Source organism: Tetranychus urticae, chromosome 2, assembly GCF_039701765.1.
Source record: "Tetranychus urticae isolate SD_2017Ah chromosome 2, NJAU_TeUrti_SD_1.0, whole genome shotgun sequence".
Lineage (NCBI taxonomy): Eukaryota > Metazoa > Arthropoda > Arachnida > Trombidiformes > Tetranychidae > Tetranychus > Tetranychus urticae.
The window spans coordinates 8,827,586-9,062,381 of NC_142959.1; the positions used below are offsets into that span (position 1 = coordinate 8,827,586).

General features: G+C 32.0%; 25 protein-coding genes, 4 long non-coding RNA genes and 1 pseudogene across 32 annotated transcripts; 17 read left to right on the top strand and 13 right to left on the bottom strand.

Annotated features, from left to right (window-relative positions):
- The first annotated feature begins 246 nt into the window (after positions 1 to 246).
- Positions 247 to 5,508, top strand: LOC107367960 (uncharacterized). Its single transcript, XM_089268102.1, has 15 exons — positions 247 to 932; positions 1,014 to 1,084; positions 1,149 to 1,290; positions 1,369 to 1,499; positions 1,912 to 2,011; positions 2,480 to 2,631; positions 2,711 to 2,857; positions 2,919 to 3,164; positions 3,228 to 3,338; positions 3,403 to 3,471; positions 3,535 to 3,688; positions 3,748 to 3,918; positions 3,977 to 4,100; positions 4,227 to 4,957; positions 5,026 to 5,508. The coding sequence occupies exons 1-15, from the start codon at positions 875 to 877 to the stop codon at positions 5,457 to 5,459; spliced, it is 2,841 nt and encodes a 946-aa protein (XP_089124228.1). The 5' UTR covers positions 247 to 874; the 3' UTR covers positions 5,460 to 5,508.
- Positions 5,228 to 5,674, bottom strand: LOC149093826 (uncharacterized). The gene is made up of 2 exons (XR_016199048.1): positions 5,545 to 5,674; positions 5,228 to 5,439 (listed from the first exon to the last, which is right to left on the bottom strand). It is a non-coding gene; the product is annotated as an uncharacterized LOC149093826 (long non-coding RNA).
- A 272-nt stretch (positions 5,675 to 5,946) lies between these two features.
- On the top strand, positions 5,947 to 9,066 carry beta'COP (coatomer subunit beta'). The gene is made up of 4 exons (XM_089268103.1): positions 5,947 to 6,043; positions 6,111 to 6,733; positions 6,798 to 7,853; positions 7,934 to 9,066. The coding sequence occupies exons 1-4, from the start codon at positions 6,041 to 6,043 to the stop codon at positions 8,937 to 8,939; spliced, it is 2,688 nt and encodes an 895-aa protein (XP_089124229.1). The 5' UTR covers positions 5,947 to 6,040; the 3' UTR covers positions 8,940 to 9,066.
- A 211-nt stretch (positions 9,067 to 9,277) lies between these two features.
- On the top strand, positions 9,278 to 10,265 carry SrpRbeta (signal recognition particle receptor beta). The gene is made up of 3 exons (XM_015935691.3): positions 9,278 to 9,454; positions 9,539 to 9,730; positions 9,802 to 10,265. Exons 1-3 carry the CDS (start codon positions 9,343 to 9,345, stop codon positions 10,248 to 10,250), a joined length of 753 nt encoding a protein of 250 aa, XP_015791177.2. The 5' UTR covers positions 9,278 to 9,342; the 3' UTR covers positions 10,251 to 10,265.
- Positions 10,255 to 11,431, bottom strand: LOC107367931 (MOB-like protein phocein pseudogene; annotated as a pseudogene). The gene has a single exon (XR_016199047.1). The product of XR_016199047.1 is annotated as an MOB-like protein phocein pseudogene (transcript).
- A 70-nt stretch (positions 11,432 to 11,501) lies between these two features.
- Alg3 (Alg3, alpha-1,3- mannosyltransferase) lies at positions 11,502 to 22,119 on the top strand. The gene is made up of 9 exons (XM_089268106.1): positions 11,502 to 11,586; positions 11,787 to 11,934; positions 12,001 to 12,248; positions 12,463 to 12,623; positions 16,667 to 16,787; positions 18,683 to 18,879; positions 19,447 to 19,541; positions 19,608 to 19,743; positions 21,898 to 22,119. Exons 1-9 carry the CDS (start codon positions 11,584 to 11,586, stop codon positions 22,010 to 22,012), a joined length of 1,224 nt encoding a protein of 407 aa, XP_089124232.1. The 5' UTR covers positions 11,502 to 11,583; the 3' UTR covers positions 22,013 to 22,119.
- A 483-nt stretch (positions 22,120 to 22,602) lies between these two features.
- Positions 22,603 to 24,283, top strand: AstC (Allatostatin C). The gene is made up of 2 exons (XM_089268112.1): positions 22,603 to 22,925; positions 23,569 to 24,283. Exons 1-2 carry the CDS (start codon positions 22,779 to 22,781, stop codon positions 23,764 to 23,766), a joined length of 345 nt encoding a protein of 114 aa, XP_089124238.1. The 5' UTR covers positions 22,603 to 22,778; the 3' UTR covers positions 23,767 to 24,283.
- A 675-nt stretch (positions 24,284 to 24,958) lies between these two features.
- On the bottom strand, positions 24,959 to 26,952 carry LOC107367970 (uncharacterized). Its single transcript, XM_015935744.2, has 2 exons — positions 26,366 to 26,952; positions 24,959 to 26,189 (listed from the first exon to the last, which is right to left on the bottom strand). Exons 1-2 carry the CDS (start codon positions 26,478 to 26,480, stop codon positions 24,982 to 24,984), a joined length of 1,323 nt encoding a protein of 440 aa, XP_015791230.1. The 5' UTR covers positions 26,481 to 26,952; the 3' UTR covers positions 24,959 to 24,981.
- A 141-nt stretch (positions 26,953 to 27,093) lies between these two features.
- Positions 27,094 to 31,295, top strand: Nmnat (nicotinamide mononucleotide adenylyltransferase). Of its 2 annotated transcripts, XM_089268110.1 has the most exons (6): positions 27,094 to 27,414; positions 27,756 to 28,030; positions 28,281 to 28,883; positions 28,951 to 29,337; positions 29,574 to 30,138; positions 30,228 to 31,295. In XM_089268110.1, coding segments are annotated over exons 2-4 (696 nt in total). In that variant the 5' UTR covers positions 27,094 to 27,414; positions 27,756 to 28,028; the 3' UTR covers positions 29,042 to 29,337; positions 29,574 to 30,138; positions 30,228 to 31,295. The 2 variants fall into 2 exon arrangements, with proteins under 2 accessions (XP_089124236.1, XP_089124237.1); XM_089268111.1 differs by lacking the exons at positions 27,094 to 27,414; positions 27,756 to 28,030 and having other exon boundaries at positions 28,240 to 28,883.
- Positions 30,250 to 31,295, top strand: LOC149093829 (peroxisome biogenesis factor 10-like). The gene has a single exon (XM_089268108.1). The coding sequence runs from the start codon at positions 30,250 to 30,252 to the stop codon at positions 31,069 to 31,071; it is 822 nt and encodes a 273-aa protein (XP_089124234.1). The 3' UTR covers positions 31,072 to 31,295.
- Positions 31,296 to 31,895: 600 nt separating this feature from the next.
- Positions 31,896 to 34,345, bottom strand: Alg10 (alpha-1,2-glucosyltransferase Alg10). 2 transcript variants are annotated; one of them, XM_015935707.3, is made up of 6 exons: positions 34,248 to 34,345; positions 33,463 to 33,802; positions 33,170 to 33,376; positions 32,831 to 33,070; positions 32,613 to 32,757; positions 31,896 to 32,533 (listed from the first exon to the last, which is right to left on the bottom strand). In XM_015935707.3, exons 2-6 carry the CDS (start codon positions 33,679 to 33,681, stop codon positions 31,926 to 31,928), a joined length of 1,419 nt encoding a protein of 472 aa, XP_015791193.2. In that variant the 5' UTR covers positions 33,682 to 33,802; positions 34,248 to 34,345; the 3' UTR covers positions 31,896 to 31,925. The 2 variants fall into 2 exon arrangements, with proteins under 2 accessions (XP_015791193.2, XP_089124231.1); XM_089268105.1 differs by having other exon boundaries at positions 34,101 to 34,345.
- An 88-nt stretch (positions 34,346 to 34,433) lies between these two features.
- Positions 34,434 to 36,185, top strand: thoc6 (THO complex subunit 6). The gene is made up of 2 exons (XM_015935709.3): positions 34,434 to 34,758; positions 34,856 to 36,185. Exon 2 carries the CDS (start codon positions 34,936 to 34,938, stop codon positions 35,986 to 35,988), a length of 1,053 nt encoding a protein of 350 aa, XP_015791195.2. The 5' UTR covers positions 34,434 to 34,758; positions 34,856 to 34,935; the 3' UTR covers positions 35,989 to 36,185.
- A 60-nt stretch (positions 36,186 to 36,245) lies between these two features.
- Positions 36,246 to 37,448, bottom strand: LOC107367940 (E3 ubiquitin-protein ligase PPP1R11-like). Its single transcript, XM_089268113.1, has 2 exons — positions 37,271 to 37,448; positions 36,246 to 37,088 (listed from the first exon to the last, which is right to left on the bottom strand). Exon 2 carries the CDS (start codon positions 37,061 to 37,063, stop codon positions 36,758 to 36,760), a length of 306 nt encoding a protein of 101 aa, XP_089124239.1. The 5' UTR covers positions 37,064 to 37,088; positions 37,271 to 37,448; the 3' UTR covers positions 36,246 to 36,757.
- Positions 37,449 to 38,027: 579 nt separating this feature from the next.
- LOC107359369 (neuroligin 4-like) lies at positions 38,028 to 121,924 on the top strand. Its single transcript, XM_089268100.1, has 7 exons — positions 38,028 to 40,566; positions 110,455 to 110,610; positions 110,743 to 111,518; positions 112,098 to 112,684; positions 112,762 to 112,877; positions 116,772 to 117,622; positions 121,052 to 121,924. The coding sequence occupies exons 1-7, from the start codon at positions 39,732 to 39,734 to the stop codon at positions 121,733 to 121,735; spliced, it is 4,005 nt and encodes a 1,334-aa protein (XP_089124226.1). The 5' UTR covers positions 38,028 to 39,731; the 3' UTR covers positions 121,736 to 121,924.
- LOC149093830 (uncharacterized) lies at positions 55,045 to 56,286 on the bottom strand. The gene has a single exon (XM_089268107.1). It carries the CDS (start codon positions 56,167 to 56,169, stop codon positions 55,174 to 55,176), a length of 996 nt encoding a protein of 331 aa, XP_089124233.1. The 5' UTR covers positions 56,170 to 56,286; the 3' UTR covers positions 55,045 to 55,173.
- Positions 121,925 to 122,135: 211 nt separating the features above from the next.
- LOC149093831 (uncharacterized) lies at positions 122,136 to 123,958 on the top strand. Its single transcript, XM_089267078.1, has 4 exons — positions 122,136 to 123,380; positions 123,436 to 123,510; positions 123,596 to 123,679; positions 123,795 to 123,958. Exons 1-4 carry the CDS (start codon positions 122,307 to 122,309, stop codon positions 123,858 to 123,860), a joined length of 1,299 nt encoding a protein of 432 aa, XP_089123204.1. The 5' UTR covers positions 122,136 to 122,306; the 3' UTR covers positions 123,861 to 123,958.
- Positions 123,959 to 125,710: 1,752 nt separating this feature from the next.
- On the top strand, positions 125,711 to 127,676 carry LOC112538594 (uncharacterized). The gene is made up of 4 exons (XM_025160301.2): positions 125,711 to 126,928; positions 126,983 to 127,057; positions 127,120 to 127,203; positions 127,277 to 127,676. The coding sequence occupies exons 1-4, from the start codon at positions 125,855 to 125,857 to the stop codon at positions 127,340 to 127,342; spliced, it is 1,299 nt and encodes a 432-aa protein (XP_025016069.2). The 5' UTR covers positions 125,711 to 125,854; the 3' UTR covers positions 127,343 to 127,676.
- A 2,312-nt stretch (positions 127,677 to 129,988) lies between these two features.
- On the bottom strand, positions 129,989 to 132,635 carry LOC149093832 (ileal sodium/bile acid cotransporter-like). The gene is made up of 4 exons (XM_089268139.1): positions 131,869 to 132,635; positions 131,615 to 131,792; positions 131,367 to 131,524; positions 129,989 to 130,995 (listed from the first exon to the last, which is right to left on the bottom strand). Exons 1-4 carry the CDS (start codon positions 132,568 to 132,570, stop codon positions 130,507 to 130,509), a joined length of 1,527 nt encoding a protein of 508 aa, XP_089124265.1. The 5' UTR covers positions 132,571 to 132,635; the 3' UTR covers positions 129,989 to 130,506.
- Positions 132,636 to 132,778: 143 nt separating this feature from the next.
- LOC107360088 (uncharacterized) lies at positions 132,779 to 134,722 on the top strand. The gene is made up of 3 exons (XR_001568222.3): positions 132,779 to 133,039; positions 133,145 to 133,222; positions 133,352 to 134,722. It is a non-coding gene; the product is annotated as an uncharacterized LOC107360088 (long non-coding RNA).
- LOC107360087 (high affinity cationic amino acid transporter 1) lies at positions 133,161 to 195,667 on the bottom strand. Its single transcript, XM_089268138.1, has 8 exons — positions 195,179 to 195,667; positions 194,906 to 195,025; positions 194,368 to 194,684; positions 193,585 to 193,722; positions 192,734 to 192,946; positions 189,691 to 190,630; positions 137,098 to 137,394; positions 133,161 to 133,437 (listed from the first exon to the last, which is right to left on the bottom strand). The coding sequence occupies exons 1-8, from the start codon at positions 195,294 to 195,296 to the stop codon at positions 133,274 to 133,276; spliced, it is 2,307 nt and encodes a 768-aa protein (XP_089124264.1). The 5' UTR covers positions 195,297 to 195,667; the 3' UTR covers positions 133,161 to 133,273.
- Positions 195,668 to 196,145: 478 nt separating this feature from the next.
- Positions 196,146 to 196,807, top strand: mRpL40 (mitochondrial ribosomal protein L40). The gene has a single exon (XM_015926588.3). It carries the CDS (start codon positions 196,189 to 196,191, stop codon positions 196,738 to 196,740), a length of 552 nt encoding a protein of 183 aa, XP_015782074.1. The 5' UTR covers positions 196,146 to 196,188; the 3' UTR covers positions 196,741 to 196,807.
- LOC107359980 (DDB1- and CUL4-associated factor 4) lies at positions 196,146 to 198,574 on the top strand. Its single transcript, XM_015926586.3, has one exon. It carries the CDS (start codon positions 197,098 to 197,100, stop codon positions 198,427 to 198,429), a length of 1,332 nt encoding a protein of 443 aa, XP_015782072.1. The 5' UTR covers positions 196,146 to 197,097; the 3' UTR covers positions 198,430 to 198,574.
- On the bottom strand, positions 198,433 to 199,944 carry Hpf1 (Histone PARylation factor 1). The gene is made up of 5 exons (XM_015926587.3): positions 199,722 to 199,944; positions 199,476 to 199,665; positions 199,306 to 199,413; positions 199,017 to 199,240; positions 198,433 to 198,922 (listed from the first exon to the last, which is right to left on the bottom strand). The coding sequence occupies exons 1-5, from the start codon at positions 199,858 to 199,860 to the stop codon at positions 198,594 to 198,596; spliced, it is 990 nt and encodes a 329-aa protein (XP_015782073.1). The 5' UTR covers positions 199,861 to 199,944; the 3' UTR covers positions 198,433 to 198,593.
- A 493-nt stretch (positions 199,945 to 200,437) lies between these two features.
- LOC107360130 (uncharacterized) lies at positions 200,438 to 201,257 on the bottom strand. The gene is made up of 2 exons (XM_089268141.1): positions 201,034 to 201,257; positions 200,438 to 200,946 (listed from the first exon to the last, which is right to left on the bottom strand). The coding sequence occupies exons 1-2, from the start codon at positions 201,134 to 201,136 to the stop codon at positions 200,756 to 200,758; spliced, it is 294 nt and encodes a 97-aa protein (XP_089124267.1). The 5' UTR covers positions 201,137 to 201,257; the 3' UTR covers positions 200,438 to 200,755.
- Positions 201,258 to 201,393: 136 nt separating this feature from the next.
- On the top strand, positions 201,394 to 201,864 carry LOC107360131 (uncharacterized). Its single transcript, XR_001568234.3, has 2 exons — positions 201,394 to 201,523; positions 201,590 to 201,864. It is a non-coding gene; the product is annotated as an uncharacterized LOC107360131 (long non-coding RNA).
- A 1,564-nt stretch (positions 201,865 to 203,428) lies between these two features.
- On the bottom strand, positions 203,429 to 205,235 carry LOC107360128 (uncharacterized). Its single transcript, XM_025160308.2, has 2 exons — positions 204,916 to 205,235; positions 203,429 to 204,836 (listed from the first exon to the last, which is right to left on the bottom strand). Exons 1-2 carry the CDS (start codon positions 205,016 to 205,018, stop codon positions 203,929 to 203,931), a joined length of 1,011 nt encoding a protein of 336 aa, XP_025016076.1. The 5' UTR covers positions 205,019 to 205,235; the 3' UTR covers positions 203,429 to 203,928.
- Positions 205,236 to 210,857: 5,622 nt separating this feature from the next.
- Positions 210,858 to 213,017, top strand: LOC107360036 (aquaporin-3-like). Its single transcript, XM_015926656.3, has 5 exons — positions 210,858 to 211,280; positions 211,348 to 211,471; positions 211,540 to 211,781; positions 212,175 to 212,383; positions 212,468 to 213,017. Exons 1-5 carry the CDS (start codon positions 211,161 to 211,163, stop codon positions 212,733 to 212,735), a joined length of 963 nt encoding a protein of 320 aa, XP_015782142.1. The 5' UTR covers positions 210,858 to 211,160; the 3' UTR covers positions 212,736 to 213,017.
- Positions 213,018 to 213,734: 717 nt separating this feature from the next.
- Positions 213,735 to 214,770, bottom strand: LOC107360037 (proteasome subunit alpha type-6). The gene is made up of 2 exons (XM_015926657.3): positions 214,165 to 214,770; positions 213,735 to 214,095 (listed from the first exon to the last, which is right to left on the bottom strand). Exons 1-2 carry the CDS (start codon positions 214,652 to 214,654, stop codon positions 213,851 to 213,853), a joined length of 735 nt encoding a protein of 244 aa, XP_015782143.1. The 5' UTR covers positions 214,655 to 214,770; the 3' UTR covers positions 213,735 to 213,850.
- A 571-nt stretch (positions 214,771 to 215,341) lies between these two features.
- On the bottom strand, positions 215,342 to 229,833 carry LOC107360020 (recombining binding protein suppressor of hairless). Its single transcript, XM_015926634.3, has 9 exons — positions 229,592 to 229,833; positions 221,005 to 221,703; positions 219,907 to 220,081; positions 219,700 to 219,837; positions 218,898 to 219,010; positions 218,415 to 218,818; positions 217,704 to 218,178; positions 216,884 to 216,915; positions 215,342 to 216,309 (listed from the first exon to the last, which is right to left on the bottom strand). Exons 2-9 carry the CDS (start codon positions 221,581 to 221,583, stop codon positions 215,835 to 215,837), a joined length of 2,391 nt encoding a protein of 796 aa, XP_015782120.1. The 5' UTR covers positions 221,584 to 221,703; positions 229,592 to 229,833; the 3' UTR covers positions 215,342 to 215,834.
- On the top strand, positions 227,367 to 229,666 carry LOC107360021 (uncharacterized). The gene is made up of 5 exons (XR_016199050.1): positions 227,367 to 227,575; positions 227,640 to 227,691; positions 227,772 to 227,877; positions 228,414 to 228,582; positions 228,709 to 229,666. It is a non-coding gene; the product is annotated as an uncharacterized LOC107360021 (long non-coding RNA).
- Positions 229,834 to 234,796: the final 4,963 nt, after the last annotated feature.

The window sequence follows — 234,796 nt, forward strand, 5'->3', positions numbered from 1 at the left end:
GAAATATTGGCAATCTCTAGGCCACTCGTATCACGGCTATCGTTTGCCGACTTCATTGTCTTTTCTGCTTTTTGAGATGGTGTGCCAGATAAGTGGGCCAAAGTGGGCTGCTTCTATACTACTGTAGTTGGAGGGAACAGAGTCAAAGATATCAATAGGAATAATAAATGAGATGAAATAAATGAAATGATACATGGAAGTAGCATGAAAAGTAATGAATTTCAAGTGAAAACTTTATGCTGATAGTGATAATGTTATTTCATTTGATGATGTCTTTTAAAGATGTGGTTATTAAAGATGATGTTGGTTAAAGGTGATGTTGATTGAAGGCACAATTCAATGTTAGTTTATTGGAGTATCAATATATTGAACGTAATGCTCAAATGGGTAACTTGAATTAAGTTAAATTAATATTAAATTTAACGTAAACAATTTAGTCAAATGGATAAAACATTCCAGGTTAGCACTTCAGAGTCGAACTATCAATTCAAATTTTTTTGTTCTGATTTGACGCAATCTCTGTTAAGTAAAAGTTACTCTCGATCACGATACTATCAATAAGAGCACCGCGACATTATACACGCAAATATGATAATCAGAACAACTCAAAGTTTCTAGTGCTTTTATACTCGTTACGTCCGAAAAAATCAATGCAATACATTATATAAGATCTCAATGAGTGCAGAAAACATAACGCCTCTGAAATGTATCGATTAATGATATTGTTGTTTGTGGAATAAACAGAAAGATAAAATAAAAAATTATGAACAAAGGTGAAACAGATAGATTAAGTTAGTGGATCAGAATTATTTACAAATTTTTTCTGTTAACAATTCAATTTAGTTGCCACTTCTGTAACTTGTAGCTCAATACTATGATCCGTTTAATATTAACTTTACTTTTGAGTCAATATTTTGTCTTAATATGGTCAGGTAAGTGATGAACAATTTTGAACAAATTATAACTCTGAATTTAACGGAAAAAATAACATTTCAATGGAAAATTTTTTACAGAATCTTTGAATGATATCAGTCTTAAGGTTGAAAGTGGATCTTGGATCATCAATTCATCTTTAATTGATTCTGTAAGCATAGTCTTAAGTTTGTTTCTTTGCGATTGTTTTCTGAACAAAATTATTTCTTTGAAAGGAAACCAAAACTAAATATACCTTGAACGAGATTATCTATTCTGGTGAATACATCGAAAGTAAGATTTCGATTTCATCTGGTTCACTCAAATGGGATGTTATGCACTCAACAAACAACCGATATCAACGTCTTGTTATTCACGGTAAGGAATGTTGATTGGAAACTTTATCAAGAATTGCATGACTTGAGAAACTATTCTTTGTGGTTCATTGCTAAATAGATAACCAATGTGATCTGTTCACTTATAACACCAAATGGGAATCAAAGTTACCTGGGATAACGAATCCATTGTTGAACCACATTCTTCTGGTTGGACCTTCAGTTACACATAGACTGGCTCAACTTTCATGGGTAATTATACCATAAGCATGACCAAAACTACGTGAAATCACATCAAACCAATTACCATGCTCCCCATTCTTTGAGTGTTCAAATTTTCTCAGTGTATAAGCATTCTGTTAATATAGTCCTTGCGTTTGAAAAATCGAAGCATTATTTGGATGCGTTGCTCAAATCGTCAAAATTCTTGAAGAAACAGTAAGAGGTTTCTGAAGTTAGAAGGATAAAGAAAACAATTCCAGAAGAAATTTTCTAAACGAACTATTTATTATATAAATTCATGTTTGTACATTCAAACTCATTACAACTAATTACAGTCTAAGCAAATTGAAAGTGGTTAAATCATACAAATAATAAACTCAAATGAAGAATATGAAAAGTTCATGTTAATTCACCCAAACTTGTAATCATATCGTCCATTCAGCAAGAAGAACCTGACGCCGTGAAGAGAGGAGTAATAATGCACAGTAAAAGTACTTCGATTGGAGGAGCCCGTTTGAATATAACTAATTATTACATGAAAGGTGAGTTTCATTTGTTTTTTCATCTCAGCAGAAGAACGAAAAATCGGCTCCATCAAGATGAATGAAAGTTAACCCAGTTTGATTTAATTCAACATTCGAAATTATTATATTATTTATTGCAAGTTTTGTTTATGATAATTGGAACAGTACTTCTAAGCCCTTAAAAGCGCATACATCAAGGATATGAAAATATTGACAGGTGAAAAAAGGATGCAGAAAATACGCCTCATCGAAAAACTTTGATCTTTCATTATCTTGAATGATTTGTTGTGCTAAAAATTGAGCTATTTACTAGACTTTGCTCTATCTGAAGATTATTGCTATTCAAAGGGCAGCAAATTTGAAATTATAATTAAACTCAACTTGCAAGTTGATTGCGTTAACTGGCAAATTGATTCATTATAAAAAGATGAGAATCTCAATTTACTTACTTATCTTTTATGTTTTTTGCATCGTTTGGGGATCCAGGTGGATGGTTTCAGGATAATGTTGCACCAAGAGTCACAATATTCACTGGTATTGATCCATCTGAGCCTGACTATTCAAGGCAGACAACACTAACATTGGACACTTATATTCAAATGGAAAGTTCTGATGAAAAATTAAAAGCGTTTGTTAAAGTAAATTGATTGTTGAATTATTACATCGATTGAATAATCAATCAAAACTGTTTTGTTTTTTCGCTCCATTTTCTCACAGCCGGAGCCTGGAATCGGATGTCCATTTTATTTCAGCCAAGCTAGAAGTGAACCACAGCTATTTAGCCAAGCATTTTCACGATTACATTACATCGTAGATACAACCGTGAAAAAACCCAAGTCAAAACAGACGGTGAAAAGAGAAGTGGTTTGTACATTATGACATCAGTGGAACGAAGCTCAAACTTGAATTTTCTTTCCCTTTTCAGGTTTATATTGACCAGTTAACACAACAAATGAATATTGAAACCACAATCGAAGGCAAAAAAACTGAAGAAATTTATGATTTCACTTTGGGAATCAAGTATGATGACGATTCTTCGTCTTATTGCTCAATAAAACAACTTGATTTGTCCATTCCTGGAATGATAGTTTATTCAAATCAGGGTAAAATGAATATAAATGCCCATCTTGGTTTCAAGTTGAATTATAAGTTTGTAGGAATCGTTCAAAATGTGAGTAGAAGAGCATTGATTATATGCTTAGCCCTCATACTAATAAAATATGATCACTTTCAGAGCCGTTCATCTGGAAGAGACTTATACGTCTGGGAAGCTGTTGAGTACAGCAAAACATTTGAAGACCAAAAATGTGACAAACTTGTAACAACTCAATACCTACTTTTGACCGTAAGTAGAGTTACTCATTTCAAGTGTTGACACTAAATGACTAAAATCAATTTTCATTGATTAGAATGATGACAATCTTGGTGAAAAATTCATGCTTCACTCGACAACAATTAATGGCTTTACGAAAACAGGCGTAAGTTTATGAATGATACATTTGATTAGAAATTTGATTTTAAAATTAAATTTTATTCTCTAGAATAATTATATCAAAGTCCTGGAGACAAGTCGAGTTTACCGTAAATTTGAACCTACAATTCAGAGTGAAGATTATGATTTAAAGTTCAATGTTGATAAATGTTATCCATTTGAATCACAGCATCGAACTATTAAATTACATTTCAGATGCCAGGGTAAGTATTTAGTACAAATCTGATTCCAATGATAACTCTTCTTACCAATATCCCTCAAGATGACTGTGACCATTTCAAATCCCGAATATATACACACCGATATGCTATAAAATCAATGATAACACGAACTGATCAAATATCGTCTTCAAGAATATCCAATATTGAAGTTATTCCAGACTCAAATGGAGCGACTGCATACATAACATTTCTTGAAGCTCCAGAAATTAAAGGTAACCAGGTGTTGTAATCAGATAAGAAAATCAATAATTATTTATATTGCTTCAATAGATGCATTTAGCTTCGAAACGAAATTCCTGAACTCTGAGAGACTCCTCACTGGATCGTCGTCATTTGTAGCCTACAGTGACATAGATTGCCTTATTAATGCTGCAAAGTCACCAGCAGATTATCGGTAGGTTTTACTTTAAACTTTTCAATCGTTTGGTTAATAAGAGTTCGAACATTTTTTTGAATCTTTCGAGGTTAAACATTTTGTTTGAAAAATTGATGATCTAATGAACTTTTCTTCTCAAAACAGGACAATTATTTATTGTTATAATGAACGTCACAGTTGTTTCGCATTTAATGAGCAAAAAGACTTGACTGAAAGCTTTTTTGGAGCTAATTGCGATGTATATCAAATTTCTTTGAAAAATTTACACCGTTTCAGTCAAGAATTGCCTCTTGATAAAATTGCTTCGGGCATTGAATGGAAAAATTTCATTTATAGCTTAACCGACTCAACGAAAACAGCATTGTACTCATGTGATCTCATGGAGAATGTCGCATCAAAGGCTAATAGCCATTTTGATTCCCATTACCTTTATGATGACGACACTAGACTGATACCAAATGATGAAAATATACTCAAGATTGATGGAGTTAAAAATGTTGGCGAGTGTTTCCATGCGTGTCAGCAGACAGAGAAGTTTGACTGTAGATCAATATCCATATGTCCTGACGTTGATCAACCCGAATGTATCATATCAAATATATCGAGAAGTGCTTTGACACAAAATGATGCGATGACCAATTCGTCTTGTAAAGTTTTGTACAGAAACCCAATGCTTTATTATGTGAAGGTTGCGAATAGAAAGTACAAAAATCCAGATTCAGTTTCCAGGCCGGGTTCTCCTGAAGATTGTGCTAATTTATGCTATGAAACGGACGATTGTCTATCATTCCAGTATTGCGACGTATTTTGCACTTTTGATGAATATTATACAGATTCCTCGACTGAATTCAGTCAAGATTGTGACATTTATATTCGTAAGTAATCATATATCAATAAGCCATCTTAACTCGAGTCCATTAATATTAATCCATTGTCTTTTCAGCCAAAGTACTTCACAAGTTTACTGATAATGGCAAAAGGATAGTCTCTAATGTTTTCCATACTGAGCTTGGGTTAACTACGGACCAATGTGCTGCTCTATGCCATGATTGGGATAATGGAGATGAAGTTTGTCAATCTTTCAACTTTTGTCCATCAACTAAAACCACGAGTTCATGCGAGTTGTCCAAGTATAAGATAGAGGATTCGTCGACAAAAACAATCGACTCTAAAATTTGTCACAACTATGGTTACCCTACATTGAGCGTTGAAAAGAGTCAAAATTCAAAAGATGATCGCCATGAAGGTTTAAGCAGGAAAACTGTCATTAGTTTGATCACGATATTTGTTGGCATTGGTTTCGTGTCCGGTTTTATTTTTCCTATTGTTTATGCAAAATTTAAATCGACTAATCACTCTAGATTAATTGAAAAATAAGAAATTATTATACATTTTTTGTCAAAAAATAAAACAAGAATCTGGAAAATGTTCACTTTTTATCTGTTATGATTGAAAACTCAACTTATTTTAGGAATCACCAACGTGTGAAACACTTTTCCAAGAAAACCATAAATCTATTAATGTAACAAAATAAGATAATTAAGGTCAAACTTTTCGACAAAAAGTCGATAAAAAAATAACACAAGATCACGGTTGTCTAATCAGCTTATCTTCTCGGTTCGATTGACGAATGGGTTATATCCAATCTTAAAAGCAGATTTTATCTGCAGAATGAAATCCAAAATATTATTTCAGAATATTTAATCGACTGAGTCCACAATAAGTTCATATTCAACTAAAGGAAGTGGTTTTTATAACTTGAATTTCAGATACTGAGTCTGTGTAGTCGTGAAAATAATGCGGCTTATTGATGTGAGAATAGCTAGTTGAGCTGTTAACTTGAGCAGCTGTGGCAGGGAAAACAACAAATAGGAAGGAACACGTCAGCGTTGGTTTGATTAAGTAATTTATTTATATTTGATTTTCTTAATTTGTTGTTAGCTGCTATTAATATCAAAATGGTAAGTTGTATTGTTTAGGTTTGTAGACTTCATGGACTGACATTTGTTTCTTTTATTTGTCTTTAAGCCTCTCAAATTGGATGTACGGAGAAAATTGCTGTCTCGTAGTGATCGAGTCAAATGTGTTGATTTGCACCCGGTAGAGCCGTGGATGCTCTCATCACTTTATAATGGTTTGGTTCATGTATGGAATCATGAAAATCAGCAATTGGTCAAATCCTTTGAAGTTTGTGAGGTTCCTGTTCGGTGTGCAAAATTTGTTGCTCGTAAAAATTGGATTATCACAGGGTCAGATGATATGCAAATACGGGTATTCAATTATAACACTTTGGAAAGGATTCATCAGTTTGAAGCCCATTCTGACTATATTAGATGTATTGTAGTACATTCCACACAGCCTTATGTTTTTACCTCAAGTGATGACATGCTTATCAAACTTTGGAATTGGGACAAAAATTGGGCCTGCACTCAAGTTTACGAGGGACATACTCACTATGTCATGCAAATTGTCATAAACCCTAAAGATAACAATACGTTTGCTAGTGCTTCACTTGACAGGACAGTTAAAGTATGGCAGATGGGGTCAAACACACCAAATTTCACTCTAGAGGGTCATGAGAAAGGAGTAAATTGTGTTGATTATTGTTATAGTGGTGATAAACCTTATCTAATATCTGGTGCAGATGATAGGTAAAGAATAATCATTACCTTAGGTTTAAACCAGACATTAATGATTGTTTTTCTTATTTCTTAGGACCGTCAAAATCTGGGATTACCAAACAAAAACTTGTGTTCAAACATTGGAAGGGCATGCACAAAATGTAACTGCTGTTTGCTATCACCCAGAGCTACCTATCATCATGACTGGATCGGAAGATGGTACAGTTAGAGTTTGGCATTTGAATACTTATCGTCGTGAAAGTACCCTTAATTATGGTCTTGAACGGGTATGGACCATTTGCTGTTTAAAAGGATCCAACAGTGTTGCCATTGGTTTTGACGAGGGAAGTATTATAATTAAACTAGGAAGGGAGGAACCTGCTATGTCTATGGACAGCTCTGGTAAAATTGTATGGGCTAAACATTCAGAATTGCAGCAAGCTAATTTAAAAGCTCTTGTCGATCCGGAAGAATTGAAAGATGGCTATATTTTACCATTGAATGTTAAAGATATGGGAAGCTGTGAAATTTATCCACAAACCATTTCTCATAATTCAAATGGTCGCTTCGTAGTAGTTTGTGGTGACGGAGAATACATTATTTATACTGCCTTAACTTTACGAAACAAAAGTTTCGGTTCAGCTCAAGAATTTGTTTGGGCCCTAGACTCAAGTGAATATGCTGTCAGAGAAAACACAACTTCAGTCAAACTATTTAAAAATTTCAAAGAAAAAACGTCATTCAAACCAGAAGCAGGAGCAGATGGCATTTTTGGAGGATTTCTTCTAGGAGTTAAATCTGTCGCTGGACTCACTTTCCATGAATGGGACTCATTAGAGATTATTAGAAGAATTGAAATTCAACCTAAAAATGTTTATTGGTCGGACAATGGAGATTTAGTAGCTATCGCCACCGAAGATTCTTTCTATATCTTAAGATATCTTCCTGATAACGTTGCCAAAGCAAAAGAAAATCGAGATGAATTGATAACAGAAGACGGAATTATTGATGCATTCGAAGTAGTTACCGATGTCCAAGAGTCTGTCAAATCAGGTTTATGGGTTGGAGATTGTTTCATTTACACTAGCTCGGTCAATAGACTCAATTATTTTGTTGGTGGTCAAATAGTCACTATTGCACATTTAGATAGGTAAGACAGATTAATCATTAAAAATTTTATTTCTCTTTTGTTTCATCAATCTAATTGAAGTTACTTTTAATTTATTTCAGAACAATGTATCTTTTAGGATACATGCCGAAGGAAAATCGTCTTTATCTTGGTGACAAAGAATTGAATGTTGTTTCATACTCTCTTCTTTTATCAGTTTTGGAATATCAAACAGCAGTAATGCGAGAAGATTTTACAGCCGCTGTGCAAATTTTACCATCTATTCCCAAAGAGCAGCGAACTCGAGTAGCCCATTTCCTAGAAAAACAAGGATTTTTGAGTCAGGCATTAGAAGTATCAACAGACCCTGAGCATAAATTTGATTTAGCTCTTCAGTTAAAAGATACTGAAACTGCTCTTAAATTAGCTGTTGAGGCTCAAAGCGAGCAAAAATGGAAACAATTAGCAGAACTTGCAATGTCCATATGTAAATTTGATCTGGCTCAAGAGTGTTTACACAATGCCAATGATTATCCTGGACTAATGTTGTTGGCCACCAGCTCAGGAAACTCTAGTATGGTCAATAAGCTAGGAGAGAAAGCTAAAGCTTCGGGAATCTACAACGTTGCGTTCCTTTCATATTTTATTTTGGGTGATAAAGAAAAAGCTTTGAATCTTTTAATCGACACTAACCGGCTTCCCGAGGCTGCATTCTTCGCTCGAACCTACCTTCCATCTCATGTACCTAGAGTAGTTAAATTATGGAAAGAAAATGTAATATCGAAAAATGAAAAATTCGCTCAAGCCTTGGCTGATCCCACCGAATATGAAAACCTGTTTCCCAATTTCCAAGACACCTTGTTGGCTGAACAGTTTTTAAATGAACAAAGTAAAGCAGGCCGACCAAAGGCAACAGATTATCCAACCATTCAAACTAATGAAGATCGAGATCCAATCGAAGAAACTCGAGAAGCACTAGAATCTGGATTATTTGTTAAGAAACCATTTGTATTCCATGAAACAAACCAAGACCAACAATTAAAATCTGAAGAGGGAGAGAAAAAGGAAATAGGAGATTTTGATGAGGATGACGATGAAGAAGCCGTTTATACTCCACCTGAAGATTAATATCTCTTTAAATAAACCTTTTCAATCAATTAACATTTTTGTCAATATCTTATAATTTCAATCCATTTCTAAATTTGTTATCCATAATTATACCTGGAATAACATGTTATCACATGATACTTTTAAATCACTCTGTATTATTTATTTCTGCAAGTTTTTTTCAGGTTTATTCCCTGATTACATTCTTGACCATATTTTAAAGATGCCTATGTAGAATTAACTAATTAACTTAGCTTACTAGAAGTAATTAGAGTTTAAGATTCTCAGATTCCGCTCAAAAGCTGTCAATAGAAATTCAAGCAATTAGTATGAGGTCCCTTGCAACGTAACTGTTTTGGTAAACACAACAGTTGTCACACTTTCATCTAGAGTTCCAGAGTAGGATTTATTATTTTAAACTATCATGGATACTTACATTAATTTAATAATGGACAAGCTTCCACCATACATTCGCGATGATAGATCAACATTAGTTGCTCTTGGAATCACTGTTTTCATCGCATTTCTCACACTAGGTAAGTATATTGAAACTGTTATGCACAATCAGCATCTAATTTTTACCGGGATAACTTAATGAGCTAATTTTTTTGCATCACCAGTTTTGCTAGGATTCCTTTCTAAATCTAGAAAAGGATCTCGAGTGCTTCTAATGGGTCTTTCAGACTCGGGAAAGACCGTGCTTTTCTCACAATTGGTGAGTGGCAAAGCAGTTTCAACATTTACATCAATGAAACAAAATGAGTGCCATCTCAACTTGGAGAGAAGATCTGTTGTTATGGTAGATATTCCAGGTAAGCTTAGCTTGTCAAATTTTCAAGTTAACAATTTTCAAGTTGTCTAATTAATTCTATTTTCATTCTAGGTTTTGATAGACTTCGGGACAAATATTGGAATGATCTGAAGAAAGGTGTTCGTGCCATTGTTTTTGTCGTGGACTCTTATCAAATAACTTCTAACATCAAAGATGTAGCAGATTACTTTTACACTATTTTAGCTGATAATCTGGTTAGCTCTCAAAAGATTCCTATTTTGGTAGCTTGTAATAAACAAGACAAACCAAAATCCAAATCAAGTAAAGTTATCCGTACACTCATCGAAAAAGAGATCAACACTATCCGAGAAACTCGACTAGCTGCTCTTGAGTCTACAGATGGGGACAGCGAAAATACCCGAATCGTTGGTTCACTAGATAAAGAGTTCGCTTTCAATGATCTTAGAAATGCTATCGATTTTGTCGATTGTGTTGCACTAGCCAAAGAAGAGTCACCATGTGAAATAGAAGAAATTGTTAATTGGTTGAATAAACTTTGATATGTTTTGATGTAATTTGATGTGTTTATTGTGCATGAGCTTTTCAATGATTATGATTACACAAAATTTTGAATGAAGATGTTCGAATTCATAAAACCAAGCTATTAAAACTTGTTTTGTACATAAGTTATTTTATCAATTCAAATTGTAAGTTGATTGTAAGTTAACATGAATCATTATTATGAGCGTCATCATAATTTAATTAAGATCACTGAGATTTATCTGAAATTTGATTCAATGATCAGACAGAATTTGATCAAGCTTCACTTTCTTCAGGAGCTGCAGTTGTTTCTAAATCTGGTTTCAATATTGGAACAATAAGATGTTCCTTAGACATTAGGTTGTATTTAGTCACAAATATGGTAAACCTTTTGCATAAATGACTGGCGTTTTCAAATTCATCAAATAGAGTACGGTGATGAAAATATGCATGGCCAAATATACGATATACCCGACGACACACAGATCCAAGTTTGCTAACTGATGATTCTTTCATCGTTACCCGTGATGGAAAGTATTTTGTATTGTTTAAAAGAGAAGAAGCTCCATCCAAAGTATGCCTCGTATAATCAACAGCTGGGCATTCTTTTGGTGTCTTGTGTGCTGCACACAAGAATATCCATTGTTCCGTTGCAGTCATTTGTAAACACGTTTCAGGAAGACATTCTTTCTGTAATTTAACAGCTAATTTATTCAACTCCATGCAAAATTGGCGAAGATGCTCATATTTCCAGGTACCTTCATCCTGCCCTTCTGGTGGATTCAATATTTCATCTATGTTACTTGGATCACTCCTTATGGATTGTTGTATCAACTGTTGTACGGCTAATGTTGAGTCCATATCTTCAAAAGATTCATCAGGCCAATCGTTAAATTCTGAGCATTTGATTCCTTTAGAATTGCGACGAAGCACAATTGTTTTAGTGGGAACTGTCATTATCGCCAGTTTGACACTTGACAATGCAAACAAAGTATAGAAAAGGTTAGAACAGCACAAAGGTGTGAATAAGATTAACTCTTGTGCATCTAGCACTTATAATTCAAACCAAAATGAAAGGTAATTCGCATTCAGAATGTAATAAATTGTAGTTACAAAAATTGTTTTAATGAAAAGACTTATAAATTGAGAGTAAAAAATAATAAGAAATAAAAAATGTGAATTGCTGTTGAAATAACCTGGCTTATTGATGTGAAAATAGCTGTCTGAGCTGATCAGCTTGAGCAGCTGTTGATAAGAAAACAACAACATTGGAACGCATGAGAATTGATTCGATCAAGTAATTTATTTCAAGTTTAAAATCACAAATTGTTGATAACTGCCATTAATATCGAAATGGTAAGTAGTTAAAAATGTCTCTGTTGCGAATCGGTCAACTGTTTCGTAGCTGTCATTGCTAACTATTCGTCAATCTTTTCCTATTTGAACTTTTTTCAATATTTCCTATGAATTTATCCTTTTAAATACAATTTAATCTTTTGTAAATATCTCATGAATATAAGTTAAGAAATTTAATTGACTTTAATGTTTTCTTTCAGCCTCCTAAACTAGATGCAAAGAGATTTCGTACGGAACTGATGAGGTGTTTCACTGGAGATGGGAAAAAATCACCGTTACCCTTTATATGTGCCCTGTTAATTATCTTTGAGATTTTTCTTAACGTGTATATTGTTCAACGTATCAAATGTGCGTAGTCAATTCAATTATAAAATTATGCTGACTTAATGACATCCTCCAATTACTTTATTTCAGATACAGAAATCGATTGGAGTACTTATATGCAACAGGTTAAATGTTTCCTAAATGGCGAACTCAATTACGCTAACATCTCTGGTGATACTGGTCCTATTGTTTATCCTGCAGGCCATTTGTATATTTATTCAATTCTCTACTTCTTAACAAACCAAGGAACATCAATTCGCCTTGGTCAATATTTTTTCGTTATTTTATATATATTTAATCTAGTAGCTGTTTTCAACATTTATAATCAAGTTCGAAAGGTAAAATGATTTGCTGTTTGTTTCTCTCATCGCCAAATTGAAAACAAATGCTTTGATTGTTTCCAACATCTCAATTACACACGGTTAATCAATTTCATTTACAAGCAATGCTTGGAAAATTGATTTCAACTTGGTCATGAGAAGACAAACAGTGATGATGTCAATTTCAACTTCGTATCAAATTTATATAATCAATATTATCAATTGTTTCCAGGTCCCTCCATATGTTTTGATGATGATGTCCTTTACTTCATACCGAATTCATTCAATATACTCTTTGAGACTTTTCAATGATCCAATCGCCATGTTTGCTCTCTATTGTTCTATCAATCTCATTTTATACCGTCACTGGAAATCAGCTGCTTTTTTATTCAGGTTCGTTAGATTTTGAAGTCAACTGTTTTACCCAGTCTTGCACTTAAAACCTAATCAGTTTTTGATTCAACACTTTGCTCAAATTACTTTAGATGCAAAACAATGGCTTTTTTGCATTCAAATTAACTTGATCATCAAACTAACGTATGAAAACATCCAATTTTCAAACCTTTAGCATAAGAAAGTTGTCATTATGATTTAAACTACTTCTTATTAATCTGATCAAGTTTCAAAATTCGAGACTAACGAATTCAGCCAATTAATCTTAACATTTCCAACTTAGCCTAACACCTTATATAGGCTTTAAACTGTCACCATAAAATGCAATGTTCAATTGAATGCACAATATTTATTGCGTTGAAGCATAAATGTCGAAATGATCTCATGATTCGCATTTTGGTAACCATTATAATCATCAAATATCACTTGAATCGCTATCCAAGCGAAAAATAATTCATTGATGATGATATATAGATAACAATTATTGATACTATATTATGTGAACTCTTCTCAAAAGGTAAAGATTGATTTTGTTACCAGAAAAAAGCAAAAAAAACTCGCAGTTTCTCTCATCTTTTTGTTCCCTTCATAACTCAATCTTGCCAGTATTGAATAGCAATTTCCCCAACAGAATTGGATTATTTTTCATCTTTGCTTGTCAAATTTCTAGCTCATTGAAAATATCAAATAAATGCAAGTAAATTGAGCCTCTTAATTGTGTGATGCTACACGCTCTTTGTGAAACTGAAACAAGCAAAAAGAAACAACCATTACATCTAATCAAGTCGATCAAAAAGAGTAACCTTATAGTGATGACATTAAGTGGAACATCAGAAAGTATCAGTTACAATGGCAAGTACATTCAACAAGTAAAAAGGACAAAAATAAAAAATTTATCCATCAACAGCTCTTATTGAGTTTCCTTATCCATTCAGTATGTCCAGCAAGTTTCTTTCATCAACCTTTATCAAGAATTAATTTCCCAAATTAAGCATTATCCTTTTCATCATAATTCTATCGCCAAATGAAATACTTTTCTCATTAATTCGCATGAAAACCCACGCAACATCATCAACATTCGTTGCCTTGATTCTCGTCTTATTACAATATAATACAATCGTGGTTTTCATTCCTTCCTCATCCAGTTTCATCTTTTCTCTTATCGATTAACATTTTACCTTTTTCTTCAATTCCCTTCAACCCAATCCTCATTACAACCAGTTAATTGTTCAACTAATTAACTAATTATTTGTGGTCCTTTCCTTTCTCTTACCAAATGCAGATTGAGAAATGAAAACAAATTATGAAGTCTGAATTGACCTCAAATGGTTTGCCTCGTGTTTACATGCAAATCCTAGCAAAATGTTTCCTTTCAACGTGAAAACTCATAGACTAAAACCTAAAACTGATTGTTTCCATTAGATTGGTTTAAAGGAGTGAAAGTTAATTAAAAAACCAAGTTAATCAATTAAACAATTAAGGTTGCTTAAGAAAAGATTTTCATTGTTTTTAAGGTTACATTTTAAATCTTGCAATTGTTTCATTATCCGTTAATTTTAACAACATTTTAATTCCAGTCAATGCAGACTAAACCCAAATAATCTTATTAGGTTTATAATAAGTTTATTAGTTAATCTGCTTTATACAACATTTTGATATTTTTCTAATCACATTTCTATCTGATTACATTCATCATCTTGTTCCATTCTCATCATATCCTTTTCCAATCTATTCAGTTTTCACCTTTTCCTGTTTGTCCTTTTACTTTCGCTCGCCTAAATTGCTACAAACAATCTATTGTTATCATTATTTCAAGGCGGAAGAAACAGAAAATGAAAACAATAACTAATAATAACTTAAATTAATGATTATTAGATTTACATTATGATCAACAATTACTTGCATCTTTCCTTTTAACCTTAACCAGGTTACCTTCATTTTTGTGTTGCTAAATTAATGATTACATGTCAATATTGTTACACAAATACACTTTCAAACTCTTGATTATCTTCAATTAAAACAATTGAGCTTTCAGATCAACACTTTGCAATTGTAAATATACTCAGAGTCTCGATGAAATATTTACACTTTTCAGCACTTGTAACTTTTTAACCGGTTGAACAAAAAATATCAAACTAACACCATTCGATAGGAAAATGTTCAAGTTTTATTTAAAAGCTTCTGAACTTTTTCGGTTGGTCGGAAATTCATAAAAGTGACACATTTGGATCCATTTCGATTTATGCCATTTGTGCTCTTTTAGATAGTTTGAAGATAGCTGATTTCGGTCAATGCATTCCTGAGATATTCTCAAGTTAAAATGTTCAGCATTGACCGAAATCGTTGGCATCGAAATTATTCATTTATTGCCCGAACTTTAGAAATAAATCCTTCAACAGTCATGAGAATATTCAAAAGACAAAATATGAATGAAGACTCGAGTAATGATTCAAGAACTGAAAGTCGAATGTCTTATTGAATTGATTTTTTAGTTGCCGTGTTAACGTTCAACTGCTAACCTTTGAATCTTGAAATGCTAAAGAACATTTTAATTAATCGAAACTCAATAAGTTTGTTTCAATTTTTTCCAACTCCACTTCATTCATATTCACTTGAACACAAAATATTTAAAATTAAAATTTTTTCGTCATCATCACTGTACTTGAAGTTTAACGAGATTGTACTTAAAAAGGTATTTTGGACATCATCTTGAGTCCATTAAGCCTTGAACTGTTCGTAATTTATTTCAACTTGTAAATGTTTAAGTAAAGCCAATTTGATCCTCTTTGTTGATTAGTTTATATAAGGAAGAATCTAAATTATGCAAATGTTCCTACACAAATTGTTATCAAATAGACTGACCTTTGATTGGCTAATTGATGATTATTTAACCTTAATGATAATTAGTTTATAATTTAATTTTTGCCAAAAATTGTGTCAATTATGATTCCTTCCGTAACAAAATTAAATGTAGACAATGAGCTTATTTTCACTATTTTTATTTACTCATCAATCGATAGTTCATCTTTCATCTCTTCCTTCCAACAATCGAATCTCACTTTTCTCTTAATCTCTTTACCTTGCAATAAGCTTTTACCTTTCAAAGGTAATCTGTATTTTTCATCCCTTTTATCGTCATCATCATCATCATCATCATCTTACCTCTTGCTTTACTTTAAAATTAATTGAATCAAATTGACAAAAGCAAAGTGAACAAAAACAAACAAAAAACCATGAAAACAACAATGATTGTGTCAAGTCAAAAGCGAGTAAATCCTTCAAAGTATATCAACTTTTAAGTACAATTAATCTGGTCCAATCAAAGTGTGAATCAGAATCGAAAGACATTCAAGATTCGAGCAACTAATAATGTCCAAATCGTATTAAATAGCATCTTAATTATAACAACAAGAAAAGCTTTCAACAAAAATCCTATTATTTCAATTCCTATCAACCTTATTAACTGTTTAATAAAACTATTGATTAAAAAGCCAAAGTCATCAATCAAACTCTCATTAATGATTAATCTCGAGTTGAATAAAGTTTTTTAATTATTTCACTGAGCAACAAATTAACCAATTAACTTTTCTGTTGACTGAAAAATTAATGGGAAAACAAAAATTTCCACTTGAAATGAATAATCATAATTTTTGAATAACAATTAAATTTAAACCTCAATTACCGCACACTTGATTCACTATTTACCTTGTTAATGGAAATTGGTAAACTTTTGATGATTTTTTTTCTCATCTTTCATCAATTAAAGATAATAAAAAGCCATCAACAAAATAGCCAAATACAATTAAATTTTGCAAACTTGAATAGCAAAAAATTAAATGCTCAACAAATATTTAATTTAATTTCACCCAAACTTTCCATTTCAAAGCTTTTCCCATTCATCACAACTTTGATCAATTATTAAACATTTAAAAACTTTCTCAATGACAATGAGAAAATAAATAATCAACTAAATAATCAATTTATCAATACATTCCTCAATTCATTTGATTACATAAACATTCATGTTTTCCTTCTTCCAACAGCATTGCAGTCTCGATAAAAATGAATATACTTCTGTTTGCTCCTGGATTGTTGTTGATATTTCTTGAAGAAACTGGCCTTCGTAATACCATCAAGTACTTAATAATATGTGCCTTAACCCAGGTAAGTGTATTCATATTAAATTGATAACGTAAACATTTGCAATTATCTCGAGAATTTTGTTTATTCATTTGTTACCTTTGCTGTGAAAGGTTATGAAAACAATATTTATCATGATAACTAATTTTCTGTTGAAATATTTCTTCTTAAAACTTGCTTTTTTATATTCATTTGGCCAATGAAATTTTTCGCCCATTAACTTATTAACTCATCTATTAACTGACTATTAGTTTTGACCTTTTTGCGAGAAAAAAACTGTTTCCGAATTTCATTCTCAATCCTACTCATCTGGCATGATGTACTTGAACTATACAACTTTATTGATTTTCCTTGGAATCAAACTGAAAATGTAAATAAGGTATAAGTTGTTGAGCGGATGTAAACATTTCAGGTTAACATTTTCATTTAAAAATTCATCTATTCTGCTTAGATTGACACTTGTTATCATGTTCATATTGATACTTTTGTTAACCTTGTCATTTTGTTTGTACTCTTTAGTTTCACCAATTTCAAGAAAGATTGATGAAGCTTGATATTTAGACTGTTTACTTGATCAAATATTTAATTTTTCATGTTTAAATTTCACATTTTATTCAGTAAATTCCAACTCTGTCAGCATTTCCTGTTTTTTTCCTCTCATTTCATTTCTTTTCTTTTTTCTTCTTCCTTCAAACTTTCCTATCTTTCTTACCACAAGTATAAACAGTTTTCACCATTCATTTTACATTTATCATGATGAGCTCATGAGTTACAAGATTTTCACAAAATTTCATGTTTTTTAATTTCTTCAACTTGCCCTCAACTCTTTCCATTCAATCATCATTATTTTATCATTATTTCATTCTTTCACTTTTACCATGTAAAGTTATGAATAAAAATAAGGTTAAAGAACTTTGCTGGCAAATATTAATGTTGAACAACATTCTGGCAACAATATTATCTTGCCAAGTATTGTTATTATAATATCAAATTGTATTTGATTATCAGTTTCCACTTTTTTTCCCTTATCCAATAACCTGTATCATGATGATGGCCCATGACGTCTTTCATCATGAGAAACTGAACCATGAAAATGAGAGAAAACAACTTTTACTGGTCAAAACTTCAACCCTTGAAACTATTCATTTATCGAAGCAGAAGCTAAGATGAACATTATCTCGATCCATTTATTATGCATCAACACCTTTTTTTGCCTTGAGTTGATATTTTTTGAGGAACCAAAAAAAGTTTAAGGATCAAAGAGCACTAAGAATTTAAAAACATCATATTTCAGGTTATCTTATTTTTTCCACTATTCATCAAGTTATAATTCCCTTCCCTGTTAACACCTTTTATCACAATTTACTTTTATTCAGCCAATATAATCGAAATGAACTCTCATTGTAACATGATTTTTTGCTCCTTTTTTTCAAAAGGTTAATGCTATTTGTTGAGAGTTAAAAACTCTCATTATGAGATTTATATTCAATTAGGACACTTTTCATGACAATATTGAAATGCTTTGTAAGAAAACTGAATTATTTTGTTCATTGTTAATGGAAATTTAAATTGATGGATCAACTTTAATAAAACTTGATTCTCTATTATTTTATCAGTGTCTTCACTTGATAACATTTTCTTCAGTTTTTTATTTCCATTCTTTTCTCTTTTTTTGTGCCAATATTTTTAGCAAAACTCATGTACGAAATTGAAGTTATCCTGAAACACGATATCACATAAGTTAATTGATTAATTTCGTCAATTAATTGACTATCCATTCCTAAATCATGTTGTTGTTTAGTCATTCAAGTAAAATAATCTGCTTAACCATTCATCAACCGATGAAATGATTGTCAATGAAACCCATTATTCAAGAGTTCTATTCATGGTAATTCAAACTAAATTTCTTTTCTTTTCAGATTCTTTTAGGTTTACCTTTTCTCTTGACGCATCCAGTCAGTTACATTACTTCAGCTTTCAACTTTGGACGAGTTTTCCTTTACAAATGGACAGTTAATTGGCGACTAATTGATGAGAAATTGTTTCTCAATCGTCATTTCCATCTTTCACTTTTAACTTTACACATTTTCTTGTTGATCCTCTTTTTTGGTAAAAGGTCAGTCTTTATCTTAATCATGAAGTTTTCATCAAAATGAGTTGAAAAAAAATTGCGTTCTTAACCTAATTTAGTTAGGTAACAATGTTACATCCCTTTCGAGCATGAAACTTGAACCAATTGTGACATTTTATCTTGAAGTTTACTTGAAATTTTAGTTGCGATGTTAGTGTTAATCTTTAGCTCTATTAACCTGATTTAGGGTTGAAACCAATTAAAACATTCTGATTGTCCCAATTACCTAAACTCCCTGTAACTCATGATTACTGCGTTTTATCACAATATTCAACTTTTGTTACTTTTTGTGTTGCTTGCTTTCCATATCCTTAAGGTAGATTCCTTAAGCTCTTCCAATCGCTCATTTTTTTCGACTTTGTTTTCTTTCTTTTTGTTCGACTCCCAGTAAATTTTATGTTCAATATGAACTAATGAATTGTTTATAAGTTGGCAAAAAATAGTTGACATGAATCCCTGGGAGTTGAGAGGAAAGTGAATAAACTCAAAAATAAGAAAACATTGACACAATTCTAATGGCAATACTTATTTGATAATGGATTATCTCAACAGGTATTCGCGTCTTCTATCGTCACCTAGATTCTGGTCCAAAAACTCATTCAAGTCAATTATCAGTAAATCAAATCAGGAAAAATCATCTAATCAAAGTAATAACTTGTTTGCTATTTATTCTGGTATTTGTTGTTATTATTTTGTTTACTCTTTTCAACCAGGAATCCTGTTTACATTATTTGCAAGCAACTTGATTGGTATAACTGTTGCTCGATCGCTTCATTATCAGTTTTATGTCTGGTATTATCATTCACTGCCTTATTTGATCTGGTCGACCAACTATTCAACAGTTTCGAAGTAAGTTGCTTCTTCTGTCAATCAAGAGTCATTTTAATCACTGTTTAATCATGACTCATGAAAACGATGAAACGACACTTAAGTTTTGTATAAACATTACACTGAATATAACAGCTAAAATCGTTAATAACTTTTTTTCTCCAATTATGATATTTTTTAATACATATTAATACATTCAATGCACTCGCATGTATAATGTTCTGGTGCTTCAAGATGCGCTCCTTAAGAGCACTTTTGCTGTCCACTAAGTGGCTCTTAGAATCTAGTTCATGGCCACTTCGAACTTTTAGAGTTAATAGAAGAAAAGTTGACGAATCACTAAAAGTTAATCGTCCTAATTCAAATATTCATTAAAATTTCTCTTCTCGAATTGCGAACTAACAAATTTTTCTTTTCCTGGAATGTCGCTCGCTCTGTTAACCAAAAGACGCTCTTATTGATTACTGTATTACTAAGAGTACCATGACATTATACACTCGAATGCGGTAGTTAAAGTTTTGTTCAATGGTTTAGAGGAAAAAAGTCGACTCTAGGGAATCCATTATGTTAATTGAAAGCTGAAAAATTTTAATTTTCAGAGGTACAATTTCGAACCATAAATCGTGAGTGAAATAACACAAAGCGCTTTGGAGGGTTTCTTCTGACTCAAAAGTATTGACTTTAAATAATAATTATGACAAAATGATATCAATGATAGAAAATCATTCCCACTCGATTCCTTTCTACTTCAATTTCACTTTTGCCCTAAAATGTGAGATTTTGCATCTCGGAAGTAAATTACATTTGAAAGCGATGCATCGTCGGATGGAAAAATTTGCGAATTTTATCATTTGTTGAGAAAAATTTTGGAGCATTGTGTTGAATTAGAAGCGTCATTTTTTGGACTTTGAAACAGTATTGCACCCTATAGAGTCTTTGAAAGGCATGGATCTGTCATGATTGAAGTGGAAGAGTAAATCGAAACTTTGATTCAGATAAATTGAACAGAATGATGGCTCACATTTGTTTGCAATTTAAGGTTTAACTGTATCATTTATTTACCTGGGATTGATAGTTCTCTTTTCATATGCTTTAGTTACGGTTAACTTAATGAGTTTGATTTGGAATACATTAACTTCATTTTATTTCTCTTATTCGTTTACCTCCCACTGAATAAAAGTTGATTACTTAATTTTTACCACAGAAAACAAAACAGGCAATAAAAAAAGCTAATGAGAATGTAAATAGACTTAATTTCATTCGGTTATAAACAAAACAAATTGCATTCTAACTCTAAATAGATTGTTATTTGTGTGCTAAAATTCACATTCAAATTGATATCATAGTCTAATGTACTCCATCCTTTCACATGGTCTTTAATAATTTTATAAACGAGGTGAAATCAACTTGACTAATTTTCTTTTTTTCTGGACCCTGAAACAATTAATTCTGGACCATAAAGAGTTACATCTATAACAGATGGACAAATTGGTGCCGTAAACCAGCGTGTTTTTTAGCACTTAACCTTTCTTGTTTTCAGACACAAAAAATAAATAGCAAAACTAAATATCTCATTTAGTATCTTATGCACATATTGAGATAAGTTAATCTATCCAATTTGATAGGAAAACCATCATTCATGGATCGAGACTCAGGAACATGTTGATTACATTGAATAAAATGTAAACAATAACAGCTTTTCCCGACTGATTATCATTTACTTGACAATATCAAGTCAAGTTACTTTTTTAAAAAAATATTCAAAACTCAATTTTCGAAGCCAAGAAGAGAGTCTGAATCGGTAAACCTAATGATGTCCAAGACTCCAAAGTTGACCATTTTATGACAACTTTAAAGGTCGCTATCGTTTTGTTTTTGTTAAAATTTTGATAGATTCGCTTAGAAAGCTGAGAATGAAATGAAAATTGAAATTATGACTCAGCCTGAGGTGAAAATTATTCAGTGAGATTCGTCTTTTCGCTTTGTTAGTTGGGAAGGAAACAGATTTTGATTTGATCCTTTGGTTGACAAAATATTGTTATTCAGTTGTAATCAAATATTTCATCATTTCATGACTTGTTGATTAAAATTTTGCTCTTTCTAATTCGTTATTATAGTGTTGTAATAGTTTTGCTAATTGTTAATTTTCTAATTACATTGCATTTCACCTTACAGGCTTTGCTTGATGGGAATAATTGAATTCTGCTGGAACATCTATCCATCAACAACATTCAGCAGTGGGCTTCTTCACTTGGCTCATGTTTCACTTCTCTCCGCCCTTTGTGTTTAGATTCATTTCTCCAAAAGTTGATTCAATTTGGTGATACTCAACCGATTGGACACAATTAAGACAAGTGCGCATAAAGAGTTATCAAATAAAAGAGGCAAAAAAATAAACCCAACTGAGCATTCTTTTCATTATTATTATCATTTGAATGGCAAAAATGCTTATTGATTCCCTGTTTCTGCGCACCTCTTGGGAGTTAAAAAAGTAAAGTATATTATCATTTGTTTCACTTTCAGGTCGTTTCAAGAGTCGAGGCCATCTTTTTATCCCATTTCATGATAAGTTTTCCTATCAAACTATTCATTGCTTTCTTAATTATTACCTTAAATTGATTGGAAATTTTTTCCTCAAGATTGCGATCAAAGAAAAAGAGAGAAAGAAAAAGTCGAAAGTGAAGAAAAATCGGTTAAACCTGAAAAGTTGTATTAATTATTTACAGTGTTAATGCCAAAAAGTATCTCAACTCTGATCGTTTGAGTGTGTCTTTAACTCAAACTCACTCATTCACACTGAGTTGTTTCAAGACTTGAATAATAAACTCAATCAAATATATAAATAATAGCGTAAAGTCAAATTTTTTTCAGTGAGACAACTTTTTGTAGATCAGAGACTCGATTCGAGTTGTAATAAATATCAATTGAAAAGTAAAGCTACAAACCTTTTTACATATTTTAACTTCAACTTTTAATCAACTCTAAACAAGTGAACTTCAACTTTCAACTTTACCCACATTCAACTATTCAAAGTGAATTTTATCCGTTTTGCAATTATGGGCTATAATTTGAAGAAAAGTTTAATCACACTTTTCCTGATAACATTGATTCTGTTAATCAATATCGTTTCCAGTCTTGCCGTGAATCGGGAAACAATTAAACGGAATACTGATGAACAAGATGATGAATGGATCGCTAAACAGGTAAATAACCAGAAAACCCAATTTCCTTGAGAGAACCAGAACTTTTATTTTCTCCTATTTTCTCTTATCAATCTTCTAATTCAATTTGAATTTTGCATTTTTATTTTTAACCCAATTTTTTTAAACTTCTTCTTAACTTTAACAATCAATTTCAACATTTAATCATTCAATTCCCTTGATTAATGAAATAATGAACCCTTTTTACCTTCGAAAGGATTTGTTGCTATAAAATATTTATTCAATATCAATGTTGAAAGGTGAACATTCCCTTGACAATATTTTTACATTTCAATTACTCGATAAATATTATCATCAATTGAGATTAACTTAACAAATCAATCGGCTTAAGAATCGCTCGATCACATTTAAATTTAATGTCAACCCAATTTGCTCCAAGACAAATGTAGGAAAATATTGTTATGGCAATTGTTACAGCAAAGGCGATGAACCTTTATAATGTTGACGTTGGATTTAACCATTCAATTTAATTACATTAGTTTAACCAAACAACATAATCAAATTGTTTGTCAATCTTGTTTTTCCTCTTCCAACATTTGCTTTATTCAATTTTGTCACAATTTTAATTTTGATTTTGATTTTAGACTAATTTGCTTTTCACTTTTTGTCTTTTGTTTAAAATTAGAAACCAAATGTTGCTGATTTAGCGTTTAATTCCGATGCTGGTGATTATTTGGAAAAATTAGCGACATTATTTAGTCCTCGATATCGAAGTGGACGTTGGTCAGCATCATCATTGAACTCAGTGATTCCGGAGAAGAGGCAAATTCGTTATCATCAATGTTACTTCAATCCAATCTCTTGTTTTAGACGACGAAAGTGATTCTGTAAAGAAAATGTTTCTTCTTCTTATTCTTTACTTTTTCCTCTTTTTGCGTCTCTTTTTTGAGTTTATTTTTACCGACAAAACCAACAGATGAACAAATCAACAAATATCGATTTTAATTGTGATGGCAAACTTGAAAGAAACGTTGAAATTGAGGTAAAACCAAATGAACTCTTGATGTAAAACTACAGTTATGTATGAAACATTTTATGATTTTTTGAATGGTGATCATGTTCATTAATAAATCATTTAAACAAACTAAATGAGAGAAAGATGATTAAAAGCATAATTGGGAATTTAAAGCAAATTGTAAACCAAATGGGAGACGCAGGGATCTGTGTATAATCCAGTGTATAATGTTTAGTGGGTTTGTGTGTGTTCAATTTTCCCATTAAATTGTGTGATTTTCAATTATAATCTCATCTTTTTCCTCTTTTCATCATTTATTATTGGAATCATTCATTCATTATCTGTTATATGTTAAATTAAACATTAAACGCCATTTTGATTTTCATATTTTTTTACTAACAAAATTCATCTGGCAAGGTTTAACTCATTTGGCTACTATTCCAGGATAATCAATTCATGACATTTTCAATTCAATTTGTAGCTTACATTTCTTAATTCAATTGATCAATTGCTTATTTATATTTTTATATCTAATGTCTTATGTATATATTTTGAAGGATTACAGTTTGGGTTTGGGTTTGTGTGTGTGTGTGAGTCAGTGTGTATGTTTTTTCCTGCCTTTGTTCAATTAGATTTGGTTCTGAATTTCATTAGTTACTGTTGAACCAACGAATCAACTTGAACAGTTTAGCTTTTCTTGTTGATTTTATTACCCTTGTCTAACTAAATTACCTTAATCAGGTTGCTCTCGAAATGAAAAATAGATGTAAAAGCTGGATCCACTTTGGTTGGCTTTTCTTTCGCCTCTAATTCAGTGAACTCATTTTTAACTCTACAATCATATTAATTGATCAAACAACTCTCATAATCAAATTGTACTGATTAGTTAACTTGTGGGTTTAACATGCAAAAACTGGATCCAGATTGCAACACCAATTCAACAGTTTGATACCAACTGAAATTATGACTTTATAAATTCACATCTAATTCTGGTCACTACAGTAGCAATGGTAAGTCAGTCGAGAAACCGGTAAATGGTAAAGACAATGAAAGGCGTTGGTTGTTAAGATATTTCCAAGAGAATCAAAATTTATTGTAAGTAAATGGTGTGTACACTTTACTTTTCGTGTATAACACTGTATATAATCCTAATGAAATGAAAATGCAAGCAGGGATGAAAATAACAAGAGCATAAATTCGCATATTTATACTGATAAGTGTTTCTCCTGAGGTTGAAGAAATTGAGGTTACTTTGGGTGATGATCTTGAATCCGTAGAATTATTTGGCACTTGGTTCGACCTATTATCAAATTTATCAGCTAAGAAAACAAAATCATAAATATTTGGCTGGTCAGTAAATAAGATACCAGAATTTTGCACATCCAGAAAATATTTTTCTTCGTCCTCTATACCAGGTTGACCAGAACGATTACCTTTGGTTAAAGTGATTTGCCGGAATGCGTAATGTTGTGTATCACTGGCATAAAATCGTATGTAGTTTTCATGTTTAAACATTTCAATTGTATAAAATTTTGCATCGTTATACTTTTCACCGGCAAGACAATTGGTTATAATGAGATTACGTGATGACCCATCTGGACCAGAAAGACGTTCAATTTTACCATTTCCATAGAAAACGTAAATTTCATGAGACTCTTTATCAATAACGAAGGAATAAATTAATCCATCAGTTTGATTTGCACACATAAGTAGATTTTTCTCTTGCGATCTCGGTGATCCAGACCAGATACATTTTTTTGACTCGATCCAGTATAACTTATCCAGCGTTTCATCGTAAAGCACTTTACCAATATCAACATTGTCAATTATAACATTCCTATTGATTTTAACAATTTTATCACCATCATTCGGCAATATATCACTTATGAGATCCTCTCTTTCTATTCTCTGTAATAGGGGTAAGCTTGCAAACAATTCACCACGTTTTTCATCATAAATTAAACTTCTAATATGAGATCCAATTTTACTATTTGAAGAATCACTCAATTGTCTGACATCACTAATTAAATTATTGGATGAGTTCAATCGACCACTCCATAATGATTGAGATTCAGAATCTCCCCATATTAGATTTATATCACCAGTTGATGGTTCAATAAAATAATCAAGAGATGTAATCCATCCAAGATCATTTTGACTGCATGGTTTACCGTCGATACTCAATGGTACTTCCAATTTTTTTGACCTAGGAATTAAAGAACCATTTTGGGTACTTGAAAAAAATTTCAAAATCAAACACGGACCGGTTGAATAAATAACTATAAGATCATCTGAAAAGAGAATGAAAGAGAAAACATCAATTAGAACGATAAAGAATCAAAAGCAGAGATGATACACTCGGCATCAAGCCGGCTTAGCAATCTCGGTGTGATACCAGTTTAGCTTGAGCGATCTGACTAGAGTACCAGGAAAGAAACAATGAAATAAATGTAAATTTTATACAAACCTGATAATCTTTGATGACTACTGAATGGCAGGAAGGCAATAATCACAATTAACTGAGCGAATATAATTCCATTTCTAAGACCGGAAAATCTTAAAGTGGACAATGTTGGGACCATGTTGGTGTGTTGAACAAAATGTTGAACAAAAGAAAAAAAGCCAACCAGAAAAGGTTACTTTTTAAAGGAGCACAAGCTTATGATTAACTTTAATTTGTAGTTGCACTGTAGAGTTAAGTATAAATATTAATTACTAAATAAATTAAATAACAATGAAATTACTAACAGAAAATAAAAATATTTAGAAACAAAAAATGTATTGAACGACAAAAAGGTTAACTGGTGGACGTGATTATTGGGAAAACCAAGATCAGAAGCACAGTAGAAAAGTCTGTTAGAAATTACATTCATTTTTTGTTGGTTAGTTATCTGATAATTAAACAGCTATAAAAAGCAATTAATTACTAAACTTATGATGTTATTGATGATGATGATTCTCCCCCTTAACATCATCCGTTCGTCTTAATTCCGAAATAATTACAAACATCATTTTTATCATCCGTAATGAATCCTATCCCTATAACCTTACTGAAGACTCCTTTAACCAAACTCTCAGCTGTGATCTCACCTTGTTTGACTTCTTGCTCTTCCCTCTCTTTTTGGTTCCCTTTTGCACACCTTCTTCTATCCTTCCTTCACTCTTCACTTTTCCTTATTATTGATGGCTAAACAATAGCTAAATTAAAATCACCATCAACTTAATCATCTTCATCATCATCAACAACATCATCTTTAATCTACCCTATCATCCTCAATAGCTGAATGTTCATGTTTACAGTCACGTACGCATCTAATATATTCAATAATAATTGACCGCGTGTTATGACCTGGGAATAGTTGATTTGTTTGTTATTTTTTAATACTTTTCTTTATTGCTTCTGTTTACTAATGAGTTCATCATCAATGGCTTCATTCAGCTAATATTACCTTCATATTTGATAGTCAATGTTACAGTTTATTTTGTTGACACTTACAATGTAGTCTTTCTCTTTTGGTAAGTCTTCATATTTTATTGTCAGCTCATTCATTTTATGAAATTCATATTTAATTCAAGGGTGTGTGTCTCAATCTGCTGTCAGAATTGGAATACATTCTTGTTTAACAAAGAATTTTTATTGAAAGTTTAAACCATTTGAAACATTATCAGTACAATGTTTGACACTTTGAATCTATTTATTTATGCCAAGATTAAATAACGAATCTTCTAGAGTAATACCCCTTTTATTGCTCTAGATATTAATTGCTCTTTGATTGAGACTGTGTTTAGTTCAAAAATATCCTTTTGATATTTCAATATTATTATCAATATTTACCATATGATTCATTTATTTCCAGATTCGAAAGCTTTCGTCATGGCGCTACACAAGGAAGAAGTTGGAGTATTTTCTTAATGGTTTAATGGCTTATAGAAATGCTGGAATCATTCAGGAAATCCATATAATTATCTTATCAATTAGTTTAATCGAACCGTCTAGTGATGCAAATTGCATTATGCAATAAACAAATCGTACTGCACTTGAGATTGTAGCTAAAAGCTTACAAAGAAAAAATCCAACCTTTGCTGATTTTCAACAGAAGAGCTTAATTAAGAGGATCAAAGCTAGATTTATGTGAGTAAAGTATATTCTTTTGATAATTTAATATGACACGGTTTAATTACAATTTCATTTTACTATTAGTTGCCTCTTTAATCATAGTCATAATCATAATCTTCCACTTTTTAATCATAGATGACTCTCATCAACGGTTTTCAACTGGCAAGATTTGAGAGAGTCAAGTGTATTACAAAATATCTATTTATGAGTTCTACACGATTTATGTGAAATTTCTTATACTAATTTAATACTTTTTTAATTTCAGGTCTGTTGAGATGACTAGAACAAGTAAACCGATTATAGCTCTTATGTGCGGGTCCTTCAATCCAGTAACAAGGAGGCATTTGCAAATGTTGAAAATTTTCAAACAGTTTATGGTCGATAATCAAAAATTCAATGGATCGGTTGTCAAAGGAATAATATCACCAGTTAGTGATCTTTACCATGTCAAAAGAAAAAATTTGCTTCCAAGTTTTCATAGGATTAAAATGATCAATCTTGCTTTGAATGAAGATGGTGTGAAGGAGTGGGTTGAATGCAATCCATGGGAATCTGAACAAAAAGAGTGGCAAACAACAATCAAGGTTCTCAATCATCATTCAAACAACATGAAAATAACATTTGGCGAATCGACACAATTATGGCTGGTTTGTGGAGCTGATTTGATCGAAAGTATGGCCATTCCTGGACTTTGGGCTGACAAAGATTTAGAAGCCATTGCCACGAATTACAAACTTTTTATTATTCCTAGATCGGGGTCAAATGCAGATAAATTTGTATCATCTCATACAATCTTATCTCGACATCTAGATAGCATTGTGATTGCTAACAATTGTTTACCAAATGATGACAGTTCTACAAAAGTCAGGTAAGATGATTTGCTTTCTTTTATACATTTGAATTCTTTCTAAAATTATTCATTCGTCTATTTACAGGGCTGCAGTTAAAGAAGGGAATTATCCTGTGGACCTTACTTATGAAACTGTTCTTGATTATATCAAACGCCATAATCTTTACAAAGAATAAAAAGTGATAAGTCAATATTCTCATAGTGTCATTTTTTTCGTACTAGACCGGCTGTCTACCAGCCCTCTACTTTTATGTAATAGATAAGAAGAAGAGAACGGGAAGAGACAGGAGATGCAAAATTTACAGCTAATTTTTTCATTGTGTCTTTGAATTTATTGAAGTTTAATTTTTACTGTGACTTTATCATCAAAGTATTGCTTACAAGCTAATAACAGCCGAAGAAAAGCAGAAACTTGAATATCAGACGCTCTATCTGTTCGGCTTAGCCCATAGACAAAAGCCAAAGAGAAAAGGTAAGTGTTTTTATGTTTATTTTCGAGATTTTGGTTTTGGTGACGAAAATGTTTCTTTGTTTCATATCTGTAATACAGATTCTGTATCTATTTCTTTATGTGATGTCCCATGACGTTTAGCAGTGAACAAGCTTTCATTTTCGTTTCCATCCGTTTACCTTCAAAGTCTTTATCAGTAATGTAACGGCTCAGCTTGATTTGATAATAACAATATTTTACTTTATCATCTATTCCAGGTTGACCAGAACGATTACCTTTGGTTAAAGCTTTTTTCCGGAGTACGTACTGAAGAAATAAATTAATCGATAAGTTTGATCTTACTGAGAGCCCTTTAAACAAACTCTCAGCTGTGATCTCACCCTGTTTGCTTCTTCCTCTTCCCTCTCTTTCTGATTCCTTTTGCACACCTTCTTCTATCCTTCCTTTACTCTTTACTTTTCCTTATTATTGATGGCTAAACAATAGCTAAATTAAAATCACCATCAACTTAATCATCTACACCATCATCATCATCATCATCAACAATATCATCTTTAATTTACCCTATCATCCTCAATAGCTTGATGTTCATGTTTACAGTCACGTACGCATCTAATATATTCAATAATAATTGACCGCGTGTTATGACCTGGGAATAGTTGATTTGTTTGTTATTTTTTAATACTTTCTTTATTGCTTCTGTTTACTAATGAGTTCATCGTCAATGGCTTCATTCAGCTAATATTACCTTCATATTTGATAATCAATGTTACAGTTTGTTTTGTTGACACTTGCAATGTAGTGTTTTTACTCTACTCTTTGGTAAGTCTTGTCTTTTCTATATTTTATTGTCAACTCATTTATTTCATGAATTTCCTATTAATTCGGTATTTCATCTCTTGTTATTTCAGTTAACTCTATAATATACTCAACATGGCATTGAGTAAGCCTTCACCGGTTTTAATGGTAATAAGCTCTAAAAAAGATGAAGAATATATTGAATGGCTTGAAAATCAATGGTCTTTCCTGTTTCAAAAAATTATTGGAATGCAAAGATTGTTTCGCTATAGAAGACAACTGAATTTAATTGCGCCCTTATCATACTATATATTGACCACGTTATCAGGATTACAAACCTTAGGCGAAGAGTACACTTCTCTCATTCAAATTGATGGCTCCAATAAAATTGGTTTTAAAATTCCTTCTAAATTGCGTCGAACAATTATGGTTGGTGTTAATTGCATATATCCATTGATTACCAGTATAATCATTCCAAGATTGATGAGAAACTCTGAAGAATGGGAGAAAGATTCAGTTTTATTTATTCTGGAAAAATTACAACACATCAATTTGATACTCTTTTATATTTTTGGAAGTTTTTACCATTTTTCCAAGAGAATCTCTAACGTTAAATACGCTACTTATACTAGACTAACTGATGATTATCGAAAGTTTTACCGCTTATTAGGATTGCTGTCAACTCTTGAATTTGGTTTGTCAATGATGATCGCTTACAGAATCAAAAAATATGAAAAGGAAAAGGCTCAACAACAAAGTACTGAATCAACGGAGGTATCTGTTGCTGGTCCTAGGTGCACACTTTGCTGGTCATCCAGAAAAGATACAACTTCTACACCTTGTGGTCATCTTTTTTGTTGGACTTGTATTTGTCAATGGATTTCTATCAAGAAATTCTGTCCTATTTGTCGTACTCAAATTGATGGTGGTCAAAAACTGATTTACATAAACAATTGATACTGTCATTAACCTTTTCTCGAGTTGGGTTGCCGAGTAAATATTGTGAATAATATATATGTTTGGGGCTTAAAGAATCATTGTGCATTTATAGATTTAATTTATTTTGTTTTTGTGCCTTATTCGGTGATTAAACTGATTTTTAGCATTTGTTTAATGTTATAATGTAATGAAAAATATTTTGGGCTTACTTTTTCAAAATAAATGGATACATTTCAACTGAATTTCACTCAACTATTGTTATGAAGATGGCCTTGCAGGAAAATAACACCAACATTTACCAGTTATACTCTCGAAATCAATGACAATGAACTATGCCTTATTCTCGATAAATTTCATTTCCCTAACTTAACCCATTTCCATGAAAAAAGGTTGATTGCCTTCCTTTTCCGAATAACTCGTATTTTCCTTTCATTTGAAAGTTATGACTTTAAATAGACAATAGATTTAAAAGATTCATGAAAGATCATAGTGACCTCACTTTACAAATTAGTGTTAAGTTTACTCGCTTAATCAGCGCTGAGGGTATTTTATTCTTACATCGATGTTAGCTATTTTTCAAGATTTTTTCATAGCAAAAAGGTTAGAAGTCTGCTTTGAACTCCCAAAAATTTTCGATAGTAATTATAAAAAATTATGACATTCAAATTATCCGGATTCAGCCCAAAGCTCTAATTTTCACCGATGACCGCTTCTATCAGACACTCGATTTAGATTTTAGATTGACATGGATTTATTAACAAAACAAAACTTGAGAATGCTCGCGCTCAGTCTGATTTTGCCGAGTTGACTACAAGAGAGATTATGAAAAATGTAAAAAAGTGTTGAAGCATCAATTTTTTAATAAATATTTTTCACCACATGAAGCGTTGAAGCTCATTGCTGTTCGGCCATTTAAACGGCCTAAGAATAAACATGTACAATGTTAAAGAATTGATAAAAATATTGAAAGCAAGTTCCAGAGTTAACGACATGGATGAGTTTGAGGCGATATTCAACCTCCAAATGACAAAAGCAGGCACAAAATACCGAAATTCCAAAAGCTCTTGCGGTATTGTTATTATGCAAATAGATAATATGAACAAACATTTCCAAATATTGTCCTTTCGATGAAGCAAACTAATGAAAGACAAGCTTGTTAAAAGGCACACAGGAATCAAGGAAAATCGTATGAAATACTTTTCACTACCAAGTATCCTTCTCCACAGATAAAAAGTGTAATGCCGGTTATCAGCTAACAAATAGGAATGTGGCGAGTTTTGATATTTGATTATGAGAAATAACGCAATTGATATTATGATAACTGTTGTCGATTTTTGGTAACAATATAAAATAAATCTGCGCAAATTGTTGATAAGTAATATCCAAGGAGCGGCAAAAAGACAAGTAAAGAAGAGAAAATAAACAATTTGTGCCAGATGAAAAGTAGCCTGATGAGCACTTCTATCTCCAAGAACGATACCTGAGCAAGATACAAAGAATAAAAAGAAAATTTAAAATTAGAAAAATGAGCTTGATTGAGTTAGGAGTCATTGAAATACCTTGATTGTAGTACAAAAATAAACCGAATAGTGATCCAGTTATTAAATATCCACCTAGACTAAGGAGTATTTGAGGTATAGATGAAATTAAATTAGATAAAAGCCGCGAACGTTTTTTGGATCTTTCAAGAGCTGATTGGAGAATCTGTGAAAATAAGCAAATGAAGCGAAGATTACGTAAAAGTGAATTGAAAAGCACAATTATGTTTGAACCTTACTTTTAGAGAGGAATAAGAGGCGAAAAAGAAACACCAGACAATATTTGTTTGTCTGAAAAATAGAGAAACGAGTCCTAATAGTGACGCGGTCCAAGTTCGGTCACTTATGTGCATAAAATACATGGCAAGTATGAAGAAAAGGGAACCAGAGTCCGTATAAAATAGAAAATTAAAGAAAAATAAAGCTGGAGTTGTTGATAATGAAACGGCTGAAACCAAAGTTTTGATGCGACTCATTCGCTGTTGTAAAAAAACGAAAGAAAATAGAAAAGAAATTAACATGAGATAATGTCCAAAATGACTGAAACACGGAATGTGTCCATAAAGACCAAAACTTACAGCTGTATATTTGTTCTGTTTTGAGCTAATGAGATACATAAGTAAGACATTTCCAACAGCAAAAAGTAAATTTATGAAGCGAACCAAAGGAACTGGGCACTTGCGATTTGGATCTTCTTCGGCAAAGGCAATTAACTCCGATACAGGTTTGAATAGAACCCATGTTGTGAAATAAAGTCCAGGAGGAGTGGTTATTTTAGGATTCCACTGATAAGAAGACATGAAGTTAGATATTATACATATGCTAGACATGAAGAATTTTGTTGTCGTTCGGAAGAAATAAAATAACTCACATATGTAAAATTATGAACACAATAAGAACGAACTTGTTGAATGTGAAATATTTCGTCCATATATGGCTCTTGGACTTCTTCATTGACAAGCATGTAAATACTCAGCAAAGAGGTAAGATACGTGAATCCTATTATTGCAGCAATTTTGTTAAACAGATGATCAGGCTGGAGTTGAGTAGCAGACCCATTTGTTTTGACTGTGTCCGAAAATTGAGACATTTTGAATAAATGTCACGTATTGATTTCAGGTGAACCAAATGACGAATGGAAAAATTCATTCAAAGTTGAGTCGTTAATGATGATGAAATCAGTATTAAAATATAACAAATGTGTGTTGAGGCTGTAATGAGAAAGTAAACAATTTAAACAGTTTTAAACAAAATAAATAAGCCAAAATGCCAAAAGGCAAGCACAATTTCGCAAAGAAGTGAATCCGATCATTGAATACAATGGTAAACGTGTCAAAAGAAATTGTGTAAAATAGAAACCAGTTGAGAAGAGATGAAACAAAAGGTAAAAAGAGTGGTCAATATAAGGAATGGACAGGTTTATATTCACGCTAGCTGTCATCCAAGGTCAGCTAATTAACCGAACTGACAATGGAGACAGTTTGTAATTAAACAAGTTAAATAGCATACAAATATGGGAAGCACAAGATTTTGGATATTGACAATAAATTATTCCAATGTTGACAAGTTTTCCAATGGGTTTCAATGAGAAAAGAGCGGTAACACAGTTTATAAAAAACATTATTCTCCAAAGAGTGGTCAGTATTTTAAACTTACTTTGTTAAATTGAGTAATCAAAAGTTGTTTCGACCATGACTCGATGATTTAATTAGATGATCGATAATTAATAATCAAATATTTGCTTGACTTTATTTTCATACTCTTAGACTGATGTTAAATCTTCTAGTCAGCTAAGGCGGTAAAATTGAAAAAAACAACTGATGGATATCATCAGGTTAACTCTGGTTTGTGTGGATTGATCCTATCTTTGTTATAAAGATTTTCACTGTGATAATTTTCTATAAAATAATTGTTCTGTACATTATTAATTTAGATTCATCTATTTATATTATTTCGATTATATTCAACATTTAACATCGTCATCTGCTAAGGTGCTGGTATTATGTGACCTAAGTTCTTTAACTTGCGATTTAACCTTTAATGCTTTTGAAAATTCTCTTCTTAAGTGTTGTGACTTTGATTCTCTATTTGAGTTCAGTATTTTCAATTTATTTGGTGTCCACATCAGTTTCAGATTCCTGTTAAGTGCCAGTTTCTCTGTAATTTGGTAAGTTTTAGTAAAATTAACGATATTTTAGTGTTTTACTGATTTATAGCTGGTTTTTTTCTGAATTGTTTCTACTTTCACTTTCTCTTATTGATAGGTTGCCATTATCGGACTTAAAAAAGTGGATTTATTGCAGACTTTGGCTGACAAAATTTGGAAATTGAATACTCAAATAAAATGGTTAATTTAAATTCAGATGGAAATACAAAAGCAGCTGAAAGAAAGCAAGCCATCAAGCAATTTTACTCAACTGTGCTTTGTCAAGAGTTTTCTCATGATGGCCTTCACCTCATCTCATCGTTGAAAAGTGGTAAATTAGCATTATTTGGAATAGGCCAGATATTTGATTCACATGCCAATCATACATCATCCAGTAAATCTGTTTATCAGCCCAAATTTTCATTTCAAGCCCATAAAGAGCCTATTTATGGTTTAACCAAATCTAAAACTCATGTCTTCACTGGTAGTAAAGGAGAAATTAAATGCTGGAAGTGGATTGATTTAATAAATCAGAATTCAACAGAGCCTCAATGGATAATTACTCTGCAGCTAGGTGATTCAATATTGAGACCAGACATAAATGCCTTACTTCTGACTGGAACGGAAGGAGATGAAATGCTTTTAGCGGGCTGTGGAGATAACAAAATTCATGCCTTTGATATGGAATCGAATAGACCCAAACTTACGCTTCTTGGGCACACAGATTATATCAATTGTATAGCGTATTCTAAGGAGAACAATGTTCTTTTTTCGGGAAGTGAAGATGGATCGGTTAGACTTTGGGATCTCAGAACTTGTAAAACTGTTAACATAATTGAACCCCATAAACATTGTGAATTAAATCGTCAATCTGGTAAATGGATTGGTAGTTTAGCTCTTGATAGCTCTTCTGGATGGATGGTCTGTGGAGGAGGGCCTCATCTAAGTAGCTGGCATCTACGGTCACTGTCTCGAGGAATCGTTTTTGAAAGCTCTGCTCCTGATGTAACATCTCAAGTATCTCTCATCCACGATGATATAGTTGTGTCGGGAGGAAGCTCACCTTTAGTAACATCATGGCACTTGAATGGTAAAATTTATTCTGAGATTCCTTGCGAGCCATTTCACATCTACAGCATTGCTATCCATGAGAAAGATAACGATTCAATCATGGCTATTGGTGGAGCAAGCTATAAGATTAATATTTGCACTAATTTCAAGTACAATGATTTTCATTTGGAAGTTTCTTAGTTTTACAATATTCTAACGTCAAAATCGCGTGCAAAGAAATCAATTCAATAAGGAACGCGAAAAGTCATAGCCGAAGTGGTGCCATCAATTCTCTATACTAAACACTTCATGCCATCAATTTAATATTTTTTTGAAATTTCATGTAAACCTACATCAGACAATAGTCATTTTGTGATTAAAATTTTTGCTTCGGACAATTGTTTCCAAAAAAGGTAATTCTTTAAAACATGTCGGAAGAAAGGTTATATGAGAAACAGTTGTAATAAAAATCACTTTATTGAAGTAACTAAAATTTTGCATTTTAACTTAAAGACTAATTCAATTTGGGAGTAAACAGTTCATTTTGAATAAATGTGACTTTATAATGCTCTTCTTTAACTTGAAAAGGGAGAAGAAGAAGAAAACAAATTCCATTTTTAACATTGAAATAACCAATATCATTCACAAATTAGAGACTTGGACCAGGTTAATCATTTTTCTTCGTGATGATTGCTTTGAATATAATGATTACCTGCTATACAATTTATTCAAAAATCTATTTGACTGTTTGTTGAATTATGTGAATAAGCAAGTTTAAGAGGGATTGTCTTTTTTGAATAGAAAAATAGAGAAACCACAGTTGATTGATTGCTTGATTATAAGTGAATGGATAAGGTTGATAAAGATGACAGCACAAATTGTAAGAGAGACGAAAAAACATCCGAACTGGAGTTCCTTTCAAGTAGATAAATATACACACAATATGGATGATTGGAAATACAGCGTATGTTCATTTGCGTTGCTTGTGTCCATAACAATTTTTACATTCATCATCGTCATCTTCTTCATCTGAGCTTTCACCAAATTCTTTCGGTTTATCCCAAATACAGCAGCATTTAGAGGATTTTTTACCCAACAGTTCATTATCGACAGTCTCCGATCCCCATGTGACCTTTTTTCTTTTTTTAGGCTTGGCTAGTTTCAACTGAACCAAAGGAGCTTGATCATCACCACCTTCTCGACTGGTACTTGGAGTCGGAGCTATTTCTTGAATCAAAGTGGAACTAGGTATTGAACTACTGACAACTGAGTCCATTGGAATTGTGAGTTAACAGCAAAAACTGGAAAACAGAGATAAAAGAAGACGAGTGATGTAAAAAAATGAAAGACCAGGAAGGAAATGGCTTAAAATCTCACGCTTAATTAATTTGTTATTGAATTGAGAGAAAGTGAAAACGAAGAATAGAGAATAGAGAAAAGCAAAGGATAGATGAAAACATAACCATAAAAGAGTGATACTTACCAGGATAAGATTATTACCAGATTGGGGTCAATTAAAGAGAAATAGAAAGAGATAAAATGTGATCCGATAGAATAATAATCAAAAATGAATGCAAAACAAGACGAAAGGTTGCCAATTAACGCCAAAACTGGATAAAATAAAGACAATCAATACTCGCTGAAGTAATAATAAACAACAAGAATCAGATTTTACAGTAACATGATCCAATAGATGTCACCATCAAAACCAGAAAAAAGCTAATAACAAAGACGTCATCTGTCAATAATTTAAGAAATTAATTCTAACTAAATGAGTAATCAGATTACCTTGAATTTTTAAAAATGAACATTCGAGGTAAACAAATTTACAAGAAAACCAAAATAACCAGAATAATTGGCTTAATAACAACTCAGATAATTTTAGTCAACAATCCTAACAAGCACAAGATGGCGTTTACAGTATCAACATCAAGAACGAGTTTAATTTCAAAAAAGGTAATCAAAATAACAATAAAAGCTGACAATCAGATTAATGTAAAAAAGGACAAAAAATAAAGAGCGAAATGAACAATTAAAATATCTTCTGAACCTTTTAAATCAACTAACCCAACTTGATCTGAAGTCAGAAGATGAACAGAAGAACTTTGTAGCGCCCTCTATCGGTCTATAGATAATTTGTACTCCCTGGAACTGTTATTTGAGACTAAAAATTGTTACAGTTAAGTTCAACTTTTATCTTCTCTTTGTTTATCTCTCTTTCTCCTTCTTTCCTCCTTCATTTCTCACTTTTCCTCTTTCCACTTGTTCAGTTCCAAGTCAATCCCAACGTTTAACCAAGTCAGTTTATGAATGTTACCCTTTTGAAAAGGATTGAAGCCTAAAGTGAAAAAGGAAACTCAAATAATCTTGTAAACCATTTCTACTCATCTTGTTACTATCAACATCAACATCAAAATCACAATCATCATCATCATCGCCATTATCGTAAACTTGCCTCTTATATACAGTCAACTTTCCTTTACCTTTTTATCATCATCCAAAAAGTATCACATCAACATCATCATCATCATATTACATCGAGTGAATAATCATATAAAAAAGAGCCTTTCCTTTCAACTGAAAAAAAAACTTTGGATATTCAATGAGAGATAGATTATGACTGCTATTATGATTACCGACATTAACATGTTAGATTATTGTAAGAAAAAATTTTGCCTTTACTTTACAAGGTTTCACTGTCCAGAGTGAATCCATTCAACCAATTTAACAAATTTACACTCGCTAATCTCAGTTGAATGTGCAAACAAAAAGAGGACAAATAATAGCTTGTTTAAGGTCACTTCAAGTGTATTAAACATTCAAATAAATAGTCGATAGAAATATTTGGAGGAGAAGAAGCAAAAGAAAAGGTTTGTCCGTAAGAATTGTTGAAATTCAAAATGACCAAACAAATGTTGATGTTAATCTTTCCATTTCAAATTATGATTACAATGATGATGATGATGTCGATGATGATCAGTAAATCCATTGTTACCTAGTCAACCATTTAATTTTGATTAAAGCTCAATTTTACTTTTGATTTGATGTTGAATTGATTGGAAAAAAAGACTCGACCATTTTTCGTTTACTGGTTAAAATTCACATTTATATTGTCCAGGGAATTGAAATTTTTTCTACTTTTCCTTCAGTTTTACTCGATTCTCATCATTTCCATCCTTCATTCAATCTTGACCTTTTCTCCCTGATGCGGGTGAAAAGAGAAATTTGAAGTGAAATTTGTTATTCCAAATCTAAATTCAATTGGAAAATTTCTTCTATTTTGGATTCGCCCATTTTTTACGTTCTTCAACTGTGACTTTACCAAAACTGTCAACATTGGTATAACATGTTTAGTTGATGTGAAACACTGGAAATAAAGGGGCAAAGACCACTTCATTTAATGGTTCATCAAGGTGAATCCAAAGTGTGACCAGAAATTTGTGTTCATCTCCTAACATCATTCTTATACAACCAGTGTCTGGATAAAAGTTTGAAGCTGTTGTTAACCATAAATTGTGCCCAAAAATTGCCTCCTTAGCTGATTTAAATTAAATTAATATTTGTTTTTTTATCAACCATTTTTTTTGTTTTTATAATTTTATTCCGTTTTTTGGTTAATTTGTATCAATGTCAACGCCATCTAGTTTTTAGGTTACTACCTTTTGTTAATTAAAACAATTGAATCATTGGTCAATTTTAGATCATGTGATTATTTTTATTTTCAAATTTTAATTTAACGATTTCTATTTACATTTGGTTTCGTTTTTTTTTAATTTTATTTATTTTCGATTTATTTGCACCTCATTTACCAGCCTAAAGTTAGTTTATGTTGATATTATGTTAATTTTATGCTGATTTAAGCCTGGTTCAAACTTGACTTAATCCTGGTTTAGTCTGGTGTTGGTTTAACTGTTATATTTTTGGAGGTTGTTTGATATTCAAAGATGGTATCCTTGGTTAATCATTTAATCAAGCTGGATAGATTAATCCTTCACTGTTTCCATTGGATTTTAACCAACATGGTAATTCAAACTTGTGTTTTATTCCTTTTATTGTGCATTGTTACAACCAACGGGAATAACCATGATGGACCCTCGCCTTTTGACCATGAGACACTTTCACCTCGTTCAGTCAACACCAAATATGGTGCCTTAAGAGGTTTTGTGATCTACTTTAAAAATATTGATCGATCAGGTTTTCCTGGTTCACGACCATTCCCTTCCTCTTCCCCATCCTCACCAGGATCACCAGCAACATCAGGATCATCTTCCTCCTCTAATCAATCCTCGTCCTCACCAACAACTCCAACAACCTCCTCATCAACCTCTTCATCCTCTTCGTCCTACTCTTCAACCTCATCAACCTCATCGACATTCACTTCAAGTAAATCAAATCTTGCCTCAATGACACCAGTTGAAGTGTTTCTCGGTGTTCCTTATGCAACTCCTCCAATAGGTTCACTACGATTTATGCCACCAGTGACACCAACTCATTGGCGAGGTGTTAAACTGTCTAATCGGTTAGGTCCGGTTTGCCCACAAAAATTGCCCGACATTACATTGAAACAATGCAAGTGTAATGATGGTGAAAATAAAGGTCATCGATCCAATGCTAATAATAGTAATAATGTAAATAGTAATAATAGCGGCCAATCATCAACAACATCATCATTTGATTTACCTGAAGGAAGATCTGCTCATTTGAAACGATTAATACCTTATCTACGTAAACAATCAGAAGATTGTTTGTATCTCAATATTTTCGTACCTTTTGCTCAAAGTAAGTTAATCAACTCCATTGTTACCTATCCAATGTTATCACAAGTTATTATTATGTTATCCAACTATTAACCCATCAAATACAATTAACAACATCTTGTTGATCCATAAATAACAAGAGCTAAATAAAACTGGAAATAATTTTCCCAACCAGAAAAAAGCAAAAACCCAAAAAATCCAACCTTTATAACCATCTTTTACACACTAACATTACCGGTTATTTACATTGACTCAAAACAATTGTCATTGATAGAGCTAATTATTGTTCAATTATTGTCCATTATCGTCTTGGAAGGCAAATTGTTCAAACAAATTAACCATTAATTTGATAACAGATTCTCATTTTGATTGAAAAAGTTGATAATAATAACAATAATAAGCTGTCTGTAGCCTAAGGTTAGAACATCCATTTAACTGAATCTGAAGAAGGCGAAAAAAGTTCAACAATTTTGGCCGAAGAAAAAAAAAAGAAAAACATTTTCTTTTCCTTTTCTCGCAAAAGGTTGAGTCGAAAAGAAATGAAAATGAAAAGTTCTGTCAATGTTTTCATGGCAACTTTTATCATGTTATAACACAATCAAATAAGGGAAACAATTTGGCAAAAGTCAAAGAAAATTTCATTCTCATCTTGAATAATCGGAAACAGGAAATAACCTTTCATTATAACAAGTTTTTGCTCATTTCGCTTCAGGCAAAAAACCCTCCATGAAACAGACGAAAAAAAATATTGAAATTTGATAATGAAATGACAATTGGGAAAAGAGTAAAGAAATAATCTGATGAATGTAAACTTACTCTAATTAGCTGCATATTCATATGTTGATTACAGATTATTTGTTTCCTTAATTGTCCTTAATTAACGTATATTTTTACACTTGATTGACATAAGTTTAACCAACAAGCGTCATTGTTAATTCGTACATTCATTTCACTCAAATTACATGTTAATTTTTTATTGACTTTTCTATTCTCTCGCCATTCTTTCAAATGTTTTCATCTTTCAGATGCAAATTCAAATGGCGCAAACATTAATTAAAACTAATTACTAATGATGACTAAAACTGGCATGTAATTAAATTTAATCTTTCAGAGTAAATGATTGAACAGAAGCAGAGAAAGTGTTGAATTTTGCTTTTTTTTAAAAAAAAAGGTTTACCTTACATCTTCAGTAATAATGATACTTTCGTGACTGAAATAGATTAAAATTTCATATTTACCTTCATTTGATACTCAATTAAAGGTAATGATCATTTTGTTCACTCTATAATTAACGAATCAACTCTTCTCGTTTTTCAAATTATCTGTTTGATTAAATATTTTTGAGGTAAAATTGTGAATGGAAATTAGGTAAATATGGTTTAACGATCATTTCATGATTTTATTACAATTAAACTAATTGACTTTCTGATTATCTTTATATTTATTTTGCAGCTTCAAGATTCCGAGTCGAGTAATGATGCGAATAAAATAAGATTTATTTTTTGTCGAAAAATTTACAACTTTTTTCTTCTTTCCAATCTGCTTCTCAACTGCATTGTTAACTGTTATCATCTTGAAGACGCGAGGATAAAGCCAATGAATGGAATGGGAAGTTTAGGCAAAAAAGTCTCGAGAGATTCAGTTATTATGATAATTAAAGAAGCTCAAGTAGTTTCATGGTTCCTTTTACAATCCAATGTTGCTATTCAATTTCATATTGTTGCACCAAGTAATCCAAGCAAGTGTTTTGAACGAACCAGGGAGTGATATTTGAATATGAAAAAGGGTTCATTTATTGTGACGAAAATGATTCTCTAAATAAGCGCAATTTTCCATCGATATTGACAGCGATGGAAAAGTCAAACACACTTTGAAAAAATGAAGTGAAAATGTTTTGCAGCTTAAAACGCCATTTGGAGGGAATCCAAGAAACGTCCAACAAAGTCAATCCCATGTCTGTTGGGTTCCTTCACTGTCCTTGTTTGCTATCAATATTACCACCGTATTTAGTCTTAGAAAGAGTTTATCTCTTAATTTGGCTTGAGCATTCAATCTGAATTCGCGACTTAAGCCAGTAATCGATATTCCATTTACCAAGATCTGTCATCGACCTATAACCGTCTCTGGGAAAAGTGCTCTTGTCAGAGGAACTTGCAGATTTAGTTGAAATAATTGTGACTTTAGCCATTATGCAGACTCGCTTTCCAACTTTTAATGGGAAACCTTTGTGCTCTTCCCTTGTAATTGCCATTACTCAGGGAATCGAAGGTTATCAAGGAATTTAAAAGTTGGATTGAAAAAAATATTGAAACATTTTCAGTTCGAAAAGAGTGTTGCCTATTTGAAGCAAAAAACCTTTCGAAGATATAAGTGTAAAAATTGAACTTGAACTTGTTTTCCTAAAATGAAAGTTATTAATCAAGTTTATCATTTGAACATTTTACCAGTTTTGTTAACATTCATACCTTTTCAATATTTATTTTTATTCTGACATTTCCATCTGAGAATTTAATTTACCAAGTGAACAAATAATCCCATTTTCATGAGCAACTTGCTCGTAATGAGCTATCAATATTAATTGTAGCTGCAGTTATAATTCCTATTCTGGTTTTGTCTTATACCTTGTCAATAATAGTTTACTGAACGTTTTTTTCATTATCTGCTTCATCTAATATCATTTAGGTTTGATTTAATTTACTTGTTTCTTTACCAACTTTAATCATTATTTCCCTTTATTTCCCATCACTTCACCATTTTCATCATCTTTTACCTTCTCTCTTAACCCAAAACCCAAATAAAAACTGTCTTCTAATGGCGTGATTAGTTTCAATTAAAAGTTGATCATAAATAATTTAAATTTCCAGTTTGAGTATAAAAAGGATTCTCATTCCATTAATAACATTATCTGTAACAAGGAAAAAAGGAAACACTTTTCAACCTTGTAACCTTTCAATTGAACAAAAGTTGATATCATTTGTCGTCCAAACTGACCTCTTACAGTGAAAACATTGATTACAATTAAACTTGTCCAGTTTGATCTTACCATTGTTTGTCCTTTCATTTATGGATCAAAGGCTGTCATTGAATGTGACACATTTCAACACTTTTTACATATTTATGCTTTTCCTTAACTCAAGTTGACTGTTGATTTTGACGTTGATTATGATAATAAAGAGACGCAATTATTTGGAACAATTGATTACTGGCAATCAATTGGAACTTGCAACTAGAATTATGAATATGTTGAAATAATGGAATGATTATTGGACAATAACTGAACAAGGGTCAGACATTGAACCTCAAATTGAATTGTCTTCTCTCTTTTACCATGAAAAATTATCATGAAAATGATGAATGAATTTGACAATAATTTCCAAATGTATTTACTGTTTCATGGTAATGATGATATTATCTGGTTAAAGACGGAAAAGGCGTTCAAGATTGTTCCAAGTGAAATGGCAAAAAAGGATTCTTCTTCTTCTCGTTTGACCAATGATTATGTGAATTATTGTCCTTGCTATTGATGGACAAGGCGAGGCTTTCTGTGATTTCTGGATTTACTTTTTCTCCTTCTTCTATTGGCTGTTGATTGCGTGATAATTTGTTACCCACAATTGGACAGTAAAGAAAAATTGAGTGAATTAGTTATTGCAATGATTATTAGGATGATGAGGATGGGGATGATAATGAGAAGGAGTTAGTGAGTGAAACACGTAAATATAATAACATGATAAAGAATGGCAATTGAGTGAAGAAGAGAATAGAAAAGGAAATGAATCAAGACAAATGGTCAAGGGAGGGAAGAAGGGGAGTGAAATGAAGACAACGGAAATGGTCAAAATAATGTATATTTATATGTATAGATATTGGAGACATTTAAACGTCAGGATTGGACAAAAAACAAAAGATGAAGTAATTATAATCAATGTAATTCTCCATTAGTTATTAGGTTGACCAAAACTGCTCTACGTGATTTTCACTTCAAATTATTTGCTCAACTGCTGCAATTGACTTTTCATTTCGTACAGTCAAACAGTTCATTAGGCAAGACTCATTTGTTTCGAGTCACATGGTAATCCTTTTTCCCTAGTCTTCTAATTTGAACAAAAAGACTGATTCGAAATTAGCTTTTTTGTGCGCATTTTATTATGAAATTGGTTGAAAAATTCATGTCTTTCAACTGAAATGTCAATTCAATTTGTCTAAACAAACTTTAAGAGTTGAATTAAAGAAATGCGTGGTTCACGAAAAATGGAAAGGAGTTTTTTCTTGTGAGGTTTCGATTTTATTTTTTGCAAATGGTTTGTTCCAAAATATCTGGGTCTGCTAAATTTTGCATCGTAATATCGTTTTCGATTCAAGCAATAATAAAAGTCCTATTCTTTGACAATTTGTCCACTTTACGACAGCTCTTTTTTGAAGATGTTTGACTCTGGAACAAGATTTAAAAAGCTCTCCATCGTTGACTTTCATCTCCTGTGGTGATCAACTAAGCAGCGTTCAATAATAAAAATTGGGGAAAAATAAGCTTTAACCGAAGAGCTGTTGAGAGGTTGGGTGATTTGGAAATAAAGTCAAACGATTTACACGAAAATAATAAATTTTATAAGAAAAATCATTTGATCCAAACGACAGCAACCTCAGTGCAGGATCTTTGAGGGGTAGTTGTCTCAGAGATCATTAGCAAATATGCAGCATTAATTGTATCATGTATAATTGATATCAATTCAATGTTGATTTTCCAAATGCAGAATGCAAAATTACATTAAGAACTGATTAACCATCAAGAACTGATTTCACAGCAGACATAGCACATCACATCATGTCGTGCTTGTCGATGCAAATCAGAGTAAGTGAGAGGCATGCCTTTGCCACTGCCACTATCTGCTCTGCTCCAATAAAAAAATTTTACGTTCAAAGCAACATCATTAAAGTTTCAGGAAACCTTCCTCTGGTTGTTGATGTCCGTGTAAGATCCTTTATTGACACTGAAATGTGTGTCACTTTAGCATCAAACTCTAAAAAATCACTACGAAAAGAAAAGGGTTATTTAATGTTTTGCTACTGAAACGGACTCGCCTATTCACTGCTGTGCCAAGTCCGGATCAAAATCCATTTTTCACCATTCAGTGTGCTTACTCGAATCCACCAATGGAAATTATTAGCGGAAAATCACGAGCACAAATCGATTGATTCTGTATGACAAAACTGGTCAACTTGTGCAATAGCATTCTTATTCTGTATTCTGTGGATCCGGATTTTTGAATAAAACCAAGTTTTTTCTGACAAATTCAAAAGCAGGTTAGATTAATTTTTTGAACCAAAAAACCTTCGGTTCGTCAATTTGAATTTGTTTATTTTAGTTGATTATAAATTCTGGTCAAATCTTGTTGATTCAACTAACTAACCTCCTGGTTTTGTCAAGAATGAAAATAAAGAGAAGAAAATGTTTTCAAATTTTTATGTCCAGCTCTTTCCTTCTGTTGACCACTTTTTCAAATTTACTTTTCCCTTCTGTTGCAACGTCAAAATCAATCTTGTTTCTTCCTATTCAATATTATCCCACCTCATCATCATCATAATCATCTCTTTCTCTCTCATTCTTCCTTTACCTTATTCCTTGTCGAGTCTCAAAAAATCTTTACCGGAAATGTCCAAAATTGATGTAATGTCCTCCATGATTAATCGCACACTTACTTGAAATCTCTATCAATAGCATCTTAACAGAGTTTCTCCTTTTTCCCTTCAAACTTTTACTTTCTCGCTTGATTAACTTATATCAAACTTGCTTTTCTCCCTCTTTCCTCATCAACTCCAATCTTTACATCCTCATCCTCATCTTGATCCTCTTCATCAATCCAACAATTTCGATCTCTTTTGTTGCATCTTCATCAGACAACCACGTTGAAATTTGCCTTCAATTGACCTCAGCCGATTCAATCTGATGAAGAATTTAAATTTCTTTCCATCAAAAGTTCAACTCGAAAATTCGCTATTCATCAATAAATCAGTTTCTGGACTTGAATCGATTACTTTCCAATCAATATATCGATCATCCAAATTGACATTATTATCCAAATTAATTGTCCCATTGAAGTGCATCACAATCAAAGTTAATTATAAAGCTTAAATTCTGTTAATGATTATCAGGAAATTCCTTTTTTTTCTATTGTGTGTTGGAAAAACTTTTTCTTTCCAATTCAATGTTCATTTGATGATCAATTTCAATGATTTCCTTTCCAAACATGATGTTTACCCAACTCGATAAACCTGAATAAGAGAAGGAAAAAGCAAACTTTTAAAATGAAAAATATAATTTCGTTCAATTGCTTCTGGAGATTTTGCCATTATCAGTTTTGGTTAACCATTCAATTGAAAAGTATTACCTTTTTTTCATTCAATTTCAAACCTTTTTACTTCATCTTGTAAAATAATATTAAAGATAATATTGTATTCAATCCATTTTTACCTCAAAATTGAGAAGCTTCCAGAATCGATGCAAAAATAACTTAAAAGGCTAACAAACAAGAAATAATTTTCGTTGGAAAAGAAAATGATTTTTTCGCAAATTGTTCAAAGTCTAGTCTTTCATTTCATTCAATGATTGACTTTTGAAGATGACATTCTTGTGGGTTGAAACATGAATCAGAGAATATCGAAAATTTGTTTTTCACTTTTTTCTCTCTTCACCATATTGAATATTCAAGTTGGTGAAGAATGAAAGTTTGAAGGAAAACAGAAATGAGACGAAATAAGTAGCAAATAATGATGCTGATGAGGATGAAGTCCTTTTCAAATGAGCCAAATACTTACTGGCAAGGATTGAAGATGAAAGTGAAAGAAAAGGAAAAGGTATAAAAGTTCTTTACGAATCATTTGTTTTGTAATGAGATTTGTAGGAAACTGAAAGATGAAAGTAAACGGGAATGAGTAACATGTGAAGAAGATGACAAAGATGATGATGAGCATGATGAGAAGAAGGTTGAGGATAAAGAAAATAGGAAAAGAATCTGAATTGACATGAATGGTTGTGCATAAGAAAAGAGCATCTTCATGAACAGTGATGAATATAAAGTTTGCATTTTTCTTCTTCTTCTGGGAATGATAATTTTACCTCCAAGTTGAGGTAATTATTTGAAGAAGAGGAATCAGTTTTTTTCCCTGATAAATTGCTTCTTCTTTTAGAACTTTTTTTTCTTCTATTTTAAACTTTAATTAATAAATCGATATAAATGAGAAAATGAATTATCAACATTTGAAACAATGAGTAATTTCAAAGCAACTCGAAAAATTTGATACTTTTTTTAGATTTCAAGTTGTGAAGAAAATTTGATGAGATTTTTTTCAGTTTAGAGAATGTTTAGATGCCATGATCAGGATTGATGATGGGAAAAGTCGAATCGTTTGGTGAACAAATTTTTCGAGTTCATTTTTGTTCCATTATCATGGTTTGATGAATGAAACTGGAGAAAAATTGCTTCAATTTTGTAACCAAAAACACTAAATTTCCAGATGAGAATGGATTGAATTTGATTGATTAAAAATCTGAAGATCAACACTTTTAGTCGGCTATCAATTCTCGAGTAAAAGAGTGTTTATTGAAACTGAAATTTGCTAAAAGTTGAATAAAGTTTTGACGAAAAAGTTTCTTCTCTTTAAGCATAATTCACTGAATCGTAGTACTTTTACCAATGAAAACATAATCATGAGTGAAACTCTTCATGTGCTTAGAACTGTCAGCAAGGATTTTAATGATCTTTTTCGTTCGTAAAATGCCATTCAATCCAACATTGACTTGTTCAACGACTTGAGTCTAGGCAGCTGAAATGTCGAATCAAAGTTGAACCAGTTGAAAGAACCGAAAATAAATTTCTCACAAGGGAAGTGACCTTGCTTGTACGATCATTTTCGATTTTTTTTCGAGTTTATATTGTAGAGGGCAAAAAATAATTAGACACGTATTTTTGCTTTTATTACGCCGGTGCCCGGTTATTGATATTTAGGCACTTTAAAGTGAAGATGTTGCATTGAAATCTATTGAAGTCACTGAGAAGTGATTCACAATTTTTTTAAGATTTTTTTATTTTTCTGCTTTTCATTGTTTTACTTGCTTCTCAGTGACTGCAATTAATTACTATTTTTAATTAAAAGTGTCTAAATATCAATAACCGGGCACCGGCGTAAAAAAAGCAAAAATACGTGTCGAATTATTTTTTGCCCTCTACAATATAAACTCGAAAAAAATCGAAAATGATCGTACAAGCAAGGTCACTTTACTTGTCAGAACAGAACAAAATGCCGAGATTTCCTCACTAAATCGACATTGACTGGAGTAAAGCTGAGAATCGCTGAACTAAAAAGTCATTAGATTTCCAAAATCGAAAAATATTTCCGAAATTCTTTTCGAATAAGAAGGAAAGTTTATTAATGCTTCATAATTCTTTCCATGAAAATGATAGCTTCCATTTCTTGGATGCATAAACCTTTCAAAAATTGTTGGAATAAAAATTTGTGCGCAAAAATTGAATAAAAAATGAAAGGCAGTTTAAAGTATAAACTTGCGATAATACATTTGGCTTGAAAACGAAAGTATTTGAGTTAACAGGATTTAAGTGAATGTTATAAGAGCGCAAAATTTTGCTTCAATTGAAAAATCTGAATAATCTGGATGAGAATTGGTTTAAAGAAGAAGAAGGAGAGAAAAAAAAGTTGAGTTAAAATATGGAAATGAAATTACAATTGATGCAAATTTTTCCCTTTTCATCTCTTTACTGTTTGCATTACACTTTTCTTGGTAAACTTGCTTTTTCCTTGGCTTCTCTCTCTGTTAACGTTTCAAACAAAAGCAAAAAAATGTATGAACTTGCAAGTTGAAAATTCATCCTTTTTTGTTTTCACGATAACATTCAATTTTACCCTCTTAATTCCCAATAATAAGATTATTCCGACTGTTCAAGAAAAACTTTCAATTTGCCTATTTCTTCACTTGAACGAATCAATTTTTTGCCAACATTTGTGTTATCCTTAAATGGATAAAAATAACTTTACCAAATTGCTGATAATTCAGTTAAATGGCTTGCTTTGGTTATTCATTTTCACAGTTGAGTTTTGATTTTTGTTCAACTTTTGTTTCAATTTTCATGTCAGTTTTTGCATGACGCTCTACTTGGATTCTCTTCATTTCTCTGATAATCTGAGCTTTTTGTTTCACCAAATTATATTCAACTGGGAATGTTATTGAAGATCAATTGGGATGAGAAAGTTGAACAATTCATTGAACCATGATCAGTGAGAATAAAATGTCTAACTTGGAAAAGGTTATAATGAAAACATGAATTTTTATATTTCGTTGGAACGTTGAAGGGTGCAATTTAAGAGTTCATTTGCTCGGGTTGTAGGTTAAACATAACGAGTTATGAAGAAAATAAAAGTTCGCTGTTATTTAGGTTGTTGTCTTTAATGTTTAAAGGGTGCAATGTAAAAAGCAACTTGAAACTATTGAAACTAATAAAATGGAATCAAATCTTTTTTCTTATTCATTCTTTCATTTTTATGAGATGCGAAAAATGATTCCAATGTTGGTAGATGCATTTGATTGTACTTTTTTGCTCGAAAAAAAAGAAAAGGAAAAAAATATTCTCTTCTAAAGCTTCCATTTTCCGTTATTGAAGGTATATAATGACATATATCATGTTCTTGAGTCTCAATATTTCATCTTGATTCCCTTTTAAGAGTAACATAATATTTGAAAAAATACTGGATAAACTCAAGTTACTGGTAAAGCAACTTTCCAAAACTTGGAGTTTCCCGAAACTTTTCAGTTAGACTTCAATTTTATCCTAAATTTTACTCGAAAATCGTATTCATTAGAAAGCTCATTCAAAATAAGAATTTGCAAGTTTCTAACAGTTTGTTTCATAACCTCAGAAGTTCAGGAAGAAATAAGGAAAAAAAATTCCTTTCTCTTCTAACTTTTGGGACTTTCAAGCAAAAGGAAAAATTTAATTTCGATAATCTGTCAATACTGAGTCATTAGTAGTTTAAATGTTGAAATTATTCCAAAGTCTCAGCATTTGAATAACGTTTCTTCAAAGAGTTGAACAAGAATTTCAAAGAACTTCAGATTTTCTTTTGCAACGTTCGTTTTCGCTGACAAACAGAAACTCAACATTTTCGTTTGAAATTGAAATCAACATTTTGAGTGATTATACGAAAATGAATTGGTGAATAGCATGAAATCTGATTTTCAAAGTACATTGAATTTCTTGTTTTCCATTTCATGAACAATCTCAATGTTTCCAAATTTTCTGTCTTTACTCATTCTCATCAATTTTGTTTTCAAATGTAAGATTCAACTGAAATGCTGGAAAAGTTTTCATTTTGAATAATCTTCAAGCGTCAAAAGTTGCATTTTCACTTTGAAATTTTCTTTCATGCTTTTACTTGATCTTCCCTGTTGGTATAATTTTTTATTATTACCATTGAATGAAAGTTTCCATTTGATTTTTTCTCTTCTTTTCAGCCTCTCTTTCACCTTATCAAAATGATGATGAAAAAAGTTGTTTATTTATCGTTTCTCATATTCTTACTCAAGAAAATAAACATTTTTGCATTACTTCATTTCAACATGAAAAGTGAAAGAGATAATATTTGCTCAACTTTCACTTGGTTTATCAAAATTGGTAAACTTATTCACTCCCAGCTAAGCTCATCACATTATTGATATTTTCAATTTTCATTGTTTTCTTGAATTTCTTCACTCTTTCCCTTCCCTCGCCTTGAATCACGTTAATGTTGCAAATTATAAGTTGAATGACAAAAAAGGAACAAAACAAATTCCCAGAATTTTGAATATCGATTTCATCTTGATGAGAAAATTGGAAAACTTTGGAATGAAAATTTTAATTAGAAAATTTTCTTTAAAGATTCATGTTTTGAGACGAAAAGTTCATTTGCTTTTCAATCAAATGAGAAACTTTTTAGCTTTTCGTTCAATTCAATTACCAAAACTGTTTAAATTGAACAAAGTGAATAATAAATTGATGAGAAACGCTAATTTACATTCATGATGATTCCAGTTTGAAGCGAGTTTACCATTTAAAGGATATTTATAAAATAATGCTTCAGGCCATCAGATTCAGAGTATCATGAAATTGAATGAATTTAATCATTTCAAGGGTAAACAATGAAACAAGACACAATTGTTTTCATGTTTTCCTTTCCTTCTTTTCTCTCACCGATAAACCTCTGAACATGAAACTCAGTGTACATTTCCTTTCTCGTAATAATGAGGCAAGGATAAAGAAGAAGAAAATAAGAAATGAGAAAATGGAAAAAAGTTCTTGAAGAGAAAAGAGAAAAAAAAGTTGAAAAATTGGCTTTTGTTTACCAAAAGGACAATTGGACCTTTTTTTATATAAATGTTTCTGTTTGTCGTTATTTGTTGTTCTTGCCCTTTTTGCACAGTCAAGTTTTACTCGTAAAACTTTTGTTGATGAAATGAAAATGAAATAATAAGGAAAGGATGAAATTAATGTGAGTTGGTCAATTGAAAGGGAATGACAATGATTGAAGTGATGATGAACAAAGTAAACTACAAGTAGTTTAATAGTTGATGTGTTGCAGTAGCAATCAACTGATGACCATTACTAAATGGATTTGTAGTTTTTTTGTTCTTTTCTTCTTCTCTTGTAGATTAATGAAATATTTTGCTGGACAGTTACAAATAACAAACAAGTTAGTTAATCTGTGGACAAAAACAAACAGCAAATAAACAAATATAAATCTAAACAATCAACATTTTTTTTTGTTGTTTCAAAGTTTCGCTTTCTTTGTCTGTTGTTGTGTTTTTTTTTCATTGATAAATGAGGGAAAGACAATGGGAATGATGAGACTGGGTGAGGATGAAGAGGAATTGAAGTAAACTATTGCCTTTTGTATTGGGGACAAAAAGTGAACTCGATTGATGTATAATGGTAATAACAGAGTGAAAAAGTAAGCGAAAAAATGATTATGTTGATAACAATCATATTTTCAATTGTATCTTAATCATTAAGAAAATTGTGTCCACTTTTATTGATAAAGACAGTTTGATGTTAACATGATAACCCACTGTGATGACAATCAGACTTGTTCTTAATGGTTTATTTTGATATTTTCTTGACTTGAATCTCTATTTGCCAGCATTGTTATATAATGTATGTGAAGAGAGAGAGAGGAAAGTTATGAGAGGGAAAAAAAACTTTGTAAATCTAAGCTTGATATAAGCTGGTTACAAGTCGTGATACTTGACATTGGGTTATTAGGGAAAAGATGGAAAATTGACTTTTTGTCACAAATCAAAATCATGAGACGAGTGACAGTCAATTGGGAACGACTAATGAACTGAGAAATTAGATATTAACACTTTTCGATGGATAGATTATTATTCCTATGACGAGAGCAAGGATCAGAAGAACTGATGAGATGGCCTTTAAGGTTCAGTCGGATTGGACATTAATCTTTATTCTAATTGCATGTTCTATTGTATTCTAACTACCTTGAAAACAAGTCAACCAATAGTTCATTTGAAAATCGCGATGTTACCGCCAGTCGATTTTCATTTTTTTGTACAGAAAAATTGAAACTTTGAGTTTACCAGAAAACTGTTTTGTTTTCAATTTTTCAGGTAGAATTTTGAAAATATTGAAACGTGATCTCGACTGATGAGCTCATGTATTCAGTGAGGAGAAGGGCATAAAATTGAGATTCACAATTTGTTTTTCCTATTCAACCAAGTATTGATGAAAAAGGTTAAAAATAGCCAATCTTGACTTTTTCAAATTACTTTTTATTCGATCAAAACGCTTCCAAAATGTTAAAGCACACAAAATTGAATTTCATGATTATCCATTTCTTGATTTGGAAAAATTTTCTTCTCAAGAAAAAAAGGTTAAAATTCAAATGAAAACATGAACATTTATCGATGGCAACTTTTTACCCAAAATTTTGTAACAGCCAAACATCGATTAAGTGTTCATTTATCAAGCAAAAAACGAAACAAAATTTGATCAATATTTAACTAAAAAAAGCGAAAAAGTATTTAACCAGAAAATGGGAAATGGAGTTTAAATAGACTTGTAAAATGTGATGAGAAATGTTTGGATGAAATGAAGAGTAAAACCACAACAACAGGTATTGAGTATCATGATGAGAAAAGGGATAACAGACTGAGTAGGTTGAAAAACTAAAAGTAGAAACTAAATGTAATGATCTTTGATCAAGATGATCCATAATTGTTAGATGATGAAGATTTACGATTGATTGTGATAATCATTAGGATTGATTGAAAACAGTGTTACCAGGAAAATGTTTACTCATAGATCAGTAATAAAGATTAAGATGGATTCAGGGAGAAAAACATTGAAACTCTGTTTTGAGTAAAGAAGAAAAAATAAGGTAAAGATGAGAATACATGGGAATAATAGGAAAAAGTGATAAAGAAGAGAATGATAATGATGATAAGGAGAGAAGAGAAAGAGTTGCAAAATTGATAAAAGATGGACAAGAAGGCAAAAGATGAGAAGCAAACTGATGGATGAACTTTTTTGTTGAAACATTTGGAGTTGAGTGAAAAAAAAGAAAGAAGAAAAAGAAGAAAAATTAGAGGAAACTTGGAGTGATGTTAATAGTTGAAATGCGACGAAGCAAGATAATTTGACCTTATCGGAAGAAGAAGAGGAACGCAGGAATCAGGATAAACATTTAATTCATCATGATGATTCTCTTTGCATCTCTTCTTCAAACTTGATCTTTGGTTTGGTGTTTAAGAGTGTTTAATTGAAAGTTGCATGGAGTAACCAAGTAATCAACCTTTTTCCTTCTTCTTCTTCTTGCTGAATCTTTTGGATCACAAAAATCGGAAAACATTTTCAACCCAAAAGACTGATTCATTTTGCATGTTAACTCTATTAACTCTGAATGGTCATTTACAACTTGCTTTGGATAGTTTTTAAATTAACCTTTTCCTCTTAACCAGAAAACATAATACTCAACTTTGTCTTCATCTATTATGCATTTCAAGTCTTACCTCAAGATTGCCATTACAGCAGCAAAAATACATTGAAACATGTTCAATGTTGGATCTTGATATTGGCCCACTTTTCATCTCACAAATCAAACAATCTTTGCTTGGAAAAGTTTTGTGATGAGAGCAGGAGGATCAGTAGAGACTGAAACTGAAATGAAATGACAAATTGGGGTTCAGGGTTGGACTTATTTAGTTATGTTTTGGTTCGGTTTATAAGTCGAATTGATTTTGTTGTATAAAATCGATGTCAGTTAAAATCGAAAATCCAAACATATCTAGACGGATTCAGTCAAAGGTTAGACTTGGAGAGAACTGGAAAAGTTATGTTTATCTGAGCGAAGTTTATTTACAATTGTTTTGATTTTTAAATACAATTTTAAGGGAATTAAGTGAGTGCTTTGGACCTTTAGACGGTCACGAAATATGCCGTTACCTTGTTAACTCTTTAGGAGTCAAATTAAGGTCGCAGTGTAGTTTTGGAGTAATAGAGAGGTGGAAGTGTGCAAAACCTGTAAAATGATAATTCGTCAAACGGTGTAAACTTTTTTGCAACAGGAATGATTAAGTAACTGTAAGTCTTCTGCTATTTTTGATCGACAATCTGTTTGATTCTCTGGGTCGAAGTGTATAGTAGTTATTGGATAGTTCCTCGTTCAGTTGTGTCAGTTTAATTTTACGTATCGGTCCATTTCTTGATGGATATTCATTAGTGTTGGTTAATTTTCCATTTCGAATGGGCATCAACTTAGACTTGATTAGACAGGTTATCCAAGGTATGTGGGTATTCAAAGCAAATCCAAACCAAAACCCAAAGATACTGCCGATTGAGACAAGGCAGTCAATAAAATTAAATTTTGGTTTAGTAATCATATCGATATAAGGACGCTTGCTGATCGATAAAATGATTGCTGTTAAAGGATGCATACTTCTCACTGCGTCGGGTTCCTTAACATTGTAGTGTCTTTCATAACAATCCATTCCCATAGTTTCCGCTTCACATCGTGTCACTATATCATTACTCAGCTTAGCAAACGTTGCATTTTCAAACTTAAGATCTTGATCAAAGCCGACAAAAGGCGCATCAATATCAGCTCTATGTAAGGACTGATAAAACAGTCTATTAAACCACTTTTGAGACAGTTTGTTCAGACATTCGTCTAGCTTTTCATATCGATTTTCGTATCCTTCGTTAGTGTAGTTTACACAGTTCGAGTATGGTGCCGGTAGCAGTGTAAGGGTTATGAGTTGAAATGAAGTTGCATAAACGGAATTTCCATCGCGTAATGGTAACCTAGTCCACTGAACCCTTCGATTACTTGGCGAAGAGTTCGGTTCGATGAAAGCAATTCGTATTCCTTGTTGTGTCATCGCAATTCTTTGAGTCAATACCAATGCAAAAAAGTCTGCAACTCCAGGGTTTAAATCTTTAAGAATGAAACTTCCAATAATTGGACCTTTAGTGGAACAAGCAATCACGATGTAAAAAAATGAAGATTGGAAATACTCTTTAAATTGGCATCGATCTACGTAATCAGAATTGAATGATCCGTCCTTCATGGTCTCTATTGATCGCACGTAAATGGTTTTGATGAAGTCTTTTGATTTGTACAGTAAACTGGTGGTCTCTTTGATGGTCAACTCCTTTTCAATCAACTGGCTTATGCTCTTCGTAAAAGTCACATTTCTCAGGGAAAAGCGCAGCTCACGAGTAGTGTTGTATTTGAAAAATGCCAATGCTCCAACAGGTGGAAATCGCTGGAAAAACAGAGTATAGTTAATGAAACTCAAAACTTCAACTCGAATGACAATATCGGGTAATATCGTTTCATCTGGAATCTCAACGGTTGTAATGGTCGTGATTTCTCGCCCAAAATAACGTTTAAAAACGTATTCTATCTGAATAAAACATCCAATTGAACAAATAATTTGGACCAAAGTATAAATCGTCAACAATTTTTCGAACTTGGTTAAAAAATTCATTTTCATGGAAATATTGAGAACTTGCTAGATCAATCTGGTTACACTCACAATTTTCCAATACTTAATGAATATTAATTATTTTCTGCTCAACTTCTGATTTCAATGTAACCATGCAACTTTCGGTTCTATTCATTTTTTGATTGATTAACTGAAAGAATGTTATGAAACATTATGTTGAACTTTCTAAATTAGTTATTGATCGCTCATAATTCCATCGTATTATTTCCAATCAAATCATGTTTCACGTTATTTCTGATAGATTGATGATTTGACTTTCAATCAGTTTAGTAAAAATCAGCTATTTATCGACTCAAGTTAGAGTTCTGGTCGCCACCAAAGCGCTAAGTTTCAAAGCAAAAGATTTTTATTTTCCCAATCCAGGCAACTTGAGCATTTGCAAAAAGCTTCTCTATTTTGATGAGAATTGAGATTTTAAATATTGACGAAAAATTATCTTCAAAAGCATTTGCTGTTTTCAATATCATCAGTTATTATGAATTTCAACTTCTCAGTTTTTCAACTCAAATCTCAATTTTACCATTTCGATGGTAAAGCTGACCAGAAAGATCAGTCTAATTGATGTCACTTGAGAAAATATTTTGGTTGTATTTTGGTCATTTTTTGGTCAAATATTAAATTAATTTAAAAGAAAGTTCCATTTTCTTTTTATCTGATTCCTCTTTCTCGCCTTCCTATGATCATTATCACATTTTTACTGTGACTTTAAATGCAAAATAAATCCCAGTAAATGTACTTACTTCAACCTATCTCATTAGCATTGAGTAAAATATCAAGTGAGAAAAGAAAATGAACAAATATTCAATTTGAAATGTTCATGTTTCCACATTCAGTTACTTTTCTCTCAACGATAAACCATGATAATTTGAATAATCAATTTAATGAGAAACTAGCAACAATTTTCTTTTCTCTCTTCAGTCGAAAAAAATTAGAAAAAAAATTGCAACTAAACTGGAATAACTTTCATTAAATTGATAACATTTTTACATTTTCATTTTCGTTCCATGACGATGATTATCTTTTAATTGTTGTACATTTCGTATTCTTTTTTCATGATAATCAACTTGTTTAACAAAATGTAATCTTGAACTTTAAAAAGAGAGAAATGAAGAAAAAGAAGAAAAACGCAAGAAAAATGTTAAACAATACCAATTGAACAATTGTTATCAATATAAGAATGAAAAATATCTTTTATGTTGAACCATTAAATGAAAGCTGAGAACAATTGTCTTCATGATTTAGCCAATTTTCCTGATAAAATTCAGTCTTTTTCATCATCATCATCATCATGCTTCATACTGTCCTTTATTATTTTTGTGATGAAAATTGTTTCTTTACTTTTTTTCGCTTCTCTCTGTCCTTAGCTTTCCATACTAATACCATGTACCATTCAAACATTATGTTTACCTTTTTTTGTTTTATCTTTTACTCTTTTCTTGTTCATCACTCCCAGTCTCCTTTATCCCGTCAACTATCTAGTTTAATGTCTCCCATTTAATGCACCTTTCAACAATAAAAACAACAATCTGTAAACTTTAATAGATATATCACTATAGAAACTATTCAATGGAAGTAAAAATATTTGATATTAAATTATCAATTTGGAATTGACTTTTTTCTGTTTCTCCTTTCATCAAACTTTCTCATCACTTATAGCTTTTATTGCATCAAAAATAATGGTTCAAGTATTGGTAAGCTGGGAAGTGAGATTGAACTCACATGTTTCAATTCCATCAGACTATTCATTAATGTTTGAAAAGGTTGAAAACGTTTTAATCAATATAAACTGATTAATTTGATCTTTTTAATATACTTTTACAGTTACATCGAGTTGTTGATGCTCAGATAAGTTACGTAAATAAAATTTTTTCAGTTTCTCGGCTTCCCAAAAACAAAAAAGATTTGAGCTATCGGTTAAAAAATAAGCGCAAGACATTCGACCAAAGTTATTTTATGAATTTGCAGTAACTCAAGCAGCTTTGTTCACAGAGTGTCACAACTTGATTAGTAAGATTTATTGGCTTCAAAAATTATGTAATGACCTCAGATTGACCTCTAACGTAATCAGTAGCGATTTCCTAGAAAATCACCTTGTGCTTGACACAAAAAATAAATGTCTTTCAAATTCACTATATTTGATCTCCAGGTCAATAGCATGTTTGGTTTCGGATTCATTTGCGTTCGACATCTTTGTAAGTAGCTGAACACCCTTGAAGAGATAGTTCCTAGAGATAAATCCGTTGCAATGTTGCACAAATACTAAAGCACATTTTGATTATAAAGTTTTCGCGATAGAAGGGAATGACGGTAGAGAGAACTCATGTTTTACTGTTTCATTTGAAATACGAAATAAAATTTAATCTCGAGTCTTGACATATATTGATCAGTCGAGGTTAGTAAGTAATTAGATTTGTCTCGAGTTGATATTGAAAAAAATCGGTCAACTCCAAGCTCTAACTTTTGTTATAACCAGACAGTGAAACTGCAGTGTAGGCTGGAAATGATCCAACTATTGGAGTGATAAACTGATGAGTAGGGAAAATGCAAGGTATTTAGATTGACGCTTAGAATTTGATGAATCTTGATTCTATTGATATCTTTCTAATAATATCTCATTGTCAATGTTTTGTCAATAAGTTTTGATGTAATTTTAGTCTGGCCAATCTTTCTGTTCTACTCAATAATCGACAATACTTTCCAAGAGTCTAAGAGATAAGTGCACCGACCTCACCAATCACAGTGAAATCCCCTCGAATACAAGTTCTGCCTCCCTGTTAAATCCCTGTTTCCAATGAACTCCACTGTTGCTCTTTCATACTTCACTTAATTATTACATTCTTTGAACATTTTCACCTCCCAACTTTACATTCAAAATGTGAAAAAATGTTTCGCTAATAAACGCATCTCTTTATAGATACCATCAGTCGAAATTAAAATTTTTGCTATAAATTTTCTTCTTTTGTGGAAACCTGGAAAATGAACATTTTTTAATTAATTAACCAACAGCTTTAAATGAGCCAACTAATATCGATTAAAGTCAATATTTTTCACTGCACTCTTCATCCTGTTAATATCATTATAGCATTTTCCTCTTTTATACTTTTCTCTGTCACTTTAAAAACTAAACAATCATTCATTAAAAGTTGAAACAATACTTGAAGTGGCATTATGTGTTGTTGTTCCAGTAGGATTGTTATTACAAGCCATCCCAGTGAATGAACAGATAAAGTTATGAAGATGTATAATGATGATAATATTAATGATAAATAATGGTAGAGTAAAAGTTGTATTAATAGTTTTGAAGAGGCTTACAACAATAAGTTAACGATACTTGGATAATCAATTTTTTTTACCTTTTCTCTTCCATTCTACTGCTTACTCTTTAATGGTCTTAACTGGACTCATTATCTAAATTCAATGAGGCCTAATGTTGACTGTGGGTTCAATAGTTTTGACTGACTGAATAGCCATGATATATTTACTCAGAATATTATCAGCAGCAAAAGAGAATCAAAATAATAATCATAATTTCTGTAATGAGTAAAGGTTAAATGCAAAGAGAGAACCAAGTCAAAGTCGAGATTTCCTATTGACTCTCAATCTCCATCAGATTGTCTTTCAACTCTGTTATCTACAAAATGGAACATTTTTCTCTTCAATTATCTCGAGTAACCAAGGAAACTCTGGGAGTTTTCCTCATGTTCAAGTTTCTCTTTTTTTGTTGTTGTTGTTTCTCTTCTACTCGCCATTCCCAGTTTCAGAATAAAAATGTATATTCATCTGTTTTTCCGAATAATGATTGAATTCCAAGAGTGGAATATTTATCCATCTCAAACAGTTATCATGCAATTATTTGCTCAACATTTTGGAGCAAAGATTTTTACTTTGTTCTATTTGCTCAATCAACAATCATATTCAACAGTTCTCAACAATTCTCAACAATCTTTACACTCAACATGATTCTCATTATTATCCTGATAATTTGTTTAACCAGCACTTAACATTAGCAGAAAGAGAGAAGTTCGTTTCAATATCAGATGGAAGAAGAAAAAACAATAAATGAACTTTTCCTTTTTTTTCGCAAATCTATTCAATGAACCAGATTAACCTTGCAATGATATTTATAGCTTTAGCCTCTTAAAGAGTCTCAACTTGCTGAGGATTGAACAAATTTTTCAATTGAATGTAAAACGAGTTTCCATGATTTGTCTGTAAATTGTTTCTTTCCTCTTCTTCCCTCAACTTGGAATGACTGATGAAAACGGAAGTAAAAAAGGATTACCAATAACGTTTGCTTTATGCAAATCAAATTCAACTCTTTTCTTCAGCTTTGCCAAACTTTAAATTTCTTTAGCTTTTAAATTGTTTTCCAAGTAAACATCTTGAATCTGGAAGCAAAACTTAATCATTGATACTTCATCAAATCTTTCTCTCTTTACATGTGATAATATGGAATATTTTCAACTGAAAAGGCGTCAAAATAGTGAATAACTTTTCTCTTTGATTTACTTTTTCTTTTTTTCGTCTTTTCTCATTTCAAGTCAACTTCTTCTTCTACTGATGCTTATTTTTGATTCATTTATTAGACTGACATTTCCAAGGAGAAGCAAGATAAAGTACATTGATGTTGATTTTTTTCATCGAGAATAAACAGAAAAAGAGAGAAGAAAAAAGAAGAAGAAGCAAAAAAGCTGAACATTATCGATCTAAATCAATATCGATTCTTTATTCAAGTAAACATGGCTAACAAGTTTATTTATCTTAGTCACTATTTGAGTTTAACTGCAGACTTAAAATTTCAATATTGAATGGATTAAGTTTTATTAAATGTTGTTGCCAAAAGAAGTTCATTTAATGAGATTTCCAAGTGCAATGCAAGTTGATGGTGTTGATCGAAAAACGTAAGAAGATAAAACAAAATCAATGAAAAATCTTCATCGAGTTGGAATTAAAAATTCAAAGTTTGATTAATGTCTTTTCGTTGGGAAAATTTTCAAATCAGTTTCGATAGAAATTTTCATTTCAATATCATTGAACTTTTTCGTTTCGACATTTTCATTGCAATATTTATTCTGTTAATTTTGACATTGATGGAAAAGAGTGGAATTATTTAAATGATTTCTACTCTTGTCTGTGCAAACATTGTTACCTTTGACACTTTTCCATTTCATTAAGGCTAGTCTCTGTTTCCACCTTTTCATTTAATGTAAATTAAATGGATTCGGAAGTGAAGTTTGATTAAAGACAATGGAAAGATTAGAAGGCAAACAGAGTTTTCACGCAATTATCATGACAGTTTTACCATTATTATTCTTGCTCAATGATACAATCATGTTGCATGAATTTGGTCACGAAAATTTTGGCCTCATTTAATGAAGCATCATCAATAATCATTAGCTTATCATAATGCTATGCAATTACAATTTTTGCTAATCATAATCTAATCAGAACAATAATGAAATTAATAGTTTCTCTGTTGCACACATTTACCACTTTCTATCAACCTAAAGCATCACTCATCCATTTGAGTCATGCAAAGACAGTTGGTTAGCTGGTCAGTGGTATGCCTCTCGTGAAATATCCTTTCCGTTCTAGTTCAAGAAATACCTTTGACAAAGTATCAATATCTTTGTCAAAAAATTAGATGCCATAAAACTTATGTGCGCTAAGTCCTTTTTTCACTTTTCTGAAAATGAAGAAAAACGAGCAAAACAACACCTTTATTACCAAAAATCAAAAAAATTAACTTAACAAACATGTTTGTTTAGATTTTCTAATTTTTCGATTTGAAATAATCTCATAAATTGTATTTGTATTCATAATGTTACAACGCTTTTTTTCTTGTAGCAACTTTAAAAGTCTGTAGATAACACATTTCTCAATCAATAATAAATTGAACTTTTAGTTAAAAGTTTAGTCTGTAATTTCTTTCATATGAGCGGGTGGTCAACCCGAAACATAAACACGGCTCAATATTGAGCCTGTGAAACTTCTGGAACTACACAAATAGAACAATGAAAAAGCTTAAAAGAAAAAATGCGTTAATACTCTACATTACAAAACTACAATAACATAAACAAAAAAACGCTATCTAAAAAACCGCTTTTACACTATTGTCCAAGAGTTGGACATGACGCAAGCGAAAGCTGTCCTAGAGTGAGCAAGGTGAATAATAGTTGGACATTTATAGCTACTCATAGCTATTGCTTGATCATAAAGCTCGCCATTTCGACGTAAAATTCAACCAGCAACATCCACAGTGATGAAATTTCAATTAATCAAATATGAAGTCATGAAATTAATAGGAAAGTAAATTTCAATTCAAACTTTGTTCACTAAAGTAAGAATAAAACTTTCACCTTTTCTAAATTTCATGCTGCTGCTCAAGACTTTTCGCGTCGGGTAGCCTAAAAAAATTGGCTAGGTTTTTTGCATTGGGGAAAAATGTTATGTTATACGGAAGACATTAACACCCCTGCCTATTTATATACAGTGAAACAAAACATTGAGGCGAACAAAAATTGGCTTTATTAACACTCACCGATCTCCAAACTTTGACACTGAAAGCAACAGTTTCGTGTATTGGACCTGTTTGCGCGCAATCATTTTAAGGCTAATTGTTGGTGGATACGATTGGATACGATACGTTGGTTTTGCCCGATTTTCTTCCAACTTGCCGGCGAAATAAATTTCAGCAGCTGAACCTTTGATATTACTGAATACTTGATCATCAAATTCTACTATCATTTGGCATATGATATCAGTTCGAATGCACGAAAACCCAAGTCTGAAGGGTAGAACCGAATTTCCAGCCTTTTCGGTTTACGCTATGTGTATCAATGTATTGTAAAGAGTTGGATGGGTTTATAACATTTTAATTGAACTTACTCAAGCTGAGATAAAATCCAAATAAAACTAGACATTATAAAATCTGTTTTCTTTTTTCCTTTAGCTTATTTTACTTTTTCACTATTCTTAATTCAATTTGACTTCAACGTAAATCAAACCCAAAGTATCTGAGAATGATATTTCATGATGAGACACCAAGTTGAACAGAATTGAAAGTGTTTAATGGTGGATGATAAAGGAAAGTTAAAAGTTTAGATTTATTAGTTTTTTTGTGTTGAATAGTAGAATTAAAAGTGTTAATAGAATCTTGAATTGTCAAAAGACAAAGTAAAATAGAGCAATGAAGCAGAATCAAATTGCTACTTTACTTACAATTCAATGTTAACAAAGTTTCCCTGTGAGTTGAACAATATTTAGATTGGTTAATAGGAAAATGAATTATAATAGCGCATATTGTTGTTAAAAAGTATCACAGTTATTAGCTTGAAGGCTTAGTCAAGAGGAAAGTAGAGTTGAATGTTTTGTGTCTTCATATTGTGTGTTGTTTCTGAACATTGCAACTGAATCGAGCCTTAAATCGATTTATGTTTAGCTATTGAAATAGCTCGAGGAATCAATGGTGATGATGAGTGGAGGAAGAAGAAGGAAAGAATTGGTTAAATGGTGAAAGAATAAAGAATAACTGTTGAAATGTACTCATGTATTACTGTATCACATGAGGGAAAAATGATGAAACTGATGAGAAGAAAAGTAAATCTGTAAATAAGGAAAACGGTTTGATATCGATTCAATATCTTCACCAAAATTTTTATTCAATTTCTTTCGAAATTTGCATTCCCTGCAACATTTTTTCTCAGCAATTTGAGAATTTCATAAAAGAAAAAACTTGAAATTTCATTTTTTGGTCCAAAATTTTTGAACAGAAAACTTTCTTGAAATGAATTACTACTAAAATGGCTTCATTCATTTTTCCACGTCAAATCGAATTCTCTGGTCAGTTATCAACATATTTAGAACGGGAAAATCAGATCAAAAGCTTGTCTTTAAAACTCGAAATACTTCGAAATTTTCACAATTTTCCAGATTTTCGTCTTTACTTTTTCGGCGGTGATTTTCATGAGATTTGATAAGAATTTCATGCTAAGAGAAAACTTTTTCACGAAATTTTCCTCTGGAAAGAAATTGGAATGAGTTATTACTGAAATCGATTCATTCATTTTTTCACGTCAAATTCAATTCTCTGGTCAGTTATTCGTCTATTAAAACCGAGAAAAATCGGATTTTGGTTCATAAAAACTCGAATTCGAAAATTCGTTAATATTTCAAGATTCTCTTTAAACTGATTGAATAAATTTATCTTTATGTCGACTAATTTTCACATGTCAAAATGGAAAATGAAATTTCCAGTAAAATTTAGTTTCGTTTTGTTTAAAATTCGTTTTACTCTTTTACGTGGATTCCCATCCCAACACGCCAATTTGATTCAACTTTTCATCATGTTTTCCTGATTCTGTCAACTTCAATTTCTTTATTCAAATGTTGAACTTTTCTGCTTTACTCTTTCTTTTGTGCCAATGATGAACCCGATTTCTTCCCATGCGAATTGATATTAATATATAGTTGAAGATTGAAGCTGGTAAAGGAAAGATAAAATTGCAGACGAAATTCAAATCAAGTATTATCATTTTTTCCTTCTCCTTTTTACAAGCTTTTTATTTATTTATCATCTTGTTGATCTTTTCCTCTTCATTCTTCTTCATCTTCTCTTCACTTTTTTTAGATTTATATGTGTATATATTATAGACACACACACACACATTAAACACACTCAACATTTACTTGAACATTTTCTGTTCACTCGGCTGTTCACTAAACTTGAACAATGTACTTAAGCTGAGTGAGCTAATTTTCAGGCAAACTCGAGATAAATTGTCAATAACCTATTTAACTATTTGCTTAGATTTACAATTTTTGCTCGTCTTTTCATGAACATTATTTTGAGTTATCAGCTTTCATATTGTTGAACCGATTCCCTTCCCTTGCATTCCCAGTTAATTAAATGAACTAAACTTTTGTCCCTTTCTTTCGATCTAATTGTAAATTATTGTCTTGTTGGTTCAAGGTGATTTAAAGAGTTCACATGTTTCATGGTTATGAGAAGTTTCTTTTTCTCCATTTGTTTCGCACTCATTTTCCCATTTGGGTTTAAGGCTTCATTACAAGGTTTGACTTGATGAGTTGTGTGAAAGTGAGGAAAAAACATTGATCTTGATTAATCGGTCGACTGATGTGCTTGTTTAGCAGATAAATTTTGTTGTCGTTAGTAAATTTTTACAAACTATGGTTGTAATGATGACTGGTTTGGATGATGATCAAGATGGGTTATATAAAGTTTGCAAGTTTCATGTAAACAGAATTATGTTAATCATTGTTTGGTTGATGAAAAAAGATTAATCTTGGAGTATCGATGAAAGGACAATAATAAAGATTACTTGATTGCTTTGGGCTTTTGTTATGTAGATTAACTCTTTAGTTTTTCCTCGTTTTCCTTCACTTGGTTAACTGTTGTACAAATACAGATGAATCCAATACTTGAACTTTGTTATCTTTGTCACAATAATCAACCAACTAAACTCTCAAATAGTAAGTTGATGCAAGTTTCCAGGAGTAAGCAATAAATATTCGAGTGGTAAAACAGAGGAAAAGAAAAAAATGAACTCATGAAATGCTGAAATGCCCAGAAAACAACAATATTTGTAATGGTAATGACAAGATGGAAGCAAGGAGTAAATATTGATGGATAAACCTTTTGTTATCCACACTCCACTTGACTATCAAGTATTGGTCAATTCAATCAAAAACGTTGCTTCTATTGCTGCTATGCATGCATGCTTGGGACGTAAAGTTCGGATAGATCAGCTATTCGATCGAAGCAAGCAAGTGTCGCTGCATCGATTTAGCAAAATTCAAAGATCGATGCTATTATGGATACTCCGTTATCCAATGGGCTTCATTCGGCGGAGATATAGCCACTTGGCGGAGTTATAAAAAGCTACATTTTTTATAAAACATCACAACGCATTTAATTTTAATTTCGTAATCAGTCGGGTTAGTTTTGCTTTTGTGAATTAACTCAGTTTGGTACTTGTAACAAAAAAAGATTTTGGTTGTTTTGTGAGATATTGAGCCTAACGCTCCTTTTATTTCATCCAATACAGTAGCCTTTGTAGGTTGTGATTAGACAAGGTAAGAGGGTACGCTATGTAGCCTCCCAATGAAACAACTCATGTCTTGAATCAGTGGTATCTTACAGGCTTACATTTTCATTAATTTGGTAGATGAACCCATCGCAACTATCACTAGGAGAGCGACTGGTTCAAATAGTATTTTCGATGTTTTTAGCCAGTTTTATTTTACCCAACAATCGTCGAATTATCAAAGAATCGAATATTCACATTTATTTCTAAAATTTGTACCAAAAAAGTTGAATTCGGTCAAACTTTATCAATATATCACTGAGCCTACTTTTTTACTGAGACGTTATCCTTTAAATCTAGAAAACCAACAAATTGAATAAACGTTTACATCTGAAAATCTGTACATAAAAAGTGTATAGACGAGATGAAGTAAAACAATTGTTGGTGGTTAAAACAAATAAAGTTACGGTCATGAGATTCAAAACTTACAACTATAATGAAACAAAACGATTCAAACTAAATAGATGGGAAATCTTTGAAAAAGAAAAATGAAAAAAGAGAACAAAAATACAGAGTTTATTTTTTCTCATTTTGTTGAATGCTTGAAGCAACAAGGAAATAAAATATGAGAAACAAAAAAGTAGGCGAACAAGAAGAAAAAATCAAAGAAAATCAATTGAAAGTAACTTACAGAACAAGAGCTTAAATAGTTCTGTAAAATATCCAATATTGTATCAAAAGGCAGCATCGCGATCAAGATAAAGAGTACAAGAGAAAAGGTTAGAAAACGAAAAAAAGAAAATATGAACATTTCATTCTATTTTCTCTACATTTTCTTGAACCTTTCGAATTACCTTGAATGATATAATTTGAGGAAATAATATAAACAAGAATAAATAAAGGAACGATGTTTATCCTTCCACAGTCAATATCCATTCCCTGTTCAATTTTCATTTCAGTTCATGTTGAATGAGAATTGAACTTTTCCCTTCTGTTATTGTTTATCACACACACACAGTTTGCTTCAGGGTCTAACCATGATATTGTTATTACGTTTAATGGTCATCATAATCTGTTAACCATGACCATGGAAGAACGCCCTGAAATGTCCAACTTTTGTTGAATTTATTCAATTTACTAACGATGTAATATCTTTTTCTGTTCGTTTAATTAGCCATTGATCATTGATTTTCGAGAAAATAATACAATAAAGATAATGATGAGTATTTTTGGGAGAAAAGAGAAGAATTTGAAAAAAGAAGAAGAAAAAAATGAAAAAACAAAACTGACCCACAAGCAATAACATTGGCTCATCAAAAGCAGTCTTGGTCAATGTTCAATTCAAATTCGACTCACGTTTACAATTTTTGTTATATTATTAGAGTGTAAAAAATTGATCAAACCCAAAATGGTTTAATGTAAGCAGACGAAGAGTCAAACTAGAGATGAAACTGGATGCGCTTTAATGGGAGGGAAAAGCGAATAAAAAGCAAAATATGATTAACAAGATTGAGTTTCCCTTTCGAACTGGACTTGGATTCCCTTCTTTTTTCTCGAGTTTACCTTTTCTCTCTCTCTCTCTCTCCATTACATGATGATAATGAGTGTGACGATGAAAGATTGACATTGATCGTAAAACTGATAACAGTTGATGTCATCTGATAAGCTTTCGAGATAAAGTGTTACTGGGAGGGAAAAGTGAAAAACTGGGAGTGAATTTTTATAACACTTATTTTTTCACCTTTTTCCTCTTTTGTTGTGTTATTTAGTAAACTTTTTTTCTCTCTTCTTTTTCCTCTTTTCAATTTTATCCAAAATTAAACTTTTAATGCTTCTTTCAACAGCCAAGTTCAACTAATTAAATTGCGTTAAACCAATAAGGCAGTGATTGGCATTGGTTTAACACACGTTTAATGATGATAATTGGAGTAAAACCCACAAAATGGTAAAAAAAAGAGCGAAGTTGATTCACTTTGGTAAATCTGTTTTTATCCTTTTACTGTTCTTCCTTCATAATCATTATTGTTGCTGTTATCAGTTGAGTTCTGTTCATCATCATTATTGGTTATTATCATCGTGTTTGTTATTATCTCCATGATTTGGGTTTCATTGTTACCAACACTTATTAATCATCAGAAAAAGTTCATCAATCATGATTCAGGTTTACTCTTTTCTTTTTCTTCTTCTTTCTGTGCAATGACAGTTGTTTGCGTTAATTTGGGCGATCAATTCTGATGGACGAATTTCAACTTTACCATTTGCTTGTTGCTCATGATAATTCAACATTTTTCATTTTCTATTCTTTTTCCAACAATTAACTAATGAATTTTCCAAGAGTTATTGAATAAAACACTCAACTTTGGAAACATTAATCATTTCATCTTTTCCATCGTTTTTTCAGTGAAGTGTTTAAAAAGGTTTTTGGCTAAAGGATTGACGGCAAAGAAGCAAAATTTGAATCAGACTTGGAAAGAAAATTTTCTTCTCTCATTGTTTCCTTTTCCCCATGTTTATGATTTATTATCAAAAAATTGCTCAGACAATGAATAAAACATTTTTTCCCATTCTCTACCATTTTTCAATCAAAATCTGAATCAAAATTTGTGCAAAAAAATTGAATTTAACTTTTCACTTTTCAATACAAAAGTGAAACCAATTTCTATTGCCTCTTTTGTCTGGTATCGATGAAGTTGAATGAAAAATACTTCAACATTCTGAACATTTTGTAACTTCTTTACAAAATGAAAAATGATTAATAATTTGTAATCTTCGGATAGCAAACAAATGAATACAACAATTTTCAAATAATTCAAGTCAGCAAATTAATTGCACATCCATCAGTGTTACAATTCGTTCGCTCTTCACGAATTCTCACATTTCTTCAGAGACTTCCGAAGACAAAATCTTGAGTCGATTATCTCTCTCGGTTTGAAGACGAGCCTGAACGGATTCAAACGATTTGAAAGTGAAAGTAATCATGCCGCTCGAATAGGCTTGAACGCGCGTTATCAAGGAAACCATTAGTTACGCGAGCTAATTTCATTCACTGATTGCACGGGGTAAATGAATTTTTGAAACATAGAGATCTAATTTTGAGTTCTCGATCGGATCAAGACTTTTAGCTTGAAAATGCACTAAAAATTAGCGATAGGAAAAGATAAAGCTAAATGAATATTTTCTTTACGATTTTCGAGTTCCGTCTTTTTTCGTGTTATGAATTTTTATTAAGATGAAACAGCTTCAATTTGAAGGCGATGTTTCAATAGTTTCGATCATGATATTTTCTGTTCTTTTCGTTCGAAACTTGAATATTGCAAGTTTTTCGACTTTTGCTTTGTTTAACCAATTTCTTGTTAAACTCACCGTAATGATGATAATATCAAGTCAAGTGTCAACGATAATCAAGTTTAATGAGAAGTCAACACAAAAGCAGATAACCAAATTAGCCTGGAATAATATCCTGAAGGGTTATTCGTATTAGCACTCATGAATGATTATTTATTGTTATAATTTATCGTGTGATGAATACAAGAACATCAACAAGAACCTCTTGAAGAACATTTTTTGCTCTTCTCTTCATCTGGCCTTCTTCTCAATCATTTGGTGGTAAACAAAGATTATTGAATAAAAGGATAGTAAATTGGTATTCCATGTTATACACTATTTTCATTCATTTCCAATTCTCATCAATTCATCAGTTGAACGTAAAGAAAGTGAGGTTAATGAGAGTTGCCGGGGTGAAGATGATTAAAAGAGAGTAAAAAGAAGACAGAAAAAAGTCATCTTATTCTATTAACTGAATCAACATGAGCATATGGAACTAAACCAGAAAAGATCACTTTATTTGCTCAACAGATCGAAAGTTCGATTCAACCAATGAGAAACTGTTTTAATTAGTTAACTGAATTAGATGCAGATTCAAAAGGGGAAAATGAATTCAGCAAAATGTTCATTTTGTGTGAAAAAAATTTCCAAACAAAAGTAAAAGTTGATGAGAAAGTCAGCGAAAAATCATCAAAATCGAAATGTTGAATTTTCAAATAAAGAAAAGGCTAAAAGAACTGAACGATTAAATGAACATCGAATATTGGAATCAAACAAGTTCAATGAATTTCTAATGATAACTTACTTTTGCATCGAAACAATAATTACTTTTTCCATTTCTATTTGAAAGTTGAATGTTCAATTGAATGGATAAACTGAAAAAAGGATTCAATCGAGCTTGAAGTTCGTTTGAGGTAAACATTTGGGTCATTCTGGTCAATGCATATAAAAACATGAATCTATTTATTGGTTCATTTGTATTCACCATGAAATTTGTTGCCAATAAATACATTTTTTTCTCGCAACTCTAAATGTTCGAGTTCGAGTTTAAATGTTGTGAAATTGCATGAAACAATTAAGTTTAAATTGTTAATGGTTGGCTTGAAATTAAACAACATTTTCTGTTGATAACATCTCAAGAGAAATCAAGAGAAGAAAAATGTAACTCAAAAGTAATCAGACAAGTGAAATGTTGCAACGAACTTAATTTGCTCAATTCCAACTTTTCTAATGTTTATCATTATCCAAAGTATTAGCAGAAAATCAGATTACATTTGAGTGTTTACTGGTCGTCGTTGAAACAGAATTCAAATTTTTCGCTTCCAAATTGTCTGCTTTAGAAGAGGTTGAAACATGTTGGGTTTACTTGTTGGTTGATAGGCAATAATATGGATATTTTCATGATGAGTACATGAGAAGGTTGAAAGAATTGTTTCATTTCCATAACATTGATGATTCAAGAACTATCATTGACTTGACTTTCCATAATTCATGTTGCAAGAGAAAAGAGATTCACGACCTTTTTAACACTGTTGGTGGACCTGAAGAAAGTAATGATCATCAACTGGAATGAAATGAAAAATTATCAGCAAAAGAAAGTGAAAAGAGCGAAAATATCTGCCTTTCTCTTTTCATGAATATGAATCAGATGATGAAAGGGAAATTAATGTGCAATAACTAGGTTCTACAAGTCTTCATCAAGATAGAGACGAGAATAAATTGATGAAAAAATGAATAGAAAAAGCTGAGAAAAAGGAAAACACAGAAAATCGAATCAAAAATTTTCATTTTCTACTCTTTCAATGAAATTTCAGTAAAAGTTGTTTCACATTTCGCAATTTACCGACAAAATTTTTTCTTTTGAATTGTGTTTGAACATACCTTTATCATCGATATTCAGAATTTCAGTAAATTTTTGTTCTTTTCAAACTCAAAGTTCTATGTAAGAAAAATCATGCGAAGAATATTATTTTTTATTATTTCCGAAGTCAAATGCACGTGAACTTGTTATGTGCATCTTGAAGTTAAAACTCGAATTTCTTGAAAAGTTGAAGATTAAAGATAAAATTCAAGTGAATGACCAATTTTAAAGGTTATAAAAAAGTTGAACCTTTATAATCGGTAAAGCTGTGTTAATGTGCAAGATTTACGAGCAAAAGATGAAACAGATTTTCACAATGGACAGAGAATGTTCATTTCAAGTTTAATGGTTCAAGGTTAATTCAGCACATTACGAGGTTGAAAGCTGTCAGTTTTACCTGTCTTACCAAGCGCAACTGTTTGTTTGAAGAGTAAAAAATTGAAAATAAAACAAAATTAAAGTTTACTAATGACTAATCAACATTTGACAGAACGCAAATGTCCAACTTTGATGATTGAATTGTTTTAAATAAAGTCGACTCTTGCGTCGAACTTGTAAAGGTAAAAAGCATGATAATGAGAAACGAAAAGAAGCATTAACTTGATTGACATTTGATTGGATTATTTGTGTTGGTTAAACCAGTAAATTGTAAAACAAAGTGAACCAACTGGAAGATGATTGATTCAAGTTTGGGTTGACTTTTGAAGACGGCAGGGAAAGGCTCTAAATAGATGGTGAAATGATGAAGACGATGGTGAAGATGATTAAAGGGAAAAATGTTGACATGTAATAGTTTTGTGAGTTGCTTATTGCAGTGAAGATAGTCGTAAGGTTAACAAATTTGTTGTACAGAATTGATTGGATGAAACTGATGAGCTGAAAATTGAGTTAAATATTGAACATTGAACGGTAAAGAGTGAATATCTTTCATTGAAATGTTTCTTGTTTGCTCTCTATTTTTGTTCATCAAAAAGTGATTCAACCAAATGTTGTTGCCCATTCCATTGCTTCTTGACTTTTCCCTTTAACCTTGTTTTCCGATTAACATTTAAATTTGTTGACATGTCTCTTTACTCTCTATTTTACCTTGCACTTTCACCACTCGACATTTGTGCTCTATTTTTATGTTGACATATACTTGACCTTGAGTGGTTCAAAATGTTATCCTTTTTCATTTCAACCTCTTTACCATGATTGCGATGACAATGAATAAAGAGAAGAAAAGATTAATTTGTTTGCTTTTAAATGTAACAATAATGTTGTATCAGCCTTAAATTGCATTTTAAATGTTTACAATCCAATAGTTTTATCATTCGCTATTCATGTCAAGAATGAAAGGGTTACACAAAAGTTTTGAATAATAATGAAATGAACAAGAAAAAGGTTTACTTTTATATACATAATTCGTTTTGATGAGAAAATATAATTTTTCAAATGTTGCAAATTTTGTCATTTTTTTTAGCGCTCCCAAACTTGTAATGTTTTGTCACATGAAACTCTTTTATTCATGTGATTGTTGAGAAAAGACTTTTCAGATTTGGTTTGCTTTCAACTCATTTTCAAGTTAACATGATGAATGTTCAACTGGAATATTTATATATATTTGTTTGTAACCAGTTAGCCTAGAAAAAATGAGCAATACATATTCATTGGTCATTGATATGATTCAGCGAGAAATGATTAAATTTTAATGAAGACACCATGAGCTTCCAGTGGTAAAAATCGAGGCACAAGTTGTCCCTCTTCACTGCCAAACTCGTACGAATCATATTGCAGTGTCTACTGCTTCTAAAGAATAAGTCTAAGGGTATCACAACGCGACTGCTGTATGGCTTGTTTCCTCAAGCCTCCTGACTCAAAAGAATGCAGCCTAAGCTTTCTAAGTTACCTGTCTTTACTCAGTCGTCTACAAGCAAATGGGCTTGTTTCCAAATCACAACCTGACTTACCAGGATTAATGTAAGGACATCAACACACGACTGCTGGTATAACTGTTTCATCAGCATATTACTGAAAGCCATTGACTGGTACTGGCTCATTGATTATGTGTAGCTCAATATCATTGATCAGATCTTTGATTGAGAATGAAATCAAGTCACACTTCGCATTGAAACGTTGATTGGTTTGTCTGTTGAAATTTGAAAAATTACGGTTTACTTAGCTGTTAAAATATGCTTTCAATTTGGTTACAGCTGTTTTCAGTTTCCATACCAACCATCTAAACAACACACTTGTTATCCAAATTGCACAATTTGCCAGTTAAACTGTTTTCCTCATCAATTGACTTTTTAGGACAGATTGAATTGATAATTGGATTGAAACTTGTCATTTCAATGAGATAATTATTTTAAACCAATCTAACCCTATCCAACCCATTACCAAAAGCTTCCCTCATTTCCCATGATATGGTGCTTAATCTTGTACAATGAAAGTGCATTTAAAAAGGTACAATCCGAGGACAGTTGTTGGCAATTGCATTAATTTCATTTGAGTGACATTTAAAAATGAAGTTTCACTTCAACCTTTTTGATGGTAAAGAACGGGAAAGAAGAAGGGAAACAAAAATAGAAATGAAATTAGTTATTCAAATATAACCTGTCATATACTCGAGTAGCCACAATGTTGGTTCAAATTGTTACTCTTTTTTCCCAATGATTTTTCTGTTCATTCTCTTAATTCAAACCTTCCAATACATATTTAAAGCGTAAATTGGCATGTGTCAAAGGATGCCAAAACCTCAAAAGATGTTAACGCAAAAAAACTTGACATCAAGTGAGATTGAAATGGAAGAAATGCGAGTTGAATTGACCAACTGAATGGCAACGAAAAAAGTATTTTTTAAATGAAAGAAAAGTCCAAGCATTTCTTAAAGACAAGTGTCAAAAGTAACAAGCCATTGAAATTGACCTTTTTTGTTAAACTTTGTATTTTCAAATGAGACCAACAAGAGTTGAGGCAAGAAAAACTTGTCAAATACAAAATACTGGATAACCATTCAAGTTCAACCATTACATGAACAAAAAAACTGTGTACATTAATAAAGAGCCATTTTCACTCCTATTTTACTCCTCATCTTCTGGTTATCATTTGTTCATCTTGATTTGATTTCATTTTTTCTCTCATCTTCACTTTCTTTTTCATGTTCATTTTCCATGTTCCACTAGTAGCATTGAATTATTTATAAGTTTTGGAGGCAAAATTTTGTGACAACTTTACAGCATCAAGTAAAAGATAGGCTAAATAGATGGAAAAAAGAGAAAGTAGGAGAAAAAGAATTTTCTTCACAAATTCGTAGACGAACATGCATTAGCATCTTTTAAGGAAAGCAAATTTCAACTATTTTACAACTCGAACCTCCCAGTCGAACAACTCAATAGATCATTCCTAATCACATCAGATTCGTCTTTTCGACTCTGTTTCATTTTTTACTTTCGTTTGTCTGATTTGATTCAACCTTCGAACTGAACAAGTTCAACTTAGTGAACGATCCAAAGTCCGTTAGCATTTCGAGTGTGCATTTAATCTCAATTAATTGCTGCTCATTTCGTTCGGGTGATTATAACGTGACAACTGTAATCTGGTGAATCACTTTGGAATCTCCATGAATCAACCAGAATGTTGCATGTTTGAACAATTGACAAAATCAGATGTAATTAGATTATCATTAAGCCAACCGTCATTTAATGATCAGAGTTTATTCGAGTGTTTGAACGTTTAGTTGTTGATTAAAGTTTAATCAGTAATTTTTTTTCCTTCCATCTTGAGATTATCTGGTTTCGCTTCATTTATATATTAACAAGTGAACCAAATTGTTATTCAATTGGGAAGCTTGGACTGAAGGCTGAAGGAGGAACGAAAAGACAAAAATGTCGGGAAAAAATTTTGCGATCATTCATTTAAACTTGCACCATGAGAATGATGATAATGATAACAATCATTGTAATGATTATGATGAACAATGTCCAATCTGGTCAACATTTTGCTTTGTGCTCATCTTTACTTCTCTATTGATTAGTTTAATGATTAGTATTAAAGCGGCTCAAGAGGGTAAACATTCAATATTGTTTAATATTATCCATTAACTGTTATCGTTGGTTAATTTGTTGGATAAGAAAAAGCTCGAGAAGCACAATAATCCAATATAAATTGAAGAATAAGTTGATTAATGATGAAATAAGCATTAGATTTTTGTTTTTCTTTACAAGACTTTTTCTTGGCACTCTTTTAGCTTTTGCCTGCAATTATCTTGTCACAATTTAATCAAGGGAAAAGCAATTCAGTGGAAACAACAATAATCAATTGTAATTATTTAAAAAGCAAGTCGGGCAAGCAGAAACAAAAACTAACCACAACATGATGAAACAAGACTAGATTATTGTGACAAAACTAAACACTCTATAAAATGAAAACCAGTAGTCAAAGTTGACGCAAAATGACACGAATAGTTGTAAGCTTGAGCCTTTCATTATCTTTTCGTAAAATTTTATTCCAAAAGTTCAATTCAGTTTATTGCCAACGGAGCTACAGTATACGAAACAAATTTCTGTACAGTTTACGCCAATCTCTTATTCCCGGTGAAACACTTACAAAGTCCTTCAATAGCCAAGTTTCAAGGTCACACAATATCATTCATTCATTTTACTACCAAACGACGTCTGAACTTCCCTGAGCTGCACACAGCTGTACCTTTAAAAGTCGGTGTTTGTAAATCAAAACCTAAAACCAGGAAGAAACCGTCTTTCAGTCGAAAGAAACGATTTTAAAAAAATTTGTTTAGCTTGACAGAAGAGATTTTTATAACAAACATTTTCAGTGTGAAAATGTGGGCTCTTCGCCAACAGCCTACAGAAATCACCTGAAATGCACGAAAGACCTTGTATGACCTTGAAACTTGAAAATTTTTCAAAACATACGGTTCGAATACAAGTTAACTGGATTGTTTGGTGCGTGAGATATTGAATAAAACGTGAAGTGAATTAGGCTGAAAAGTTATCAGTAGATTTGGTAACTGGCCATTTTTAGTCGGTTTAATTTCTAATTGCGATTTTCATGAACTTTTGCTGCCAATATTAAGTCCACGATTTCAATGCTGGAATATTAAAAATATTGCAAAATTTTGGTTGAAAGCGATTTCAAATAAAATATTTTACGATTGCTTTTTGATGCAACTGTTAGCCTGAATAGAGAAGAGGAAAAGATAATATTATGATAACATGCTTAGCAACCAATGGAATTAAAAGGAATCACATTTCTGGGTCGATAATAATTTAATTTTCGTCTCTTTTTCCTCTTTCTTTTATTATTCACTTTTTCACTATATTTTTGTATTGGCATGGAGAGATGAAAATTCAATGTTCCCTGAATTATAATGAAGAATGGATGGAAAAGAGTTTCAGGAAAAGATGGAGAAGAAAAAGCTTTTCCTTCTCTTTTCTTCACTTGAAACCTCTAAATCAATCCCAAAGTTATCATGCTTTTCTCACCCTGATGCTTGATACAACAATTTTCAGGGTTACTGATAAGCCATTATGGTAATCATTATCGTGAAAATATTCATATTTATCTGAACTTTCATCATTGGAATAAAATTTTCTCTAAATGATGTTTAATTGTTGCTGTGAAAATGTTTACATTTGAAGAGATATTCATTTTTATTGCATGATTGATGACATTTGTTATCATTTAATTTGATCGTTTGAGTTTTGGAGCAACAAAATTACTGTCAAAATTTGTCGCTTCTTATGATTAATTCATTCAAGTTCAATATGACATGAACCATAATTACTCATTTTCTGATTCACTTGGCTTTGGCCAATCAATCTGAATCTTCATTCTTTGAATAGTAACGATTTGAGCGATTAATTAACTTTTCAGGGTAAAAGAATTGGAATTTGCTACTTTTCTCCAATTTAGTTGACGACCATCAATTTGCGTCATAACTGGCTGTGCATCAGTATTCATGAGCATGATTAACTTTTCGTGTTATTTTGCACATTCAGATTTTACTTCTAATGAGCTTTGATGAGAAAAGAGGTAAAATGAAAATAACTTTACTTCGTTTTTTGCTTTCCATTTCCTTGGATGCAAATTGTTTAAACACTGGACTTTCATCGAGTTTCAGATGAAAATCAATATTGTTGGCCAACTGTCATTTACATCTAATTAAATTATCATTCATTGAATATAATTAACAAGACTCTTGAGAAATGAAAATCACAAGGAAAAAGATGCCCATGGAAAGGAATTGAACCAGAAAAAAAGTTAACAGTTTTATTGGAATCTCAATGAACACTTCTTTATGAGCGCAGTAAATGACCAAAAACTTAGACACATAATTGAGTCATTTCATTTCCAAGATAGATAGCAACTCTGAATAATCTTTTGTATGCCATGCATTGAATGGAATAAGAAAATTTTATCACCACAAAAAGAAGATTATTCATTGAGAATTTTCAAGTTTTCTGATCATTTCTGAAACATCAAGTTCGATCACATTGAATTGTAAATCAAAATGAAGTTATCAAGAAGCAAAATCGACATTCATTTGGAAAGCATTTATTTATATGAACATTAGAACAACGCAAAAAAGTCCAATTCGAATTCTTTTTCCTTTATTTCTGAGTCGAATTTCGAACAACAGATTTTCGAAATTATTCACTTTACTCAGATTCTTAAAAATTTAGGACAATCGACCTTCATAATCAATGAATCTATTCGAACTCTACTTAAATCGATTTATCGAAAGCAGGAATTTTTGATATTTCTTGCCAACTCGTCAAAATGTACTTTTCCTTTGCGAACCTTTCAAACATAATTTTGTCTAAAAAATAAAAAATTTCAATTGACCAAAGTTTCTAAATTCATTGAATGAGTTCTCACAGTTTTAGTATCACTGAATCTTGTTGCAGTAAAAATAATCGAATTTCTGGCTTTTAAAATGTTCGATTTATTACTTGCATTAACTTTGATTGAAATTGTTACCTGACTCTACAGAAATAGCTTTTTGTGGTTTCTTCCCACAAAACAATTAATTGTAACTTGGAGTTGAAAATTGCTACTCCCAGCCTTGGTGTGCATCTTTGATGAAATATCATTCCAAGTGCAATTTGTATCATGAATATTGATGCACAGCAATGCTTTCCCATTCTTAGCATTTCGAATGAAACAATTTTCTAGAGTTTTTACCAAAAAAAACAATTAATATATTAACATGTTGTTCACATACTCCAAGCATTTACTCGCCTTTCTTAGGCAATACCAACATATTAAGTCAATTACCATCAGCTATTATCATTATTAGACACGAAAAGTCAACAATCAGCTAACTTGTTCCTAATTATGTTTCCTCATCTGTTTCTTACTCCAAGACCAAGCTTATATTTTACCCTAATTAGTGAACCTAATTGACTTGTAAAATGCTGAGGTAAACAAGAAAAGTGCGAAAAGCGAATTCAATCCAAAAGTTTAGCTCTAAAGTTGACTCGAGAAATGTGATTAATCTTTGCTTCATCAAATGGTTGCAACTTTATTCACTTGGAGTTTTTATTATCGCTTTCATTTCCTTTCACAGAACTGCACAGAAACATTTACAAAGTTTAACCAGGTTTACATGAATAATTTGGAAACTGAAATATGTAAATAAATATCATTTGAATATGTTTGACTCTTTTATTGAAATTTTATTGGAATAACAGAAATGATTAAACTTTTCGTTAAATAGTTATTGTTTATTAGCTTCTTCAATGTAAATGTATTCAATATTTATCAAATTAACTCTTGAAAAGAAGAAGGAAAAAAAGGTTCAGATTCTATTACATTATAAATATAAATTAATTTCATTCCAATTCAATTATCATGAGCTTTTACGAGGTTTCCAAATGCAAAATTATTATTGCAAAACAAACGATGAAACGAGAGATTCTTAGAGCTTTACTTTTCAAAGTTTTCAAATTTTCTCATTTCCTTGGTTAAGCCATGTTTACCATTTGTGATGTCTTTCAATTTGCTTTTGATGCTTAAATCTTGTTCAGATTATCAATGATTTTTATTCACTTTTCATTCCATCAACATTCAAGTTTCAAATTGAAATTTACATTTGATTGCCATGAAAAGTTTCCAGAAAAAGAAGAAAAATTTTCTACAAAAAACTTTTTCTTTTGCATTTCATCAATTCTAATCAATTTGCTCATTCCAGACTCACAGAAGAAGTTCTTATTCTTGAACATCTTTCGACATTTAATTAGAATTTTTATTCAGAAAAATCTCTTTTTGGAATTTTCTCTGTAATCGAACTTTTGAATCTCAGAATCTTAATCAACTGATGAATTGACGAATTAATCAGAAGAAGTGATGATTCTATTCTTAATGAGCTTGGTCAACAGATTTTCCCGTTTTCTACTCTTTCGAGACTAATCAACATTTCCAATTAGTCGATGAAGTTTTAGACGAGTTTCCAAGTTTCTCATCAAAATGCTTATTTCTTGAAAAAACGAAAATTCGATGAATAAAGTTTTCTATTTGCAATCGAACCAATTTCGGAGTCAACTTGGTGACCCTGAAAGTTGAACTTTTCATGTTCCATTGATATGACGATATTGGAATGAAAATTAATACCAACATCAGCAAGATGATACATGATTATACAATGTTTTTTTATCAGCTTTATGAGCCATTATTTAATAATAAACTTTTCATGAAGAGAAGGAAAAGGTTTAATCTTACACTTTGATGATTTCGTTAACTAATGATATTATTAATGATGATAATCAAAATAATATTAATATTAATTATATTGTGATGAGGTAAAGCGAATGGAGCGCAATATGAAAGGAAAGGTTTTCCAGTTTAGTTGAAGGTCTAATAGAGTATTTAGACGCAATTATCCAATCAAAATTTTTTACTCATTTCTTTGCCTTTCGCTCTTCTTCTTCTTTCTCTTGCAACAATATCTTGATTTAATTAAGGGTTACATGATTATCTTATAACAATGAATAAAAGGTAATATTGAAGTACCATTTCATTCAGTAATAATATTGAAGTAATAATAGAGGATTAAAGGAGAGGCAAGTTTGCAATCAATTAGATAATTGGATAAACTGTATTAATTAGCAGTTTAACCTTCCTTTTCGTTCTCAATCAAAAAATAATGATAATCTTGTCTGTTCGCTATTCTGTTCTGCAATTTACGGTAATTAATGAAACTCAGTTTACGTTACTTACTTTTACCTTTCCAGTGTCAAACCAATTTCAACTTGTCCATGCAATTCGTGATTGATTGAGTCAATTAGACGATTTAAATTTGCCAGAGTTTCAGCAAAGTTAATTAACTTTTAATCAAAATTGTATTTCAATCAAAAAAGATAATTTCTTCAGATGGAATTTGCAAATTTCTAGAAATCGGTCTTAGAAATGCATTTGTCATTCTAATCTTAAACAAATCCCGCACTTTCGAAGGATAATTTCGCAAAATGTAACTTTCGGAGGAAAGAATTTTCAAGTTTTGAACATTGCAAATATTGCATAAATCTATGAGTTCACAGTCTTTAACGTTTCCAGTTAATAGCTCAACTTAGATCGAGGCTTTTGCCTGCACAGATTTGCGTTGAAAAATCTCAAATTAAAGCGATTCTTGTGCACAAATACGTTAGTAAAGTGAAGAAGAAATATTAATATTTAGGGAATTCTGAAAGAGACATCATAAAACTCTTTACCTCTCGACTCTTTGTCTAGAAATGTATGCAAAATGTGTTTCTCATGATTCATGATATCATGCATTCCCTTGATCGAGTTATTCTTTGAAGGAAATCTGTTTTCTTGCCAAATGTTTGGATAAATTTTTGTGAATGAAGTAAATCGCTTTTTACTACCTTGCTATTAATGTCCAATACAAATCGGTCTAAATCACACTTCATTCACACACAATCTAATCGATTGATTTCACAAAATTTCTGTCGATAACCGAAATCGAAATGCAAAAGAATAGCAAAAGTCATAATTGACATTTGACGATTGAATCTGTAGTTGGTAATACAAACGCAATCAAAGTGCTTTTCTTTTGAATCTAGTTTTGTGGTCATTTGGCGATTCTCATTTTGTCTTGTGTTCATCTTTTGATGAACCTTTTTGCTTTTCCCAATAAATTATCATTTCTCAATTCAACTGTCAATCTAAATGCAAATTGAATAAGTGTTGCGATGAAAATGAAAAGAGGAAAAAGTGCAATTCACATTGACACAAAAGAGTGTAAGAACAAAAGAAAGTGCAAGAATCAGGGTGATAAAGAGAAAGAAATACATGAATCAGGAATGAAGAAAAGAAGGAAAAAATTGTTGCAAGAGGAAGAAAAAAGGCAGAACAAGAATACAATTGAAAGTAATCATTGCATCTTTAACCCATCTCTTTATTCAGAGGAACAAGAAAAAAATGTTTCTATGGTTTTTCCTTTTCTCCTTATTTTCCATTCTCATCATTTTTTTGCATACTTTTTAACCTTACATGGAACAAGGTTGAATACAAATGATAACTGGTGATATAAATACAAATGACGTGTAAATATGATGAAGTGATTCCTTCATGTTTCTCTGTTTCACTTTACTTTTCAAGTGAAACATTTTCTTGTTTGCCATTGAGATTGTGACCTTTCCCTTAGAACACATTTAAGAAGACAAAACAAAGAACACTTTTTTCTTCACCCAAACATTCATACATAATACATGTTACGTATGCATTGATATCTATATTCATATTGGCTTCATCAGAATGTTAATCATGAAAAGAAAAAGCGTTTCAAAGGAGAAAAAATTGCATGAAAAATTTGTTCCAAAATGAATAATGATAAATGTTGAATCAAGTTCATTTCAACAGTAAACCAGAAAATGCTTTACTCATGCTTGGCCAATGCATCAATTTAACTCTATTAACGTTAACAACAATTTGCTCTTCATTTTTGTTCTACATTGAATCACATTATCGATCATAATTTAATCAATCAAACTCTGACTTTTCTCGAAGTTGCGCTTATTCAATACTCAAGAAGCAACGAAATTAGATTAAACTTTCATTGAAAAGTTCGAGTCCAAGTTCGACTTATGATTCTTGATTATGCATAAAGTCGAAGATGAAAAGGTTAGCCTTTTGACTGGGAATGACTTGATATTGTCTACTTAACCCACTTTGAGATTTCAATTTGAGAATTGATAGAAACTCTCTAATCATGAATTTTCAAAAGGAATTTTTTGTTGAACATTTTACTCATCCAAGTATCGTAAAATTGTTGCCAGTAAAAGGAAGAACAAAAAGTTTGAAAAGGAATGAAAATTTGAAAATGAAAATCAGTTGAGCCTGAAAAAAGTCAAACCTGATTAGCATTATTTACACACTCTTTTCCCATGAAACATTTCATGGTAATTGATAAATTTTGAAAGCAAAGAAAAGCAAACCCAGACTCATTAGCATTATCATCATTGATGCATATTTTGATTTTCACATTTTCATTATCATATTATAAAATTGAAATTTACTTTTCAATAGACTTGAACTGGGAGTGAAGAGGGAATGATAATTGAATGATAAACTAATAACTTTGAAAGGTTTCCTTCAACATTCTCAAAGTAAAGTCAAACTTTTCTGGAAATGCGAGATTTGATCTGTTTGTGTGATTTTAGGACCAAATTTACGCAGAGACAAAATTGTTGCCCTTGATTGTCCAATTAGTCAAAGTAGGTTAAATTTTAATGAAAATTGTTGTTGCAAGAGAAATGCCATTATCTGGATGTAAACAGTTTCCATTAAATTAAATGAATCAGGTTAATTATTGCTACCTAAATTGTCGTCTCTTGCCTGTTCATTATTATTTGGTTTGTTCAGAAAGTCTCTTGGGTTAATTTGATCAGGAAACATTAACTAGGAAATGAAAAGAAATTAAAGTGATCCAAGTAACTGACAATGGGAATGTTGAGGTAAATCTAAATGATGATTGATTCCAATTTCACTTTATTCTCACCTAATCAAGGTAATAACCAACCTTTAACATGCAAATACCAGGAGATGAAGAGAAAGGTTAAAAGTGTCAGCAATGAATATTTCGTCAAGAAAAAAGTCGAAACAATTCCAGAGAAAATTTGAATAAAGAAAATGAAGAAAAATCAAACTTTCAAGAGAAAATATTTGCGTCAAAGTTTATAATTAGTTTCGACTTGGGATTATTCAAAACTTGAATCAATCAATTTACTAGACTTAATCATATTCAGTTCCAATTTCAGTTTAGTCTGAGTTTTTTTTCGGTGCTTTTTTCGAATAGAAAAATTTGCAGCTTTCAATAATCAAAAATTCATTCAACCAGGGAATGAAATCTGTTACTTTATCACAAAATGGCGAAATAATGTGATGAAAGTGATGTGAAAATGAACGGAAGAAACAAAAGGTGAACAAAAAATTCGAAAAGTGTTATCATGAAAATCATCTCTTTGTCCTTGTAATGATTCAAATTCATTTTTCTAGTCTTTCTCTTCACTTTGTATTCATGGGTCGCTGGAGACTATTCAATGATAAACATGAGAAAGGTAAGGAATAGGTTTAACCATAAAAAGCTTAAAGTTTTGAAATTTTCTTTTCTTCATTTTCCATTTTTTGAATTTTCGCAACTGATTTGAAAATAATATCAGCATCGATTGAACCAAAGTAAAGACAAACAAACGCAAAGACGCATTTATATCAGAATAGCCAATAACATTTGATTCAATCTTGAAATGAATATTCAAATGGAATGAGAAAGTGAAAAGAAAATCAATTTAAATTTGGAAAAGTGATGAAATGGACAATCATGATTTGGAAGAAGATATTTTTTCTTTATTCAATGGGAAAAGTAATGAAAAAGAAAATGAAAAGTTTCGATTTGTTCATTTTCAACTTTTTTATGGTTTCCATGAGAAATACTTTTCTCTATCAAGTTTGGACCAATTTTGTGATTCCAGGCAAAAAAAGAAATAAAATTTTTCTCTTTATTTTCATTCCAATTTTCAATGACATTTTTCATCATTTTCCGACATTCTTGTTGACAGATGTAAAAGGCTGTAAACACAGAAAATATCATTCATTGAATCATTACATGAGAAAGAAAAGTAGAGAAACAAAAATTTGAAGCAACCTTTAATTTTGAATTCATTATTAAATGTTTAGTGAAACAATTTGAACTCGAATTGACCTGAATGAGTTGCAAGACTATTCTGCAACATGAATCCTTATTTGAATAAGTTGCATTGAATGCTGAGAGGAAAAGGCTGAGCAAAAAAGCATGAGCTTACAATTCAATCAGAATGTTGATCTTTTTTTTCTTAATGTTTATCTACTGCCTGACAAGCTTGCAATTGACGCAAAAAATGTTTGCTTCCTGAGGAAGAGTAAATTGAGGCAAGAAAAGAATGGACACAAAAAAGGTAAAAGAAGTTGCTTGTCTTTTGCTGGTTCATTGAGTTTTCATTATCTTCTTTTGCCTCTTTTTTTCGTTCTCTTGTAAAGCCTTTTGCAGGAGACTTAGAATGATGATGATGATTCAACCATTGACCATTGGGATTGATTGAGACTGGACTGATGTAAAGGTAAACTGGTGAAAGTGTTTTTACCTGGTAAAGGTTTCTTTCTAAGTTTTTGGCCTTTAATAAGGCTTACCGTTGGCTTTGCACTCTAAAGGTTGGTGTACAGCTTTGGGAATATATTTGCTGCTAGTTTGGACCAATTAAATGGTACGTTTACTCTGATGGAATAGAAAAGAAAGGATGAGAAAGAAGATAAGATGGGATAAAATTAGAGTTCATGGGAAGCAAAGGAAAAGGAATGAATTTGAGGAATGAATGGGAAAAGGTTGGAAATGAGCAGGTAGTGAAGAGTACAAAAAAGCATATGAATGATGGAGTAAAAGTAAAATCACTGATTAACTTTATTTGTTTAACATATTACTCTTTCACTTGGAATCCGCTTTTCACGCTCAATCCAAACATATTTCATTATTTCTCAAAAAAGATTATTCAATAAAGCTTTTCTCTCGACCATTTTGGAGATAAAATTTTACTAATTTTGAGAACTTTAAAATTCCAAAAGTCTCACAATTTTGTAATATCACTTCAGCATTTTCCTTTTTCTTAAATCCCAATCTTTCTAAATCGATATTCGTTATTTTTGTTTCTAATAAACACTAAGCATTAACAGTGACAACTCGGAAAACTACAGATTTCACGCTAACTTGAAACATTGGTTTGCAATTGATCTTTGTTGACCATCCGAAGCTCTTTAAAGCATTTCTCGTTTGTCTAAAGTTTTATGTTTTTCCATGATCAGTTCATCTGATTAGTTATTGTTATCAATGTTTTGCGATCGGTGAATATTTGAAAGAAGTCGAGCTTGGTAACTTGTTTTCGTTGCTAATCCAAATCAGTACGATTCGAGTTTGAATCAACTTCACTTGTAATGCTGATTCGACTACAGACAAGAAGAGCTCATTATATTATACAAGGTGCTCAATGGGTCCCTTTCTCTACTCAACATCTTGACTACTTTGAGTTTATTTTTTTCCTGTTGAAATGAATTCGTCGAAAATGATTTTTTTGCTTCTAATGATGATGAAAGTGTAATGGATGGAAAGGAAAAAAGTGTATAAAATAAAACTTATGAAACTTGGCTAACAATGCGAGTTGCGATAAAAGAAGCGAGAAAATGATATGAAATGGACTTATGAGGTTCATTTTGTTCACAAATTTTTTACGATTAGCTGAATCAGTTATAGATTATTACAGCTTGTGATGCGTGAAAATGTTAGTACGCAGTTGATAAAAACATTTATATATAAATAATAATAATAATAATCACGAACTGTTTTTATAAACGGTAATAATAGCTTGAATAGAAAAGAGAAAAGAAGAAAAAAAGCGAAAAAATGAAGAAAAAGCCATCGTAAGCTCAACCATCAATTGGATTCACTTGAATGGTCAATGAACAAAATGATGAAAAAAATGGTTTATATTATTGCAAGATGCAAGATGAATTTGGAGTTTACTTTTTATACTTCGATATCGAGAAATGCATTTCAAGCTAATGATGAAAATGATGAGAAAACTATTACTCGAGCAAATAGTTGATGTAAAATGAGAAGAATGAGAAAAAAAAGACAAAAGAAGCCGTTCAATTATGAAACCCTATCAATTTCACATTCATATTATTTTCACTCCCAGGAGCAGATGCACTTGTAAGCATGAAAGTGGATCATTAATAGGTGAACAATGTTCATCTTGAAACGAAAAGTGGAACAACATTTATTAGGGAGATTAAATTTTTACCATAAATTTTCATTCCCTTCTTATGACACTATTTATCTCATCAGTTGATTTTCAATGGAAAACAAAAATGCCGAGTAAACAGGCGAAAATTTCCAAGGCAAACGAAATAGGAATAAATGATAACAAGAACGATTGGAGTGAAACATCCCAGAGGATATCATCTGTAAACTTGAAACTAGTTTTTCATATTTCTTTCCATTTTGTCTTTTCTGTCAAAATTGTACAACTTTGAGTAAACCATTTTCCAAGTTTATTCAATTTCAATAATTGATAATCAAAGCTCAATCATTTCCATACCTGTTACTCGAAGCATTTCCTTTCTTCCATTCTTAGCTCATGTAGAACATGTTGGCGTATTGAATAAAGAAAAAAGTTGAAAAGAAATTCTACTTTTCCCTCTTCCAACATTAACATGATTTAAACAATGAATTTTTATCTCACTTTTACCCATTCCATCATTCACTTTTATTAAAACATTGAATAAAATTTAGAGCGTCAGACGAGGTAAAAAGATATTAAAGTAAAAAACAAATTGAGTTGATAAACAATAGTAAAAGGGAATGAGTAAGAAATGAAAAGCAACTGCGATAAAGGCAATGGTAATGGCGATATAAAAGGAGAAAAGGTTGAAATTGTTTTGCGTTTTTGCACCATTTTCAAGACTTTCATATTTTACCAGGAAAAGTTGCAGGTCGACAGGTTACAAAGAATCAAGTCGAGTACATTATTTTGATGGAAACTACATTTTTTTTAATGACCCTATTATAAGATATATGGACCAATTTTACATTTTAATGTCATCAAAAGCAAATGGTGAGAAACTATGTAAAGGTTAAGATTATCATCGAGTCTTACCTAGAAGTTGTTTGTAGTTATTACATGAAAAGTTGTTTTAGTTTTACCGTTAAAGTTGAGATAATTTTCATCTCTTTTTGTTGTTTCATGCTTTTTTTTGTTGCGCTCTTGTTATCATTATACTTTAATATGCTCTTTGCTCAATAACTAAATTGTTAATCCCAAATGAATCATTCTTATTACTTTTCATGTTATTCTTGAAGCAACTTCTGTTTTTTTCCTTCTCCTTGGTGTTTCTTCATTTCAACTTGTTTTACTTTTTTTGCCTTCTCCTTCAACTTTGATGTTATATTCAAGAACTTTTCATATTTGCTTCTCTTCATTATTGTCCCTTTAAATGATTATTACTTTTGTTGTGCATTTGTTTAACTTTTTTTCATTCACCGACTTTTCATCATCAATTTCATGGTCATTATCATCATGTCTGGTTAGCATTGTTCAGACCATTTGTGGCGTAATGTACATTAAAGGATTTATTAGCTTCTTTAGCTTCAGTTTGTGATCAACTTGGAAAATATTTTATGCAAATCCTTTCAAGTATTTCTAGTGATAAATATCGAAGTTTTGTTTTCTGTTCTGGAGTTTATTGTCGCCAATCCATTCTTGAACCATGTCTCAGTTTTAGGTGAGTTTTAGGGCGAGTAAATGGATCGCTTTTTGAGCAGATAAAGGTGAATGAAAAATCGAATTGAACAAATGTTTGAATCAATTTTTAAGGATAATCTTGGAGAAAATGAAAAACCTTTAATGCAACCACAATATCCAACAGTTACAATGAAATACTCTTGTATTATCACTAGTCACCTACTGGGAATTGAGTTAGTTTATAACAAGTAGAAAGTAAAAGAAAAGGTGAAAGAAATGAGAGAGACAAGAATGGAAAAAGAAGAAAAATTTTCAACATTTAATTCAATGATTTGTGATTTTTTGGTGAACAAGAAGAAAAATCTTTCTGTCCTTTCAACTCTTAACCTTGAGTTTCTTCATTCCTCTAATCAATTGCTATTAGAAGCTTTATGAGAAGTGAAAATTCGAGTGTCAGATGTTTCACCAAGTTATCGAAATCATCACTTCAAGTTCGATATCAAAAAAGAAGAGACGAAAATTTCAAAACTAGAGAATCGGAAAACTATTCAACTGGCAGTGAGCTTGGAAAAGTAAAGAATACTGATTTGGATAGCAAAAAAGAAGAACTTTTTTCACGAAAAACAATTAGAAAACTGTTTGGTTTCTAAGAGTAGAGTTAATCATGCAGTTAATTAACAGGGTAATTTAATTAAAGTTGATGAATTTGCGCTTCAACTGTAGTAATGAGTCGTGTTAAGATGTGTAAAGAAGAAGAATGTTGAGGAAAAAACGAAAAACCCATGAAATGATTAAGAATAACTAAACTTTTTCTTCTTTCATATATTCAATTGATATTTCAACTTGTAACACTTTTCAAGTGCAAGTACAAGCAAAAGGTTTTCACTTAAAGCAAGACTCGAGTGTTGGCCAAGTCAAATGGATGAAATGAAAATGTCAATTTTGTAGAATCGCTTTCAATCACATTTGCATTATTACCTTGTAACAAGGTTTTTCATTTCATTTCAATTCTTGTTGCTCTTTAAATTATACCGTCAACATGAAAGGCTGACTGATCATTCGACTATGATGTTCAAAGAGATTTGGCTTTCTTTTTCATCATCATGTTGATGAAAAAACAACAGAGAAAAGAAAAGCTCTTCATTTTGGCTCATTTTTCTTTGCACCTTTCATGAGGTGAGCATAAAATGCTCAAACGTATTTCGATTTTCTTCTTCTTCTTCTTCTTGTATTTTGCACATCAAAGTTCAGGCATCCGTAACACATCAGAACAAGAAAAAAGAGTTGAGATGATGATAAGTAGAATGCAAGAGTAAAGGTTAAAGAAGATGATGAGAATCGAGAATTACTCGACTTTTTTTCACTTTCACCTTTTCATTCAATTTCTTATAAACTTCGAACAACCTTTTTGTGTGTTTCTTCCTTTGAACTCAAAGTTATATTGCAATTGAAAATGCACTTGAACAGTGGCACAGCTTTAGAGCTGAAAACTAATTCTGTATCTGGTTGGGTGAACAATAAATCCAAGAAAAAGGCATAAAAAGATCAAATACGAAACTCGAAAGTACAATTTAAACTGCAAAATTAGCTGCTCTAATTTGTCAACAGTGAAAAGAGTTAGACTTTCAATTTTTCTTCATCCGTAAATTGTGATTAAATTTACTGTTAACTATTGTAATTGCCTGGCAAATGGAAGAGAAAGATTCCAATTTTTGGAAATTTCATTTTCTAACATTTAGCACATTTTTTCGCCAAGATAAAGTTCGATGGATTCTTGTCTTGCAATTGTGACTTTCTTGTCAATGATTAATGAAAGGTAAAACCTTAAAAGGAAGGGAATATCGAGCAATTGCGAAAACTTTGTATTGACTGAATAAATTGTTATCCATGTCAAGGTTAATGAATTTTTGATGTTTTCTGATTGAAATTTTGCTCCAAATCTAATGGTTACTTGAAGCATTTCATGCTGAGAATTTTTACCTTTTTCATTGAGAAAACTTTTCTTCTTTTTCATTGATTTTATACATTGAAATGAGTGCCAATTTTTCTTGCTTCCCTTTTCTTTGCTCTCCTGACTTTGAACCAATTTCGAGCTTAATAGATTCTTAACTTTATTTCCTTATTCTCACTCTTTTGGAACGGCATTTAACTGAATTAAGTGAATAAAGAAATAGGATCAAAAATGAAATAAAATGCGAGATCAGAAAAGCTTGATATCAACACATCACAATCATCAATCATAGTTGAATAAAGTGTTGAAAAAAAAGGAACGGATAACTTTGTAAAAATGAAACTGCAATTGAAAGCAGAAGCTTTTTCATCATCATTATCATCATCATCGTTATACTCTCTATTATCATCTTTGTACTTGTAAAAGCCTGCAAGTGCAAAGAAAAATAAAAAATGCACACACAGGGAGGTAAAAATTATCCCTCCCAAGAATCAAGAAATGTATTACTAGTATTAATGTTATTACAATAAATGAAGAGGGAAAAGATGAAAGGATTGTATGAGGGAAAAGGCAGACTAATTCACTCTTTCACTTCACTTGATTGATGGTTTAATTAGCTTTTTATAGATGACTTGTGAATTGATCCAATTGTAGGCAAATTTTGTTCCGTCATTTTTATTTCTTTCCTCAACAGTTTCAGTCTTGCTGATTGATTCAGCGTTTCATTCAATTTGATTATTCAACAATTTGAAAGGTTTCGTTACGGAAATCTGAGAGAAGATTGCCCACTTGCTTTCACTACAAGTGTTGAGGTTGTATCATGGATCGACAATGTTCACTCTGTTGTTACCAAATTACCTTAAGATCTCGATAGAGATGACAACACGAATAATACACTAGTATTGAGTTTTAGGAATAACTTTATTGAGTTAAGAATAGGAATAGTTGAGACTGTAAGATTTAGTTAACTTCAAAGTAAGACTTGAGAGGTGAACAGTTTAACACATTTAAAATAAGGACTTCAATAAGACTTTATTGAACTAAACAAAATAGCTTCAATAATGAATACTGAGTAGAGTAAGACACCAATACGGAATATTGAATGTAAAGAATAAGAATGAAATTTTAGGTTTTTATACTAAATGTAAAACAAAGAAGTGAATTTTGGAGGGAATCAAAATTAAGAGTAAAAAAGAAGTCTGTCGACATTTGTCTTAAGATTTGGTAATGGTATCAAAGTATGATACAGAGTTGTTTTCAATCTTAAGATTTTATATTGGTAAAGGCTACACAGCTTTAACTCTTATATGTCCCTAGACATATTGGCTTTTAGTCACATCTCCAAAGAGATAACCATAGCTTTGACAATGTAAAAGGATTATCTTTAGAGAGGAGACAGAGTTGAAAATTAACCTCAAAAAGAGAGTGATTTTACCATCTCTTTCTTTATGGTTCTTAATTTGTCAGTTTTAAAATTGGAGTTTTTACGGCTTAACTTTGATTCGCTCTTTTTGATTACAATATTTAAGATTTCTGAATTCGGAATGTTTAACAATTTAAATCTGAATATCAATTAATGATTAGATAAATATATTGCTTTAGCAATTGAGTTTAACTGAATAATTATCTGTAATGAAGGCTGAAAAGGTTAAAATAAGACAATTGAAGATCTAAAGATTTAAGGAATAGAGCAAATCATTGAACAATTTCATTAAGTTCATTTTTCTACCCTTCACTTCCTCGGATTGAAGACCTTGATCCCTTATTGAAATTGGGTTTATGAGTTGCGAGGGGATCTTGAATCTTGAGATGGAGATTGTTGTCGTGTTGGGTAAAATAAGTGGGATCGGACCTGTGAAGGAGAGTTATAATCTAAGTTATGAATGATTGTTGAGGCTGAAGATGATGATGATCCAGTTGATGTGAAGGTTCCGTGAGAACTTGTCGTCATCCTGGATGAATCTGATTCATATTGGATGGCTCTGCGCTTGAATGGTGAAGGAGGAATCCGGTATTGTACAATTCTTTGAGGTTGAGGCTGAGGCTGAGGAGCATCAGGGGGACTGTCAGATGAGGAAGATTCAGATGCAGAGCGAGAGTGTTGATTACTTCCAGAGATAGATGAAGCTGCTGATTGTGATTGTGAATGTTGAGATGCAGAAGTGAATCCTTTGTATTCAGAATCATCATCTCTGAATGAAGATTCAGTTTCAGTAGAGACAGAGCGAGTAAGATTTGAATAAATTGAGCCAGGAGGAGTGTATAATTCAATTGCTGGAGGAGGAAATTGAGGTAAATGAAGTGGAGAAGCTGGAGAAGCAGGAGCTGATTGAGTGACAGAAGGAACTTCTGATACAACATCTGAGTTGGAGTCAGACTCTATTTCAACTGCTTGAAGAATTGAAGGAAGTGATCTGGATATACACGGTCTAACAAAGTGTATTTCAGCTTCTTGAGGTTCAAGAATCTCTTGTGGTTCAGGCTTTTCTTGTGAGGGCTCAGGATCAGAGTCATCTGATAAGTCTATTAAAGGATATTCGACTACAGGTCTAGGTCGAGTATCAGGAGCTGGAGGAATATAAGGCGGAGGAGTTGAATTATTTGAAGATGGAGACTGTGAGGAATGGATAGATATAAAGTCAGGAAGTGGATGGTAAGAATGATTTGAACGCTGTGAATGATTTGAATGTTGAGAGCGTTGTGATTGTTGAGAATGGTGGGAGTGTTCCGAGTGTTGAGAGTGATGAGAGTGTTCTGAATGTTGAGAGTGATGAGAGTGTTCTGAATGTTGTGACTGTTGCGATTGTTGGGATTGACAAGATCGTTCAGATCTAACTGAAACAGATTCAGCAGAGTCAGAGTGTGTGGAAAGGTTTCCATCCGAACTGGAATAACCATATTCAGAAGGTGGATGAGAGGCAGGGTCAACGCATTGACGATTGAAGTCAGGATTGTTACGTCTTAAGACATAAGCCCATTCATCAGGCCAATTAGCTTCACCATGATGAACTCGATATGAATAGCGTTGTAAGAGTCTAGAGACAGCTGCATTTCCACAAGTGTGAGCCATATTACTATGGTGTATACCATAAAATTTACGAGCCATTTCTTCAATTTCTTTCCAAAACGCCATGTAAAGATTCATGCCAGTTATGGCTTCTAAGGCTGGAGAGTGTGCACCTGAACGAATTACGAATCCACGGAAAATTAAGAATGAGATAAGTGTGAGAGAGGCAGGAGATTCAAAATAGGGCGAGAAGAATTGCGTTATTTCACGAAGCTTTGGCTTCAGTTGTGAAATCTCATAAGTTGATAACTCTAAAGAGTGTAACATGTTTATGAGTCCAGAGCCAACTATTTGAGTGGCTACCAAGAAGAATGTTAAGATTTGATCTTTAACAGCCATGAAAGTTTTTGCATTTCTTAAATCACGATGAGTGAGTCCATGAAATCTTGTGTCCATACGAGCGATATTATCATATTGAATGAGTGACTCGAAAACTATGTTTTTAAAGCCATCTACGATAACAACCCATACTGGTCGAGGGCGTAGAGCGTCTTCATTTGAATGAACTTTAACACCTTCGATTCGACAGTATGCCATGTGGATAGCAAAGGTAGTTTCAGGATTAGGATGTTCTGAAAGATTTCTTTGAATCAACCTTTCAGTCTTGTTATGCAATTTAGGCATGTTAATTTGAGTAAGTCGATGAAATTCTCGCGTTGCTAGTTCTGCTTTATTTCGCCGATTGATTAATGCATTTTGATTTGGTGAGGTTGGACCAGGCGAAGATCTTCTTATCTCTCGTAATGAAGGGAATATTGTTTTAGCAGATTTGATTATTTCGTCTTGTCTTTGAGGAGATACCCGCGCTAAAGGATCGATTCTAATGAATGGCATAGGTTCCATACTTGCATCAGAAGGAATGTTTTTAGGATAATGTTGATTGTATCTAGGTGGTAGTCCAATAGCTACTTGAACCCATTCTTCAGAGTCAGACAAGAGGTAGAAGGGGACTCGGGACCATGTTATGGTTCGAGGACGAGGAGGATAAATGGAAGGATCCGGTTTTTCACCGAAAATAGGTTCGAATCCTACAACATCTTGTATGAATTCTTCACCTTCGCTAATAGGGTGAGTAGGATCTTGGAGACGTTTGGTTGAATCCCAAAAGCCTAAGGAAAATTTAGCAATGGATCTAATTGCTACTGGATTAAGGAGGGGATCTTGAGGATTTTCATCCTTCATGCTTGACAAACAAGCCCATAAATTCATTTTTTCATACCATCGATTTGGATGGGAATTCTGATTTTCAGGATAAGCTACTTCTCCTGTTTTTAAGTGTGAGGGTAAAAAGTTTGCAATGCTCTTTGGAGCTCTAGTTAGTTCTTCCCTAATGGGGTTAGAAACAAATGGGAGATTGACATTGAAGTCAAACTCTTCAATGAGAAGTCCTGCTCTACACTTTTGTTCATGTTGAGTAAAATGAATTGGAGGGAAGTTTTCACCACATAAAGTTCGTCTACAGCGAAAGGTAGATCTATTATAAGAATTAAGGGTTTCTTCGTTGGATAGTAATTGGTAAAAAGGATAATCATCCTTAGGGGCATAGTATTTAACACAAGGAGGAAGAATACACAGAAATTGATGTGGATGATGAAGTGGAAAGAGACCTAAAACTGTGACTAATTCTCGTAACCAGATGATACAAGGATGACAATAGCAACTCTTGCACGATCTACACTCACGAGGTTCAAGAGCGATTTGCTCACAGAAATAGCATCTAATGAGTTGTTCGATAGCATCAATTTCAGTATTAGTAACTTGGGCAATTGTAATGCCATGAGGAATAGGTGGAAGAGGAACGCTTTTGATTGATTTGTCATTGTATAAGTTGAGATACAACTTTTCTCTTATCATTAGCTCAAATTTATTTTTCAATTCTGAGAAGGCTTTAGCCTTTTGTTGAACTATTTCTTTAATTTCATAAAAACGTTCGTTTGATAACCAATCATGAGGAGGAGCAGTAGGTAAAGGAGCGGGATATTGATTAGGTTCAAATGGGTAGTCCGAGGGTTTAAGGTATCTTTGAGGCCAATATTGTTGCCTTTGAGAGGAAGGTTTGGGAAAAGGATTTGAAAAGAGACTCGGAATGGTTTTATCAAGTTGCTTAGGATTACTTGCCGAATGATAAGGAGTAATTTTTAATGAATTTGGATCAATAGCACCAGCAATTGGTTTCTTGATGGGTCCAGGACCAGAATCTTTTGATTCAGAGGATCGTTTCTCAGGGATTTTAGGCATTTTGAATTTATTGAGATCAGGGTTAGGATCTTGACACATATCCATATAACCAGTATGACATAATTTTGGAGACGGAGGGATTGGAGGAAGGTGACCAGGAATTTGAGAGGCTTTAGAAGATTCACCAGTTTCAGGAGCTTTTGATTGAGCAGAAGTTTGTGGAGTGTTGAGAGGTTGACCAGAGGTCTTAGGAATGTTTGAAGATTGACCAGAGGTTGAAGGAACATTGGAAGAAGTAGATTGATCTACTGATTTGACTGGAGGTCTGAGTCCGCGAGTAGCTTGAAGTTCGTCGTCACTATCAGATAAAACACAGGAACCAAAATCGAAATTTTCTTTCGTGTATTTAGTGTTCTTTGGTGGCGGAGGTGGAAGATCTCTAGGATCAGTTTCTGAAGTTGAAGCAGAAGGTAAAGTTGAGGAAACACCTTGAATATGAAGTTGATGAATCGGAGCTCGAACTCGAGTTAAATTAACTCTTCTGGGAACCATGATAATGGTATCAGGATCATCGGTATAAGATGCACGAACTAAATCTTTGTCTGGATAAAGATTGTAAGGAATAGGCGATGGTGATCGTATCTGATCAACAACAATATGTGGAGTAGGAACTCGCACTACAGAGCCATCAGGCATTATCTTTTCAATCAAAGTAGATTTAACTGGATTCATTTTAATAGTTAAGATTGAATAGGAACTTGGAATAGTTTGAGAATAAAACAACTTTGGTGAAACAATTGAAATTGCAACTTGGAAAGTTTGGAATGAAAGGAAACTTGGAGTTTTAGGATGTCTTGATAAAGATAATGGGAGATTTTGGATATTTTGAAAAATAATCGGAGGGAATATTTGGTGGAACTGATTAAAAATAATTGGGAATAGATGGATGAAAGGTTTGTTTGAAAGAAGAGGGGAAGAATGGAATTTGGATGAACTTAGGATGAGTGACCAAAAATATTGAACAGTACGGAATGTTGAATTTAAGAATTTAAAACTTTGAAAATTTTCAAGAAAGATTTGAACAAATCTAAAACTTAAGGCAGAAAACGAGAATGAGATAAAGCTAAAGCTTTGAAGTTGACTGAGCGAAGTCGAAATTAAAAGTGAAGAAGTTAATTTTTCCACTGTCTTAACACTGTCGCAAAGGGGGTAAAAATTGATTTTCCCTAAATGTGAAAGTTGACTCTCATTGGTTGATACGGATCTCTGTCTGGGACAGTTAACACTTTCTTTTAGATTAACCGATGAGATAAAGCAAGTGTATAACACATAAGTGTTACTAGCCTTTTCTTTGTTCTGGTCTTTGGCGCCTTTTGTCTGGGACCTGGTTATTATCTTATCTTTTGACAGATTAGTTAAGCTTTGCTTTTGTTTGGAGATTTCCCTGTCTGCGGTTAAATACTTTCTTTTAGTTTTTGATTTCTTATTTATAGAGGGAAATTGTTGATTTAAATAATCTGGATTTTGTTTGAATTTATTCTTATTTTGATTATCTGAAGAAGATTCTGAATCTAATATCTCGTTAGAGATTTGGGGTTGAAATAAATGTTTATCTGGGCTTTCTTTATGGGTTAATATCTCTTTAGAGATTGAAGTATTCTGGGTTAATGGAGACTCAAAATTTAAGGTTAAAAATTTGTTTAAATTAATTTCATCTTTTTGAATTATAAGCGGAGGTTCTGGTTGTTGAAAGGATCCCATAGAATCAATGGTTTTAGGAATTGTTTGAGTTTCTATTTCTAACTCTAAATCAAAGTCATTATCACTTAGTGATGGATTTGGGTAAATTGAGGAATCTGAATTGAGTTTAGAAGAAGGGGAAAAATTTGAATTACTGGCTTTAGGAACTGAGCTGGAGCTTTCCTCTGAGAATGAAGTTGAGTTATTTTCATTAGATAATGATGAATTATCGAGATTTGAATTTGAATTTGAATCTTGTTCTGAATCTAATGAAGGTAAATGGAAATCTTCATTTTCAAGGAAAGTATCCGGATGGAAATATTGGTTTTTCAATTTTATCATTTTTTCTGTTAGTTCTCCTCGATAGAGTTTAGTATTAGATACATTGGCACTGAAAATACCAAGATCATCTAAATCTAAGAGCAGTAAAGATCCTTTTTGAAGACCACAAATTAGATAAGGGCCATGAAATTTTTCGCGTAGCTTTTTAGATATTGAGGAATCAACTGATTCGTTTTTAACAAACACAAAATCTCCTTCTCGATATGGAGAGGATTGATGTAGCTTTCTGGTTCTATTAATCTGGTAAATTTGCTGAGCATGAAGTCGAGCATAAGCTAACTTTCTAGCTTCATTAACATTAAAATAGTTCTGATCAGGCAATTCTAGTAAATTATCCAAAGGTTTTCTTGGATGTCTTCCATAGACTAAAAAGTAAGGTGAAAATCTAGTGATTTTATGAATGGAAGTATTGATAGCAAAAAGGGATGCTTCGAGAGTATTTTTAAGATTTTTAGTACTGTTTGCAATAACGTAAGCTCGTAATCTTTCAGCTATTGTGCGATTACATCGCTCAACAATGCCTTGAGATTGAGGATGGTAGGGATTAGACTTCTCATGCTTAATTCCATTGTCTTTCAGGAACTGATGAACAGCTTCAGAAGTGAAGTTTGTTCCCTGGTCAGTCTGAATGATTTTAGGGAATCCATAAGTCTGAAAGATAGTTGTTAGTAAAGAGATTACTGTTGAAGCAGTTTGATTAGTTGTTAGTTTGGCAAAAACATACCTAGAAAGTATATCGACTAACACTATGATGTACTTTTTAACTTGGTTGATTATAATTGGACCTTGTACATCCAATTCGAATCGTTCGAAGATTTCTTTTGGAATGGGTTTAGTTGAAGGATCAACATAAATTACATTCGTGGGTTTAGCTATCTGGCAAGTGATACAATTATCACATAATTTTGTTACTAGATCTTGAAGATATTTACACCAGAATCGTCTTGCGATTTGCAAGTACGTTTTTTCAGGGCCAAAATGACCTCCTAGTGGACTCTCATGTTCATAAGAAAATATATCCTTTAGAAGTTGAGAATCAATCACTAGTCGTGAACCAAATGGATTGTGTATGTCCTTACGGTAAAGTAAGCCATCTCTTAGAAGATATCTTTTTAAAGCGATAGGATCTTTTTCATGATAAAGGGTAATGATTTTATGAATATCGGGGTTATTTTTCTGAACTAGTCTAACTTTTTCTTTCCATTTGCTTATTTCTGAAGGCGAGGGATTAGTTGAAGTTTTAATATGTTGAGTTTCTGAGGTTGTGGAAAGACAAATTGGAGGAAGGAAATGGAAATCTTCTAACTGATGAAGTTGAGTGAAACAAATTGTATTAAGACCTAAGTCATAATAAAAGTTATCAGAAGGGTCAATGGTATAGTCAGTAAGATAGATTCGGTCAAGGAATTCTTCTTCCGGATCTATGATTTTTCTATGTGACCAAGAATTTTGGTATCTAGAGAAGCAATCGGGAGGATGAGTTGAGCCTTTTTTATATACTACTTTGAAATTGTAAGTTGAGAGCATTATCGACCATCTTTGTAATCGAGAATTTTTGAAAGTTGTTTTAGTCAATTGACACAGAGCATGGTGATCTGTTTCGATAAGGAAAAGTTCACCATCTAAATAATGAGAAAATTTATTAACTCCTACAAAGATTGCTAGAAGTTCTTTTTCTGATACAGAATAATGTCTCTGATATTTTTGAAGTTTTTGAGAGTAGAATGATAAGGGAAGCCAATCTTTGACTTCTTCGATTGGAGTTTGAGAATCAAAAGTAGGGGATTTTGGATCTTCTTGTAAAAGAATGCCTCCAACTGCATGATCGGATGCATCTGCTGAAATTTTTCTTCTAAGTTGAGGATCGAAATGGACTAGCATTGTAGTTGAGATTAGGGAATCTTTGAGAGTATCTAACGCTTTCTTGTCGTCAGGAAGAATTCTGAATCTTTTCTCTTTAGAGATTAAACGGTAAAGTGGAGCTGCGAGTGTTGAGAAATTAGGAATGTAGCGAGAAAAATAATTGTAACAGCCAAGGATTGATTGTAATTCACGAATATTTCGTGGATATGGTAAATTTTTCAAGGCTTCGACCTTTTTGGGATCAGGTCTGATACCTTGACCAGAAACTAAGTGACCAAGTAAAAGGATTTCTTCGTACCCTAAGTGGCATTTTTCAAGTTTAATTTTGAGATTAAAACTTTTCAATCTATTCAAAACCATTTCTGTGTTAGTTAAAAGTTCCGGAAAACTTTTACCAACTACAGGCACGTCATCAAAATAGCCAATGCAATTTTGATAATTCAAGCCTTCTAAGACTCGATTCATCAAACGTTGAAAAATATAAGGAGCGCTAGCCAATCCCATTGGTAAGCGTTTATACTGATATTTTCCGTCTGGGGTTACGAAAACTGTTTTCTTACGTTCTTCTAATGGTAATTCAATTTGGTGATAACCCTGAGCAAGGTCAAAAATGTTAAAGTATTTGCCTCCGCGTACTACTTCTAAGCAGTCATCAATGCGAGGCATTGGATACTTAGGAACTCTGGTGATTCTATTCAGTGACCGATAATCAATCACCATACGAAATGAACCATCAGGTTTGGAGACTAAGATAGAAGGGGCACCGCCATCTGCAAGGCTAGCGTCTTCTATTATATCATTTTGTAACATTTCATTTATGATCTTTTTGAATTCGTTTCTTTTATTAAGAGGACAGGCGTAAGGATTCTTAAAAGGAATATATTTACCATCTAAATCAATTGTAACAGGACAAACTGTTGAAGGAACTAGTCCTAAATCATTTTTTGATTTTGAAAAACTTGACTGGAAAGAGTCTATCAATGAGACTAATTGTTCTTGAAGAGGTTGAGGAAGATCTGGATTGATTCTTTCAGCTACTTTTTCTCGAAAGGTTTTAATTTTTATTTCTGAATGTTCTTGAGGGGTATGAAATTCACATGCTGCCATAAGAGCAGGAAAATTTTCTATCTGAATAGGAATTGGAATTGGAAGGTTGCTTTCTTTCTTTATACGGTTATCAATGATATATGAATTTTGAGGAGAGGGGTTTGTATTAGGAGAAATAGTTGTTTCAAAGATTTTATTTGTTTCATCAGGAGTGCAGAATCTGAATAAGAATGAAGGATCAAGAGGGGCAGAGTTATAGTATTCCGAACATGTTGTAACATATTCGTTACCATCAGACTTTAGTTGAAAATAATAGAGATGGAGGAAAGCATTACCAATCAAACAGACTGGTTCAAAATCTTTAACAATTTGAATGCGAAAGATTCTTGAATCAGGCATTTCTGGATGCTTAACTACTGCATAGGCAAACCCATGTGAAGATACAGATTGAGTTTTGGCTATTCCTTTAAGAGTTCTAGCGTAAGGAATAACATGCACACCTAATTCTTCTGCGATGCTTGCATCGAGAACAGAAACAGTCGAGCCTGTATCTAGCAGTACTCTTCCTTCGCGTATCATTGCTCGATCTGGGCGACAGAATTTGAAAGTGGCTTGTGGCATATGAAGTAGGTTACTATCTCCTAGCTGAGTTAAAAGAGGAACAGTAGGAACTGTTGACATTGTGAATGAAATGCCAGGATCCATAATAGCAGCGGTTTCATTTTCATGAACAACTTGCGATATAGCAAGATTTGAAGATGAAGATGGGGGATTTTGAGAAGTAGAGGTTGATGGAGTTGAAGCTGAAGCAGTAATTGCTCTAACTGAGGGAGGATTTCTCTGCTGAGGATTATTACGACTATCATTATATTGTTTTCGTCTGCACTGAGCAATTAAATGTCCTACCTTTTTACAGTAAGCACATGTAACTGAATTGTTTCGGGTTGTTGAGGAATTTGAATTTGAAGATCTTGGATTGTTTGAAGGATATGGCCTACTATCAGGCTTCTTTAATAATGTACTGAGGTTTAAAGATTTATTATTTTGAGATTGAGGTTGAGATTGAGATGAATTTGAATTGTTAAATTTGAATTTCTTTGACTGTTCAAAGTCAAAATGTTTTCTGATTAAAAGATTTGTTATTTTCGGAAGATCATCATTAAGACCTAGAGTATTTACTTCAAAGAGTATGTTAGCAGGAAGATGATTTAAAACTTCTAATTTGAAAATTTCTTCGGTAAAGTTACCGACAGCTTTAGTTAATGAGGTTCTGAGTTTTATTAGAAAGTTATTTGGATGTTCAGAGGGATTGTATTTGAGTTGTCGAAGTTGAAATTGAGCTGAATAAGCCATTGCTGGAGTTTGAATTAGCTTATATAATTCAGCAATATATGTTTGATAATTAGTAATAGAAGCATCTATTGAGTTAGAAAGAGCTAAAAGCTCATGAGAAAGGGATTTTCGGAAACATCTAAGTCTAGTAGCATCATCACAATTTTCTTGTGCTAATCGTTGTTGAGTTTTCTTAATGAAATCATACATGTCTTCTCCTTTCTGAAATTCAGGAACAAAAGGATCTTGTTTTAAAACTGAAAGGGCATGGATTAATGTATTGTTATCATATTGAATAGTGGGAATAGCGGATGAAGTTGGTTGAGGTTGAGGTGAAATAGGGGGTGTTTCAATGTTTGCACCTAAAGATTGCAATATTTCAACAAACTTACGAATAGTTCCAAGAGGAAGGGGAAGTGAATTAATGTCATTCATGGTTGAACGCATTACGGATTCTCTCTCTCGACCTAAATGTCCTAGAATAGTCTGGAGCTCATCTTCTGTGATGCCTCTAGCACGACAGTTTTGAATCCAATCAGGAATCTCGAATGAAGTTACAGCAGTAACAGGAAGACTTTCTATTTCGTCGTCATCTAAGGTTTCACCAGCAATCATCAAATGAGTTTTGACGCAGTCCTTGAGACGTTTAACAGCCAAGACAGGAACAGGAACAGTAAGATGCCAAGTACCAAGTATTTCAAGAGCACGTTCTTGAGTTACTTCACCAACTAACATTATTCCATTAGGAATCTGATATCGATTAGTTCTTGCTGATCGTGGTCTTCCCATGATAAGGATAAAGTTAGATGCGTTGATATCACTTTAGTGATAGTAAAGACTTGAAGCTTAGAGGTTTTAAAGAGTTTGAAGGATATCTTTTTAGAGATGAATTTGAAATTTGAAATGGGTTTGTAACTGAAGTTGAATGAGACTGTGAAGTTGAATTTGAGTTTGGATTTAAAGTTGAATGAAGGTTGAATTTGAGTTTGTGATTCACAGTATACGGGTTTGTAAGAGTTCGATGAGGGTCTTATTTGAAGACTGAAGGGTTAGAAGTCGAACTTTGAAATAGTTTGGAATGAAGTGTTGTAGAGGAATTAGAAAGTTCTTGAGACACACAGACAAACTCAAGAGAAGTTATCAAAAGATACAAAACACAGGATAATAAGGAGAAAGGCAGAGAACTTTATGATTTAGGAACTTGAAGTTGAATTTGAGGTTGGAAAGTCTCTCTTCTGAGTTAGGCACTTACAATATAATTCTTTAGAGCTGGAGAAAGTGTGAATTTTGAACTGGACGGAATTCAGGAACAGGCAAAGGAAAACACTGACGATCCTGCCAAGGTCGCCAAGTGAAAGGTTTCGTTACGGAAATCTGAGAGAAGATTGCCCACTTGCTTTCACTACAAGTGTTGAGGTTGTATCATGGATCGACAATGTTCACTCTGTTGTTACCAAATTACCTTAAGATCTCGATAGAGATGACAACACGAATAATACACTAGTATTGAGTTTTAGGAATAACTTTATTGAGTTAAGAATAGGAATAGTTGAGACTGTAAGATTTAGTTAACTTCAAAGTAAGACTTGAGAGGTGAACAGTTTAACACATTTAAAATAAGGACTTCAATAAGACTTTATTGAACTAAACAAAATAGCTTCAATAATGAATACTGAGTAGAGTAAGACACCAATACGGAATATTGAATGTAAAGAATAAGAATGAAATTTTAGGTTTTTATACTAAATGTAAAACAAAGAAGTGAATTTTGGAGGGAATCAAAATTAAGAGTAAAAAAGAAGTCTGTCGACATTTGTCTTAAGATTTGGTAATGGTATCAAAGTATGATACAGAGTTGTTTTCAATCTTAAGATTTTATATTGGTAAAGGCTACACAGCTTTAACTCTTATATGTCCCTAGACATATTGGCTTTTAGTCACATCTCCAAAGAGATAACCATAGCTTTGACAATGTAAAAGGATTATCTTTAGAGAGGAGACAGAGTTGAAAATTAACCTCAAAAAGAGAGTGATTTTACCATCTCTTTCTTTATGGTTCTTAATTTGTCAGTTTTAAAATTGGAGTTTTTACGGCTTAACTTTGATTCGCTCTTTTTGATTACAATATTTAAGATTTCTGAATTCGGAATGTTTAACAATTTAAATCTGAATATCAATTAATGATTAGATAAATATATTGCTTTAGCAATTGAGTTTAACTGAATAATTATCTGTAATGAAGGCTGAAAAGGTTAAAATAAGACAATTGAAGATCTAAAGATTTAAGGAATAGAGCAAATCATTGAACAATTTCATTAAGTTCATTTTTCTACCCTTCAAATTGGAACCGAGTTGGCTTCAGACTTTTTCAATTCATAAGATTTGCCGGACGCGAGTGACGTTGCCATTTGAATGCTATTCAGTTTAGAAAAGAAAGGTTTACATGATTCCATGAAACGCAATTTAGGTTTAGAATCGACTGTCTTATACGATTTTTTCTTGGTGTTTTTTGCGAATTCGCAAGTTCGCTGCAATAAAAGCTCTTTATTGAAGTTGCTCCATTAGCGATACTTAGTTTCGCTAGGCAATTGTTTTCATACAATCAATATCAATCGACGGAACATCAACACAAGTAGCATTCTTCAACAGTAACTTTACTTTGGAATAGTTTAAAATGCTTATTAAGCTTTAAAACTCTTTTCATTTCCATTGAAATTCATTGTTCCCTTTTCATTTAACAAATTGACAATGAGAAGGATTGTTATTGCTTCCCTCATGGAATTGAGTTGATCATCATCAAGTGCTAATAGTAATCAGAGAATGATGAATAATTTGGTAAATAAAATGCTCGTGAGAATACAAAATTTTCATCTTTTTGCAACGAAATAACAAACATTTCATATTTTGCTTTTGATTATCCTGAAAGCTGATATCAATAAAGTGATTCGAACCAAATATTCTGCTATCAATGATTCCATGAGCAGCATTTCTCGTCCCAATCTTATATCATTGGTCATCTTGCAGCTTAAGATTTGAATGAATCGATAAATAACCAAATAAATCTCGTCATTATTGCGCTTCATCTGTCATTGAATTGACGAAGTTGAACAATATTTCAAATTATTCCGTTCATTGCAAACCTATCTTTCTCACTCAATATTCATCAAATGTAGCCAAAATTTCATACTAAATCAACAGCAAATTCAAAGTCGAACCTTCTGTTGAAGTGTTAGTAAAGTAAAAGTTGGAAAAGTCATTCATTTTAGCGAATCGACAAACGAGAAAACTCTGAAAGTGTTTTGCTTCTTTGATTAACACATAATTTTCAAAAGTAAAGTTCAAGTTCATTCATCAAAAGCGGCAAATTGCTTTTCAGACTTTTAATTCAATTTAATTTCCATAAATGTTATTAATCAACTTCAAACTTTTGTTTAACCAGTAATCGTAAAGTCCGAGACTTTCTTTGGTCAGTTTAGATGGAAATGTACTTTTACCTTTGCCTTGCAATTCAATTGGAGTAGATAAATGAGTTCACTCTGAATGCTTCTCACGGTTCATTTTTTTGTGGTTCCTCTAAAAGAGATGCCAAAAGATTCGAAATTAAGTTGCAATTGAAACATGAAAAATTATCTTCAACCAGCAACTGTAAAGAAAAGTTCGCAAACTTTGCCAAAGATCGAGTTTTTACCAATAAAGTTTGAACAAGAATGCAACTCGACTGAGTTCAATGAATATAAATCAGATGAGAATGCAAAATGAATGTGAAAATGTAGTGAAGATAATGATGAAGAAGAAAGGTTTTCACCATAAAACAGAGTAATGAACCTTAAACTGTTACCTTGAGCAATCGAATTTTTTCTGTGCGCAAAAAAATCTTCACACAAAAGTTCATTATTTGTTACAAAATATATTTTTTGCAACATTTTCTTTCGAATGTACAATTTTTTTCTATTTTTATCGCTTCTTACCTGAACCTTTTTACTCGTTTTTTTTAAAATGCTTTTGTGGTTTCCAATCATGGTTAATGTTTTGATGTTTTCATCTTGGTAAACATGTTGAAAAAGCTTTCAAAGTTTCCTTGTTATTCAACATTGAAACTTTTGAAAAGGCTAAATTGAAATGAAGAAACATTAAAGTAAACGAAGTGAATTACAATTTTCAACGAGAAACTCGAGTTTCTCACTTTAAGCGATCCTTTTTTTGTCTTTATTTAGACATTTTTCTCATGTAATTGTTCAACTCAAAAGTTAAATCATCTTGAAACGATAATGATGGTAGAATGTATTTATTACAAGAAAAGAGACTGAATAAAGGTTCGTCATGTTGAACAATAATCATTAAGGTCCATTAACATTGACAGGTGAAGTTATTATTATTCCATTATTGCTGCTATTATCTTTAGTTTTGTTCAGAAGAACTGCGATTCTCCAGAAAAGTGTGCAATTCAATTGAATCCATTCAGATTCGGGATTCACATTCAAAATATAAAATTCAAAAAACAAAAAATCGTGCATTCTAAAGTTCTAATAGAGCGAAAAGTGTTTACAGAAAGCTGCAAAAACGACGAATTTCTTTGATCTTTTGCATCAAAATCAATCTAAATGGTGCTTTGTGTAGTTCAATGGTTCAATCGGCATCTTTCGAGTTATCAATTTTGGGATTCTGTTTTTGTTTAATTTATATCTGAATGTAAATTTCGAAACTTTAATTTCGATGTTGCTTTTGTTTGCTAATTTAAACAGATAATTCAATGGACTACTTAAACTTTAATATTTGCAATATTTTGAGATTCTTTTGTTGGTTTTTCTTTTCCTTCTGTTTCCATTGATCAATGAATTTTTCTTTGCCCTTTTAGTTCAATGGTTACCTTTTCACTTGAAACTTGTCAAATAGTTGCTTTTAAAGTTTTTGTATAAAGAAAAATTTACATAAAAAGATTTGCATTTTCATCCATTAATGTATTCAAAGGATTGACGTAATGTTTACGGTTTGGAATGATTTTTTAGTTGAAAATCATGATTGAGTAGATGAATGCTCATAAAAGTCACTTTTATTGGTTTTATTTGAGTTGATTAAGCTTGGGAAGGGAATAAGAAAGAAGAATATTTTTTTCTCTTTTTACATCCATTACTTGATGAACAAAAACCAGAAAATGTTACAATATTTTTTGTCTATTAAACATTTGGTTCGTTACCTGAAAATGTTAGACAAGAAACAAGATTGAAATTGTTAACACAGCACAACACTTGTTCAAGCAGTTCTTTCACTCCAAGTTTTACTCATAAAATTTTCTTTCACATTGCAAAGCAGTCAAAGTACAATCAAAGTATAAAGACTTTTCTGAAACCACAAAAAAATCAAATTCTCAAACAACGAAATTTAAAAGCTTTCGATGCAAAAAGAGCTTCACATTTCTCGATCGTTCTAGCTTCTCGTACATATTGTTTATGTTTAATGCACAATAAATGAACAGAAGGTCAATTCATGAACATAATTCTGTGTCAAATTAGTTTTCTGTGAGATTGTAAAATGCAAAATTTGGATTTAGAAACTCGAAAGGCTCTCTGTTTTGGAACCAAAAGTCATGATTTCATTTGCTCTGTACTCTATCTGATTGCATACATTCCATTCATCTTCTATTTAATCCAGTTCCTGATCTACCATATTGCATGCTAGGTTAATGACTTGCATCAAATTTCATATTGAGACGTATTTCCTTTCAATACTTGTCCAATCGACTAACAAAGATCTTTATTACAAAATGAATAAAACGTCAATCCCAATATCAATATGAATGGAAAATTTAAATAACTTTAATTAACTTCGAAATTTGCTCGTTTTTCGTGTCATGATTGTTGACATTTTAAACGATTCAATCTCAACATTCATCTTTGATTAACCACCTTTGATTGGGTTAATAGTGCAGGTCAAAAATGCATTATTATCATCATTAATATTGTACATTGTTGCCAATCTCAAGAGTCGAAAGTCACATTATTCATTTCATTCACTTCAATAGATGTTATGGTTAACATTAACATTCAACCTTTTTTTGTCTCTTTCCTTTCTTCACAATTCGATAGACATTTTTTTCTCGTCTGTATTCATGTTTATCATGGAAATGAGTTTGATGGTTCCATTGAAAAAGTATCACATGCAACTAATAAGTAACATTTTCCCTGCAATTCTTCAACAGGCAAATATTCCATGTTTTCCCTTCTTCTCAACAAATGAAAAGTATTTTATTTCGAGTAAAGTTTCAAAACCTTTTTCAACTCATTCTAATCATCATTAACTCTGAGCAAAAGAATTTGATGAAGAGAAGAGAAAAAAGGAATTTTCATGATTATTATTCAATTATTAGCGTTTCATGTTGATATTCAATTGATTTTGATAATGATGTTTACTAAGCTCAAGGGAATGATTCATTAAAAGAATGATAATTTTTGATTCAGTTTCAGTTGCTGAACAACTGGGAAGAATTGCACTTTTCTGTTTCTCTTGAAATTCTTTTTCATTAATCAATTCAATAACCATCATCATTATTCTCATTGAAATTTATATTTGTTCACAATTGAATTTTGAGCTTCAATTTTTTCTCTCTTTTTTTCTTCTTCTTTCAACGAATTACCGACGAATGAAAAAAAAAGAGTTGAACAAATTTCCTTGTTTTCCCTGTTTGGAGCATTTAAGATGCAAATCTGTTTAATTCCCAATTCAATTATTTGAAATAATTCAAAGTGAACTTTCATTTTGATGATTCCTTTTTGCACTTTCAGTTGCAGGTTTACATCATTAGCATCATTAAACCAATGAATGTTTACAAAAGAGTTTAATTCTCAGCCTTTGCATGATTCATAATAATATGTTTTCATTAGTTGTGTTTGCTCATTATACAGAAGGAAAAAGCCAAACATTTGAAAAGTGCAAAAATGCAAAATTATTTTCAAATTGCAAGTTTATTCCAGTAAACTTGCCTGTGTTTCGCCTCATGAAATTTGATTCAACACTCATGATATTATTTAATCAATTTGTTTCACATTTTTTTCTAATTTTTGTTCTTTTCTTTTTTTCACTCCATGGAATGAACTTTACTTTTCTCTCAACTTTTTTAGTTTCTTATTTATTTTACGCAACATTTCAAATGGAAATTTCTTTAGACTATTCTGATTGTCTTGGAACCAAGTCTTGTAACTTGACCTTTTTATAACACAATCAAGATGATAACTTGCCATCCTCAATTATTATTGACATTTGCTTTATTTCATTACTCTTATTGTATCAACTGAGTCAATAATTAAATTTGAACCAAAGTTTCAAGATCGACTGTTACTTGATTATCTTTAAAAGAGTAGCTCTATTGTCCTGCAAACTAGGTTATGGATTGATTTGTGACACTCATGGTGACAAAAGAAAAGTTTACAAGTTTGTTTGAGCAAACTTAATCTGTAAAGGAACATTTCGTTGCAAAAGTTCTGACGCAATTGAGACCTTTCTTGTTCCGAAACAGTAAAAAGAAAAGTAACTTTTTTTTATTTATCGTACTTTGAGGGTTGAACACAGTTATTTTGATGCAGCAAGGTCTATTGATCAGGATCAAAATGACTATACTAGTTGGGTCAGTTACTCGTAAATGATTCTTTAAGAGATTTTATTCGGATTTGTTCATTGAATTTGTGATCGAAATTTTGGAAGAAAAATATTCTTCTTTTTAGACTTGGAGTTCAATTCTTTATGCTGATATTTTTCTCAAAATTTACATGCAATTCTGTTACCTCGAGCATTTATATTTTACTCTAAATTGTCCTCAACCCGATTCAATTTAATGTTCAAAGCCTATCGATAAAAATATTTGATAATCCAATGATCAAAGTTGATTCGATTCTAATAAATGTTTCCCTTGATTCAACTATTCAATTCACCTCTAAACTTTTACTAAAAGCTCATTGTGCATTATTGGATTATTCACACGAAATCGGTGATTTTAAGCAAAAACATTTTCACAAAAAAACAACTTTCGAGCTGGGATTACTAAAGCTGCTTTCATCATTGAGAAACGGCATTGGCAAATGTAATATTATGTGCTTTTCCCTACCAACTGCCATCTATTGAGAAATGAAAAAATGCATTTTAAATCAATTTTTTAAACATTATCTTTAATCTTTACATTTATCTTAAACTCGTTTAATATCCAAGAGTAACTTGATTTTCCTGAACATTCCAAATGTAATGTGTGCAAATTGTTAACAGTTGGGTTTACATAATGATTGATGAATGACTTTCAAGTGACTTTATAGTTAAAGTGAAACCTTTTTCTTTTCTTCTAGATGGACCATCCAATGTTAATTCAAAATTGCCTGTACTTGTTTTCATTCATGGTGAATCCTACGACTGGGGAACAGGGAATCTTTATGATGGTTCAATTCTTTCAAGTTTTGGTAATGTTATTGTTGTCACACTTAATTATCGTCTTGGAGTTTTCGGTAAGTGTTTACGATGAATGTTCATGAAAAGGCAAAAATTGTTGCAAAACAATTTGTGTTGCTCCATGAAAAGGAAGAAAAAAGAAGGTGAAAATATTAAGCAAGAAATTCTTTTCTTCTCATGATTTACAGGGTTTCTCCCAGCCATTCAAGATGGAACCATTCGAGGTAATTATGGTTTAATGGACCAAGTTGCTGCCTTACACTGGATACAAGAAAATATCAATGAATTTGGTGGTAATCCATCCAATATAACGATCATGGGTCATGGCCATGGAGCTGCTTGTGTCAACCTCTTAATGATCTCACCCATGGCCACTGACCTCTTTAATCGAGTCATCCTAATGAGTGGTTCCGCTCTTGCTCCATGGGCCATTGCCACCGATTCCGACATTTACTCGCGCCATTTGGCCAAACTGTTGAACTGTCCCAACCATGATAACCTAATCATGGTCAACTGTTTGCGAAGTAAAACTGCCGAGGAAATACTTCGAGTTGACCTCAAGGTTCCTCAACATTTATCCGCATTTGGACCAATTGTCGATGGAATCGTAGTCATGTCTCATCCCAAAGAGTTGGTCTCTAAATCGTACGATTATTCATCTTCTTCCTCATCAGCCTTTTCACATTTCTACTCGCCAATGTTTCCAACATCACTTCCCTACTCACTTCCACTATCATCTTCGGCCAGTTCATCGTCTTTGCCTACTTCATCTTCAAATGGATTTTCATTCGATAGTCAAGGATTCAATTCACCTTCAACTACATATGATTTACTTTTTGGTATAACTCGAGTTGAATCACCTTACCTGTTTACCGCCCATGAAGAGCGACACGGAATCGACATGAAAAGAAGAGATCGAATTTTACGAACTTTGGTTCGCAATTTGTTCGATTTTCACCAGCAAGTAAGTATCGAAGGCAGAACGAAAAAAACTTGATTTTCTTTCATCAATATTCTTGCATTTGAATTTCACTGATCAATCATTTAAGCACTCGGTGAACATGATTGACGTAAAAGTGTAAACTTTAGCTTTGAATCAACTTTGGATTGTTTGTAAGTCAAAATTTACTTTTATCTTCGTTATTCCGATGATTTATAAGCAAAGGAAAAGTTTACATTGACTTGATAACAACTTCCTGAAAGTTGAATAGTGTTCAACCTGAGTAAAGAAACAGAATATGATGAAGAGAGGAAAAAGTACAATGTTATCAATTCCATCTTATTGAACATTTTCATTGACAATATCTTTCTTCTTTCATCCGTTTTCCTTCCAATCAATCCTTCAAACCTTTTCCAACTTTCATCAACCTTTCCTTGTGTCACTTACCTTTTACCTTTTTTTCTGTCCCTTTACATGGTAACATATTCAATTTTCTGGTCTAATTTTTGCTCATCAATCTTATCTCAACATGAACACCAAAACATATACTATCGATGAAATGTATCACGCACAATGCGAACAACAAAAATAACAAAAAAAAAGGTTATTCTTTTGACATTGATCAACGAATATACAGACTGGAGTCGTCCTGTTGAACATCCAATCAATCTTTTTGATTCCCTGGTTGACATATTGGGTGATGCTCTTGTGGTATCACCATTGATACAAACTGGTGATACCAATGCTCGACTAACAATGTCATCCTATTCTGCTTCCCAAGTAGCTTCTTCAAGACGACATCATCATCCAGCCAACTCAATGGGTTCCTCACGTTCACCAACTCCAGGCTCTTCACCATCACCTTCATCACAATCATCATCTTCCTCTGCTGCTCAACCTTCAACCGTCAACTTGTCTGGTTCCACTGGTACAGCCAAAGACCGACCAGATCATCACAATTTCGGATCTCGAACTTTTTTCTACCTCTTTTCCCATCAAAGTGAAAACTCTGGATTCTCACCTCGCCTTGGCTGTCAACATGGTGAAGAGTTGTCTTACATTTTCGGTGCTCCATTGGCCAACACTTTACTCGGCAATCCATTGGGCATTTTTCACACCAACTACACTCGTCAAGAAGCGACTCTAGCAGAAGCCGTCATGACTTATTGGACCAACTTTGTCAAATTTGGGTAAAAGAAATTTTCTCCAAAATTTACTTTTCCAAAATGGAATAAAATTAAATCTCATTTTTTCTTCTTTTTTCAAGTGATCCAAACATTTGGCCCAACGAACTCGACTCACATGGTGATCGTACAAAGGGTCGCTTTGAAAATGTCTTTTGGCCTCAATACGATACAATAACGAGAAAATATCTATTGATTGGTAAGTTGTTCAAGTTTTTAAAAGTGAAATGTTCAACTTTGCTCTTTTCAAGTCATCATTTAATGCTCTCGATTATCATAATCATGATGATGGCCTAAAATTATTCCTTGTTTTTACCCTGCAAATCATAACAGGGATTAAATGCTTTTCGTCCAGTGATTTATTGAACCAAAGTGCCATCTATCTTATTAATAGTCTAACCTTCATTTGCTATTCATTTTTCATTTCAGTATTAAACATTCATTGATCCATAAAAGTTGGGGTTAATTCAGTTATCGCATGATAACATTGAACAGTCCAAGTTTGAAAGAGCAAAACAAAATAATCTTACGATTATTAACAGCTATAAGCATGATATGGAAATGTGAAAAATCAATAATCAATAAGTGTTGAAACATTTGGAAATTGTTTAACAATTATTTTTAAATTTTTCTATCAATCATAATCTTGAATGGAAAAGGGTTTATTAATCATTTTCTGAGTAATTATTTTATAAGTTTGCTCTTTGTTTTTCACTTTTTGTTTGTTTTTGTTTAACCAATTAACTTTTGTTCCTTTCAATGGACATTTTGAAAGGATTCGCGATGAGCCTCAAAATTGATTCATTGAATAACTCTTTTCAGCTTAATTTTCATCTCTCTTTTATCCTGGTATTAGTGTAATAATGAGTTTATTAAGGGTCAACTTTGCTTTCAAAGTTGTTATTAATTGGCTCAACAATTATAAATGACCTTAATCTTTTAAGGATAAATCAAGTTGATTCTATTAATTTAGTTTGTCTCCTTCTGTGATGTTAAGCTGTGTTGATAATACGCATTATGATACATTCAAGTGTTTATTAAAGTATCATCTTAATCACTAGATAACTGAATAACTCGATAACTGCACAAGGATTATACACTATTTCAAGGTTAAAGAAGGTTTCGATGACAATATTTTCTCCACGAAATTGTTTCCATTCAATTATAGAAATGATAAAAATTGAATTTTTTTTCATTTTTCGTCACAATTTCAGCACTTTATTCTTGATGACCAAAATCTGTCTCTGAGAAAAATAGCAGATTTGAAGAAAAAAGTTGTTCATTTACAATAATTGGTCAAGAGAAACATTGGTTTTCTTGAATTTACACTTTGGTCGAATTCTAGTTCGGTTTGATGCTGGAGAAGAAAATGAATTCTCAGCTTTTTTAAGCTTTCATTTATCTAGTTTTAGCTAAAAAATCGAGTTTTCTATTAAAGTTAGCTCATAGCTGTCTGTAGCTAATGGTTCTCCAGTTCCAATATGAATTGCCTAGAACTTTTAATTCATTGAATATTGAAATGAACTTGAAGTAAACGAGTTTTAATTTCTCTGTAAATCAGAAAGAATTGATTGGTTATTCGATTTCTAATCGGATCTAAAAGATTCCAGATTAACGGAAAAAGTTTCGATCTCAGTTTTAACTAAAAAGTTTGATTATCAATCAATATAAAATTGAATTGATTAACTCAAATAGATTCTTTTCTCGAAAAATTCTCAATAAATTATGTGAATAAGAAGTTGAGATTTCAGTTCAAAATGTCAATGATGAGTTTATTGTTAAATTTTGATTACATTTTTAAATATATTAATACAAAGTAAAACTCCAAGAGATTTATAAAACTAATCAAAGTCGATTATTCTTAAGCTTGTTATCAAGTCTTGAACTGCAATTTAATTTCATTAACCCATTTCAACATTAATCTCAGTGTGCTGTCTATTAAATTGTCTTTTGCCTCTCATCTCCTGCCGATAAATTGTCTCACATAAGAATGAAAATTTTCCACTTTGAGCCATTTCGTTAGTTAAATCAGGGAACAACCATTTAATTTTGTTGAAACTTGCCTTTTCCTTCCACCAATATTACAATGTTTAACACAATATTTTGACAACATTGAACAAGTGAATAATGTTGAGCCAACAGAAAAGTGAAAAGATTGACCAGTAAAAAGGAAAGCCAAAAATTAAACTAACCAAGAATCTAGTGAATTAAATTAATCTTAATCCTGTAAAGTCTCTACTTTTAAACAACATTGAGTTAAACTTTGAACTTGCAACATGCGTGTGCCACTCCATGTAACACTAATGTACTAATGTTGAAACCTCATGTACTAAACAAGATTAAAGGTGAACCTCATTCCAAAATTTGCTTTCCTTTTTCATACTCAGAGTCATTTTTATCTCTCGAGTTCAACTTTGGCTGAAACCATTTATTTCCTTTACCATCTCATGATCATTATTTTGTCCAAACCTTAAACTGTGTTAGCAAAACAAAAAAGTTTCAAAACAAGACTTTGAACCAAGGAGAAAGGAAAGAAGAAGCCAAAAGAAAATGTTGAAAGATGAAATTTAAAGATGAAAAAATAACTCTTTGAGAGGAAAAATTATCATCATTATTACGGTTGCTGTTATAGTCAATTGATGTTGTATTAACTAAATTAGAGTTTAGATGATGAAAACAATTGATGATAATGTTTCATCTATGACAATGTAAACCTTTGATAAACTGATGAGAAGAGCCTTTTGCCAAAGGAAAAGAGACAAAGTTTCTAATAAAAGGCAAGTCAGCATATAAAGAGTGATAATTTGATGTAACTTTGATCGTGAAACTCATTTGAACAGCAACAATATTGTCATGATCGTTACCAGCAACAGCAATATTAAAAGCAACAAACTGTAATGTTGAACCTTGCTTTTTTTACAATCAATAACTCAGATGTAATCAATAGGCAGTTATAACTTGCAACAGTAAATTTAATAACAGTTGAACAAGAGTTATCACAAGAGCAATTTCACTCCCAGTCTGGGAGTATAACAATATCATATACATTGTAAATGTTCAACATTTTATCTTCAAGTGATTAATTTTATCAATTTTACTCTTTTCTTCAATTCTGTTCCCTGTTAATCTGTTATCAAAACCAATCAACACTTCTTAAGTGGTAAACTTTTTGCTCATTTGAGAAACTCTATTTTCTTTAATCGCTTGAAACAATTTTCAATACATTTTTACAAATAATTTTCCTGTTTCCTCTTCAATCAGCATTTCAAGTTTCGCTCAACGTTTCAATTTCAGCATTTTCTTCATTTAAAGCTTTTCTCTAGACATTCTCTTGCCTTTTGATTGCTCACTGTTTTGCATCTTGAGACTTAATATATTTTACAGGATAATGATGAGGATGTTGCTCATTTAATGTAAACTCCAGGAAGACAATTATTTTATGTTGGATGAAAAGCGAAGAAAAGTCTCTTTTTTTATTCTCTTTTTTCTTCGTTTTCACCCGCTGTGATTAAGGTTTACGCTCTTTATTTTCATCATCAATCATTATTTTTTTTCATCACTGATATTACATTTGTTTAAAAGTCTATTTTTTTGCCTGTTTGACGAGAAGTACACAAGAATAAATAAGAAGATAAAAAATTTAAATGTGGTTTAATCGTCTTTTGGTAAACTGTCAACTTATGAATATCTAAATGATCAACTTGCACCGCCTAACGCTGTAATGTAATAAAGTTTTTTATTGTTTCCCAGAAAATGAGCAAAAGTTGTGTTCGTTTCTGGAAAATGATGAATTGCTTGTCGATGAGAAGTCAATTTTTATATTCAATTATCGCACGAATTCATCAGCGAGAAAAAAAAGTTATTTTCTATTTACATCATGCAATTGAATTATTCATTACATGCCTAAAAATGGATACTCGATAAAAGACTCAATTAAACTCTTCGACTATCAAGATGTTAATGAAGCACTTATTGACCATTGACTTGGGAATTGAGTTTATGAGCAAAGCTTCAGTTTACTCTTGAAAATTTGCTTCAAAATTCATTTCAATAGAAACTTCATTTTCTCGATATTTTTCTCTTTTCTTATCAGGAATGAAGCCCAAAGTTCGTGACCATTACCACAGTCATCGACTTTCATATTGGCTTCATCTTGTTCCTCGCCTTCAGGAAACTTCCTTCAACGAAGAACCCATTTACTATTACAAACATCATTTACTTCCCGACCATGAAAGTCCCGATTCTTATGACGGAATTGTCCGTCAAATATCTTCACGATTCCATCCATCATCACCTTCATCGCCCTCATCAAATTCAAGTGAAGTGAATCAGAGTTCCAACTCGACTCGTGGTGACTGGAAATTTTTATCTTCCAATAAACTAAATGATTCGGTGAAAGCAAATCGCGAATCGTCGAGCAAAAGTTCAAATGGAAACTTTGATGAAACAACTGAGGGTAAAACTTCACCTTCACCTTCATCTACGTCGTCACTATCAACCATTTCCAATAAAACCCAGGCAACTCCGATAATCATGGAACAGAATAATTATTCAACAGCATTGAGTGTAACCATAGCCATTGGTTGTTCCCTGTTAATATTGAATATGCTTATATTTGCTGGTGTCTATTATCAGCTTGACAAGGCAAAATCAAATCGATCCAAATCATCATGTTCCCATTTAGATTCAAGCAATGATAATATTACTTGCAATTCAGCTAATAATAGTAATTCTGGTCATCAACAACATCATCATCATCTTCACCATTCGCATCCTCATCATCCCATCTCAAGTTCAACCAATTCAACATCACTCACCAATGTTAATAATAGTAATAATAATAATTCAACTCTTGTAGATGCAAGTGTAAATGGACAGCAACATCATCCACTTCTTCATCACCATCACCATCATCACTCTGATTACCATAATAAATTTGAAGAGGTGAGTCTTTTTTTCTCCTTTTTCTGCTTTTCGCCCCAAATTCAGTCTTGTAAAATGTCGCCAAGTTGAAGTGAACAGTTGAATTACCATATTTGTTAATAAAATGCTATTCAATATTCAACTCTTTTTTCATCAAATATCCATTATAAGTGTGATAAAGGTTGTTGACCAAAGGAAATGAAAGTCACTTGTTAACTGTAATATTCAAATGATAATGTTATTATATTAATAATATCATTTGCGATCGATACAAGTAGCTACTTGCATTCAGTGAAGATATTCATTTAGGATGGGCTCAATGTTGGGAATCGATGGTTGAATAATGAAAGTAAAAAGTTGAATATTAATGATTGAATAATTTCAACTTTGCTTCTTCTCTAATTATTCCAACTTTCTCTATACAATTTAATCATGAATAGTTTTCCTGATTGTCTTTGAAAGCTTTTGTTGGTGACAAGGTCAATTTTTGATCTTCTTATCATTCAATTTTTGGGTTTCGATGTCTGCTCAGGTTTCAATCAAATGTCCATCATTGGACCATTTTAATCGAGATGACAAGACAACTCTGGTGACTAGATTTTCATCTAATCGAATCTTTCATGCAATTGATATTGAAATGACAAATGAAAGTTTTCATCAAAATATGATTCCTAGCCAAATGTGATACATGATTGAGATATCATTGCAAAGGAAATGCTCATTAATGTGATGGCTAGAGCTTATTTTACCTCTAATATCCGCTTAAATAAGCTTTTTGAAATTCATACTTTTTTATCTGAGGGAAGACAAAACTTTCCAGAAATTTATTTACGCTTTGCCAATAATAGGTTAGCAGAAAAGTTTCCGATCATGCATTATTCGACAAATCTGTCTTATTGTTTCATAAGAAGTCTCAGGAAACTCACAAAAGTGATGTTGTACAACTGATAGTCAAAAATATTTTTGCATCAAAGTCTTGGCAGTCTTTAACAACGAGTGGTTGCCTAAAGGTTTGATGAATGACAAAGCACGTGAGCATTTAAATAACTGCAACTTGCATCGCACAATATCAGCTTGTCAATGAGCAAAAGGCACAATCATGAATGATCAAAACTTGACGACGAGTGTTCAAACGATCTCAAAGTTCTTACAAAATTTCTTTAGATTTTCTTGTCGCTTAAAAATTACATTTGATTATCTCTATCGGGTAGCTTAGAAAGGGAAAAGTCCTCCAAGCCAAACGATATAAGAAGCAAATACATTTGATTAGGCCCAATTGATGTCCGATTCATTAGGAAAACCAAAAAGGGTTTATTAGGATGTAGATATGAATTATTTTGTTATGTTTTGCTAACGTCATTGCATAAAGCTATCAGATCAGGTTCATCTTTTTCCAACTAATCTTCATTATTCAAAGTGGACAAGTTAATAAGTCGAATGAAATAGAAATGCCAAACATTTACAGAAATTAAAATACCAATCTTGATCAGCTTACTGTGTTTATATTCAGTTGATCAGATATGACCACAAACAGGCATTAAGAATAGAGACATTCACTCTTGGTTGTTTCTTGTCAATTGAACCTTTTATCATTTAACCAACAATGAAAGTTCAAATGTCGACACCATTTTGTTGCAAAAAAAATTATTAACTGGCCAATGGAAACATTGACCATTTCATCCGAAGCTCACTTAGCAAGTTTGACAAGCTTTTTTAACCTGTCCAAGACTATTGAGAATATTGTCGACCATTTTTCCTGTTCCCTGTTATCCTTCCGAGTTTCCATCATTTTCTAACCTGCAGCCATTTAATAATAATATATATCACTATTATTAACATTATCACAATGATTGTTATTAAGGGCGACATGATGAAAAGTGGTTCAATAGCTTGAAGCAATAACTGACCATTTGCGACGGAAAAAAAATTGATGCAAAAATTTAAATTTAAAGTGTGCAAACAAGCTCATTTTTGTAGGTCAACAAAAAATTTGTGTTCCATTGAGAATCAATTGACAAATGATATGCTAAATGATATGTAATATGAAATGAAACGAAATGCAATGAAAAGAAGAAGAAGAAGGCTGGGAGTGAAAATGTATCCATGGAAGGGAAGATGAAGAGCAGGATGAAGATGAAGCTGTCAAAAGCAGAAGCATCAGATTCTGGGTTGTGTGTGAGTTACAGGATAAATGTACAATTTGGACACACTCAACTTGTACAGTTAACAGTAAGTTCATTAGGTTGGTTAAAAAAGATGAGCGTTTTGTGACTGGAAGCAGAGTGAATGGAGTAAAGCTCCATGGTGATGCTGGTGGAAGGGAAGAGAATCAAGATTTACTAACGAAGAGTAAGTGTCCTATTATAGCTAAAGACAGGTCATTCCAAATGAATAGCTGTTAATAACTGTCATCAGGAGAAGCTTATTTACTTTCCTCTTTCAGAGTTGAATAAAGACGAATGATGATGAAAATGAGTGAGACAATCTTTAACAAGACTAACCTTTCTTTTCACTAAACAACATTACTCTTCAGCATTTTTGTCTTCATTTAACTGAATCTTGTGATTCTCTAAATCTCTCTCATTCTGCGTTATAATAATATCTACAATATCTAAATGTAGACCAAAATACCACGATAAAAACAGACTTTTCCTTCTTTTCATTTTCTTCTTCTTTTTTCTTCTTCTTTTCTCATCATCATCATCCTTTCATCATCTTATCTTGTATCTAATAAGATAAAAAGCATTCCATGAAAATCAATTTCAAATAAAGAATCAGAAGCATTTTCCTCAACCGAATAAAATTGAGTTAAAGTCTCTTTTTTTCCCACTCGCCGCTCTTTCTATTACTAAATATTTTGCCTCAACTTTTCAAAGCTTTACACTTTTTTTTATATTGTTGCTTGTTTAAATAGGTGATTCCTATTATCGATTTCATCCGTTACTTACTCTTGTTGATTGATCTTTTTTCATCTTCATCTTTATCTTCATCTTTGCTCTTAAAGATCTGCCAGAGAATGTGAATAAAGAAGATTCCAATGTCAATTCAGATAAAATAAATGGCAAACACTTTTTCTTCTTCTTTGCTTTTCTCAAACTTTTTTAATACTCTTTACCATCTTCATCTTCAATACAATGTTGAATTTTGTTTAAACTTTTACTCTTTTCCTTCAACTTATTGGTATTCACATTTTGTTGAAGTAATGGCAACAATTTAAGAGGAAAAAAACTGTTCATTTCAACACAAAAATTCACTCCATCTTCTTAGCTATTCAATTCGTCACATGTTCAACTAGATTTTAATTCAAAACTCGATTATGTTCGAATTAATTGAGCTAAAAATTCATGTTTTGTGGTGAAAAAAATCGACAACTTTTGCTACTCAAATGGTTAATCAATATTTCGATAAACAAATTGATTTACAAATATTTTTCTCTCTCTCTCTTGACAGGGTTTAACCAAAGATGAAACACCTTTATTAACCAATCGAAGTTCCTATATTATTCAAGATTGCGGTGAAAGTAAGCCTGATGATGAACTTGACCTTACTCGGTCAACGGGCAACACTGATCTTGGTATGACTTTGGATGAAGACAAGTATCTTCAACAAGAGCAACTGCAACAGCAACAAGATCGAACCTATCAAACTCATTACTTAACCAATGTAAACTTGAACGATTCAATAACTGATTTAAATAGACTTAAAAGTGACTGTGCCAAAGTTTTGATAACAAATTATGCTCCAAGAGACTCGACAACTTCAAATGCAAGCACAATCAGTGGCAGTGGTGGCAACACTTTACGTCGAAGTCCTAAATCAGTGTTGAAAAAGAGTTCAATGGAAGAACCGGTAATGAGCGTCTTTCACTACAGTCCAAGTCACCACCATTCAGGTTGCCCATCATCCACATGCTGCACCTCCGAGTGTACAATATCAACAACCGTACCAACCAATCCATCCATCCAAGCCTCTTCCATACCTGGTTATGTGACCCTGGGTCGTCAAGGAGCTCATCATACTTACCATTCACAGCACCCCAGTATTGTTTATAACCATCGAGCCTTAACTCAATCTGAACTAATGAACAAAGGATCAAATTTAATGGGTCGTTGTGAAGAAGAGACGACAGCATGATTCATTGAGAATCTCAATGTTGAAAGTTGATTTTTTGAGTTTACAATTTCCCTTCTTTCCTCTATTCATGATTCATTTTTTAGACACTTGAAGCTCTTGTTTTGCCCTTTTGTAATATAACCAATTATAACCATTTTTGTTAACATTTCAAAGAAAATTATTGAAATAAACAATTTTTTAATCGACGCATTTCACTGTTTGTCTGAATCAATAAGGCGTTTATCGCTGCGGTTCAATAGCCACTATCGATACATCGACTTCAATAATAAGTTGAACAAATTGATCAATCTTTATTATCTAATTGATTCATTGATGTTATTTGAATAGTTATTGTCAACATTTGTATGCTAAATGGTAATATTTTTATATCAAGTTTATCCTTGAAAGACAATGGATTGACTCAAAGCTCTAGAGAATCTAAAATCATTATCCAATCGAGGTAAACTTTTCGGTGGACCGATAATTTCATGGGTAAATTTTGTTGTTTATTCTGTTCATTTATGTTGTTGTTAGCAAAAAAGTCAAAAGAATTGCTTAAAAGAAGTTGAAAGTTTAGAAGACCGACATTGGAATGACGACTCAAAATTCCTTTGAAATAAAATGGAAACTCGTAAAGTCTAAAATTGCCTTTACATTTGGCCTTTCAAGTAGTGAACGTTCAGTTGGAAAAATTTCCGCTCTGATTGGCAAAATTCATTCACTTACATTATTAACTCTAGTATTGAGAAAAGGATACCACCAGGATGGAAAACCGTGGAATGAAAAGGAAGCTTCTAATTTCAAGAAGCGAAATGACTTCTTACGATTGTGCCTTTTGATAATGATATTGCGCTTCATTTTTTTCATATTTACCGAGGAGCCCTCGAACATCACCATGATTCTCGGAAATGCATTCTATTCGTCAACAAAAAGTCGAACTTTGAACTTGCTCGAGTTGATATATATTTCCATGCTCGTCATAGCTCGAGAGTACATTTTGTATTGCGAATCAAAAGGACGCCTCAGCTTCCTGTTGGATATGAGGACTTTGAACACAAGTTTAAATAGCTATGCTTTGAAAATGTCTCCAGTCCAATTTGATCTTTTTGTGCGCCGAGTTCAATTCACTCTATTCAATTGGTCAAACCTTTTTTATCCGTTTTCTTTCATCCTTGTTCTGGGTCTAGCAATTGTAAGACTTATGAATGTTCAAGTTTACTTCAACTTGATTTATCTAGTTTCAAGTGCTATCTGGTTCATACCAGAAACGGCAACTGTTGTGTGTCTCGTTTGGGGTTTGGCAGCCATCGGTACTTATTCATTCATATTGTCATACTTCTACTTGGCCTGGCTTCAATCACAATTAGATAGACTCCGCATATTACGCCGGAGCACTCAATCGGCAGAAATGAATTATCTCTTGAAATCAGTTAATTTCGATTTGCAAAAGGTTTTTCTTCACTTTGATCGAATGGCTAATGATTTGAATTATCTTATTGGATATGCTGTCTTTGGCATCTCATTTATGATGGTCATTGCAATTTCATTTTCAAATTTTCTTAAATTGCATTCTCCTTTGCTGGCTAATGTTATTTTGATAGCTACCTTTTTGGGTGTAGTTTGTATGACAGCTATTTTACATTCAAGCACTCAGATTTACACTAAAGTAAGTCTTGAACAAAAATTTGATTCTTTTTTAATCATTTTCTTATTTTTCTCAGTATAACCAAATTTGTGGTTATTACTCTTCTTTCATGGCTCGACAATATGGTTTGCAAATTCATAATGGTTTGAAGGTACATGGTGAAACTTTGTATCATTTAAAATCTTATAAATTGTTGAGAAATATTCTTTGCTAATCTGAGCATTCTTAACTTTCAGATTTTACACATTTTGGAGAAGTGTTCATACAATGGAATCAGAATTGGTGATTTAACTTTACTTACAAGTACATTTCTTTGCTATGTATGTAATTTTCCACGTATTTATACATTATACATACGTATATTAATGACTCATTCGAAGCGTTTAATTGCTAGAATCAAAGATCTAATTTAGATGTATTTCCATTTATTTACAGTTTATCCTTGAAAATATTTCCGCAATAATGTTAATAACTGTTAATATCCGTTCATTTGAATCTTGAAATTCTACCTAGTGGACAGGATAACGATGGCAATCGGATATTTTCACAGATTTTCATCAATCTAATCAAGTTTTTGAGCATCTTGATCTAATTGATATCAATATTTTTGGCAAATGACAATTGGTCTTAAAATAAAAAAACATTGTCAAATAATACTGGTTATCTTGAATCTCAATTGAACCTTGGCTTTATTAATTCAATTAAATTGTTTGGGGGGTTTTCTTGAATAATATTGATGTTCAGCAATTTTACGCATTAGAATTTAAAAGTCCGTAAGATCAATACGGAGCAATATGTACAATTTTGCCTTGTATCACCGCAACGTAAAAATGCTAAAAAATCCGTAAAAAATAACATAATTGAAATATTAATTAGTTAATGTTAATATCAATCAAAGCCAATATTAATAATTGGAAATAGTGTATAAACTGAAAATAATTTTGATGTTAAAATGGCCAGTTTGATTTATAAATAATATATTGACATAACAACAGTGCAAGAAATCATGTACAACCAAGTAAAATTTGTATGCATTGAAATGAAATTACAGTCTTTTCACACTTATTTTGACAAAAAAACAGCACCTTCTATTATATTGCCAATAGTAAGACGAAAGTACTATCCCAGCACTGTTTATGCTAGGGCTAGAGTTTCGATACCAATAGATGGCTCCGATTTTTTTGTCAAAATAAGTGTGGCAAGACTGTAGTAGTAAGTAAGGGCTACCGCGTAAAAAAGACTGTCCATGTTTTTGACCGAAAAGAGAGGGAAGATAGGAATAAAATAAAACTGAAGACTAGAGACTTGACTAGAGAAATAAGACTTTATTAATAAAATTAAATAAACTTTTTTAATACAAAATTGTACGATTTTACAATGGTTGGTTCTCTATACTTACCTGTTAGTTGAACTGCCTTTCGTAGACAGTTTCTCACACAGGTTTTCGAACCAAGGTTTTGCCGGCCACACGAAATCCCCTCAATCCTAATTTTCAGCTTCTTGGCGAATAGCTTTTCAATCGTCCTAGAGACAGCGTAGGAATCAATGAGATGGTCATATATGATCATTTTGTACTCCTCTTCCTTGTAAAGGAGTGGAAGTCTACAATGGGCAGACGAATATGCCAACCAATTGTAGCTTGATTTTAATACACAAAGTTTCTCACCTTGCGTGCACATGCACGCAGTTCTTTTATCACTGTTTCCGGGGTACAGTAGATTTTTAAGGAAGGGTCTTTACGCACCGGACCAAATCGCTTGGACATTTTCATATCCTTACATGAACAAAATTTCCTGAAGAAGGTAATACCATTACCTTTGATGCTGGTTGTAGACGATGATAAGAACTTACACATAAGAGTAACAACTGAAGTAAAAAAGATGGAGTCATCGAATACATTTGTTCCAACTTTCGGAAGCTCATCGAACGACTTCAACAATGATTTTTTTGAAAGTTATATATTTTAGAAGAAAAGCATGAAAAGATTATCGAAAAAACTTATTGTTGCTTTACTCATTGCTTCAGGCACTAACAAGATGCATCCCCGATTTTTGCCCACCCTTTTACCCTCTCTCTATTTTGCAGCTTATTTTTTTTCTGAATAAATTAGGCGTTTATCGCTACGATTCAATATTCATTATTGACAAATTGACTTCAACAATAAGCTGAATTCAAAATTTAGGATTTGTTTAGAGCAATTGCTTTTAAACTAATAAGTTATATGAATAGCTATTAGTAAAATTCGTAAACATATATATTTTTACATCGACCCAAGTTTATTTTTCAAAGATAATAGCTTTTTGTAAAACTCTAGAGAATCTTAAATTCATTATCCAATTTAGGAAAACTTTTTGGTGGCCTGATAATTTTATTGACAACTTTGTTGACTTATTATATTATGTTTATTTGAGTTTGTCTTGTTCAGAGAAAGTCAATTACATTGCATAAAGACAAGTTAAAAGTTATTATACATTCAGAAGACCACCGACATTGGAATGACGGCTCAAACTTCCTTTGAAATAAAATGGAAACTCATAAAGTCTCAAATCGCGTTTACGTTTGGCCTTTCAAAAAGTGAACATTCAGTTGAAAAAATTTCGAACCTGATTGGGAAAATTCATTCACTCACGTTATTAACTCTAATATTGAGAAAAGGATACCATCAGAATGAGAAACCATGGAATGAAAAGGAAACCTTTAATTTCAAGAAGAGAAATAATTTATTTCGATTGTGCATCTTGATAATGACTTTGCGTTTCATTATTCTAATAAATACCGAGGAGCCTTCGAACATCAGCATTATTCTTGGAAATGCATTCTATTCATCAACAAAAAGTCGAATTTTGAACGCTCTCGAATGCACATATATTTCCATGCTTGCCTTAGTTCGAGAGTACATTTTGTACCTGGAATCGAAGGGTGGCTTCAGTCTATTGTCTGACATGAAGATTTTGCATAACAGTTTAAATTGTTATGCTTTGGAAATGTCTCCAGCTCAATTCGATATTTTTATAAGCCATGTTCAATTAAACTTATTCAATTGGTCGAACCTTTTTTATCCCTTTTCTTGTTTCCTTGTTTTTGGTATCGCAGTTGTAAGGCTTTTCAATGTTCAACTTTACTCCAACTACGTTTATGCAATTGCAAGTGCTGCTTGGTTCGTCCCTGAAATGGCAACTGCTTTGATGCTTTCTTGGGGCTGTGGAGCCATCGCTACCTATTCCTTCACGTACTCATATATATACTTGGCCAGGCTTCAATCGCAATTGGATAGACTTTACATATCATATCGAAGCACCCAATCGACCGAAATGAATTACATATTGAAATCAGTTAATTTTGATTTGCAAAAGGTTTTCCTTCACTTTGATCGAATGGCTAATGATTTGAATTACTTGATTGGTTATGCTGTCCTTGCCATCTCATTCCTGATGGTTACTGCAGTTGTGTTTTCAAATTTTCTTAAATTGCATTCTCCTTTGCTCGCTAATTTAATATTAATTGTTACCTTTTTAGGTGTGATTTCCATAACAGTTATTCTACATTCAAGCGCGCAGATTTACACTAAAGTAAGTATTTCACAAAATGCGTTTCCCTTTTGATTATCTTCTTATTTTTTGCAGTTTAACCGAATTTGTGGTTATTACTCTTCTTTCATGGCTCGACATTCTGGTGTTCGAGTCCATAATGGTTTGAAGGTAAATGTTGATTTAAAATCTTGAGACACTTTCTCGTTAATCTGAACATTCTTAACTTTCAGGTTCTTCACATTTTGGAGAAATGTTCATACAATGGTGTCAAGATTGGTGATTTAACTCTACTTACGAGTACATTTCTTTGCTATGTATGTAATACAATTCAATTGAAACATTTGATTGGTGGAATTCACGATCTAATTTATTTCCATTTCTTAACAGTTTATTCTTGAAAACATTTCTGCAATAATGCTACTAATTGTTAATGTCCGTTCATTAGAATATTAAGATTTCCCAAGGAAAGAAAGATGAGGAAAGAAGGACCAAAAACAAGGTCTTTTCAGTGGCTAGGTTAAAAATTCTGTGTCTTTTGAACGATTTGCTGGATTTAAAAGTATGTTACAGATTACTTGGATTAATGGAGGAGTCTACATGCTGAACTATCTACGCACTACACGGGAAAAAGTTGTAATGAAACACATTTTGTTGTTTTGTTCATTTCTATTAATAGTTCTTTGTGCTCATTTTCAAACGCATCCTCATTTTTAAACGACCTCAAAATAAACTGTTTCTCCGTTTCTATAATTGTATTATAATTATATTGTGATAAGTTGTACTCATTGAATGCTCGATTCTTGCAACGATACATTTTAATATCGCGAAACTCTACTCTACACTCTGCTATAAATTTTTTGAGGACACTGTGTGAACCTTGGCTATTTTACCCTTTACCATCGAACTTCAAGAATCTATTACATCTTCACCAATTAAAACCGTTTTTCAACATTGCAAAGAAAATCGTTGAAATAAACAATTTATAATGGACAGATTTTATTGTTTGTTCTGAAAGCAATGTAACGTTCATTATTTATAACATTAATACATAAAACAGAATCAATATTATTCAATGTTCATTATCGATGTATTGACTTCTACAAATTGAACAAATATTTGATCGATTTGAAGGTAAAATCTTTAATTGTTTTACTCTTATAACTTTAATAGTTACATCTGTAATTTACTTGGAAAAGTAATATTTTCATATCGATTCAAGCTTATTTTTTAACGAAGGTTCAAAAGAGAAACTCTGTAAAAGAAAAAGTTCGAAATTCATTATCCAATTGAGCCTAACTTTTGACCGTTAATTTCATGAATCCATTTTGTTGGCTTATTCTATTGAACGACGAAAATATCTGAGCATTGAGTTGTATTGAAAGTAAACTTGATATTTTGCTTTAAAACATCAACATTAAAATGACGACCCAAAGTACCTTTGAAATAAAATGGAAACTTATGAAGTCTAAACTCGCGTATGCATTTGGACTTTCAAATGATGTGAGCTCTGATAAGATTTGTCATCTGATTGGACAAATTAATTTCCTTACAATAATAACTCTAATATTGAGAAAAGGACTATATACCAACAGGATGGAACTCAGCATATTTACTTCAACAAGCTCAATGTTCTCTGTCGATTGGGCACTTTAATCTCGATTATTCGCTTTGCTCTTCTCATAGTTACTGATGAATCTTCAAACATGAGCATAATTCTTGGAAATTCATTCTATGGGTCACCAGAAAGTGCAACATTTAACTTGCTTCAGTTCTTATATTTTGCAGTGCTTATCATAGCTCGCGAGTACATTCTGTATCTTGAAACAAAAGGTCGATTCGTTATTCTATTGGAAATCAAAGTCATGAACTCGAGTTTCAATTGCCATGCCTTGAAAATATCTCCAGTTCAATTTGATATTTTTAAGCGTCGAATTCAATTTGCTCTAATCAATTTCTCAAACCTTATTTACCCACTTACATGTCTCATTGTTACGAGTTTGGCAGTTATAAGACTTTTGAATGTTCATGTTTACTCAAACTACATTTACCTAATTTCGAGTGCTATCTGGTTCGTCTTAGAAACGGTAACTGTTTTGTTTCTTTCTTATGGCTGTGGAGCCGTAGCTGCCTATGCAGTAATATTGCCGTACTTGTACTTGGCTCGACTTCAATCTCAATTGGATAGACTCAAAATGTCTTATCAAAGTGTTGAATCGACAGAAATGAATGGCCTCTTGAAATCGGCCAATTTCAATTTGCAAAAAATTTTCATTCATTTCCATCGGTTGGCTGAAGATTTCAGATATTTGATTGGTTATTCCCTCGTTGGTATGTCATTCTTGATGGTCACTGCGATTTCAGCTGCGAGTTTTCTCAAGTTACATTCCAATCTGCTTGCTAATGTCATACTGATAGCCACGTTTTTCGGTGTAATCTCTATAACAATTATTCTTCATGCAAGCGCAATGGTTTACACTAAAGTAAGTCTTTGACAAAATGAGATTCATTTTCACCTTTTTCCTTCCAATTACAGTTTAACCAAATTTGTGGTTATTACTCTTCCTTCATGGCTCGACATTGTGGCGTTCAAATACACAATGGACTTAAGGTGAGACTTAAGTATCGATTCGCGTTTCCAAACACAATAACAAATGAAAGAATAAAAAGTTTACAGATTGGCATAAAAAAATGTTTAATTTAAATTGTTTTGCCCTCTTCTTAACTTTCAGATTTTACACATTCTGGAGAAATGTTCATACAATGGATTCAAGATTGGGGATTTAACTCTACTTACAAGTACATTTCTTTGCTATGTATGTAGTTATTCATTATTAACAACTCAATCGAAGAATTTGATTGTTAGAATCAATGATCTAATTTAGATGTTTTTTCATCTTTTCGCAGTATATTCTTGAAAATATTTCCGCGATAATGCTACTGATTGTAAATTTGCGCTCATTCAGATCTTGAAATTTTACCGAATGGAACGAATGGAAATCGGAAATTTTTCTAAAATCTTAATTTATTGGCTCAAGTGTTGAGTATTTGGTCTTCAGCCAGTACCAATGAACATCAAAGGCTGCTTTGTATAGAGAATGGTTTGGTTTTGAAATGCTTTGGATTCAATTTATTATTATAGATATTATAGATTGATAATTTTTCAACAATAATTAACCTTTAAAATACAATGTACATTAAATAACTAATTTAAAAAAATTAATTTTGCTTTGTAATTTTAACAAAAATTTTGGTTATCGTATAAATTTGGAGCAAACAGAAAATGATTGGACAACTAAAAGATGATTGCACTTTTTTTGATTTTGGGATGTTGACGGAATCAGACTTTCAATAGCTCCTTTGAGTTTAGACTAGATCCAGACAGTAGCAAATTTTGGTTTAAATATTTTCGTATTATTCATTCGTACTAAGATTCAATGGGACAAAAGGTTCATTGATTCGTTGAATGATTGAGTGTTTCAAATGACTATTCAATATTGATTTTTTGGAGTTTAAATTAACTAACGTTTTCTTCTCATTTCGACTCAGGAGACATTCACTATTGCTCTAAAATTGATAATGATGAGTAGGTAAGTAGAGAGATTGGTAGGAACAGAAAATTATGAGAAACTCTTTATCGACATTAGACCATTAACTGATTGGGGTGTGCGTAAATGCTTGTGGTGGGAAATACTATCTTCAGGTGAACTATAAACAACCGTTTTTTGTGAAGAGGAACAAACATCACATAACTTCTTAAAGACAAATAGGATCATCAATGGGATTGGAGTCATGATGGAAGCTGCAACTGGCAAAAGAGTGGCTAAATCACTTTCTGGTGGTTGCAAGGCTAGACGGATGAGCATAATTGATATTCCTGTATTTTGAATACCGGTTTCAATTGCAATGGCTATCTGATCTGCTCTTTCAAAGCTAAATGCAATCGAAAACACAAGACCAATTAAGAAACCGAGCCACACATTGAGACCAGCTGATAATAACATTTTCCAGGTTAACAACTTCACCATTGACCAATAAACGTAGGTACTAAAGACAACGATAAATATAATCATCACAGTTGATACAGGAGCCAAGATGCGTTTACAGACCTGTTGAGGGAAAGCAAATTATAATTAGTTGACTAAATAATTGATGAGATAAAAGTTAATGGACCAATTTTAGGCAAATTGAAATTCAGCTTAAGAAACAATTTCGTGTGAACATACAAATTTAAATCTATTCTTGCAGTTTCCTGTACAGTTTATGAAAAATTTGTTGATTGGAAAATTTTTCCGCTCATCAATCAAACAGGATAAAGCTTTGAAAACAGTTTTCCTGAATGAATGAAATAAATCAACAAAATTTACAGCTAAAACTTTAAACAAATAAATGCCGGTGTGCATCGAATTAAATTTGTATATTGAATTTGTGATGAACTAGAATGAAACGAAATTGGTTAAAGGTTTAATTTAAGTCTTACTCTGGACACTTTGGGCAAATATTTTTGGAAAAGGAGACCAATTCCTAAGAAGAAGGCCATTGCCAACAATGATTCGAAAATACGAATATATGGGACAGTGAAAGTACTTGGACCTTGAATGCGAGCACCTAATGTGAATAGCCATAAAGGAATCATAACTGAAACAAAAAAACAGGAAGAATTAAAAACCATACCAAACAAATTCATCAAAAACGAAGCTATTGTTAAGCTGCAGATTCGATGCTTACATAAGGCGCAAAAGGTGCTAATGAAAGTCATGGTTAAACTGAGATTGAGATTGCCACCAAGTAAAAGAGTCCACATATTGGATGCATTTCCTCCTGGCGAAATTCCGAAAGCAAATAAGCCAAACCAATAGTAATACGCATCGCCATTCAATAGAAAATATCCGACACAATATGATGTCTGAAAAAATTTGTTTATAACGGTAATTAATAAGAATGATTGAAGGGCAAAGATAAGTGGAAGACTTCAAGCTTACCAAAGGCATAACAACATATTGTGATATCAGCCCAATCAAAGGAGCAATCGGTTTTTTAAGTACACTTTTGATAACAAACAAATCTATAGCACATCCCATGTTGATGAAATTTAGCAAAACCAACGAGACCACTGAAAGGGTAAATATCTTTTCCAAGCGACTATGTTTAAGTGAAACCAAAATGGTTAATCGATTGGTACTCTTTTCACCCTCTTTATGTCCATTGCCAGCAATTAGTAAGTCTGCAGATGCAGGCAACAGCTCTTCTTTATAAGCGCACGGAGGATTATCCCGTAGCGCGCTTGACTGTCCATTGATGTGGTGAGTTTCGTTTGGGTTAACATATTCTAAAAATAGATTAGTGTGACCTAATAGTTTACCCATAATGTCAACAGAACCAGAAAAATTGAACATTCCATTTTTATCTGGATGAAGAAAAGCTTTATCTAGTCGCAACAATTTGGAATTACCATCTCCTCCGATATCAGCAACACGAGGTGATGAAATTTTTAATTGATAATAAAGATGTCCATCGGCAATGGTTTGATGGATCTTGTCTGTAAGAGTAAAGTTGATGATGGTCGATTCACCTTCTTTAATCCTCACTTCATCTTGGCCATAATCAACTTTCAAAGATGATACAAGTTCAACTAATAAACAAAATATCCATATTTCACAGCAATTTAGATTTAACAACTTCATTTAGACTTTCTATTGAGTTAATAAAAATGAGGAAAAAAAACCTGACACAATTTTGTAACATAACACTAACAAACAGATTCATTGACGGTAGTGACACCGTCACCTTACTCTCGGTTAAACTTACAAACTTGCTTCATTCAGCACTAGATGTAGACAGGTTTGTAGGTAAATCAAGTGCATCATAAAGTAGCGACATCTGTAGTGACCAAAAAGAAAATATATTCAATTCTTTAACGGTTTATTTATGCTTTTAATCAGCTTCAGTTTCCATTCAATTACTACTGAGTTAATTTTCTAATGACTTTCTGACTTTTCAATATCTTTCTGCTTCAATCAACATTGAAAAAAGAGTAAAAAAATCAATGCTTCTTTTGTTTTTATCCTGAAGCCTGATCAATGTTATGCGAAATGGTGAATCTTTTTGATAAAAAAATCTCATTTTTCTGAATTGCTTGACCAATGATCAAAGGTAATATTTCAATATTGACTAATCGATAATATTATTTACAGACTTATCCTCGTTCAATGTGAGTATCGTTTACTTATTTGTTTCTGCTAATTCAATATCTTTCAGAAATACGGACAAATGGTTCATGGATTGTGATAACTTTGATATAATCTCTTTAATATTTATCCCGTTCATTATTACAAGGTATGGCGCTATTTACAATATAATAAATAGATTAGACAATTAGATGTTCAATTAAACAGATGATCCATCGGTAAAGTTTTCCAGGCAATGAATAATCTCATCGTTTTCTTCGTCCAATGATACATTTAGGTTAAGCTGCTCTTGAGATTTGTCCGCTTCATCTGAATCCCCTTCATGGCTGTACCAAACACTGTAACTCAAGTAAACAAAGATTCCTGGAAGAAACGAAAGAAAGGATTTAATTTAATCGATAAGAAAATGGTCCATATTAACGATTCCTTGTTCCAGATTAAATATGCTTTACACCTTCAATTGGTCAACAATGTGAAACAAAAATCAAAGTCAACTGGTTCACCATGATAATGAGCACAGTCAAACCCATAGAAGCAAGTTCAACAGCTATAAATGGATATTGGAAAGAATCGAAAACTGGCTCGAAATCATTTTCATTGATATTCAGCCAACAATACAAGAGAGTTTCAACTCATGCAATATAATCATTATACTCATCACATAATGATAATGGTAATAATATCGTGATAAAATGTTATTAACCATTAACCAATATTGGGACCACAATCGATAAACCAATTATTATGCCAACATTTATGTAAATTAATTTTACATCATGAAAAGGTTAACATGAGAGTAAAGTGAAAACCTTTTCAATTTATTTTCTACACCAATTAGAGAATCTACAAAATTTAAAATTTCATCAAAAGCAAGTGTCATGCAATCATTCATTAAACTCGAGTGACTCTGCAAAGATTTAAATAGCTTTCAAATGGCACATCAATGAACATTTTTGTCAATAAGACCGCATTACTAAAAGTCTTGAATTGAAAATTGAATAAAATTTCAAGATGAATGTCAAAATTTGGAAGAAAACTTCTCAAGAAAAAACCTTTTGCATCGAAACAAATTTTTTCAGGCAACATTAGAAGATTGTGTTTTATGGAAATAATAAGTTGGATCGAAACAATTTCTCGATTAAAGTTGAAGACAAAACTTGGATGAAGTTGCAAATGTTAAAAGTAATCGACGTGATGAGTGAATCATGTAAAAGGTACGAACCTGGATGGTCAGTTGAAAAGTCAAAATTGAAGATGAAAAAATTTCTCTCAAGTTTAACATAAATAATGATTCTTTTGCGTGTCAACATTACTTTTATGGTGAAATGATAACTCTAGACAAGTTTCATTGATCGATCGTTCAAATGATATCTGAAAAGCATCAATTTGGATTATCATGAAAACGAAGAAAAAGAAAAAAAAGTGAAATGATAATTTACGAAATGAAATCTGAAGAAAAGTTCGACACATTATCATTATCATGGCCATACCTTTCATTGACTCATCAGTGATTCTTCTGTGATCAGAATAAGAATTTTTGTAAAATTCATTTTAAATCAGAAATCGAAAGAAAAAAAACGCATAAAAAAATCTTTCTCTCCACCAAAAACATTCTTGCAATAAAAAATTGAGAAAAAAAGTTTTAAAATATTCTTTTCGAAAAACTTTTAATTCATTTTGCTGAAATCGATAAAATTGATTATCGATAATTCTGTTCTCTTTACCATTTAATAGCAATCATCACCTTTACGAGTTAATCAAAAGTCGAGTTCATTGAAGACTCGCTTGAGATTTTACTCTTAAACTTGATTCAATAATTTATTCAATAACAAAACTCTGATAATGATAACTCTCAATGGAATCATTGGTTTATCATGAATAAAATAGTTCTCTGTTTGCATTTTTATTTTCTTTCCCAGAATAACCTTTTCTTTGAAACGTTTAATTGCATTATTCCAATGTTTATCGATTATTAAATTTGCATTTTTCAAGTTTTCTCATTGAGAATGATTGAAAATATGTTTTCCTTTTTCATCAAATATTTCACTTTGCAGACAATTTTCAATGTTTTGCCTTTAGGATGTTGAGCTGTTTAGTAATTGAATTTTTTCTCTCAGATAATAAAATTGTTATTCATGAAACAATTGAAATGAAATCACAGTCCAACTCGAATTAAATTGTGTAGTGAATATGATTAGTTGGTAAAACAAAAACACTGACTGAGTTTATTCCAGTCACGCTTGTAAGCATAAGAATGTTTCAAACGAAAAAGAGAAAAGGTTGAAAAAATTCAATTTTTCGGAATTTTTCAAAACTCGAAAGACTTTTACAAACTTTTTCTTCATTCAAATGCATTGATGATCATTTTATTGGTCGACTTTGAATTTTAATCGAAAAGGCTTTAAAGGTTAACTTGCATTTGCAATTTTCATTGCACTCGAATTCAATTTAATGATGATTTTAATGACTTTAATGTGTCAATAAAGTACTTGGAATGTTGTCCTTTCAGGTTTGCTAAATGGTCGTTTATTGATACTAAACAGTCAAAGATGAAAAACCCTTAAATCTACTCTTATTTTGCAATCCAATATTTGAGTGAAATTCAATGTTTACTGGGATTAAATCAATATTAATTAAAGTTGCTGTTATATTGAAATGTTGCCCGTCATCATGGTTGATCATCATCTGTGCTTGGGTCAACATTGACACTGGTAAACATTGGTCAAGATGATGGAAGAGATGAACAAGATTAGTCTTTTTTTCTCTCTCCTAATCATCATGACGATGATAGTTAAGTCTTTTTCCTGTAAACATTTCTTTTCCATCAGAAAATAAAAAGATGAAGGAAACTTGAGCTTATTCTTTTCCTTTTCCCTGAATCTCTTTTTTTTACAATCCATTGATTGGAAATGAAATTCACTTCACTTTTCACAACTGTTCACACCTTGTCTAACCATAAGCCAACATTAATATCATTAATACATTAGCGGGTTGATTAGCATGGTTTAATGGTATTCAATGAAAGTTCAATATTTAATGGAAAAAAGTTTCGAGTTGAACTTTGAAAGAATTGAACAAATAACAAATGTTGTGAACTTGAAACGCTTTTTTTGCTGTTAATGATTTTTTTCATTTCTTCTGCTCTTTCTTTGTACGATTGATGAAAACCTTTTTTTGTTGTTAAACAAGTAGAAACATCAATAAAGAGAAAAGAAAAATTCCTTTCGAGTTTGCCTTCTCTTTAATAACTTTTCAAATGTGTTGATAAACTTAATTGTTTCACTAGTCAATGCTGCTTGGTTTGATATCTTTTACGACGAAAAAAAGGTTGACTCGAAAAAAATCAGTTTTACTTTAAAATGGCTTTTGATCAACTGTAACAGCTCGTTTGACAAGCTACAACTTATTGGTTTGAAATGAGCTAAAATCCAGAAAATTTCATGTTTTTTTCTCGCTTCTTTTAATCATCATTTCTGATTCTTGCACATGAAGCTGTTGAACAAACAGTGAACAAATGACAAAATGTTATACAATTGATTTCACAATGTATTACATTAGCAATTTAATTTCAAAGTTACAAGAAAGAAAAAAGTTGAATTTCCATTAAAATTGACGCTAAGTTAAAGCCATCATAAGATGAAGCATCTGGAGCAAATGATAAAACTGTCGACTGTTGTTTCAATGAAAGTTAGAACAAACTATCGAAGAAGGTCGCAAGAATTATGAGCCCGGCGGAATCAATTCAATTGACCATCTAAGAAGGCTATTCAAGAAAAGATCTCAGATCTGATCTATCGAGGAAGGTTGTTCAAGTCACTTAAGATTCTCTCAAGATTCATGCAGAAAGCACTAAACTCAACCCAAACTAGCTAAGAGTTTGAAACCATCAGATTTACCAATAAAAATCGCACTCTTTTTAATAGCAATTTGATTGTTTACCAAAAAGTTTTCAGACCAATTGAATTTGTAATTAGGAACGTGAGTATCAAAATGCATTTGGAATAATGTAAATTAATGAATTACCTATGAGTGACCAGATTAAGAATGCAATCCAAGAGGAACTCGGAAGACAAATGATCAAATGAATATCCATCCAAATGGCACATATTGGTAATAAAGGTACACAGGGAATGCTGTTTCGTGAGGTTGACCGGTGTTTGGGTTGACGAACAATGAGAATTACCAGGATTACAATGAGAGTAAATAATCCGCTAACAATTAATTCAATCCACCAATCAGCTCCATCGGGTAAATATTTAGTTATGTGAACGGTTAAAGTTCCCATCAATAACATTAATCCCATGGTTAACGATAAAAGAACTGGAAAAGACAAAGAATACAAATTAGAATCAATTCTGACGAGAAACAAATTGAAACCTTTTTCCCTTTCATTATTCTCCATATTATATGACACAAAAGAAATTAATATAAATCATTATTCATGATTAAAAAGGAAAAAACGATTAAAAGAACAATTTCATCTCTTTAATTGTCGATTCACCCAATCAATTAGCAAACAAAATACATCAAAATTTTCATCAAATTCATTGCAATAATGGTTAATTGAAAAGTCCCTTTTTGCCAAGTTAAACATCTCCAAAGTGAACTTGATAATAATGTAAATGTTTAGCAACAATGGATATTATCGTTTCGTCTGTGAATAAAATTACTTCCGTAATGCAATAACTTTAACAATGTTGACCATCATCTGTCCATTATGGTCAATTACATCGCTCTCTTTATTGAAGTTTAAGAGGAACCAGCAAAGTGTCATTGCAATAATCATTTGTTGGAAAAGCGATTATCATTGTTACACTTTTATTTCTCGGCTTTTAATGCAAATGACTAGCCAAGCAAATTGATTGCATTTTGTATCGCATTATGAAGTATAACTTCATCTGACCATTTCCATTGTTGACTTGGAAAAAGAAGTAATAAGTTGAGACTTCTTTTTCGGAGAAAAAACGATGAAAATGAAAAAGATGCTCAAGGTGATTATAATGGATATAAGATGAAAACTGAGAAACATTTTTTTTCGAGTTTTCCATAAAAGAACTTTTTGAATCTCTTCTTCTTTTCCAATTTTGTAAAATTTTCCTTTTTCCAACGAATTCAAGTTCATTGGCGAGAAATGCATTTTACATGCTTTTCTTGCTTCAAAAGGATAATGTTGTATATTGAAACAAGCTGTGAAAGAGTTAAACTGAATCTCGAATAATCATGTTTACCTGGAAAGTGAAATGAAAAGTGTTCAATTGATTCGATTTTTTCGTTTTTCGAGTTTCTTCAAGTTGCATCTTCAACTTTTTAATGAATTATTTTCTTCGTTGTTAGTTTGTTTATCGACGAAATTTTCATCAAAGTTTCTTTTTCTCTCAACTCTTCAGGGCTGTGATTTTAATGCAAGTCAATGCGATTGTTTGGAGTTGGTCTTGTCAAGGTTTCCTTATTTCTCACCTTCTTTATCCTGAAATTCAATCAATTTTCATTGCGTTTGTCAATTGATTTTTTTTTGCATTTTGAACTTGTCCAAAGGTCATGTTTTATTCAGATCAGAATCACACTTAAATTGTGTTTACAGGTTTTCGGTTTATTGTTATTTGTGAGATTTTTTTCTTTAACTTGAACTTGTTCAACAAAAGGAGATAATTAAATCTACTGATTGACTGGCCTAATGAGTTATAATTAATAGATTGTGAGCAGAATTGATGTGATTAGACAGAAAATCAGTGTTGAAACGATTGTTCAACTTGTTAGCCTTTTGTTACTCAATGCTTTCTTCTTGACCTTTCGATTTTGTGTGTTGTGAATTATGCTCATGTTGTCCACCCATAACATGTGATCATGATGAGGAAACATGTCAAATGATGACAATACAAATTAACTGTTAACACTTTTCCAAAACGAGAAGAGTAAACAAGAGTTTAACCAGGACAAACAATTCCAGTTTTTTCTTGTCTTCTGTTTTTCTGTATCAATTCATTTGTAGTTTAGTTTAATAAAATTGTATCAGATGAACAAAGCTTAACATCAACTGCTAGTTGATGGGAATGGTTTACATTAAACTGTAAGCTTTTAAACCGCAGCAACTTTGATGAATACCTTTTGCCAATTGAGTGATATTCAGGCAAGGCAATTGATTCTCTGAAGATTTGCACCGGTTCATGTGATTAAAAGGTATTGAGATGAAACAGTAAACCTTTATGGTAACCAAAAGAGCAACAATGAATTGTACTTATCAACTCAACCCAAGGGAGAGAAACAAATGTGCATTCCTTGTAAATAATAGACTCAGAATAGTGGTTTGGTCTTTCACCGAATTATCATAGAATTACATTCAGAATCATATTCAAGTCAAGGTGAAACATCAACAGAACTATTAAGCTTAGTTGAGAGGTTCACTGGCAATGGACTTGAAACACAGTCATGAGAATTTTTAACGCCATTAGTTCTTACAATTAGAGAAGAACATTAAGAATTGGAAGTCTGTTTTTGGAGAATTTTTAATTTCTTTTGAACTTATTTAACTCTTTTCTTTGAATGAAATATGCCATGGAAAAGACTTATTCTGAAAAGATTTTGCTTTTCTGAAAGCTCATTCATCTGCAAATGCTTAAATGACTCGTCGAACTCATGAAAGCTGCTTCACGTTGTTGATGCATTCTGAATGTTTTGGTTGCAAAAATCAATGATTCCTAAATGCTGGAGCAAACTCATGATTGTTTATCTTTTGATTGTCACCAGAAAAAGAAAACAAAAGATAAGCTTAATGAAACTAATCATGAAATCAATTAATTGGTAAACCTCTTCTTTTTGTAACCTCCAGTTTCTGTACTTCATTATTATGGTAACAAAAAGCTACCATTGTTTTATCCTTCAGGGAATGAAAATGATAATATCTTCTCTGTCAATAATGGTAATGATGATCATTTCAGCAATCATAATGAACACTCGAAAGCTTTAAACGCATTTCAATTTCAAATGCTATCGACTCAAAAATTTTATAAATCGAAAAATCAAAAAAATAATTTTCCCTTTTCATTCAATTCATCGACTCACCATTAAACAATGAGAGGAAAAAATTTATCATAACAACTCGATAAAAATTCCAAGTCAACACTCGAAAGATAAAGATGAAAGTTTTGTCTCTCAAATTCCCATGATAATAATTGACTCCATGTGAGAGGAATTAATGATGAAAATGCCGTAAAATTCTGCAACATCCAGCTTGACCCTTTGAGAGTTGAATATTCATTGACTTTGTATTTATCCAAATCAAAGTCGCAATTTGAATTTTGTCAACTCGAAAAATTGGATCAAATTTATTTTCATTGTAATGAAACCATTCAAGTTATTACCTTTTGTCTAATAACCATTTCAATGCAACTCTAAGGTTTCAGTGTTTTAAGTTTGATCAAGAATCAAGACTGACAATGACGCAAAAGTATTAAATTTAGTGAAATACAAAAAGTGGTTTCACACTGAAACTTGTCTCGCCTTTGATTCAAGTTCATTTCAGAATTGACTTTCACCAGAAACTTTTAGACGTTAAATTGGTTCAAAAAAGTAATTAACTCGTTATTTTGACTTTTGATTGATGGCAAACATTTGAATTATAAGATCATTAGTCGCATTTTTTGTCAACTTTGAATATCGTTGAATACAATCTAAGAAAATTGAATGTCAAATGGTTCAATGATTACTGAGATATCACTTGTTTTTTTTCATTATTATTCAAATGCATGTTATGAGTTGTCATGCTTTTCCATTGAATAATGGTTACTCAGTTTAGGATCTTTGGTTGAGCACAAAAATTGCAACACTGTTTGCCAATTCATATTTAAAGGAAATTCATTGATGAATAAATTAACTTGACAAGTTTCATTTTTCATGAGACAAGATTCGAGAAAAACTGAGCAAAGACGAAATTAACTCATTAGCTTGTTGGTTACCTTTGAAGGTTCAGCCAAGATTCAAGATTTCTATGGGAAATTGAACTCTTGAGACAGAATGAGAAACGATACAGTTTGTGAAATGTTTCTGCTTCTTTTTGTTCTTTCTGTATATTTTGATATTTCAACGAAATTCAAATTCTCAATTTCATGTTAGAACTTTAGGTTTTTATGGTGAAAGGTGACTTTGGTTGATTGAAACTTGACACAATGAAACTAAACATGCATGAGTTTTGATGCAACAGAAGTGGAATTGAATCTCGAAAAATATAAAAACATGTGTTCTAATTATGCAAATCCCTGGTGATTAGATTCACCGAGAATGAAAGCATTAACCTTCTCTACTCAATCTTTGCAATTAACTTGGAAGCAAAGTGGAAATTTGATGAAAGAATAAAAAATTCGGTAACAAAAAATAAAAGTAAAGGATAAACAAAGTGACAAAAAATATCAACCTTAGCTTTCGAGTTCTTAACATTTCTTTTTTAATATATAAACAGAACATTCTAAATTATTCAAAGAACTTCTGCTTTCTTCCAGAAAGGTCAAAATCGACTCACAACTAACCAGATTGTGTTCGAGAAAAATAAAATCTTACATTTTTTCGTGCAAACGGAAAAATAGAGATAACTTTATTCAAATAAAGGCTTTCCATTTTTGCTGACTGTTCTAGTTTCATCGAGCACTATCATGATGCTTATTGATTCAATTTTCCAAAGATTGAACAATTCCCGAGATGCATGGACAAATTGATCCATTGAACAAGTCAAAGATCAGCCAAAAGCACTCAGCTACTCAGACTCTGTCCTCTCGATTCAGTAAAAAAAGGATTCAAGGATTAAGCTAATTCTTTCAAATCATCATTAACTTCACTCAATCACTCGAAGGCAAAGCTTACCATCAAAACCGTCTGTAAAGACTGTTAATTAGCTCATCAGGCTATTGTAATTGTAACGAAAAATAAACTGTCTTTTATAATTTGACAATAAATGCATCGAATACTAGAATTGTATAGACTCGAGGATAAAATCGAAACTAACAAATAAAACCAAAGGACATTTAAAAATTTCGCCTTTTCTTTAAAATCCATTCAAATCATTGATGCAGTTCTTTACAAAAACTTATTTGACTTGAAAATATTTTGATTTTGATTGAATGAAGAGCCAATATTTAGCATCGAAGAAGTTTTCCACTATCAAGTTTATCCATTTGTTTAACACTAAACATTTGTAATTTTAGTTTTCTGGTGAGTTTTAAAATCGATCTGAATTTCTAGAGCTTTTGCAATCACAAGACATGAAATTCAAATTAAAATTGATCAGCTCAACATGTCAAGTAGAATCAAACTTGCGCTATTAATGAAACTTGAAATGAAAACAAGTAAAGAAACTTTTAGCTATAAATGTGATTCTCTTGCAATTAAATTGCATTTGACACATTAATATCTTGGAATATTCAGTTTCTTAAGGAATCACGAAAAAGGTTGAAAATGTTGAGCCACATGAGCAAATAAATATGAAAGGTTTGTTACGGAAGTAATCTGATGAGAAGACTGCGAACTTGCTTTCACTACAAGTTTTAAGGTTCATATCATGGATCACTAAGAGATCTACACCTATTTCAAATAACTGAGTTTCAGGATATCTCATAAGAGATGAAGAATCACAATTCAAATAGAGGTTTTAGTTTTACTGAACTTTATTAATTGAAATTAAAGGAGGTAATTTGTTTAACTGAATATTTCTTAAGAAATAAGATTGAATGAATTTGAATGTTTTTAGAAGTATTACAAGGATACTGGAAGATGTGACTTACTTAAGATGTGAAGTTAAGAAGTGATGAGAAGAATGAAAAATTAGGTTTTTATAACCTTTACAAAACAAAGGGATAATTTTGGAGGGAACAATAGAAAGTGAATCAATTTCTCTTTCGCAAATGTGTCTGGTTTTGGTGTCTTACCAGTGACCAATTTTTTACTCTTATCAGTAAAATTAACCTTGATGAAGCTGTTAGCTTCAACTCTTACTTTACATGTCTTAAGACATATATCTCATGAGAGATAGCTTGTAGCCTTAACAGTGCTTTTAAGATTAAGAGTTAAGGTGAGAGAAAGTTGAAAATTATGGTTAAAAAGAAAGAGATTTTTACAAGTCTTTCTCTATGGCACTTAATTTTCAACTCTAAATTTTGGTCAGATTTTAACCAGGATTGTGGTTAAGTTTTACATGGCTTATTCAGGATTAGCGAAATACGAGAAGTTAAGACTTTGACAATTTAGAAATGGCATTTATATAATTAAAACATAGTTTTTGAAAACTGAATTAAATATTGTTTAAACAATGAAAATTAGGAATCTGAATAACTGAATTTAAACTGGATTAAAACTAAATCAAAGGTTTGAATCAAAGATTCAACCAGAAAACAGAAAGGCATTGAATGAATTAACTAAGTTAAGTTTTCTACCTTTCACTTCCCTGAATTTAAGACCTTGAAATCTTAGTGAATTCAGGTTTAGGCATTTCTGTTTGAAGAGTTTGAATCATTGGATGAGGACCTTTGTCGAGTAGGGTAAAATACATGGGATCGGACTTGTGAGGATGAAATAGGTCTATGAAAGACGGTTGTTGTTGAAGTTCCTGAGGATCCTGTGGATGTGAATGATTCCCTTGAATCCTCTGACATTCTTGATGAATTTGATTCCGGGTTATCCTTTGCTCTGAGATATCTCCATGGACTTGGTGGAATCGGATAAGGGATTACCTTTCCCTGTGCATAATTTCTTATTATATCGGAGGATGAAGTTAGATCTGTGGTTGAGGAAGAAGTTGATGAGGAACCTGAAGTTGAACCGGAGGAGGATGAAGTTGAAGTTGTTGAGCTGGAGGAGAGTGAAACTGGAGATGAATGTGGAGCAGAAGGGGAACTTCGAGGTGAAGGAGTTCCGAGTAAATCAGCGATAGCTGAATAGATTGAGGATGGAGTTGATCTTTGATCGAACTCAATGACTGGAGGAGGAAAATCAGGGTTAACTTCAGCAGAATTATGCCTTCGTTTCTTTGAATTTGAGGAGGAAGAAGATGAATTTGATGATGTAGCTTGAGCTACTGATTGTGATGATGCTGGTAAAGTTGATTGTTGAGATAATGGAGGAGTACCGGAGGGAGTGTGAGGGGAAACGACTCTTATTGATGACGAATTATCATCATCGGCTAAATCAATCAGAGGAAAATTCTGAGGTCTCGGTGGTGATGGAGCTTGAGGACGATATTCAGGTGTGATTGAGTCAATTGATGAGGTTGAGGATGCGGATGAATCAATTGAATGAATTGAAAAGTTACTCTCACTTCCATAGTTAGAGTATTGAGATGAAGTTGGCGAAGTTGCAGGAGAAACGCAAGGGGCTTTAAATGATAAATCTTGGTTTCTTATACCATAAGCCCAATTAGATGGCCATCGAGCTTGATTTGTTCTAACTCTTTTCTGGTAAATTTCAAGAAGTCTTGCAACTTTTCTATTACCACACGTTCGAACCATATTTTCGTGGTTGATTCCACCCCATTTGCGGCTTGATTCTTCGATATCTTGCCAGTAGGCCATGTAAAGATTCATGCTAGTGATAGCTTCGATTGCTGGAGAATGAGGTTCAGCTCTGAGAGTGAAACCTGGGAATAGCAAGAATGAGATGAGGGAAAGAGAGGCTGGAGATGCTACATAAGGTGAGAAATGTTGGGTTATTTCCCTGAATTTATGCTGAAGAGCATAAATTTCATCTGGATGAAGGTCCAAAGAATGCATTACATTGATCAGTCCTGATCCAACAATAGCGGTAGCTGTCAAAAAGAAGGCTAAAATCTGATCTCTTACGGAGATAAAAGACTTTGCATGTTTGATGTCTTGTGTTGTAAGACCATGAAACTGGGTATCCATCTTTGCAATATCATCGTGACTTATGAGAGATTCATAAACAATGTTGCGATATCCATCGACAATTACAACCCAAACTGGTCTAGGTCGTAGGGCATCTCGTTTACCATCGACTGTCCATCCATCGACTCGACAATAAGACATATGGATTGAGAAGGTAGTTTCTGGCGAGGGATGAATATCAATATTTTGCTTGATGAGCTTCTCGGTATTAGCTCGAAGAGGAGGCATATTGATTGCGGTAAGATTGTGAAAAGTTCGAGTTAATAAGTCAACCTTATTCTTTCGATTCTCTAATGCTTTTACATTTGATGTTGATGGAAAGATATGTTCCATTCGGAAACCACGAAATGAGGGAAAATTATGCTTAGCATATTCGAACAATTCTTTTTGAAGTTCAGGGGAAAGTCTTAAGATTGGATTAATTTTGATGAACGGAGTCAATCGTTCTTCGATTTCAGGGGCTACATGTTTAGGGAATGGAGGATTTGATCTAGGTATTCCACCTCTTGCTACTTTGACCCATTCTTCCGAATCAGTGAGAAGGTAAAAGGGAACTTGGGACCAGGTAATTGTATGAGGTCGAGGTTTAATTACGAGAGGATCAATCTTTTTACCCATAATTGGTTCAAAACCAACTATATGTTGAGCAAAGTATTCACCTTCGTATAAGGGATGAGTGGGATCTTGCATTTGTTTCTTTGCATCCCAGAAACCTAATTGAAATTGAGCGAGGGATCGAATAGCGACGGGACTTAGAAGAGGGTCATTAGGATTTTCATCCTTGAGATGGGATAAACAAGCCCAGAGATTCATTTTCTCGTACCATTGATTATCATGGCTACGATGATTTTCAGGTAAATCAAAATTTCCTGTTTGAAGATGCTGAGGTAAAAAGTTTGCTAAACTTTTTGGAGCTTTCTTTAGCTCTTCTTTCTTCTGAGTTGGAACTGAACTAGTTTCAAAAACAAATTTGAAGTAGAATTGTTCGCTGAACAATCCAAGTCTACATCTAGGTTCATGTTCGAGGAATGAATCAAGGGGTAAGTTTGCGGTGCAGTGAGTTCGTCTGCATTTGAAAGTTGATTTGTTGTAAATTTCGAGGGTTTTCTTATTATAAAGTTCCTTAAAGAAAGGATAATCATCTCTGGATGAATGAAATTTGATGCATTCTGGAAGTATGCAAAGGAATTGTTCAGGATGTGAGATTGGTAGTAAACCAAGAATTTCAACTAAATTTCGAAGCCAACCAATACAACCTAAACAGTAACATTTTCGGCATGATCGACATTCACGAGGATTTAGTGCAAATTGTTCACAGAAGTGACATCTAATTTGTTCCTCAATTAAATCAAACTCAGGATTAGTGATATGAGCACGAACTATTCCGTGAGGAATTGTAGGTAACTCCATTGTCTTAATAGATTCATCATGGAAAACGTTATCATAAAGCTTGAATCTCATGAATTTGTCAAAATCATTTCGAATGACTGAAAAAGTTTTGGCTTTAGCTTTGACTATCTCTTTGATTTCAAAGAATCTTTTATCAGATACAAAATCGGGAAGAGGTGCAGTTGGTAAAGGTGCAGGGTATTCATTTTTGGCAAAAGGATAGTCAGAAGGTTTAAGATAACGATTGGGCCAAAGGGTACGAGTTAAATTTATTTTAGGAGGGACTGGAATAGGTTTGAAAGGAGTTTTGCTGTAAAGATTCGGAAGATTTTGATCAATTTGAGGGGCATTACTAGACCTTTGATTAAATGGTACAATTTGAGAATTGTTGGATGGAGACTGTTGACTGGAATCATTGGATTTGGAATTTCCCAACAAGGAATCGTGAATCATTTTGCTGACTTCTATCCTGGCTGTTCCTGCTGGAAATTTGTGAACATTCATTTGTCCATCTTTCTTTGTTACCAAATGAACTGAATCCTGGAAAGCGCGTTCTTCACGAACTTGATTTTGATTTGAGTTTCTTCGCGAATCTCGAAATCTTCCATACTCAGAATCAGGATTTGGTTCTTTAACAATCTTCGCGACTTGGTCCTTGATTTGGATAGCAGTTGGATTGGTCACAAACTTCTTCATGGGAATTTTTCCTTTCTTGGAAACTTTGGCAAAGTTTTCTGGATTCCAATCGAATGGAGGTTCTTTATAAACTTGGTGAGAAAGAGTCTCAGGGAATACAGTTGATGGTGATTTAGGTTTTCGACTGAGTCGAACAGCATCAGTTTCATCGTCTGTTGAATCTTCACTAAGGACATTAGCCTTAAAATCGTAATTATCACGAGTGTATCTTGTATTCGGAGGAGGCGGAGGAGGAAGCATTTCGCCTTGAGATGATAGCGATGGTAAAGATGAAGATCCTTTAATTATGATGGATCGGTGAACTCGTTGATGAGTGTCTGGTTCACTTTCTGTGACCGAAGGAGGAGGACGAGGAACGTAAATTTTAACACTTGGATCGTCACTGAACCTAGCAGGAATTAAGTCTTGATCAGGAAATTTGTTGAGAGGAACTGCTGATGGTGATGGTGATCTGATTCGATCAACTCTGATGTGTGGTGTAGGAACACGAACAGTTTGTCCTGAAGGAAGGATTCTTTCGATGATAGTTTTCTTGGCTGGTTGCATTTTGATGATTAAGATTGTTTGAACAATGAGAATAAGTTGAATCGGAAAGGAATTGAATTGAATAAAAAGGGAACTGTTGGAAAGTTTAGTTTTAGGAATAGTTTTAAAGAACTGAATAGATTTGGATAACCAAGTGAAAGGTTTAACTGAACACAAATTGAAATGATTTGAAAACTTTGAAATAGTTCTGAAGAACTGAATATGAAGATATCCTTTAAAGGATGAGAATGAAGAACAGAGTTGAGAGTTTGAAGAAACTTTGAAAAGTGAAAAGAATTCACAATTTGGTGAAATTACTGAGGTCTTAGAAGACTGTAAAAAGGGTAATAATTGTTGAGAACAACAGGTAAACAAGTTCAAGAAGAACGAAGGATTAAGGTAAAGTCGTAAAGTGAAATTGAGACAAGAATTTGAGGTCGGATTAGCGAAATGAGTTGAAGGTAAAAAGAACTTAAGAAATTTTTCAAATGTAAAGCTTGAGCTTTGAAGTAGTCTAATGAGAGGAGAACAGTAAAGTGCGGGATCAAAAGATTCTATTGTCTTTACTTTGGTTACATTGGTACCAGAGGGGAAAAATTTTGCTCTCCCTTGATTACCAAATGCAACGCCATTGGTTAAAAAATCGGTTGAGTGAAAGTTTAACTTTGGTAAGGGTTTGATATCAAAACCAGGCTTTGCCGGTGAGTTATCAAAGCAAAGATATAACACATAAGTGTTGGCGGGAAAATTTTGTCTTTTTGTCTGGGATCTAGTTTGTCTCTTACTCATATCATTTGAATGATTAATTAGTTTTTTAGATTGCTTTAAAATTTCTCTATCTGCTGAAAGATATTTTCTTTTGATTTTAGGCTTTTTAGCAGTAATTGGGAACTCTTTTTCAATATAATCTGAATTATCGGAAAAGTTTGAAGAATCTGAATTTGAATGATTTAAAGGATTTTGTTCAATATTTGAATTAGAAACATTTGCATTGTTAAATATCTCTTGAGAGATTGGCTTTGAAAAAGTATTTTGATCAATTGTATTGTTTGAATTAACTCTTGTAGATAAATTTGGTTTTGTTTTAACTGATTTAGATATATCTTGAGATATTGTTTTAGGGTTTAAATCTGAATCTGAATCTGAAGAGGTTTGACTAGTTTGAGAATTAAATGAGTTTGTTAGAAATTTGTTTAAATTGTAATCATCTTTTGAAATGATTAATGGCTGGTCTAATTGTTCTGAATCTGTTGATGATTCTTGAGAATCATTTGGAATTGAATTGAAATCGGAATCTAAATCTGAATTTTGAGAATTTATATCACTTGAGTGATCAACTAAATCATCTAAATGATTGTCTAAATTATTAACTGAATTATTAACTGAATCTAACTCTGGGAAATTGAAATTTTCTGGTTCTAAAAAGTTGTCTGGATTGAAGTATTGATCTTTGAGCTTTTTCATTCGTTCATCTAATTCACCTCGGTAGAGTTTTGTATTTGATACATTTGAACTAAACAATCCTAAATCTGTTGTTTCTAACAATAAAAGAGATCCTTTTTGCATTCCACATACTAAGTATGGGCCATGATACTTTTCTCGGAATTTCTTAGCTAATTTTGGGTCAACTGATTCATTCTTTACGAATACAAAATCGCCTAAGCGATATGGAGAAGACTTATGTAAAGATTTGGTCCTATTTATCTGATAAAGTTGTTGAGAGTGAAGTCTAGCGTAAGCTAATTTTCTGGCTTGAGCAACATTCCAATAATTACCATCAGGAAAATCTAAAAGATTATCTAGAGGCTTCCTTGCATGTCGACCAAACACTAGGAAATAGGGTGAAAATCGAGTTATCTTATGGACAGAAGTATTAATCGCAAAAACTGAAGCTTCAAGGGTATTTTTCAGGTCTTTTGTAGAGTTTGCAATCACATAAGATCTAAGTCTTTCGGCAATTGTCCGATTACATCGTTCAACGATACCTTGAGACTGAGGATGATATGGATTGGATTTTTCATGCTTAATTCCATGTTCCTTGAGGAACTCATGAACAGCTTCACTAGTGAAGTTTGTTCCTTGATCCGTTTGGATTACCTTGGGAAATCCATACGTTTGGAATAAAGATTTTAACAAGTTAATAACTGTACTAGCGGTTTGATTGTTAGTCAATTTAGCAAAAACATATCGAGAGAGTATGTCAACCAATACAATTATATACTTTTTCACCTGATTAACTACAATGGGTCCTTGCACATCCAATTCGAATCTTTCAAAGATTTCTTTGGGAATAGGTTTAGTGGAAGGATCTACGTAAATTATATTTGAAGGTTTAGCGATTTGACAAACTATGCAATTGTCGCAAAGTTGTTTTACTTGATCTTGTAAATATTGACACCAGAATCTTCTTGATATCTGCAAGTAGGTTTTTTCCGGGCCAAAATGTCCACCTAAGGGGCTCTCATGCTCATAGGCAAAGATATCTTTAAGGAGTTGAGAGTCGATAACAAGTCTTGAACCAAATGGTGTATTGATGTCTTTTCTGTAAAGCAATCCATCTCTAATCACATAGCGTTTAAGCGCTATTGAATCGTTTGAGCGATAGAGTTGAATAAGTTTTTGAATATCAGGATTGTTAGCTTGAGTGAGACGAACTTTTTCTTTCCATTTGCTAATTTCAGAAGGAGTTGGATTATCAGAAGTTTTGATATGATGAGTTTCAGAGGAGATTGAATAAGCAATAGCAGGAATATGATTTAAATCATTGAGTTGAGGAAGTTCATTTTGAAATAATGAGTTCAAACCAATATCGTATAAACGATTTTCAAAAGGATCAGCAATGTAATCAATTAAATAGATTCTGTCGAGGAATTCTTCCTCGGGATCAATAGTTTTCCTATGTGACCATGAATTTTGATAGCGAGAGAAACAATCTGGAGGGTGAGTTGAGCCTTTTTTGTAAACGACTTTAAAATTGAATGTAGATAGCATGATAGACCAACGCTGTAATCTTGAGTTCTTGAAATTGACTTTGGTTAGCTGGCAAAGAGCATGATGGTCTGTCTCGATGAGAAATAACTCTCCTTCGAGGAAATGGGTAAACTTATTTACGCCAACAAAGATAGCTAAAAGTTCCTTTTCAGAAACTGAATAATGTTTTTGATATTTTTGGAGCTTTTGTGAATAGAAGGAAAGGGGAAGCCAATCTTTGACTTCTTCAATAGGAGTTTCAGGGTTATAAGAGGGGGAATTTCGATCTTCTTGTAAAAGTATGCCACCAACGGCATGATCAGATGCATCAGCAGAAAGTTTTCTTCTTAAATCGGGATCGAAGTGAACTAACATGGTTGTAGCAACGAGGGAATCTTTTAGGGTATCAAGGACTTTTTTGTCTTCAGGAAGGATACGGAATCTTTTTTCTTTAGAAATGAGACGATAGAGAGGTGCAGCTAAAGTTGAAAAATTAGGAATATAGCGGGAGAAGTAATTATAGCAACCAAGAATGCTTTGCAATTCTCGTACATTACGAGGATAAGGAAGGTTCTTTAAAGCTTCGACTTTCTTAGGGTCAGGTCTTATACCTTGTCCGGAAACAAGATGTCCTAAGAGGAGGATTTCTTCAAAACCAAAATGGCACTTTTCAAGTTTAACTTTTAAATTGAAATCTTGTAATCGATTGAGAACAAGTTTTGTGTTAGCAAGTAAATCGGGAAAATCTTTTCCAACGACAGGGACATCATCAAAATATCCAACGCATTTTTGATAAATAAGTCCATCCAGAACTTTATTCATCAATCTCTGGAAAATGAAAGGAGCACTTGCCAAACCCATTGGCATACGTTTGTAATGGTACTTTCCATCAGGCGTAACAAATACTGTCTTTTCCCTTTCTCCAGGCGGTAATTCAATTTGATGGTAACCTTGAGCGAGATCGAAAATATTGAAATACTTTCCACCTCGTACGACCTCTAGACAGTCGTCGATTCTAGGCATAGGATACTTTGGTACTTTGGTGATTCTGTTTAGTTTTCGGTAATCAATTACCATTCTAAAACTTCCATCAGGTTTAGGAACTAGGAGGGAAGGGGATCCACCAGGAGCAGTGCTATGCTCGATAATGTCATTAGCTAACATTTCGTTGATTATCTTTTTGAATTCTAATCTACGATGAAGTGCGCAATTATAAGGCTTTTGCTCAGGAATTTCTTGGGTATCAAGATCAATCTTGACGGGGCAAACTGAAGCTGGAACAAGTCCCAAATCATTTTTTGATTTAGAGAAACTTGCTTGGAAGGAATCAATTAAATCAGTTAATTGTTCTTGGTATGGTTGAGGTAAATCAGGATTGATTCGAGCTGCTATTTTTTCTCGGAAAGGTTGAATTTTAATTTCTTTGCACTCTTCTTGAGTAATGAATTCGCATTTAGCCATTAATGCAGAGGAGCTTTCGGGAATTTGAACAGGAATAGGAACTGGTTGAGTTTGTTTTGGGCGAGTATCGATAATGTAATTGTTTTCAGCATTGTTATCGGCAAGGGTAGTAGTATCGAAAATTTGTTTAGTTTCTTCAGGGGTACAAAATCGAAAGTAGAAGGTAGGATCAAGTGGAGCTGAGTCTGGAAATTCAGAGCAAGTAGTGTGATAATGGTCTCCATTAGATTTCAAAGTGAAATAATAAAGATGAATGAAAGCATTTCCAATCAAGCAAACTGGTTCAAAGTTTTGGACAATGTGAACTCGGAATACTCGTGATTCTCTCATAGCTGGATGTTTAACAATAGCGTAGGCAAAACCTTGAGAAGGAACATATTGCTTTGCAGCAATTCCTTTTAATGATCTTGCATAAGGAATGATATGAGCATTAAGTTCATCAGCAACAGTAGCGTCAAGGGCTGATAATGTCGAGCCCGTATCAAGCAATACTCGGCCTTCTCGAACTAATTCTCGAGTAGGTTTGCAGAGCTTGAATGTGGCTTGCGGCATATGACATAAGTCTGTTTCGCCTAATTTAGTTAGAAGCGGTACAGTAAGAGCTGAAGAAAGTGTCCAAAGTAGTCCTGGATTTCTCAAAGCATCAGCTTGAGGTTCAGGAGGAAGAGTATGAGCTAAATTTGAAGATGATGGAGTGGTGTTTGCAGGGGAAGTTGCACTTGGGGGTGCAGTAATTGCTCGGACATTGGGATTATTAGGGTTATTGGAGCGATAATTTGGATTATTTTGTGGTCGGGTCCTACATTGTTGAAGAGTGTGTCCAGGTCGTTTACAATAATTACAAGTAATAGTGTTTGAATTGGAAGTTTGAGGAGGACGGTAAGGTTGAGAACGATTGGAACTAGGATTTCTTGAATCAGGTTTACGAAGATAAGTATTAATATTAGAAGTTCGAGGGGGTTGAGAGGAATTAGTTTTATTTTTGTTAAAGTTTTTGCTTTGTTCAGCCTCGAAATGTTTACGAATAAGTAAATTTGTAATCTTAGTGATATCATCATTAAGACCTAGGGTATTAATTTCATGAACAATGAAATGAGGAAGATGATTGAAAAGTTCATGTTTGAAAACTTCATCTGAATAAGTTCCTACAGCTTTGGTGAGGGAAGATTTTAACTTTAACAAGAATGTATTGGGATGTTCAGAAAGGTTATAACGAAGTTGTCTTAGTTGGTATTGTGCAGAATACTGCATTGCAGGAGTTTTTAAAGTACTAATTAAAGCATCTAAATACTCTTTGTAGCCTGTGATGTTACTATCTAACGTATTAGCAACAGCTAATAGTTCATGGGCTAATGATTTTTTGAAACAACGTAATCTAGTTGAATCATCAACGTTCTCTTGAGCGAGTCGTTGCTTGGTATTTGTAATAAATTCAAAGACATCTTCGCCCTTTCTGAATTCAATAACTTGAGGATCTGGTTTCAGATTTGAAAGTGCATTCAGAAGGAATTGAGGATTTACTTGGGGTTCACTATGAGTAGAGGAAGGTGAAGGGTGAAAGAGTGGAGGAGGTTGATTGTTCTGTTGAGATATGGGATTGATATGAGCACCTAAGGTGTTCAAAATCTCTAAAAGCTTTCGCTGAGATTCAAGAGGGATAGGGATGGAACAAATATCTGCATAAGTTATGCGTAACATAGCCTCACGATCTCGACCTAATGTTCTTATTATGGTCTTTATCTCGTCTTCAGTGATTCCATTATGTCTGCATTGAGTCATCCAATCGGGAACGGCAAATTGAGTAACTGTAGCAGTAGGAAGACATTCGATGTCATCATCAGGTAATTGCTCACCAACAGATAGCAAATGCGTTTTTACACACTCGAAGAATCTTCGTTTAGCAAGACATGGAATAGGAACAAGAACATTCCAACTTTGTAGAGTTTGAGTCATAGTCTCAAGATTCATTTCATAGACGATTGGTTCATCGGCTGCGACATTGAATTTTCTTCTTCTTTGAACTGCCATAGTGAATGAGTTGAATATTGAATTGGAAAGTAAATCGGGATATCACTTAAGTGATGGTAAAGATGAATGCAATTGAAATTGGAAAGTTGGAACTTGAATTGGTTTAAAGTTAATTGTTGAAGAGTTCAGAGAACTGGAGTTAATTGTTGAAATTGAAGAAGAGTAAATTGGAATTTACTTTGAAGTTTAAAGATGAAGGATTTAACTGGAATTGAGTTATCGTTGAATTTAAAGTTGAAATTGAGTTCAGTTTAATTGAATTTGAAAGTTAATTTGAAATATTCTTTGAGGAATTATGTTGAATTGAGTTGAATTAAAGTTGAATTGTATGGACGGAAATATTCTTAAAGGAATACTTATAATAAAGACTTTGATCAATTTTACCTTATGAGCTATATGGAAATAGCTATTGTGATCCTGATTGATAAGAGTAAGGAGATTGTGGAAAATCTTTGAATCAATTGGAATTGAATTTGAAAGGATAGTTCATAAGAACTGAATCAGGCACAGAAAAAGCACGGCGAGTCCGATATTCTAGAGGTTTGAAGAATTACACAGAGTATAACACTTCGAAGGTTAAATTGTCAAGGTCGTGGAAACACAGAAACACAAAACAGGCACAGAACTTAGCAATCCTGCCGTGGTCGCCAAGTGAAAGGTTTGTTACGGAAGTAATCTGATGAGAAGACTGCGAACTTGCTTTCACTACAAGTTTTAAGGTTCATATCATGGATCACTAAGAGATCTACACCTATTTCAAATAACTGAGTTTCAGGATATCTCATAAGAGATGAAGAATCACAATTCAAATAGAGGTTTTAGTTTTACTGAACTTTATTAATTGAAATTAAAGGAGGTAATTTGTTTAACTGAATATTTCTTAAGAAATAAGATTGAATGAATTTGAATGTTTTTAGAAGTATTACAAGGATACTGGAAGATGTGACTTACTTAAGATGTGAAGTTAAGAAGTGATGAGAAGAATGAAAAATTAGGTTTTTATAACCTTTACAAAACAAAGGGATAATTTTGGAGGGAACAATAGAAAGTGAATCAATTTCTCTTTCGCAAATGTGTCTGGTTTTGGTGTCTTACCAGTGACCAATTTTTTACTCTTATCAGTAAAATTAACCTTGATGAAGCTGTTAGCTTCAACTCTTACTTTACATGTCTTAAGACATATATCTCATGAGAGATAGCTTGTAGCCTTAACAGTGCTTTTAAGATTAAGAGTTAAGGTGAGAGAAAGTTGAAAATTATGGTTAAAAAGAAAGAGATTTTTACAAGTCTTTCTCTATGGCACTTAATTTTCAACTCTAAATTTTGGTCAGATTTTAACCAGGATTGTGGTTAAGTTTTACATGGCTTATTCAGGATTAGCGAAATACGAGAAGTTAAGACTTTGACAATTTAGAAATGGCATTTATATAATTAAAACATAGTTTTTGAAAACTGAATTAAATATTGTTTAAACAATGAAAATTAGGAATCTGAATAACTGAATTTAAACTGAATTAAAACTAAATCAAAGGTTTGAATCAAAGATTCAACCAGAAAACAGAAAGGCATTGAATGAATTAACTAAGTTAAGTTTTCTACCTTTCAAATACAATTGTCTGTTTAATCTGCATAAAGTTTTCTTTCCTTCGGCAGAGCTTTTTTATTCTCTTCATCTTTTGGTTTCCATTTTCACCCACTTCAATTGAAATTGAGACAGAAACAGGAATGAATTAAAGTCACAATTTGGTCTCAACATATTGTCAAATTGTCAACCAAGTGAAATGCAATAATTGAAAAGACAGGCTAAGAAGAAGGAATGAAATGAGGAAAAGTTTATACCTTATAATATCGCATTAAATGCACATAATAATCTCAAGTAGAGTTTGAAGAGGCAGCAAAAGTCTCGCCTAATTCAGTCTTATTATCATTTCCAATGTTTACGTTTAATCTTGTTGAACGGAATCGAACAATTGACGAATTAAATATTAATTTATCGAGAAATGTTCATCATTGGAAACTAGTTCAACAACTTCATCATATTTCTTTATCGAGAAGAAAAAATGATTTTCTCGATAAAAACATTTTTGCTTCTTCTTCAATTTATTATTTCATTGAATAACAATTCTTGAATCAATAAATGATAAACCTTTTGGGAATGTTAAAGCAAAGAAAAAGGTTGAAGATGATTAATCCGAGAAAATGATTTCAGGATAATGACTGAAACATTCAATTAGCTAATGGAATAAGCAAGAAAAGAAAATAAAAAAGTGAACCAAAAAGTTTCAATAAAAGATCAAAATTTTTCTCTTTTTTACACGAAAAAAGTTGATTAATTATTGCATGATAATTTCATTTCCAATGGAAACATTCAATTGAATAAAGTCCATTCAAAGAGCATTTCTGTTACAAAACTCTGCAACAACTTTCAAAGTAAACTTTTCAATTTGCAAATGATGAAGTTTCTTGAGTTAATTAAAATGTAAATTAACCAGTCAAACAAACTGACCCATGAAAGAATGAAAAGAAGCAAGAAAAAAGGGAAAATGTTGAACATTTCAACTGTCGAATGTAAACATTTAGAAAAGATTTCGAGGGAAAAATTTTCTAAGCCAAGTTGCAACGGAAAAGTTCATTGATTCAAGTAGAAAAGAGAAGCGAATGAAAGAGGGAAAACTCATGAACAAATAAACATAAATGTAAAATTCTTTTAAAGTTGAATTCCATGTTCAGGTTTTACTTCATGTCAGAATTGTTTCTCTTCAACATTTGGAACCGCAAAAAGAAAGCCAAACATTTCAATTCATGTTCAACACGAAATCTTTACTCGACTTATCAATAATAATAATGATGATAAAACATGAGCGTTCAATGTTTGAAACAATTGAAAGGAAAAAAACTATTTTCTTTTGAAACAATCATTCTTTTGTTTTCCTCTTTACCTTTGCACTTTTGCCTGATCAACATTGTTGCACCTCTTTTAGCTTTCAAATTGTTCATGTTTCACTTGGAACACTTTGATTAACATGTTAATCAGTAACAATGGCGAGTCTAAATTGACATTGTTCAAGTTTCCCTTTTTTAGCAACTTTAATATTATTGACTTTCCATGAAGCATTCTTTTCATTCCTTCGTTCAAGAGGATGTTATTATCATTTCTCAATCAACGTAAATATCCTTTTTCCCTGTTTTTCATCAGCTTGCACTCAACGAGATATTTGTCCTCAATCCATCAAAATGATAGAAAAGGAAAGTCAAAGTTTATCAGAAACTCGAGTGGAAGCAAAAAATTCTTGAAAGTATATTCATCTAATTATATTCTTGCAATTTTCACCCAAAAAAAGCGAAAAAGTTTTCAACATTTTCGTTGCTCTTCTCTTCAACAGTGAATGGCAATGGATCTTCTTGCTTTCGATTAAACGTAAAATTTCATTTTCAACTTATTCTTTGAAATGTTTTAACATTTCATGTTTCAGTGAATTTTGCCTTTTCCTTTGATTGATTTACATTTTAAATGGAAGAAAAATGTTTCCCAGTTTTTTCGTTCACAATTGAGTTCCATTCAGCTTTTGATGATCATTTTTAGTCGCAAAATTTAAATGCAATTACAGGGAATATCAATAATGAGAAATAATTTGAATATTGTTACACTTTTGGATGGTTATAAATTGGTGTAAATGTTTGATTTATTAAAAGTTTGGTGGAGTGTTGGTTACAGGGAAAAGGGAATCTTTTCAAGTGTAAATTGGTAAATGATTGGGAGAATCATTTAGTCTATTTGAGAAAAGTAAAAATCAATGTTTAATCAATGGAATGAACAATTCTGAATAAATAAGCATAATAAGGGTAAATGCAAAATTGTGGTATTCCATGAGTGAAAGTGCACATGGAGCCAGGAAGAAGGGAAGCCAAAATGGAAGCATTTCGTTCAAGTAAAAGTAGTAATTGAAATGTTTAATGGTAATAATATCGTAAAGAGAAAAGGTAAAAGTGTAAAGAGTTGAGTTAATGTCTTTTCAAATGGCAAATTGATTTGCTTTTTATTGGTACAACTCAATTGGGTTGTTGGATTAATTATCATCATTATATTGGATAAAAGAGTTAAAAAGGAATGGCTCTTATTTCATTTGCAATCATAATATTCATGGATCATTAAGTTGGAAATCAAAGTGAGAAAACTAATTGATTTCGGTGAAACATCATATCCAAATAGTCATTAGCACAGGGAATCCACAGTGAACAGTTGAAATTCACTTTAAGAGTTGACCAATTATACAAGTTTCAACTTCAATTTATACAGATTAGTCTGCGATCGGTTATGCATTTGTAAACATGTTACATGATCCATTACTGGCAGCACTTTTAGTCTTAAGGGTTGCAATCGAATCTAGTTTAGTCAATAAAAAATCTCTTATAGTCTGATCGTGGAAAATGATGCGAATCGGATTCGCAGCCTTTGGATAAAAGTCATAGATGCGATGATAGATCACTTATTCAGCCTTTCATCGATGATTCCTGCAACATGACTTGAAGATGTTGTGTGCATATTCAACTTCAAGAGTCACAGACAGAGCACGAAGGAAACACGACTTTATTCAACCTAGTGATTGACTCTGTGGGTCACTCAGACAATGGTTACTTAAGGTCTAGTCGTGGGTCGGATCTTTTCACTGTTTAGCTAAAAATCTTACTCTAAGCAAATCTTACTCTTTACAGTCAAGAGGCTAACTTGGAGTGAATGTCAACTTTAAGTATCTCGCTATAAAGAGATGAGAGGCTTCATTAAAATCGATGGAACCACTAGATAGACTTTGGGTGTTGATTATGAAAAGCAATTTGGTTGAGATTTGGGTAAATATTATTGTTTGGCATTTGAATGAGAATATTTCGATGGAATCAACACTAAATATGATATTCAGAAAAACCAGGTTATTCCAAATAATTTGACTGTAATAACTTGCGATATAATCACAACATGATTAATAGTGGATCTATTTATGAAGATGATAATCACAGGCAAATTAATGAGGTAACAAAAAGCCTGCGAAAATGCATAACAAAGAGTTAACCTTTTCTGCTCTTGCAATATAATCATTATTAAATGATTTGATGGCGATGAAAAATAGTGATGACAAAAAGCGCTCAATGGAAAGAAGAAGAGAAGAAGCAAAAAGAAAATTGTAATAAAGATTCTCATTATTTGCTCCATTTTCAGGTTAAATGAATTGAAATAATACTGACCAGATTATAATTGTTATTTGTCATCATTTTCATCATTCCCAGAGATTAAACATTTCTTATTATCTTTGTTTGTCTCTCTCATCTCATGAGAGCTTTTTTTTGCATCTCATGAAAAATAATCTCTTGTTCAGGGAAAACCAAGAATATTGTTGCAATAAGCTCAGAATAGGCTAATGATAATGAAGATAAACAAGAGAAGAGCGAGAGAAAAAAATTCGTATAACGATAATGATTTTTCAGTAATAACTTGAAACATAATTTCCGTTCAAATGAATTGTTTAGCTTTTTTTTACTTTTCTCGGTTTTCACTGTTGGTTTGGTTTCCTCAATTCCCATAGGAAACTTAACCTGATGGTTTGAGGAAGTCAACTCATTTATGTTGAAATTAATGTTCTCTCAGCTTTCCTTGTTTCACCTTTCAGGGTATCAAAGTTGAGGTGTAAAATGGTTGCTAAAACACAGGAATCATCATCATTACCATCAATGAACTTTTTTTTTACACTCAAACTGTTTGCCAAATGACAACAATTTCAACTTTTTGACAACATTAATGGTGATACAATCGAAGCCATTTAAGATGCAACTTTGGCAAACGTTTAAAAATGTTTTGTACTTTTAGATCATTGATCGACTTAAGTGTCAAAGTTGAAGTCTGTCATTATCATGTTAACAGAATTTTTCACCCTTTTTTTCCATTTCTGGCCGATAGGTTCTTGTTTCACCATGCATTATTAATGAATGTACAAAATGTGAGTATCAAATTATTCAGAAGTAAAAAAATAAGAAAATGTGTAAACCAGAATAATCAGTGATCAGATAACCGGGTAATTGGTTTAACAATGTTTTTTACTTTTCTTCTTTGTATTACATCGAGTTTTTTTCGTTGCATTTTTTTTCTACTCATCTGTAAATGGAATCTTCAGTTTGGGTGAAAATGTAGCCGAAAATTGAAGCCTAATGATGATTGTATAAACAAGATGATATTCACAATAACTTGAGATGAATATAGTAATAATAATAAATAATAATGGATGAAAGAAAAGTAATGTTGATTGAATCAAGAAAAATGGGGAAATAAACAAGGAAATAAGAGTTGTTCAGGGAATGATAAGATTCACTCCCAGCGAGTCAAGTTACCTTTTTTGATAATCAGTGGAATAAGAGATGAGAATTGATTCAAGTTTAAGCAATTGACTGGATAAAAGAGTGATGAAGATGGAGAAGAAGAAGATGAAGAGAGGAAAGATTGTCAAGATTTGTTGAAAGATTCCTGGGATTGTTACTCTTGGTTGGACACCCAACAAGTTGAAAAGTGAAACAAGAAAGTTAATATAAACTTTTTGTTTGGATTCCGATGAAAGACACTTGAAGAGCTAATAAATGAAGGGAAATGCTAACAGGCAAAGAGCATGATAGGGTTTCATCTGTTTAATGTCAAAAGAAGATGAAGATGAAGAAGAAGAGGCAAAGGAATAAAAAGGTGACGAACAAGGACGAAATGAAAGAAATTCTTGAGGCTAACAGTGTTATCAATTAAAAGTAAGAATGTTCAACATTCAATGTATTTAATAAGAAGGAAAAATAAGGTTGAGATAAAGTTCATCAACATTTACTAAATGAACATTTCATGATTTAGATGAACAATTTTTTCCATTACTTATGGCAAAGAAAATTATTGCGTTTTTGTGCCTCTTGACTGGGAGTGTAAAAGTGTGATAAAAAAGAACAAACCAAGAGACAAATAACGAATTGACTTTTTTCCTAATAAACTTTTTTTTCCAATCAAAAGTATCTATTGATAATAATGTTACTCTTGATGATTGGTAAATTGGCTGAATGGTTGCCCTGGAATAGAATTTCCAATTTCGATTTTCTCAATTTTCGTTGGTGAAGCAAGTGTTGCTATGCAAGAGATGCTTGAAATTTCGAAATGAGATCAACATTAATCTGTTATTGCTTGATATTTAATCAGGTTGGCGAATGTCGAGTTTTTTTCAATTTTTTCCAATATTCTCTTTGTTACTCTTTGACGACCAAAGACTAATCCAATTGCCTTGGCATGACAAATCATCCAGTTGGATAAACAATAGACTGACAACGAAGATTAACTGAGCAACAAAATTGTTTAAAATGTTTGAATTTTCAGCATATCAAGAAAAGAGATTAACTTAACATGAGGAAAAAACAAAAGGCTTCATTGAACCAGCATAATACTTGAATATTTCAAGGTTGATGAATAGCTTAACCGAGTTCATGATTTTCTGACATCCATTAATTATACATGTAAAAGAAAAGGCCGAGAGAAAGGCGAGTGAAAAAAAGTGTATTTTTCATTCTTTCTTCATTCTATTAATTATTTTACCTTCATTAATCAAAAGATTATTAAGTGAAAATGTAAATAATAATAATTCTTCAACAGGGAATGATGATGGACTGGGAGTTTAATGAAATTTTGTGTTTAAATTTTTCCATTTCATTCTCTTTTTTTCTTCCTTTGTTTGTCTGGATAAAATTGAAAAGGTAAATAGTTTGACTGATCATAATTTGATGAACTGCAAATGTTTCCCAGGATTGAAACCAAATGGCAAAATAATGAGATTATCAAATGATTGTAAACAATTTGCTAATTTAAATCGTAAATTGAATCAAGTTTGAATGTTGAAGTGAAAAGAAATGGAAAAAGTTTATTTTGTGTCTAAAAGTCAACAAAAACTGGTAAAGTAATAAGAATTGAATGGAAAGTATAAAAACTGAATAAATATGAACAAAAAGAAGGAACAGAAAGTGCATCTTTTCCTTTCCTGTGTCTTGTGCATGTTACTTTTTTTGGGTTGTTTGTTGATTTTGATTGTTGTTATTGTTGTTGCTTTTTTCGTTTCTTACCTTATGCTCTTCTTACCTGGTTAAGGGATGGAAAACAAACTTGGAATAAGATGATTTTCTTGTTAGTTTAGTTCGCTTTTTTCTTACTCTTCTTCTTGTCATTCCTTTTATCCTCTTTTTTCTATCTCTACTTTTTGCATGGTAAAAGGCTGTACAAAATAAGAATCTCAAGAATTTCGTTCGCTATTATATAATACATGGAAATTGTAAAGATATTTTGGTTTTCAAATAAAAGAATCTCCAAAGAGAATTGGAAAAGTAGGTAAAAAAAGTGAAGAAAAACAAAAATAATTGAACAAAGTTTCAACTGAATCTTGAATTGCAACCAAATATTAATATATTGTTAATATTATTATCATTTTATCAAAGACTTTGTTGGTTGCAAAAAGATTCAGAAAAAAGTTGATGAATTGTTGGCAAATCTTGTAAAAAACGAAAATCGAAAAACTTGTAAGCATCAGATTTTAGACTATTGGACGAATCATTATTTCGATCATCTTTATGACCTTTTTTAGCTCTAATTTTTTTTCGATTTTGCTTTTTTCTCGATGAGCACAGAAAAATCGAATCGAAGTGTTGACTTGATTGAGTTTTTTAGTTTGAATTTCATTCAAAAAATTGATTTGCTTGCTAGTCAGTGACTAGTAGCCACTAGCCATGTTCATCAAGGGACAAACCCTCGAGGATCAAGTCAACTGCACAAACTGTTTCGGGTTTCACAGGGAGTCTTATCGGGTCAGCTAGGTTCAAAGAGCATCCAATGTCAATGAAGCCCACTGTACTGATGCTGTACTTTTGAAATTACATCGCTTTACTGGCCTCTATAATCACTTTTGATCAGAATTTTTCTTCTCTTTAATCCACAATTTTACATTCCCTGTTTGGTCAATATTATGATATATGTAAAACAATCATTTGATAGCAGTGCAAAGGAGTGTTTGTTGTGTTGAGCTTGATTATTCATTTCCATGGTAACCAATTGATGTTATCACGAAATGTTATTCTTTGACTTGATATTTTTATAAATGAATTGAAAAGAGAAGGTAGAATATCTCATGATGATTACTTTGATGGAAAGAAATGGTTGAAATCAGGTTAATCTTGATTGACTGATGATGAATAATGTTGCGATGCTGCAAGTTTCATTAATCAGTAATAAAATCATCATTTTCAATAACAAGACGATAGAAAGAGTTTGAAAAAAAGTATCATTAAATGTGTAAAAAAAGTAAAACTCAAGAATAGAATAAAAAAAATGTGATAAAATTTTCCCAAGTCAAGGTTATTCATCTCGTTATAAGCATGCAAACTGGGAGTGAGAATAATAAAGTGTATAAAAAGTTGAGAAAAGAGCAAAATTTTTGCCAATCAGTTGCACATTTTATCCTTTAACAGGTTCATCTTCAAACGAAACACCAATTGATGATTAATACTTGAAACTTTGACAAAAGTATTGCATGTTACTGGGAGTGAATAAAATACTTGAGCATCCTTGGAGTTGTTGTCAAAGGGCAACAATGGTAAAGGCAAAGCCAATAAATTGTCAGTTTAATGTTTCATTAGGCCACAAACAAGACAAGAACATAATTACACAAATGTAATAACATTCACTCCCATGAAACTCTCATTAATTATCTTTGGTTAAATTATGGAGTAAAAAGAGAAGGGAAGAAAATTCCAGGCAAAATGTGATATTCAATCATTATTTTGTTGCCATCTTTATGGAATCCCATTTTTCAACTTCACCTTATTAACCAACTGGGAGTGAGTTTCCATGGTTACATAGCATTTCAATTTCATTTCATTTCAAAACATTTTCAACCTTTTCCATTTTCTCATAAAGCAAAAAACTGTGCCAAGTTTCGGCAAAAATTGATCTCGATTTTCATATCAATAAATGTCACTTTTTTATGCTAATTCAATCGTAATAACTTTATTTACTTTTCACATCTTAATGCTCAGATAATCATGTTTGTTTTGTCTCATCAAAGTGAAAACAAAAAAAGCGTAATTCAATAAAAATAAATGGCCATTCATCAATAGTAAATGGTAAAGACTATGCAAATGAAATTGCTTCAGGTAAGAAGATTATAATGACTGGGAATGACTGGGAAGGAAAAGAAACAAAACTTTTTTTTGTTCCGCTTTTCGCTTTCATTACTTTTTTTCTTCGTATTTTCACCCATTTTTCCTCCTCAAATGTGAGCAATTTTATCTCGTTATTTTTTTCCAATAGTCAAGGTAAGGTGAAAATAAAAAAAAGAGTTCGAGTAATGAAAAGGGCCAAAGGGAAGTTTACTGAGCAACAGAAAATAAGTCGACGAAAATTGTGATGAAAATGTATTTACTTCTCAGCTAGAACAGCATCAGGATAAAGATGATAATAAAAGGTGATTTGCGGTGATAAACATGATGTTGATCAACATGCATTAAGAATTGTTGATAACAGAAAAGAAGAAAAAATGTTTCAAGAAATTTTCCTTTTCAATGTTTCAACCTTACAAAGGTAATCTTTTTTTGCTCTGTCCCTTGTTACTCATTTTTAATGCACATATTTTGTGTTGTTACACACAAAATCAACTTTAACCACAACAGGCTTTAGAACAACAATTTTCATTTTCTTTACAAAAGAAAACAGATTTTCGATTTTGAAATTGGTCGTTTTCTTGAAACACGAAAATGTCTCGAAATTGCTTCAATTGAGTTTAATGAACTTTCCAACATTTTCAACTGAACCAAAGACAAGTCGATGGAATGGAAATGATTGGCAAGGAAAAATGTTTCTTGTGGATTTGCAAGTTATCATAACAATTATACCATAATCAGCTTTTTTACTCATTTCATGCACTTCCTTTGTCAATCTTATTCCAGATGATGTTCCAGTTTTGCCTTTCCTCTATTTTCATATCAATTTACTAGCGAAGCAACTTTTTTGTTATTTATTTAGTTTCTTTTCTTTGCCGTTTTTGCTCTTTTTTGTTAATAACTTTTTGCTCTTTTCCTTTATTAATCAAAATATATCATATCTCTTGTGAGATTATTATGTAGCTTTGGCCATTGTTTGTAAAGCATTGTTTCCCTTCGGGCAAGAAACAACCCAATATACAATACATCATCATCAAAACGGAATCAACATTTCTTTACCTTTTCATCCTTCTGTCGCATTTCCTAGTTGAACATTTTCTCTTCTTACATGGTAAAAATGGAAATCAAGAAATCAGCACATTTACATCAGTATCAGCAGTCGTTGCGACTTTTCCTATTTTCCCAAGTTCCAAGCCTATCTTGATCTATCTAGTCTGTCTAGCTTGCAAGAAGTTCATCTTGAGATTGGCAAGTTCATCACAACTTGAGTCACAATTATCTTGCAAGTGAAAACTGATTGTCTGTTAATGATATCCATCAATTAAGCACTTGAGTGGAAAAATTTTAATCGCAAAAGTCAATCTCCAAGTTGCTCAAAATAGAACCAAAAATAAACTCAAAGATCAGGTCATCAACTTTTTATCGATCACTTTGCCACTCACCTTGAAAAATGAATGAATTTATTTGGTTTCCATGGAACAATTTTTGATATTGTAAAATGAATCAATCAATAAATGCCTGTTAATCGTGAATTTACTCCCTTTCATGGTTAATAGGAAAACGTTCCGGTCTGGGAGTGATGCTTTAGACAATAAGTTAGTGGAAGTTTCATGGAATGATGGTGATAAATGGTGCTAAATTAAATAGACCATTTTTGGCTTGGAAAAGGAGAACATAGAAAATATCATGATCGACTTTTGCTCGAAACTCGACTGGAATCATATCAACTATCAATGTCAATTTAATTTCTTCCATTGAAGTAACAAGTGAAAATGAAATAATAATAATCCATAAAAGGAAAGAAGAAAATGAAAGGTCAAATTTTCTCTCTTTTTCCTGGTTCGTTACTTTCAACATCATTTTCATCTTACGATCAAAACGTGAGACTTTATTTATTAAGATAATGTGATTTTCAGTGCAAGAATGATGAACGGATCATGATGATAATGATGATGGAAATGGTAAAGAAAAATGTTCTTCTTCTCAGTTTCCTTCAAACTTGAATTCATTCACACAATCGACTTACCTTTTACTGAGAAATCTGAATTTTCTCTCCAACTTTCTCAAACTCTCAGCTTTTAACTTTGAGTTTTCATTCTTAGTGTTTGAGTTTGTAAATGAGAAAAGAAGAACATTTTCTTTCATTTTTACCATGAAATGATATGAAAATTGAGAAAAATGAGCAACACTGGAAATGCAAAAAAATGGAATTAAACTTTTACTTTCTGTTGAGTTTGAATGGAAAAGTATTTTTGTTCTTTATTTTCATGGTTCAATGTTGACTCATGATGGAATGGAAAATAATTGAGCATTCCTTTAGAGTTATTTTTGAATGTTACAAGAATGACTTTATGCTGAAAACGAATGAAATGCAGGTAGGAAAATATTCATGGACAGAATAACACTTTTTTCCTTCAACTTTTCCATCTCATTGGATTGTAACTTACGATCTTTTTATTTCACTAACAAAAACAAGAAAAATCTTTCTTTTTGTTGTTGAAAGTGAAACCTTCAACAGTTATTATTGCAATATTTATATATTTTATTGAGTCTTAAATATGAAAATTGAAGCAGAACATAAAAGGAAATGAAAAGGATGAAACTGAGAACAATCTGATTTACCTTTGAGAATCAATAAAAAAGCAATTTATAAACCATTAAATTGATGGCTGAGAGATGAACCAATTCCTGTTCTTACAGTGAACATGGACAAAGATCAACTAAACACATTTCCAATTCAAACTTTGCTCATTAATCAACTGCAAAGTTGTTGCTAATTTACTCAAACAATCAAATAAGTTCTGCCGATGTTCGTCTTTCTGTTTGAGCATATTTTTTCGTCAGACGAATGTTCGTTTTCAGTTTGCAGAATAGAATCAGAAATGATATAAATTCTGTGTTTAAATCGAAACTTGAGTAAATTGGAAATCAATTTTTAACTATTTTCGTTACTCTTTTTGCCTTGAAATAAAAAAGCAACTTTGACGATTGAATTGCAATTTATTCTGATCAATCCAGTTTGATCAAATAAGGTAAAAGTTTCTTGAGGTCAGAAGTAAAAGTAGCCAAAAATGAAGAAATGGTTAAAATGTTCATCAAATTGCTCATCATTAATGTTAATCATGACTTGTGTTGAGCAATGAAGCGGCAAAATCTTGTGATGACCCAAAAAATACATTAATAAGGTGAATATAATTCATGTCTGGGTAAAGTTGGAAGTTGGCGAAAAGGGAAAAAAAGTTTAGTTACCGATCATTTACCCTGAAACTCACATATTGATGCATTTTTCACCTTCTTTATCATTTTCATTTCATGATATATACAGAGAAGAAGAAGAAGGCAAAAGGAAAACTGAAACTCAATCCAAGCAAAACGCGAAAAGTAAAAATAAAAATGAAAATTATTAACCTGCAAGTAAAGGAAAAACAAGAAAGCAGAATATAAATCCTTAAATCATAGTCCTTCTTTCAAATGTTTATTTTCCTTTCTCCTGTTTACTCCACCATTTCAACCAGGTTGGAGTAAAAGTATTTCAAGAGAAAAAAATTGAGTCCAAAAAAAATGATTGAATTGAAAATTGCAACTCACTCTTGGAAAGCGAATAGAGAAAAAAGAGAAAAAGTGTTTTTTATTCTCTATTCAATATTCACCCATTTCTTGCCTGTTAAGGTCACTTTCAACCATTATCATGTCATCATGAAACTGAGAAAAACTTTGATTGAAAAGATTGGATAAATTATCAAATTCTCATGTAATAACAATGAAGACATTTCAATATATTGACAGTCGCAATGAATGTTCAATGACAATAATGATCATACATCATGAGCGCCGAACAATAATTTGAAATTGACTCAAAAAAGATAAATAAAGTTGAGTTAATGTTTTTTTGTTTTTCCAAAAAAAAGGTAAATCGAAGGAAAAAAGATGCAATAAATTGCAAGTTTGCAAGAGGAACAAGGAAAATGATTTCCATCGACAGATAAATTATAGTTGAATAATCATCTATCAAAGTTGTTGCCAGTTTTGAGTTGTTGGTCATCTTGTTAGTCTTGATGTTTCCAGTTGCTTCACCAGACGCTCGAGATGCATCTTTGTATTACCTTTAACGTTATAAACATTTATATCTATAGATGGGAACAACATGAACAATAATAGTCACATAAATGGATCAACTTTTTTTTGCTTCTTCTTAGTTATTACAAGAACATTAACATCATCATCATCAATTTCAAGGTTCCAAGTTTGGTAAGGAAAAGATTGAAACTAAATGCGAAGAAAGTGAAAGTTCATTTTTCATTCTTTAACTCACTTGATTCACCTTCTTTTTTTGCTTCGTCTTACATCATTTTCCACCTTCGAGCTATTCAAACCTATTTAAGGTTGAAAGAGGAAGAATGAGAAAAGGAAAAGTTTGAAACAATGGATTTCGATCAGAGTTTTTCGACGTTCTATTCGTCTGTTTACGGGTTCATTGTTCAGTTGATTGTCGATTCTTGACTGATTAGTAATTAAATTTTCTTTCATTTGGAAAGAGTTCAATCTTTTTCTTCTAATGGTTCTAACAAGAAGAGTTTAAGAGTTTTAGCCAGCATTCAGCTATTTAAAGAATTTGGAAATTTAATCTGATTCGAAATTTTTGAGAAAATCACATTTTCGAAAGTCGATGGATTTTGTCGACAATTGAATTTTCTTAACAATGCTGATGAATTTGAGAAGCTCTATGCTAACCAAATTGACCAGAATAATTGTATTACTTTATGAGAACTTTCAAGATTTGATTGAAACTTGATCAACCAAACAAGCTGAAGTTCAAGTTCGAATTTTAAAAATAGAAAGGTTTCAAAGTTCATTGTTGATCCGTTTCTTGAAAGCAGTCATTCGAAGAAAATTCAATTAGAACTCAAGCCGTTTAATGATATAAATTTCTTTTACAAGTCGAACATCGCCACAAAGATAAGCTGAAGAATTTCCTAATTTCTGATTTTACAACGAAAAGGTCATCGAATCAACTAACTATTGAAATGTGTGTTTCACTGTAAAAGACTATGAACTTTCTTCTCGAAGAGTGGCAATGCAGAAACTTGAGAATCTGATTTTGCGTTTATAAATGTTGGAACATAAATCATGTGAAAGTTTCGATTGAATTTTTTCTTTGCGAAGACATTTTTATTGAACAAATTTTTCTCTTTTACACTGGAATTGAGCATTTTCGGAAAGCAACAACAGTTAGCCTCATGTCTCACATCATGAGATTTACCATGCATACTTGATTATGGAGTAAACTTGTAGAGGGAAATGAGAGCAAATATTTTCCCTCATTATTCAGTTGAAATTAAATTATCCAATATTTTGTTGTTTCTGTCAAACTAAATGAAGTAACATTAAAGTAAATGATGATGAATTGTAACCAAATATTCAATGGTCATTTTGAGTTTACACTTCATGAGAGTTGAAAGTGAAAAGCCAACGAAAATGAAGAGAAAAAAGCAATTGCAGAATTTGTTTCAGAATAAATTCTTTTTCATATTCAAATAATGATTTGAATAATGATATGAAGGAAAATAATGAAAATCATTTGGTTTATCTCAATATTGGCCGGAAACACTTAGATGAATACATATATTGTTAGCCTTTTTTTTGAATGCTCAAGTTATTAGTCGATGAATGCGAATGTTGGAATAATAATTCAACAACTTGAAGGAGAAAATATAATAATCTGAATGAAAGAATAAGAATGAGAATTTCTTATTCATTCCGCCATATTCTTGGCATTATTAGTGTAAAGGTAAAAAAGGAGAAAGAAAAGAGAAAAGAAGTAAATTCTCAGCAAATGTATTCAACAATATTGTGTAATAATCAGTGATAAAAGGTAATAATAATGATGATAATGCTAGAATGAAATAATCATGTTTATAAACAATATTTCAGAGAAACTCAATTCATCTTGAGAAACGAAAAAAATACTTTTGGAAATGAAAATTTTCTTCCCTTAGTTACCTTTATTAACATTATTACAGTCATTATCATTTCGCTTTTTATTGTTTCCTTTGTTTAACACTTTTAATAGCTTTATTGGTACCAAATAGTTTCACCCAAACTGGCTCATCATTAAATTACGTTACAACTTGAAACTTAATGAATTTGTTAGTAGACAAAATTTCATCTATGGTTACATTCAATATTAAAAAGTTGTAAAGCTCATGTATTAGAGTAAAATGTTTTCACAAATTCCTTGTGAATAATCAACTTGAAAAGAATGTGAAAAAAGCTGAAAAATTTGCTCAATTTTCTAAAATGCTCGAATAACAATATCAAGAATATTTCGTTTTTATCTCTTGAATTTTATACTTTGAAGATTCTGATAACTCGACAGTCAACTGACCATTTTAGATGAAAAATCGCTTGACAGGAATGGAAATGTAACTCGATTTGGATTTGCCTGAAGCGAAATGTCGATGCTTTTAATAATAGCTTTGAGTTGAAAAATGTTATTCAGGCAATGTAAAAATACAGGGATTTCGATCCTAAATCAATAGGAAATTTGCATTTCAAAATGCTGCTAAGTACCAGATGATGTCACTCTCGTGAAGTAGTTTATGCACTGAGTGTCTTTTTATTGCTTCTACCTGTTTAGTATCATTACATACGAACGATTGATGTTACAGACCTCAGATTAGAGCCGTGAGCCTTCACAGACTGACGAAACATAAGTTCCAACACCCTTTGATCAGCATGAGTTTCGGAAATGTACAAATATCAACCGATCTGCAACAGTTTGCACTCTAAGAAAACCACCTTAAAATGTTATTTAGAGGTAAAATAGTGGAGTGACCTTGAATGACCTTTCCCGTGCGTACGCATGTTGTTGAGATCTGCAAAGCTCACGGTGCAATCAATTGGTTATTTTGAGCAAAGAAATTTTCGCAAATCTTGACGCATAGTTCAAGATTTGGAGGAAGCCGAGCACAATTTAGATGAAATCCCGGACACTTCTGCCCCATCTCCGGTTTCGCTACCTTCATTATCTTCATCATCATCTTTACCTTCATTGGCTTCGATATTGTCGCTATCTCGAGAATTTACCGTTTTAGAGAAACTAAACAATAGAAAACTATGAAAAACTAAATTCGATCTTAAAGGTACTTTCATTTTTTGTTAGATGGCGACTATGAAAAAAAATCTCCAATTTTCTTAACTTAACCCTGACTACTAGCGCAGCATGAAGAAATAACGTGAAAACGGGTAAAAGGAACGCAAATTTTTATCGAAATGAAATTCACATTTTCAATCAAAAATTTCATTGAATTTCGTAACAAAGTTTTTTATGTACTTAGAGGAAAAGGTTGTATTTTAATGAAATGTTGATAATGTAATTTAGAGTTTAATTGTTATTGTTTTGTTTAATAACATTCCTTTTTTTATCTCATTTCTTGTGCAACGTTTAATGAGTTAATTGAAACAACAAAAGTAACTTGAATTGTTTTTGTTGAAGCAGTTATCATTCATTATCATTTTTGTTGTTCACTTTATGGGTAAATCGATAAAAGCCAATTCCAAGGCAGAAGTTAATTAATTTGTATAATCATAATGATAATCAATGAAAGAGTCCCTCTTGATGTGTCATTTAAATCCTCTGTTTAATTCAGTGGTTTTCATCAAAATGTAACTAATACCTTTGGAGAGATAAGAATGGGTTAATTTATTTTCTCATTTGCATCTCTTCTTTTTAACTCCCTGTAAAAGTAGGATCAGTTGAAAAGGGTTGACAGAATTGAACTTGTCAGTGAAGAAAGGTGCATCTCAATGAATAGGCGTTTTCAGTTGAAGACAATGTTTTTAATCATGTTAAACAAGAAAGCTCAAACAAGTTGATGTAAACTTGATCAACTGGCTCATCAACATCATTATCAACGTGAAACATTAAGAGCTACCATTATCTTGACTGGGAGGGAATTTCTTACTTCCTTCTTATTCCAATGTGAATGTGATGGATAATAATGAATTTCATTAGCAATCTTTTAAAATAATGTTTCTCAAGTTAATCAACTGATTGCTGCTATGTGATACTTCCATGTTGGAAGCTTTTTTCAACCCTTTGCCATCCAATAAAACATCAGCATTTTTTAATCAACTTGTGTCTACTTCTTGTTGGCCTGGTTTGAACAACCATCACGATGAGAAAAGATGAAGATGAAGAAAGTGACGAACAAGTTACCTTTGCTGTGTGACACTTTTGCTAATTAGTTTACTAAGCTGTACAAGAATGGTGATGAAAAGTTAGTAATGGAAAATAATGATAAGTAAAAAAAAGTGAAATAAGGTATTTTACAAGTCGAGTCTGACATGGAATGAACAAGATTGAAGGATGTTGAGAAGAAACAATTATACAACAAATGGAAAAACATTTGCATAACAGTTGAATAGAATCTAATTATGTCACTTGAAGCAATTAAATTTGTTCATTATTGATTCATCGTCAATTGATTGGGTCAATGGAGACATAGATGAGTGAAAAAATAATGACTTTGATCCCTCAATTTTTCAATTTTCAATTTGAATAATCAAGTTTACTGATTCGATCGATCAAGTTTGGCATTGGACTTCCAAGCGAAAGTAACAAACTTGGCTTTTCTTGCAAAAAAATTCAAGTTTTAGAGGAATCAGAATCTCGTTCGATTTAGTTTTTTGCTTTGAAAACTCTTATGATTGCAAAGCTGACAGTCAATGTAAATCAACTCTTATTGTTGGATTGTTGGTGCAGAGCAAGTGATGATAATAGGTGAGAAAGTATTCATCTTGATGCTTGGTTTCTTTGGTCAAAGTTGTCTTTCATTGTTAATAAAAGTAATCTCAAGATGATCAAAATGCTGTTATTTGTTGAACTATAATTACTTATGATCATTAACAGAATCTTGTTTTTTCATCCTTTTCTTGATTTACCTTTACTGTTATCCTAACTGCTGTTTAAACACACAACAAACATATTACATTGAAAATGTAATAATGGCACTGATGCCAAAAGAGAGAAAAGTAAAGGTAAAAAACACTTGAAACTAATCTTAGCAAACTATTAATAGCTAATCAATCAGATCAAGTTTACTATCGAGATGAAAAAAGAAGCAAAAAAGAAAAGTGTGGGAGAAGAAAAATGGACAAATCATCTTCTATTGATTTGGTAATTGCAACTTTTTTTTCGTTCATCTGCTGTTCATCTCATTTTTTTGTGGTTTTTCATTTCCAACTCTTTTCCACTTGTTACCTCATTCATTACACTTTATCTTTACTTTCCTTGTCCATCAACAGAAACATGACAGAGATGAAAGCAAAAAGTGTTAATGATTAATCGGTTGCTCAGGTTGAATATTTTTCTTGGAAAGACAATCAACCTTTGCAGAATCATAAAGGTATGAGCAAAAAATAAAGGTTAATCGTTGTGACATTATAATGGACATTTTATGGTTATCATTGAGTTAACCAACAACTTGACAGGTTATTTTCCAAGCTGATGATCGACAAAAAGTAAGGGTCAAGAACATTTTTTTTTGATCGAATTTCCGAATGGAATTTACTTTATTGAGTTTGGTATTTTAATGGTAACATTTTGGTCTTCTTTGGAAATGGCAAAAACAAACAATTTTCAGAAAAAAATTCGAGTTAAAAGCTAAAAAGTTAACCACCCAATCAACATTTCCGATTCAAAATTGAGTCGGAAAGATAGCTGCTTGTGCCAAACCGACTCAATTTTGAATCGGAAGATTTTTGAGGTATTCCGATTCAAAATGAATTTAGACCATTTTCAATGTATCATTCGAGAATGAAAAAAAGAATCACAGAGACAAAATTTCAAAGAATACAATTATATTTATTTTCACTCGAAACAGTTATTATCCCAAACATCAGACAACCCAGATTCAGTGTTATCATTAGAATCTTCTTCATTTTCATCAATATCACCAGAATCAGTATTTTTTCCATGAGGTTTGTTCCTAGAACAAAGTTCTTTGACGAGTCTCTGTCTGATTTTATTCTCCAGATCTTCATTATATTCTAGGACATCAGATTTTCTGAGAATATGTTCTGCAAGAGAAAAGGTCGATTTAGATAAAATTCAATTGAATTAGATATCAGAATTTGAATAAAACCCACCGATCAAAGCGCGAACTCTTTCTTGCCCTCGATTTAGATCAAACTCTCCTTTGAAAGGCTCATCGAAAGGATTCGCGAATCCCCATATAAATGCCAGTGGAAATTTTTCTTTTCCTTTCAAACGCTTTTGTTCTGAATACTCGGCCATTTCTGATTCATTGTAATATTTTTTACCAAGAGTCACATTCCGAAAATATGATTCTGGAAAGCAGTTTTTGACAAATTGATAAGCAAAAGAAAAAGGGTTTCTTTTCTTTGCTTTTTTGAGTGCATGTTCATATTTATCTAATTCAAACTCTACTAAACCTTCAATGAAAATTCTATTCTTCTTTTTTATTTTATACGTATTGTCTTGTTTAGCGATTCGCATCATAGAGCTTTGGTCTTCAGAATCTTTTTCTATTACTAAAGATCTAATTTCTGAGACAACATCAATCAATTCAAATAAAATAGAACCATGTAAATCTAATTGTGAAATCAACTTCTGTCGCTCTATCAAGACACCAAGCTTTTTTTCAATCGTCTCGAAAATTACTTTTTTTGATTTCAACTGATCGCTACAGTGACAAGTAGGTTTAGAAATATCTTTTTCACCGAATGGTTTGGCTGGTTTCTCTTCTATATTGGTTTCTGGATAAATATCTTCTTCTAAATGGTTCTGGGTTCCTGGAAAAGTCATTTGCTCTTGAAATGTACTTGATTGTTCCATTATTTCATCGTTTTCTGTTTCTTGATTACTTTCTGCACTTCCAAGAAAATTTTCTAAATCTTCTAAACTCATGACTTTGTGAAACGATAAGTCACTTGTTTTCTGAATTGGTTTGAATTTGAGTTGCCGTAAGATACCAGAATTGCCTATCATCTTTCGACAATCTTTCCATTCTTGATTCAATTTCAAACAATTTGCAAAACACTTTTTCAATTCCGAATTGGATTCTGAAATGAAAATGGATATATTTAACTAAGTTAGACAACAAAGTTACGAAAAATGACATACCTCCTGTAGCTATAATTTGTCCTTGCAAAATATTTCTTTGAATTTGAATTTCAAATAGATTTTTAAATTCATCGAAATAATCAGAAAATGGTATATCGAATCCAAATTCTAAGAATTGTGATTCCTTAACTTTGAATAACATTGGTTGCTTGATTGGTTTATCATCTATATCACGAATGAAGGGTAGAAATATCACAAGTATTGTTCCATCCGGCGTAGAGGCTTTCATTTCAAATTGAGAATTTGTTACATTTCCAAAAGAACTTATTATTGGAGAATTATCCACTTGAAATGAAGTTGATGGTTGGCATAATGGCGAGCCTTTTGAATTTGATCCAGACGGGCTCGCACTTTTAGTTGCTGGTTGAGAACAGATTCTTGAGTTTCGCTGAGATGACGAAAAAAAAGATTTTCTTGATTTCATGGAAAAGGCAGTTGAAATTGGTTGCGAACTTGTTTGAAATATATTTTTATCAAGTTTAAGTTTAGACATTGTTGAAAAGGTTCAAAGATAAGTAGTGTTGCGGAGGTCTAAACGTAATGAAGCAAGCTTGTAACAAATTACTCAGAAAAATGCTTTTCAAAGCAGAGGAAACGGAAATATTATGAGTAGAAAAATAATTTTTTATTCAACTTTGAAATAATCATTTTTATCCCAAGGGATAAGTAGGAAATTTGTAAAAAAAGAAAAATGATTTTGAAATTGACAAATAGATTTGATTCGCTTGTCTTTGAAAAAATTGAATTTGATTTGATTTGCAAAAGCAAAATAGAATTGAAGTCTAAAATTTTACATAGCAATTGTAAAATCTATTGAAATGAATTTCAATAATTGCAGAAATTCATCGGGACTTGATTTTGATGAATTTTTTCTGTTAAAATTTCTAGATGATTGCACTAGTATTGCAATTGCAAAATTTCATTACAATTGCTGGAGTATTGATTGAGACTTATTTCAAATTTGCTTTTGATTTGTTACAAAAATGGAAAAAATCGTTAATAATTGGAAAAATAAGACAAGGAATTTGTTATGATTCGAGGTATCTGGTTATTTTTGTTGATTGAGGGCTGAATATTTACCCATGAGAATTGAAAGTAAACTTGGGTTGCTTTTGATTTTCTCCAAAAATTCGGCTTCCGTCAAATCAGTCTTTTCATTTTCTTCTTGATTTTTATCTTTGTTGCTCGAATTGACTCCAGAGCTCGGAATATTATCAATTTGACTTTGCTCTTCATTGTTTGGATTGACTGGCTGTGAAGGTTGAATATCTTCTTGATTAGAAAAATCGAGTTTTTTCACAACTTGACTTTTCGTTTTGTTCAAAGAATCTGTTCTTTCAGATTCAGATCTTGAACCTTCAGATTCCGCTGCTTTACTGCGTGGAGAAGTAGGAACTGATTCTATTACCGTGCTGAGTTTGCTTTGCTTAGCCCTTGGACTGAAATAATCTGTGAGTGTTCTCTTCGCAGATTTTGGAGTACTTTCCAAAAGAGATTTATCACTGGTCGATTTTAAGCTTGTACCAACCCCAGAGTCAGACATAATGTCGTCATAAGTATGCTCATCATAAATGCTAGTCGATGGTTCAGAATCTCGATCTTTATATTGTTCGGATGAATCACCAGTCTGATTCTCGCTGAGTTTAGGTGGCTCGGGTGAACCTAGAAAATCTGCAGGAACTTTTGTATCAAAACCTGGCAGCGATAGAAAATTTTCCGATTCACTGCCACCGGTAGCTGAGCCACGTGAATCTGTCGATTCTTCATCATCAGACTTCATCATTTCTGCGAACTTAGTTTGTGAAACACTTAGAGACAAACTCGAGGTTCCAGTGACTTCTTGGTCAAAGATAATTTCTTCATCTTCTTCGTCACCACCGGATTGACCATCGCCGTCATCTTCTTGATCTTTTTCTTCTTCCTCAAAATCATCGTCGACGTTAGTCAGATCAAAATTTTCACTTTTAGAAGAATTTTTTCGAGGTTCAAGTTTAGTCCTTGCATAATGAAGTGCTTTCGCTAAGGCTGTAATAAGATGTTTTTCCATACTCTTGTCGTATGACTTTCTCAAAGATTTCCGTACAGCATGATCTAAAAGAAAAAATTCCATTGAAATTTTTAGTCATTTTAAAATTAGAATTTGTGAAAAATATCTTACTCACCGATTAAAGCTCTTAATCTTTTTTCACCAAGTCCAGATTCAAATACTCCCGAACATGGATCTGTAGTTGGATCTTGGTAATTCCAGAGAGAAATAAGAGATTTCCGATCTCCAGTTCCTCTGAGGGTTACACCAATGATCCAATGCTTTGGAAAAGCATCTTTGATTATGTTTCCAATAATCACAGAAGCCTGATCATCAGATTGTTTCAAATTCGGATTTCGTAAAGCCAGTCGATATTTTTTAGCAGAAATTGGTAAAAGTCCTTCAATATAGACAAACTTATCCTTCTCACAGGTTTGATCAATTTCAGATATAATTCGAATTTTTTGAAATTCGTCTCCAGAGAAATTTGGAAATTCAATTTTTGGCTGAGGTGTTGATTCGAAGGCTGGCTTTTGAGCTGGAAACTTAGATTTTAAGGCGTTGATGATCTCATAGGCGAAATTTCGAACATCAGGAGCTTGAATTTTATCTGCACTCTGCTTCAATGACTTGTATTCAGACGAATCGAATACTGGACGAACTCTTTCTGTTTTTTCTTGTTGCTTGTCGCTTGAAATACCTTTTTCAGCAGATTTTGAGACTCGAGATCTTTCTGCTGAAATATCAATAATTGGAAAATCAGCTTTAGTCAAAGACTTTGGGCTTTTTTGATTGGTAATATTACCTAAGCTTTTTCCTCGAACCACTCTTTTCAAACTCGTAGCTTTTTCCAGAACGGAATCAAATACTGAGGATTTCATTATTGGAACTTTATCCGCTTGAAGTTTTTCAATTTTTACACCATCTATATTGAACCAATTGACTAAGCTTTTTTGTAGGTCCGGAAAATTCAGAGCTGCAGCATTAGCAAGAAAGACACGATAAGTGTCGTGTAATTCCTTAGAATCGTCTGAAAACGATACAAAACAAAATAATTAGAAAAAATTCCATGAAAAAAGGAAAGAAAATAATAAATTTACCTGCAATAACGATTACCAGAGAACCGAGAGGATCAGCGCCAGGGACTAAAATATTTATCAAATTATCAGGGTTGATTTTCAAATTTCCAATATTAGCTGGAATCAGAGCTTGATCTACTTTAAACGAAACTGGAACTGTTTTATCATGTTTCGTTGAATCATCTCTAACTCTTACGAGAGCGATCAGAACTTTTTCACCCATCATAAGATTTAAAACTGAACCAATTAACGTACACTGGTTGTCGATTGATTTCTTTTTCGATCGTGTGTTGTATGTTTTCACAAAATTAAAAGAATATGATTTTCTTTTCGGTCTAATTTCCATAAAATCGCGCAAAAACACAGAAAAAAGTAAAATTGAAAACTCGAACACGTTTAAGCAGAGAGAAATAGAATTTAAATTTATCGAAAAAGGAAATTAAAGAAAAAGCTTTTTCTCGATGCTGATTGGCTGATTTGACTATCACCTTGGCAACCGAATCAGCTGTTGAGATAAGAGAAAGATAATTTTCTTGGAAGCATGGCTTTTAAAACACGTTTCCTTTTAAATCATAATTTGAATATTTAATCATTATTTGAGTTTGTTTTCCTTCTTAAATTAATCTCATTCGTTTATTTATTTAAATAAATCAACAAAAGTTTCTTTTTCGGTGTAAATCTCAAGTTTTTTTGGGTTTTTCAACAAAAATGAGCTCTAAGAGAAGCCGATACCGAGTGCAACGTAAACAACATGAGTTTAATCAAAGAAACTACATAAACAATCTTCCCGATTTAGATAGTGACGGTGATTTTCAACCAGAACCTTTTTTGGCTAGAACAAGAGACAATTCACCGACAATGGAATTTGATCTTGAGTTATCTTCGTATCCAGATTCTTCAAATTTATCAAATTCAACAGATAATGAAGAATCAACTCAAGCCTCTCCACCTAAGGTTGAGTACATAGAAGCAGTTTTTGAGACATTGATATCTCGGATTGGTCTCAACCTCAGTGAATCTGAGAAAGTTGTGAATTTGATAAACTCCTTGAATTCTCGATTTTCTAGAGATCCAGTTACTTTGCCTAGTATGCGCTACTATTGGGACTCGAAATCAAGATCTACCAACGTTTGTGTTTATATTTTGTGCGATAAAAAACACGTTCATGGACCTTATTACGGCGAGCCAAGATACTACAAAACTTTCATATGTGAAAATCAAGAATATCCCGCAAAAGTAGTGCCTGGTGAATTTTTTCTTAATATTCCACTAAGAAATCAATTAGAGTCAATTATTCCAAATTTACCGGAATCTTGTTGGATTGAAAATTCAGATATTAGTGATATTTCGACTGCTAAGCAAGCACAAAAAGTGAAATTAGAGAGTCTTGCGAATATTAGCAGATTCACATTAACAATTCATGCGGACGAAGTTTCTTCGTCAAAAAGCTCGAATGAAAAACTATTCCCGGTTTTTGTTTCCATCAATGAATTGAAACCCGAATTTCGAAGGAAATTTTTCCTGATGGTGAATCTTTATGTTGGGAAAAATAAACCTAGCGTTGAATTGTTTCTATCTCCAATTTGTGCTGAATTATTGGATCTTGAAATTAATCCAGTTGTAATTGGTTCAAATTTCAAAGCGACATTTCACGTAATTGGTCTGGTGGCAGACGCTCCAATGCGAGCATACTTGCGCAATGTATACCAATATAACCATCTGAATGGCTGCGATTGGTGTTTGTCTCAAGCTACATCCATTAACGGAGCAAGATCTTATTCGATTCGCACTCAAGCTGAATTGGTTCAACTTAAAAGAACTAAAGAAGACTTTATTCAATTCAAGACTGTGCTAGAACGTGAAACAGATAATTTTCAGCAGTTCCAGCTCGAAAATTCTCGATTTCTTGGTTTGAAAGGCATTTCGCCGCTTCTCTCGCTTCAGTATTTTGATATAGTTGATGGTATATCAGTAGAACCGATGCATTGCATTAGTCTAGGGATTTTCCGCAATATCTTAATGAAAGGAATTCTAACTTCCGAAAATAGCTCACCATTATTTGAAAAGAATGTGAACAAGACCTTTTTCAAAAATCAGCTCAGCGAGAGACTTGTTTCAATTTCAGTGCCGTCTGAATTCACCAGAAGACCGAGACATTTGGATTACATCAAATTCTGGAAAAGTTCAGAGTATGATGCTTTTCTAGCTTACTTTGTGTTTACTACATCGAAAGGCCTGTTAAAAAATTCTGTAATCAACCATTTGTTATGCTTGTCTAGAATCTATTACTTATCTCATAGTGGAAATACTGACTCATCAACTGTCGCTGAAATAAGAAATTTAGTGGAAGAATTTCAGAATGGATGCGCATCTCTTTATGGAAAAAGTTTTTTGACGTACAATCTACATATACTTTCACATCTGGCAGATTCTGTTGAAAATTTAGGCCCTAATTCAACTAACTCTTCCTATCCTCTGGAGGATTATATGGGCATAATAAAGAACAAAGTCCATAGATATTCAAATATTGGACCCTCGCTGATTCGCTTCTTTATGAGTGATTTCAGATTCAGAGAATACCAAATTTCAAGAATCCAAAAGTGGAATATAACACCAGTAGAGAAAAAGAACTTTGGATGCGAAGAAGATGAAGAAAATTTTACGTCCATCATCGAAAAGATTCAAGACAACAGAATCAAATTTGAGATTGCAGCTAAAATTCAGGACTTCATTGGAATAGACGCGGATCTTGTTCAGAGTATTGTTTTCTTGCAGTCAGTGAAATTCATGAAAAAAAGATTCTCAACAATAAGATATTGTTCAAAGAAAATTAGAGACGATTCCTATATAAAAGATAGTGCTGGAATTTTCTACAAGATAATTCATATCGTAAAATACAATTCAAGAGTTTATTTATTATGCCAAAAAGTGGTTGTGAGAAAAGTCGAGCACAAGTTCAAAGGATTCACTGGATTTTTCTCTTTTCCTTTGGAAAATTTTCATGAAATTTCCAGAATTCTACCTGATTTGTTCTGTTTACCCTTGATAGAATCGATATCTAAAGTAATTATAGTAAAAAGTTCAACTTTTCATTTCAAATACAAGGCTGATTTTCTAGTGGAACAATTTCTACATAATAAGTGAATTTGATCAATTTCAATATACAATTTCAAAATGTATATCTTTCAAAATTTAAGTTTCATCTGAAATTTATTAAAATTATGTTTTGTTTCTTTCTAAAATTCAACTTGACATTTTTCAAAATTCCATCGCGCTCTTCATTCTAATTACTCAAGAAATTGAACATAAACCTTACTAGAGATGTTGGATAAAAGTCTTTTGAATTTTATATCCGGCTCAGAAGTGAACTCAGGCATCTCAATTGAATCTTGGAATATATTTCGAATTTTTTGACTAATTTTTGAACAATTTTAACTCAAAAAATTCACCGATAATTTTTTGAATCTCCTACCGACTCAAAAAAGATTCAAAAATTTTTCAAAAGGGTTCAAAAAATTTTGATATGTTGATTGGGCAAACAACTAAATCAGTTGGAATTCGGAACAAAAAAATTCTAAAATATCAGAGGCGAATATTCTTTTAAATCGTTCAACAACGCAGACCAAAAGATGGAAGTTCGGCCAATTCGATAGCCTCAAAATTATATTCAACTTCAGTTGTGATGATATGACCCTTGAATGATTGCGTACGATCCCATTCCCTATTATTCCCTCCCTGTTACCTAAACCATGAGCACACAAGTAACTTCGTTAAAACTGAAAATCAGAAAATAGGAGAATTCGTAAATAGTTTGGAGCTTTTCGAGTCTTTACATTATTCTGTATGATTCAACTGTCATATCTTCAATCGCTTTTTGGATCGATTAAAATTTAAAGAAGCAAAATTTGAAAAACAAAAGTTTCGACACTAGAATTCGTTTTTACTTAACAGAAAAGGTTGACATAATTGTTTGAAACTTAAAGCAACAATCTATTTCCAACATTGAAGCACAATTTTCATTATCAGATAAATTATTTACAGAGAACACAATTGAATGTGTTACTATAATTAGGATCATTTATTATTTACCATTCAATTTATGGGAATTAAAAGTGTTTGACATTTTCTTCTGTCACCTTTGAATGCTTTCTTTCACTCGAGTTTCAACATTTATATTTCAATATATATTGATAAATGTTAAAAATTTTGTACGCGAAATTGAAATGAAAATTTTCTTTTACTTTGTACTTTTTCATCAGGAAAACAACTCTTCAGGCAATGAATGTTACAACATCTTGCATGCATCGTTATTAACCATTATTTATAGCATCAGTTTCATCTGAAAATGAAATGTTTCTTGAAAAGTTAATGTTGTTTTAATGATGATACAACCTCAAGGGTGTTGATATTGCACGTTTGCTTATCAAGAAGTATTTAATCGTGTCAATGGTAATTGTCTCGAAAAGCCTTCAAGGAACGAATTTTTATGAATTTTTCCCTTTTCTAATTGATCTTAATGATGTGAACATTATTAGATGTAAAGATGATTCAATTTGAGGAGAAAATTGGAAAACACAAAATTCAAATTTCCATCCATAATTAGATTCAATGAAAACGATCAAATTAGTCGACTGTTTCGAGTTAATCAGATTTCTGTTTGTTTTGGTTAATTTAGAAAAATCAATTCATTTGGAATTTGAAAGTTTGTCTTGAAATTGATTCAGAAATTATTCATTGAAAGACAAAATAAGAAACAAAAAGTTGAATTTAAATGTAATCACTTGGATTGATCAGTTTCCATTATTATTTTGTAAATGTGGGAATCAATTGAAGAGGTTAAATTACGGTGAAACAAAATAATGTAGAGTTATCAGTTGAATGAATCAAATTGATATTACAATTGAAAGTAGATTCAATTTGAAACTTTAATCTAAAAATTGACTCATCATTTGAATAAAACTGGGATTCATTCATCAACTTCATTTACTTTAAAGGTGTATCAAACTTTGTAATGAGATTGAATTCATTTTGAAACAAGCAAAAGCAAAATTATGTTGAATCTAGCAAAATGAAGAGAAATTTTATTCTTTTTCCTCATTTTTTATTTTCTCTCAATCATGATAATCAAAAGTTTCAATCGAACTCGCTCATATTCTTATTTCCTCATGTAATCCAAGTGTTTCATTTCTTTTTGCTGAACAGCTTAATTTACAATAAAATGTTTTCCTCATCATTATTTTACTCAACTTTATCTGATTCTAAATTGAAATTTATTCGCTGTTCAACATTTTTCTTTCAATCTTTATTATCCTCTTTACCATTCATCTCAATAATAAATGAATACTCATTACAATAAATGTTAATCATCTGATACACTGTAAAGATATTGGATTAAAACTGATCACATTTCATCGATTGCAATATCATTTGAACCAATAAAAAATTCAACTTTACCTTTTCTTTCAACAATGTTTCTCAAACAAAAGTTATTGCAATTGTTTTCGTTTTGCAAAATTGTTATGAGATGAAGTCACATAACTCACAATTAATTGTATTTTAAATTGAATTTCGACTTGAATTTTTGGGAATGGGAAATTTATTGGCTGATTCATTGCATGCAGAATATCTCATCATTGAGTTCAGTCTGTGGAGCGTTGATGAAAAGTTGAGTTGTGAGATTTGAGAAGTAATGAGAGTATATGGCGAGTTGTATAAGAATTTTCAGGAATATATCTTTTGCATTTTACTTGTGCCTTAGGTTGTAAAACGAAAAGGAATGGAAATTGAAGAGAAAACTTATTCTTTTATTTCGCTTTTTAAAGACTCAAATGAAGTCAACGAATAAACTTGGAGATCAAGAATAAAATATTGACTGTGAGTCATGATATTTCTTTAGTGTTGCACATTAACATATTCATAAGCACTCAAAATTGTCTTGAAAATGAATTGACGCTGGATTCTTACTTTTCAACTGTAAACTTCAAATTGGTTTGATCAACATTATGAATATGTCATTTTCTGCATAAAAATTTATTTTATTCCTGCTCAACCTAACATGGAGTTTACTTAATCAACCCTTTTATACCCAATAGCATGCATTTATCAAATTATTGCCAAAAATAAGATTGATTCAGATTATAATCAACCTTGTCAAACTAGATTTGTATCAACTTGTCTGCTCAGTCTTTGAATTGCAACAATAATCAGTTCATCGCGATATGAAAAGAGGCCCAAGTTGTTCAATATTTTAGTCCGAATCGAAGAGCTGTCTAGGTGAGCCTCAAATCGTTGACCAGCCTCTTGATGTTGACTTTTCTGTGTAAAGAAAATCCTTACAAGTTTCTCATTCTGCAATGATCGACCCTGAGTTGCAGACCCGAAGTTGAGTTTACTTGGAACTATTAATTCTTTATTCTATGATAATATTTTATTCCTTTTCAATAAAAAATTTTCAAAAAGCAAAAACTATCTCAAAAATAGTGTTCGAGAGCAATAAATGGGTATCGTGATTTAAGGTGTAAATGAATATTTTGCAACTTTTATCATGCAGCATTAATTTGATGCTCTCAAATATCGTCACGCTGCAAGGATGACTGGGAGGTGACAACGTTTCAAAGTATTATAATGCACATAATTAATGTAAACATTCATATTTCAATGGCAATGAGCATCAAATGAGATGAAATTTTGCTTAAAGGAAAGCTCAGATAATGCAAATGCTATCTTAAACTAAGGAAATGATTGAAAATGAGTAGATCAAAGTTGACACTAAATTGGGTTACCTCTTTTTTATGCAACAAAATAAAAGAAGAAAGTTTGAATTTTGAGATTCAATCTGAATAAATGAATCAAATGATGAATCATATTGAAATGAGGTAAACAAATTTTGTCAACAACTGCTGCATAATAAACAACTGGAATTTGAATAAGTTTCATTTCGATTGGAACAAAGTTGAATAGTTGATCGACCAAGGTGGACAATGGAAGTAACAAAATGCATAAACTAAAAGTGCAGTTAAAAATATTATTTACTCTCTGGTAATAATATTAATATGAAAATAATGGTTTATTACTGATGAATGTTAACCAAATAAATAATGTAGATAATATGTTGACTGAACTGGAAAATGTACACAGTGCCATTTGTTTAGCTGCAATTTACTAACTATTATGTTAAATGAGGAAAGAAAAAGTTTACCAACGAAATGAAAAAAATCTTACTTTTCTCACTTTCATTTCAGGGCAGAATATCTCAATTGAAAAGATAAAGGAATTGAAAAGGAATATTTCCTTTTCTTTCTTTCTCCGATATTAATATCTCGATAACATTTGCATGACACTTACATTTCATTAAAAAAATGCATTCAATGTTGAAGTGGTAAACAGACGAAAATCGAAATATCTCGAAAGTAATTAGCATCAATTCAGTTGATTGTGATGTAAATTCATATCATGAAGTAACTCTTTGGTCCTCGGTTCGACACTGGTTCAACTGAAGACTTTTATTGGTTTCGTTTCACTTTAAACTTGTCTGCTTAGAAACTCTAACCTCAACTAAATCTTTCAAACTCTGAAAGTTGATCTGAAAATGAAATCCAATCTGAACTATTAGAAACGATTCAACTACAGTTATTTTGCATTCAATGAATGATAAATTCAGTTGCATAAGTTCAGTTTCAGACTTGAATATTAACTATTCTTCCCAAAGTAAACTTTTTTGACTAAACTCTTTCAGATTAATCAGTCAAACTGTTTCGAGATTGTTACCTAAAATGAGATAAAAAGTACGTGGACTAATCAGTAATTTTTGAAAGCTTTGTTAATAAGTTCTGTCGGTACATTGCGTTGAATAAAATATTATATGCAGAAAATCAGTCGAATAGGGACAAAATAAAGAAGTTAAATGAACATTTTCAGGTAATCAATGAAATTACGAGAGCAAAAACAATGTAATCTTATTGTTTTATTTATATGCTTTGATTTCGTTAGAATTTTAAAATTCATCAGATTCTTTTCAACATTCCAACCTTAAATTTATCTGAAATGCTGAGACCCAAAATCAAACCAATGAACCTTTAAATCTGTCAACTTGTTTCAATGTCAAAGTTGATTGAATGACAAAGAGTCATGTTAATTCTATTCAAATTATTGACTGGCACAAAAGTGCTTGTCAATCAACAATTTTGTATTCGATTGAACTTTATTTACATTTGTGAAGAGTTGAAATAAATCCCAGGTTCGATGGAAGATTCAATCAACATTTGAATGAAAATCAACATGACTGTTTCATGATACTTGATTGGTACTTTTCAACTTTTATGCAATTCAATTGTCTGTGTACTTGAATGTCTCAATAGTCAGTAACTTTGTTGCTTTGCAGACGCAACATTAACCTTGAAATATTCAATGACATCAATTGCAACGATTTAATCAAGCGAACAGAGTCACTCTTTAAGAATCACTCCGTCCACTTACAAATTCATTTTGTAAACATACTAATATAAAGTATTCAATAATTTGGATTCAAGAGAGATTTGCATCCAACCTCTGAACCAACACATCCTTGTAACCTTGTAATAACACATCACAAGACTGATGAAAATGAATAGCCATTTATCTTCATCAGTGAAGCATAAGCATGAAATAGTCTCGTGCAAATCTGTATGATAGCCAGTGCGTAACGTGCGAAAAACAATTCATGAAAGTGAGTTTTCAAAACGGCTAAGCTGAGTTGAAATCAGATCAATATCATCATCTTTTAATTTCATGTTCAAAGTTGGTAATAAAGTTTTCTTCGATTATGAACAAAAATTGTCAATAAATTTCAAGCACAATGTTCATCTTCAACTTTAAAAAACATCTCATGAGGGTGAACATTTCCAACACTGATTGCCATTTATATTGAACAAAAAGTGTTTTGCTTTCATTCCCTTCACCTTCAAACATTTCATTTTTTCCCCTTTTGTTTATCTCCTTTGAATATTTATATCCAACCAAAATATCTTTTCTTCACCATCAATAATCGATTCAACGTTATTACCTGATGTTGGTAAAAGTTTTTCTACCCTTTTCTCTCCTTCTCTCCCTCGATCTTCATTTCATTCATTTTTTTCTCTCATTCATTTTCCCCATTCCTGACTTTTACGTCTGCCCTCAATCTGAATCATTACAGAAAACTTTTATTCATTGTCCAAAGCAAATGGGAAAAAGAGGAAAAAAAACTATTCTTTCTGTGTGTCATTTGTAAATTGAGGTTATTATACAGAATAAAATGAGCACAACTATTATCATTTCCATCCAGATGGAATATTATTCAATGTTTCAGGATAATTCTGTGCAGTTTAATAGCTCTTGAAACTCTGAGAGACCAAAACTTGATCATTATAATGAGAGTGAATCAAATAAATGACCAGTAATGAGTTATCTTGAACAAGCAAATTGTTGAACCAGCAAAGAGAAGAAGAGGAAAAATTGAAAACAAATTAACGAGAAATGAGTTTTACATTCAATATTGAGCTCAACCATTTCAAGTCAAATTTAAAATCAAATGTTATTGTTTCAAGGTAAAAATATTGAACCTTTTTTATTTGTTACCAAACGTTGAGAAAAAAATCAACTTTGATATTAATCAAAGGAAATCTCATATTCTCAATTCTCAAATCGGTGAAAATGTGTAACAAATAATGTTTTAGGATAAAAAGTAACATCATTCAATTGCCATTGTTTCAATTTTACTTAAACCCTGTCACTGTATAATTAACCTGTCAACCAGTTTTTTATGTCAATCTCTTTACTCTTTCAAGTTTAAACAGTTTCACTTTTACCTGTTATTTGTTACCTTTTTTCACTTTTTTATCATTCCAACCTGTCAACTGGCACCTTTTATTATAAAATAGTTGATATCATTGAACTTCACAGTTTTTTATTCACTTTTTTTTGCACATTCAAACAGTTGCACTTTACATTTGGCCAACATTTTCATTTCCTTTTATCCATTTCAAATGAAAATTCGAATGAAAATTATTGCTGTCAAAATGATCACTTTCAACTATTGGAATGGCCGATAATGATAAGCAAAAATTGATCAAAGTGTTGATTGTAAAAATGGTTTCGACTTGGTTGGGAATCTTTGATTGAAAGAAAATATTTTTTTCCTTTTTTGTTTTACTCCAAAGAGTAGAGGAGTTGATGAATGATAATGATTTGGTTAAATCGCTTCATTCATCTTCATGATTTGTATCTCTAAAGATGAAAGTAACGTTGAAATTTAAATGTTGACTGTAACGATGAGAAAGTAAAATCTTTTGTCAGTGTAAAGGAAAAGAAGAAGAAGAAGAAGAAAAGAGGAAAAAATCAAACAAAATTGAGTGCTAAGTGGTTATGTATTTTTGGTAATAGTCAATTGAAAAGTGAAGAAGGGTGCAAGTGATTTAATATCTTAAGAAGCTTAAAGAGAGGAGGAATGATGATAAGAAAGAGAGTGAAGATGATGATATTGTTGAAACAAAAATGGAAAACAAGGCCAAAAGAAACAATGTAAGGTAGATTCGAAGCTGAGATCAGCAAGAAAAAAGGTCAAAGAAGAAGCAAAAAAATGGTTTAAATGAATCTTTCAGATAATAGGTTTTCTAGTCTTTTTTTTCATCATAATAGCTTTTCTCAGTTCTTTTGCTTTTTTTCACCAAACAATTTCAATTCGTTTATCATTATCAAGATCTGTGTCAAATCGTTGCTCCATTTTTATTCAACTTTCTTCAAGTTTATCACTTGAAACTGGTATTGCAGTCAATGAGTTTTATCGCTGACTTTTTTTTCGTTGCAACGAAGTAAGTAAAACATTCCTTTGCATTTACCTTTCCAATTAACTTGGATTTTTGGCAATTGATTAATCTGACTTTTGAATGGCAAATGAATTTGATCATTTTTGTCTGTCGTGCTTTTTCATTGGCGATAGATAAATGTCAGTGAACATCAATTGCTAATGATGATGGACGTTAAACAATGTTGACAGGGAATGACACTTAATTCAATATCAATCATCAATGTTGCTCCGATTATTTTGTTTACTACTTTTCTGGTTCCAATTCAAATGCATTATTGATTAGTGGTGAAATATTTTTAGAAGCTAATGATGATCAAAGTTAATGGGTCAATAGTACAATATGGAGAGAGAAAGAGAATATTTTTTTCTTGAATTTTTTTTCTACTTACGGGAAACTTTGGTTGAACTTTTCTCAGTTGGTAACTTGTCCAGACTGTCACTGTAAACGTCAAGCTGGAGGCCTGACTCTAGCTTGGGTATGGAGCTGATGAACTTGGAGTTGTGCAAAAAGTCGACCGTCATTGGTTTGGGTTTATCCATGGTTCCATACATGTTGGCTCCTTTGATAAATGTCCGGTTTGGCTTGAGACAAGGTCGACCCATGCACAGTTTACACTTATTTGTATCACAATTAAAAGTGCGTTGAGTCAGTAAACAATCACTAAATGAATGGGGTAACAAACAATTTGAGTTTGTAAATGATCCTTGAAGGGCTTTTAATCTAAGAGGTTTAACGTTCCGTGTCACTGTGGGTGGTGAATAGTTATTGTTGACGAATGAATTGAAAGCTTCAAAATTGGTTGATGTTAAAGGTTGCCCTGCTTGAGCTGGTGTGCAAATGTAGTTTTCAGGTTGAGATTGGTGCGCTTTTAAACAAACTTGACATGTTAGGTCTGGTTGATATGATGCTGGTGAGGTCAACTCTGGGGTTGATTGGGATATTGAATCGAAGCTTGAATCACTTTGAACAAGTTCACTTGCTTCAATAGGAAGCTGGTCAGGGAGTCCATAGCGAAGGGATAATATTGCTATTGAGACAAACATGTAAGATAAAAGGGAACCGAATCCAAGCCACAAAAATAATGTTGAACTTTGAACTGTTAAGGCAACAGAGGATGATAAAAGTAGGGCGCAAATGGTGGCAATGCTTGTTGTTCCCTTGTTTGAATCGTATTTGGACAGTGAACTTGGTAACAGGCCATCAGAGGACATTGTAAATAAAAGTCGACTGAGACCCAAAAGGGTGGCAATAATTGATGCACAAAGGCCACTTGTTGCACCCAGAATGACGAGATATTTCATTGCATCATAGCCACGTAAAGTGAATGTCTAATAAAAGTAAAAGTAAAGTGAAATGAAACATGAGATCAGTAAATGTAGATAAAGAAATGGTTTTCACTCCCAGTCAATTGAGTGCATTGCAATAAAACTTTTCATTCATCTAAACATTCCAAGCATGAGAAAAGGTATGGCACAAAAGTGACTGATAAAAGATAATATTTCAGAAGTTCATCATTTTGTCGATTAGAAATCGCACTTGAAAACAATGGAGGTTAAATGGATGACCTTGAAACTTGAAATTTACAAGATCCAATCTTTTGAAGGTTACGCTATGAATAGGATAGTCTATAGATTGAATTGTTTTTATAAAAGGTGCGAAAAGTGAAAAACTCTAAGGCACTTGAACTTGCGCGTGCTATATCAAATTCGCTTTTATGCATTTTTTTTCATTTGACGCTGAACAACTATATTTTTATAATGGATTTTATCAATGTCCATGACTGTATTCATTCATGTGACGGTATTTTCGTATCGACAATGGGATCAATGGCTTAAAAACGAGCTTAAAAATCGACAATTGCATCGATTTTTCTTGAAAAAAATAATCCAAATTATCGGCTGACCAGGAATCAAGAAATCGAGAATCATTCGGCAAAAATGTTTGTAATAAACATTCACAGTGCGACTCTAATGCAAATTCAATTGCATTCACATTATTACAACTCTAGCATCTACAATATCACTATACAGAGTGTTTGATTGTTTGAAAGTTGCGCTTCTCTTATAATAAGAAGGTAATACGTTAGTGATCCCTCCGTAGGTTCACTTATGGAAACCTTGTTACGACTTTTACTTCTTCTAAATGATCAAGTTTGAACATCTTTCGAGCACAATCCTATCACTAGTTTACCAGTAGTCTTGATTGACAAGTCTGAAGTCCTCACTAAATCAGTGCCGATGAGTTGATGTTTCAATGTGCCATCGTGCTAATGTGCTAATGTGTTGTCTTCTCATTTTTGCTCAATAATAATATAACAGTTAATCTAAAGCTCGATTGATTGCGGTCAATTATTTTTGTCAGATTATTAGCCTTTTGCTTGGATGAATTTCAATCAAACTTAAAACAACATTTTCACTCATTTTTTTTCTTCTTACGATTATCTATTATTTCTTTTTCACCTCTTCATCATCTTATGTTGAAACTCATCATTTCTCATTCTCTTCATTCCTATCTTTCATTTACCAAAAGAATTTCAACTGAAAACCATTGGACCAATCATTTGGATTATTTCATCTCTTTTTTTACCTCTCTTTTCATCACCGAAATACACATTTCTAGAAAAGTAAAAAAAATCTCCACTAAGAATTATGAGGATAAAGAAGATAAGTGAAAAAAAAATCTGTTCATGCTTAACCTAAAATCTTGCGATACTTTTGTTGCCAGTTTACAACTGAAAAAAAGACGATCATCATCATCTTCATCTTCATATTCAACGAGAAAATAAACCAACTCTAATCCATTTCGATTCATTTATTCAGCTCTTCTTTCCTTTTCATGAGAAATTATTTTCTTCTTTCATTATGTTTCGCTTATTGATGTTGACTTTTCATTTTCCTGTGTCTCCATCCTTTTCATGGAAACACACAAAATATAGCAACAAAAAACGATCGACATTGAATTATATTAGTGAATGAAAAAGTGCAACAATTAAGAGGAAAAAAAGTTATTCGTCTTGTAATTGATGCAATTCAATGTTCAATTGCTTTTGATTGGTCGAACACTAAAGTGCCAAGTAACATGAAAAAAAGAAGTTTTGATATTAATTAAAACGAAATCCAAGGTAAAGCTTAATCTGATTGAACAAAAAGATCATTTTATAAGTAAAAGATCGAAGGAAAGAAAAGATGAAAAAATGTTTGAAAACATAATCCATGTGAATATGTAACAACTAACCAATAAAGGTTTAACTTTGTTTGCTTGTTTGCTTTTCCGATAAAATATTGATGCTATTCTGATTGATCAAATTAACCTGAACACAATTTTCTGCTCTTATAACGATTCCGATTACATGTTTATCATGATGGAATGCATTATTTATCATTGTTATTATTTTCAGTGTTTTATTGATTTTTATACCAAATTCAACTTACTTGGATGATTGGTGCATTATCGTCCATCAATGAGTACGGAATGAGCAAAGTAATTGCAACTGAAGATGAAAAACAAGCAACTAATCCCAAAAGGAAAGCTAAACTTATACCAACAGGCACAATGCGAATACGATGTTGAGTTTCCCCTGCAATGGAACTGATGATATCATATCCATGGAATGCAAAGAAGCATAATGAGGCAGCCGAAAATATCTTTGTAAGAAAAGAAAAAGGTAAAGAAAAGTTTAACATGAAAATGATCAACATTCAAATGGACTTAAGAAAAGGTTCAATGGAAAAGGTAAAGTTGAGGAAATAATGTTTGAAAACAGATTATACTCGAAACTATTCAATGGTTAAGAGAATGGAAAATCTGATAATATTGTTAGGAATTTTCTTTGGATGAGAAATGCTAAATAAGGTTAAAAATAAAACTTGGAATCGAAGTCAAGAGTTTACATTTTTAGATTCAACTGTCTTCATTCAATTGAACACAAAGTCTCTTTTTCTTTGACTGGGAATCAAGTTTATCATTGAGAGCAAGCAAAAGTTTCAAGGAAAAATTTCTCAAAAATCTAATTCAGAAATGGGTTTCTTAAGAGAATATTTTTTCTTCGTTCGGTCGTTTTTTCTGCAATCTTCAGAATTTCTTTTCGAATAGAACATGGATTTTCGCAATTGATGCTTGATTTGAGTTTTTAGACTTCGGGAGTTTCTTTGTAAAGTCTTGGTTCTAAACTTTTCTGAGCTTAACGAGATTCTCGAATCAACAAGTGATCTTAGGAACAGTCATCGTTCTGTTTGATAAATATTGGACGATTGGATGGGTTCGATTGGTTGACGATTCTCACCCCATTGACTCCATTTGGAAAGAATCCTGGTCCAGCTGTCCAGTTTTCTGGATCCATATCAGATAAGGCAACCATGACGATACCAGCGATGACCAATGAACAGATGAATACAGCGATGTTGTTTATCAAACATGATAGCTATTGAATTGAGATTGAAAATGAATTTCAGCAATTTGTTTTGCATCATTAAACAGTTTGAAGTTTGTCTACATTATTTTGAAATGTTCAATTTGAGGGAAACATTTTGTTGTAAATTTTTGAACAACTTTCAATCTGGTTAATACTCTTGTTTCATTATATTGATATTATTTGCTACTTTTGCTCAATTAGATTGTTTAGTGTTAATGTTTCAACATTTTTCAACTCAATTTGATAACAAATTTATGAATAACATTTAAATAGTTTATTTTCAGTGCAATGTGAATGTTTATCTTTTTTTATATCAATAATTTATTCTAAACAGTCAATGAAAATTTTATGAAACTAAAAGGTTCCATTGAATGTTGAGATTCATCATTAAATTATTAAAATTAATGCTATTAGCAACAGATTTGAAGCTGAGAATTGCAAAACCAAAAAGGATTTAAAATCATTGTTAATCAGTTTCAACTGCAATCGACTTTTCTTGCTTTTCATTTCAAATTGTTTCATTCAATTGTTCAAGAAACACACAAAAACTAAATATAATAGTTGAACAAATTGAACCATTTTCTGAATCGACTTGAATTTGATTAAAACCTCAAACTGTTTCAATGATTGGAATAAATGAAAACAGAAATTAACCTTTAAATCTAATGAAAGTAAGGCTCCAATTGAGACAATTATTAATGCGGAAAGCAAGTCAAGGTAATGATCCTCAAAACCGGGTAAAAATTGAAGAGATTGAGTTTGAATATGAAAAAGGTTGACCAATGAACCATTAGTTACATTGTCCAAGTAGGAGGTTAACGATTTAGCAGCCAATGAGCTTGCAATTACATATTCAAATATCATTGACCAGGCAACGAGAAATGCCCAAATCTCACCAAGAGTAGCATAAAGGTAAACATAGCTTGGACCACCTTCAGGGAAACGACTTGAAAGCTCTGAATAGCAAAGACCTGGAAACATGGAAATGAAAGAGAGGCAAAAAAAGATGAAAGAATGGAAAGAAGAAAAAAAATTTCCAATAAGGAAGAGAAAAAAGCCAAGAAAATGAACAGATTCAGCAAAGGTAATGTAAATAGTAAGGAAAGTAAGGAAGGAAAAACAAAAGAATCGATATTATTCTGCAAAATATAAGTAAAGTTTGAATAAAGTAAATGATTAGTAATAAAGTTACCTCCAAGACATGAAGCAACTGCTGCTATCAAAAAGCTGAGAACCACTGAAGGTCCAGTTTCATGTTTGGCAGCATGAGCAAGTAAGGTGAAGATGCCGGTTCCTAATGTTGTTGATAATCCTGAAGAAGAAAACATTTTAACAAAACATGAAAAATGTCACTTTTTCTCGATTCTCTTCATCTTTTCAATTTCATTTTTTACATTTTTTGTCATTCGATCATTTCTTTTCATATTATTGATGATTAAGTGAGAAATTTGAGTCCATTTCTTACCTAAACATGTTATGTCAATGATGAATAGACTTCGAGTCATTCGTGCATCGGTTCCTTCCTGGAAAGCGATTTTACGCCGACCAAAGACTTTGAAAACTCCGATCAAAGAGTCACTCATTGATGCGCCTTTTTGGTTTTCAATGAAATTGGGAAAATTATTTTTCTACTAATTTTAATTTTCAATTGTAACAATTAGCACTTTCATCTTTTGTAGTTTTTTGGTTTTCAAATTGCACAGTTTAATCCAATTCTTGGGTTACATTTATCATTTCATTGATCAACTGTTTGAGTTTAGTTTAAAAGCAACTTTTCAACAGTTTTTCGGCATTTTTTCCTCTTTTCATGTTGAGATGAGTTTGAACTGAGATTTTAGTTTAACTTTAACTTGCAGGTTTAAGTTGACAATTTTGATGATTATGATGATGATATGTTTGATTGGGTTATGAAGGGATAACTTGATTTGAAAGGAAATTTACTTCATTCTGTTTCGATTCAACTAAACTCTGAAATTATTTTTGCTCTCTTGGCTTGTTTCCATTCAAAATACGCATGAAACATGATTCGACTCACAACTTATTGGATTGATTTACAATAACTCACAATTGTTAGTCACATTTTCACCTTATTTGTATCGTTTTCAAGGGTCATCCGAATAGCTTTATTGTTTCGGGAAATTGGCGATTACAATAAACAGAGCGAAAGTGTTTTGTTTCATGGTTTAATGGATCGCTCTTCTTGTCTGACTTTCTTCAAAGGCTTTCAGGTTAAGAGATCAATTTAAAATTTAGAAAAATGGAATTTAATTTGAGGAACAAAAAATAGCGAAATTGGTTTAATGTTAATTGTATCATTAAAATTAATTGCGCTTGAATTGATTCACTCACAGAGCATTTTATTTCTGTGTCTACATCTGGTGTTGAAGCATTCAGGTATTTACAGCTGTTTGTTACTCGTTTTTTTTGCTCATTTTGTTTATTTTTGTTATATTAATCTAGTCGATGGTTTAAATTATGAGTTTATTGCAACCAATTTGTGGTAAAATATGGAGAGGAATCCATACAACAGTTTCCCTGTTTGCCGAACCGATGAAGAAAAAGCGTCGAATCGATCCAATTCTGTTAAAGTTGAGGAATGAAAGGAAAGCCAAACGGTTGGAGAAGAACATATTAAAGATGGAAAAGGCTCCGAAACAAATGAAACCTATTGTTGAACTTTCGTTGTCACCTCATGTTCAAAAGGAAATGGATATTCGAGTTCGTAAAAATGTTGATCCTCAAGCTGAAGCCAATTTTCGTAAAATCTTGGCTGTCTGGCAATTGTATCGTTGTTATCAAAGTAAATCGGAATATAAATGTATAAGAGCAGTTATCGCTTCTCAGGAAAAGGCATTGAATCATCTTAAGAAAGTATCGCCCAGTTTATGGACTCAAGCTATTGCATTTGATGAAAAACTAATTCCTTACAATGGAACTGACCATCGACTTAAATCGTCTCCACCTAATCCTAATTACACACCGCCTGATGGACATGTTAAAGAAACGACTAAAGAATGGAAACTGTAATCGTGCTAGTATTTCTTAGTAAATTTATGTAAACATTTAGTGAATTATAAATTTAAATTTAAATTGATATCCAAATTTTTATCCTTAAATTTTTTAAGCTCAACATTCACTCGAACTCGAACATTGATGCAAATAATAATCGAAATGCTCGATTAATCGATGTTAAAGTATTCGAGTAACATATGTTAGTGAGAGATCTTTTAACATCGATTTCCCTAAATTGATAAACAATTTAAACCCAAATTGTTTTGTTATTAATTATTGATAACTATTTCTTATCTTTCAATTATTTACTTGTTTATTTTTATTGATTAGCTTGTTGTATAGTTTTTAATGTTTACCGATTTCTTCAAGTGAATGGAAAGTAACATGCAAATTGATGGGTTCTACTATGATCCCATTAAAAAGCGTCACTTTCGAATCTTAAACAACAATAAATTTCATCCACTTATCAACACCCAAGTCAAATCCGAAGTTAAACCGTCTGGTCCAATGAAAAATTTTTGCAGTGAACTTTCTCGTTTACATATTAATCGTAGCAGTTTCAATGTTCAAGAATGCCTATTATCTGCTCGGTTTGCTCAGATGGAGTGCACCAAAATTAATACACTGGAAGTTAATGATTTTAGAGGAAACCCGATGAAAAATATAAACTGTGATTATCTTATTGGTGAACCAGAAAATGATTCCCTTTATGGAGTATGGAGCTCACCAGAAGGAACTGGGTCAATTATACAGCGACTTAAAGTATCTAATAATTCAGAAAGATCGGATCGACAGTTTGACTGGCGAAGTCGGTCAATGATCAACTCTTTCCCAAGCGGAAGCAAAGTCGAAGATTTGTGTATGGTTCAAATAACGGGGTCGCCTTGTTCAGCTGTGATGTGCTTAACTAACCATTGTAAAAAAGATTTGACCACTTATTCTTCTCTAGGAATATATTATCTCAGCAATGATACTCAAATTGAGAATCACTTACAGACCGAAGATTGTAGTCTAAATTATGAATTTTGGGAACCTGCCTACAGTTGCTGTCCTCACACCTTGCAAACATTAGCTATTGGTGGCAATAAGCACATCCGTCTATTTACTCCTTTATACATCAATACCAATCGTACAAGCAATGATCACACTCTATTGGAAGTGAAAGGCAAAGCAACATCATTAAAATTTTCTCAGGATGGTAAAAGACTTTATGCAGGAACAAATAATGGATATCTTGTTTCATTTGATGTCACCAACAAGAAACGTATTGAAACATGTAATCTCAAAACAAAAACTATCGCTTATTTGCATCCTCTCAAAAACGGCAATCAATTGATTGTTTCCTGTCATGATAGCAAACTATTACTCATGGATAACAGAAATTCGAGGTCACCTATAATTACGTATTCTGATCATGTTAATGATTGCAAAAAGATTCCAGTTAGTGTCGATGAATCAGTGGATGTTCTCTGTTCTTCTGGGCAAGATTACAAAATTCGACTTTGGTCTCTCAAGTCTGGTAAATTGTTACACGAAATACCACCTCCAGAAAATCAGTTCAGTAATCCAATGGTTGATGATCCTACAATGCTGTATTCTTGGTATTCACAATCTTGGAAAAGTCTCAAAGGCGAACCTCGTCCAATGATTTTTACTTGTATGAAAGATAAAATAAGCATCTACCGTCATAAAGATGATAGTTAAAGATTGGCCTAAAACAATGGAAGTGGAAAATTTACTGTGTACTTTAAAAGAAATTAAAACTGTACAACATTTACGACTCTGGACAGTTTAAAAAAGCAAACTTGTAGTTCACAAAACAGATGAATAAACAATTCCTTTTGGTTAACATTTTTACAACAGCTTTCCTATGCTGATGTACTTCCACCTTTTATGCTAAATTTCATTAGCTTCTCATTTCTTCGATTCGCAAGATGAGCTTCAATTATTGTTCCAAACTGGTGTCTGTCTAATAACTCATAAGCTGTACCAAGAGTAAATGAGACAAGTCTATGGTAACATTCTTCACCAAAACAGAATAAATCGATTCCTAGTTCGAGGGCCATTCCAAAATCACATTCATCATTAGCTAAATTCGTTAAGTTGACAATTTCTCGCAATGATTCGTATGCTTTACTTCTTTGACGGTCTTCTTCTGGCATATCAGCTATCTTTTTCAACAATTTTTTTAAATTTTCTAAGAATGAATAAATAAAATATTAAGGAATTAGATGATGCTGTACATTAATAAGAATATTATGCGGAAAATTCAATTTATGAATCTAGCTTACGCTCATTTTCCGGCAACGGTCGATAGCCAACATCATTCTCGAAAGGGACGACGATGCCAGCTCCATGGAAAGTCTTTGCAACAACTTTCTTTTTTCGTTCTTTCATGTTATTATTTACTAACGGTATGTCATTTTTCTCGGCATACGCTTTTATTTTCAGGCTTAGTTTTTCTGCATTTGCCTTTTTATCATCTTTCTCTGACCTCCTTCTTTTCAGATCTTCACTGCATGAAGCGAAAATATTGAAAATTAATTTCATATTTGAAATTAAATAAAATAAATAGCTTACCAGAAGGCCAGAAGACCAGAAAAGATATTATCGCCTAACGGATTGATAATACATGATTTGTCAGGATCATTTGAAACGACCATCGAAGGCATTTCTGAAGGAGAATCCCTATAATATTAGATGAAAGATATTAGAGCCCGCAAATAGCAAAGAAAATATCAGATGATTACCTGAAATAACCAATATGAAAGTTTGATTTCGTATCACGAAGAACTGTTTGGAATTCGGGGACATCATAAAAGAAGCGATAATAACAGAGTATTGAAGCTGGATCTGCTGAGTCAAGTACTTCATCTTTCAATTTACCATCAATAACATCAAAAGGTCCAACCAATAGCAAATCCAGCGTATGTAATGCAGCTAAATTAAAAAGAAATAACATTAAATGGAAACGCAAAACAACGGATAAATTATACCTTTCGGATTAAGGGGATTTAAAGATGAACAAAATGACCAAAATTTGAAGAAATCGTCAGGCATTTTAACAAGAAAATATTTTTCCATCCTTTCATTTAGTTGATTAGTGTCAACTGTTTTAGGCTTTTTAGCAAACATTTTCAAATCAAAATTGAACTACTAACAGGAATGAAATTAAAACCAAAAGTCAATAAGAATGAAAACCACTTTAATATTGAGTCAGAGTCTCATTATTAAACAAGGCGCCAATAATCATGCTTATGAAATACTATTTTGGCGGTTAAATCAAAGATTATTATTCATTTTAATTGTTCAGACAAATGCAATTTATTTTACTTAATTCACATTAACAAATTGTTAGATCAGAGTTCGAAAGACATTTTCATATTTCAAATTACATGAATAAAAATGTTCAACAAGCAACCCATTCAGCAAAAAATGTACTTTGATTTATTAGATTTTGATCAACTTTGCCCTTCAATTTAGATTACTCGTTATTCGAGAATTTCTAAGTTTTTATGGAATTCAATCCTTACGATATCCAGAATTTTCAATAAATCTACATATTTTTAAACAATCTAGAGTTACAGTAGTCCAACGAAAAGTAATTTCGATATTTGAGTTTGTGATTTGTCAATCCGAGACAAGCATACAAAATAATCGACACTAAAGATTTACATACGCAATACAGTTTTTATCAATCAAGAGTCAAATCTTATGTTGAATAAATAATTAGTTTAATTATTTATTGGTGTATATATATTGATTAAATATTCATACAGTTAACAGCGACTTACATCAATATAACATAACCCTTTTGGGGTCCTTTTTACATCCCAAACTGGGATCTAATTTCTAATCCGATTTTAGATCAATTTGATCAATCATTAAAAAACATAATTTGATATCTGTTCGTAAATTAATCACCTAAACAACCTAAACTCAATCTGTGATCAACCAAGATTTTTGAAGAAATTTGAAAATCACAAAATAAAATTCCCTGTCATTGATTGAAATAAGCCTAATTTTACTATCATGAATATCGCTCCTTCCGGGCTCTTCGTTTCTCCGGTGTTTCCATCATAGCGCTAAGTAATGCCCCAATAACAATAGGAGCGGAAGACCCAACTCTGTATCTTTGCAGCCAGGCACTATTCACTATCTCAGGTGTCTTCCTCCATCTGTAGATGCCATTGGCGACAACTGCTAAGCCAACCATGATACCTAAGCATTACCAGGAAAGTAAATAAAGAAAATTAGGATTTACAGTAAAATAAAGGAAAGTCAATTAAAAGATGCAGTTACACTTACCAACACCGATCAGAGGATACTCTGCGGCCTTTTCCATGGTTGACCTTCTCGTCCTACCTCCTTTAACCACTTCATTGGCTGGACTTAATAATGTAGATTCCATGATTATAATTTAACACGAGAAGGATATTGAACAATAAAATAATAAGTAAAGATCAATCGAAAGAGATAACGATAAATGTCAAAATTTTGGGTTTAATTGCGTCATTCAGCAAGAACTATTTGTACAAATATCGATTTAAGATCCAGTCTTTTCGGATAATATCAAGAAAAATCTGCTTGAAAAGCTCCATCTATTGACGATAAACTAATTATTAGCAAGGAGTTCAAATTTGTCCCTCTAGATAGCATAACTGTTTTTGGTGATATTTTGACATGCTTTTGGTTTCAATTTTGGCATTTAATTTTGTCTAAATAAATTTAAATTTTAATCACATTTGCTTCTTTATCTCCAATTGTAATTAGTATTTGGATCTCGTCAATCTAAAAGGTATGTTGCAAGCTTCTAAGTTTCTTTCATTCTTTTAATAACATTGCTTTTGTTATTTTTCCTTAGACTTTATCTGCTCATAATGTTCCCATCAAGGAGAGGAGGAAAATTAGCTGCTTTTTTGAATCTCTTCAGATTCTGTTTCCAATATGGATTCATTCCGATGGTTCTTTACTTGGGATTCCAAAAAGGGACTGACGAAGGCATGCCACCCTTATCATTTGCTTCACTATTCATTGGATAAGTGGTTATTTTATTCTATTGGTGCCATAATGTTTATAGTACATCTCGATTATCTGTACCCAGTGAATTACTGACTATTAAAAATGGTCTTGATTGCATTTTCTCACCTGCTTTGAGTTTATTCACTCATTCACCTGCCTATTCATGACATAAGTTTCATCTACAGATATCAATCCTACTAGATCCTCCTCTGAAAAAACATACTGTATTATTAGGTGAAAGTGATAAACAGTTAATCCTTTGCGTGCCGGTTCAATCATCTTTGATATATGCTCAATTTGCCTCACTTCTTTTATCCAGCTGAACTAAAGCTATCTACATCTTGATTTTCATCATTATATTTGATTCCATTTTCTCTTTTTATTATCGTTATCTTCCATCACACAGATATTCAATGATTTAAGGTTCATCACTGTCTATTCATATTATACACTCTGTTGATTATTAGTTGACAACTTAATCCACCATCAATTTTTAGCTCAACACAATATCATATTTAACTGTTTAACAATATCATTATCATTATTAAGAAATGTATGATTTAAAGCATCACAAATTGTTGATGTTTTTTGCATCATTTAACATTATACTTTGCTATACATTTACATTTTGTTTCCTTTAGTTACTACTACTAACAGTGTAGACTGAATGTTTAGTTATTTTATTAGTTACACAATGTCAACTTATCCTTTATTATGAGTTTCGTATTAATAACTGCGCCAGAACTTCATTAAATTCAATAGCTAAAAAGCTAGAAATCAACTCAAAAAGGAAAATCTGCTTTTCAATTTATTCACCTATTATTTTCGATGGATGATTTAATTAACATGCGAGTTGCAGAAAATTTTTCTGAGAAAGCTTTAGATTCAAGCTAAATGTTGTTTTACTTGATTCATAGTTAAGTCATATTTTTTCGAGAAAATTGATGAAATGGTTTATGAGGTTAATTTAATTGTTGATCTTTTCAATTATTTGAATTTCATCCTTTTGTTGACACAATGATATGATCAAGTGAAACCATTGAGACCAACAAGTTTCCATTATTCACTTCACTGAGCTTTACATTTCAACCATAACTATCACAACTATACAGACATTTTCATTCAATAATATAAAATATCATCACAGTCTCTTGATAATACCTATAAATCTCTTTCGCTCTCTTCTTCTTCTTCTTTCGCATCATCTTCATTCTCACCCTTCATCATCATCATCACCAACAACAATAACAATAGCGTCAATGATAAGTATAAATGTATAACAAAACGAGACTCTTTTTTAACCATGTTGGTTAGGACATTATGATGATCATCATTTGGGTCCAATTTATCAAAAACACATTTCAAGAGAGTGTCAACACTAATCGATAATGTGGATTAAGTTGTTGACTTTGTTTACTGTTCAATTGTTTGAGCTCTTCATCAATGAATATTTTAATTCAAGTGTAAAATCTTTTTAATTGAAAAGTCACAACAATCAAAGAGACAGTCGCGTGTCAATTTACAGTTAAATACACTCTTGGGAGGCTGGAAATGGCTTTATGGTGGGAAATTGTATTATCAACATTGTTAATCATGTTTTACGGTTAACTGATTGTTTATTGATGATGTTTTTTATATTTAACCATTTTTGGCTGAAAAAAGTCTCCAATGATCAACATGATGGTAATTTTTAGCGACCGATTTTATTTCACACAAAGTTGAGAGTACAATTATAATTATCAAGTTTTGATTTTATTCTCACCAGGTTTAACGGTTAAATTACAAGTTGATACAGTAATTTTAATTACTGATTTATTGATGAGTTTGGGTGTAAATACAATAGATAATAACTACAAATGAATAGAAGATGACTAGACTAATTACATAAAGACACTAATTGAGATATAAACAATCGAATGAAGCTCAACACTGTTGAATTATGTCAATTAAAGACTTTTCACAATTAAGACTTATTTTTTCAAGTTTAATTAGCTATTTTGTATTACTATAGCTATTCACTTTAAAATCAGGATTTTGATCAAGTCTATGATGATATTGAGAGTTATTTACCTGAGACAGATTAGATGAAATAAAATAATGACTGATCAACAGTCAACAAACCAAGTCAATCTATTAACAATACTTGAAGTTTCCATGATTTTGATTTAAAACGGGTGAGTATTAGTTTATAATCAAATTGTGTCCAGTTGATGATATTTGTGGAATTGTTTCAAACTGATTTTGTTGACTATTGAAAACAATGGGTGAGTTGATAAACATTGATGTGATTGTTGGATTATTGGCTGAAAAAAACCGATTCCGACTAAGATAATCATTCCAAATGTTACTTTTACTCAAATCAGGTCCTAGGAATGTCGATTCCGCAATTTGATTTGCATTACAATAATCAATTTCTTCAACATCAGGATCATCAGATCGAAGAATATCTTCAATATTATAAGAAGTATACTTTCGTCGTTTTTTTGGTACAATTACATTGCAATTTCCTAGTTCACATGTTGCTTGATTGAGTATCTTTCGATTCATTCCAAATCTTGCTTCTTCTTCTCTATCAATCTTTTGATAATCTATTGATTGCTGTTGAGTCTCGGATGAAATGCTATTGCTAATAATCCTAGATGTTGATATGTTTGCAGTTAATGATGATGTTGGTCCCGTCACTGTCCCATTAGGATCGAGTTTGCTTGAAGCTGGTAATTTCCAATTAAATGTACTCGTTGATAATGATGATGTTGATGAAGATGATGATTGTGGTGATGTAGAGCTTGAGGAAGACATTAAGGTTTTAAGTCCATTGGTACTTTCATGATTAGAAAATAATACAACCTCTCGACTCTCTGTACCTGTTCTTAATATACGATTTATTGATGATATAGACGGAACACTAAGATTAATATCCGATCCTTGATTAAATCTATTATCATTTGATCTTGATTGTAATATCTCTCGACGAAGTAAATCTCTAATTTCCCAGGCAAACAAAGCTGGATTCTCTTGCTTCAGTTTCAATATCTTTTTAACAATGTGTGGTGTAGTAACATGCTTAGGCTTAGACCCGCCGATGGAACCTATTTGCACAAGAAAACAGACAAAATGAATTGGTTACCTTTGATATCTATCTTTGACCTGCTCAAGGTATAATCAAACCTGGTTTAATTGATCCAGTTTCATAGAAACGAGTTAATATTTTAGATACACATCCATGTGAAACCAAAAGCTGTCTGGAAATATCACAAGGCCTAACACCCATTAAAGCAAGCTCAATAATCCGTTGTCGCACATGTAATGGTAAAGGACGTCCATTCACAAACAATCCACCAAGTTGATTGATTCCAGCTTGTCCTGCAATTAATTAAAGTTTACATAATCAATTAAACAATAAACATTTACCATTTTAAAAATAAAACTGTCAAAATTTATCCACTTGTAAATTATGGTTAAGCAATAAAGCGTAACTCATTGTTTCAATATCCCTCTATTGTCCAACTGATTGAAAAGCAAACCAATAAGGCGCAATTTTCAATAAAGCCAACCCAACCGTTTAATGTCACCACATTAATACAGCATTTATTAATTTTTCCTATCAAATTATGAATCAAAACCTCCAAGTTCACAGTAAACTTTATTTAATAACTGCTTGTACAATAAACAAAATGAATTTTCTCTGTCAATGAATCTCAACTGAAGCAAAAGAAAACAAAATGATAACCAAAAAAAGCGCAATCGAATAGTCAATGTTTAATGTAAAATATTGTTTAGCCAATAAAGCTAATAGAATGTCAAATTTCGGTAAAAAAACGATCGGATACAAAATAATTAAATAACATTTTGACGCAAAGATTAACAAATCAGCAGCTCGGATTAACAGGTAAACTCAGAGATGAAAAAAAATGCCAGAAAAAAGCGATTCAGTGAAGATGAACATCTAAGTTGGTGCATTTATTATGATAAAATGAAGTTAACTCAATTGAATTGTATAGGTTATCATGAAAAGTCACTCCCAGTAAACCTCCAACTGAACCTATAAGATTCAGTATTGAATGCAAACCAAATTACAACACAAAATTCAACTGAAAATCGCCAAGAAAATTAAAGAAATTAAAAAATTGAAATTCCTATCATAAATCGAAATAAAATTACAAATTTTTCAAGTCGAATTGTCTTCATTTTCTCACCAATGACAATCAATGGCAAATTTTCAGGCAAAATTTAAAGAAACAGTTCAACAGAATCAACCTTTAATCGAAATTAAATTCAGGTTTGACTAATTGTTTAATTAAAGTTATCAATAGTTTACTTACCAGTGTGAGGCATATTAGTTGATTGTATAGTTGATTGAAATCCAGTTGCACAGTAAAAGGGAAAAGATGAAAGTGTTGAAATGTAAAGTTGAAACTGTTACAGGAAAAGGTTTAGGTCAAGTGTAAAGGTTAAAGATGAGTTGAAAGTGATCCGGAAAATATTACCTATACGGTTGAGACCATAGGAAGTGATGAAGGAAGATGAAGATTGAAGATGATGGCGAGGATAAAGCATAAAGCGAATCCAAGGCGCATCCAATAAGCACATGCATGTAGCGCATCTGCCTCACTTTAACATCAATTGACTTTATTGACTTTACTCTTTAGCGCATCATCATCACCCTTCTCATCTTCATCATTATCATAACCATTCTAATTCCTGAGTTAATCTTGATCCGTAAAGGTGGTCTTCAATGGTCATCAATATTACCCTGACCATTGAAAAGGCAATTTCAACTTTTGATCAAACCTTTAAAGCACAGTTTAATTTGGCGCAACACAAATCCTTTCCTTTTGTTGTTGTCTAGTTGTAACAACATTACAAATGAAAATGTTAAACGTTCAACTGTTAATTTACTTGAATCACGCAAACTGAATATCGGTAAAGGCCAGATTAAAGGATTGACTGTTGAGTGTGAAAACAGTTTACCTTTGCATGTAAACTTTAATGGATATAAAATTGTTTCAACACTTTTCCTTTTCTGTCGAGTTGAGTGTAAAAAGTTAATCAAAAATGATTTTTCATCACATTTTGTCACCTGCTCATGATTAGTTAATTCACCTGCCTGGTTCATCCACAGATATCAATCCCTTTTGAACATATTGTTGTTGCATGATTAGTTGAAAGTGATCAACTGTTAATCCAGTTGCGTGTCCATACACTTTCAATGGATAATGTTTAATGAACGTTTTACTTGATCAACATTTATTTCCAATATTTATCCATTTCTCTTTATTCAATGATTTAAGGTTCATCACTGTCTATTCATATTATACACTCTGTTGATTATTAGTTGACAACTTAATTCACCATTCATTTCTAGCTCAATACAATATCATTATTAAGAAATGTATGATTTAAAGCATCACAAATTGTTGATGTTGTTTGCCTCATTAAACATTATACTTTCCTATTTACATCTTTTTTGGTGAATTTATTTCATTTTTGTTTCACTCTTTTTTTTTATATCAGTCAATGAATCTTTGCTTTACTCAAATGAATTAAATATATTTAAATTGAAATGTTTCAAAGTGAAAGTAAATTGCTTTAAATTAGCTGCAAATTGAAAAGTAGATTTAATTGTTGATCTTTTCAATTATTTGAATTTCATCCTTTTGTTGACACAATGATATGATCAAGTGAAACCATTGAGACCAACAAGTTTCCATTATTCACTTCACTGAGCTTTACATTTCAACCATAACTATCACAACTATACAGACATTTTCATTCAATAATATAAAATATCATCACAGTCTCTTGATAATACCTATAAATCTCTTTCGCTCTCTTCTTCTTCTTCTTTCGCATCATCTTCATTCTCACCCTTCATCATCATCATCATCTCCATCATCACCAACAACAATAGCGTCAATGATAAGTATAAATGTATAACAAAACGAGACTCTTTTTTAACCATGTTGGTTAGGACATTATGATGATCATCATTTGGGTCCAATTTATCAAAAACACATTTCAAGAGAGTTGTCGACATGCGAATGTCAATCACATAATGTCTTGGTCTCATCAGGTCATGGGACATAAATTTCTCAACTTCACTTGTCGGAATAAATTATCGCAATGATGGCCTAACTTGAATTTCTTTTGAGTAGATTCATAGAAGTTATGGTATAGCATTGAAGTCGAAAATAAAGTTCTGTATTTAGATTCTGCATCAAATTGTTGAAATTTTGTAGCATTATTGCATGATTATTGTACGATTTTCGAGAATAAAATGGCATTTTAATCAATTTCTAACGATCTTTTTCAATTCTGCAGCAATTAAATTAGTAAAGAAACGAATATTAAAGTATTAAACATTAAAGTCTAGTAATTAGACACTTATAACTGCATTGCACTGCAGCAATTGTTACCAGAAAGACACAATAATGCTTTTTACACACTTTTATGCACAAATTGGAAAAAATACTGAAACAAAAGGTTGAAAACGGGTGAAAATCAATTTCTTTCGAATCGAAACTCTAATGGTTTGTAAAGGAATGAAAAACTGAATCTATTTGACTGATCTAAAGATTTCTGTGATGAACAGTTCTCGAGAAAATCGAGTTCGAAGTTGGAACTTGCAAAGCCTTTTGTACATTTATACAAGCAGATTTTTACATGGAACTCAGTTCACTAATGTAACTTTTGATGGGCCACAAGAATATGTACTTAGTTTAAGAAAAATAATTTTCCTTTTTCTTCAAAATAGATTAGTTCGATTTGGACCTAAACCGATTTTTTTGCGTCACTGTAAGAGTTAGTGAGCTGAAATTTATTATTCATCCATAAAAATCGTTACCTCATATCATGAACAAGATACTTTTTTCAATTAACTAATAGTTCTCTTAATTTTGGCCCTTGACCTGAAATATTTGAACCTCAATATTTCGGGAATGGTATAATCTACAGTCATCATTCTTTCACTAAACATTAGATTTAATGACAGGCTATAACATAAAATTATTCAACATCATACGAAAAAAGTTATAGCATTTTATTTTTCATGTTTCCGAATATGAGACTTGATTGAAAAACCTAATTGCAATGTTTATAAGTCAGAAGGATTTTCATCATTGAATGAATTGTCTCAGATTTTATTTGGTATTAAGTCATATAATGTTATAGTCCATAATAATATCTAATGTTTAGTCAGAGAATGATGACTGTAGGTAATGCCATACTCGAAATATTGAGGTTCAAATATTTCAGGTCAATGGCGCAAATTAAGAGAACTATTGTTGGATTGATGAAAGTATCCAATCCATGGTGTGTAGCAACAATTTTTATGGATGAATAATAAGTTTCAGCTCACTAACTCTTACAGTGACGCAAAACGATCGGTTTATGTCCAAATCGAATAAAGCTATTTTATTTTATACAGAAAATGTTATTTCTAAAAATAAGACCATTTTCTGGTTAATCGTCTAAAAATACATCAGTAAAATAAGTTTCTTAAAAAAATCTGCTTCCATAGTTCGACAAAAGGCAATCGAAGTTTCAAATTTGACGGCAATTTTCTCGAAAACTGTGCATCTGATGAAATATCAAATAGTGCCAATAGATTCTGTTTTTATGTCCCTGCAAACCCCACTGATTCTCAACCCTTGACTCAAATTTTCGAGCATTTGGGAGCTCTTTTTGCATTTCATTTGTAAACTCAACCAGAAAATTGGTTTATTTACCAAGAAATGGGTAAAGATGAGTTTTGTATGTTAAATAAGTTGTTTCTTGTGCATTAACAACTCAAATATCATGATTCGAATGAGTTGATGGAAAGTAAATACATAAAATCAAATACTTAATTAGACAAGGATTAAATTGGTGAAAAAATGATGACTGTAGATTATACCATTCCCGAAATATTGAGGTTCAAATATTTCAGGTCAAGGGCCAAAATTAAGAGAACTATTAGTTAATTGAAAAAAGTATCTTGTTCATGATATGAGGTAACGATTTTTATGGATGAATAATAAATTTCAGCTCACTAACTCTTACAGTGACGCAAAAAAATCGGTTTAGGTCCAAATCGAACTAATCTATTTTGAAGAAAAAGGAAAATTATTTTTCTTAAACTAAGTACATATTCTTGTGGCCCATCAAAAGTTACATTAGTGAACTGAGTTCCATGTAAAAATCTGCTTGTATAAATGTACAAAAGGCTTTGCAAGTTCCAACTTCGAACTCGATTTTCTCGAGAACTGTTCATCACAGAAATCTTTAGATCAGTCAAATAGATTCAGTTTTTCATTCCTTTACAAACCATTAGAGTTTCGATTCGAAAGAAATTGATTTTCACCCGTTTTCAACCTTTTGTTTCAGTATTTTTTCCAATTTGTGCATAAAAGTGTGTAAAAAGCATTATTGTGTCTTTCTGGTAACAATTGCTGCAGTGCAATGCAGTTATAAGTGTCTAATTACTAGACTTTAATGTTTAATACTTTAATATTCGTTTCTTTACTAATTTAATTGCTGCAGAATTGAAAAAGATCGTTAGAAATTGATTAAAATGCCATTTTATTCTCGAAAATCTTACAACAATCATGCAATAATGATGCCTAATTTCAACAGTTTGATGCAGAATCTAAATACAGAACTTTATTTATGCATAAAAGTGGCGATTGTGTCTTTTTAGTGACAAAACTTTTTAGCTTTGTCGTTAAATTAGTAAATTGGAGCTCAGTGTACTATCAACAATTAGCGAAAGTTGATCAACACACAGCTAACAATTTCATAAGACTCTTGTTACATTTACTCATGTCGTAATAAAATGATCAATATTGTTGAAAATCAATCGCAATGATATCGAGTTCTTGTTTTAGGATGATCAAACTGGAAGACGTATTATTACACTATTGTATACTAAACCTTCAGGTAACGGTTATTATTAAACTATTCAATATATATTGATGTTTACTTGCAAAGATTACTATTTTTATGCCAAAAGTCAACCATTGTAAAAGGTTTGGAGTTTTTATGCTAAAAGAGTTACGATGCAGCAATATAATGGGATATTTCATCATGTGTTAGACAAAATGGTTCAAAAGCATGATTTTCTCAGTTATCCAAGAATTCACAAGCAAGTTAAGATTTTCTCACTATCACTTTGAATCATTTTAAATAATCGTATCATGTTTAATAAATTTATATCATATATCATAGTCTTCGCAGGATTTACAACTACAGATGGTTTAAATGTGCATTCAAAAGGTTTAGTCTCATTTAGATTGTGATTGTGTTTACCAACAATTGAAATTTTAGTTATAATTGACAAAGGATTCGATTGTCAATTCAAAATTTCTAATTCTAACCCAACATGCTCTGAATTTTGGTCTCAGTCTATTCCTCTGTAACTGTCTTTAAACAACGAAATGGCTAAATTAAAGTCCCATTTGCTGTTTGGGTATCTTGTCCCGACGTCTAAAAAGCTGCTTTCTAATAGAGTTACTCGTGAATTTTTAGCTGAAATGACCGGTACTTTTATTTTAGTGGTAAGTTGATTTGTTTTGATATCTTAATCATTTGCTGTTTGAACTAATAGCCTGTTGAAAATTGCAGGCCAGTGGATTATCAGCCCATGTTGTGTATAAAGCGAGGAAACAACAGATGGATACCTTCGCAGCTGCCTTTTGTTTTGGTGTTGGTGCACTTATTGCTATATCTGCAACCCTTGATGTTTCAGGTAAAGCGTCTTTTATTCAATAAAGTTGAAGCGCTTATTGGTATTGATTGAACATTTTGTTTTATCAGGAGCTCACTTGAATCCCGCTGTATCAACAGCAATGGCCTCAATTGGACGATTACCTTGGAAGAGGGTTCCTCATTACATGGCGGCTCAATATATTGGAGCATTTTTCTCTGCATTTGTGACGTGGTTGATCAATCAAGACGCTATTCTTACATTTGATCCTGATTATACTGAGCATGGTTCAGCAGTTTATGTCACTTTTCCCGGTGAGGGAGTTGGACTTTTCTCCGCCTTTCTTGACCAAGTAAGTATAAAATTAATTACAATGAATAAATCAAACTAAATTGTTATGTTTTTCAATTGTACCATAACTCCAGCCTTAAATCTATCACCAATCTGTACATCAATTATTTTCGGGCGTTTGTTAGGATAATGAACAACAATAATCTTGTGTTTTTAAAAATTTTATTGTAAGAGTAATGGTTAACTTGAATATTTAGAGCTTCAACCGTTTTAAATGTGCATAGAAATAATTTCATCTTTTTGTTATTTGATTGATCTCATGATCATATTTCAGTTTCAAGACATTGATAGCATTGAAATAGAATATTAGAATAGAATAGATTGAGAGTAAATCTTGAAATTGACTGATTTCTGGTGTCTCCTAATTGTTTTATCCTCTCTTTTCGTCCTTTAGGTCCTATCAACTGGAATTCTTAGCTTTTCAATCCTCGCAGCCGATGGACCTAAATTACCCAGATCTTTTCATCCATTGTATTTTACTCTAGTTATTACTGGAATTGTTATTTCTTTCAATTATAATGCCGGAGCTATACTTAATCCTGCTCGTGATCTTGGCCCGAGATTGTTTACTTGGATATTTGGTTATGGGTCTGATGTTTTCATGTAAGCTTTCATTTAGTATTAACCATTCTGTGGGAAATTTTTGTATTTAACGATAATTAATTTAATTTTCATCACTTCTTCCAGGGATTTATCAGGTTGTCATTGGTGGCTAGTCGCTATTATCGCACCTCATTTAGGAGCTCTTCTGGGAGTATGGTATTACATTTTACTGATTGATCCGAGCGTTGCTTATGAAAAAGAATCAGACTCAAACACTAAAATCGGTGACAGTTTTGTTCCAACAAATTTTCAAATTGGGGCACCAAAAAATCAAGAAAATCATGAAGTAGCTAAATTAGATCACGATCACAAGGAACACCCAAATGATGCGAAACATAAATCTGATGATTAGTGGTTTTAGTATTTAGACAAAATCTATGAAAATTTGCGAAGGCATCGATAATGTTTCATCATTAGTACTCATGATTGCCATTAGTTTTTGATCGAGCTTTTTGCTTTTGTCTAGTTTCATGATACGATCTTCGAAAGTTGTTTTCGTGTATTAATAATTAATCGATCTATGTGACAATAAATTCGATTTGGATTCCCAAAACAGTTTCCAATTCAAATGGGTAACTCAATTATGTATGCATTATGAAGATATAACTAACAATTATACTGAGTATAAATTTTTTAACTAATAATCAATCTTTTTCAATCATTTATAAGACTAACAAGACTCGTAAGATTTATCAGCTCTATTTGATACGGTCAATAGTTCGGCAATTGTTTCAAATGGGTCCGGAGAGTTGAAGATAACTGGGAACTAATAATTATTAATATTGGAAGCATAATCAACTCAATTACGTCCGAAATGAGCATTCCAAATAATTTATTATGATCAGGTAAAGACGATTGTTTTCATCGGGCGAGCTTGAAGAACTAGCTCCAGTATTGATTCCTGATGGATTTTTAGATTTTTAGAATTTTTGAACCAAAATTGAAACCTTTAAGACTTTGAACCCTGTGTTTTAGCAAAGTGCCCATTTGAAATAAAAATTGTCGTCAGGTAAAAAAAATCATGAATGTAAATCTTCATTTCTAATATCAACTCCGAAAGTGTCAATTTGAGGACAGCTTATTATAAAATCCAAAGCATCGGCAAAATCTGACTGATCTGGAACTGTATTATCAAATAGTCCAATAAAATAACTCTAAATTTTATGCTAGAGGTTACTTGATTTAAAAAAGATAGACCAGTTACACGGGATTCCAAGAATATTGAATAATGAAAATCTGCCTTTTTGCAATCATTGATTTGAACCGGCAAGTTTTAGGAAGATTCACTATTACGCGTGATGCAAATCACAGTTTGAACATAGAATGGGACAAATTGAGACCAAGTGATGAGTAGTAACGGTTTCTTGAAAGATTGATTTTATTAACTTCATCAGTTCTTTTTTAAATTGTTTGTTTCCAGAATATAAAAGAGAAAATTGAATCAAGCTATATGAGCTTATTAAGGTGTTAATCTTTTTCAGCAACAGCTGTGAGATGGGCTTCAATTTCAGATTCAGTTAAAACGGTGAATTTCCCACTTGCATCAACTGTTCCGACTTCAAGTTCACTTGATTTGAATTCGATTCCTAAGGCTGTTGATAGAGCACTCATTGCTAATCTGATAGTAGCATCTTTATCATGATCAGTTTTCTTTTTAAGTTTTTTTTCCAGGTAGTTGGATACTTCCACTGATTTAACACCGACAGCACATCCTGAATGAAAAGTAATTGAAGAGCAAATTAGTTATAAACTTAAAATCAATGCCAGAAAATGATACAAACCTTTGTATCCACAATAATATCCAGCAGGATCTGTTTTATACAATAAAGGTTGTCCATCTTCGTAAGAGATGAATATACAACTGGTGCCCAAAGGTCTCATCTCAGCATTTTGAGTATAAACTTGAGCAATATCAGCCATTCTCTTCGTTAACAACTCGACAGGAATATCATAACCATATTGGTATCTAAAATCAGCTGCTTCATACCGAGCTCTTTGAGCTTGAGACTGAGAATCGGGTCCAAGACCAGTAATGACACAGCCAATATGAGGTGTTATCCGGTAAAGGGAACTCAAAGTGGCTGGATCCAAAAGTTTATCGGGAATCTTTTTCTGGGTAACAATGACAACATTCTCTTTACCTTTTAGCCCAACTGATGTAACACCAGCTTGATTAATAGCCTTAAACGCATATTCAACTTGATACAGCCGGCCTTCCGGTGAAAAGATAGTAATGTGACGATCAAACCCAGCACTACTGGAACGAGCCATTCTTAAACAGACGAAAAAATAAACCACGAATTGCTAAATAAACTATTAAATCAACTGCTAATTGAAGGAACACTTGGATCAAATTTGTTATTAAACTTTCAATCAAACCCAATCATAGTAAAACATGAAAAGGCAAACTTACATGACTCAGCGGAAAACATGCGCACCAAAAAAGAGCCAATTTCAAATCAATACGTCCCATAAACTTGAGCTTTTCATTGATTTTTTCAAATTTAGTCTCCAATGTACAGTAAATTTACACTTTTCAATATTTTAATTTTTGATTCTCCAGGAACAATTAACACTTTTTCTTTTATTTTTCATTTCAGTTCCATTTCATCCAAAAACAGGTTAAAAAGAAAGGAAAAAACTTGAAGACAGAAATCACAGAAAGAAAAGGTATTAATTATTCCAAGAGATGGAGCAACTCACTTGTAAAAATATCAAAATGTTCAAATATATTTTATTATTATTGATAATAAAATTCAACTAATTTGTTATTATTTAGCGAAAACTAGATTTGAATTAGCTTTGGAAATTTGATTTTTCGTATCGTTAACCTAAATCACTCGAAACATGCATATGAAACAACACTTAAATTGTCTATGCAGATAATTTTACAGTTGATTCACTATTAATGTTTATGAGATTGATTTTATTTGTAATCAAATAACTGATGATAAAATATTGTCAGAACATATTGAGTGAAATTTTATTAGATATCACAGAAATGATACATATTAATCTATTCAATGATGTCTACTTCTTGGTTATTTTTCTTGTGTCGATTTCATTGAGTTCAACCTTTTCTCTTATCCATAAATTGTTACATAAATTTGAATGATTAACATCACTTTGATTTATTGAGGCATTAACTCTCTTCCAAAGAAATAAGTAAAAACCAACATTGATAGATGATGGTTGTAAATAGAGACAATTTCAACTGCGTTTGAAAATTAGTATTAGGCTATAATAATTATTGCTCTGATGACAATTTTTCTGTGTTGATATTTGTGATTAGATACAAAAAAATGAATTTGAGTGTAAATGATGTTGGGTTGACTTGAAGTGTAAACAAGCAATTGTAATAGGATAATTTATAAAACAAAGATGAAAGACATCTAAGAATTGACTCAAGTGCAAAATTGAATTTAATTAATGTTATATTAAGCAGATTTGCTTAGAGAGCTTGCAGATGAGGGTGAGAATGATGATTAGAGTGAGTTCCATGGCCAGGTACAAAGTATGGATGGGTGCGATGAGACGATCTTTGATTATGCGAATGAACCAAACTAGTAGATCTTAAATTGTTATCACAAGATCCAGTAAATCTTGACATCATTGACGAAGGATGAACAATATTTAAATGACTAGCGGAATGGTGTTGTTGCTGGTGATGGTGATGATGGTGGGTTAATAAAGGTGGAGGTGAAGGTAATGGTGATTGGTGATGTTGAAAAGAGTGATGATGGTTTGGTGTTGATGAATTGATGATTGAATTATTTGGTTGATTCGATTGAACTTGGGTTCTTTGGTGATCCAATGATGGTGGTGAATGATTTAGTGATTGTTGATGATTGCTGCTATTTGATTGACCAGATGATTGGAGTTGGGCGGCTGAATGTTGTTCCTGGTGATCCAATAAATAAAGATGTCTAGATGTAAATGGGGAAACAATCATGTAAAGAACAGGTTAGTTAATTTTGCGCTGTATAGTTTGCTGGTTATTATGATTAATAATAATTAACATGTAACTTGTAACTTTGTCACGTATTGACATTCCCAGAGTGAATTAAGGTATGATTATAGTTAACAATAGACCATTTATAAAGACAATATACAAAGAGATTCTAATTGCTTCTGTTTAATCTGTTAAATACTTTGATTAACCATTGTTTAACTGTAATTAATGAGGAAGTGTCTTATAACCTTTTCTATTCATTCAAATGTCATTCTTTAATTACTTTCCCTCACACCAATCACTTATAATTCAGGTGACCATTTAATGAAAATACATTTTTAATTTGTTAACATTACAAACATCAATTAAATAATTACTTCACCCTTTTTTTGTGAATAAATAAATTTCTCAGCGTTCCAAAATTTTCTGATTATTTCATCTCAACTGAGTTGAAATAATAAGACATTCAAATTGTGATAAGGTTACAAGAAGTCTAGGAATAATCAAAATCCGTAGATCACAATGTTAATGATCAACAATTTACTTACCCGTTGAATGAGTTCTCAACACATGTTTGACTCTAGAATGAGAAAGAAAAAAAACAGAATAATTAGCAGATTGATTAATGATGGTCATGAGTAAATAACTGTAATGGGTATAACGGTAAATCACCAATGATTTTATATTTGCTTGCGTGATTTAATTCAGAGACTGTTGAAGGCAAGAAAAATGAATCTGATGATTGGGATTGAGAAGGTTAAGATTGACATTAGATTAAACTTGATTATCACAAGGTTATTACTTTCATTTACTCACGATTGTTTGATTACTTGTAAATAAACAACAACAACAAAGTTAAATCTCAATGACCCTTATGTAGTAATATAATTGTGAGGAGAAGTAAAAAAATTTATTCCCACCAATGATTATCTAACTGTTAATTCTCATTGCAATAATCAAAAGACCATGAAGCTTCTAAAATATATATACACATAAATATTATTATTTATAAATATATAGATATATATTTATACATGAATATAAAACAATTGATTGTGATCAACAATTAGACTTTAAATATAGTTTTCACTTTCAGGTTAATTAACTTGGACACCAATTATATAAGAAAAGAGTAACATCAGATTCTTTGTTCCAATCGGATTCACTTGAGTGGGGACATTTTTTTCCCATAGAGATATTGACCTAACATTTTTACAGAGGGTTCAAGGTGGGTGTGGGAGGAGGAGGAAGAAGAGAGAGAGAGCAAGATAATCAAGTTTAATTTGCAATTTTTAGTCGGTGAGAAATCCTAGGTTAAATGATATACAGTAATAATGAGCAAACCGATTGTTTTATTTTGAAACTCACCTGATGAACAAGCAATGGAGGTGACCCAGGATGCGAGTTAATTGGTTGATGAGAATGGTGAAGATGATGTTGATGATGATGCTGTGGTGGTGGTGGTGGTTGATGAGTTGCATGTTGTTGTTGCCCATGAGAAGCTTGTTCCAAGGTTGGTTGATAGTTATGCTGAGTATGCGGAGAATGTGGTGAATTTTGATGATGTTGATTCTGTTGCTGTTGTTGAGATTGGATATGATGTTGGTGGTGAAGATTGTGATATTCAGATTGAGTTAAGGGCCTTAGTCCATCATCGATATCGGTAGGACAATTTTGTCTTGGACCCGGTTCTGGTGTATAAGTAAACGTTAAACCAGTTGCATAGATTACTCCATCATCTCGTACTAATGATATTGGTACTTGTGTTGGTTGGCGTATCCATTCATACTCTTCCCGAAACTCAGATATTTGAGGAACTACGCAAATTATACTTTCCTGGCATCTGTATGAAGAAGAATAAAACAGCAAGAAATAAGAAATATTAATATTAGAACACAATACTAGAATAATTTATCGACTATCCATTGAAATGAGTATACAAAGACCGCTTCAAATTAGTTAATGTAAACTCTTTCAGATGTCACCCTTTGGGTAAAAGGCAGAATAATCAAATAATTTGATTCAAATTGATGATTGCTAATCATGCTATTACTGACTAATGTTAATTGGATTTATTACCTGAAGAATGTCTCAGTTTCAACATCAGCAAACCAAACTTTCAAATTTTCGTTAAAATTTTCACCAGTCAACTCTAATGTAGCAACATCACCTGAGCCATTGAGACTGAGATTAGATACAATAGGAACAGGTGTAACCGAGGTTCCTCCATTCATCTTTATTCCTTGAGTAAAGGTATATTCAGCCTTATCAGTACTTATTATTGTCCATGAAGCTCCATCAGTAATTACTTCTTTATTGGGCTCTTTTGGACATGGTGTGGCTTGAAATTGAATGATTCGTTCTTGAGATAGACAAAGATACATTCTTTCGGTATCTTTCATGTAAAAGGCACATTTATGCAACTGCGAAACTGGATCATCTGCGTCCAAAAGGGCATTCTGTTTATCCACTTTTCGTATTATCTGTTTAATATGGGCAACAGTAAACAATAAACATCAATCAAAATGTCTTCAATATTAAACCAAGTATATTAATATTCACCAATCTTGGTAAAGCCATTCCTGTAACAGAGCAAACCAGCTTAACTGTTGATCCATAATGTATGTAACCATCTTTAACCTTGAATTCCTCAGATTCCGATTCGTTGTCATCCACTGAATTTAAGTTTCACATCATGTTGATAATCAAATGGGAAAGTAAACCATGATGTGAAATTGTCATACAAAAGGAGAGAAAAAAAAGAGAAAAAAGAATTGATAAAAAATGAAGATAAAAATATGGCTAAGCGTTAAGAAAAGGGATTAAGGATCAGTATCAGATTTTGTAGTTATTTCATCTGGATTGAGGGTAAGAAACAAAAAATATTCCGATAATGATCAGTGAATGTCATTTATTACCACCAATCAAAGAGTACAATAAACATGATGAAAGCAAAAAGAGAAAGAAGAAGAAAATATTTCACTCTAAAATTTCAACAAATTATAAATCTCTCTCCAAGGATAATCTTGAGTTTATCTTTTCATCGGACAAATTGTTTACCATTTTAATCCATCATTGACACTGGTAGGTAAACATAAAACAGGTAAACCAAATAAATAACAAGTAGTAAGAAGAAACTTGAATTCAAATAAAAAATTGAACATTTGAAACATTGAAAAGATGAAGCTCATTAAATGTGCAAAATTGTAAACAAAAAATGAAATAAAAGCTAGAAGAGGGAAATTTAAATTGTGATAAGCTAACAAGAAAAGACAGAATCCTTTTAAGTTTTTATTATTAAATGCAATTATGATTTTAATCGCTAATTCAGAATAGTTATTCTTGATTAAGATTAAATACTCACACAAATGTATAGTAAAAGCTCCCCATTGAGATGAACTTGCATGAAAATTGTTATTTTCAACGTGAAGGTAACGAGTTGAGACTGTTTGAGATCGAAGTCGATTAAACAAAGCTACTTTACTTCCTGAGCTTATGCACACTGAAAGTTAAAACAAATTGATTAATTGTTGGTTCGTTAATTGTAATCATCTTTTTACTGTCAACTTACAATCTGCATTCTTTAACGATTGCTTCTTCTTTGATGGTTTTGATATGACTTTAATCCGTTGTGAATAAAAAACGCCAATATCATCAGCATTGGCATAAAACATTTTCACTGATAACATGAAATGCTTCCGTTTATCTGAATCGCTTATGTACAATGTTTTAGCAGCACAAAAGTTCTGGAAATTGATGAAAAAAAGAAATGATTAGATGCAAGTTCTGTCAAATTGAGTGTAAAGTTGACTTTCCCATACTTAACGGTCAAAATTTAACTCAACTGGTTAACTTGATTGAATCGAAGTATTGCTATGTTTGGTCATTATTTTGCATTATTATTTAACATGGATTGACTAAATAACAGATAAATAGTGACTAAATTAAGTGGTCATATTGGCTAGAAATAATTGCTTTGTTAAACTTGAAGAGGCGATCTAATCAAACGTCCAAGAAATATTTTGTTTTAAGTTATAAGATTGGCAAAGCTTAAAAGAGTATTTGTTTCCAATGTATCTGATGACTTAAGATGATTTTTCCCGATTTTTTATCTTAATTGCAAATTAACTCAAAAGAATCATGACTTATTCAAGAGTGGGTAATTCATGTAACCAAATCTGAGTGAACGAATCTTGATACTTCTCAAGTTGAGGTAAGGTAGGAAAATGTCTTGTGAGCAAATGTCGACTTAAACATTGGATTTCTAGTGAAGTAAAATAAAATTGCTGGATATTTTGTTTTATAAATAATTTTCATTATGACTAAATTTTCTTCATCTCTATTCGATTATCACTTTAATTCATTAAATCAGCTATAAAAACACCCTGGAAGTTTTTTGATATGATTCAGGAACAGGTACATTATTTATACGTTATTTATCCAAAGCATAAAAATAACACATGAGTTATTGAATAAATAAAATTATGAATATAAAAGGATTTCTGGTGAAAAATATCAGATTCAGTAACCAAGTAAATCCATTATTTTGTGCTGTTTCATTGCTATTAATATTTTAAATTCAACAATTAGAGGTAAAATGTATTCTGTCAAGTTAACTCTTATTGTGTGAGTTGTTGAAGATTGCAAGATTGTCATTGAGTTTACTAACCTTTCCATTGAAATCTAATTGTTGCATTTCTTGATCCGAATTGCCGATTCCAATGAAGGCACAGATTTGTGTTGATGATTCCGATTGACCAGCTCTAATCATTTGCTGTTGTCGATGTGACCAGCCATCACCGTAAAGGTAAATACAAGGAGGTGGACAAAAGAATCGCTTCTCATTACCATAAGACTTTTGGGCAACTTTGGCATGTAAGATAACAACTTTCATCTCTTTCCTTTCACGAATATAGTTTCTCATTGATTCCCTGGTCAGACCATAAGTTGAAGATGAGGTTGATGATAGTGAGGACAACGATGAAGTTGATAAAGATGAAGGTGATATCGTCTTCATCTTCGTCAGTGTTGTTGTCGATGTGTCTGTGCTTGTGCCTATTGCCTGTGATATTGCGTTGATTAGAGGAGCTTTTACAGTTGCGCTTGTTGCACCCTCAAGTCCACTCGGTCCAGTTAAAGTGATTCCTTTGCCTTCACCACCTCTTAACCTATCATCATCACCATCATCACTTGGTAGACCAGACTTTGAAAACGGACTTGGTGAACCATGAACTTGATTAGGTATCATTAGAATCAACTTATTTCTCTGATAATTTTCTTGATTCAACCGATAATTGTCAATGATTAACGATTGATAATGTCACCGTTTTTTTTTCAATTCAATTGAACTCTTGTTTCAGTTCAACATCTGTAAAAGAAAGCAAAAAAAATGAGAGAAAAAATTAAATTGAATTTATTGTTAAAACTGGTAAAATCTTATTTTGTAGACAATTATGATTTGCTTGATTTGATTGTTGATCAAAATTACCACAAATAATCATTTCTAATAATTCACTGTAAAACTGTTGAAATCTTTTTTCCTTAAACCTTTCACTTGAATGATTCTCAAAATTCCCATGAAAACTTGGATAAAAATCACATGAAAAAAGCATTAAAATATGTTTCATTTCAATCTTTTTCATTGTTTCATTCAATCATCAAATTCATCAAATCAACACTTTTCATTCAGTTCCGTTTACATGGGATTTAATAAGTTTCAAAATGAGCAGCAATCAGTGTAAATATCTTTGATCTTTTTTTTTCGAAAAATTCTTTCTTCTTTTCAATTTACACTTAATCCTCTCATGAAACTAAACTCAGATAATTCAGTGATAAATGGTCACCACTTTGGAATGAAAAAAAAGGTAAAATCCAAAGCAATTACACAAAAGTGAATCAATTGAAGATCAAAATAATTAGTCAATTATTGATCATTAAATTGAAAGATTTGACAATCAATTGAGACTTGTAATCACGAGAAAATATCATTACGAATTCAAGACTTGAACCAATCTTTGAATAAAGTCTTTTGGAAACCCTTTTCATGAAAATTCTTGTTCAGTCCAAGTCAATGTTGGTTAAATTATTCAAGAAAAGGATAAGAAATTTACAATTTAAAGTACATTGTTCTGTAACGAACATAAGCAATTAGTGCGACAAAAAAATCAGTTGACACCAAAGACATAACAATGATAATGATGTTGATGATGATGATGATGTTCATCCTGTTCAGCCTCTGATATTCATTGAAACATTCAGAAAAGTTGTTGGTGGGAAAAGTTTAGATAGCTTTGCTAGGTATGAGTTTCTTGGCATAAACCATTCAACATTTTTTTACTTTACTCACTTTCCTTTCATTTCTTGGCACAGGGTTAATGTACCTAGTGATACACCTAATAACGTTGCACTTGGTAGGTTGAAGCTTCACTCGTCTCTGCCTCTTCACCGTGGGAACACAATTAAGCCATTTGTTTAAAGGTAAGGTGCAAACATTGTTGGTGTAAATAAACAACTTTACCTTTCAACAGGAAAGCCATGAGATTATCTGAAATGCCTTACCATGAATATATATAAAAATCATATTCATCAACTAGTCAATATTATTCAAACTCTGATATTATTTTGAATTATCCTTTTCATTGCAAATCTAAATTATGTTCAACTTTATTTCACCGTGACAAATGATTAGCCAAATTGATCATTTACAATGAAAAGTTCAACTTTCGTTCAATTTCGTATAACATTCCCATGATTTAAAGTCACTTTTCATTGAAAGGAAAATTTTATTTCCAAACTTTTCCAGTTTCGCCATTAAACATTGAAATTGAGTTTTTTGGAAGTTGATATTTTTCTTGATATTGATAGACTTTTCAATCGTTTTTGAACATCCTTTTAATGTGTTGGTGCAAAGGTTGTAAAGGGTTGAAATTTCATGAAATTCAGTGAAATCTATATTCATCTATGTGAATATCAACTGATGCAACTGACAATTTAATAGAAATAATATTTTCTATTTTGTGGTGAAGTTGATTGATATTTTGCTCATTTTTTTCATTCAATTTTTTTTGCTTTTTGTGTTAATTTGAGTTAATTTACTCAAATGATTAATCTGTTAAATTATTATTCTGCCAATTTTGGCAAACAATTTGATTGACATTAATAAAAAATGAAAGTCAAATCAATCAAAATTGAAAAATGGAGGACACAAAAACAAGTTATGAAAACAACATTAAAATGACCATTAAAAGTTATTTAAATTTAAAATAAATTAATAAGTCAATAAAAGTGAAAAGGTAAGAAAAAAGACTTTTATTTAACAATGAAAAGAAGGTTAAATTGAATTGTTATTAAAACATTAATTTACTATTAAGAAGTGAATCAAATGAATTTTGTTAACTTTTGAAATTGATGAAAAGTTATTAAAGTTTGAAATGCAATTAAATAAGTTAAATAATTTGCTTTATTGATTGTGATTGGCTCGTTTCTGGATGAATCTCAAAGTTTATCAACAAATGAGGCTAAACAGGTAACTACAACAGGAGGAACCAGTTTGTGTTAATAAACGTAAAAGGTACGCCTCTAAGGCCTATATAGTTAAGGTAACAAGTTAATCGATGATAATAATGATGATAATAATGAATATGGCTGATAGTCGGATAATGCTTGATAAATTTTCATGTTGGTTAATAACGATAATCAGATTGGGATTGACAATTGTTTAGATTTGTTTTGAATGAGGAAGAGACAAAAAAGGTTTTCTTCGTTTCTCTTTACCTTTTTTTTGTCTTGGTTTCAGTTCTCAGGTCATTTAGTTTCATCCTAATGATGATAATGATGCTGAGTGAGGATGACTGAGATGAGGATGAGTTGGATGAGGCTTAAGGGACGTCTCATGACCTTGGAAGGGGCAAGTTTCATGGGAGTGAAATGGACCCTTTTAGTTCCCAGAATGGTCATCAGTATAACTGTGATTGTTCATCATTATTATTGTTATTATTGTTGTTGTAGCTATTTAAAGCATCTTCATGTTCATGTTGGTATAGAAACATGGAAAAGAATGAGGATGAAAAAAATTATGGATGATTAAAGTGATTAAACTGAAACTTTTATTAACTCGCAAAAGATACTTAATCTAAGTTCTTGTTTATCCGACAAGAACGACTCTTTTAGGTTGAAAGATTGATGGCTAACAGTTTAATTAGATGTTACTTGTGTAGTCATTTTTACTCGAAAATCATGCGATTTCATGATGAACTAGATGTTGATAATGAAGATGATGAAAATATAGAATCAAGAAAAGGATAAAGAGGAAAAAAATGAGCGAAAAAACCTCTATCATTCCGTAAAAGACCTAAATGTAACCACTTTTTGATGCGACGAGAGCGACTCTCTTGGGTTGAAAAATAACTCCTTAACGGCTTAGTAAAACGTCACTCGTGATGTAACTTGTGCTGATGTTCAGTCATTTTTTCACTCGAAAATCATGTGATTACATGATGAACTAGATGTTGATCTGAAGACGATGATGAGGATGAAAATATAGAACCAAGAAAAGGATGAAAAGGAAATAAGATGAGCAAAGAAGCCTTTTATCAATCCGTGAAAGACCCTAATGTAATCACTTTTTGATGGGACGAGAGCGACTCTCTTGGGTTGAAGGGTAACTCCCTAATGGCCTAATCAAACGTCACTTGTGATGTTACTTGAAATGTTAATGTTGGTTGTTATCATGAAGATTGTGGTGATAAAAATAATGATGATAATGATGAGGGTTTAATGTGGTGATGATATCACCATGAAGTTTTGTACTAAACATGGAAAATTGAAATTAATGTTTTTTTGCTTCTTCTCAAAAGTTCATCGTCATCTTGATATTCAATTATAATTTTGGTTAATAACAATTGTTTCATTGATGATGATGACGATTCAACTAGCTTTAATTATAATAGCCAACCTTTTGTGAACAAGCGTTTTCCTTGCTTCATTAATTGCTCTCTTCATTAATGTCAATTGTCACGTTAATTTAAATATCTTGAAAGATTGTAAAACAAATTGCTTTCAACACACAACATTGATATTTAAATGGTACATTAAAGGTATATTGATAATGTTAGCGCAAAGCAAAAATGAATTTGAAAAATAAAACACTTCTTAAGATATTATCGGTAAACTGATAACTTCATTTTTTAGCTGCTGATGAACATAAAGACTACAAAGATGAGGATGAATGCAGTGATAGAGGTGAAGATGAGGATGAAGAGGATGAGGGTTTAATGGGAGTTGAAAGTGATTGAGTAAAATGGAGCAGCCAAGTATATAAAAGTAGATTTAGTCTGTATTACTGTTATTATTATCATTATGAAAAGTCCTGAATCAAGTTTTTGTATTAACCGTAAATTTGTAAGCCTTTATAACAGGACAGATGCAATTGTTCCCATCATTTAACCATGTTTATCCTAACCAAGTTGAACCTAATTTTATACCTTAACTAATCAACATTTTCAACTAAACCTTGTATTTTAATAAATTACTTTTACCATCATTTTTACAACACTGATTAACATTGATAAATGGTTGATTAGCTTTCAATTGCTTCCTCTCATCTGGTCACTTTGATTCACCATTTTTTCAATGAAAAGCGTAACTCAATGGAACAGTAAAATGAGCAAAAATTGTCGATTCCATTGATTGTAAACTTGGTTATCGAGTTGTATTTGCACGATTATTTCGTGATTAGTTTCATTTCTTGACAATTAAATCATTGCTTTTCACAGGAGAAAGTGAATCTTTACCAAGTTTACATATTTTACACACAAAATGGAGACAAACTAGTAAAATATCATGAAAGTTCAATCTAATGGTTTATGAATATGGATAACTTGTTGACTTGATATTTCGTGTTCATCAATCGTTTGCACATTAACAATCAAAGTCTGAGAAAAATTTACATTTTTTATGATTTCTCCTTCTTCCAATGGTAATGATAATAATTGATTGGGATTGTATATTAATCATAACTCACAATGAGACTCAAATTGATTTCAACTTTGATTGTCTAAGCTGACCAATTTGATTGAAAATTTGGATGAAAAATTTTGCCTCTTCAATGAAACAAACAATTTTTGCTAAAAATGGTATTTTTGGGTTGACAAGACAAAATTGGATTGGATTGAAGGTAACAAACATATGGATTGATTCCCATACATTCAGGCATCACCAGTTTTGGTGGTTCCTACATTTGTTTGGGTTTTAACTGGAGTTGAACAAAACAAAACAAAAAAAAAGCCTTTTCCACTCAATCAAATCAAACATGGATGATGTTGATGGTGATGATGATGTTGAGGAAGACATGTTTTTAGGTAGCAAACTGTTGATGACAAAACCATGATTCAAGTGAACGCATTAACAGCAAATCCATCAAACCATTGAATTAATGTTTAAACCTTTTATTCCTCCTTCTTTGTAAGCTTTTATATTACACATTGATTAAAGTGATTAAGTTTTAATAGATAATGTTTAACATTTAGATTTGTAAATGTTAATCATAATTTGGTGAAGGTTATTATTACTGGTTCAAATTGAGGTAACCCTTTCAATCAAAGTTGAATATATTAAAGTATTGATTGAGTTGCCAAACACTTCGATTAATCATTTTTCCTCGTTATTCAACATTTCCATTGTAATTTAATTTTAGATTATCTTTTGCCTCTTTTCAATTTTCTTTGTTTATAAATCAATAATTTTCATCTTGCAACAATTAATGATTGATTAATGAAAAGGTTGTTCATTGTGATAAAAGGTAAATTCATTGGGTTCTATTAGTGGGTTATTTGTTGCTTTACTGGGTAAATTAATGTAAATTTTAATGAATTTTATCAGTTCTTTTTTAATCATTAAAGACTTAATTTTATTTATTATTGATTTCATCTTTTTGTTTTGACCGCGGCTGTGGACAAAATGAGGAGACAACCCCTGATTTAACCTCTTTCCCTCCAATTACCAGACGTATGATTATCTTCTGATTTGTTTTGTTTTTTATTATTTACTCATTTTTTCAATTTATATGGTTGTAAATGTTATTATTAACTTGTTTTAAATCGTAATCTGTTTTGGTATTTTGATTGATCGATAGAGATCTGTCTTTATGCTTCATGGATTGATTCAACGAACGCTGTTATATTTTCAAGTGTTGTAATTAAGCGTAAGCTTCAACTATACAAAGATGTAAACGGATAAAAAAGGTTTGAAAATTGAATCCAAGCCTGGTTAGAATCTGATCTATCTAATTGGTTTTTTTTATACCAGCAATCAAGCCAGGATCTGTGGATGGTTTGAGCGACTCTTTCTAGGCTGCCAGGTTTGTGAACTTCAAAGCTGAATCAATTTGCAAGACACTCATGATACTTTGAAAATTCAACATTTCTCCTGTTTCTATAGATCATGGAAGTGAATGTATCTCAAATGGTCCTGAAAATCACCCAGTAAAGGAACAAAAACAGTGACAGAAATGAATAATACCCAATAATAGAACACTTTACATGAGGTAAATTGAATGTTTAAAAGAAAAGGTTTGTAATGTGTAAAATTAAATTGCATGTCAAAAGATTGAGTAGAGTGAAGTTTAGGTTTGTTTTGTTTTTTGCTATGTGTTTACAAGCAAAAAAGTACAGCTAGGAATTGATTAGTTACCCTAAAAAAAGAGAATTGATTGAAGTACGTATTAAATGCGGTCGATGGTACAATGAAAGTTGAATGATGTTTTATAATACATTATAAATGTACAGTTCAAGTTGAGGTTTCAATAGACACATTACAAAGTTGCGTTCAAAATGCTGGGAATAATTCCATATGTTTTTATACACTGTACTTTCTCCTATTCCCTTTAATTCCTCAAACAATATATTTATAAACATAACATTACTTTTTTTTCTTCCTCTTCCCTCTTAGTCTCTTTAACCATCATCACTTTCATCATCCTCTCTTGTCTATCATTTTGTTTCTTTGGGTTCTTAACTTTATCCCTTTGTTTTCTGTGATACACTTTCAACTCATCAAATTATTTTCCTTTTCTCATTCCAGATTCATTGCAATTATCCTACTCACAATAACCCATAATCAATTAGTTAATCAAATTTTCACACAATTAGCTTGATTGTTGGCCTTGATGACGATGAAACTAAAGCACCTTTTTTCTTACGGAAGGAATGGAACTGCAAAAATGTGACCTTGACTTTCACTCTTTTTAAGGGTAATACACATCGGAATATTTTTTCAGGGAAACACTCTTCCTCATCATCATGGTCCAGTCTAGTTATTTTTCATCATCATCCTATCATTTGCTTTCTCTTCTTCTCTTTCTTTCTCCCTTGTTCAGGTTATTTCACTTCATTTTCATGTGAATAAAGCCAAGAGAACACTTTTCTTTCCTTATTTTTTTCTCACTTCCAATAGCATTGTTTCCCAAAAATCTTATCAAAACCAAGCAAAGTAACTCTATCACCGCCATGACCATCATCATCATCAACGAAAACATCATTAGTAGCCAAGCAAAAATAAAGTCAAAATGGATGCAAAATGGGAATCGCATTGAGAAACAAATGAAGACAACTTTCCCTTTTGGATGATCAAATTATGGATAGAGTAAATGCTTCATCCATCAGAGCAGCTCGTTATTAATCAATCTAAACCTGATTAAATGGTTAGGAAGCATATTAATTAAAGCAATGATATCTTGAATCTAATGAACGGATACAAAACGTGAAACGAGGATGATTGTGTGAATCAACGATGAATATCATTAAAATGTACAAAATGTTCGTCATGTAAAAGCTGAACCTACTAAACTGTTGACTGAAACTGTTAGCTTAACTGTTAACAAGTTGAACATTGGAGTCATTAAGATGAATCGTGAAAACATAAATAACAAAAGTTGAACAATTTGTTTCTCAGTTATAGTGTTTTTAAGTGATTGTAAAATGATTTCAATTACTGTATACTTTGGTTAAAGTTACCGTAAATCTGTAATAATGACAATAATCAAGGATGCTTGTTTCCATTGATAATTATCTCAACAGCAACAACAATCTTGACCAACTATAAAGTTTAAATTATAAAATGAGGTTAAACAATTTAACTTTTTTAACCTCACGTTTTAAAATGTACATTTAATCGTAAAAGTTGAAACAAAAAGGATAAATGAAATTTCATTAAATGCATTTCATGCAGAAAAATAATGTTTTATAACATTTGATACTTACATTAAAGATGATCATCAGTAAAGGCGACAATTACATTGATTAACCTGTGAAATAAAGATATTGATATGAACACAAGTATTGTTGGTGTTTTTATATCAACAATTTAGCTGAAAACACTATCAAAAATAACATTTCATAACATTTAAACAATTTAATTGTCCATAAAGGATAATTGAAGCTGGACAAGAATGAAAATTTGTATGCAAAAAATACAATCAAAGACCAATCTTGTTGCCGGAAACTTAAGGCCTACATTCAATATGAATGGGAGTGAAAATGAGGATGAAAAAGAGGAGGATGATGATAAAGATGAAGATAATCATCATCTAATAGAGCAGAATCAGAATGATTGAGATTGATCGAAGCTATGGCAACTATCGAAGAGTATTAAAGATCCTTTGGTAATTCAAAGACATTCACCAAATGGATTAACCTTTTTAATATTCAACATTTTCCATTGAAAATGTTAACCTTTCAATGTTAACAAGCAAAATAATTGACAATCAAGATAATTAACCCACTCGAGTGTAAATTCACTAAATGTTTTGTTTTTAGCAAATTTTGGTAAAAAAACTCAACCTTTTCCAACCATTTTTGGTATTTTGTTTCATTTGAAAATTGTTTCTTAATTTTGTTTGATAACCTAACATTTGATACAATCAATGATTTTATTGAAAACCGTTAAAATTGTATCTTAAATAACATCTTTAATGTCTTTAATATCTTTAATAGTACATAATGTTGGATAATAATAGGATGATCATTGTTGACTATTGAATTGTGTTTGTTGGAAGCAAAAAGATATACAATTATGTTTGTTGTGTTGCAGGTAAGAAGCAAAAAAACCTGTGAAAAATGATGATAGATTAAGTTGATCTTGGATGACGAGCAAGATGACGATACCTTTGACGGTGGCCTGGACCTCCGTCAGCGTTTATTATACGCCTTTTGACTAACCTCAATAAACCTTAATCAAATTAAATTGCCACCCTTTTGAGGTTTCATTGAATTGAGGCAAACAGAGAGTTAAACAGGGGAGTAAGAAGGATGACAATGAACGATGATGAAAATTGAACCATTTCATTGAACCATTTTCATTCACCTTTACCATCTTCATGGCATACCATAAGCTTTACCTGTGTTTATGCCAAAGTTTATCAAAACCTTGCTACCATTGTGATTGTAAAAGATCAACTTGATTGTTAACTTTCTCAATCAACATCCATTGTGAGATGATTTTATTTTTGCTGTTTTTTTCTGAATCCTCCTTTTTACTCCCTGTTTCTCACTTGACTTGGAGGATGAAAAAAAAAGATGAAACTCAATCAAGGTGAAATAATAATTGAATTGATTGGCTGTTTTTTTTCATCTCCACTTTTGATGCTTTCCTATTCATTAAGCGATTCTTGTTCATCTTCACATTGATAGTTGTTGGTTTTATTTGTGTGTTTTTTGTCCACATTTTTATTACCTTTCAACTTGAATCTTTTATTGTTCTCATTCTTGACCTTTACCTTTTTTAAAAGCATGTTAAAGATGAAATCTTTGTTTGGTTGTTACATGAAAATTGAATCTTGAATTGAGTTCAGCTCTTTATCTGTATCAATTACAGTTGTGTTTAACAAAAGGTTCATCTGACAAGTTCATTGGTTTTGATCTCAAGATTAACTCGTTTCAAGTTTGCAATTTGAAAAGATTCTTTGAAAAGGTAAAATTTATTATAATTGAATCAAATTAAATAAAAATTCAAATTTTGCTCAAAAATTGCCAAGTGCAATGAACGCCCTCTATTGATGTAAATTGCTTTTATTTGCTTGGTAACGTGAAAAGGCATTTCAAGTTGCTCAAGTTTATTTATTGTCATTAACAAAGGAATTGATTATGTGAAATGAAAAGTATACATTTTTTTTGATTCAACCATTCCTACGAAAAGAAGGTCAAATCGGCAAGATTGGAGTAAAAAAGCGGCTATAAATGCAGTCCAAGACGAGTGAGGAGGAAAAAAATTTCAACCTAAAATGTTGTTTTGTTGAGATGAACAAAAAAATAAGTGAATCTCTCAAAAAAACAAAATGATGTGGATCCACCTGAAGAGGATGAATAATTTTGAACAAGGATGTTTGTGGTTTATTTGATTCAACACTACTATCATTATTATCATACTTATCATCATTATCGTTGCTACTACTACTGCTGCTACTGTTGCTGTTGCCAGTACCTTTACTGTATACATCAATTACATCAATCGGTGGTAAACATGGTTTGATGTTGCAAAAAAATTACCTCAACCATAACATTGAGGGGATGAAAAATGAAATCATGAAATCATTGATTACACCATGCAACTGTCTATAACCTTATTGTATATTATCGCCAATATCATAATTTAACTCTGCAAACCTCTAAATCACGCATTACAATCATCATCACAAGTGTTAATTTACAATCAACTTACAAATTATTTGTCTCATTACTTCTGATTAGAAGGGGGCAAAATTCATTTATTCAATCACAGATCTGGCTAAAAAATTAATTTCTAATGTTTATCTGTGGAAAAATTTCAAAGACGTTTGTTCCCTATTGAGAATTGAGACGCTTGCTGAATTAAGTTCATTAGCTACAGAATCAATGCTTGAGTTGTCATTGTTAGAAGCAATTCCAAGCGCAAATTATCCACCAATTAGCACCTTTTCAAGTATCATTAAGTCTGCCTTAGAAATAAAATTAGAAAATCAATTCGATTTTGCACATGGAATTATTTCGTTGATGGAATCGCAAAATTTTTATTCATTCAACTGAACACCATAAGGCGATAATTTAAAACTGATGAGATTTTTGATGAAAACTTATCATTTAAATTAGCAATATCAATTCAGGCCTTCATAAGTTCAGATCGAACAAAAACTTCCAGAATTTTCAAGCTTAAGATCATATTTTGACTGATGATTAACATATCGTTGGCAAAGTGGCACATTTCGCTGTTTGGACCATTTCTAGTGAATCGAAATTTCTTACGAAACAAATTCTGATAGTCATGTTCAAGCTTGTGGCTTTAAAAGCGCTTCTGCAATGATGAAAGTCGTTCTCATTTGATGTTTTAATGTTGAAGGTTTGATGTTGATAGCAACTGTTGATGGAATCACAATGAATGTCATCCAAACTCAGGTGTTAATAAACCTGATTAATGAGTTTGCATTGAATTGACGGTAAATTAACCTTTCATTGATCATTTTTTTATGATGACTGTTGGCTTTGTAACTTTCAATGGTTCAATTGGTTAACCCTGTAACGGATATAAAAGTTGATTAATATGAAAGCAGTAACTTGAAGGCAATAAAAGCCTTAAGCTTTAATCATTTAACAAGATATCATTTAGCAAACAAGAATACCTTGAAGGTAAATAATCTATTAAATAATCTAATCATTATCATTATGATTATCGATCAATTGATATAAATCATTGAGAAACAAGATTGACCAATCAATGTTATCCTTTCATCTACGTAAACAATTGAACAATTAAACTGATCTGAAGGGTCACAAATGGTCGCAATCATAATGATTTAAAGTCCAACCAACACACATAATGATGGGAAAAGAGACTTGAATGGTCAACTTGATTAATTGTGTAAAGTGTAATTGAATGACAATATTAAACTAGTAAAAGGCATAAATCATTTGAACCATTTAATTTATTTAAAGGCTTTTGTTTTCATTTTTGTGGCCAATTTTATCGTCACTTTGAATCAGCAAAATCGATAAAATGTTCAATTGTAAATCAAATTTGATTACAATTAACCAGTCAAATCAGTTGATTGACAATTTCCTGTCTTTACTTGATTCCATCATTTCAGGGTTTTTCATGATTTTTGCACTCATTTTTTTTCTGAACATTTTGATAGTTTGATTAGTGAGAAATTATTTAACTTTTTTTTGCTTCTTGCTATTATTAACAGAAATTATTGATAATTAGATAAAAATTGATGGTAAATTGGCAGCAATCAACAATGAAAAAGGACCACCGAAGCGTAATAAAATGATTGGCCCAATCATCACAAGATTTAAACTTGTTGAGATTGATGATTTAATGTTAATTTGTTACTTGAATAGAGAGTAAAATATTTTTCTCAATTAACTATTATTATTATGGTAAATATACAGGAAAAAACATCTTTGGATAAAAAAGATTGAATAATGAAGATGGAAGATGGAAAGAAGAGAAAAAAAGGTGAACATGACGGAAATGAAACTCAAGTTGCGTTGGTGGTTTTCACAGATCAAACAGTTTCTCATGTCTCTAAATTTCGCAGGTCATCCACATATCATCTTCCTCATCATATTTTATTCATCCACATAACCTTACGTGGAGCAAGCATGGCCAGCCTAGTGAGTTGAATCCTTCAACCTAACAAGTCCGTTCTTGCCCCATCAAGTCTTATCCATAATAAGGGTCGCTTGTGGAATAAAAAAATTCCAGCTTCGTAATGATAATCATAATTATTTTGATCTTATTCTTGTTTTCTCACCGTGGTCATCATCACCATCTTCATCATCCTCATCATCTTCACCCTCTTCTGTCGTTTTCATCATATGTTTTAAGTTCAACACCATGTGAGTGCCTGACTAGTCATGAGTCTGTCAACCTAGGAGAGTCACTCTCGTCGGATCAAATGATCCCTTACAAGAAGGGTCTTGAGTCAAGTTTTCATTTTCATCATCAACTTTTGCTCAATTCCCAGAGTTTTAAATGTCGTGTAAAATGGGAGGAAAGGAAAGGAGTAGAAACATGAAATGCTGAGATGATGATCAGATAAGCTTTCCAAGTGTTGATGATCATTAAGTGGGTGGAGACTGAGGCGAGGGTGGAATAATGGATGATAATGAAAAGGGGTAAAAAAAGAAGTGAAATGTTATTGTCCAATCAGAGTGAGATGGTGATGATGAAGAAGAAGAAGAAAAAAAAGTTGAAGTAAAATAAAGTAAATGAGTTTTCTCTTTAAAATGCAAAGTAAAAACAAGATTCTGAATGAAGACAGAAAGTTACCTGAAGCTTGAAGGTGAAGCGTTTTTACCTTGGTCCCGTGGGAAAGTACAGTAAGTATAAAAAAATGAACCAAGAAAAGGGTAGTTCAAGCCTCTCTTTCTCTCTCTCTTTCTCTCTTCCTCTCTTCATCTCTCTTCATACCTTTAATCATTGATGCTACT

Excerpts from the sequence above, each read along its gene's own strand:
- LOC107367960 (XM_089268102.1), top strand. The coding sequence starts at position 875 with ATGATCCGTTTAATATTAACTTTACTTTTGAGTCAATATTTTGTCTTA. Across the intron at positions 1,500-1,911 it reads GACTGGCTCAACTTTCATGG|CAAGAAGAACCTGACGCCGT; the intron begins GTAATTATACCA and ends TCGTCCATTCAG. Across the intron at positions 2,632-2,710 it reads AATTAAAAGCGTTTGTTAAA|CCGGAGCCTGGAATCGGATG; the intron begins GTAAATTGATTG and ends ATTTTCTCACAG.
- beta'COP (XM_089268103.1), top strand. Across the intron at positions 6,734-6,797 it reads ATATCTGGTGCAGATGATAG|GACCGTCAAAATCTGGGATT; the intron begins GTAAAGAATAAT and ends CTTATTTCTTAG. Across the intron at positions 7,854-7,933 it reads ACTATTGCACATTTAGATAG|AACAATGTATCTTTTAGGAT; the intron begins GTAAGACAGATT and ends AATTTATTTCAG.
- SrpRbeta (XM_015935691.3), top strand. The coding sequence starts at position 9,343 with ATGGATACTTACATTAATTTAATAATGGACAAGCTTCCACCATACATT. Across the intron at positions 9,455-9,538 it reads CATCGCATTTCTCACACTAG|TTTTGCTAGGATTCCTTTCT; the intron begins GTAAGTATATTG and ends TTGCATCACCAG. Across the intron at positions 9,731-9,801 it reads TGTTATGGTAGATATTCCAG|GTTTTGATAGACTTCGGGAC; the intron begins GTAAGCTTAGCT and ends TTTTCATTCTAG.
- Alg3 (XM_089268106.1), top strand. Across the intron at positions 12,249-12,462 it reads TTTATAATCAAGTTCGAAAG|GTCCCTCCATATGTTTTGAT; the intron begins GTAAAATGATTT and ends AATTGTTTCCAG. Across the intron at positions 19,744-21,897 it reads AACTATTCAACAGTTTCGAA|GCTTTGCTTGATGGGAATAA; the intron begins GTAAGTTGCTTC and ends TTCACCTTACAG.
- AstC (XM_089268112.1), top strand. The coding sequence starts at position 22,779 with ATGGGCTATAATTTGAAGAAAAGTTTAATCACACTTTTCCTGATAACA. Across the intron at positions 22,926-23,568 it reads ATGAATGGATCGCTAAACAG|AAACCAAATGTTGCTGATTT; the intron begins GTAAATAACCAG and ends GTTTAAAATTAG.
- LOC107367970 (XM_015935744.2), bottom strand. The coding sequence starts at position 26,480 with ATGGTCCCAACATTGTCCACTTTAAGATTTTCCGGTCTTAGAAATGGA. Across the intron at positions 26,190-26,365 it reads TAGTCATCAAAGATTATCAG|ATGATCTTATAGTTATTTAT; the intron begins GTTTGTATAAAA and ends TTCTCTTTTCAG.
- Nmnat (XM_089268110.1), top strand. Across the intron at positions 28,884-28,950 it reads GACAGTTCTACAAAAGTCAG|GGCTGCAGTTAAAGAAGGGA; the intron begins GTAAGATGATTT and ends GTCTATTTACAG.
- LOC149093829 (XM_089268108.1), top strand. The coding sequence starts at position 30,250 with ATGGCATTGAGTAAGCCTTCACCGGTTTTAATGGTAATAAGCTCTAAA.
- Alg10 (XM_015935707.3), bottom strand. The coding sequence starts at position 33,681 with ATGTCTCAATTTTCGGACACAGTCAAAACAAATGGGTCTGCTACTCAA. Across the intron at positions 33,377-33,462 it reads GTGTTCATAATTTTACATAT|TGGAATCCTAAAATAACCAC; the intron begins GTGAGTTATTTT and ends TCTTCTTATCAG. Across the intron at positions 33,071-33,169 it reads AACAGAACAAATATACAGCT|CGAATGAGTCGCATCAAAAC; the intron begins GTAAGTTTTGGT and ends TTTTTACAACAG.
- thoc6 (XM_015935709.3), top strand. The coding sequence starts at position 34,936 with ATGGTTAATTTAAATTCAGATGGAAATACAAAAGCAGCTGAAAGAAAG.
- LOC107367940 (XM_089268113.1), bottom strand. The coding sequence starts at position 37,063 with ATGGACTCAGTTGTCAGTAGTTCAATACCTAGTTCCACTTTGATTCAA.
- LOC107359369 (XM_089268100.1), top strand. The coding sequence starts at position 39,732 with ATGGTATCCTTGGTTAATCATTTAATCAAGCTGGATAGATTAATCCTT. Across the intron at positions 110,611-110,742 it reads TTATCGTCTTGGAGTTTTCG|GGTTTCTCCCAGCCATTCAA; the intron begins GTAAGTGTTTAC and ends CATGATTTACAG. Across the intron at positions 112,878-116,771 it reads GAGAAAATATCTATTGATTG|GAATGAAGCCCAAAGTTCGT; the intron begins GTAAGTTGTTCA and ends TTTTCTTATCAG.
- LOC149093830 (XM_089268107.1), bottom strand. The coding sequence starts at position 56,169 with ATGAAGGACGGATCATTCAATTCTGATTACGTAGATCGATGCCAATTT.
- LOC149093831 (XM_089267078.1), top strand. The coding sequence starts at position 122,307 with ATGACGACTCAAAATTCCTTTGAAATAAAATGGAAACTCGTAAAGTCT. Across the intron at positions 123,381-123,435 it reads GCACTCAGATTTACACTAAA|TATAACCAAATTTGTGGTTA; the intron begins GTAAGTCTTGAA and ends TATTTTTCTCAG. Across the intron at positions 123,680-123,794 it reads CAAGTACATTTCTTTGCTAT|TTTATCCTTGAAAATATTTC; the intron begins GTATGTAATTTT and ends ATTTATTTACAG.
- LOC112538594 (XM_025160301.2), top strand. The coding sequence starts at position 125,855 with ATGACGGCTCAAACTTCCTTTGAAATAAAATGGAAACTCATAAAGTCT. Across the intron at positions 126,929-126,982 it reads GCGCGCAGATTTACACTAAA|TTTAACCGAATTTGTGGTTA; the intron begins GTAAGTATTTCA and ends TATTTTTTGCAG. Across the intron at positions 127,204-127,276 it reads CGAGTACATTTCTTTGCTAT|TTTATTCTTGAAAACATTTC; the intron begins GTATGTAATACA and ends ATTTCTTAACAG.
- LOC149093832 (XM_089268139.1), bottom strand. The coding sequence starts at position 132,570 with ATGAAGTTGTTAAATCTAAATTGCTGTGAAATATGGATATTTTGTTTA. Across the intron at positions 131,793-131,868 it reads AATATGTTGTTATGCCTTTG|ACATCATATTGTGTCGGATA; the intron begins GTAAGCTTGAAG and ends AAATTTTTTCAG. Across the intron at positions 131,525-131,614 it reads TAGCACCTTTTGCGCCTTAT|TTATGATTCCTTTATGGCTA; the intron begins GTAAGCATCGAA and ends TTTTTGTTTCAG.
- LOC107360087 (XM_089268138.1), bottom strand. The coding sequence starts at position 195,296 with ATGAGTGACTCTTTGATCGGAGTTTTCAAAGTCTTTGGTCGGCGTAAA. Across the intron at positions 192,947-193,584 it reads TTCCAAATGGAGTCAATGGG|ATATTTTCGGCTGCCTCATT; the intron begins GTGAGAATCGTC and ends TTTCTTACAAAG. Across the intron at positions 190,631-192,733 it reads ATAATGCACCAATCATCCAA|ACATTCACTTTACGTGGCTA; the intron begins GTAAGTTGAATT and ends TACTTTTATTAG.
- mRpL40 (XM_015926588.3), top strand. The coding sequence starts at position 196,189 with ATGAGTTTATTGCAACCAATTTGTGGTAAAATATGGAGAGGAATCCAT.
- LOC107359980 (XM_015926586.3), top strand. The coding sequence starts at position 197,098 with ATGGAAAGTAACATGCAAATTGATGGGTTCTACTATGATCCCATTAAA.
- Hpf1 (XM_015926587.3), bottom strand. The coding sequence starts at position 199,860 with ATGTTTGCTAAAAAGCCTAAAACAGTTGACACTAATCAACTAAATGAA. Across the intron at positions 199,666-199,721 it reads AAATCCCCTTAATCCGAAAG|CTGCATTACATACGCTGGAT; the intron begins GTATAATTTATC and ends TTTTTAATTTAG. Across the intron at positions 199,241-199,305 it reads TCTGGTCTTCTGGCCTTCTG|TGAAGATCTGAAAAGAAGGA; the intron begins GTAAGCTATTTA and ends CGCTTCATGCAG.
- LOC107360130 (XM_089268141.1), bottom strand. The coding sequence starts at position 201,136 with ATGGAATCTACATTATTAAGTCCAGCCAATGAAGTGGTTAAAGGAGGT. Across the intron at positions 200,947-201,033 it reads GTATCCTCTGATCGGTGTTG|GTATCATGGTTGGCTTAGCA; the intron begins GTAAGTGTAACT and ends GGTAATGCTTAG.
- LOC107360128 (XM_025160308.2), bottom strand. The coding sequence starts at position 205,018 with ATGGGTGTTAGGCCTTGTGATATTTCCAGACAGCTTTTGGTTTCACAT. Across the intron at positions 204,837-204,915 it reads AACTGGATCAATTAAACCAG|GTTCCATCGGCGGGTCTAAG; the intron begins GTTTGATTATAC and ends TTGTGCAAATAG.
- LOC107360036 (XM_015926656.3), top strand. The coding sequence starts at position 211,161 with ATGGCTAAATTAAAGTCCCATTTGCTGTTTGGGTATCTTGTCCCGACG. Across the intron at positions 211,281-211,347 it reads CCGGTACTTTTATTTTAGTG|GCCAGTGGATTATCAGCCCA; the intron begins GTAAGTTGATTT and ends TGAAAATTGCAG. Across the intron at positions 211,472-211,539 it reads TGCAACCCTTGATGTTTCAG|GAGCTCACTTGAATCCCGCT; the intron begins GTAAAGCGTCTT and ends TTGTTTTATCAG.
- LOC107360037 (XM_015926657.3), bottom strand. The coding sequence starts at position 214,654 with ATGGCTCGTTCCAGTAGTGCTGGGTTTGATCGTCACATTACTATCTTT. Across the intron at positions 214,096-214,164 it reads ATATTATTGTGGATACAAAG|GATGTGCTGTCGGTGTTAAA; the intron begins GTTTGTATCATT and ends CTTTTCATTCAG.
- LOC107360020 (XM_015926634.3), bottom strand. The coding sequence starts at position 221,583 with ATGATACCTAATCAAGTTCATGGTTCACCAAGTCCGTTTTCAAAGTCT. Across the intron at positions 219,838-219,906 it reads ATCGTTAAAGAATGCAGATT|TGTGCATAAGCTCAGGAAGT; the intron begins GTAAGTTGACAG and ends TTTAACTTTCAG. Across the intron at positions 216,916-217,703 it reads CTCCATTGCTTGTTCATCAG|AGTCAAACATGTGTTGAGAA; the intron begins GTGAGTTTCAAA and ends TTCTCATTCTAG.